Source organism: Pipistrellus hanaki (assembly GCF_964339955.1).
Source record: "Pipistrellus hanaki genome assembly, chromosome: 18".
NCBI classification, from domain to species: Eukaryota; Metazoa; Chordata; class Mammalia; order Chiroptera; family Vespertilionidae; genus Pipistrellus; species Pipistrellus hanaki.
In genome coordinates this window covers 11,436,534-11,658,080 of record NC_140520.1, presented here as the reverse complement: position 1 = coordinate 11,658,080, position 221,547 = coordinate 11,436,534, and the positions used below count along the sequence as shown (strand labels likewise).

At 44.7% G+C, this 221,547-nt stretch overlaps 13 protein-coding genes, 1 long non-coding RNA gene and 1 pseudogene across 47 annotated transcripts; 8 read left to right on the top strand and 7 right to left on the bottom strand.

Annotated features, from left to right (window-relative positions):
- Positions 1-3,707: 3,707 nt before the first annotated feature.
- On the bottom strand, positions 3,708-13,937 carry CTSK (cathepsin K). Its single transcript, XM_084865688.1, has 8 exons — positions 13,801-13,937; positions 12,147-12,270; positions 11,551-11,673; positions 11,311-11,466; positions 9,714-9,932; positions 5,554-5,719; positions 5,184-5,289; positions 3,708-4,468 (listed from the first exon to the last, which is right to left on the bottom strand). The coding sequence occupies exons 2-8, from the start codon at positions 12,267-12,269 to the stop codon at positions 4,369-4,371; spliced, it is 993 nt and encodes a 330-aa protein (XP_084721814.1). The 5' UTR covers position 12,270; positions 13,801-13,937; the 3' UTR covers positions 3,708-4,368.
- A 1,461-nt stretch (positions 13,938-15,398) lies between these two features.
- Positions 15,399-65,082, bottom strand: ARNT (aryl hydrocarbon receptor nuclear translocator). 4 transcript variants are annotated; one of them, XM_084865673.1, is made up of 22 exons: positions 64,888-65,081; positions 56,728-56,839; positions 53,630-53,674; positions 48,842-48,886; positions 44,645-44,689; positions 42,521-42,734; positions 40,172-40,385; positions 38,703-38,805; positions 36,435-36,500; positions 35,972-36,057; positions 32,635-32,711; positions 31,545-31,679; positions 28,980-29,054; positions 26,291-26,442; positions 23,424-23,534; positions 23,200-23,272; positions 22,921-23,044; positions 22,631-22,730; positions 22,102-22,249; positions 19,409-19,571; positions 18,327-18,493; positions 15,399-17,373 (listed from the first exon to the last, which is right to left on the bottom strand). In XM_084865673.1, exons 1-22 carry the CDS (start codon positions 64,910-64,912, stop codon positions 17,284-17,286), a joined length of 2,370 nt encoding a protein of 789 aa, XP_084721799.1. In that variant the 5' UTR covers positions 64,913-65,081; the 3' UTR covers positions 15,399-17,283. The 4 variants fall into 4 exon arrangements, with proteins under 4 accessions (XP_084721799.1, XP_084721800.1, XP_084721801.1 ...); XM_084865674.1 differs by having other exon boundaries at positions 19,409-19,568; XM_084865675.1 differs by lacking the exon at positions 44,645-44,689 and having other exon boundaries at positions 64,888-65,082.
- Positions 65,083-68,372: 3,290 nt separating this feature from the next.
- On the top strand, positions 68,373-78,676 carry CTXND2 (cortexin domain containing 2; the record flags this gene model as incomplete). Its single annotated transcript, XM_084865237.1, has 2 exons — positions 68,373-68,473; positions 78,454-78,676. The coding sequence occupies exon 2, from the start codon at positions 78,515-78,517 to the stop codon at positions 78,674-78,676; it is 162 nt and encodes a 53-aa protein (XP_084721363.1). The 5' UTR covers positions 68,373-68,473; positions 78,454-78,514.
- LOC311612359 lies at positions 71,920-86,213 on the bottom strand. Its single transcript, XR_014793281.1, has 3 exons — positions 86,054-86,213; positions 74,820-74,958; positions 71,920-72,056 (listed from the first exon to the last, which is right to left on the bottom strand). It is a non-coding gene; the product is annotated as an uncharacterized lncRNA (long non-coding RNA).
- On the bottom strand, positions 75,737-77,035 carry LOC311613003 (large ribosomal subunit protein uL4-like; annotated as a pseudogene). The gene is made up of 2 exons: positions 76,367-77,035; positions 75,737-76,118 (listed from the first exon to the last, which is right to left on the bottom strand). The product of its transcript is annotated as a large ribosomal subunit protein uL4-like (transcript).
- Positions 86,214-86,368: 155 nt separating the features above from the next.
- Positions 86,369-108,598, top strand: SETDB1 (SET domain bifurcated histone lysine methyltransferase 1). 9 transcript variants are annotated; one of them, XR_014793317.1, is made up of 23 exons: positions 86,444-86,593; positions 87,610-87,880; positions 88,524-88,675; positions 90,610-90,644; positions 91,348-91,447; positions 92,070-92,195; positions 92,362-92,563; positions 93,037-93,110; positions 93,984-94,174; positions 94,958-95,087; positions 95,990-96,221; positions 96,312-96,470; positions 97,053-97,847; positions 98,884-99,000; positions 102,413-102,582; positions 103,164-103,789; positions 104,386-104,414; positions 104,537-104,669; positions 104,948-105,113; positions 106,474-106,685; positions 106,924-107,012; positions 107,194-107,519; positions 107,574-108,598. XR_014793317.1 is itself a non-coding variant. In XM_084865671.1 (22 exons), the coding sequence occupies exons 2-22, from the start codon at positions 87,850-87,852 to the stop codon at positions 107,309-107,311; spliced, it is 3,861 nt and encodes a 1,286-aa protein (XP_084721797.1). In that variant the 5' UTR covers positions 86,369-86,482; positions 87,610-87,849; the 3' UTR covers positions 107,312-108,598. The 9 variants fall into 9 exon arrangements, 7 of the variants coding, with proteins under 7 accessions (XP_084721797.1, XP_084721793.1, XP_084721798.1 ...); XR_014793318.1 differs by having other exon boundaries at positions 107,194-107,790; positions 107,902-108,598; XM_084865671.1 differs by having other exon boundaries at positions 86,369-86,482; positions 88,550-88,675; positions 107,194-108,598.
- CERS2 (ceramide synthase 2) lies at positions 108,407-119,100 on the bottom strand. Of its 6 annotated transcripts, none has more exons than XM_084865684.1 (11): positions 119,052-119,100; positions 112,030-112,203; positions 111,511-111,628; positions 111,202-111,320; positions 110,949-111,006; positions 110,792-110,842; positions 110,477-110,569; positions 110,160-110,288; positions 109,853-109,959; positions 109,575-109,728; positions 108,407-109,379 (listed from the first exon to the last, which is right to left on the bottom strand). In XM_084865684.1, exons 2-11 carry the CDS (start codon positions 112,200-112,202, stop codon positions 109,242-109,244), a joined length of 1,140 nt encoding a protein of 379 aa, XP_084721810.1. In that variant the 5' UTR covers position 112,203; positions 119,052-119,100; the 3' UTR covers positions 108,407-109,241. The 6 variants fall into 6 exon arrangements, with proteins under 6 accessions (XP_084721810.1, XP_084721809.1, XP_084721807.1 ...); XM_084865683.1 differs by having other exon boundaries at positions 108,407-109,382; positions 119,052-119,079; XM_084865681.1 differs by lacking the exon at positions 119,052-119,100 and adding an exon at positions 116,955-117,094 and having other exon boundaries at positions 108,407-109,382.
- An 8,390-nt stretch (positions 119,101-127,490) lies between these two features.
- Positions 127,491-138,029, top strand: ANXA9 (annexin A9). 5 transcript variants are annotated; one of them, XM_084866434.1, is made up of 15 exons: positions 127,495-127,783; positions 128,106-128,185; positions 128,307-128,409; positions 128,840-128,916; positions 129,076-129,172; positions 130,203-130,297; positions 130,510-130,623; positions 130,841-130,931; positions 132,394-132,473; positions 132,924-132,983; positions 133,631-133,715; positions 133,843-133,938; positions 134,023-134,081; positions 136,562-136,684; positions 136,864-138,029. In XM_084866434.1, exons 4-15 carry the CDS (start codon positions 128,842-128,844, stop codon positions 136,924-136,926), a joined length of 1,038 nt encoding a protein of 345 aa, XP_084722560.1. In that variant the 5' UTR covers positions 127,495-127,783; positions 128,106-128,185; positions 128,307-128,409; positions 128,840-128,841; the 3' UTR covers positions 136,927-138,029. The 5 variants fall into 5 exon arrangements, with proteins under 5 accessions (XP_084722556.1, XP_084722560.1, XP_084722559.1 ...); XM_084866433.1 differs by lacking the exon at positions 128,307-128,409; XM_084866430.1 differs by lacking the exon at positions 128,307-128,409 and having other exon boundaries at positions 127,491-127,783; positions 136,562-138,029.
- MINDY1 (MINDY lysine 48 deubiquitinase 1) lies at positions 136,070-149,353 on the bottom strand. 8 transcript variants are annotated; one of them, XR_014793391.1, is made up of 12 exons: positions 148,398-149,329; positions 144,969-145,465; positions 144,423-144,883; positions 143,960-144,017; positions 143,562-143,626; positions 142,336-142,494; positions 141,905-142,007; positions 140,719-140,861; positions 139,367-139,561; positions 138,907-139,059; positions 138,249-138,422; positions 136,070-136,148 (listed from the first exon to the last, which is right to left on the bottom strand). XR_014793391.1 is itself a non-coding variant. In XM_084866415.1 (11 exons), the coding sequence occupies exons 3-11, from the start codon at positions 144,447-144,449 to the stop codon at positions 138,342-138,344; spliced, it is 984 nt and encodes a 327-aa protein (XP_084722541.1). In that variant the 5' UTR covers positions 144,450-144,883; positions 144,969-145,465; positions 148,398-149,329; the 3' UTR covers positions 137,850-138,341. The 8 variants fall into 8 exon arrangements, 4 of the variants coding, with proteins under 4 accessions (XP_084722541.1, XP_084722539.1, XP_084722540.1 ...); XR_014793392.1 differs by having other exon boundaries at positions 138,271-138,422; XR_014793389.1 differs by having other exon boundaries at positions 144,423-145,465; positions 148,398-149,344.
- Positions 149,354-150,034: 681 nt separating this feature from the next.
- PRUNE1 (prune exopolyphosphatase 1) lies at positions 150,035-169,792 on the top strand. 2 transcript variants are annotated; one of them, XM_084866424.1, is made up of 8 exons: positions 150,035-150,434; positions 158,015-158,192; positions 158,940-159,142; positions 161,035-161,219; positions 162,376-162,534; positions 163,981-164,075; positions 166,013-166,171; positions 167,953-169,792. In XM_084866424.1, the coding sequence occupies exons 5-8, from the start codon at positions 162,402-162,404 to the stop codon at positions 168,370-168,372; spliced, it is 807 nt and encodes a 268-aa protein (XP_084722550.1). In that variant the 5' UTR covers positions 150,035-150,434; positions 158,015-158,192; positions 158,940-159,142; positions 161,035-161,219; positions 162,376-162,401; the 3' UTR covers positions 168,373-169,792. The 2 variants fall into 2 exon arrangements, with proteins under 2 accessions (XP_084722550.1, XP_084722549.1); XM_084866423.1 differs by having other exon boundaries at positions 150,037-150,434; positions 158,015-158,107.
- Positions 169,793-170,588: 796 nt separating this feature from the next.
- Positions 170,589-180,394, top strand: BNIPL (BCL2 interacting protein like). 2 transcript variants are annotated; one of them, XM_084866437.1, is made up of 10 exons: positions 170,589-170,895; positions 171,921-172,016; positions 172,217-172,281; positions 172,490-172,714; positions 176,109-176,291; positions 176,424-176,526; positions 176,686-176,817; positions 178,099-178,185; positions 178,454-178,552; positions 179,609-180,394. In XM_084866437.1, the coding sequence occupies exons 1-10, from the start codon at positions 170,852-170,854 to the stop codon at positions 179,643-179,645; spliced, it is 1,071 nt and encodes a 356-aa protein (XP_084722563.1). In that variant the 5' UTR covers positions 170,589-170,851; the 3' UTR covers positions 179,646-180,394. The 2 variants fall into 2 exon arrangements, with proteins under 2 accessions (XP_084722563.1, XP_084722564.1); XM_084866438.1 differs by having other exon boundaries at positions 170,589-172,024; positions 179,609-180,385.
- Positions 180,395-180,562: 168 nt separating this feature from the next.
- LOC311612981 (protein MENT) lies at positions 180,563-183,280 on the top strand. Its single transcript, XM_084866435.1, has 2 exons — positions 180,563-181,616; positions 183,125-183,280. Exons 1-2 carry the CDS (start codon positions 180,570-180,572, stop codon positions 183,155-183,157), a joined length of 1,080 nt encoding a protein of 359 aa, XP_084722561.1. The 5' UTR covers positions 180,563-180,569; the 3' UTR covers positions 183,158-183,280.
- A 366-nt stretch (positions 183,281-183,646) lies between these two features.
- Positions 183,647-191,421, bottom strand: CDC42SE1 (CDC42 small effector 1). The gene is made up of 5 exons (XM_084866452.1): positions 191,263-191,421; positions 187,795-188,095; positions 187,136-187,246; positions 186,104-186,192; positions 183,647-185,829 (listed from the first exon to the last, which is right to left on the bottom strand). The coding sequence occupies exons 2-4, from the start codon at positions 187,846-187,848 to the stop codon at positions 186,118-186,120; spliced, it is 240 nt and encodes a 79-aa protein (XP_084722578.1). The 5' UTR covers positions 187,849-188,095; positions 191,263-191,421; the 3' UTR covers positions 183,647-185,829; positions 186,104-186,117.
- Positions 191,422-192,603: 1,182 nt separating this feature from the next.
- MLLT11 (MLLT11 transcription factor 7 cofactor) lies at positions 192,604-198,691 on the top strand. Its single transcript, XM_084866320.1, has 2 exons — positions 192,604-192,730; positions 197,426-198,691. Exon 2 carries the CDS (start codon positions 197,432-197,434, stop codon positions 197,702-197,704), a length of 273 nt encoding a protein of 90 aa, XP_084722446.1. The 5' UTR covers positions 192,604-192,730; positions 197,426-197,431; the 3' UTR covers positions 197,705-198,691.
- Positions 198,692-199,211: 520 nt separating this feature from the next.
- GABPB2 (GA binding protein transcription factor subunit beta 2) lies at positions 199,212-219,520 on the top strand. 4 transcript variants are annotated; one of them, XM_084866425.1, is made up of 9 exons: positions 199,212-200,461; positions 203,482-203,621; positions 207,132-207,299; positions 207,853-208,047; positions 209,527-209,665; positions 215,639-215,755; positions 218,037-218,222; positions 218,864-219,003; positions 219,152-219,520. In XM_084866425.1, the coding sequence occupies exons 2-9, from the start codon at positions 203,514-203,516 to the stop codon at positions 219,449-219,451; spliced, it is 1,353 nt and encodes a 450-aa protein (XP_084722551.1). In that variant the 5' UTR covers positions 199,212-200,461; positions 203,482-203,513; the 3' UTR covers positions 219,452-219,520. The 4 variants fall into 4 exon arrangements, with proteins under 4 accessions (XP_084722551.1, XP_084722553.1, XP_084722552.1 ...); XM_084866427.1 differs by lacking the exon at positions 207,132-207,299; XM_084866426.1 differs by lacking the exon at positions 215,639-215,755.
- The last annotated feature ends 2,027 nt before the right edge of the window (positions 219,521-221,547 follow it).

The following is a 221,547-nucleotide window of genomic DNA, read 5'->3' as shown; positions in this document are numbered from 1 at the left end:
GGTACAATTCTTATCTTTATTTTATATAAGGAAATTAAAGTTCTGAGAGATTATATAACTTGTTCAAGAGACAGAACTGGTTGCTGACCTGGGATGGAACCATTTTAAAAGTAGTGTTTTCCCACTGTCTGGAACTTCCTTCCCTCATCTCTGCCTCTTGAAATACTGTTCAAACTTCATAGCCCATCTCAGAAGATACTTTTTTCAAAAAACCTTTTTTAAATTTCCAACCAGATGTCTTTTTTTTTTTTTTTTTTTTTTTTTTTTTTTTTCCAGCTTCTGCATTGCTTTCAGGCACTCTTGTAGCAGACTCAGAGATTCTGGCGAGAGAGAAATCATACCTTAATTTTCTACCTTATATTACAATTATTTATTCTTTGCCATATTAAGTCTACCTGTTAGCCCCCTGAGTACTAGAGTTATATGTATTTCTTACCATCCTTGTATCCTCCACAGTATATAGTGCAATGATACAATAGACAATAAATACTTGCTGACATGGTTTAAATGATTTCAACAGCCTTCATTCCAGTCTATCTTGAAATCTCATCCTGTATATTACTGTCAAATTGTGCACCTAAGGCGTATTACTATTATGCCATTTCCTACAAATGCTTTGTTGCATTCCCCATCATCTGACTCATCCTTGCTCACTGTACTCAATTTAGAACAAATTTTTAACTTTCAACCTCTACTATAGTCACGCTGGTTTTATGGGGCCCCGGCATTGCACTAACTCCCTTCCATCACAGATTAGGAAATATTAGAATAATGTGGGGAAGGGAAATGAAAGCAGAATAAGGAAACCTAGTGCCTTCCTCGGGTTTTGAAATCATCAACTATTAGCTTCATACACCCCAAAAGTTAGCTGCTTCTAGTCTCTCCAAGGAGCTATCTTATTTAAAGAAAAGGAACTCTGAATTTTAGGATAATACTGATGATAGTTTAACTCTCTGTTAATTTACCCAAGTGATTAACTTTGTACTGGGAATTTAATACAATTTAATTTTAATTGTGATGTATCACAGTGAGGGCCTCTTTGGGTTCATCTTGTTTTGGAATCTCTGCACTTCCTGGACTTGTATGTCAATTTCCTCTACTAAGTTAGGGAAGTTTTCTGACATTTTTTTCAAATAGGTTTCAATTTCTTGATTTTTCTCTTCTCCTTCCAGCATCCCCATAATGCAAATATTGGTACATTTAAAGTTGCGCCAGAAGCTTTTTTAAAATTTTTGCTCTTCTGACTAGGTGTTTTTTACTTCCTTATATTCCAAATTGCTGATTTGATTCTCAGTTTCATCTACTCTACTGTGGATTTATTTTTAGTGATATGCTAGGGGAGGAATGGTTACCCTGAGGGCAAAGTCCTACTCTACAATTGTTACTAGGCACCCAAGGCTTTTCACCCACATAGAGGGCACACATTCTCAGTTTCATCTACTCTACTGTGGATTCCCTATAAATTATTCTTCATTTCTGACTGGTTCTTTTTTATAACTTTCATGTTCATTTTTATGCTGAAGTTCTCATTAAAACCAGTATTTTGAATTCTGCATCTAGTAGATTGCTTCTCCTCATTTTTATTTTTTAATCTTCACCTGAGGATATTTTTTCCATTTTTAAAAATATATAAATAATGGGAAAGAGGGAGAGGGAGAGAAACATTGACATGAAAGAGACACATCAATTGGTTGCCTCTTGCACGCACCATACTGGGGCCAGAGACCGAACTTGCAAACAAGGTACATGCCCTCAATCAGGAATCAAACCCATGACCCTTTGGTCTATAGGTTGACACTAACCACTGAGCAAAACTGGCCAGGGTAACTAGTGTCCATTTTGTTTAATTATTTTTTCTGGAGTTTTTTCTGTTCTTTCATTTGGGGCCTCTTTGTCTCCTTGTTTTGGCAGTTTCCCTATACTTGTTTCTATGTATTAGGTAGAGCTACCATATCTCCCAGGCTTGATAGAGTAGGCTAATGTAGTAGTGTCCTATAGGGTCCAGAGGCACAGCCTGCCCATTCACCCAAGCTGGATACTCGAGGTGTGCCCTCTGTGTGGGTGAAAAGCCTTGGGTGCCTAGTAATAACAATTGTAGAGTAGGACTTTGCCTTCAGGGTGACCATTCCTCCCCTAGCATATCACTAAAAATAAACCCAACTATATATAGGAATAGAATCTATTTGTTGCCCACATGTCCATACAAAAGGAAATTCTAAAAAAAATGTTCTTTAGGCAGAAGGGATAAAGTTCCAAATCAAAATAATAAAACTATATAGATTTGCATGGCGAGGAGTCTGATATTTCTCAAGTTTGTCTTTGGTCCTTTCAAAGCTCAGAAAAAATACATGCTAATTGCTCACCATGTTCTCTCCTGCCTACACATTTGAATATGCTATTCTTTAGGTCTGGAATGCCTTTTCCTAACACCCCATCTGCAAGCACATACTCAAGCTTCAGAAAAGTTCAGAAGTCATTTTTCTGTGAAGGACCCTTCTTTGAAAAGAACCAGAGTATGTGCCGTATTCATCATGTCGACTTTCCTCTACTTTCTTGCATCTTCATTTTGTTTATCTGTTATTTGTTGTTTACACCACTGCCAGAGGAATATTGCTAAAATACAGATCTGATCATGTCTCTCTCCTGCTCAAAAATACCTGATGCCTTCTAAATGCCTGCGCATCTATAAAATAAAGTATGTACTTCCTGGGACATGGGAGGCATTCAAGGCCTCCCATGATTCTTTTCCAGCCTACTTTTCTCACCTCAGCTCTATCATGTATGTCTTTGCATCCTATACTGGAGCCACCCCAGCCCTCACCATTCACACACACAATTCTCGCAGTGCCTTTGTTCACCGAGAACCTTTGGCCTGATATGCCTTCTCTCCTCTCACTCCACTCCCCATCGGTCTTCTCTGCCCATTCAGATCTTCCAAAGCTCTTTCTCAATGAAACCTCATCTAAAGTCCCATTAAGAATGAATGACTCATTTCCAAACTTGCATAATTAGTATTTATTTCATTATGGTTGGTATTATCGATTGTTTGTATGTCCATCACTAGTCTATAATATTCTTGAAGTTCAGACTGTGTCTTACTAATATATTTCATTATCATGTCTTTAAAAAAACTGCATACCACATGGTAATAAATATTTACATATAAAATTAAATGATTTTGCATAGAATAAAATTAGCATTTTCTAAATGTGAATTCTTTCTAGTGGTAAGAATGAGGATTTTGTGAAAAATGGAAAAATCAGTTATGCAGATTTATTACTAGCCTGCTAAATTCTTTTAGAATTAATACTGTTTGGAAATGATTATAAAGAGTTTCAATAAAAAAAATAGTTTCCAATATGCTTGAGAGGGGCAGATGGAGAGTGGAGGACAACTGTAATACTTTCAACAATAAAGAAAAAAAAATAAATAAATGTATTTTTTTAAAAAGTTTCAGTTTCCTCTCCTAGTGACAGCATAAGCTTAGGTTCTAGAACTTCAGAGGCCCTAAGATATTTTTCAAGGCCCAAGTATTATGTGCCACTTAATCTGGTCCAGCTAAAATGGAATTAAATATTGAAATCTCATTATATCCATTTAATTCCTGAAATTTAGTACAGTTCTTAATACACAGCACTTAATAGAAGTTGGTTGAAGGAATGAACAATTATTTATGTTACGATCTCTTCAAACAAACTAACAGCATATCAAGTATAAGAATATGTTTTATTCATCTTTTTGTCTCTAGCACCTAGGACAGTATCCAACACAAAATGAGTTGTTACCAAATAGCTATTTATTAAGTTATAGACAAGATAAATACTAGGTTTACTTAAAAAATGCAAAGAAGGAAAAAGAAAACACATTTCTTGTATCATGTTAACTTGTACCAAAAATTGATAAATAATTTATGAACTGGGGTGCATAGATATTTCTACCTTGGGATATAAAAGATGTGAACATGGTGATCGAAAAGTCAGATCACCTTATTCCCCTAGAGTGGTCAAAGCTAACTAGGCCCTGTGAATGAGAATCTGGCCTATCTAAGATGTCTAGCTTCTAACTGCACAGCATTAGCCTCAGGACAACACAGCAGGGCAGGCTATGGGTCACATCTCTTAGCCTAAGAATGCACACCTGTTAGTGAAATTCCTATTGTGGTCACAGTGAAAAATAAAGGTCTTGGTGGAGAGAAGGAAAGTAGTAGGAGTGTCGCCTGAAGCACAAACAAATGAGGAGACTGAATGGACAATCTCTGTATTACTACATCTGCTTCCAGAAAGGCATACCACTCCCTTCCAAAGTACATCACTTCATTGCACCATCATGGAAGGAATGGACGAGCAGGATAGGGTTGGCTGGCTGAAGTCACATCTTGGGGAAGCTGGCCAGATTGGCAATGCCACAAGCGTTGTTCTTATTCCGAGCCATGAGGATATAGCCTTTGTTTCCCCAGTTTTCTCCCCAGCTGTAGGACCAATGGAGAAAAATACTTAGTACCCTCATTTATACATTAAAACACTAGGTATTATAATGGCATACAAAATAAATAAGTTTAAAAAGTTTAAAGTCAAGAAATGGAAGGCCTAATACTATAGGTCTTAAAGGTAGGAGAGATTGCTTCTGATCAAGAGGAACAAAAAGACGACGTAAGAGGTAGCATTTGAGCTGAGCCCAAAGGCTGGATAGAGTTGGGGCCTGTGGAAATGGGATGCTAGTGGAGGAGTGTGAAATGAGTAACAGGCAGGAGAGCATGAGCCATGTGTTACATACAGTCTTATGACAGAAAAAATAGGGTGCCTGACAGGGTGTGATGAGAAGTATGTCTGGTAAGGTAGCCCGAGATTGAGTTGAGCTATTTTTACTACCAGGCTAAATCAAGACTTGGACTCTGATCCATCATAGTGGAGGAGACACTGAAGGTTTCTGACTGGGAGAGTGATGTAATCTGATTTGTGCTTTAGGAAGAGTAATCTTGAAAACATGAGTCTAGAGCATAAGAAAGAAGGAAGAGAGGCTGAATTAGTGATTTTAGTGTGGGAATTAAAAACCATAGGGAAAATAAATGAAGCTATGAGAATGGATGAGGTTGCTAAGGAAATAAGTGGAGAGAATGGAAGACTGGAGGGCGGGAGGGGGAAAGGAGAGTGGTTGACTGACAAGAGTAGTGTTCCCCTCATTACCTGTTTTTGATTATCCAGTGCTTTTTCCCCTTCTGGACTCCATATCCCACTGCCAAAACTGCATGGTTCAGATTATCGCTGTTGCAGTTTTCATCGTAATACACACCTAGGAAACAGTCAGTTAAGGTAAAGCTTCCTGTAATCCCAGGGGCGCCCTGTGGGGTCTCCCACTCTCGGTGACCCTTTGTAGCATCCATCCCAGTCAGAAGGGATTACATCAGAGATGCTCTGTGCCATGGCAGCTGTTAGTTTCTCTCTGGCAGACTCAGTCTGAATAGGGAAACGAAGTACTGAGAACGCTCAGTGCCCGCTGAGAAGCTGCCAAGCCCACATCATACGCTGACTGTGCTCCACTGGAGCAGCTCCTTACCTTTGCTATAAAACTGAAAGGAGCTCAGGCTTGCATCAATGGCCACTGAGATGGGTCCCACTCGGGCCAATGCCCTCTTCAGGGCTTTCTCGTTCCCCTCCGGGATCTCTTTGTACCCTCTGCACTTAGCTGCCTTGCCTGTTGGATTGTACATACAACTTTCATCCTGCAGGGGAATAAAATAAAATAAAAATAAAAAATAGAAAAAATAGTAGGACAAAGCAACAGGCAATGAATTGGTGAGTGAGAAACTCTATCAATGTTTTTCTTTATTATTTATTTCATTGATTTTTTCACAGAAAGAAAGAAAGTGGGATAGAGAGTTAGAAACATCAATGAGAGAGAAATGTTGATCAGCTGCCTCCTGCACACCCCCTACTGGGGAAGTGCCTGCAGCCAAGGTACATGCCCTTGACCGGAATGGAACCTGGGACCCTTCAGTCCGCAGGCTGACGCTCTATCCACTGAGCCAATCCAGTCAGGGCTCTATCAACGTTTTAATGAACTAACAGGGTCAGTGACCAGTCTCTAGAGAAGTCTGTTCTCTCTCTGCTATTTTAGAGCACTGTGAAAAAGTGACTACCTTGCACCATACACAAAAATCATTTTCAAGTGGTTTTAAAATATAAATATAGAAGGAAACACTGTAAAACCTAAAAAAACAGGTAAAGAAAGAATTTTTTATTACCTCAGTGTAAAGATTTCTGAAATAAGATTTTTTTAAAAGCACATTTCGCCTTCTGGTTTTATAGTATGTGTGAGCTTGGGAGGGCTACCATTATTGTTTATATTTAGATAATGGATTTTTTTTAGCATTTTATTGCAGCAGACATCATTTCAGATGGTTAGACATAAATGAATAAACTCATTGTTATTGAATTTTTAAAGGAACAAACTACAAAAAAATTTTAATAATTTTAATACACTAAAATTAAGAGTGAAAAGACAAACATCAACCACAATATACGGAATATAAGTATCCAAATATCTTTTTTAAATCCCTAAAAATTAGTAAGAAAGAAAAATAACCAAATTTAAATGGGCAAAAGATATAAACATTCAGTGCACTGAAGAAATGCAGATGCCACATAAACACACTGATGAACATGTGGGACTTTCCATCAAGATGACGGAGTTAGTAGAACTGTGCTCACCTCTTCCCATGACCACTTCAAAATTCCAACTAAGTCATAGAACCACCACCCATGAGAATCACCTGAAGACTAGATAAACAGAACTCCTGCAACTAAGATATAAAAAAGCCACATCAAGACTGAATGTTGGATCCAAGATGGCTGCGCCCAGGTGACCACCTAACCGCAGCAGCACACAACAATTTCAATAAAATACAACTAAAATATAAAACGGACATTGCCCAGAACTACAGGAAGGTTGACTGACTGGAAGTTCTACAGCGAGAAGTAAGGAGAAAACCAGAAGGAGGCGCGGAGGAGCTGGAAAAGCCTAAGGTACGGAGACTCGGCTCGCGGAGAGGACGGAGCCGGAGAGGAGGGAGGCCGAGTGCCTGGCTGGCGTTCCCTAGCGGAAAGGAGATAAAACTCCGACTGTGCTGGGCCCCCGACTGCTCTGAACCCCAGTTCTGGGCCAGACCCCGGGGACTCAGGCTCAGCCATAGGGAGCTGGGCTGTAAGTCGGAACCCCGGGGCAGCGGAGAAAGGAGGTCCCGGAGGCGCGCACACTGCCCCCAGAGAAGGGACGGTCGGCTGTGCCGCGGGATTGCCCTGACGGGAAGGAGACTGGGGCTCCAGACTGCTGTGAACGCCACCTCCAACTCCACTTCCAACTGAACTGAACCCCAATACCGGGCTCATTGGGGGAGAGCCTAGACTGTTTGGCAGCAGGCGAAAATCGAGGGCACCTTTCTCTCAGAGGCGCCGGCAGCGAGCACTGAGGGACCCGCATAGGGCGGGGCTGATGGAAGCCAAAGCTGCAGGCTCCACCCTGAAACCCCGTCCCATCTGTAACTGCGAAATGCGACAACAAAATAGATCACAAACGAAAGAAATGGAGGACAAAAAGCGTCTGGATATAGAGTTCAAATCTACGCTTATAAGGTTTTTCAAGAATTTCCTAGAAAAGATGGATAAGGCCTATGAGGATATGAAAAGAGATCAACTAGAATTAATAAGGAGTCAACAAGAAATGATAAGGGATCAACAAGAAATAAAGAATACATTGTCTGAAATAAAAAATATTTTACAGAGTCCTAAAAACAGAAGGGAAGATCGCAAGAATCAAGTCAAAGATTTGGAACATAAAGAGCCAGAAGACACTCCTCCACAGAAGCTAGAAGGCAAGAGAATCCAGAAAATTGAAGATAATGTAAGAAACCTCTGGGACAACTTCAAGCGAACCAACATCAGAATTATGGGGGTCCCAGAAGATGAGAGAGAGCAAGATATCGAAAACATACTGAAAGAAATAGTGACAGAAAACTTCCCCCACCTGGTGAAAGAATTAGACTTACAAGTTCAGGAAGCGCACAGAACTCCAAACAAAAGGAATCCAAAGAGGACCACACCGAGACACATCATTATTAAAATTCCAAGAGCAAAAGATAAAGAGAGAATATTAAAAGAAGCAAGAGCAAAGAAGGTAGTAACTTATAAAGGAGCACCTATACGATTGTCAGCTGATTTCTCAACAGAAACCATGCAGGCCAGAAGGGAATGGCAAGAAATATTCAAGGTGATGAATAGCAAGAACCTACAGCCAAAAATAATCTATCCAGCAAAGCTATCACTCAGAATCGAAGGCCAGATAAAGAGATTCACTAATAAAAAAAAGCTAAAGGAGTTCATCACCACCAAACCAGAATTATATGAATTGCTGAAGGGGGTTCTTTCAGAAGAGAAAGTAAACAAAGATAAAAATTATGAACAACAAATACGTAATTATCAACAAGTGAATCTAAAAACCAAGGAAATTAAAAAAATCTGATGAACAATATTAACTGTTGAATATAATAGAATCAGAGGTATGGAAGGGGAGTGAACTGACGATTCTTGGGGAAAAGGAGAGAGGGGGGCGTGGGAAGAGACTGAACATAAACTGTGCACCTATGGATGAGGACAATGGGGAGAGGGGAAAGGGCAGAGGGTGGGGTGGGAACCTGGTGGAGGAGAGCAATGGTGGGGGGGGGGGGGAAGGAACATTTGTAATAATATGAAAAATAAAAACTTATTAAAAAAAAAAAAAAGCCAAAAAAATAAAATAAAATAAAATAAAATAAAAAGGAAAAAAAAAAAAAAAAAAAAAAAAAAAAAAAAAAAAAAAAGACTGAATGTTGCCGAAACCGGTTTGGCTCAGTGGATAGAGCGTCGGCCTGCGGACTGAAAGGTCCCAGGTTCGATTCTGGTCAAGGGCTTGTACCTTGGTTGCGGGCACATCCCCGGTACGGGGTGTGCAAGAGGCAGCTGGTCAATGTTTCTCTCTCATCGACGTTTCTAGCTCTCTATCTCTCTCCCTTTCTCTCTGTTAAAAAAAAAAAAAATCAATAAAATATATTAAAAATAAATAAATAAATAAATAAATAAATAAATAAATAAATGAAACTGGTTATCCCTTCTTCCAAGGCTCCTGTTGCAAAGGCCCCATATTATATTATCAACCCCATGTCTATAAACAGCCCTCAGAATTTCTTATTTTAGATAAGATCTGCTTTCTATTGCTAAAGAGGCTTGTTGGAGGAAGTGAGTTGATCTTTAAAATTACAACAAATATGAAGCAACTTGTTTTTTCTCTCATTTTATATATGTAAACTTACATAATTTGCTTAAATGTTCCCAGAACCCAAAATGAGATTATTCAAAATAAAGCCACATGATTCACGAAATGAGATTTGTGATGGGAGTGGGCTTTGAACAGAGGGTTATAGAGACCTTCTCCAGGATCTATGGAATAGCCTACCCCCTATTTCTCCCCACTCCCCCGGGGCACAGAGGCAGATGGGATCTATGGTAGCCTAAGCTCCCCAAATTCTGCCAGAGTGTTGGAATCTTCTTGGCCTCAGTGGACTGTTTTCCCAGTAAGAAAGCAGAATAAGGTAACAGAAAACAAGATTTCTGGAATTGTTTCCAGTACAAAATGTCATGCCGGGGCAGGAGGATGCATTCCAGAGCTATGCGGGATGGTCTCACCTGTCCCACATACGGGTATGCGTCTTCGGAGTCAATGCCCCGGTTCTTCTGCACATACTGGAAGGCATTGGTCATGTAGCCCCCTCCGCAGCCATCGTTCTCAGACACGCAGTCCACCAGGTTTTGGGGACTCAGATTTAAGAGTTTACCCGTTTTCTTCATGAGTTGACCCTCCAGGGCACCCACAGAGCTAAAAGCCCAACAGGAACCACACTGACCCTGAGAGGCATAACAGAGAAACCATCAGTCATTGTTATTCACGCTTTTTGTTTTTTCACCTCTACCTGCCTGATGAAGTTCCAGAGATTTTATAAATTCCAGTATACATGTCCCCCCCTTTGCTATTTCCCTTCATTTAATATTTGTTGCACTGTTCTATTGCTGTTATTGCTATTGATATCTTTTGTTACTATTGTTCCATTAGCTGTAGTATAGCAGAGTACTGACTTTGTAACCACTTAGATAGGTGACCTTGAGTTAAGTTACTAAACCTCTTTTTGCCTCAGTTTCCCTCTCTGTAAAATGTGGATGATAAACGTGCTAGCTATCATTAGTGTTTCTTAAGATAGGTGGTAGATTTTCCTTTCTTATATTTTTATTATTATTTTTTGGTCCTTACCTAAGGATATGTTTTTTATTGATTCGAGAGAGAGGAGGGAGAGGAAGAGGGAGAGGGAGAGGGAGGAAAACATCGATGTGAGAAACATCCATTGGCTGCCTCCCATATGCCCCAACAGAGGATCAAGCTTGCACGCAACCTGGGAGTGTGCCCTGACTGATAATCAAACCTGTGAGCTTTCAGTACATGGGACAACACTCCAACCAACTGGGCCACACTGGCCAGGGCTTTTTTTCTATTTTTTAAGATTGAGGATTTCTTGAGGTCACAGGTGTGTCTTAGTCATCTTGAATCTCTACTCCCTAGCACATATCTGGTTAAGTCCTGGGGGGAAAAATGTATTCGTTGAATGAATGTTAAATCAGTTGTTCATCTGTTGACACATACAATCAATGTTGTTAAGGTTGTGGGAAAACTGGCATTCTCATGCTGATAAGAATGTAAGATAGTAAAACCTTTTTGGAAAGGATCTATTCATTTTAATTTGAGGATTTACTTTGCATGAATATTTGTATATGGATACAAAAATATATGCACGTGGTGCTTACAATATTTGTAAAAAGGAAAACGCAGAAACAACCTAAAGCCCGGCCAGTGTTGCTCAATGGTTAAAGTTGGCCTGCACACCAAAAGGTTGAGGATTTGATTCCTGGTCAAGGGCATGTATCTGGGTTGCAGGTTTGATCCCTGCCTGGGGGTTGGGGCATTGTAAGGGAGGTAACCAATTGATGTCTCTTCCACATTGTCTTCTTTCTTTCCTCCTCTCTTCTCCCCTTCTACTCTCTCTAAAAATCATGGAAAAAATATCCTCAGGTGAGGATTAACAAAAAAAACTGAAAAGTTCAAAAATAGATGAGTTAAATGATAGAATAATTCCTCACCCCTTTACTAATGCCCTTGTATCTTAAGAACAAAGAAACAGCAAAGGGAAGAGGTCATGCCAGCTTACATACCCATTCCCAGGAGACAGAAGGGTACCTGATTTTTGACAGGAGTAACATATCCCTTCTTTCGATAATCAATGGAGTCTGGGGCTTTGCCTTCCCAATCTGGGATATAGAGGGTATCATTACTGCGAGAATGGGATGGAGGTACTCTGAGTCCAGTCATCTTCTGAACCACCTCTTCACTGGTCTGGGACAAAGAAAAGAGAGGCCAGGCATAATCAGGAAACTAAGGCAAACAGGACAGGCAGGACAAGAGCTGAGGTTCACTCACCATGTCCCCCAAGTGGTTCATTGCCAGTTCATATGTATGGACACCAAGAGAGGCCTCAAGATTATGGATGGAAATATGCTTCAGGTTTTTTTCCCAAATTAAACGCCGAGAGATTTCATCCACCTAAATAGAGCATCGTCAGTACTGGCATAGACTGGGTTTTGTGTGCAAAGTTACATATGTAATATTATGGAGGTATGTAGGAGAAAAGATAAAAATTTACAATAATAGAGTATACAATCTAGTTTGGGAAATGATCATGGAATTATTAAGAACATGCAAGAAGAAGTATATAAGCATAGTCAAATAATAGAATGCAAAGATCTGGAGATGTACAGAAAAGTTGCTTATGGATTAACAGCATTAATCTGAGAAGTCTTCCCAAAAGAAAAATATAAAGAAGAGTAAGGATAGGACTTGATGGTTCTACTTGTTGGTGACTTGATGAGTAGGAATAAAAACTCTATGTTAACAGCTGGGGAACAAGGGCAGGTTTGCTTGGTTGGAGTGGTTCAAATATTGGATAGGAATTTGGAACCTGGGACTGGAAGTCCCACTTAGCCCTCCCACCAAGCTTCCCCCAGGTCCCTGGGCACCTTGCTGTTATACTGCTTCTTGTAGGTCGTCTTCCATAGCTCCCATTGGGTGTCCAGTATCTCCTCAGGGTATAGAGCAAAGCTCACCATGGGCAGCAGCAGTAGAACCTTGAGCTCCCACATCCTGAGGAACGGGATAATTAGGGACAACTCTTGTATTTGCCAAGGAAGACTAGGCTGGCTTAGGAGGAAATACCTGGAGCCATCTTCCCAAACAGGTGGTTCTCAACCTTTGGCAGTCACAGACTCCTTTGAGAAGCCAGTAAAAATTTGCAAGCCACTATATAATCCCTCGCACCAGAAAAAATGCATGCACACACAATAATTCTGGGGTGTTGACGAGCCTGAAGTTGAGAACGTCTTCCTATTGACTATGAGGCAAAGGAAAATTGGGCTTCATGAAGACAGAAAAACAACTGAAGGTGATGTCCATGTGATAAACCTGATAGTCAGGAGGAGTCTGGGTTTGGATGGGGTGCAGATACTTCTGGTGCTAAGTATTTTGACCTAGGGAAATTCCTTACACACACACACACACACACACACACACACACACACAACTTGCACTGACAACCTAAACAAGGTAGAAAATGGACTATCAGCATGGGCTCAGCACCTGTCTCCCATATCCCCAGCAGACTTGGAAAAGACGGACAAGGTTACATATAAACGCAGGGCGGATGATGGTGGTTGAATAATACAAAAAAGGGAAGACTGCCCGTTTCATTTTGCTTCCTGGTCATTTCTTTAAGGCATTCTTCCTTTCTGTGCCTAAGTTCTGATATTTTTCCAGACCTTGCTAGGAGAGGACAAGGGAAAAGTTGACAGTATTTCCTATTCGCTAACTATGAGAGAATATTTTATTGTCTCCTTAGTCTTAAGCATTTCTTCTTTCTCTTCCTGCTCCCTCCTCCGGCAGGAAACTGTTCTAATTTCAACCAGCTGCTCTGGGCAGGAAGGTTTGTTGTTTTTCTTTTTTTTTTCTGACAACGAAAACCTGTGACCGCCTCATAGGACAAATAGCCTCAGAACCAAAGTCTGTTAAAAGAATGTAAGACAGTAAAGCAATGTTCTATGACCAAATATACAGCTTTCCCTAGTTTTTGCTCTAGCTTTACTCCTTGCAGTGGCTTAATTACATGTCCTCCATTTTAAGAACAATTTACAGTCTGTAGCAAGTCGCACAGCTTGCATTAAGTTTTGAATTTATAGTCCATTTTTATGTAATCTCTGCAAACTGGCTGCTTTGGGATGTCTCAGGGTAGCAAGTACTGAGCTGCCACTCCCTGCACCACTCCACTCCCGCTATGTTAACCCTTTTGGTACCACTCCCCTCCCGCTATGTTAACCCTTTTGGTCCCTTTGGCCAAAACAGAAAATCCCAGAGGCTACTCCAAGTGAAGCATGGGTAAAGGATTCCTGTATTTTTGCTTTTACTAACAACCATGTATACACACAAGTCACAGAAGTAATCCTAAAGATTTCCAGGCAGATTTTATTTGGCCAGGAAATGACCTAAGAAGGCTATCATTGTTTTCTTGCACAGAGCCTACAAAATTCATTTTGATCCCCAAGTCACTAACATCCCTAACACTCCTAAAATGTAGAACTGGCAGGAATGAAAAACCAAGAGCTAGGAAGTTGAAAATATTACCTGCTGATGGGAATCTGTTCTCTGGGCTCGTTACAGCAGGGAAGTGTCGATACTGTGGGCGGATGCCTAGGATTGCTGGATTTATTCCATCAGAATTGCGGAAGTCAGCTCCAGCTGTTGGCTGGAAAATTTGGACAGGGGAGGGAGGCGGAGATAGAAATGCTGAGAAGGGGAATTAGGGAGGAGAGAAGCAGGCATCGAATTTGCAGTGTTTCTGTATGCCTGTGGAATGAGCCAGGGTGGAGAGCTGCTTTTACATCAAGGGCAGACAACAACAGACCCAATACACAGTACTCAAGTCAGGGCTTATTTTCTCTCAGTAGAGGGATCTATTCCTGATCTCTCCCACTTTTTAAAAGTTTCTTTTCCATTTTCCCCCCCTTTTTTATTATATTGGAGGATTATCTTTTCCTGTTACCCATCTCTCCAACTTTAAACTTTGTTTTTAAATTTGTGTCTGAGGTGAAGGAATAAAAACAAAAGGTTTAAAGCAGGGGTCTTCAAACTACGGCCCGCGGGCCACATGTGGCCCGCAGAGGAGTCTGATCCGGCCCGCCAGGTGTTTTGGGCAGTGAGCGCAGCCGAGGTGTTACAGTAGGAATTAGTAGTTCATATAGTCGGGCCCTCCAGCTCTCTGAGGGACCGTGATCTGGCCCCCACTTTAAAAAGTTTGAGGACCCCTGGTTTAAAGAGTATATGAGAAGCCATAGGCTTCAAAATCATTTATATTTTATAAGCTTGTTGGTAACTGTTGTCACCGCTTCTATGCACAGGAATAGCTCTCCTAGCCTGATACAGTTGTGCTGAGGAAGGATATGCCCAAAGTCCAGATGAAACCAGTTCTAAAAGTAGCAAAAATCAGAATTCTTAGAAATTTATGACAGCACATGAATCAATGCCATGGCACTGACAAACTCACATGTGACTTATTCGTTGCTAAACTCTGATGGTGGGATGGCTGGTGAACATTATCTGTCTCAATTACTAACATCCCCAACTGAGGTCCAGTCATATGAGCTTCTCCACATACTTCCCCCAATATCCAGGCATGTGACAGGTCATGAGCCACACTCCCAAACTCCATATCCTTCCATAAATGGATGTGGGGGAACAGAAAGGATAATACATGGAATCTGGATCTAGTGTCTGGTGGATTACACAGACTCTCAGGCACACAGGCATATGCCTATGCGTTTTAAGATTTGCTCATGAACTTAGAGGAAAACCAGGTCCAGATCTGAAATGTTTAAACTTCCCTGCCCTTAATTCCTTTTCTTCCAGAAGAGGGGGAGATGCTGAGAGAAGAAATCCAAATGTGCCCAACTCGTCTCCAGTCCCAATTCTCCCCTCTCACAGGACTTTGGCATTCCCCAACCCTACCCCCTACTGCACTCAGAATGAGTCAGGATCAGGAGGACAACCAAGGAATACTGAGTGATCAGAGCGCTATGATTTCCCATTTCTGAAACTACAGACACACTGTGCTTTATGTGTGTATGTTTGGAACTAAAGCTATGGATTCAACTATTCATGGTAGTCTGTTGTTTATGAGCTGCAAAGGAATAATAAAGCCGCAATCAAGATGACACCACACAAAGTTTACAAAAGGAAAAATATTTTGTTTTAAAATACTTGCTACATGTCATTATTTTTGCCACTGTAAGGCTCAGCACAGATGCCAGCAGTACAGAAATGGCCAACAAAAGAAAAACAACCAAAAATAAAACCCTGAAGGAAAAGCAGAAACAAAACCCCCAGAGCATCTTCTCCCTCCCTTTCCCAACCCTCCCACAACGCCCTATAATAATTATACAATATTATAGTCTTGATCACATTTAAAAACAGGCGATTATTAAAAAACAAGGACTTTATTGGAAACTCAACATTTTGGTTTCTTAAATTGTGATATAAATATATATGTATACTGTATGTGTGCACATAGAATAAAAAAATAAACTGTTTCCTTTTCCACTCCAATACCTGGCACCAGACTGGAGGCAAAAGGAAGGGAAACTCCATAATGACATTCTCTGAGCCTCTCCAAGGCCATCCATGCTCCTCAGTCCCCTATGGCTACATTTAAAATGTCTTCTTATTCAGTCTTTCACTTACAATACTGGCCTGAGCCAATTAAAAAAAAAAAAAAAAAAGGCTGATATATATGACTGTTACCTGAGGAAGGTAAAGTGATAGTAGTAACCTGTATCCACATTTATATGGCTGTAGTTAATTAATTACTAAGTGACCCTGTTGGGATGGGAGTCCAGGCCCCATCTATCACATGGATTTATTTTGTACTACAAAGCAAAATCCAGTCTCAAGACTGAGATGGAGCAAAGAGTCACAGGTCAGAAAAGACCTAAATCTCAGTTTCCTGCCAGACTGGGTACTCTGAGAACGGGGTGAGAGGCTACTTTGCAAGAAGGCTGGTATTTGGTTCAAACTGCACCAGTGAGGGTTTGCACTGGGACTACTAATCCAAGAAGTTGAGTTTCCATGCAGAAATAACTTCCATGGAACACATATATGTCATTCTGACAAAAATGCAGCATTATCCTTATGGCCAAATATGGGGTTTCTGTAAGTTTTATCCTGCCAGCCTATTTCTGTAATCTTTGCACATATTCCATATAAGGTGAGAGCACCAGTTTTATTACTAAATATGTCTGATGACAGACCAATCCTATCAGCAGAAAATGTTATATATCTGCTTAGAGTTGCATACTGGCTGGGCACAGATGTAAGTACAGCAAAGACATTTATTTAAATACTCTTTGGCTGCAATACTAAGTAGAAAATACCTGGAAGATTTAACTCCTTAGGACTCTTTGAAAAACACAGAGAAAGACAAAGATAAAATCTGGGACAAATTTTGCATAACTCCCTAATAGGGAGAAAGAAATACACACACACAGACACACACACACACACACACACACTCTCTCTCTCTCTCTCTCTCTCTCTCATTTCTTCACTCACATTTCTTTCCAGAGAAACTGCTCACAGGCAGCAGAAAGAACATATTCTCACTTTCTAAAGCCCCATATATACCTACCATGTTTCATGGTCCTCAAATATGAGGACATTTCTCCTCTCCCCACCTTATTCAGAATTTCTTTCCAAAATCAGGCCACAGTACAAGGCAAATAGTGGACATCAAGTTCTCTAATATGTCCCTTGACCCTAGCAGAAATCACCTCTGTACAAATTGCTGGTCAGGAGACATAGGGCAAAGCATTTTTAACTTCACCCAGCCTCAATTTTCAAACGGTCCACAAAACCTTGAGTGTTTACTCCATCTCATCTATAAATTATGTCAGAGAGGCAGGAGGGCAAGGGAAAGGCCAGAAGTGAAAGGGGGTACACAATAGGGGTGAGGGAAGGGAGGGGAGAGGAATTTTTATTCCGTTTACAGAAAGATTTGTTTTTTAAAAACAAATGGTAATTTTTCTTCCCCACCCCTTTATCCTCACCCCAATAGTTCTATTCTGAAAAGGAGGGAAACATAGTTAGATCAGGAAATTCTTCATTGTTGTAGCTGTTGCCCTGGTCTCCCAACATGGACAGCATATCCTAGTAAGAGAAAAGTAAGTTTGGTCACACACCTTGATCCCTTACATTTATTAAGCTCCCTTCTAACATTCCCCTGAACCACCATTCCTGTCCCCAAAGAGTTTCTGCTGTGCTGAGTTCTCTCAGCTTTCCTCAATCTCAGCAACTCTGACTCCTTTAGATGATGAACTTTTGTCCTAGTCCCTTCTCTATCTTCCCCCTATAGTTCCACACATATTTCCCACTTTTCCAGTACTCAGTGTTTTCAAAAGTGAAAAAATCTGCTTGTCACATTTCATATACCGCCTCCTTCCCCATAGATTAATTATTTACCCTTTGCACTCCGCTATCCCCTCTCAGGGGACATCGGAATTCTAGCATATCACTCGGATGTCCCCTCTCAGGGGGGACATTGCAGTTTATTAGTGATTATGGGGAATTGAGTTAATTCAACGCACGTTTCCGCCGCAAAGTAGCGTCGAGTAGCTGGTAGCCAATGTCCAGAATGGTTCGGAGTGCAAAGGGTTATTATTCTTATCCTCTTTGTTTTCTACCAAAACCTGTTTTGCCTTCTTTCAACTTATGTTTTAAACTAGCTCTTCCTTTGCATTGCCTAAGATTACTCCATTCAGCCTTGCAGTCCCCTCAGGATTAGGTAAACAGACCTTTATAACTATAATCAGTATGTTTATACTCAAGCTTTTGTGAAGTGGGGATGTGTGTCTCCTTGAATGGGCTGTGATTACTTTCTTTGACATCTTTGCATGGTGCTGCACATCACTAACTATGGTCTGGTTAAAGGCTGTACATCAAACTAAATTCATAATCTTTCCTATTAATGACAATTATCCCTACATGTCCCCACTGTCTTCTCCCACTCATAACCTAATACATGCATATTTCCTTTTCTGTCTCTCCTCTATTACCCTTTCTCTCCAAATTTCTGATTTTCTAAAGCCTTTTCATCCTCTCACCTGGAAGACTTCAGGCTGGCCAGGTTGCGGTGCTGATGGCTGTTGAACATGTTGCTCATTAGAACTTGAACGATGATGAGGCTGCTGGCCCTGCCACTGTGGCCAGACTCCCACACCCTCTGCTGTCCGTGTCTGGAATTGTCCTGCAGTCTGTCCAGTCTCAGGAACTAGCGAGGAAGAATAAACTTCAATCTACTAATTTCATTGGAGAGGAAAATCTAACACATAACTACATGCAAGTCATTAATTTTACCTAGAAACCTCTTGCCTTTCTTTCTGTCAATCAATGCCTCTTCTATTTCAAAACCCAAACCAATTTATTTTTCTTCTTTAAGAAGCTATTCCAAAGAATCCTTTGCTCATTTTAGAATAAATTTGCATATTAAATTAATAATATTTTACACGTTTTTTGTTGTAGATCTTTTTCATGTGGGTAGATTTTATTTACTAGAGGCCTGATGCACAAAATTCATGCACAGGGAGTGGTGGTGGTGGTGTGGTGGTATGTGTGTGTGTGCTCGCGCACGTGCATGTGTGGTGTGCATGTCCCCTCAGCCCAGCCTGCACCCTCTCATAGTTCTGGGAGTTCTTAGGGGATGTCCGACTGACGGTAGCTGTGAACCAGCTTCACTGACTGCCAGGGGACAGCTCCTTCATTGAGCGTCTGCCCCCTGGTGGTCAGTGGGCATCATCACCGTTCTATGGTTTGGGCAATTTGCATATTAGCCTTTTATTACGTAGGGTTTATTTTTATTGATTTCAGAGAGGAAGCAACAGGGAGAGAAACATCAATAATAAGACAGAATCACTGATAGGCTGCCTCCTGCATGCCCCTCTGGGTAATGAGCCAACAACACAGGTATGTGTCCTTGACAAGAATCAAACCTGGGACCCTTCAGTCTGCAGGCCAACACTCAATCTACTGAGCCAAACTGGCCAGGGCCATCTGGCTAGGTTTTAAATAGCAAATACCTTAAATTTACTCATAATTAGCTCAGTGCACAGCAAACCATCTTAACCTCCAAATCCTTTCTCTTTAGTGCTGTGATTTTCCTTTTATCCATCTTCTGGACTGAACTCACCAAAGTTGGATCCACGACTGGTGAGAGTAGGGTAAGGAGCAGCACCAGGTGATGCAGTGGAAGCACCAGGGACGGACATGGGAGTAAAGGAAGATGGAGTCTGAAAGTTGCCCACACCAAATTGGGAAGAACGAGTCTTGCCTGTAGCCTGGGTGGCCACCTGCTAAGAGAGAAAAAGGAACACAGAACAATAAGTAGAACATTAAGATTATTGCACATACCATTCCTATGAGAGTCAATGCTCTGTCAATCATTGGGTTCTTTTGATTGAAACTCAGCAATTTCCTAATGCATACTTCTTCCAACTAATCCCCAATCTCTCTTGACACTATCTTTAGGCAACTGTGAAAAGTGCAAAAAGAAATGAACTACAAAATTAATAAAAGTATACATTTAAAGTTGTGAAAACTAAATAAAAATGATTTATATAAAATCATTTTATAAATTGTAAAGTTATATAAAAATGGAGGCATTAATAACACTATGGTGTGTGTGTATATATATATAAACACTTCTCATCATTTTTCAGTCTGTATCACATTCATTTGTTCCTAATGATGTCCTTTTTTTTAGTAACTCCCATTTTTCTCACCATAATAGTAATGTATTCAATATATGCACTATGGAATATTTGCAAAGTGAAGAAAATACTTTTAAAACATTAATCACAATTCTACCACCAAAGACATATGGTGGATAATTTCTTCCAGTTTTTATTTTCCTATGCAATTTTTTATACAATTGAGATAACATTGTATAATAATAATTCTGGAGCCTACTTTTGGTTTTTGCTTTTTAAATTTAAAGTGTTACCATTTATATTTATATTACATATCATATAAAGAATGTTATATATTATATATGTTATATATTACTAATATAAGTATATATGAACTTATGAATGGATATTAGCTTTACTTTTTTTTTTTATTGTCCAAATCTTAGCTATTGTAAATTGTGCTGCTATGAACATAGGATATTAGCTTTAGCTTAACATATTATACTAGAGGCCCAATGCATGGATTCGGGGTCCCTCGACCTGGCCTACGGGGATCGGGCCAAAACAGGCTCTCCGACATCCCCCAAGGGGTCTGGATTGCGAGAGAGTCCAGGCCAGACTGAGAGACCCCACCATTCACGATCAGGGTGGGGAGGGACGGCAGGAGGGCCCCAGTGTTTCACTGCCGAGTCCCAATTAGGGCTGATAGGGACCATCTCGCCCTGTCCCGATTGGGGCTGATAAGGGCCAACTGGCCGGGAGGGCCCACGGGAGGTCTCCAGGGCATGTCTGGCCCATCTTGCCCAATCCCAATTGGGGCCAATAAGGGCCAGCCTGGCAGGGAGGGATTGCAGGAGGCTGGCCTGCCAGGGTGTGTCCAGCCCGTCTCACCCAGTCCTGATCTGCCGGACCCCAGCAGCAAGCTAACCTACCAGTCAGAGCATCTGCCCCTGGTGGTTAGTGCACATTATAACGACTGGTCGAACAGTTGAACAGTCAGAAACTTAGCATATTAGGCTCTTATTATATAGGATATACATATAGAGTATATAGGAACTTTTCAACACTTTTTTAAATTTTTATTTATTTATTTATTTTAAATATATTTTATTGATTTTGTTCAGAGAGGAAGGGAGAGAGATAGAGAGTTAGAAACATCGATGAGAGAGAGTCATCGATTAGCTGCCTCTTGCACACCCCCTACTGGGGATATGCCCGCAACCAAGGTACATGCCCTTGACCGGAATCGAACCCGGGACCTTTCAGTCCCCAAGCTGACGCTCTATCCATTGAGCCAAACTGGTTTTGGCTCAACACTTTTTTTTAAATAGACACCCTTGTGTCTAAATTTATAATTAATGTTCTCCTTTGTTCCTGTATTTTTTAGACCTAAATGAAGCGGAAGCCTCTTAGAATTTACTTCAGCCCTAGTAGGTTTGGCTTATTGGATAGAGCGTCAGCCTGACTGAAGGGTCACAGGTTCAATTCCGATCAAGAGTATATGCCGGGGTTGTGGGCTCAATCCCCAGTAGGGGTGTATACAGGAGGCAGCTGATCAATGATTCTCTCATTATTGATGTTTCTATTTTTCTCTCCCTCTTATTTCCTCTCTAAAATCAATTAAAAAGTATGTATGTTTTTAAAATCTTAGGGGGGAAAAAGAATTTACTCCAAAACACATTTGAAAATCTGTTCAAGATGTTTTATGTGAGCAATTCTGATTTATTTATTTATTCATTTATTTATTTATTTAAATATATTTTATTGATTTTTTTTTACAGAGAGGAAGGGAGAGGAATAAAGAGTTAGAAACATTGATGAGAGAGAAACATCAATCAGCTACCCCCTGCACACCTCCTACTGGGGATGTGCCCACCACCAAGGTACATGCTCTTGACCGGAATCAAACCTGGGACCCTTCAGTCCACAAGCCAACGCTCTATTCACTGAGCCAAACCAGTTAGGGCAGCAATTTTGACTTAAAGTGGGTATGTAAACACCACAGACTCTGAGTTTTATATTATCCATGGTTTTTAATTATCTAATTGATCCCAATAAAGATAAAAATTGGAAGGTAGGTGGTGGGGATTGAGGAAAAGGAGCCTAAGATAAACAACAATAATTTTACATATGGAAAAACAGCCCAAACAAACAAACAAAAAACAATATCCAGGGGGCAGGTGAGAAACTTTACCTGGGCAGAGAAGCCTGGGCGGGTACTAGGGGTCCACGTGGGGGCTGCTCCCTGGGTGGGGTTGGAGTGGCGGGAAATCTGGGCCAACATTTGTCCTGCAGAAGCTGATGGCTGAACGATGGTTACAGGAGGTGCCAGACCACTATTTCTAGGCATGAACAAATAGTTAAGGTAAAGGATTAAAAGGATGTGTTTATCACAGAATCTAGGAATCACAGGACAATCTAGTGCTATTCTCAGATTCCCTTGACTTCCTTGAGGTTAAAGAAAACTTGATAAAAAATGTGGAAAAGATCAGAAAGACTGACAGCCACACACTGATCAGGACACACAGAGATGGAACCTAGAACATGGCAACAGGCAAAGTGCAAAGACGCAGGAGGAAGAAAAGCATCTTGCCTCATCCTAGGCCCTAGAAGTTCCCTGCCTTGTCTGAAATAACCAGAGAAAGCTAGGGAAGAATAAAACTTGGACTCAGCAAATGAATCCATCAGTTGCCCTTAAAGCAATACACACATATGGGGCTCACCTGAAATTTTCTGCCGGCCGGGGGGGAGGAGGGAATGTGTTGCCCTGGGAGAAGAGCTGGGTGGCAGGGCCAGTGCTGGAAGAGATGCCTTTACTCTGATCTGCGGACCAAAAGGAGTGGGGGAGGGCCAGTCAAGGGGCTGCACTCTAACAGTTCAGCAAGTTCCTATTTACCCATGAGGTATTGTGACTAAGAGAGGATATGTTGGAAGACTACTGATTGGGCAGCAACAGGCCCATCAGTAAGTGATCAAAATGAGAATTTAAAAGGAGAATGAGTAAGAAACATACCTGCATTGATGTTGGAATAGATTTCTGAAAATCTTGGATCTCTATCCTGGGCAAACAGACCATCTGACTTCTCAAGGGGCTTGCTGTGTTCTGGCCCTGTGGCTGTCACAGGCTGAACAGAAACCTGTGGAATATAATGATAAAAATAACCACGAAAGGTTTAACATGACAATTCAATAACCCTAAAATTCACATAGATACATTCACACTCTAACTGGCACTGAGAGACATTTCTTTTAAAAAATGCTCACGGGCCTTCCTCAAAGACGACACACTAACCTGGGAATGATTGTAGCTGGCCAGTCCATCTCTTCCTGGTACCACGTCCAGTTCTGTTTGTTGTTGCTGCTGCCTATATGGTAAAGCCAGTGAGGAGAGAAATAGGGGGGAAATTTTTTTTAAAGAATCTGGGAAAAAGGCTTAACAAAATAAAAAAATAATGGGATTGCAGATGGCCCTGGACTAGTCACTGCTCAATAAATGATCCTCCCACCATTTCTCACCTGGGTGCCAGCTGCACGGAGCCCATCTCCAGGGATAAATTAACTGTGGGACCTAGCTGTGGCCTCTGAATTGTGTTGGACAGTGTAGGCCGTGGTTCCTGGCTGGAATTCCTGGGGAAATGGAGAGAAGGTAAAACTGAGAAAAAATATATCTAACACTGCTTGTGCATAAAGCTCTATATATTCACTTGTAGGTGGGGTGATCCTAATAAATTCTCTTTCAAGTCCAATCCTAAAGGCAACCTATGACCTCAGATTCAACAAATAATTCACAACTATGGACAACATGACACAAAGAGAAACTATGTCCTATGGCACATGGGTTCTTCTTGTTTGGGTTCTAACTCTTCCTAAGTATTTAGTACCTAGTTGTGTGGATATGTGCGTATATACATACAGTGTTTTTAAAAAGCCTAAGTGAAAAACTGAAAGTATATATATATTGAAACATAGAAAGGATTATTTCTGACCCGGCCGATGTTGCTCAGTGGTTGAGCGTCAGCCTATAAACCAGTAGATCACAGTTCAATTCCTGGTCAGGGCAAATATCAAATAAAAATACATCTTTTTTTTTTTAAAAAAAAGGACTATTTCTGGATAGGGAAATTTTTTTACTTTCACATAGTTTTCAATACTTTCCAATTTTCTACAAAGAGTATTTCTTTTAAAACATTAATAATTCATTAAAATTAATTGTGGTGGGGAAAACTCTATGTAAAAATGGGGGAAGCCATTATTTCCAGAAAAAAGTTCCTAAAAAGATTTCAAATTTTAAACAAAATGAGAACACAAAACAATAGTTATTCTGTTATATAAAGATGTGAAAACAAAGTAAACAAAAATCTACAATGACCGTGACCATATGTACCCGAGTTCTAAGTTAATAAAAATTTCTAACTCAATCCATTATACTAAGTTAATTTAACAGAGAATTAAACTTTACAAGCCCTAACAATTGAATTGGAGAATACAGACTCAATGTCTCACCAGATGCTAGTCATACTGCTAATCCTATCTAATAATCTAATAAAGAGGAAGTATGCTAATTGATCACGTCCCACCGACCCAGCACCGGGCCAAGGGACCTGAGGCTGGGCCCCCCTGCCTGGCTGGGCTTGACAGGGGACCTCAGGCCATGCCCCCACCCAGCAGGGCTTGACAGGGGACCTCAGGCCATGTCCCCCACCTGGGGGCTTGACAGAGGACCTCAAGGCAAAACCCCCACCCCGGTCTGGGCTGGGGGACCTCAGGCTATGCCCCTTGCCCGGCAGGGCTTAACAAGGGTGGGACTGGCCGGGTCTGGATCTAGCCCAATTGGGGGGGGAGGGTCCCCAAGGCCGGATCTGAGTCTCATGCGATTTTGAGGTGCACGTGGGTGGGCAAAGGACTTGACTCTTGGTCTGACAGGAGGAAGGTTTTCATATAAATTTTACTAATTTTCTTCCATCTCTGACACTCCAATTATAGAGAAAGGGCAAATAGCAATATTAAATTATTTCCTCTAATTAATCATTTTTTAATGTGCATGAATTTCTTGCATCGGGGCACTAGTTATTTATAAAATCAGATCTTCAGGAGGTGGATTCAAAGCCAATTTTACACAGAGAGATTAAATGAAAAAGAAGTAACTTTACACCTGCTAGGTATAATAATAAAATAAAATAAAAGAACAGCAAGAATGTGGAGAAACTGCAATCCTCATACATTGCTGACAAGAGCATAAAATGGAAGAGCAGTTCTCAAAAACAGCTGGGCAGTTTCTCCAAAGATTTAACACAGTTACCATATGACCCAGCCATTCCACTCCTAGGTATATGTCAATGAGAATAAAAACATACCCACACAAAAACTAGTACACAAATGTTCATAGCAGTATTCTTAATAGCCAAAAAGTGGAAATAACTCAATGTCCATCAACCAATGAATGAATAAACAAAATTGGGATATCCATACAAAAGACTATTTGGCAATAAAAAGAAATGAAGTACTGATATATGCTATAACATGGATGACTTTAAAACATTATAGTAAGTGAAAGAGGCTAGTCACAAAGGAGCTATATATTGTATGATTCCATTTATATGAACTGTCTTGCTAGAATAGGTAAATTTATTTGCATAGGACTTGGAGGATTTCTTTTAGAATAGATGACATTAGACTGTGGTAACAGTTGAACAATCCTGTGACATACTTTAAAAATATGTACACTTTAAGTAGGTAAACTGTATAGTATCTGAAATCCATCTCAATAAAAAATTTTTGTGTGTATATTTAATAAAAAGGAAGGCTCAAACAGAAAGAAATCAAGGAATAAAGGAGAACAAAGGCTAACAAAAGAGTGGATGAAGCCATGTTCTAAAGCAAACTACAGACCCTGGGGCAAATGCAGTCCATTGCATTTTTTAAAATAAAAGTTTGGTTGAAGATAGGTATCTTTGCTCATTTTATTCGTCTAGAACTATTTTTTGCTATAACAACAGAGTTCAGTAGTTGCAATAGCAAGTGTATGCCCCACAAAGCCTTTGAAATATTTACTATCTGGCGTTTTATAGAAAGTCCTCAGATATCTGCTGTAGAGAAAAATTCTGCCAGACAAGAGCAATAAAATGGGTATACAACAAAATCCTTTCTAGAGAGGACTTAAATGAAATTGAAATACAAATCTTTCACATCTTACAACCTCATCTCTAATCTATAGCTTATTAAAACCTTATTCTACCTGGATGAACTACCCAAACTGTGAGAAGTTGGAAGATGAGGAATTTCAAACTAATGCTATTGATTACTAGAAAAGTAGAAGAGAAGGAGATAAGCAGATTTGGCCCAGGAGAAATCGCAACATTCGAAAAGGCCTTTATGGTACATACTTCACATTGGTGTTGGTACAGATGATGTACTCAATTTCATCTGAGTAAGGGTTCTGGAAAGTAAAGGAGCTGGTTCTCATCCAGAGCCACTCTCGGTTCTTAGACCGGAACCGGAACATGACAGACAGCACCTGGCCTTTTAATTTCACCACCTGAAAAAGTTTTCATGCTATCAGTGAAACCCACAAAAATTATCCTTAGAAAATTAAAAAATAAAATTCCCACTCTATAACCCTAAGATTCCTGTGTCACTGTCCCTTTCAATGCTACTGAAAAAACAGTATGAGTAAAAACTAAGTGACTAAATAATTAGGAGATATATTTATCATATTTCTTCCCAGAATCCCAGAACTACCTGACCTCTCTAGTCAAAGTAAAAAAGGAGTAACAATTCTTTCCAGGAAAAACAGACTAGATTTCCATACTTCCCTTGGAAAGTCCCTTAAAGATAATGCTAATCTAGCTTTACAAGCATAAACCAGAAATCTAGTAACACTGAATACAGCTTATACATTGCTCCTGAAGCCTCGCTTTCCCCCCAAACCTGAGCATTTCTGTTCTCACAGCACCTATGAAGGTTTCTATAAATTAAACAAAATTGGCTCTAGTTCTTATTTTGCTTTAGTTTTGCAAAAGAAACTAATTTTAGATTATTTTAGCTTCTAATCTAAAAGGAAATAATCTTTTGATTCTCATTCTCTAACAATAAAAAAGTAATATTAGCAGTAATATTTATCTTATAGTTTCTATAATGTCAACCATTAGGTTTTGTGCTTTTTCTTTTAAAAATATCATCATTCACTTAACATGATAAAAAAAAAATGTAATGTAAATATTTGCATTTAAATAATAGTAAGTAGCTTTTAAAACTTAAATGTATTCACTGTCTAATACAGGGGTCTTCAAACTACGGCCCGCGGGCCACATGCGGCCCGCAGAGGAGTCTGATCCAGCCCGCCAGGTTTTTTGGGCAGTGAGCGCAGCCGAGGTGTTACAGTAGGAATTAGCAGTTCATATAGTCTGGCCCTCCAGCTCTCTGAGGGACCGTGATCTGGCCCCCACTTTAAAAAGTTTGAGGACCCCTGGTCTAATACATATAAAATGAACATAATTATGTTTGTACACAAACTAAGTACTGGTTTTGCAAACCTGCTTATTGCGGTACATATCTATTCCAATGACGTATAAGCCCAGCACTTCAAAATATCTACACTTAACATTTATGTTTTGGCTGATGAATGCGACAGTTTCTGCTGTTCTTACAAACTGACTGAAAAATAAGTATAGCAGAAAATGGGACATACTTAACTTAGCAATAATAAAATAGCTCATTTTAAATATATGTCTAAAACGTTTACAAATCAACTGTGAAACAAAGCACTGAAATAATCAAAATGAGGAAAATAAAGAAAAGTAAGCTTCATTGGAAATAATAACTAAATTAATGCACTGGGAAAAAAATACATCCATCTAGATTTAAGAAACATCAAAATCTGGAAAGCAGTAACTAAGTAAGCAGCTGTTGAGTGCCCATTAAAAAGCACCTTTACTTACATACTCTAAAACCATAGCAACAACTGATGTCAGAATAATAACCTAGAGATTATGTAGTGTCTATCTGGGCCATTAAAGCTATTTTGAAATAAACATTTTCCAAAAGTGATAAAATGATACTTTGTGGCCAAAAACATCAGAATGATAAATTTCATGCATTTAAAATATACTGTACAATATGTTCTCAAACTACTGAAGGTTCGTATCTTTAGCTATGAATAATTTCCACACAAGTCAGACTAGGTTTTGAGACTAGACATAAAAGGAATGTGATCCTTCTGTGAGCTGCAGCCGAGTGGATAGAACTGGTAATGCTGAATACTCGGGAGACACTTTTTACTGCCAATGTCTGATTTCCTCCAGAAGTTGGGTTATGTGCTTTACTGCATTATCTTATTTAATCTTCCCAGCAATCCTCTGAATTTAAGTACTATTATTATACTTATTGTGCCAATGAGGACACTACTGAAGCATAACGAGAAAAATTAACTAGCCTGGTATAAATTAAGAACTACTACCTAATTCACCAGATATTTTCAGGATATAGGGCCTGAAAATTACAATTAAAGAGTCCACTTACAATTAAGAGTTAACTATTTAAGAACTATAATATATAAAATGCATTTTTCTAATACTATCCACAGTGCAGTAAGGCACAGAATATTTTACATACTTTGAAAAAGATTTTATTGATTTTTTTACAGAGAGGAAAGGAGAGGGATAGAGAGTTAGAAACATCAATCAGCTGCCTCCTGCACACCCTCTACTGGGGATGTACCTGCAACCAAGGTAAATGCCCTTGACCAGAATTGAACCTGGGACCTCTCAGTCTGCAGGCCAACGCTCTATCCGCTGAGCCAAACCGGTTAGGGCCATTTTACATACTTTAAAGAGTCCCTTGGATGCAGCTAGTTAAATTTAAGATAGTCAGTAGCCAAAGCCAAACTAAAATATTTTGGACATTTATTCACAGTTTCAAAGATTGGTCTTTTTCTGTTCCTTAAAAATACAGGTTAAGTTCTATAGAATGTAAAACTGTAGTGCCTATCGCAATACTCAATCAGTAGTCAATAAATATTTGTGGAATGAATGTGATAAAACTTTTACTCAGACCCAAACCAGGAAAAAAAGTTACCTGTTGGAAGCTGTCTCTTAGAAGCTGCTGATCTTCAGGATGACAGAATTCTACAATATTCTTTCCTAAAAGTTCCTAAAAGGAAAAAAGAAGAGTAAGATCAACACTTTTATGCGCATCTAACATTCCTGGCCCATTATCGGGGGGTTGGATTTTATTTCTCCTGTCTTTATCCTAGGATGATTGGTAAGTGTGGAAGGGGGAAAAGAAAAAATAACAGATGGAATCTGCTAAACTGGCTTCTGGAGCATTTTCCTTTCAGAGCATTGTATGTTTATTATTACTACATTTTTTATAGATTTGAAGTTATAATTTATATATATAATTCACTCATTCTTAGTATACAATTTCCTAGCCAACCATTAATCTGCTTTCTGCTTTTTTAGTTTTGCCTTTTCTAGAAATTTCATATAAATGAAATCATACAATATAGGTAATCTTTTGTCTGGCTTCTTTCATTGAACATAGTTTTGAAGTTCATCTATGTTACTGTAATAATATATTCCTTCTTATTCCTCAGCAGCATTCTAACATGGATATACCACAGTTTGAGAATCCATTCAGTAGTTAATGGATATTTAAATTGTTTCACTTTTTGGCTATTATGAATAATAGAGCTATGAATAGCTGTGTATAAATATGTGTGAAACAACATTTTCATTTCACTTGGGTAAATTCTAGAAGTGGAATTGCTGGGTTATGAGATAAGCATATGTTTAACTTTTTAAGAAATTGCCAAATGTTTTTCCAAAGTGGCTATCCCATTTTATATGTCTGCAAACATGTATGATGGTTCCAGTTTCTCCACATTCTTGCCAATACTTTAAAAAATATATTTTTAATTAAATTTCTTAAATGATATTACACGGAGAACACTTCCTAATTATAGTTATTCTAGTGGGCATGCAGTGGTATCACTGTGATTTTATTTCATTCTTATTTTTTAATATATTTTTTAAAATATATTTTATTGATTTTTTACAGAGAGGAAAGGAGAGGGATAGAGAGCTAGAAACATCGATGAGAGAGAAACATCAACCAGCTGCCTCCTGCACATCGGGGATGTGCCTGCAACCAATGTACATGCCCTTGACCGGAATCGAACCTGGGACCTTTCAGTCCGCAGACTGATGCTCTACCACTGAGCCAAACCAGTTTTGGCAATCACTGTGATTTTAATTTGCACTTAACTAAAGACTAATGATGATGAATATCATTTTATGTGGCATTTATATTTCTTCTTTAATGAAATGTCCATTCAAATTAATGGCTGTCTTAATGAATTATAAGATTTCTTTATCTAGTCTGGATATAAATCCTTTTTCAGACATATAATTTGCAAATTTTCTCCCAGTTTTTGGTTAGTCTTTTTGTTTTCTTTTTTTATTGGTTTTAGAGGAAGAGAGGAGGGGTGGGAGAGAGAGGAAGACAGAGACAGAGAGAAACAGAGAGAGAGACAGAGATAAACAGACAGACAAACACTGATTTGTTGTTCCATTTATTTATGCATTCGTTGGTTGATTCCTATATGTGCCCTGACCGGGGATCAAACCTGCAACCTTGGCATATCAGGACAAAGCTACAACCAACTGAGCTACCCAGCCAGGGCCTTCAATTTCTTAATGATGTCCTTTTAAGAGGGCAAATTTTAAATTTGATGAGGGAAAATTTATAAATCTATTTTGTAAATCATGCTTTTAGTGTTATATAAGAATCATGTTTAACTCAAGATCCAAAGATTTTCTACTTTCTTCTAAAAATTTTATAATAGTTTGTTTTGTGTGTGCTTTTTTTTTTCTTCTTTTTTTTTTTCTTTGTTGTTCTATTGTGTGTGTCCTTTTTGCATATGGATATACCAATTGATCCATCACCATTTGTTTAAAAATTTCTTTTCCCCATTGAATTCTCTCAGCATTTTTGTTGAAAATTAGTTGACCATGTGAGAATAGATTCTATTTTGGTCTACTGATTTATGTACCTATCCTTATACTAATATTATACACACTGTCTTGATAACAATGGCTTTATAGTAGTTGTTAAATCAGGTAGTGTAAATCCTTTGACTTTGTTCTTTTTTAAGACCACTTTTTCACCAACCTCTTCACACAGCCATAGCCAGAACTGCTTCCTAGCCACTATAGTTTTGAATGTTTGTATTATGACTTATTTCTCAACTGAGATATAGTTACCTGGTATTCTGAATAAGTCTAAATAATAAATAAAATCATAATAACTTGTGGGTTACTATTCATCTAGGCGATTAGATGAATTACCAAAAGGTGGCCATAGCATAACCAATTAAAATTAGTACTTTTGCACCAATATCTGCATTAACATCATTAACAAAAATGTATATATCGGGACCTGCTGCTCCCACCTGGCTTCAGAAGCCGTATTTCTCTAGACCGAATGATAGCTTTTATAAGAAGCTGAGAATAAATTTAGCTCTGAGCTAGGGGCTGATATGTTTGGCTGTCTCTGGAATTACATCACTGAATAATCTCAACAAAGCCAAGGGAAAACAAGAGGCTAACGTATCAGTGTGCAATAGCTCCCGCTCCTCACCTGTGGCTGGTAGCCCACAGTAGCCACACAGCGGTGATCCACAAAAGTGAAGATTCCCTCAATGTTGTGTCGAGAGATAAACTCTGTTGGCTGACAAACATTACTCATGTCTGTACAGTTGGGAGAACTAGTTACCTGAAAGTAAAGAGACAAAATGAGATAAAATAGCACTATTTCTCTGCAGATGTATTTCCTACTACCTCATAGTCATTTACATAGACATGAGGCACCCAGTTTTAGGAATTCAAACTTTCACACATCATCAAGGAAGAAAAAAATGATAATCACAATCAAAGAGCACATTAACCCAATTCCCAAATATATATACTCTTTAACAACTTTGTAAAAAAAGAAAAATTCACTCAACCTGCCGAAACCAGTTTGGCTCAGTGGATAGAGCGTCGCCCTGCAGACTGAAAGGTCCCAGGTTCGATTCCGGTCAAGGGCATGTACCTTGGTTGCGGGCACAGCCCCAGTAGGGGGTGTGCAAGAGGCAGCTGATCAATGTTTCTCTTGCATCGATGTTTCTAACTCTCTATCCCTCTCTCTTCCTCTCTGTAAAAAATCAATAAAAATAAAAAAAAAATTTTTTAAAAGTGACTCTGAGCAAAAAATAAAATAAAAAATTCACTCAACCCCAAATCCTCCTACCTTCATTAAGCTAGCCTGTGTTCATTATTCAGATTGGAAAATTATAGTCCCAAGTAACCAAGAAACTTATCTATTTTTATGAGGAGTCAAAATAATTTCACTTCTCTCGTTAGACACGTAATAATAAAAAAATTAAATCTCCCTCTTTTTTGTATACAGGCAAAAAAACTCATTTGAAAATAGAAAATTCAACATTGTAAAGCTGAATATATGAAAAATAAAGGGAAAAACCCTCCCTCCTTCTCTCATCCTCTTCAGTTTCTGTTAAATCCAAGAGGAGCAATGTTAACTATGAATGCCATATTCCTTCAAATATGTGGGTTTTTATAGAACTGTTCATTTGTATCAGAGAGTAAGAGAAAAATAACACGAACAAGTCCTGAAGGAGATTTCTTCTCATTGAAAAGGGATGATATAGATATGGAAAATTCATACTTGCCTGCAGTCTGCCAATGGCCACTAGGCAAAACTTGCTTCCCTGGCCAGCCTCTGGGTCATCATCTGGGAGGGAGACACCTTTAGGAAGGTGAAGTTAAAAGATTTAATAGGAATCTAAACTCAACTGCCTTCAAAGTGAAATAAGTAAAGATTTAAAATACATGTAGGTCTGAAGAAGCTAGGTGTAAAACAAGAGAGTGTCAAAAGATAAGATAAAGGTACTCATAAATACAGAAAAGAAACTGATGGCTGGGAGGCAGGGATAAGCAGAAAAGGTGAAGGAGACTAAGAGGTACAAATTCCACCCAGCTGGTGTGGCTCAGTGGTTGAGTGTCAACCGATTATCCAAGAAGATACCAGATGATTCCCAGTCAGGACACATGCCTGGGTTTCTGGCTTGATCCCCAGTAGGGAGCATGGAGGAGGCAGTCAATTCATTTTCCTCTCTCATAAATGCTTCTATCTATTTATCTAGCCCTCTCTCTATATAAAATAATTAATAAAAACATTTTAAAAATAATAATTTTTTAAAAAGAGATACAAATTCCAAGTTATAAAGTAAATGTCACAGAGATATACAGCACAGGGAATATAGTCAATAATATCATAATAACTTTGTACAGTGACAAATGGTTACTAGACCTATCACAGTGATCACTTCATAAGGTATATAAAACATCACATCTTTGGGTTGTACAACTGAAACTAACATAATATTTTATGTCAACTATAATTTTTTAAAAATTTAAAAACTGCAAAGGAAAAATGTGCTTAATTTAAAAATATATTTTTTAAAAGGTGCTTGGTATAAAAAATAAAAAAATAAAAAAACAATAAAGGACTCTCTGGCCAGGTGGCTCAGTTGGTTGGAGCATCGTCTCATACACCAAAAGGTTTCTCTCCCTCCCTCCCTCCTTTCCTTTTGCTCTGAAAATCAACTTTAAAAAATAACATATCCTCACATGAGGATTTAAAAAAAAAGAATAAAGGTAAATAATTATGTAGAATTTACCATATATGCCAGGTACTGTTTTAAATATATATATACATATATGTGTGTGTGTGTGTACGTGTATATGTGTGTATATATATATCTATATCTATATATATGTATATGTGTATGTGTATCTATATATATAAAAGGCTAAGTGACCGACTGTACGCACATCCGACCATCCAACTGATTGGCTGGTACATATGACACACACTGGTAATTTAAAAATAAATGTTGACTCGTGTATGCGCAATACATACAAAGCTCTCACTGGTGCCAATCACACACGTGTTTTAATTTTATAGTACTATATTATACTATTTTGACATGTAAATTCTGCAGTAACGTAATTACTGCACAAATCTTTCTTCTAATTAATTTCCTTTCAATGTGCATGAGTCTGTTCACTGAGCCACTAGTATGTATATATATGTATGTATATAGGTATAAATTCATATATTTTACCCATATTAATTGTAATAAACTGCAGAATACAGGTCCAACCAAAATATTCTAAAAAATTATGCTGGCCAAATCAAACACATATAAAGATAGCCATTCATTTGTGACCATATCATAGACAGAAAACAGATGTCTTGCCCAACCTGTAAACTTTAAAGTAAGCTAACATCCAAAAATGAAATTAAACCAAACATCAATAGTTATTTATGTCCTTTGGAGAAGAGAGAAGCCAATGCTTTTTTTTTTTTAATTGAGGTTACTGGAGTGGCATAGGTTTCAAGTGTACAACTCAATCATCTGCACAGTGCATCATCAGTCACTGCCCTTGCAGTATTTTTCTGCCCTCATTTTCCCACCTCCATCTAGCCCCAACCCTCCTTACCCTCTGGCTACCACCACTGTTACCTATGTCTGTGTGTTATATGTGTCTATGTTTTTTGGCTAATCACTTCACCTTCTTTCATCCAGTCCCCCCTACCCTCTGACAGCAGTCAATCTGTTCCATATCCATGCCTATGTTTCTGTTTCTATACTTTGTTAGTCAGTTTATTTTGTTCATTAGATTCCATATCTAAGTGAGATCATGTGGCATTTTGTCTTTCTATGACCAGAGAAGCCATTGTTTCCTTATTTTATGTGGAAAGAAAAGAGGCTGCATTTTCTCTTTACTCTTTGCATAGTTATCTTCTTTTTACCAAGAAAAATAGAATTGCTCTGAGAGCTATACAGAAGTACAAAATACCATATATTTAGCTCAAAAGTTCAAATGTCATTACTATTTAAAATTAACTAATTACATTTAAATACCATTTATTGGGTGCCCAGGCACTGGTCTGGGTACTATTCTTACATTAAATCTAACTGGCACAATGACTCTATATTAGATATATTATCTCTGAAATACAGATGAAAAATCTGAGGGTTTATTTTTTACATACAAAGGTCAAACAATTTATACTGCTAGTAAATGCCAGAGTCAAACCCAGGTTTTTCCACATCTAAAGTTTGATCCCTTATCAAAATATACCATCTTGCTTCTTTCCTCTTAGTTTCTGTCTTCCTACAACACCCACTTCCAAATTATACTCATCCAGTATGAAGTACAATAATAAAGTTGCTAAGATTTGGAAATTCTGAAAAGCTAGTTTAAAAGACTGGATAGTCCCTATATCCCAACCACCTTTCTCACATTCCCTGTTTGACATCAAGTTAAGCTAATCTGCTCACATCCTGATTTAAAGCCTTAACAAATAATACTCCTTTTATAAGTCAATACAATCAAGCCATTTCCCTTCTCCCTTAAAATCTTGCTCCTACTTCATTCATTACCTGACCCAAAGATATGTTTTTATTGACTTTAGAGAGAGAGAGAGAAAGAGAGAGAAACACCAATCAGCTGCCTCCCATATATGCCCTGACTGGGGATCAAATCTGCAACCCAGTTATGTGCCCTCTCAAGAAATCAAATTTTTTTCATTTATGAAATGATGTTCCAACTAACTGAGCCACCAAGCCAGGGAAAATACTTGCTCCTAATTTAGGAAATTTTCCCAAATTAACTGTATTCAAGGCCAACTTATTTTTAAACACAAATACTTATAACTTAGGTATTCAGTATACATTATTATGAATTTGCATATTTAAAAACTACAATCTGTGAGACAGCCAACACTGAGTCATTTTCAAGTCTGTGTAATCATCTCATTTGAATATAAATTCTTAATGGGGGAAGGAAAAGAGTCTACCTTCCCCACCCCCCCATTTCCTTAATTTATACCAAAGTACATTTCATACACGAGGGATATGGTAAATATTAGCTAACTTTCTTGGACTCTGAGGAACCTGCTGCATGAAGAGAGAAGCCACTATCCAACTTTCCTACCTGCTGGGGGCCAGGCCTTGATGTAGCCTGTGCAGTGGACCACCACGAAGTGAGGTTCCCCATCCTTTACAGAGCCAAGTCCATTCCTGGAAGAATTACAGATGTGAGGAGAAAACTCTACCCAGTAACGCTGAAAAGATAACACTGATTTAGAACCTTTAAATTTAGACACTTAATGTTTAGAAAACAGGATAACTGTATTTGGATCTTTCCCTCCCAAAAGTGACCATCCTATTGCTGATGACCCCTGCCAAAGTCAAGCAACTTAAAGGTACTATAGCAGAAAAAAGTAGATAAAGTGGCAGAGCAACTTCCTTAAACACAATAATCAAAAGCTTTAAAATTTTAGGAAAACACTGCCAGAAAGTGAGGGGTCAGGATGAGGGCTGCTGAAGATAGTTGAAGAAGTGATGACTCTACAGGTACCTGGCCATCCTTTGGTTTTAACTGCTTAGAATCTCACCTGCATCTGTTCCTCATAAAGCTCAGTCTATTCATGGAAACTGGGTCCACAGAGCTACTGCCACACCTATTTCAAAGAACAGATAAATTAAAAGCAATTAGCTGCACTATCAAAGACCTTTTTATCCATTAACAGCCAGATTATAGGTTCTGGATACAACCAGACACAGGAAACTGAACAATGCTCCTAACAAGAAAGCGTAAAGAAGTCAAGTATGGTTTTTCCAAAACTTGTAACAGTCCTTGAACTTGAAGTCAAAATTTTCTGCATGTAATTCAAATACAGAAATTCTCTACATCAGGGATCAGTATACTATCTCAGTAAAGGACCATATAGTAGATACTTTCAGCTTTGTGGGCCTTACAATCTGTTGCAAGTCAACTCTGCCATTATAGCATGAAAGCAACCACAGATATATAAACAAGTGGGCATGGCGCTGTTCCAATAAAGGCTTATTTACAAATAAAGAGTTGTGGAGCCTGGTCAGTATGTCTTAGTGTTTGAGCGTCAATCTGTGAACCAGGAGGTCACGGTTCAATTCTTGATCAGGGCACATGCCCAAGCTACAGGCTTGATCCTCAGCAGGGGGCGTGCAGGAGGCGGTTGATCAATGACTTTCATCATTGATGTTTCTCTCTCTCTTCCTCTCCCTTCCTCTCTGAAATAAAAAAAAAATTAATTAAAAATAAATTTTTTAAAAAGTTGTGGGCCCTAGCCAGTTTGGCTCAGTGGATAGAGCATTGATTGGCCTGTGGACCAACGGGCCCTGGGTTCAATTCCAGTCAAGGGCATGTGCAGGAGGCAACCTATAGACGTGCTTCTCTCACACTGATGTTTCTGTCTTTCCCCTCTCTTCCACTCTCTAAAAACAAATCAATGGAAAAATACCCTTGGGTGAAAATTAAAACAAAACAAAAAAAAAGAGCTGTGGTTTGCTGACTCTATACCACAACCTATTCTTTTGCTGCATTTCATTATTTATCTTGCTCCTGCCTTCGTATTTCCATTAGCCATGTCCACATATTGGGACACTCTCTGCCATCCTCTCTAATTTCCTTATTTCAAATAATATATAAAACTTACATAGAATATGTGCCAAGTACTATTCTAAGCATCTTTATGTATATTTATTCATCTAATACTCATAACAACTTTATGAAGTTGATATTAATATAACTCCCAATATTAGGTGATAAAATCAAAACACAAAGTAGTAATTTAATCTGCTCAGGATCTCAAAAGATAGTGAGTGGCAAATCTAGTAGTCTGGATCTGAAGCTACTTTAAACCAGAGCCACAATTCCATTTTGCAACTTTCCTAGGAAACCTTTCTTAACATTCTACTCATCCCTTCTAATAAGCATATTCTCAGAACAAAGTAGTCAATTTCTATTATAAAACCTGGAATTATTTTGTGACTTTAAGGGATCTTTTCTACCTATGTAGAAAGTACCACCATCCTTTTCTTCAGAATCCTAAAATGTACAGTATAAAATTTATAAATACTAAATATTAACTAAAGGTCATAAAAAAGTCTCAAATTTCTAAAAAACAAAAACAAAAACCATACACAAAAACAAACAAACAGCAGAAATTATCTGAATGGTCTGAATATATGGATGTTGTCTCATGATGTACTGAGAAAAAAAACCAGGAGTTTAAAATAAAATCCTGCATCAGACATTATGCAATCCTGGGAAGTTAATTTCTTTGAATCTCTTTTTTTTATTCTCAGCAAAACAGTAACCATAAATCTACCCTAAAGGATAATTGGGGGAAATGAGATGACAAACATAATGCACCCAACATAATGTCTGGCATAGGAGGATTTAGTAAAAATTACTTCCCTTATCTGATGCTTTATTGTATGTTACAACCCATTGGGTCTTGAGAATTAAATTTAATCCAACCGAAGCTTGGATTTAAGAGTTTAACTCCTGCCGGGACCGGTTTGGCTCAGTGGATAGAGCGTCGGCCTGTGGACTGAAAGGTCCCGGGTTCGATTCCAGTCAAGGGCATGTACCTTGGTTGCAGGCACATCCCCAGTTGGGGGTGTGCAAGAGGCAGCTGGTCGATGTTTCTCTCTCATCGATGTTTCTCTCTGTCCCTCTCAATTCCTCTCTGTGTAAAATCAATAAAATATATTAAAAAAAAAAAAAAAAAAAAAAGTTTAACTCCTCTGACCAGAAATCAAACCCTCAGCTCTTAATTTTCTCTATGCTTGACACTCACCTCATACCTTAATTTTCTCTTCAGCTTCACACTCACCTCATACGGCAAATAAATGATCTCCTTGAGCCCATGCACATCCTCATAGAAGACTGTTGACCTTCCTTTTTCACTGTTCCAGTCTTCAGGTCAAGGATACGCCCTGAAAAAGAGTCCGAAGAGTAGCCTGGAGTGCATTCTTGTATATGAGGAAGATCGGGAGAGACTCTGAAGGCAATGATAGTAAGTAACCTACTCATGACCTCCAATCTTCCTGCTTATAACAGACTGGGCCATGGAGGGGATGATTTTTTTCAAGCCTAAAATACCTCAAGATTCACATCAATAAAGCTTGCTCTTAAGTTCAAAGGTAGCACTGGAAGATAGGAGTGGCAAGCAACAGACAAAGTTGTATTCTTGGATCTAACTATTTTTATATCTATGCATGCACACTCAGATGCACACAAACAGTAAATATCACTGGTTTAAAAACAATTTTATAAACGATAGAAGCATGTATCTTTGTCAAGCCAAAATTGTTCCTCCTTTTATCATATAGAAAGCAATGGCAACTTTGGGGGAACGCGGGGAGAATAGCAAAATGAAATCCATGAAAAACATAAAAGAGGGTGAAACTACTGACATTAATATAATCAAAATGGTCTTATTTTAATTACTAGCTTTGATCTGCTTCCACTTTAAAATTTTTTCCAGAGTTGTTTAGAAACAAATGTGACTTATTTCCTTTAGTAAAACTCTGGCAAAAAGACTGAAGAGCATTAAAATGGGGGTGGGGAGAAACCAAACAAAAAGAGACAGAAAAATATTATAGTACAAATACAAAACAAACCTTACACACTGGCTGATAACTCCCCTCTAAAAAAAAAAAATCTAGCCGAATCCGGTTTGGCTCAGTGGATAAAGCATCGGCCTGCGGACTCAAGGGTCCCAGGTTCGATTCCGGTCAGGTGCATGTACCTTAGTTGGGGGCACAAGCCCAGTAGAGGGTGTGCAGGAGGCGGCTGATAGATGTTTCTCTCTCATCAATATTTCTAGCTTTCTGTCCCTCTCTCTTCCTCTCTGTAAAAAAATCAATAAAATATATATTTTTTAAAAACAAAATAAAATAAAAATCTATTATCCTAGAATCTAGTACAAAGCCAAGCACAACGAAGTAGGAAAAATACCAGGTAATTACCCATACAAATGAGACAGAAATATGGATCATTTAATTCTTTCAGAATGTAAAATAGTTTATTGGAGTTTTTACTTTTACTGTTTTATTTACACTAATATTAAAATTAAAGTAGACTTTTAAAAGCATTGCCACTCATGAAAGTTTCTAAGGATGAGCTAGCTACAAAGTGTATTTTCTGCATGTGAATAAAAAGAACTGATTATACTCATTAAAGGAGAAAATTCTAGAAGCCCTGCTAAATTCAATGAACCAACGTAAGAGCTAAAACTCTTCTTCTGTCTGAGAAAGAAAAGAAAGGACTTTTATTCATTTCCATCTACCTATCTCATACCTGTCAGGGCATTTTCTGAAGTGGAAAGCTGCTCACGAAGTTTATCCACATCATCTGGGTGCACCTGGTCATAGAGTGTGCTACCAAACCACTCAGACTGTGGCTGGTTCAAAACAGGAGTCACTGAGTCAGACACATATACCACCCGGCCTGTCTCACATGACACAATAAACAGAAAGCCATCTGCTGCCTCCAAGATCAAATGTTTCAGTTCCTGTCCAAGGAAGAGAAATAAAAATTAATACTGAACTCTGAGAAAATAATTATTATTCATGGAAAGAAGACACTTACAGCCATAAAGTATCTCTCCAGAAGCAATTGTTGGCTCCTGCCTCATCCACACCCACAGCTTTGCACCCTAAATGTAATTACCTTCATTGACATGATGTTTTTTATCCCAATAGGTTATTTCCTCAATGTGTCTGTCACTATCCACTCTTACCCTTTTTACCTCAGGACTAAAGATGGGAAATAAAAAGATTACCACAAACAGTTCTTTATCTCACCCTCTCTGGTCTCTTTTTAAGATCTATCTCTATAAATGTTCCCATTTTTTTCTCTTTTGCCCCTCAGATCTATAAATATAATAAACTACTCTGTTTACACAAATCTTCTGTCAACTTTGCCTGACTCATCTCTTTTTCAGTGCCAAGATTATATACCAAGAATAATGTTACATTCACTAGCTCAAATCTCTTATCTTTCATTCCACAATTCCACTGCAATCTTCACTCTAAACCATAGCATTTTTTTTTTCCAGGAGGTTACTAATTGTCAAGTCAAATCCTCTTAATTGCTAATGCAAGTCCCCTTTCCTGGCTCTTTATCATTTTACTCAATCTCTCTTCAGAATCTGACAAGTTGTCCATTCTATCCTTCAAATTTTATTTTCCCCTGGTTTCTATGACATCATACTCCAACCTTTGTTTCCTTTCTAAATATACTTTCTCTTCTTCAAGTCTTAAGTAATGGCTCCCCACTGCCTAAAAATTAAAATCTAAATTCTTTAACATAACTCCTAAAGATTCCATCACCAGTTCCCAGCCTACCTTCCTATTATCATCTCCCTCGGCATGCTAAACTACTTGACTTTTTTTGATAACCCAGCATTCTCACTAGGCTTTGTTCTCACATTGCTCAAGTTACAGTATTCCCAAAATTTACTCTGTTCCCCTATTCTATTTTCCATAATTGCACTTCTACAGAACTTAATGCACCTTTATTATAAAGCTGATCCTGTATTTATATTATGATTTTCTTATTTATATGTTATTTCCATCAGTGACAATCTGCTCTCATTCTTTATATTTTTCACAGCACAAAACACCTGGTTAGCCCACAAAAGTTACATACCTGAAGTTCACTGAATCAATATCTGTATGAGTACTATTAGAACAAACTGATTAACTATTTTGATGTGCTATATGTACTTTCATATAGATCATCTTTTTGAAAAATTCTTATTGCTTTCTTCCAAATCACATTCTTTCCTTTTTTTTTAATCCTTTGAATAAGAGTGGCATTATAGGTCAATTTCTTCCTTATACTTGGATTTTTCAAAATTTTCTACAGTAACCTTGTGTTATCTTTAATAATCAAAATAGAGCATGGCTTTCTTACTTTTACAAGTCTTTGCTGACCATCCTCACTCAGGCCTGGCTATTCTATTCACTTCAGCAATCCCACCAGTATATATCTACTGTATCTGGAACCATATTATTTTTTTAAAGGTATTTCTTCTCTGTATGCATATCCCTATCTTTTTTCACTTATGTATGAATTCTGCCACTCACATATTCATATTCAGACTGAGTTCATGAAAGGCTGAAAATGTTTCTGCTTCTCAATTCTTTTCATAATGCATCAAATGGAACAGCAAATCACTAAGCAATGACAACTGCCTGTTAAGACTCCTTTAATCACTAAAACAGAAGCTGCTTCAGGAATAAAAAATAAATTTCTTCCATCTTCTATAACTCTAAAGCCAAGGCAGATGACTGGCTATAGAGACATAGTCATCACTTCTCCTGGTGATTCCGCTGTTCTTCTACTTTATAAGCTGTATTTATGAATGAAGTTTTATTATAAAATACTTTTAAGCTTGCTAAATAGTTTTCACAAGTCATCTCTACTTCTCTCTGTTCCAATGCTAATATGTTATAGCCAGGAATCAAAACTCAATTTTCCCATGGTCCAAATTTTTCCTTAAGAGCTGAATTTTTGTCCTTTAAAAAATCTACAGATTCAGCTTTACTATGACACCCTCTATTCAGGATTATGGTCTTCTACCCCAAAGATAAAAACTTTCAAGAGTTTCTAGATTCTCTCAGAGTTATACATCCCAGAGACCTGATCAGTGAGGAAAGACGGCTTGTAGGTGCCATCAGTGGATGTGTTGCCAGTTCCTCGTAAGGACTTCATGTGAGAAACCGCCATGCGTAAGATGGTTAGCTTGTCTGGTTTTCGAGCCAGGGCACTACAGGTGGGTACCATGTCTGACAGTTCTGTGATGTAGGCTGTCATCTTGTTCCGTCGCCGTCGTTCAATTTCACTATGATTTTCCCTGCACAGAAAGAGAGGAGAAGTCCCATCCAGGTGGTCAATTCTGAACATTTGGGAGCAGGGAGAATGATATGAACACCAAGTGTGCTGCTGGAGAAATGTGGTATTTAGATTCAGGGATGCTTAAGTCTCAGAAGTTAGAGTAAGGTCTGCCAACCTTCTCATGCAGAGCAAGCATGGAATAGAAACTAACAAGGGGAACAGAGAATAAGCAGATACCAGCAATTCTATTTCCTGGAAATGTCGTCATCTATGTAAATTACCACTCCCTCAGAACAAAACAAAAAAATATGTTTTAAGATAAGAGAGTCTTAGATACTTAAAAGCTGAAAACATAAAATTACTACTTTTTCCCAACACAAGTATATTGCTCAACAACTGATACAAGAATTGATAGTATAGATACTGTTGGTCTATAAAATATTGTTTATTCTAAGCTTCCCTCTCATTCTCAACTCTAGAAGACAATTAAAATTTTTGAAATTCTATTTGTACAAAGTCCTCCCTTCTCTATCTTGGTGTGGTGCCAGTGCCTGAGTTCAAGAGACTGTAAGATACCATCTACTAATGATTCCTTATGGGGTCCCCAGATTGGGACAAAGTGAATCGGAGAGTAGGAGTGGAGTAGGGAGGAGGGTGAAAAGGCCTTTATAAATAGACATTTTGTATTTCATCAGTGTAAGGAGATTACATCTCTAATACTGACATCCTCAAAATTAAGACGGAATATTATCATTAAAAGAAATAATCCAGTACTCTCAAATTGGATTTTTGCAAAGCCCAATAGTCCTCAGTGTTTTCATGGGGATGCCTCAAAGAGAGAACCAAAGAACATGCTGCATTTTTGCTACCCGGGAAGCTTTATTTACTTCTATTTTATTTACTTCTATTACCACATAAGGATTCTATTTGAGCAAAAGTTCTCTGTCAAAACAAAAAGAAAAAATATAGAACTAATCTAACATAAATCTCTTTTTTTATGGGAAGAGCAAACTAAGGTCAAGCAGTTTAATTAGATGACTGTTCCAAGGACTGCCTTCATACCAATGAATGCAAAGCTCTTCCCACCATACCATGCAAATCAGTTTTCAGAAGGGTGAGTTAGTAGGAGGCATGAGTTGAAATGGCAGTAAAATAAGCTTGTGACACAGCTGAAAGAGGTAATAACATATAAAAGGAGAGGAAAGTAGTAGATTAGGTGTTTGGATCAACAAGCTATCTCCTACTGAGTGTCCCAAATCGGGGACCAGAAACAGGAAAAAAGAGAAAAGGTCTCACCATAGAGGTCCAGAAATAGGGAAATTCTGCTCTCAAACTTAAAGCACCTATCTCCCTATAATCTGATAGTTTCCTGACAATGAAGTCCAGAAGGTTGATCTTTTAAAGAGTCACAACAAGGCTGCTGAGAATTTTCTGGGAAACCACAAAAGATTCAACCACTGGAGCAACACCAGAACTGCTGTGACATGGTAATCTAGGTGTGAGACTACACGGAAAAATAAGAGAGGTGTGAAGTAAAAGATGAGGCCTAAAGGCCATGAACTAATTGCAAACACAGGTATGTTTATTAACTTTCTGATAAAAGAGTCCCTTCAGGAGCACCAACTGGCACAGCTGCAATGTTCCTAAAAGCTTTTTGTTCTGAAATTTAGTGCTGAGATGAAGAGGAAAAGAGAAAACCATAAACTAATAGCAGTTTTTTAAATTCCTAAGTCCCTCAACTCACCACTCAATTTCTGATGGAGGAAGCCAAAGTTCCTATTACTCACAAACTTCTAAAAGATATTGTCTCCTCTTGCCACAGATAAGGAAAAACACAAAGAGAAAGGGGAAGAAAAGAGCAGAGTAAGAAAAAGGAGAAAAAAAGCAGCATTATCTGCTTTATCATGCTAAAAGATACTGTTCTCCTACCTGGCGAGTCTCTCTTTATCCGCAGAGCTCTGCTCATCATCCGACCTAAAAACAGAATTAATGAACTAAGCTAAAATGTAAATAAAAAGAAAAATGGTAGGAAGGAAGGAAGGAAAAGAAAGGAAAGAGAGGGAAAAGGAAATAGAATAAAATATATTCAGAGAGCAGAGGAAAAATGGAAATATGGATAGGAACCCTGCCTGTAAATCTACAAAGCCATCTGTTAGAATAAAGAAAAAGTAACTTACAGTACAAAGGTCAAGGCAAATATTTATTATAAATTAACATAATGTGAACACAGAAAGCATTTTGCCAATTAATCTCTATGGAAACCAAGTATATACAGCTTGAAAAAGAACCAAACCAGGGCATAGCATTCTCACACGGTGTCCCAATCTGTAAAGAAAATTGTGTCTAAACTAGAAGCCCAAGGCACGAAGATTCCTTTCCCTGGCTGCCACACCGCCTTCGCTCTGGTCCGATCTGCCTTTTCCCCTCCCCACGCTGCCCAGAGGCCCAGAGCGGCTGGGGGTGGTGCAGGACGCCTGCGTCATCACCATCCTGATGATACAAGCGTCCCGCCCTGCCCGCTCAGTGTCTTTGTATGCAAATTAACCCGCCATTTTGTTGGGTTAAGTTACATACTCACTCCTGATTGCTGGTGTTACTCTTATTAGGTAGATAATCAAGGAGGAAATCATTATAACTGTCAAATAAGTGATCCCAGATAAAATCTCTCTATAACACATAGGCACATATACATGTATTCAGACAGAATATTGAACCAGGTTTTACTGGAAAAGTATGTAAGTTAAACTAAGAGCTAGGTTTCTGGCATTTCCCATATCACTGATTTGATCCTGAGGTAGTAAATTTACAATGGAGGAAGCCAAAGTTCTCTTATTAGGTAGATAATCAAGGAGGAAATCATTATAACTGTCAAATAAGTGATCCCAGATAAAATCTCTCTATAACACATAGGCACATATACATGTATTCAGACAGAATATTGAACCAGGTTTTACTGGAAAAGTATGTAAGTTAAACTAAGAGCTAGGTTTCTGGCATTTCCCATATCACTGATTTGATCCTGAGGTAGTAAATTTCTCTTCAGCCACTCTCCTGCTTCTCTGAATGAGGCCTGGTGGATCCCCAGTACCAACTCTCCCTCCCTAGGAAGGGACTACAAAAGATTACTGCTAAATCTGTGGGAAAACTGAAGTACTATAAGGATTGGTGGCAACTGAAAAAACACCAAGTTGTGCTCAGTGGTAGAGCATCAGTCTGCGGACTGAAGGGTCCCAGGTTCGATTCCGGTCAAGGGCATGTACATTGGTTGCGGGCACATCCCCGGTAGGGGGTGTGCAGGAGGCGGCTGGTCGGTATTTCTCTCTCATCGACGTTTTTAGCTATCTCTCTCCCTTCCTCTCTGTAAAAAAATCAATAAAATATATTTTTTTAAAAAAACAAAAAAAAACAGCCAAAACCGGTTTGGCTCAGTGGTGGAGCGTCGGTCTGGGGACTGAAAGGTTCCAGGTTCAATTCCGGTCAAGGGCATGTACATTGGTTGCGGGCACATACCCAGTAGGGGGTGTGCAAGAGGCAGCTGGTTGATGTTTCTCTCTCGTCGACGTTTCTAGCTCTCTATCTCTCTCCCTTCCTCTCTGTAAAAAATCAATAAAAAAAAAAAAAAAAAACCAAACATCAAGTTGTTGTTTTTTTTTATCAGTAATCAATTCTAATACACAAACACATATACACAAACATGTGTAAATAAATTAAGAAGCCCCAAATAAAATGTCTAAGTTTGACATGTTAACAGATTATTTAAAATGACAAGCACAGCCCTGACTAGTTTGGCTCAGTGGATAGAGCATCGGCCTTCGGACTAAAGGGTCCCCAGATTCTGGTCAAAAGCACATGCCTGGGTTTCGGGCTTGATCCCCAGTGGGGGGCATGTAGGAAGCAGCCAATTAATTATTCTCTCTCATCACTGATGTTTCTGTCTCTCCCTCTCCTTTCTCTCTGAAATCAATTTAAAAAAAAAAATTAAAAATGACAAGCACACGTTATCAATGTATGATTTTACCAATATATGACAAAGTTTCTATAAAACAGCCAGTAGGAAAATAGAAACTCCAAATAACAAAATAACTATGAGAAATTTTGCGTATGTGAAAATTTATACTAATGAGCAGAGAAAGAGAACTGAGTTATGTTACATAGCTTAAAGTTTCCAGTTATTATAGTTCCTTAAACTACAAATCATTTATTTAAAGTTGAGAAAAGTCATACATTTTCAGATTTTGAAGAACCTCTACTAAATTCCTAAGGAGGATATGAGGTGAATTAACTTAATAAATTATATCTTAGAAGAATAATCTGTGTTGTTTGAAAGAAAATTAAAATATCTAAAATTCCTATTATTACTGCTCCCTACTACTATAGACCCATAACCCCTTGTCCAGTTTAATATTGCTGAATGAAATATATAAATATATAAATATTTCCCTTATACAGGGTAAATAAGATTAAAATAGTTAAAGTCATGTTGTTGTTGTTTTAAATATATTTTATTGATTTTTTTTACAGAGAGGAAGGGAGATAAGAGTTAGAAACATCAATGAGAGAGAAACATCAATCAGCCATTTTCTGCACACCCCCTACTGGGGATGTGCCTGCAACCAAGGTACATGCCCTTGACCAGAATTGAACCTGGGACCCTTGAGTCTACAGGCAGAAGCTTTATCCAATGAGCCAAACCGGTTTTGGCGATCAAGTCAGGTTTTCATTATCTTTTTGGAATTTCAGTCAAGAGACTGTGAACCTATATCACTACTCGTTGATGGCTTAACTTTCTAATGTAGCTTGAAAAACTATTACCTAAATATCTATGATTAACTTTTCATTTTAGAGATGGTTTACATCCAAAAGCATTTACAAGTGTCTATTTTGATAAATTCTTCAAAAACCTCTTAAATTTACTCTTCTATTGCCTTTGCTACCACCTGGCCCTCATGATTTTATAGCTACCTTCTTATATCAATAGCCTCCTAGCTATCTCCCTGACTTTAGTGCTTCTTCTATCAAACTACAAATATAGAAAAATCACATATGTATTTTATATAGCATCCTCTCATTCAAAGCCTATGATAGCATCTTACTGCTTCAGAGAAGTTTTAATCTACTCTGATATTTCTTAGCCCTTTACATCAGTGATTCTGAAAGTATGGTCCCCAGACCAGCAGCATCAGCAAAAAATTAAGTACTAAGTGTGCAGTTAAGCACTGGATTTTGAATTACTCATTTTCCTGAGGTTGCTATAACTCTATTTTTAAAAAATAATTCACTACTTAATAATATACAGATAAACTTTCTAAATATAAAACCAATAAGTTGAAAAGGATTTATTATTTAATAAAAAACAAAGTGTTTTTCATCTCAATGAGTAATTTAAACAAATTTATTTCAATCAAAACTCATCACTACAAAAACTGTTTATCTGCTCTCATTTATAAAAGATAAAACTGCCGCCCTGGCCAGTTCTCCCAGTGGTTAGAACGTTGGCCTGTGGACCCTGTCCCTCCCACCTTCCACTCTGTCTAAAAATCAATAGAGAAAATATTCTCAGGTGAGCATTAAAAAAAAAAAAAAAAAAGATCTGCTCTAGCCAGTGGCTCAGTTGACTGGAGCACTGTCTGGTACACCACAAAGTTGTGGGTTCAATTTCTGGTCAGGGCACATACCAAAGTTGAGGGTTTGATCCTGTCAGACGTGTGGGAGGCAACCAATTAATATTTCTTTCTCATGTTGATGTTTCTCTCTCTCTCTTCCTTTCCATCTCTAAAAATCAATAAAAACATCATCACATGAAGATTTTTTTTTAATATATATATATTTTAATTGATTTCAGAGGGGAAGGGAGAGAGAGATAGAAACATCAATGATGAGAGAGAATCACTGATCGGCTACCTCCTGCACGTCCCCTACTGGGGGAGATGGAGCTTTCAATCCAGGCATGTGCCCTTGGCCGGAATCGAACCTGGGACCCTTTAGTCCACAGGCCAATGTTCTATCCACTGAGCCAAACTGGCTGGGGCCACATGAAGATTTTCTTTAAAAAATACAGTGTAAAATATATACCATTAGTTTAAAGTCATAGTGAGAAGACATGTTACCCATGTTCTACTGTATTACCTGGCAAATCGTTCCTTATCGTTAGACATCTGATCGTCATCACACCTGAAGGAGAAAAAAAATAATTTGTTCAAAGAATTACACTTATGTTCATTTCACTCTGAAATGAAAACTAGAAAAGAGTAAAAATATTCAATGGGGAAAAAGCCAATGGAAAAGCACCATAAACCCAGAGATAATAACAATATTCCATAGAACTTTGTAAATCCCATACTTATCAGGCACTCAAAGAAGAAAAAAGATAGGTACAAAGATAATATCTTTTTTTTTTTTTTTTTTTGATTTTGTACAGAGAGGAAGAGAGAGAGATAGAGTTAGAAACATCGATGAGAGAGAGGCATCGATCAGCTGCCTCTTGCACACCCCCCACTGGGGATATGCCCGAAACCAAGGTACATGCCCTTGACAGGAATCGAACCCGGGACCCTTCAGTCTCCAAGCCGACGCTCTATCCACTGAGCCAAACCGGTTTTGGCAAAGAAAATATCTTAAGAGAAGGGCTGAATTCCCTGTCAGCATCCCTCTAAAGTTAGGGATAGTTGTTTTCATGTGTGTGTTTTTAATTATGGCAAAAAGACCCACATAATATACAACTACCATCTTAACTATTTTTTTAAGTGTACAGTTCAGTAATGTTAACTATATTCACAATGTTGTGCAAAAGATCTCTGGAATTTTTTCATCTTTCAAATCTGAAATCATATCCACTGAACACCATCTTTCCATTTCAACCCCCCACACCACCACCAGTTCCTGGTGACCATAATTTTACTTTGTTTTTCTATTTTGACTACTTTAGATACCTCATATAAGTAGAATCATAGAGTACAGCTATCCCTTGAACAATGCAAATTTGAACTGGTGGGCCCACGTATACGCAGTTAAGTGAATCCATTCAGTTTGCACCTGCATTGTTCAAGAGTCAACTGTCATTTTCAATCCACATATACAGAGGGTGAATTTGAACTACAATTTTTTATTGTGCCAACAGTTGGCGCTCCAACCTCTGAGCTGTTCAAGGGTCAAATGTATTTGTCTTATTTTGCTTATTTCACTTAGTAGAATGTCCTCAATGTTCACCCATGTAGTAGTAAGTGACAGGACTCTCTTCTTTTTATAAGGCTGATAACCATTTTTCTTTATCACATTTTCTTTATCAAGTAATCTATCAATGGTTATATGGGTCACTTCCACTTCTTGGCTACTATGAATAATAGGGCAATGAACATGAATGTGCAAATGTGTCTCCAATATCCTGCTTTCAATTTTTTTTGGATATATAATCAGAAGTGGGACTGCTGAATCATGTGGTAATTCTGTTTTTAATTTTTTGAGGAATCTCCATACTATTTTCCATAGTGGTTGCATCATTTTATATTCCTAGAAAACATCTATAAGATAGTTTTTAAGAGCCCTGGCCTGTTTGGCTCAGTGGATAGAGCATGGGCCTGTGGACTAAAAATAAGGTCCTGGATTCAATTGAGGTAAAGGGCATGTACCTTAATTGTGGGCACATCCCCAGTAGGAGGTGTGCCAGGAGGCAGCTGATCGATGTTTCTGGCTTTCTATCCCTCTCCCTCTCTGTAAAAAATCAATAAAATACATATATATATTTTTTTAAAAAAAGTTTTTAAGAATGACAAGATTTTGTACAGCCAGTGTTGCTTAATGGTTGAGCATCGACCTATGAATCAGGAAATCCCAGTTCAATTTCCAGTCAGGGTACATACTCATATTACGGGGCTCAATCCCTGGTGGGGGGCTTAGAGAAGGCAGCCGATCAATGATTCTCTGATGTTTCTCTCTCTCCTTCTTTCCTCTCTCTAAAACCAATAAAAAATATTTTTAAAAAAGAATGTCAAGGCTTTGAAACTCTAGGACAATGTCAGTTACTAGTATTAACTAGAATAGTGCTTCTCAAACTTGAATGCATGTACATACAGAGATGGGCAAAAGCAGGTTTACAGATGTGAGTTGTGTGCAACACAGAAGTTATTCTTGCATTATTATTAACCTACTTTTCTCCAGACCAGTATTTTCAATTTTGGAAAGAAAAAGGCAGGCTGCTTTGGCTGGTGTGGTTCAGTTGGTTGGGCATCGTCCCACATGCCCTGAAAGGTTGCCAGTTCCATTCCCAGTCAACACACATGCCCAGGTTGCCAGCTTAATCCCCAGGGGAAGAGGGAGATGTAGGAGGCAGCTGATCAGTGATTCTTTCTCTCTTCCTCTCTAAAAATCAATTAAAAATCTTTTTTTTTAAGAAAAGAGGGTAGAATATGGATGACGAGGGCTAAGAATGTCCTCTTGAGAAGCGAACAGTATGTGAAAGCCTGGATTGTCTAAATCACGGTAAGAGGTAGGTACTGTGAGTGTAGAAGTTTAGCAATAAGGAAAGACACTGTTCTGTGAAGACATGATGTAAACCACTAAATCTGATATAATGAAAATAGCAAAGAGGCTAGATTTCATGCCAAGTCAAGCCATGCCTCAGTGATTATGTGGCATACGTTTATTTTATCTCAGCTCCTCAGATGCACAGGATCACTGATGACTCAAAAACTTGTACACAGAGAAATATCTTGATACTGATTTTATAGATTACTGATAAAAGGTAAAGTCATTTTCTAAAGGATATTCAGCAAATATGATGTCCTCATCTGGCAATAAGTGCTTAAGGCCACAGGCCCTGTTCATCTTTAGGAAGATCAAAAAGCTGCTGAGAGTAAAACAAAATGTGGAGTTACCTTTAACAAGTTAACATTAGGACATCAGTGTGTGGGGATTTGGTTACTTATCATCTCCACCAGAGGGTGTGTGGGCCCTGGGAAAGAATGTACGTCATTAGCTTTCCCTTAGAGGTTTAATAAAATGAAGGGAGAAGATAAAACTTACTTGTTCAAATAAGAGCAAGGAATTGCCTAGACATCAATAACATTTAACACTACTTTTTCTGACTTCCTGCAGTGTAGACAAGGAATACCTGGCTAAATATAATTAGCATTTTTTTATTGAGAACAGATTGATAGCTGTCAGAGAGGAAAGCAGTTGGAGGCTGGATGAAAAAGGAGAAGGGATTAAGCAAAGGAAAAAAAATACTCATAGATTCAGACAACAATATGGTGCTTACCAGAGGGGAAGGCGGTTGGGGAGTAGAAGAGGGTAAAAGGGGATAGATAAATGGTGATGGAAAGAGACTTCACTTGAGGTAGTGAAAACACAATATAATATACAGATGATGTATTATAGAATTGTATACCTGAAACCTATATAATTTTGTTAATGTCACCCTAATAAATTAAATTAAAAATAAATAAAATTAGCATTTTCAGAAATGTAATAATGTTTAATTGTAAAAATATTGATAGTGCCAATGTACACTAGGCCTTAGAGATGTTTACCAAATAATAAAAAAATTAAAAAAAGAAAAAGAAAAAAGGCAGGTTGTAGTTAAAGTTATCCTTCTTTCTTTGACTCTTACTGCTTTCCTTACAAAGCCAAGTAATTGATCTCTATAAGAATATTTCCCATTTCTGAAAGAACTCCATCAATATACTGAAAAGTCCATTTTCAGTGCTTCAACAGAGTCAACAATCAAAAATACAAATTCCAATTCCTGTTCTACAGGAGAAGTGAATGGGTTTCAGAGAATGACCCACCAACAAATCACACCCCTTACTATCTACTCCCTTGTGTGGGCCCCTCCACATTGACTCACATGTAGACATCTGACTTGCCTTGTCCAATGAAATGTTAAATATGTCAAAACAGAGCAGAGGCTTGATAAGCATTTAGTTATCATAAGGTATGATAAATCCTACAATGCAAAGGATAAGGACTTACCTTCTGGATTATAGTCATCACCATGTATAGAAACTCAGCCTGACCTACCAGCCTTCTTAAGAATAAAAGCTAAATTTTTTTGTTAATTTATTTTCAAATGTCACTACTGCTAGTACTCCTAACCTGCCCCTTATCCTTTTTTTAAGAGAAAAATAAAAATTTGTAAAGCTTGTGATCCTTTTGGGCAAATTTTGAAGATCTCAAATAACTTTATATCAAACCATTGATCAATAAACAGCTACTAATGGGGGGGGGGGGAATAAAAGACCACAAAGAGATATCTACCATGTCAGTTGAGTCAAGTTCCCAGCTGACCAGCCAACTGAACACAGTATTGTGAGTCTAAGAAAGATTAGCATAATAACTATCCACCTACCCCAGTGGTCGGCAAACTCATTAGTCAACAGAGCCAAATATCAACAGTACAACGATTAAAATTTCTTTTGAGAGCCAAATTTTTAAAACTTAAACTTCTTCTAATGCCACTTCTTTAAAATAGACTCACCCAGGCCGTGGTGTTTTGTGGAAGAGCCACACTCAAGGGGCCAAAGAGCCCCATGTAGCTTGAGAGCCACAGTTTACCGACCACGGACCTAACCAATCTACAGAATTCTGAGAAATAAGAGATCATTGTTTTTAAGCCAAACACACAGCAATAGATAACACTGATGATCTTGTAAATTCTCTGCCCTCCCCTCAAAGAGCTCCTTCCTTTGCAGCTATTAAAAGCTTGAAAATTTCATGGAATACAATATAAAAAACAAACTTAGTTCTAGGATGAAGCATTCTCCTTAGGTCTAAAGATAAAAAAAAAGAAAGAAAGAAAGAAAGAAAGAAAGAAAGAAAGAAAGAAAGAAAGAAAGAAAGAAAGAAAGAAAGAAAGAAAGATAAAGATCATGAACTAATTTTTAATATCAGAAATCTAGAGAAAGTTTTTCAAAATCTTACCTCAAAAATTTACTGTTGCCTTCTCCATCATCATCAAAATCCAACCTAGGAAAAGCCAACAATAAATAGTATAAGCCTACTGACAATATAGAACATTAAGAAATTAAGAATTCTCAACCTACAAGCTTCTTGAACACCCACCCAAATGAAAGAAGGAAAGAAGTAGACAGAAGTAAAATAAAGCTATGTTACCTCTTCTTAGCTATACCAAACTGGACAAAGAAACTGGACAATCAAAAAAGAGTACCGCCCTCACTGGTTTGGCTGAGTGGATAGAGCATCAGCCGCAGAATGAAGGGTCAGATGTCCCTGTCAGGGCATATGCCAGGGTGTGGACTCGATCTCCGGTGTGGGGTGTGCTGGAGACAGCTAATACAATGACTCTCTCATCACTGCTGTTTCTCTCTCCCTCTCTCCCTTTTAAAAGAGTACCTACTGCTACCTTACATTCTCCCAGGGTAGCAGTCAACCTTTGCCAAGTTTTACATCTGAGTAATACAATCTCTACAAAAGGAGTAGAAACACACTAAAAAAAAAAATTATATGAATAATTCAAGTCCATTTCTCATTTTTATGGACTACTCTCAGCTGTGTTACCAGATTTCTGAAACATCTTTCAGAACAGTAATATTACATAAGACAGTGATTTAATACCTCAAAAGGTTAAATACTGCTTTTTCTAATAAACTTATAATTTATGCTACAGTCAAGACACTGACTGTACTAGATGAGGTGAAAACAAGAGACTGGACTTCAAGGGACTATTTGTATACACAAATACAAATATAAAGCAAATACAAGTAAGGAGCATAATCAATATGCTACTGTTGTTCAATGAAAGTACCAAAAGCAGAGGTGACTTTTATTTCAGGAAATTAGGAAAGATTACAGGTAACAAGGTAAAACCAATCTCCTATTAATCTCTGTATTCCATTAAACTTAAACATTATATTAGCACCTTAACCCAGTGATCTCTTGTATCTACACTAGTGTGACAAATTGGTATTATGGTCCTCTAGGTGGGTATATAAGTATGCAGCATCAATCCTGAAAGTGTTTGTCCCTCTTTGTCCCTACAGTCCCTAAATATCTGTCTACCAGGTGTACTGGTTAAAATGTGGATTTTGTGATCAAAGAAAACACGATAATTTCAAGAGAAACATCAAAAGTGCTTGGAGCCTGAAACCAAGGTATGTGCCCTTGACCAAAATCAAACCAGGGACCCTTTGGTCCCCAGGCCAATGCTCTATCCACTGGGCCAAACTGGCTAGGGCCAGTACTCCATTTTTATTTTATTTATTTATTTATTTTATATATTTTATTGATATTTTACAGAGAGGAGGAAGGGAGAGAGATAGAGAGCTAGAAACGTCGATGAGAGAGAAACATCAACCAGCTGCCTCCTGCACACCCCCTACCAGGGATGTGTCCGCAAGCAATGTACATGCCCTTGACCAGAATCGAACCTGGGACCTTTCAGTCCGCAGACCGATGCTCTACCACTGAGCCAAACCGGGTTCGGCGAGTACTCCATTTTTAAATATAATATACTGTAACTTAACTAAGCCCTTAATTTTGATATTCATATTGATTCTAAATTTTTGTGATTTTTTTTTTTTTATAGCCATAACACTGTATTTAAGAGGTGGACTCTAAAGCTAACCTCCCAAGTTTCACATCACAGATCTTCCCCTTACTTTAGAACCTTGGGTAGGTTACTTATCCACCCTATGCCTCGGTAAGTGAGTTAAAATGTGTAAAGCCCTTAGAGACATAACAAGTCTTAATATGTTACTCATGTTACCACCTTAGTCCAGGAATCACTCCTGCATTACTATTGATGAGCTAAAACTTAAAGACTAGCTATAATATTAACTACATAATTTTTAAAAAGGAAAAAGGAAATTTTAATGCCAAAAAATGGATAAAAATACTACCCATGCTTCTAGGCCTTTCTAAAGCAACCTCCTTTCTGAAGTCTTTCCCAATCTTTACCAACCAATGATGGCATTCCCATACTGTGAGACACAGCAGTCTACTTGTTTCTTTCTTAGCAAACTTGGCATATTTTACCTTGTGTTATATTTATGTATGTAATGATGATCCCTCTCAGTTGATTATGTACATAAGCATCTTAAAGGACTGTGTCTTATTTACCTCCATATCATACTAGCAATCAGTCTTATGCTAATCAGGTATTTCATAAATACTTTTGGAACTGAGTAGACTCTGCATTCAAAATCAAGAAACATATCAATCAGCCCTAGCTGGTTTGGCTCAGTGGATAGAGCGTTGGCCTGCACAATGAAGAGTCTGGGTTCCATCCCAGTCAAGGGCACATGCCCAGATAGCAGGCTCGATAACCCAGTAAGGAGTGTGAAGAATGCAGCCAATCGATGTTTCTATCTCTCTCCCTCTCTCTTTCTCTCTGAAATCAATAAAAAAAATTTTTTTTAAATAAACATGCCAATAACTTAGAGAAGAACTATTCTAGGGTTCAGAATTCTCTAAATTCATAAACGTAGACACCCTATCAAAAACATTTTGAAAATGCAAACACAAAGTTTAATGAAAGCAGTAAAAGTTTTCTCAGTAACATTCATAGTCCTTTACATTGCAGAAATTTTTGCTTTTAAAAAGACTTATAGGAATCTTAGACAAGCCCTGAATGGTTTTCTCAATGGTTAGCGTGTCATCTCAGAAACCAAAGGGTCGTGGAAAGGTTCCTGCCACCCTCTCTGAAAAGTAATGGAAAAAATATCCTCAGGTGAGGATTAAAAAATAATAGACACAACATCAATCTATATTTTTAAAATTCAGCCATGGGCCACATAGCTAAATGGTTAGAGTGTCAGCCCACAGACCTACGGGTGGCATGTACCTTGGTTGAGGGCACATCCCCAGTAGGAAGTGTGCAGGGGGCAGCTGATCGATGTTTCTAACTCTTTATCCCTCTCCCTTCCTCTCTGTAAAAGAATCAATAATATATATATATATTTTAATTATAAAATATTGAAGAAGAAAAAGTGTTCAGCTACTAAGTAAGTCAGGCTGGTTATTAGGAGAGACAGTCATGACACAATTTATCCCAAACGTACCCTGGTCGCCGCTTAATAGGCCTCTGTACAATGGCTCCTCCACCTTGAATCCCAGGCCCAGGGTTTCCAGTGGTCATGGCTGGACCCAGTGATGATACATCTGACGTCATTTCTATCAGTGAAAAGCAGAATACGCATTTTAAAAAGATGGTCCTTGCTCATAATCACTATCACCATCATGATCAAGTTGTCCAGAAGAAAGGCTCAAGTTATAGATAAAAATCACAGTAGTTTGCTAGGAAACACAAATATTCATGTCCAGATCTCTCTTCTTGAATTCTTATACTGGTAAAAGATTTCCCAGGTTGGAAGAGAAAGTACTATATATATTCTGCAGACTTCACTTTTAGAAACTTCTAATAGTTACATAATATTAATCTAAAATGTATACAAAAGCCAAAACCGGTGTGGCTCAATGGATAGAGCGTCAGCTTGGGGACTGAAGGGTCCCGGGTTCGATTCCGGTCAAGGGCATGTACCTTGGTTGCGGGCATATCCCCAGTAGGGGGTGTGCAAGAGGCAGCTGATCGATGACTCTCTCTCATTGATGTTTCTAACTATCTCTCTCCCTTCCTCTCTGTACAAAATCAATAAAATATTTTTTTTTAAAAAGAAAAGAAAAAAAGAGGAAGATCTTTAAAATAAATAAATAAATAAAATAAAATGTATACACAAATTAGATTATACGTTGTATTCATGCAAGAAATATATATAACTTAGCTCCTGATGGTGAATGGGGGAACTGAGGATGGGGGTTGGGGGGGGGGGGGGCTAGCTGCGGCAGCTGGGAATGAAGGCCCTGATCGCAGGACAGGCCTAGGGACTGTACAGTGCACAAATTTCATGCACCAAGCCTCTAGTTATATAATAAAAGATTCAATCCACCAAGAAGACACCTGGTGTATACACACCAAATAAAAGAGCTGAAAAATATGTTATATAAAAACTGACAGAACAGAAAGGATAAAATAATTATAGTTGGAGACTTCAACATGCCTCTCAGTAGTTGAGCATCGATCCATGGATCAAGAGGTCACTGGTTCAATTCCCAGTCAGGGCACATGCCTGGGTTTTGGGCTCTATTCCCAAGAGGGGGCATGCAGGAGGCAACAATCAGTGTTTCTCATTGATGTTTCTACCTCTTTCTCCTCTCTTCCTCTCCTTTCCTTTCTCACTAAAAATCAATAAAAACATATTTTTAAAAAACTGATGGAACAATTAGAGAGACAAATCAGCAAAGATATAGATCTCAACAACATTATGAAATTAATGTTTATAGAAACACTCCACTCAACAACACATACATGTTCTTTTCAAGTGTCCCCAGAACATATACCAGATAGACCACATTTTAAGCCATTAAATAAACATCAACGAATTTAAAAGATCTGAAGTCATAGATTATAGTTCTCCAACTCCAATGGAATCACACTAGACATCAGTATCAACAATTAAAAGGAAAGTCTCCATGCACACGGACACTACACACTTCTAAACAATAAATGAATCAAAGAGGAAGTCTCAAAGGAAATAAAAATACACTGAACTAAAATGCAAATGAAAATACAAGTTGGCAAAATCTGTGGCATACAGCAAAAGGTATACTCAGAGAAAATTTATAGCACTAAAATGCTTATGTCAGAAAAGAGGAAAAGTCAAATCAATCATCTAAGTTTCTAAAGAAGACATCAGACCTTCTTTAGACAAGTTATTCCTACAGATTTGTAAGCTAATAGCTCCTGACACTATCATAAATGTTTTGATGAATATCCTCGTGTATGCACTGATGTAACTGACAAATTTCTGAATGACTGGCTGGATCTAAAGGAGCCCATTCCCCTCCAAGAAGGTTATACCAATTAAGAGCCTAAGCAGTAACAAATTATCCATACCTCTACTAGCACTGGATTTTGGCAATTCTTCAAATTTTTACTAATTTATAGGTCTACTTTTCTATTTCATCCTGTAAATTTTAAATAGCTAATATAAATAACATTCCTAAGAAAAAGCAAAATATTCCCATTAAAAAAATAAAGTTCATACTTTTAGTAATAAGTTTACATAGATTCTAATAGTTAGGAGAATTTAGAGAAAGAAAAAATGACTCTGGCATGGTTTAAATTAAGGTCTGGCAGTCCCTACAGCAGAGAAGGTCCTCAATAGGAAGGAAAACCCAAAGGAAACAAGGCCGGCGGGCAGCCAGTCAGGAAGTTCCAAGAGAGGGAGGTCAAGCAGGGCCTCAAAAAAAGTAAAGGAGACAGTCCACATGGACAAAAAGGCATGAAGAACAAATAGCTGTGAAGAGCTGTAGGGAAACAGTCCTACAAAGAACCTAGAGAAAAAAATAAGATGTCAAGTGCTACCCAACTGTGAGAAGGCTTTGAATGCTTGATAAAATCTTAGATCTGATTTAACAACTGAAAGATATGCCATTAAGTCAGTGATAAGAAAAATTTAAAAGATTAATCTGATAGATTTAAAGTTTGAAGTAATAGAAGTAGGAAGATAAATTAGACTAATAAAAAATGAGGTGATAGCCCTAGCTGGTTTGGTTCAGTGGATAGAGCATCGTCCTGCAAACTGAAAAGTCCCAGGTTTGATTCCGGTCAAGGGCACATGCCCAGGTTGTAGGGTCGATCCTCAGTGGGGACTTGCAGGAGGCAGCCGATCCATGATTCTCTCTCATCATGGATGTTTCTCTCTCTCCCTCTTCCTTCCTCTCTGAGATCAATAAAAATTTAAAAATTAAAAAATGAGGTGATAAAAGCCTAAATTAGTATGATAGTGGGATGAAAAGGTAAAGGAACCTCTAAAATTATAAAACTATGCAACTTAATAAGGATAGTAGATTAAATGTATACATCTACTTTCTCTCTCCCACCCCCCAAATATATGCATAGATACATGAGAAAAACAGTTTTTTACAATATAAAACCACATGGATAGAAAAATGGGAGGAAGAAAGGAACAATAAATTTTTGGAAAATGGGGACAACTTCCTTGGTAGACCCACAAGAACTCACTCCTAAGCCAGTAAGGAAAAAAGCAGAAAACAAAATGCAATTTACATGGTAAAATCTCCCACAGTCTAGGAACTGGTGACTAAAGGGAGGGAGGGGGGGAAGGAGTGTGAGGGGTGCCAGAGGAATAAAAGCCAAAATTAAAAGGATTGGTTCAACATCTGTTTAAGCAGCAGGTAGATTCCCAGATCCTCTCCCTCCCTGGTTCCTTCTAGAAAAACTGTCCCTCCTTCACCCTGTCAAAAGAGTGACTGATTCTCTGGAGAATGTAAACCAGAGGTCCTCCAGTCTGGAGAACACTGAGCACAGAGGAAAGTGAGGGTCCAAACTGAAAACCAGGAAACTAACTGCAGTTATGTAAAATGATTGCTTCTCTTCTCCTAAGCTCCTGCCTCTTTCCTGTCCTCAGTTTCTTCTTTCTTGGTACTCTCTCCCACTGCTGAAGCACATCCTCTAGTTCCTGAAAAAGGGTGTAAGGGAGACCTTGGATGGATGGATGAAAATACCTTTCTTCTATTTCACTAATTGACAGTTTGCCTAGATAGGGAATTCTAAGTTGGAAAATAGTTTGCCTCAGAATTTTGAAGGCATTGCTTCATTGTCTTCTACTTTCCTGTGTGACCACTGAGAAGCAAGACCAAGATGATTCCTGAATCTTTTGAAATGACCCACTTTCTTTTTTTCTCTCTGGAGCTTGTAGGATGCTCTTTGCATATGATGCTGCAGTTTCATAATAATATGCCTTGATGTGGTTTGTTTTCATTCTATAGTCTGGCCCCTTCAGTTTGAAAACTGGAGTCACTTCAGGGACATTTAATTAAAACAAAAGTTTGGTTAAAAGATATAAAAATGGTTGTCACTGGGAAGGAACTGAGAGAAGGGAGTAGAAGACTGCTGTTTTTGCAACAAATCATGTAGAACAGTTAATATACACATGGATAATTATGATTAAAATAATTTTAGCCTAGCTGGTGTGGCTCAGTGGATAGAGCGTCAGCCTACGGACTCAAGGGTTCCAGGTTCGATTCCAGTCAAGGGCATACCTTGGTTGCGGGCACATCCCCAGTGGGAGCATGTAGGAGGCAGCTGATTGATATGTCTCTCTCATCAATGTTTCTAACTCTCCCTCTCCTTTCCTCTCTGTAAAAAATCAATAAAAATATTTTTAAGTACATAAATAAAATAATATAATTTTAGTCCTAGCTGCTGTGGCACAGTGAATAGAATGTTGACCTGTGGACTGAAGGGTCCTGGGTTTGATTCCCAATCAAGGCACATGACCGGGTTGTAGGCTCAATCGCCAGTAGGGATCATGCAGGAGGCAGCTGGGTGATTCTCTCTCATCATTGGTATTTCTATCTTTTTCTCCCTCTCCCTTCCTCTCTGAAGTCAATAAAAAATAATAATAATAATTTTAAACATTTAGATGTTTAAACATTTAAATATGGCTATTTTAAATATTATATGCAAAATATTTTATGCAAAAAAGATATGACAACTGAATACATAAAATACAAAACTGTGATCATCATAAAAGGTAAAGTTAAAAAGGGAAATATATATGAGGAAATATTGGTGAGAAGAAAAAAAAAAAGAGTATGTTAAAGATTATTCAACTAAAGATGTCTTTTAAATAAGAAAGCTTAGTTCAAATTTTACTAGTTTTTAAATTAACCCCAACATGTCATGGACTAAGTAAAATAACTTTTAAAAGGGTTTTGTTTCTTGAGTGTTGCAATTCAGTTTTTGAAGACAACTACAGTGGAAATTCCTATCGTTATTGCATTAAAAGATAGTGATCCACAGCAGAAAACCACAAAAAAACTTTCACAAAACAACATATTAGTTTCATCTGATGGGCTGATAGAAGGGTAGGATTGGAATTTGAAAAACCAAGCTGAGAGTCCACTATTTCAAAACAACAACAAAACTAGAGTTGAAAGAAAGCAGAAGTATTTACTTCTTAATTTCTAAGAAAATGGAGAAGATTCAGGTTGATGCCACAAATCTAATAGTATAAAAAGTATGCAGATTAAGGTTCTTTTTTCAAAAATGTTAATTATATTTCAATTAGTAAATTAGTAATTTTTCAAAAGTGTTTGTAATAGAATATAATACAAAGTATCTTGGCATCTTAATTTTACACTGTATAAATTGTTAATTGATGCTTTTAAAACTGTCATTTATGTAGGCAAAAATTATGTGAAAAGGAAATTTTTCCCTAAATGTCAGCCTTACAAACCCTAAAGTAATCTTTGATTTGCCTTCTACCACATTTTCCATCCACAATAAATGGTACTTAATGATAGCACACACAAAAAAAGAACTCTACTAAAGAGAATACCAGAATTAAGGGAGGAAAAACCTATATTCCTACAAACTCATTCATATCTTTGGTTTGTATTTGTAAATCAAATACCTACTCTCTTCCCTACCAGCACCTTAGTCAATCACACATGCAATTTTAAAAGTGTTCCTCAAAATTGTTAGTATTCTATGGACAAGAAAAATATAGCGTAAGACTTCATGGGCCATATCCACCCACTCCTATTTGCCAATGGAAATAGAATTAGTAAAAAAAAAATAATAGAATATAAAGAATTATCAATTCATGCAGAAAAAAAGCCATCATCATATTAGAACTATCGCTTCAGCATAACTTTTTTAAAATATATATTTTTATTGATTTCAGAGAAGAGATAGAAACATCAATGAGAGAATAATTGATTGGCTGCTTCCTGCACACCCCCTACTGGGGGATCGAGCCCACAACCCAGGCATCCAACTTTGACTGGAATCAAACCCGGGACCCTTCAGTCCACAGGCCGATGCTCTGTCCACTGAGCCAAACCAGCTAGGACCAGCATAATTCTTATTAGAGAGTGGAGTATAAACCATTTCTTACTATTTCTCTTGATCCAGCATCATGTTAAGACAGTGAAGATGCAAAGAAACAGGTCCCCTGCAAGATACTAAAGGGCCACCAAGAGTCCCTAAATCACACTCTAAGCACAATTAAAATGATCAAGCATTGTTATAAATGCTAAGGATTAACTTAAATGAAGCTTAGAGAGAACAGTTAATTAGTACAAAAGCCCTTTGCAGACATAAGTAAAGATAAGATAGAACATGAAGTGAAATAACCACCAACCAAAAAAAGTAGAAAAAACTCAAAGAAAAAGTATGATGTCGCTATTCCCTAAAATGGCTCTAAGAAAAGGTTTGACCATGTGACAAAGAATTCTGACCTGAAAACTATTTACTTTTTTTTCACTGAGCACAGTACATTTCCTCCCTGTGTCCCTCCATTCATGATCCTGATTTCCAAAAAAGCAACAGGTTATTAAAAGTCCACACTGCATCTATGATCTTTCTTTTGATATAAAGTAGCAAAAGAAATGAAGAAAAAAATACATTTTCTGATTTCATTATAATGTGCTGAACATGAGATCAATAACTTGGAAGAGTTCGAAGAATTTTTCAACATCAAAAAATAAATCTAAAAATTGCAGAAGTGGACTGTAAATGGGCAATCAACAAAATCAACTGTTTCATTAGCAAGGATTCGACACACATACAATATTTTTTGCTTACAGATTTAAGTTGATATTAATCAGCTAATAAAAATGTGGGTCAAGTGATTGTCATTCTGATTACTGTTAAAAAAAAATACACACACACACACCAAAATAAAGCAACCCCACCTACACTATGGGGGAGAGGGGGAATCCGGACATATGCACTGAACTTGTTTACCCAGGCAACGACTTAGTAACAGAAATGCTTTGCAACTTGACTAGGATTATATAAATATTTTGCAATGTGTTATCAATTTAAAATCTTGTTTCTTTACTCCCGAGTTAGGAATTAGGTTATTTTACGATAAGGCTATAATAATAGCATCTTTCCGATTTGATTCCATCACTAAGCACTTCCTACAATAGGATTTTATCTCCTTTTCCTCTAAAAAAAAAAAAAAAAAACCTTAAAAGATACTGACATGTGACAAAATAACTTAAGTAATCCTATTCCCAGAAACGTGGTAGGAAAGAGAAAATTTCAGTGATTCAACTATTAAAGCAAAACCTGGGTATTGCAAAATAATACTGACTTTACAGACACGAAAGAAACCCAATTTACACTGCAACGTGGGAACAGCACTGAATCCCTTCCACTTGTATTTTCAAGAAATCCATCCCCACCTGTTAAGTCTATTAGAGGCAGGGATTTCTAAGAAGGGATTTCATTTTGCAAGAAAATGGCCACGGTAAACTGGGGTCCCTAAAATGAAATACTTCCTATGGGCAAATAACTGTAATTCAGTGGAAAGAGGACCGGGACTAGGAATTTGATTTGTCTGAACCTGATGCACTACATACACCTCACTCCATCTCTTAGGACATGAATGGCTTCATTTGTGTGTGTGTGTGTGTGTCCAAGCTCCCTCTTTTGAAGAGATGTTTGAAAGATGATGGAACTTAACTTTCAAAAGGGGGAATGCTTCGACCCCTCACCTATCAGTATGTAAACGGGGGTTTCTGAATGCTTGCTGTTAAGATCTGCCCTGAACTCAAACCATTTCTCAAACCTCCGCAGCTGAAGAGGCGCCTCTCATACAGAAGCGCAGGTTTCAGAGCCCGTGGCGCAGCGGGGTGCGGTGGGGGGTAGGGGACAGCCCAGAGAAGCTGTGCGAACACATTCAGATAATTCCTAAATTTACATTAAATTAAACCTAAACGTCTGAAAGTACCCCTTCGGATAAACAGCAACGTGGTCCGGTGTTCAGGAGTCTAAACTACTTTTTAAAGTGAACTGAACCACTCTCCCCAGTTACTTGGCATCAAGCGGCGCCCGTGGGCACAGGGTGGGAAGGGGACACCAGCGCCAACAGAACTCGGGGTGCGGAGCCCCCCAACTCCCCGCCGGCCGCCTCCCTCCCCAACTCCGGTCTCCCCAAGTGAAGTCCTCAGGGTCAGGCCCCTCCCGCAGGTCAGTCCCATCCCCCACGGCCCCCTCCCGGCCCCCACGCGCCCCCGTGCCCTCAGCCCCCACCGCGGCCCCTCAGGCCAGGGTCCACCTTAGTTGCCAACCCCGTCAGCCCCTCCTCCCCCGGAGGAGCCCCGGTCCCCCGTCTCCTCACCGGGATTAGCAGTTGTAGCCGCCATGGCCGTAGGTGCCACCGCCGTCCCGCCACCCCCCTCCGGTGGGAGGAGCCACTGACACCGAGCGGGGCGGGAGGGGGGAGCAGGAGGGAAGAGCCACTCCCCGACGCGCACCCGACGGCCGCCACCGCTACCGCGGAACCCAAGATGGCGGCCACAACAACCCCCACCGTCCCCAGACCCGACGGCGGGGAGGCCCCGCCCACCTGGGGGCGGAGTCACCGCCAGGGCCCGCCTCCTCGGGGAAACTGGCCAATGGGAACGTCAAGTCGGCCACAGGCAGGGCTGGCCGCGGAACCAGCCGGTCCAGTGGAGGGAGGGAGGGCGAGGAAGGAGTCAGCTGTCTTCCTAATCCCACCTCTTGGGCGTCAGAGGTCAGCGATGAGAAACGTCAGTGAAAAACAATTTTACTAACATGCTTCGCTCGGTGGTGGATTCGCCCAGCTGGCCACTCTGCAGACGATTGGTTTTTGTGAAGTCCGCGCTAGACGCTCTAAATGCCTACATTTCATGTGGTGATCTGTAATAGTTTCTATAGTTTTTCCCCTTTTAAAGACATTTGTCCCTGGTGAAAAAAATCAGTAACTAATTTTCAAATGTCTGCTAGAGTACTGGTCAGTGCAGGAGGATCTGGGCACTCACGGTGTAATAAGGGAGATGCCGAAAGTCAAAAAACAGAAGGAAAGAAGGTGTTTTGACTGAGGGGGGAGAACTTTCTTTGGTCAAAGATAGGGATACAGTGACGGGATTTTAGTAGGGAAGTGATAAAATGAGGACTGCACAGATTTATTTTCTAACAGGAAACGTGGAGTACTTTGGGCCAGACACTGACTAAAACTGCTTTATATGTATTTATTCACTTAACACTCCCAACAAAACTGTGAGGTCTATTCTATTACTGTATTATTTCCATTTTGGAGATAATGAAACAGCAGCAAAGCAGGTTGCAGGCAAGATCCCCAGTGTGGGGCGTGCAGGAGGTAGTTGATCAATATTTTCTCATCCTTGATGCTTCTCTCTCTCTCCCCCTCTCCCTTCCTCTCTGAAATTAATAAAAATATGTATTTTTTAAAATTACTTCAAACAACTTGAACTTTAAACAACAAATAACTTTTTGTAAAAGTATGTTCTAAATATTGCACAAAACATATTTATACTAAAAAAAAAAAGTATCTTTTATCTGGAAACCCTACTCCTGGCAGCTAAAATTATAAAGAACACTGATCCAGGTTATTTTGGGAAGATGAGAGACTAGAAGCAGGAAATCCACTTGGGTAAATAGCTACTGCAAAAATTCAGGGGAGGAATTTCAAGGACTAGACACAAGTCAACGATACTGAAAAGGAAATGATTGCCATAAATGCTATTGTGACAATACCAACAAGGCCTTCTATGTAATTGTATATGGAATAAAAGAAAGCTGTGATATCCAAGAAAGCTTTTGGATGATATCAATAACAAGATGCTAACTAGAAGTTCAGATTTGTTCAGTTGGTGGGACAGCCAAGCAAAAATGCTTATTCATCATATAAAATTGTAGGGCATCTGCCCAAGAGAGGGACCTAGTCTAAACAGTGCATCATTTGCAAGAGACTAGTAGTTGCAGAGAATGAAATCACCAAAGTTAAAGGAAATAAGAAAAAGGACACAAAGGATGCCTCAAAAATACTTGTTTCAGGTTAAGGAAGAAGGGAGAGGCAACCTGGAAAGAGCAGGGCAGGAGAAGCCAAAGGAGTTTCAAGATAAAAGAGTTTAAGCAATAGCACCATATGTTCAGAGAAGAGAACAGCAAATCAAAGGAGAGTAAGGGAGGAGAAACCATAGTTCCAGTGAGTGATAAGTGAATAGCTAGTGAGTAAATAGAGGCAGGTAGATAGCATACACCACTCTTTCAAGAAATACGGCAATGAAGAGAAAGTGATCAAATGGTAGCAGGGGTGGAGAATAGGGAAGGGGTGGGAATAGAAAAAATATGTCTATAGACTGAGGAGCAAATAAGAAATGCAAGAAAATATATGTGCACAAGAAAAGAAGTGAGCATGGCCCTAGGGAAGACAAGGAGACAGGTTAGGGCTGTGAAAGTATTTCTCGCTCTCTCTCCAATCAATCAATAAAAATAAAAGAATTTTAAAAATTAAAGCTGGAGAAAGCCACCAGACTGTTAACAGTGTATCTCTGGAGAGTGTGATTAATAGAAAATCTAAATGTTGGTATGTATTTCTGTAATGTTTGGATGTGATATGATTTTATATTACATTTATAATTATAAAAAAAGATGTAATTTTGTTTTAAGGTCCATCACTAAATAAATGATAACTATTATAATAAGCCCAAGTCTGATTTTGTTTCAGGCTTTAGCTTTTTTCTATCCTGGAAAGAAAGAGGTATGACCCTTAACCTTCCCTCTGCTTTTCCACACAATTTCATATGGTCAAGATCAAGAGAGATTTGGAAACTGAAAATATTTTTAAATTATTATATTTAGTGTTATTTCAAAAAATAAGAGTTTGTGGGCTGGAACCATACTTTATTCTCCATTCTGTCCCCAGCATCTAGCACAGTGATTGACACATGGTGGACAATCAGTAAATATTTATTAAATATAACACATCTTTCAGGAGTGTTATTTTTTAAGGTGTGATATTTTGAAAATTTATCTACTTGAAAAAAGAAATTCTGAGTAGACAATATACACATGGTAGTATATAAGCCACTCAATTTCTCATCTTGAAGCCCTGGAGTATGTCCCTCCATAAGTATTCTGTATATTTATGAGAGTGTGTACACACTCACACACACACACACACACACACACACACCCTATAGAAGTTTTTATAATGAACCAAATAAAACCTTAAAGGAAACAATAGTAAATTTTGCCTTCAAGGTATATATGAACATGTATACCTTGAAGGCAAAATTTACTAAAGCTCAATGAAATCATTTTGACTTTTCTGATCCAGATGTCCTAAGTAAATTCTTTTTTGAGGAAAAGGAGACATTTTGGAGCGTCACTGACCTTGCTGACAAGTAGTTCTCAAACTTGAGCGTACATCACCATCACCTGGACGAATTGGCGAAAACACTGATGCCAACCTGTCCAGAGTTTCTGATTCACTGAGGTTGGGATGAGGGCCCAAGCGTGTGCATTTCTAACAATTTTCCAGGGATGCTGCCAATCCAGAGAGTGATTGAATAGACCAAATAGCTGGCATCTTCTTCCACTCATGTGATCCTGCTTAGAAGGTATCATTGGAGCCATTAACCTTGGCTGCCCCCGCCCTGGCAGAGATGTGGAAATATTCTTCTACTGATCTAGGCTCCAATTTAATCTGGTGGGATCATTTTCTCACTCGCTGTGGGAGTGTCTGAAACTTGATCCTGTTTGAGCTGAACTATTAATGAAGCCTCGGAGTGTGGGAGCGGGGAAGGGAGAGCGCTACCAAACACTCTCCTTCTATAAGTGGGGGTGGACAAGAAGAGGAGAGGCTGCCAAGAGATGGACTTGAGTAGGAGAAGACTGCGCTAAGCGACAGACAGCCTTGAATGTCATTCTCTCTGAAGGTAAATAGCTACCTGTAGCACCTTCCTGGTGATGTTTTTACCGGAACCATTCCAACAATTCTTCTAGATTTAATAGTACATTTAAGCTTGGGAAATACCTAACAGAAATAAAGAACTTTTTTTTTCTTTGAGTTTGTTTTTTTTTGTTTGTTTGTTTGTTTTTTGGATTTTTTTGGGGGGTGGTGAGAGGAAAAGTGAAACTTTCATTTGAGAGGAGATATCTTAAGCATAGTCTTGTTTTTGAGGCAAGTGAGGGGGATGGGAGGGCTATTAGCCAGAGGATGTCTTTGATTTGGAGATTATAATAAGAAAGTGTCATTGTTGTACTTCTTGATCACCATCTCTCCCTTCAAACTAAAGTTATGGCCAGGAGAGAAAAGCTGGGTCTTTTTTTTTTTTTTTTTTTTTAAGTTTTTTGTTTTAAGAAACAATATATAGCACAGATGGAGAAAAAATTATTTGGAACGAGAACACAAGGAAGTGATCAATCTTTCTGGGAAGTGTTAGGTGATAGAAGAGCTGACTTTGCTGGCTCTCAAGGCTCATTATGCTTTTACCTCAAGCAATAAAAGTATATCTAGATGAATAACCTTGAGTTTGCATGGGTCTTATATTCTGTATTGGGAACTACATATAATTAAGCAGGAATCTCTCTCTTTTGAAAGTATGTCTTTAAATTGGTTTTAGAGAGAGGAAAGGAGAGGGAGAGAGAGATAGAAACATTGATTGCTGCCTCCTGCATGCTCCTACTGGGGATCGAGCCTGCAGCCCTGGCATGTGCCCTGACCTGGAATCAAACCAGCGACCTTTTGGTGCGTGGGACGATATTGAACCAACTGAGCCACATTGGCTGGGCAAGGAGTAACTCTTGATGTCCCCTACCTTAGAACTCAGGGGAGTGGATCAAAGAACACATTGTCTCACAGGCTATATATTGCCTGAACCTCATATCTCCTCGGACTGAAGGCAGACCCAGGAATCCAGACTGTCTCCTGTGAGGTGAATTTTTCACCAGGAAAGCCTCTGCTTGGAGATAAGACAGATGGCTGGAAGGCTGATTCCTAATCATCTTAAAAACTGGCTTTGACAGGGAAATTCTAAGGGACACAGAGCCTAAGCTCAAATTGGAATCTTTCTTCAAGTCATATCATACACTGGATGTCTATTACATTCTTGGACTCAGTGAACTGAAACCCAGGAGCTCCAGACCATCTTAGCTTTTCTTTGCTGTTAATGTTAGATACTTTCAATACTGCACAACTGTGACATATAAAGAGTGTGCTCCACTGAATAAAAAACTCAAATGGCATTAACTTACAGACACTCCATAGCAAGAGAAAAGGTGAAAAAAAATGAGGAACATAGTAAACCTAAGAGGATAATAATAGCAAACACTTGCATAGCAGATGGTACCGTGTTTCTCCGAAAATAAGACCTAGTGCATGGAAAGATAAGACATCCCCTGAAAATAAGATCTAGCGCAACTTTGGGAGAAAAAATTAATATAAGACACTGTCTTATTTTTGGGGAAACAGGGTTTATGCCAGGCACTGTTCTGTGTGTTCTACATACATTTATTTATTTAATATCAACATCTACCTCATAGGATTATTATATATTACTAGAGGCCCGGTGCACAAAATTTGTGCACTGATAGGGTCCCATCTTCCCCTGCTGCCAGCATCTGGTCCTACCCCCTACTGCTGCTGCCAGTTGCCCTCTGTGTGTGGGGCAACCAGCAGGACAATTGGGGCCCCTGTGGCACCCAAGTTGGCCTGGCGCTGTCGAATCTGTCACCATCCACCCCCAGTTCCCCATTCCTCATCTGGCAATCAAAGCCTGCCAGCGGGTGGGGGGGAAGGGAGAGGGGAAGGGAATGAGAGTTTGGGCAGCAGACCCTGATCAGGCGATCAGGGCCTGGGGCCTGGGACAGCTCCTGCGTTGAGGGTCTTTCCCCTAGTGGTCAGATCATATCATAGCAATGCTCATTCCTCTATCTGGTTGATTTGCATATTATACTTTAATATACAGGATCCTCATTTTACAGATGAAGAAACCAAGACTCAGAAAGGTTAAGTAACTTGCTTAGGATTACCAAGCTTTATTAGAGCTAGGATCCAAATCCAGAGGAACTGCCTCCAGAATCTATGTTATTACCACCATGTTACATTTCATGATTGTCATGAAATTGTTTTTATTGAGGGTTGACTTATCTGGAAAGAATGCCCTTTACCCTTCCAAAATCAAGAATCATATGGATACCCTGGTGGTTTGGCTCAATGGATAGAGGATCAGCCATCAGACTGAAGTGTCCCAGGTTCAATTCCAGTCAGGGGCACATGCCCAGGTTGTGGGCTCAGTCCCCAGTAGGGGGTGTGCAGGAGGCAGCCAATCAATGATTCTCTTTCATCGTTGATGTTACTACCCCTGTCTCCCTCTCCTTGCCTCTCTGGAATAAATAAAAACATATATATATATTCACACGGATAAGCAGGAGTTTCTAATTTGCTCTCTCTTTGACAGAGACACCCCTCACCCCCACATACACACAAACTGATTTCTGGAGCCAATGAGTACTATTGTAGTATTCCAAAGAACTTTTTTGTGTGTATGGCAATGTTGATATCAATTTCTGATTATGCAATAATGAAAAGTTTAATTTGATATATTTAATTTTTCTAGTTTCTCACAGGATTTATTTTCCTCACAAAGATTTTTAGCAATCAAAAACATTTTTTCATCCTGGAAATTAAAGGACTTCTCTTATCTCAGGACAACTGATAGCTATCAGTATTGGTTTGATTTCCAAATACCTCTGTTTTAAAACAACCTAAATTCTGTTTACATAGAGAAGCCCTGCCTATCTCCCTACCTTCATGAGGCAGGATATCCTGGAAGTCTGACATTAGTCTAATGGGAAAAGCTGCAGGGAGCTTAGCAGGGATCTGCACTGGGGAAGATGAATTAGACACACACATATGGGAAAAAATAAATGCAGCTTAAGCAGAGTTGGAAAGCCTAGAATCCAACTCACTGAAATAATTGTGTATTTTGCTGTTATTGTTGTTTAAAAATTTTTTCTATAAGTACTCTCCCAGAATTTCTCAGTTCATTCCACAGAAGTGATATATCACCTATTCCTCATGTGTGTAGGGTTTGCATAGCCCTGAAAATTCATTTGGGGGAAGATGAGTATAAACCAGTGATTCCCAAAGTGGTCTATATCGACCCCCAGGGGTCTATGACAACCTGCAAGGGGTCTACGTCAGCGAAAAAAAAATTGGGGGGTCCATGAAATGAAAATGGGGGTCCACGATAGTGGATCTCAACATACACTGATAGTACCTATTTACTTACATCATATTGTCTTATAATATAAAAACATATAAATTATTTATAAAAGTACCTATGAAGTAAAAAATTTATTATATATGTTTATAAAATTGTGTAAGTTGTAGGATAAAAACCTGCACATAATGATATACCAGTATCATCTTGTTACAAGCATACGCGCAGTAAACATTCTTGCCAATTTTTGTCTCAAAGCTTCGCGAACTTGCACCGACTTGTTCAATTCGTCACTCTATAAATATGAATGTGAGAAAAATACGTTCATTCGTTTCCTGAATCTTGAATAGGAAAGTGCTGAGAAAATATTTAAAAAAATATAAACTGGTAGTTTATCATACAAATTATAGTGAATCAGTGTTATTTTGTTTGAGAATGCCGGAGAAAAGTAGGTACATTATTTTTTATTAAATTTTAACACTAAACTTCACTACAGTTAGAAATTTACAAAAAAATCAATATCAGGTAAGTAGGGGGTCTACCCAAAACCGAAAAACATGGCAAGGGGTCTACGGCACAAACAAGTTTGGGAACCTCTGGTATAAACTAATGAATTAGGAAAACTAGGTATTGTAATGCAAATTATAATTATAGGATAATAAGCTCCATTACATCAGGTTTCAGTGAGTTAGAGTGGACCATTTTAATGAAGACTTTGGATAACAGACTGCTGTGGCTAAAAGCCCATAAAATACATCAAAAAGGATTTTGGTGGCAAAGATGAAAATATGTCCAAATTTTTGTATATGATCTAGGATACCATATGCATTTTTTAATTTTTAAAAATATAATTATGTGCCATACTGTGTGTGTGTGTGTTTTTTTAATCCCCAATCTCCCACCTCCTCCCCTTTGGCAACCATTGGTCTATTTCTGTTTTATTATTTTGTTTTTTAGATTCCACATATAAGTGAGACCATATGGTATTTATCTTTCTCTGTCTGATATTTCACTTAGCATAACACCCTGTAGGTCCATCCATGTTGTCACAAATGGCAAGATTTCATTCTTTTTTATTGCTGAATAATATATATCTGTCACATCCTCCTTAACTATAGATCTAGGCTGCTTCCATCTCTTGGCTTGGTTGCTAGGAAGGGTGCAATGAACATCGGGGTGCACATATCTTTTTCAGTTAGCGTTTTGAATTTATTCAGATGAATACCCAGAAGTGGAATTGCTGGATTGTATGGCAGCTCTGTTTTTAATTTTTTGAGGAATCTCCATACTGTTTCCCGTAGTAGCTGCACCAATTTATAATCCCACCAACAGCATATGAGGGTTCCCTTTTCTCCACATCTTCACCAACACTTGTTATTTATGGACTTATTGATGTTAACCATTCTGACAGCTGTGAGATGGTATCTCAGTGTGGTTTTGATTTGCATGTCCCTGATAATGACATTGATAATTTTTTCATATGTCTGTTGGCCGTCTGTATGTCCTCTTAGAAGAAATGTCTATTCAGGTCTTCCGCCCATTTTTTAAATTGTATTGTTTGTTTTTTTAATGTTAAGTTGTATGAGTTATTTATATATTTTAGATATTAACCCTTTGTAGGCTGTATCATTTGCAAATATCTTCTGCCATTCAGTAGGTTTTCCTTTTGCTTTGTTGATGGTTTCCTTATCTGTGCAAAAGCTTTTAGTTTGATGCAGTCCCATTTGTTTATTTTATTCTTTTGTTTCCTTTGTTCGAGGAGCTATATCCAAAATCATATTGTTAAGAGAAATGTCCATGTTTTCTTAGGAGTGTTGTGGTTTCAGATCTAACATTTAAGTGTTTATCCAATTTTAGTGTATGGTATTTAAAAAAGTGGTTCAATTCATTTTTTGCATATATCGAGAAGCAAAATAATAAGTAACTCCCACATCCAGTTTTGTCAACATCACTTATTGAAGAGGTTGTTTTTACCTTGTTATCTATCCTTGCCTCCTTTGTCATAGATTAATTAGCTGTGTAAGCGAACATTTGTTTTTGGGCTTGTATTCTACTTGAGGCCCGGTGCACAAAATTTGTGCACTCAGAGAGGGCCCCTCAGCCCAGCCTGCACCCTCTCACAGTCTGGGAGCCCTGAGGGGATGCCTGACTGATGATTTGCAGTCAGACATCCTTAGCGCTGCTGCTGCTGTGGAGGCAGCAGAGGTTCCCGTCACTGCCACTGCACTTGCCAGCTGTGAGCCTGGCTTCTGCCTGAGCAGCGCTCCCCTGTGGGAGCACACTGACCACCAGGGGGCAGCTCCTGCATTAAGCGTCTTCCCCCTGGTGTCAGTGCTCATCATAGCAACCTGTGGTTCTGCCATTCGGTCGATTTGCATATTGGCCTTTTATTTTATAGGATTGCATGGGCAGGCAGGAGTTTCCAATGAGCTCTCCCTAAGCTTGTTCTCGCTTCAGCTCTTCAGAGGACATACCCCTCCACAAACTGATCTCTAGAGTCAATGAGAACCAAATATTCCCTCTTTTATCCAATGGTGGCTAAGGTGCTGATGCGTAACTCAGCCTTGAAGAGTTGGATGCTCCAGCCAGGAACTGGAATACTGAGTGACACAGAGATGACACAATTTATAATTCGGGCATGACAGAGGCAGCAGTATCCAGTGACAGTAGAGCAGTGTTCAGCAATAGCAGTGTCGATGGTGGTGTATCCGTGCCAGCAGTGCCCTAACCAGACTTTTCCTGTGCTGCCCTTGGCTATGGTTCCCAATGCCTGGCCTCTCTTGGGTTCTGCCACTTTTATAAGACCAGTACTCCTTCTACTTGATTGTGAAAGCTACCTGATCTCTTTATAGTAAATTAGAGGCCCAGCATGTGATTAAAATCATGAAAGGAGGTGCCCCACCTCCCAATGTGCGGGGAGGCACCCCATGGGGGACCGGGACCTACACCTGACTCATGCAGCGCCAGCCCCCCTGCCTGTGTCCGCTCCAGGCCACCCGAGCACTGGCTCGGGCAGGTTCCCCGCTGCCTCTATCTCCGTCTCCGCTCCAGGCCTCACCTGTGCGAGCAACCTCCTCCTGTCTGGTCGTGGCCCTAGTGTTCTTTCTCCGTCTGGAATTAGGGAGGAGGAGATAATATGAAGAGCGACTATGTGAGGTCTGGATTTGCTGGAGCCATTCTTGCTACTGCTAGGAAGCCTGTGTATGCAATGAACAAAGAAAGGAGGGGTTGAGAAAAATCATAAACTTATAAAGGCAGACCTCTCATAACACCTTGAATCTGCAGATGCAACCACACCTAAAGTTAGCCTTACTCTGAATTTCACCCTCATAAGTCAACAGATTATTTAATGTATTATTTGGTCTCGCTTAAGTGGATTTTTCTGTCACTTGCACCCGAACACATCCTCCCCGATACATTTCTATTCTGCCTTTGGAAAGGAATCTCTCACTTGATTCTGTATTAAACATTCAGCTGCTAGTCTACTTTATCTCTTTCCTAGTTGAACTCGTAAATGATTTTTTCAATTTCTTTATTGATTAAGGTATCGCTCATAAATGATTTAAAATCATAGTGTCTTCATTTTCTCACTGCCCTTTCCTGTTTAATCCACTAACTTTGGATTTTCTTTTCTTTTTTAAATGTATTTTATTGATTTTTTACAGAGAGGAAAGGAGAGGGATAGAAAGTTAGAAACATCAATGTGAGAGAAACATCAATCAGCTGCCTCCTGCACAGTCCCTACTGGGGATGTGCCCGCAACACATGTACATGCCCTTGTCCGGAATCGAACCTGGGACCTTTCAGTCTGCAGGTCAACACTCTATCCACTGAGCCAAACCAGTCCTGGCACTCTGGAGTTTCTTTACCAATCTGCTGACGCTCTTTTCTTTCTCTTCACTACCTTTGATCATGTTTTTATTCAAAATTAGCTGTCCCAAGTGAGTTGACCTTTATGGAATAAACACATTCAGTTTATGCCTCAATCTTCTTTTCTTCTGTGGTGGGTTTCTTTTCTGTGGGCCTCTTCTCAGCTGCCCGTTTCTTGGAAGCTGCAGCCCTTTCTCCCACCACAGGCTTCTTCTGCTTCCTAACACCGATGGCCTTCTTTTCTTCCTTCCCTACTATATGGAACCCCCTCTCATCTGATTTGGCTTCTAGCACTGCTGCTGCTTTATCTACCCAGAGCTTGTGGTTCTTGATCTGTTCCAGGGCAGGGTCTTTGCATACGTGTTCAGCTTCAACCTGAATCTCAGGTTTTTCAGTGGATTCTTCCTCAGGACTCTGCGGTGAATCTTCTTGCACAGTGCCTGGAGGGCTCTTTGGATGTCTGGGCTTTTCAAGATTCTGGCCAGGACTGGTTTGGCTCAGTGGATAGAGCGTCGGCCTGTGGACTGAAAGGTCCCGAATTCGATTCCGGTCAAGGGCATGTACCTTGGTTGCGGGCACATCCCCAGTTGGGGGTGTGTAAGAGGCAGCTGGTCGATGTTTCTCTCTCATCGATGTTTCTAACTCTCTGTCCCTCTCAATTCCTCTCTGTGTAAAATCAATAAAATATATTTTAAAAAATAAAAAAATAAAAAAAGATTCTGCTAAGGTCTGTACTGAGCATCTCTCATGCATGGGAAGGTTGTTACTTTTGAGGAGGCAGCTTTACGCCAGGTGCCATACAGATCATCTAACTTGCAGAAAGCATTTTTCAGTCCAAATGCAGGACAGCCCACATCCGCACCAGGAGCAAGTTTCAAAATGTTCAGTTTGCTTACATTAAGCAGAGTAATTCCAGGAATGTTTCTGGAGGTTTTGATGATGCCGTTACCTGATTACAGATGATGCAAGTGCCCCTGAGCTGGATACAATGACTTTTCTCATTTTGTCCCTGCCAGTTCTCATTCGCTGAGAGGCATAGACTTTTTTAAATATATCATTCTAGGTCTTAAGTTTCTTAAGAAGCAAAACAGCCTCCTTGGTTTTCTCATAAACGTCAACTTTATCTTCAACCACCAAAGGAAGTTCAGGAACCTCCTCAATATGATGACCTTTAGATATGACCAGTGGTGGGATGGCCGAGGCAGCCAGGGCAGAGCAGATGGCATATCGCTGCCGTGTTGCGTTCACTCTTTGGTGCCAATGGCGCCAGGTTTTGGTGGGTGCAAACATGTGGCCTCCAAAACACTTGTTTCCAAAAGCACCCTGGCCAGAACGATGAGTCCCACCACCTCAAACTCTGGAAATTCAAGCCACAGCTCTGCCAGTACCCCAAGACTCAGCCATCTCTCTCCCTTCTCTTTCTCTCTCCTCCTTCTCCCTCCCTTCTACTCTCTCTAAAATTCAATGGGAAAAAAAAATATCCTCACTCCTTGGGTGAGGATTAGAAATAATAATAATAAGTAAAGATTGCTTTGTGGTTTGGAGGGATTAAAAGTGTTTTCAGGAAATCAGAGCGTGTTTGCAGAAGTCTAGCATTCGATGGCCTATAGTACATGCTGACCAAAGGTATAAAGAAAAGGCAGTTGGCCCAGCCAGTGGTTGAGTGTAGACCTATGAACCAGGAGGTCAGGGTTCAGTTCCTGATCAGGGCACAAGTAAAAAAAAAAAAAAAAAATCCTCTGTGATCAATTCAATCTCAATTCTGTCCTTTTCTCTGTTGCCATAGGCTGCTTTGGCCAACCTCTTTCTTCCTTTCTTTTTTATAAATTGCATTTTATTATGGTAAGGACATTTAACATGGGATCTACTCTATTGAATTTCCAAGTGTACAATATATCAATATTATCATGGACTATAGATACAATGTCATACAGCCAATATCTAGATTCCATAACAAATCAGTTACAATAAGTACTCTTAGAATTTGAAGGAGAAAAAAAGTCTTAGAGAAAAATTTGGAGTTAACACAGAATTGGGATGTTTAAGACAGTGTTTCCTGGATCTTGCAGGGCAAGGGAGCCCCAGCTGGTTTCTGAGCTATACATATTTGCTCATGTTTTGTTTTTGAGAAATTCTGAAGATATTTTATGCTTTTACATGTGTGCATAAACATGCACATATGTCATTTATACTAACTTTATCCATTTCATAAGCACTTCTTCAATAAACCTTGCTGACTTTTTTTTTCCTATTTCTCTTTTTAAAAAAAACATATTTTTATTGATTTCAGAGAGAAGGGAAGAGGGGAGAGAGAAATAGAAACATCAATGATGAGAGAGAATCATTGATTGGCTGTCTCCTGCATGCCCCCTACTGGGGATCAAACCCACAATCCAGGTATGTGCCCTTGACTAGAATGAAAACCAGAATCCTGCAGTCTGCAGGCTGATGCTCTATCCTCTGAGCCAAACCAGCTAGGACCTGACCTTTTTTTTTTTTTTTTCAAATCTGCTTTGATTTCCTCATAGTGCTGTTAAAAAAATACATATAGCCAAAACCGGTTTGGCTCAGTGGATAGAGCGTCTGCCTGCGGACTGAAAGGTCCCAGGTTCGATTCCCGTCAGAGGCATGTACCTTGGTTGCAGGCACGTCCCCAATAGGGAGTGTGTAGGAGGCAGCTGATCGATGTTTCTCTCTCATCCATGTTTCTAATTCTCTATCCCTCTCTTCCTCTCTGTAAAAAATCAATAAAATATATTTTTTTAAAGAAAATACATACATACACATACACCAATAAACTTGCTTTATCCTCTCTTGTTTAGGAATATGACAAGTCTGAAGATACACCTGAGAAGGTAGCTACAGCGGGACAGGTGTGTTCCCATGGATGATTCAAGCCTGTCCAGCACTATTGATGTAGACAAAGGCTTTGCCATTGCCTTTGTTGTTCTTCTGCTTATTTTCCTAACAGTGATGATTTTTCGATGTGCCAAGTTGGTGAAGAATCCCTATGAGGCCACTTCACAACCACAGGACCATCTCTGAGCTGAATTATGAAAAAGCCTGGTAGACTCCCCCTCACAGGAGAGTCGAAATCTTTTATACAGACTATTGTGATCCAGATTTTATATTGTTTTACCTCCCTGTTCCTCCGTCCTCTCACTCCTGCATTCCACAATAGGCACATGAGTGTGAATTGGGAATACTAAAAAGGATGAAACACAAGCCAGTTTGCATTGTTCCTGTTCAGGGAAATGGTTATAAAAGTGGGACAGAGCCGAAACCGGTTTGGCTCAGTGGATAGAGCGTCTGCTTGCAGACTGAAAGATCCCAGGTTTGATTCCGGTCAAGGGCATGTACATTGGTTGTGGGCACATTCCCAGTAGGGGGTGTGCAGGAGGCAGCTGAACGATGTTTCTCTCTCATCGATGTTTCTAGCTCTCTATCCCTCTTCCTTCCTTTCTGTAATGAATCAATAAAATATATTTTTTTAAAATAAAATAAAATAAAAATAAAAGTGGGACAGAGACAGATTGAACTCATTCATTAAACTAAGGCAATGGGTGGCAATGATAAATCAATAAGGAATTATTATCCAAAATTTACAAAGAAATCAACATTCAAAAAATATCCAGTTAAAAATGGGCAAAGGACCTGAATATTACACCTCTCTGAAGAGGACATACAGATGGCCAATAGACATATGAAAAGATGCTCAAGGTCATTGACCAACAGGGAAATGCAAATTAAAACCATAAGATATCGCCCAGCAAGTGTGGTTCAGTGGTTGAGCTTTGACCTATGAACCAGGTCACGGTTCGATTCCAGTCAGGGCACATACCCAGGTTGTGGGCTTCATCCCCAGTGTGGGGCATGCAGGAGGCAGCCAATCAATGATTCTCTCTCATCATTGATATTTCTATCTCTCTCTCCCTCTCCCTTCCTCTCTGAATTCAATAAAAATTATATTTTAAAAGATAAAACCATGAGCTATCACCTCACACCTGTCAGAACAGATATCACCAATAAATCAACCAACAAGTATTGGTGAAGATGTGCATTGTTTGTGGGATTGCAAATTAGTGCAGCCACTATGGATAACAGTAAGGAGGTCCACAAAATATAAAAATAGAACTATCTTATAACTCAGCAACTCCAATTCTAGGAATTTATCTGAAGAAACCCCACAACACTAATTTAAAAAGAGATATGCACCCCTATGTTCATTGCAGCAGTATTTATAATAGACAAGATATGGAAGCAACCCTAGTTACCCATAATAGGCGAGTGGGTAAAAAGTGGTGGTACTTATATACAATGGAATATTAGTAACCTATAAAAAAAAATTATCATTTGTGGCATCATGATGGACCTAGAGGGCATTAGGCTAAGTGAAATAAAAGACAAATACCCTCCGATTTCACTTACATGTGGAATCTAAAGAACAAAATAAATAAAAAAAAACAAACAGATTTATAGATGCAGAAAACAAAATGACAGTTATCAGAGGTGAGGAGGGATTGGGGGCCTGGGTAAAAAAGTAAAAAGCTTAGCCCTGACCATTTTGGCTCAGTGGACTCAAGAATCTCAAGTTCAATTCTGGTCAAGGGCATGTACCTTGGTTGCGGGCTCATTCCCAGTAGGGGGTGCGCAAGAGGCAGCTGATTGATGTTTCTCTCTCATCGATATTTCTAATTCTCTCTCCCTCTCCCTTCCTTTCTGTAAAAAATCAAATACACACACACACACACACACACACACATATATATTTAAATCTGCTTTAAAAAAAAGTAAAGGGCTTAACAAGTATCAATTTGTAGTTAGAAAACAGTCATAGGATATAAAATACAGCATAGGGAATATAGTAAAAATAAATAAATAATAAGGTCATGGGTTTCAATTCTCCAGTATCTAATGTCTTTATGATAAGACAGTTGGCCATAATTTTATGATGTAATATAATATCATGATATTTTGTAAGGTGCACCTAAAACTAGAAGCCCTCCTAGAGGCGGTCCTAGGAAGTCCCTTTATTATACAAACGTAAGGCCAGCAGGAACCTGCTGTACTATGATAAGAATCTAACAGGACCTTTTTAGTGACTGAGGTTTTATAAAATCTGTGGCCCTTATCAACTGGACAAAGCTCTATGGTAGAAGTGAATTAATTTGCCCTGGTTGAATTTCTTAGTCTCTCTCAGCTCAAATTTCCTCATCTATAAAACATTTGGTGGGTTGAAAAGAGACCCTCAAAAAGATGTCCATGTCCTCACCCAAAACGTATCAATGTGACCTTATTTGGAAAAAGGGTCTTTGCAGATATAATTAAGGATATCTAGATAAACTCATCCTGGATTATCCAGGTGAGCCCTAAATCCAATGACTAATGTCTTTATAAAAGACAGAAGAGAAGAAGGCACAGGAAGACAGAGGAAAAGACCACGTGGAGATGGAGACAGAGATGAAGTCATTCAGCCACAGCTAAAAAACCCAGGCCTGGAACCACCAAAATTGGAAGAGGCAAGGAAGGATTCTCTCCAGAGCCTTTGGAAGGAATTCGGCCCTGCCAACACCTTGATTTTTAACTTCTAGCCTCCAGTACTGAGAAAATAAATGTCTGTTTGGTATAGCTACCTACCGAGTTTCCCCGAAAATAAGACATCCTCCGAAAATAAGACCTAGCGCAACTTTGGGAGAAAAAATTAATATAACACACTGTCTTATTTTCGGGGAAACAGGGTAGTTTATAGTAATATGTTATGATGATCACAGGAAGCTAATATACAACACATGATGCTGATGATGACAAATATGCAAAAAATCCCTATACACTGCCTTGTTTCCCAATCCTTCTTTCCAGAGATAATTGCTGTTAATTTGTTTTTTCATATATGTGTGTCTTTACATTTTCTTTTTCTTTTTAATGTAATATGTGTGAACAAGTTACATGTTTTCATGTTTCAGAATTCAAAAAGTATAAAATAGTATGCAGTGAAAACCCTCCCTCCAGTTCTTGCCTCCACCCTCCATTTGCCCTCTTCAATGACAGCCAGTGTTAATTTCTTGTCTCCTTCCAGTGATATTTTATGTAATGTAAGAAAAAATATGTATTTTTTCCATAATTTACCCAAACAATAGGGTGTTATATAAATGTTCTGCACCTACTTTTCTCTTTTAATGTCTTGAATATCACGCCATATCGATGCACGAAGAGCTTCCTTAGCTTTTTTTTTTTTTTAATCCTTACCTGAGGATATGTTTATTGATTTTTAGAGAGAGAGGAAGTGAGCGAGAGACAAACATGGATCAGTTGGTTGCCTCCTGAATGCGCCATGATGGAGGCTCAAACCCACAACCTTTTGGTGTACGACGCTCCAACTAACTGAGCCACCTTGCCAGGGCAAGCTTCCTTACGCTTTAAATAAAAAACACAGCTAAAAAGTCCTAGCCAGCCGAAACCGGTTTGGCTCAGAGGATAGAGCGTCGGTCTGCGGACTGAAAGGTCCCAGGTTCGATTCCAGTCAAGGGCATGTATCTTGGTTGCGGGCACATCCCCAGTGGGGGGTGTGAAGGGGGCAGCTGGTCAATGTATCTCTCTCATTGATGTTGCTAGCTCTCTATTCCTCTCCTTTCTATGAAAAATCAATAAAATACATTAAAAAAATAAAATTAAAATAAATAAATAAAAATACACATTTTTATGTTTACTTGTAAGTTGTAGATCTGACAACATTGTAACTATCACACAGGACAAAAATTAGCTAGCTAATAACTGGCAACTGCTTCCTGTAGGTGAGATATATATTTCCCAGGTAGCCACAGTTCTCACTCAAACCATTTTGCTCCTTTACGTTATTTTCCTAATGCCTGAAACCTCTTGAGGTTTTTAATCCCGCTCTTCTTTTGTTTTGATTCTGAGATCACTCAGCAACCTTTAGTTTATTATCTAATTTCCCTTAAGTCTGTCTTCAGGGAAAGAGTCATTTGGCATTCCAAGGGTTTGGCCCTGTGCTATAACATCTCATGTTCTAGTATTAAGTAGCATGTGGTTGTGATTTTTCAATGTATCCCAGTGTGTTATAGAAATGAATGTGCTGAGCACACCCAACATGAGTATTCCAAATGGTGAATCAGTTATTTATTATATGATATGATATTATTAAACTGGCAATGAAGTGTCTACCTTCATAATTTTTCAATTTTAATAATGTGAGCCATTTATAATAGGGCCTGAATCTCTGGCCCTAGGATAAGAGTGCCTGGCATATAGTCTTCAGAACCTAACAAAAACAAAGCCAGAGCTTGATTCCCTAACTATCGAGGCTCTGTCCTAGACAGGATTACACAGCTCAAACCTGCCTTTCCTACAGTGAGCCAGAGGTCTTATTAAAAATCAGATTCTTGCTAAAACCGGTATGGCTCAGTGGATAGAGCTTCGGTCTGCAAACTGAAAGGTACCAGGTTTGATTCTGGTCAAGGGCATGTACTTTGGTTGTGGACACATCCCCAGTAGGAGGTGTGCAAGAGGCAGCTGATCAATGATTCTCTCTCATCGATGTTTCTAACTCTCTATCCCTCTCTTCCTCTCTGTAAAAAAAAATATATATTTTTAAATCAGATTCTTATTCAGTACACATTTAGTAGCCCAGAGAGAGATTTAGAATCTTTAACAAGTTCTCTGATTGTACTTGAGTTCCACTGCTGATTTCTGCCAATCTGATCACTTCAGCCCTCTCAGGACAATGAAGAAATCAGACTGTAGTATGATACTCCAAAGAGCTCCTGTTTCTCTTCAACATTCCCCATTTCCACCCCCAAACAACCCCCACACACACATCAGGGAGCTGAAAGTAACTAATCTAACCTAATAATAGAGTAATATGCAAATTAACCACCACTCCGTTACACAAGCCACGCTCAACAGCCAATTAGAGCGAGCATACAAATTAACCCAACAAATACGGCGGTTAATTTGCATACTCAGAGGGAGGGAGGAGTGAAGATTGAAGACAGCATAGAAGGAAAAGGGAAGGAAAGTGGAAAGCAAGGCAGCGGCAGCTGCTGGAGGGAAAGCACTGGCAGCGCATGTGGGGTGGGGAGAGGTGCCCAGCAGTGGTGCACATGGTCGAGGAGGAGGCAGCAGCGGGAGGCTGTGGGGGCAGCAGGCGAGGCGGACACAGTGGGTCGGTGTGCTTGTGGACTCAGAGAGGTGGCAGCAGGAAAGGTGGAGGTGGTGGGAGGGAAGCCTGCCGGAAGTCTTGCAGGAATAATCCTGCAACAGGTGCCTAGTAGAAACATAATCAAGGCAGAGCAAAAATTTCCCTTTATCATCACATTACAGAACACCACATGTACAGAGCAATATGTCAGATGCCAGGAGGAAAAAGATGGTTAAGACAGGACCTCAGCCTTGGTTAATCACAACCCAACAGAGGAGACAGGAATATACACAGATAACTTACAAGTAGAAAGGCACATAACTCGGTCACAGGTTTGTCCCTGGCCCCTGTCTGGGCACGTGTAGGAGGCAATTAATCAATGTATCTCGCTCACATAGATGTTTCTCTCTCTCCTACCCTCACCCTTCCACTATATTAATGGAAAAAATATTCTCACCTGAGGATTTCAAAACAAAACAAAAAAGCTGTAGGACCAAACTGTGCCTCAGTTTTCCCATCCAGGAAGAGATGATAATAGTTCCTACCTCATAGGATTATTGTGAGAACTAAATAATAACTGTGAAGTGCTTAGAACAGTACCTGGTATATAGCAAATACTCAAATATTTTGTGGTAAATTTGTGTTTTGTAGGCAGTTTATGTCCAAAAAATTAAGCTCAGATTAGAAGATAATACCATGATGAAATGCATATTGAAGATGCTGAATTTCAAATACCTAGAGGAGCCCTTTGCTTCTCAGTACTTCAATTCCAGATGTCATAACAATAAGAAATAGGCACTTAGAATGGCCCCAGGAAAACTGGTGGATAAGTGGAGTGAACGGAGATCCAAGTGTGGTCAGCGGGATAAAATTTCAAGGGCTGATAATCCTGGCTGCTTGGTCCCTGTTTCCAGTCTTACATAGCTGGTGGTGGTTTATATTTTTTAATGCAGTCAGGTGCATTTAGTGTAAAGGCTGCTGAACAAATTAAAGCAATAATGAAATACTATGATAGTCAACAGTGCTGACTCATTAAATACACCTGGTTCTCCCTCCTTGACTTCCTGGCCACTTGTGGCTGGGCAGGGCCTTATGACTCATTCAGGCCAATGAGTTCTAACTGAAAGTGTCCTGAGTCACTTTCATTGCCATTGTGAGACCCTAGTCCTTCCGGCACGATCACTCATTAGCCTGGGTTCCTGAGTAGCTATCATGAGATCCACTGCCAACTCTTTAAATATATATTTTTAATTGAGTTTTTACAGAGAGGAAGAGAGAGGGATAGAGAGTTAGAAGATGAGGGAGAATCATTGATCAGCTGCCTCTTGCACACCCCCTAGTGGGGATGTGCCCGCAACCAAGGTACATGCCCTTGACCAGAATTGAACCTGGGACCTTTCAGTCCACAGGCTGACGCTCTATCCACTGAGCCAAACCGGTTTCCGCCACTGCCAACTCTTTAGAGATGATTATGCAGTATGAGCAAGAATTATACATTTTATTTTGTTTTGTTTTGTTTTGGAGTTGTTGCTGCAATATAACCTAGTCCAGTGCTTGGCAAACTATGGCTTGTGAGCCACATGCGGCTCTTTGGTCCCTTGACTGTGGCTCTTCCACAAAATACCACGTGTCGGCGCGTAAGTACAGTGCGATTGAAACTTCGTGGCCCATGCACAGTAGTCGGTTTTCGGCCTAAACGAGTCTATTTTAAAGAAGTGGCCTTAGAACACTCAAGGGGCCAAAGAGCCGCATGTGGCTCGTGAGCCGAGGTTTGCTGACCACTGACCTAGTCTATCCTTATACAGGCACTATCTTAACACATATTAAATTCTTTCAAGTTAAATAGGCAGTTAACATCCAATCCTAATAAAGGTGTGGGAAAATAAACACTTCCAGAGATTTTTTAGTGGGAGTAAAAATTGTTTCAACTTTTTTGAAAAATAAATTGACAGTAGATTCTATTAAAAGGAAAGAAAAAAATACTCCACCCCCATTCCACCAGATTCCACTTTGAGAAATTTCTTCCACAGAAATAACAAAGTACTACTTCAAAAGGATGTTAATGTCTATTGTAGGGGCTAAACACTGAAACTAAATTTCTAAACAAGGTTTGGCCAAACTATGGAGTATTATGCACCTGTCAAAAAGACAAATTTTATCCTTTTCATTGACTTCAAGGGATGTCCAAACCTACCCTCCCCGCAAAAAAAATACCCATATGCATGACCTTGTATGGACACGCCTAGAAAACGAAATGGTTTTACCTTAAAGAAGGAGCAGGGGTGGTGATGGGGGAGCGAAGAATATTATCGTGTTTTTCTTCTTACATCTTGTTACTCCTCGGCTTCTTACAATTTGTAAGGCTTATATGAACTTAAATGAACTCAAGTAAAAGTGAGGGGGAAAAAAACACAAAACACTAAACCTAAGTGTCTGCCAACTGAGTTAGCATTGCTGCCCCTAGCTGAGAGTGGAGGAAGAGGCGGGGCTTCTGTAACATTTCGAGGCCACGCCCACTGTCCCCAGCCAATGGCTTCTCGCCAGGGCCCTGGAAGGCTTGCTGTGGCGCATGCGTACTTGCCTGAGTGTGTTTCCTAGCCTCTGAGGAGCACCCTGCCGGGTTTTTTTTGTTGTTGTTGTTTTGGGGTTTGACCCTGTCAAGCTACCGTCCGGGAACCGGAACAGCACCTGAGGTTTGCTTCCGGGCGTCTCTTAGACTTCCCCCCTCCCTCCGTCACGCTTCTTCCCCTCCCCCTATTCCCTTTCCCTTCTCATTCTCTCCCAAAGAGGCCGACCCCCGAGTGGTGAGTCTGGGGGTGAACAGAAAGCTGTAGTAGCTGAAAGGAGGGAGGTATGGGGAATTAACCGAGGTATTTGGAGACCTTGATCGAAATGCTTTGTTTGTGGGAGGAGGTCGAGCGGGGGTGGGGTTTTGCAGGGTTTGCTTGGTGGGGGTCCGCAGGGGTAGAGGGGGCGGGAGAAGATGCACCTCCAAAATGGGTAAGTCAGAGGGTGGGCCGGTAAAACGGGCAAACGGAAAATGGAGGTGGTGAGAGCTGGCGTTGGGGTTCTACGGCGCTCTGGCTTCTGTTTTACTGGAACCGTTTGATGAAAAGAGCAGCTACAGTTAGACCGTAGATTTTAGGTAGCCATGTTTTATCCCCATTTTATTTCCTTTTACTTTGGAGAAACCTCTTTGCCGCACGCTTGCGTGCTTAAGTATTATAGATCTTTAAAAAAATAAATTACCACATGGAAGCAAGGTAATGTCAGGGGAACAAATAATTAAAAAGAAATCAATTACAGACCAACTCCTTCCCTCTGGGTGGAGACATTTGTTCAAACTAGGCAATATCATGCAAATATCTATCTAGTTAGTTAATTTTTAGGAACACGGGTCTCAGAAATACAAGCATGCCTCCTTTTATTGCGCTTTGCTTTATTGCACACAGGTATTAGGTTTTCTACAAACTGAAGGCAAGGACCCTCTACCAGCAAAAACATCATCATTCATTTTATTGCAACACTCGCTTTATTAAGGTGTTCTGGAAGCCCAACCCGCGGACCTGTATCTTCCCTGTTGCATAATATATGCTCCCTCAAACCTTTAAATCTTATTCAGGCCTGTAGTCTATATAGCATAAGATGAGAACTACAAAATCTCAGTATCATATACTGGAGAATGGAGAGAGGGAACTTAGAATCAAATTTAACTATATTTGAATAATAAGGAGTAGGAATGAGTTTTATGTGGGGCCTGGAATTCTCTGTTGTGATTATAATGGCTTCAAAGATAATTTTAGTTTTTTGTTCCATGTAGAGGACAACAGCATGTCCTCCCTCCCTGGTTGCCTTGGTTTGGATGAAGAACCAACTGCAATGGAGTCTGAGGAGATCGCAGAGCTGCAGCAAGCAGTGGTTGAAGAGCTGGGAATCTCCATGGACGAACTTCGGGAGTTCATCGATAAAGAACTAGAAAAGATGGACTGTATTCAGCAGCGTAGGAAGCAGCTAGCAGAGTTGGAGACGTGGGTAATACAGAAGGAGTCTGAGGTGGCCCATGTTGACCAGCTCTTTGATGATGCATCCAGGTAAGGACTGTATGGGAAAAGGGAATTAAGTCAACATGACAGACATCATGTCAACCGCTTTGTAGTTTTTACAGATATATAGAACCGTACTCTTCCTCAAAATTTAGAAGCCCATATCCTCATAATGATCCATATGTAGAATATTCATCTAGTAGAGCTTGATATATGATCAATAATAGGAGATTGCAGGTCTTGGGTCCCTTCCGCTTTGTCACTCCAGAGCAATTGCTTTGTTCCCTTAGTAGGATTGTCTAGGGAGTAAGGATTGTATAAAGTTACTGTCTTATGTAATTGCGAAGCATTAAGAAGTTCCTCGAGCCCTGAATATATTTCTAAACGCCCAGAATATTTGTTTCTGATACCCTAGTTGTCACTTAGAAAGCATTTTCGAATAACAAGGTAAATATTGAGGTCTGGTTGAAAGAACCAAACTTTGAGCTTATTTTGGATTTTTGAGAAACTAGTCTGGAAACCAGTATTTAAATATTTTTCTATGGGAAAAGCATTCTAAGTTCTGAACAGAGAGACTTGGAATATAGCTATTTATAAATTTAAGGCAGTTTATATTTAAATATATGTAAATTCTAGTGGCTCCTATACCTCCAGCTGGCTTTGACCTTTTCTACATGTGTTCCAATATTAGGGCAGTGACTAATTGTGAGTCTTTAGTGAAGGACTTTTACGCCAAACTGGGACTTCAATACCGGGACAGTAGCTCTGATGATGAAGACTCCCAGCCTACAGAAATAATTGAGATTCCTGATGAAGATGACGATGTTCTCAGTATAGATTCGGGTAAGAGATGAAACCATGGAGAGGAAAGTCTCAGGATCAAAATTGAAACACTAGAAGATAAAGAGTAGAGGAGAAACCATTGTTACTAATTCCATATTTTAAACTGTTAGACTTGTCTGTTACAGGAAAACGTAGAGCATTGTTAGTATCATAAATGTTCCTTTCGTGCTACTTCCTGATTGAATTAACCTCTTTTCCCCATTCTGTATAACCTCTATTCTGAATTTCCTTGCTTTTCTTTGTAGATGGCATTAGCATCTATGTATATATCTCAGAGTGTGTTTTTTTTTAATTGACTTAGAATGTACTTTAGGTATAATTCACTTATCAGATACCTTTTATAAACATTTTCTCCTAAATATGTTATTTTTTTAATATATTTTATTTTTTAATATATATTTTATTGATTTCAGAGAGGAAGGGAGAAGGAGAGACAGAAACATCAATGATGAGAGAAAATCATTGATCAGTTGCCTCCTGCATGCCCCACCAGGGGGATTGAACCTGCAACCCGGGCATGTGCCTTTGACTGGAATCAAACCCGGGACCCTTCAGTCCGTAGGCCGATGCGCTATCCACTGAGCCAAACTGGTTAAGGCTCTTTATTTTCTTAATGGTGTAAGAATTCTTTTAAAAGAGTAACAGTTCTTAAGTAGGGTTGAGAGTGATTTGTTTATTTTGCTTATGGCTATCCAGTTGTTCCAGTAGTCTTTTGTTAAAAAGACTACTCTCTTGGTACCCTTGTCAAAAATCAACTGGCCTTATATGTTAGCACTCATTTTGTCACATTGATCTAAATGACTATCTTTATACCAGTACCACATTGTCTTAATTTCTATGGCTTTATGGTTAGTAGGATTGTTTGTTGCTAGGATATAAAAATATAGTTGGTATTTTCATCACCCCAAAAAGGAAACTTCTTACTCGTTAGTGGGTTTTCTTTTGGGGGTGATGAAATATTTTGGAATTAGTGAAGTGGGTTGTACAAACTTGAGAATATATTAAAATCTACTGAATTAAACACTTTTTTTGGTGATATCAGAAAGAGAAACATTAACTTTTTTCCCTACTTATTTATGCACTCGTTAGTTGCTTCTTGTATGTGCCCTGACAAGCCTGCAACCTTGCCTGATCAGGCCAGGGCTGAATTAAATTTTTTTTTTTTTTTATCCTCATCCCAGGGTACTTTCCCATTGATTTTTAGAGAGAGAGGAAGGGAGGGGGAGAGACAGACAGAAACATTGATGTAAGAGAGGCACATCAGTTGATTGCATCCCATATGCTTGGGGTGCTGGGGATCAGGGATCGAGCCTAAAACCAGGGCACATGCCCTTGACTGGAATTGAACCCACGATCCTTCAGTTCGTAGGCCAAATGTTCTATGCACTGAGCCAAACCGGCTAGGAGTGAATTAAACATTTTTAAAAATTGTATAGTATGTGGATTTTACCTAAATTTATAAAAATTAATTTAAAAAATATTTTCTCAGATGCACTAGCTGCAAATATAGAATAGTTCTATCATAGGAGAAAGTTCGGTTGTACAAGACTATTCAAAAATAAATACTTTTGCTTAATGTTTTTATCGCATCTCATTTTTCAGTCAAATAATCCATAAGTAAATTACTATTATAAAAACTCTAAAACATAAATATATTTAATAAATAAATAAAAATTCTAAAATACAATGAAAACCCAAATTAACATAGACTACCACTTGTCACAGTACTTTACCCCAGGTAAGCACTATCATCTATTACTCTGTATTTCTCTGGACCCTTTTGAAACTTTTACATATCTGTAGCTCTATATCTACTTTGCAGTTGTTATCGATAATACTTCTATGATAATACTTTTAAATAGCTTAGTTCTTGGTTTCTTGAAAATTCTTGTGTGTAAGTATCCTACACTCATTAGAGTTTTTCTCATCCATAGGTGATGCTGGAAGCAGAACTCCAAAAGACCAGAAGGTAAGTTAGAAGGGGTAGGGGGAGGGTAAAAGATAAGAACATGAAAATGGAAGAAACTTTTGGCCTGAATATTCTGTTCAGCCATCAACAGAATCATTTATGCTGTAATTAGTCCCAGTTGTTGCAGTGGTGGCTGAATATAGACATTATAAGAAAGCAGAAGAGATTACTCAGAGAGTGTGCACTGATTACTATATGAATGTAGAATTTAGCAGTGCTCAGCTAGGTGAGATTAATCAAGGAAAGTTTCCTAAAGCTGATTTCTGAACCAGATTTGTAAGAAAACAGTTTTGCCTGATAAAGTAACCATAAGCTTCCAAATGCAACTAATTCTATTTTTGTTTTTTGAAAGACAAGTTACTTCTTCCGTTAAAATTACTTCTGCCGAAACCGGTTTGGCTCAGTGGATAGAGCGTCAGCCTGTGAACTGAAAGGTCCCAGGTTTGATTCCGGTCAAGGGCACGTACCTTGGTTGCAGGCACATCCCCAGTAGGGGCTGTGCAAGAGGCAGCTGATTAATGATTCTCTCTCCTCGATGTTTCTGACTTTCTATCCCTCTTCCTCTCTGTAAAAAAAAAAAAAAAAAAAAAAATATATATATATATATATATATATATATATATATATTTTTTTTTTTTTTTTTTTTAATTCTAACTGATGCTGCTGTTTCAAAACTTTATTTCCCTCATCCCCTTCCTTACAGCTTCGTGAAGCTATGGCTGCCTTAAGAAAGTCAGCTCAGGATGTCCAGAAGTTCATGGATGCTGTCAACAAGAAGAGCAGTTCCCAGGATCCACATAAAGGTTAGAGTCGGGGTACCACGATATCAGTGGGGGTGAATTCCAGAGAGATTTCATGGATAACTGGCTTTTGTTTTAGCTTCTCAGAATCCTTCTCTGTTGGGTTCTTTTAACACCTCAGCCTATCAAGTCAATATAAGATTATTTGTGATTTTGTTTTTCTTTGTTGTTTGCCTAAGTTTTTTGCCTGCTGTTCCAGTGTGTGATGGCTTTATCTGAATAATTTTTTAGCTCATCCTCATGGCGACTTCTTCCAGACGGAGATCAGAAAGAAGCAGTCTGAGAGAAGCTTTGCTTGTAGAATGGGTTTGTTACAGGAAAATGCTTCTTCTCATTTAATGAGTGGCGTTAATGTTGTTATTAATAAGGAGTTGTAAACAGTTGGTTAAAGTGACTTGTTCTTGAATTACATGTGAATTTCACAGTTATTTGAGTTTTTCCTATTAGCATTACAGTTGAGTCAGCTATGTTTTATGTTTCCACGTTTGACCAAGAGAGCAGCAAAAATGGCTAAGGATCAAAGATTATCCTATTTTCTCTGATTATCCTACTACCCCCTTTACTTTTTCATTCTCTGCCCAGTCTATGCTATATTTCTTTTGAAGAACTTTGTTTTCCTTCATAGGAGCATTGAGTCAAATGCCTGGAGAACTGAGCAAAGATGGTGACCTGGTAGTCAGCATGCGTATTCTGGGCAAGAAGAGAACTAAGACATGGCACAAAGGCACCCTTATTGCCATCCAAACAGTTGGTATGTTCAAGCTAGAGGAAGAACTTTGAACAACCTGCAGGTGTCCATTACTGATTTTCTTTTCCCCACAGCTTTGCCTTTTGTCTCGCACAGCAGTCAGGATTTATTGGAACCCAGAAGCTGGTGGGCTTTTATAAATTTTGTTTTATCTTTCCCTTTTACTCAGGGCCAGGAAAGAAATACAAGGTGAAATTTGACAACAAAGGAAAGAGTCTACTGTCCGGAAACCATATTGCCTATGATTACCACCCTCCTGCTGACAAATTGTATGTGGGCAGTCGAGTGGTGGCCAAATACAAAGATGGGAATCAGGTCTGGCTCTATGCTGGCATTGTAGCCGAGACACCAAACGTCAAAAACAAGCTCAGGTACGTAAACAGAGGATTGTAAACAGAGCAGAGGCAGGAACACAGCACTTGTCCTGTTCAAGTCATAATCCAGATCTCACAATTAGCCTTTGTGCTCTTAGTCCCCAGTGGCCAAAACTCATTTTTCTTTGCCATGGGAGTCATATGGGTGATTCTCCTCCCCCGCCCCTTTTCATTTTTTTCCCCTTGAGAAAACTTGGAAGAGAGTAATCAGAATTAACTAATGGTTAATAGGGGAATAGGGAATCATGTAGGAAGAAGAAATAACAGGAATCTGATAGTAGAACTATTGAAAAGGGGGATATATTGGTTAGATGAAGAAAATCTTTAACTCTTGGGGTGGTAAGAAAGAATAACAGGAAACAAATAGTAACCTGGAACATCTTCCCTGAGGTGGAAGCTAGGATCAGATAATGCCTGTATGTCATGTTAAATATAATTCCCTAATCTTTCCAATATCACTTTCCTTACAGATTCCTTATTTTCTTTGATGATGGCTACGCTTCCTATGTCACACAATCTGAATTGTACCCCATTTGTCGGCCACGTGAGTGTTCCTCCTTTCTTCCTTAGTTCTATTCACCTTCCTCTACTTTGTATTTCTTCTAAAGACAACCAGTTGAGAAGTCCTAGTGTTTTTGTTGCTTCTGTCTCAAAGAACGTAAGTTTGATTAAAGTCCTTTGGGAGATAAAGTCTTATTTGTTCATCTCCAATGATGGGTCTTTGTAACCAAAGAAGGAGACTGGAAGATCATGACTGACTTGGATGGACAATCATATTGTAGATGTGTTTTTATTTCATTTCTAGGTAATTTAGGTTTGAGAAGATATTAGTCTCATACTTCTTCCCTAGTCTCATACTTCAGATAATGTGTGTAAATCTGTAGGCGGCACAGTGTTTTCTACAGAAGCTGTGTTAGATGGGGGCTTCATGGTGTCCTCTATACTTGTGACTCCGTTTAGGTACAAACTCGCACAGAAGAGTCAATAACACTGCTGTGTTTCCACATAACCTGGAAGTAAATACATTCAGGACCCCTTAAAAGCCTGATAGAGAATAAGAGGGAAGGATAATTTTTTCAATCAATTTTCATAATGCCATCTGATCATTTTTTGTTTACCTCTAGACATACCAAGTTAGCAAGAATTTTCACTTGAATTTTTGTAAGAGGAAACATCCTCTTCATAAAATGAATGACTCACCTGTATTTATATATTGCTTATTTAGTATTCACTTGATTTATATGAGTATTTGCCCCTTAGGTTCAATACTTTTAAGTGGTCTTAGCTTTGCTTCCCTTGAGGTTGTGATTTCACTTATTTTTCTGCCCTCCCAACTTAAAAAATATCAAACATCTCCTTGCCATATTAAGACATGCCCTGCATGCCCTCTCTCAGTCTCACTTCTTCCTTGGGACAGTGAAAAAGACTTGGGAGGACATAGAAGACATCTCTTGCCGAGACTTCATTGAGGAGTACATCACTGCTTACCCCAACCGGCCCATGGTGCTACTCAAGAGCGGCCAGCTTATCAAGACTGAGTGGGAAGGCACATGGTGGAAGTCCCGAGTCGAAGAGGTGGATGGCAGTCTAGTCCGAATCCTCTTCCTGGTACTGTTCTTCCCTAGTTTTTGGGGTGGGTTAGAGAGTAGGAGAGGCAATAATGAAGATGATTTTGTAAAACTTCATGATTTTCCTTTTTTATCCTCTTATCCATTCTCACTATTTTGATCAAAATTTACTTTGTCCTTTTTTTTTGTTTGTTTGTCTGTGAGTGGTTGAAAATAAATTCCCTGAATTTAATTATGACACTAATCTGTATGGCTGGCTTTTGTTTTTGTTTTTGTTTTGTTTTTTTGTGTTTATTCCTTTTTCTCTAGGAATAGTCACATTGCATTATAGGTACAGAGAAAGCAGCCAGTTTCATTTGTCCATGGTTAGGGTTTTGGTAGCATGATGGGACAGAGAAGGAAGGATGAAGGAATTGGAATTGGAAGTCTTTTTGACCTTTTAAGTTCTATGATCTTTCAACGCCCAACTTAACTCTTCTAAACCCATCCTTTCTCCCCTCATCCCTTCCTTAAAATTATATTTCTCCTCTACTATCCAGCATTTTGTTCCTAAGGCCTAATGATCCTGACGATAGTGATTCTCATACTTAGTAAAAATATCTGTTGCTCCTGAAATTTCTTATAAACAAGGAACATGTTTTTCTTCCTTATCTTCCTGATGCGTTATCATGTAGCCCAGCACATAAGTTTATTGAATAGATAAGGAATTTGGGGCTCATCAGGGAGATTTCCCCAAGGAATCCCATGATATATGTTCTCTACAAATGACAAGATAGATTCTAGCCTTAACTCGCTCTTTCCCTCCCTGCCTCCGATTCCTCAGGATGACAAAAGAACTGAATGGATCTATCGAGGCTCCACACGGCTGGAGCCCATGTTCAGCATGAAGACATCCTCAGCCTCTACGTTGGAAAAGAAGCAAGGGGGACAGTTCCGGACACGTCCAAATATGGGTATATCCAGAAAGGTGCCCTGGGTGGGGTGGAATGGGACAAACCAGCAAAGGTGATTATAGGCAGTGGCCGTCCTTTGTTTATCAGGATGACACTACTGACTCTTTGGGAACAGGAGGTGTGCCCTGAGTTGTGTGCAGTAGCGGTGGTGGATTTGTGGTGTCGCCTCCACATGCTGTGGCTCTGATTTGTTCTAAACGACCACATAAAAATCTGAAACAACTGGCTTAGGTTAGGGGTATTGGTGGTGGTAGTGACCTTACTCACATGAGGATAACTGCTTTTTGTTTTCTAGGGTCAACTTTCTTTCTTTTTTTTTTTTCTTTTTTTCTTTTTTTTAATATATTTTATTGATTTTTCACAGAGAGTAAGAGAGAGGGATAGAGAGTTAGAAACATCGATGAGAGAGAATCATCGATCAGCTGCCTCTTGCACACCCCCTAGGGATGTGCCCGCAACCAAGGTACATGCCCTTGACCGGAATCGAACCCGGGACCTTTCAATCCGCAGGCCGACGCTCTATCCATTGAGCCAAACCGGTCCCCGGCAAGGGTCAACTTTCTTAAAGCCTAAACTGTTTTTGTTTTTATATGTTCCTAGCATGCTTTGAATTGATTCTTCCTGACTACATTATTTGACCAGTGAATTAATTTTTGAAAGTTTTCATCAAAATATAACAGTTACTAACATAAATGGTCTGAGGCAGGTTATTAAGTCAAAGCCAGCTTATGCCAGTACTTCTTCACTCATTGGTATCAATATTGGAAACTGACAGTCTTAGCACTTATCAAAATGTTTCCTTTTATGCTTTTTTATATTAATATAAATTGAGGGTCAGGTGTGTGCATAAGTACAAGTGCCAGCTGTCATCTTCCCAATGGTAAATTTCATTTTTCCTGTAGGTGCTGTGAGGAGCAAAGGTCCTGTGGTCCAGTATACCCAGGATCTAACCAGCACTGGAACCCAGTTTAAGCCAATGGAGCTGCCACAGCCCACAGCCCCACCTGCTCCACCTGCTGCTACACCTGTCCCACCTGCTACCCCCATCCCACCTGCTGCACCCGTCCCACCTGTTACACCCACTCCGCCTGCCCCACCTGCTCCACCTCTGTCCCCCCAGGCAGGTGACACTGAGTGAGTGCTATTTTTTTTTTTTTTCTAGTTTCTTTCATATTTCATGTTTTCTGTATCTTTTATCATATCATCTCTTCTCTAATCTCCTAGAAGCTTGGAAAGCCAGCTTGCCCAGTCACGGAAGCAGGTAGCCAAAAAGAGCACCTCTTTGCGTCTAGGATCTGTGGGCTCTGGTCATTCCTCCCCAACGTCTCCTTCACTCAGTGAAAATGCCCCTGGTGGGAAACCCGGACTCAACCAGACATACAGGTGAGGAAATCTCAGGCTCTTGATGGGGGCAAGGAGGTGCAGTGAGGACTGAGTAGTTACAGGGAGGTTCCTTGGCTCCAAGGGGTTATGATGGTGAGGAGTTTGGACTTGAAAAGAAAGTTTTTAACCTTGGAAATTTCCAGGAAACAAAATATATATATATATAACTGAATTAGAAACTGGGTGCCTAGAAATACAGAATTACCAGAAAGTCATTTGTTAAAGCTTCTCATTAAATATGGTAGCATCTTTGGTTCAATAAAAAAGGCACATTACAGCCACTTTCCTTGAATTGTGAGAGTTAGTAAGGACATTTATAGGACACATAGCAGGAAAGAAAGCATTGGTAGAAGACTGGACTCTGCTTCCGTAATTCACAGGCAAAAAAACTTTTAAGAAAGGTTATATACCCTGTTGGAATAGAGATATTCTCAGTCAGTTAAGAGAAACTAGGATGTTTTCATTACCCAGGTTTTTTGGGAAGGCAAGGGAAAAATCTGACTTTCTTGTGCCATGTTTAGCCTCAGAGATAATAACAGTTCCTGGTGCATTCTTACCTGATGTGTTGCATCTCATTTGCAGGTCACCTTTAGGCTCAACAGCTTCTGCGCCAGCACCACCAGCACCCACAGTCCTTCCAGCCCTCCCAGCAACCACAGTCCTTCCAGCTCTCCCAGCAACCACAGTCCTGCCAGTCCTCCCAGCATCAACAGTGCTCCCAGCATCCACAGTCCTGCCAGTCATTCCAGTCCTCCCAGTATCCACAGTCCTCCCAGCCGCCCCAGCCCTCCCAGCCGCCCCAGCCCTCCCAGCTTTCCACGGCATGTTGGAACGTGCCCCGGCGGAGCCCTCCTACCGCGCCCCCATGGAGAAGCTTTTCTATTTACCTCACGTCTGCAGCTTTAATTGTCTGTCTCGAGTCAGACCTATGAGAAGTGAGCAGTACCGAGGCAAGAACCCTCTGCTGGTCCCACTGCTCTATGACTTCCGGAGGATGACAGCCCGGCGCCGAGTTAACCGCAAGATGGGCTTTCACGTGATCTATAAGACACCCTGTGGCCTCTGCCTTCGGACAATGCAGGAGATCGAACGCTACCTTTTTGAGACTGCCTGCGACTTCCTCTTCCTGGAGATGTTCTGTTTGGACCCCTACGTTCTTGTGGACCGGAAGTTTCAGCCCTATAAGCCTTTTTACTATATTTTGGACATCACCTACGGGAAAGAAGATGTTCCCCTCTCCTGTGTCAATGAGATTGACACCACTCCCCCACCGCAGGTGGCCTACAGCAAGGAAAGAATCCCGGGCAAGGGCGTTTTCATTAACACAGGCCCCGAGTTTCTGGTTGGCTGCGACTGCACGGATGGGTGCCGGGACAAGTGAGTTGTGGGGTATTGCTGGCCCTGCTACGGTTGCCTTTCCTTCCACTTCTTTCTCTGCCTTACACCTGCACTCCTTTCCCCATCCCCCTTTACCTTCTCCCTCAGCTGGAGCTCCTGCCCTAAGGTCTCCATGAAGCTATGTAATAGAAATGCTGGGGTTGACTTGGCCCCACTGCATAACCCTGGGTTCATGTGTCTTCTTTCTCTGATTCTCCTTTTCCTTCATTTTTCTCCAGTTGACACTTTGTTTCATTCTCTTTTTATCTTATTCTCACAGTCATCTTCTTACTCTGTCTTTTCCTTTCTCTTCCTGTCTAACAAAAGAGTTATATGTGAATTGACCATCACTCCAACACACAAGGTAGCTGCCCCCATGTAGTCAAAGATGGCTGCCCCTATATGGACACAAGATGGCCGCCACAAGATGGCCAGCAGGGGAGAGCAATTGGGGGCAATTAAGCCTGCAGGGGAGGGCAGTTAGGGGTGACCAGGCTGGCAGAGGAGGGAAGTTGGGGGCAACTGGGCCTGTAGGGAAGGGCAAGTGGGGGGCACCCAGGCCTGCAAGGGAGAGCAGTTGGAGGGGACCAAGCCTGCAGGGGAGGGCAGTTTTCAGTTTGGGGCGACCAGGCTGGCAGGGGAACAGTTAGGCATCAGTCAAGCTGACAGGGGAATGGTTAGGGGATGATCAGGCTGGCAGGCAGAAGCGGTTAGTGGCAATCAGGAAAGCAGGCAGGCGAGCAGTTAGGCGTCAGCAATCTTGGATTGTGAGAGGGATGTCCGACTGCCCATTTAGGCCGATCCTACTAGGGCAGTCGGACATCCCTTGAGGGGTCCCAGATTGGAGAGGGTGCAGGCTGGACTGAGACACACACACACACACGTACACCTTGCCTCCTGTGCATGAATTTTTAGTTTATATATATGAATGAAGAAAAAGAAATTTCTTTATCCTATCACCCGCCATTTGTTATTACTTCTTGGTTTTAAAGAAAGTCTCACAGCTCTACCTATCTTATCCTTCTATCTTATGTAGGTCCAAGTGTTCCTGTCATCAGCTAACTATCCAGGCTACAGCCTGCACCCCAGGCGGCCAAGTCAACCCTAACTCCGGCTACCAGTACAAGAGGCTAGAGGAGTGTCTGCCCACAGGGTAAGTAACGGGAAAGGAAGGAGCATACCCTGGTTTTCTATTCTTGTAGAAACCACCAGAATTCTAAAAATTGAAACAAAAAATGGAATAATTGAAACAGGCGTTCATTTTATCAATTGAATCTTATTTATTGAAAAACCAGCACATATTACTGAAAACACAGAATGATTGAACAGTGTCTAGGAATTTTCTGTTGTGATCAAAAGTGATGTTAATTTTATAGCTGTATGAATATCCTAGAAGATTATGGCTTGCTCTGGCAAATGAAATATATTCAAAGAGGAAAAGAAGGCAGAGACTTGATTACTTAGGACTTTGTAAATCAGAATAAAAATTATGGTCAAATTCATGGTGCAATAGGTAGCTATTGGAGATTTTTAAGGAATCAAATTGACCTGCCTTTCAAAGATTACTCTGGCTTCTGTCTGGAAAATAAGTCTTAGGGCAGCAAAATAAAAATTTGCAAGGCCAGTTAGAAAATATAAGAGAAAGGTGGTGATTGCTGGTATTAACATGGAAGTATAGTAAAGGGGAAAGAGGTTAGGTTTGGGGTACATCTGGAGGTAGAGCTACAGAACTTGGTAGATTGACTATTTGGGGTAGAGAAGGGGCAGAATCAAGGACAGTTCCTAAATTTTCTACTTTAGCAACTAAATTGGGGCTTTTTTACTGAGATGGAAGACCAGAGGAGTTACAGATCTGAGTGAAATTCAGCTTCTTTTCCAGTTGATTGAAGTTTGGGATGCCTGTTAGACAGTCCAAGTGGAAATGTTGGAGAGGCAGCGCGATTTCTGAGAGAAGTGTAAGGGCTGCGCAGGAGTGGTGTTTAAAGCCTGGAGGAGTTCCCTGAGAGAGAACAATAATAGAGAAGAGAAAGGGGCCCAGGAGCCAGCCCTGGGCCCTCTAAATAAAAACTGAACAGAGGAGGTAGAGCCAGGTCAGGGAAAGAAAAGATGAATGAAAGAGTGAGATATAATATGGTAAACTGCTTACTTATGAACATGTGAACTAATAAACTTCGTGCTCAAGATGCATAATTAGGAGAGAGAATAGAAGAAAGAAGAACATTTAATAGAAAACCTGCTGTGTCAGCTTAGCCTCAGAGGAGATTGAGACTACTGAGGAGGTCAGGAGATGAATTTGTGCTGAGTGCATATTGAAAATTAAGCAAACACAGTTACTAGCTTTACCTGCATTACTATATCATGTTTTCATTTTAAATAAAAAATATGAATCTTGTAACGATATTTATATTTGCTAATGCTGGGTGATAGGTGAGTGTTCGTTGTATCTTTTACATGTTTGAAATGTTACATTGAAATGTTTTCAAATAACCACAAATAATATATGACGCCTGCTTAAACCTCTCTAATAGCTTCCAACTCTACTTGGGATTTTATTCTAATTCTTAATCTTGGGTCACCAGACACTGTACTTACTATCTTGCTCCTTCCTATCTCGCTCCCCCCAAAATTGTTCCAACTACACTAATATTTCTCAGTGCCTGGATCTAGTTCTCCCAGTGTTTGCCAGCCTACCCTGAGGGCCTTTGTACACACTGTGCCCTCTCCGCATTTTCCCAGTTCTTTGCGTAGTTATCTCCTTTAACCTGGAGTGCTCTCAGCTTTATTCTGACCTCAGGGAAACTTTTCCTGGTCACTCTAAAACTAGGTCATTTTTTTTTTTTTTTTTTTTGCTAATTTTGTCATTGAGCACCTGTTTGTGTCCTTTACAGCATCTGTGACAGCTTTATCATATTTGTTCATTTGTTTTTGTTCTGAGTTTATTTTCCCCCCATTAGAATGTAAGCGCCATGAGGGCATTTCTTTCTTGCTCCCCGTTTTATCGCCAGCAGCTGAACCTATCCAGTATCTGGCACATAGTAACAACAAATAAATTTTGTTGAATAAGTGATGCTCAGTATAGCTTACTCCAAAACTTTCATCTGGTGGTGATTAAATCTGAGATCAAATTCTGGCCCTATCCCTCCTAATTTTATTAACTACTAGAGGCCTGATGCGTGAAATTTGTGCAAGAGGCTCGGCCCGCAAAGCCCCTTGCAGCCCCGTGCGGTTTTTCTGCTGTTCGATCTAATTAGCATATTAGCTCTATTATGTAGGATAAACACAGTCTAAGAATATTAACATTCTCCCCCCCCCAAAAAAAAAATTTTTTTTTTTTTAAAGAATATTGACATTCCCAAAGGGATTTTAAAGGACTAAAAGTTGTTTCTTGATACAGTGCTGGTTCTGTGTTTTGTGAAAATTCATTGAACTATAGACTTATTGTGTACTTCTCTCTGTATATTACGTTTTAATAAGTTGTTTTTTTTTATCATTTAAAAACACCTTTATGGCTACTTTGAAGATAGACTAAGAGAATGTATGTAAAGCATTGACTTAATGGCAAACACAAAATATATCTTCAATAAGTAGAAGCTGCTCCTACCATCTTTTTCAGGGGGTAATGTCATCAACCAACTCTCTGTACTATTATCTTTTCAAAAGTAAACATTTTTCTTTTTTTTAATATATTTTATTGATTTTTTACAGAGAGGAAGAGACAGGGATAGAGAGTTAGAAACATCGATGAGAGAAACGTCGATCAGCTGCCTCTTGCACACCCCCCACTGGGGATGTGCCCACAACCAAGGTACATGCCCCTGACCGGAATCGAACCTGGGACCCTTCAGTCCGTAGGCCGACGCTCTACCACTGAGCCAAACCGGGTTCGGCCAAAAGTAAACATTTTTCTTTTCTTTTTTTTTTTTCTCAAAAGTAAACATTTTTCAATTTATATACCAGGAAAAGTAAAATAAAATCTAAAACCCTGAGCAAAGCATATAGAGCAGAAACACTGAAAAGCTAATTGACATAGCTTATCTACTTATTTTAATAGCTCTTAATCTGTGTTCACATCAAAATTTCTTAACTTTTCTCCAGATTAGGCATTCTGGTATTCACTGTTATTATCTGTATAATACAATATGACAACTATTTATATAAAATCACTTTTCCCCCTTAGGAATTATTTCCTTGTGCTATATTCCCACATGAAACAAAAAGCATATAGTTCAATAAATCTGCTCACTTAGTCATTACCTCATTAATGATGATACCTTAAGAATTATAACAGTTTGCCGAAGCCGGTTTGGCTCAGTGGATAGAGCGTCGGCCTAAGGACTGAAGGGTCCCAGGTTCGATTCCGGTCAAGGGCATGTACCTTGGCTGCGGGCACGTCCCCAGTAGGGTGTGCAAGAGGCAGCTGATCCATGTTTCTAGCTTCCTATCCCTTTCTCTTCCTCTCTGTAAAAACTCAATAACATATTTTTTTTTTTTTTAAAGAATCATAACAGTTCAGTGGGTGCTGTAGTGATTATGTCATGACTGATTTTATTGTATCCTCCTCCCAGAGTTTATGAGTGTAACAAACGCTGTAAATGTGACCCAAACATGTGCACAAACCGGTTGGTGCAGCATGGACTCCAGGTTCGGCTACAGCTGTTCAAGACGCAGAACAAGGGCTGGGGTATCCGCTGCTTGGATGACATTGCCAAAGGCTCCTTTGTCTGCATTTATGCAGGTTGGTAGTGAACCGTTTGCTTTCTGGAGTTAGGACACGGTGGGGAAATGAATCAGAGACAGGTTTGAACATAAGAATAAAATGCTTGACACGTGGATTGTGAGTAAAAAGAGGCCAACGTTTTCTTCTGTAAACATGATGAGTGATGTGCCTGTCTGGGTGGATGCGGGAGGGACAAAAATGCTTCATAAGGATAAAGAGTGAAAAGGGATGAAATTGTGAGTGTGATGATGTTCCAGAGAAGGGGCATGGTAGTAGAATCAAGTGTATCATTTTCTCCTACATCACACTACCCTATCATCCATCCAGAGATCTTTTAGCATAGCTGAGAACTCTCTTGGTAAACAAAGTAAAGAAGAACACTAGGAAGGCAGAAGGGGCAGGATTGAAAACTACAGTTAGCTTCTCATACTCTCTTAGTGAAGACACAAGGGAGGAGGTATCATCAAAGACAGACAAGACACCCTAGTGGAGGCATTTTCACTTTATGTGCTGATGCGTTAGGTATGGCTGGAATGACCCTTATTCTTTCAAAAGCATCTGCATAACCCTGGAAGGCCTTTAATTCTCTTCATTCCCAGGCAAAATTCTTACAGATGACTTTGCAGACAAGGAGGGCCTAGAAATGGGGGATGAGTACTTTGCCAACCTGGACCATATCGAGAGCGTGGAGAACTTCAAGGAAGGGTACGAGAGCGATGCCCCCTGTTCCTCTGACAGCAGTGGTGTAGACTTGAAGGACCAGGAAGATGGCAATAGCGGTACAGAGGACCCCGAAGAGTCCAATGACGATAGCTCAGACGATAACTTCTGTAAAGACGAGGACTTCAGCACCAGTTCAGTGTGGCGCAGCTATGCTACCCGGCGGCAGACCCGGGGCCAGAAAGAGAACGGGCTGTCTGAGACAGCTTCCAAGGACTCCCGTCCCCCAGACCCCGGGCCCCCACATCTTCCCGGCCCTCTGTCAATGTCTATGGGTGGCTGCAATCCACCTTCTTCTGAAGAGATTTCTAAGAATAAGGTGGCCTCGTGGTTGAGCTCCAATAGTGTCAGTGGAGGTGGCTTTGCTGACTCTGATAGCCGTTCATCCTTCAAGACCGAAGGTGGGGAAGGCAAGGCCGGGGGAGTGAAAGGGGAAGCTGAGAAGGCCACCACCTCAGGGCTGAGCTTCAAAGACGAGGGAGACGGCAAGCAGGCCAAGAAAGAGGTAAACTGCCAGCAGTGGTCTTGTGTAACTTTGGTACAGTAAAAAACTTAATGCAGTCTTCACACGTAGATTATTTACTTGATGGTTATCTCTGTGGCAAATCTGATTATCTACCCTCTCCACCCGGCGCAGTCCTGGTGTTCATTTAAAAAAAAATTATTTTAAAATCAACCTACTGGGTTGATTCATTCCAAAGTAAAGGATTTATAAATAATGTTTAAAAATTAAGTGCTACTCTAAGTATGTGTCATTGCTTGCTTCTCTTAGAGAAATAAGAATCTAAAATATATTTTTCACGATGCTTCATTTTACCACATTACAGATAGTGAACGTGTCCCTTGTCCTAAGGACTGCCTTATTAAGGCGTACCTAGACATAGTATTTTCTATGAACATTTTATGCCTTATCATGAGAAAGCATTGAATATGAGAATATGGTTTCTCCTGTCAAGTTGCAGTCATTTCTCCACACCTTATTTTAAAGAGTGTACTTCTCACTGGCTAATGTCTCAGGTCATTTGAGATGAATTCTAAATGTTGGACTTATTACCTAGGGCCATAAAAAACATTTAACCCTTCACTGGCTATCTTTTCCAGGAACCTGATGACCGAAACAAGGGATCAATGTAAGTGCCTCTTTTAGACCTGTTTCCAAATCTGCCTTCTCTCAAGCCTTCAAAAGAAAAGCCATGAACTTGACTTCTCCAATCTCTTCCCTTCCCCTCCTCCCCCCCCCCCCTCTCGTCAGAGTTACTGAGAGCTCTCGGAATTACGGTTACAATCCTTCTCCCGTGAAGACTGAAGGACTTCGCCGCCCACCTAGTAAGACTACTATGCATCAGAGCCGACGCCTCTTGGCTTCCACTCAGTCCCACCCTGATGTAAGTGACCTTTCTCAAACTGTACCTTACCCTGCCCTCCGTTTTATTCAGAGTCTGAGTGAAGGAACATCCTTCTCCCCTGATCAAGTCCTTCACCATAATTAACTGTTAGATCTTTCTCGCTGCTTTGGCCTTGACTTCCTGCCTTATTTTCCTTCATCCAACATGTAACCTTCCTCTGTCGTCTCAGCTCCTTTCTGCCTAACCTTAGGTAAGAGGCAGAACTTGAAGGGTCCCTCCCCATTTACCCTCTTCCCTTTCACTCTCTGCCTCCCCAGGATGTCTTGACACTGTCCAGCAGCACAGAAAGTGAGGGGGAAAGTGGGACGAGCCGAAAGCCCACTGTTGGTCACACTTCAGCCACAGCAGTGGACAGTGATGATGTCCAGACCATCTCCTCTGGCTCTGAAGGCGATGACTTTGAGGACAAGAAGAACATGTCTGGTAGTCTGAAGCATTTGGGGGGTAGTTGGAAGGAACCATAGGAAAGTTGAGATAGAGGCATTTTTGCTGGTTTGTTTATTTAGATTCCACATAAGTGAAATCGTATGGTACTTGTCTTTGTCTGACTTGTTCCATTTAGCGTAATACCCTTTAGGACCATCCGTGTTGTTGAAGTGGTAAGATTTAATTCTTTTAATGACCTAGTAATAATATTCCATTGTATATATGTATCACATCTCTATCCAGTCGTCTGTTGATGGGCACTTAGGTTCCTTTCATATCTGGACTATAAATTATGCTTCATTGAACATAGGGAGCATATATATATTTTTTAAATATATATTTTTATCGATTTTGGAGAGGAAGGAAGAGGGAGTAAGGGATAGAATCATCTGCCTCCTGCACACACCCTACTGGGGACTGAGCCCTCAACCCAGGCACGTGCCCCTGACTGGATTTGAATCCCGGACCCTTCAATCCACAGGCCAACACTCTATTCACTAAGCCAAACCAGCTAGGGCGGGAGCATATATCTTTTTAAAGTAGTGTTTTGGGTTTCTTCGGATAAATCTCCAAAAGTAGAATTGCTGGGTCATAAAATAGTTCTAGTTTTAAATCTTTGAAGAACCTCCATACTGTTTTCCATAGTCACTGCATCAATTTGCACTCCCACTAACAATGCACAAGAGTTCCTATTTCTCCACATCCTCACCAACATTGGTTGATTTATTGATGATAGCCATTCTGAAAAGTGAGGTGATATCTCATTGTGGTTTTTTTGCATCTCGCTGATGATTAGTGACCTTAAGCCAGGGGTCCTCAAACTTTTTAAAGTGGGGGCCAGATCACGGTCCCTCAGAGAGCTGGAGGGCTGGACTATATGAACTACTAATTCCTACTGTAACACCTCGGCTGCGCTCACTGCCCAAAAAACCTGGCGGGCCGGATCAGACTCCTCTGCGGGCCGCATGTGGCCCGCAGGCCGTAGTTTGAAGACCCCTGATTAAGCATTTCATATATCTATTGGCCATCTGGGGTAGAGGATTTTTTTTTTTTTTAAAGAAACTATAGAAAAAAATTCAGATCTTAAAAGTTAAATGTCTTTAGGAGGGCTTCCTGGCTCCCAGCTAAACTGTTAATACCGCTTCACATGTCTTACTGTCTTCTCTCCATTCCCCTACTCTTCCCTCGGCTCCTTTAGCTAGCAGATCTAATCCTGCTTGAAAAACTGCAGTTTAGAATCTTTTCCTCAGTCTCAGCTTATTGTTATTCCTGAGCTGTAGTGCGTGGGATGAAATGGGGGTAGACTATCCATCTTGGGTTGGGATGGGAATATGAACCCGTTCTCTTTCCTGTCTAGGCCCAATGAAGCGCCAAGTGGCAGTAAAATCAACCCGAGGCTTTGCTCTTAAATCAACCCATGGGATTGCCATTAAGTCAACCAACATGGCGTCTGCGGAAAAGGGGGACAGCGCACCTGTTCGTAAGAACACACGCCAGTTCTATGATGGTGAGGAGTCTTGCTACATCATCGACGCCAAGCTCGAAGGCAACCTGGGCCGCTACCTTAACGTAAGACCCTTTCCCACACTCGTAGATGCTGGATTATCCCATAGTCTGCAAATTTCTACTGCTCTTAACACAACTATATAAATCTACCTTTTCTTGCTATAAATTCTTGGTCTCAAAGGATCTTCAAGAGAGAGTTTTTGAAACTTCTGCTCTGCTGGGGAGGTTTTCTCTCAACTCTCACTCCGCAACGCCAGATTCTGTGTCTTTGTTCTTATTGATCCTGTCATTAAACCTACAGCACAGTTGCAGCCCCAACCTGTTTGTCCAGAATGTCTTCGTGGATACTCATGATCTTCGCTTCCCTTGGGTGGCCTTCTTTGCCAGCAAGTAAGAGGGAGTCAGAAAAGAGGGTGGTTGGAGGAAAAGAAGCCCAAGATTCGGAAGGGGCAAGGACCGTTGAAATTCTAAGGGCCCCTCCTCCACGTGTGATCCACCTTCACCTGCACACGCTGTAACCCCAGGCACCGGGGTGATCTCCGGTCTTCTCACCCCATCCTTTTCTTTGCAGGAGAATCCGGGCCGGGACCGAACTTACTTGGGACTACAACTACGAGGTGGGCAGTGTGGAAGGCAAGGAGCTGCTTTGCTGCTGTGGGGCCATCGAGTGCAGAGGGCGTCTTCTTTAGAGGGTAGCCTTCTTCCTAAGCTTCTGAACCCTTCCTGGACTGACCTTTCCTCAGGAACTGGGTCTCCCTCCCTGTTAAACTCTGACTCTCCCCCAACCCCCCCCCCCCCCCCCCCAAGTCTCCATCCAGTCCAGTTACTCCCTCCATCTCCTAGTTATTCTGGGTCAGGACATCCCTTCCATTGTGGTGTTACTCCCTCCAGTTCCTAGTTATTCTGGGTCAGGACATCCCTTCCATTGGTGTTACTCCCTCCAGCTCCTAGTTATTCTGGATCAGGACATCCCTTCCATTGTGGTGTTACTCCCTCCATCTCCTAGTTATTCTGGGTCAGGACATCCCTTCCATTGTGGTGTTACTCCCTCCAGCTCCTAGTTATTCTGGGTCAGGACATCCCTTCCATTGGTGTTACTCCCTCCAGCTCCTAGTTATTCTGGATCAGGACATCCCTTCCATTGTGGTGTTACTCCCTCCATCTCCTAGTTATTCTGGGTCAGGACATCCCTTCCATTGTGGTGTTACTCCCTCCAGCTCCTAGTTATTCTGGGTCAGGACATCCCTTCCATTGTGGTGTTACTCCCTCCAGCTCCTAGTTATTCTGGATCAGGACATCCCTTCCATTGTGGTGCTAGCAGGCTGGGTCCTTCCTCCACCCCCCGAGGCCCTGGGGGCTAGGAGAGGTTACCACTCTTACCCTGGGCCTGACCTCCCTCCCGTCCTGCATTAGTTCAAGTGTTCGTGCTTGTGACACTTTATCCCTGTATGAGGCTGCGTACTTGATGTCCAAGGTTCGCATCATTTCCTGAGCCTTTTAATAAGATGTTAAAACTAAGGTTGTGATTGGATTTTCTCTCCGCCTCCGTACTCCCAATTCTGGGTCTCTCAATGAGGGTGTCTGTGTTCCCCCATCCTTCCCTACCCTCCTCTACTGTTGCTTTTTCTTATTTGCCATGTGAAATTTTAAAAAGAAATTATGTAACTGTGAGGAAAGCATGAGAAAGACTACCTTAGTTTATTTCGTTGATCCCCTTCTCAGTTCCTAATATCTCAGACACTTGTTGCCATGTTTTATTTAATCTTCAATATATTTTATTTAAAAAAAAAAAAAAATAACAGTACATTTTGGTCTGAAGTGGTCCCACTGCTAAAAATGCCAGGTGCTAGTTGTAATTCTGGCTTTAAAACCGAAACCCCAAATGTTTAATAAATTAAAAAACAAAACAAAAAAAAAAACTAGTTGCCATTCTACTCCAAACCAACTAGCCTAGGGGAAGAGGCCAGAGAAAGGAGGCAGTAAGACCTTGGACCTGTGGCTACAGGGACAGCTGGCAGAGAGAAGTAACACAAAGACTGTCTGAGCAGTCCCCGGTATGGCCCCCACTTTTTGGCAGAGGTAGGGTAAGGGTCATGTGTACCCTCCTACACTTAGTTCATTTGCATCTTCGGAAAGAAAAAGTTAAAGTCAGCTCAGCTTTGGTTTCTGGTCCAAGTTAGGGAGCTTAGACAGGTGAGCCTTGGTCCAGCTTTGGCAGAATGAGGCCCACAGATGGGACAGTAAGGCACGACCCTGGCTCTGGAGGTCAGGGAGTCAAAGGCAAACAGCTAGTGCCAAATTCTGAAGGATAAGGAATGTGAGTTTGTAATCCCCACCCCCGGGGCTGAGGAAGGGTCTCGAAAGCAATAGGAAGGATAACCTGGAAGTAGACCGCCCCCTCTAACGAAGTCTGTAACCAGTCTCCCCAGGTGGAGACGTGGGGATAGGTTGGTTAGGATTTGGTTTAAAGGCAACTGGGTGACAAGCAGAGGGAGGGGGGCACAGAGAACTCTCTTCTGGCTTTCTCCTTTCTCTCCAGAGCTTACAGTGACCCCACGGGGAGGTGGGGAGAGTTCCTTGGCTTTACACATTAATCTGCGGGGCAGCAGGGACAATGGTTCAGTCATTTTTACGATGGTTGTTGTTGAGGATGGGGTGGCCATTGGCGAGGGCCCGGCTCTTTGCTCCTCCCCCGCCGGTAGCCTCCTCTCCCTCTGAGCTCTCCGTTTCTTCCCGGTCACTGCGTTCATCTTCTACCTGCTGTGGAAAGGGGTAGGAAGGGTTATTTGGTGTCCTCGAACCCCTAAACACCGCCTCTCTGTGTGGGCTTGTTCCAGCTGTTCCCAGGGCCCCACAGTAGTTTTTTTAGACGGTTACTGGGACGGGAGGGAGTTGGGGCAGTTTTTAGAGTTGAGGGTAGTAGGGCCTACAAAATGGGGATAGGGCTTTCACCTTTCCAGTTATGAACTTGTGGGCCATGCGCAAAATGAGGTAGGCCCAGAAGATATGCAGCATCTGTAACACTCCCATCATGGAATTGAAGAAGTAATAGCCAAAGAAGGCAGGATAGAGCTCCAGCGGGTACACCACTGTGCAATGCAGGATCCTGGCAACGGGAAGCGAGAGAATTGTCAACACAGAAAGGAAGAGTCTGCGATGGAGGTAAGTGGGAGGGCGGGGCAACACTCCTGATTTCATAAGAACAGGAGTATAGTCTGGCCTCTGCTCACCAGAACGGTAGGATGACCAGTCGGGTGATGATGAAGACGATGGCGAAGACGATGAAGATGTTGTTGCAGGTGTTTTTCCATCCGGCATAGTTAAACATCTTGGCTGACTGCACAGACAGCCCCCCATCCGTCACCATAGGCTCCTGACTCTCCCGTACACATTCACACATGCACCCGTTACCACGCATGCTCCGTGCCCCCACCTCCTTGGTCCCAGGAATGTCGCACCAACCCCAGAAGGAGATAGAGGGACAAGGGAACCTGCACCAGGGTCTCTGGGTTTGAAGAGATGTCCAGAAAGCCTGACCTCTAGCAGGTAGTCGGAGGAGTCGTGCAGAGCCATGATGAGAGTGCCCGCTCGGATATAGTTGGCGAACCAGGAGAAGCTGATGAGGATGATGGTGGCAACGTGGTGGATGATCTGCTCCTTGAAGTCCTGCAGGAAAGACGTAGGCTGCAGGGGACCTTTTCCTGTTCCCCGGTCCCCACTGTTCCTCCTCCTCCCCCTCACTTTAGTTCCCCACGTCCCACAGCTCCATCCAGGGTACCCAGAAACCCAAGGTGAGGCTATTCATTACAGCTTCACGTTGGCTTCTAGACTTAACGGCACAGCCCTTCACCCACCTTCCGCTTGACGTCAGAGGCGATGCTGAAGAGCAGGGACCAGTAGAAAGAAAGCTCAATCATATAGTACCAGTACTGGGAAGGGATGGTGCTCTGGGATATGGGAGAGAAGGAGAGATTAGATAAGGGCCCTGGAGTGACTGACCCAGGTCTTGCCCTCTCAACACCAGCCCTGCTAGCAGCCAAGATTGAGTTTAGCACCATAACTCCAGTGCCTTCTGGCACGTGTTCTAGAGACCATCTCTAAGCATCCTAGTCCTATGCCACACTGTTTCTCATCACCTGACGTAAGGAAGTCAGAACCCCATCTCATACCTGTATGGGATATCCCTCCCAAACTTTCTTCATGTCATAGAACCAGGGTTTCTGCAGAGAGATGATGACGAGTTAGAAGAGGAGGGACCCAAGTTCCGTGTCCCACACCCCCCCGCCTTGCCAAAGACCCTGCTCCCACCTAGCAATCCCCACTCACATCCACAATGACAGCCATGCCGGCAATGAAGGCAATCAGGTAAAACGTGAACCTCCAGCTGGAAGAGGAAGCGGAAACAGCTAGCACAGTGGGGTGGGAGAAGGTCACTACCCTCCGAGGACCCCAGAGATCCTCGGGAATATCCTGAAGAGCCACAACGACCTCACCTGAGGGAGATCTTGCCCTGCACACAGCCACCGCCCACCCCTCCCAGCAAGATCATCAGACTCCGCTCTTCTCCAACCTCCCCCACCTGGCTTCTCGGAACTTCTTGAGGAGACTGGGCCGGTCCTGGTTGCGACGGCGGCGGAACCAGCGCTCTACCTGGCGGCCAGAGAGCCCACTCTGCCGGGACAGCAGCTCTACCTCTGCCTGGGTGTAGGGAAGAAGCCCGTCCATCACGTTCCACTTCAGAACTCGGCAGTGCCCTCACCCACCCACCTTGCATTGAGTCTGTACCACTGCTTCCCCGTCTCCTCACCCACCAGAAATGCTACTCCTGTCCGCTCCCTTCCCCTCCCCGCTGGAGCTCAGTAGCTCCTGAAGCAGGTCAGCAGCTCACCTGTTTGGGGTGCTTGCCGCCGGTCAGGTAGAAATGCTCCAGGGTGGGGTTGGGAGGGGCCCGCAGCCGCGTTTTCTCCTTCACATTCAGGAGGGCGGCCAGCGGTGTGGCCACGTAACTGGGGAAGGGAAACGAGTGAGAAGCACCTCCCTGCCTGGGAAGCCCCTACGCCGGGAGGGGAAAGGACTGCACGCTCAGACAACTGGATGCTGGGCCTCAGTTTCCTGGCAATCCCCTCCCTGGCCTCCGAGGGCTGCCCAGAGCTGACAAAGCTGCCTGTGTTCGCAAGTGACCAGGCCGGGCGGAGGGTGAGAACAAACAGCCATTGACAGAAAGGGCCCGGGTGCTGAGCCCTCGGGAAGACAATGCTGCCTTCAGTGGGGGCCACACGGTAGGCAGGGACCTGGGTGGCCAGAACACCAGGGTCTGGGACCAACGAAACAGCGAGAGACAAACTTGAAGTGCAAGCAACAGTGTGGCCGGCAGCCGGGGGAGGCCGGGGTGGGCTGGTGTGCTCACAGCTCAAAGAAGTATCGCACGATGAGGAAGAGCAGAGCCAGGGGCAGTGTGACGTAGAGGTCTGAGGCTTTGGCGTAGACGCGTCCATCGCGGTCTTCTAGATCGGCCCAGGTCAAGTTCACGGGCAGCCACAGCCGTTCCCACCAGAAGTAGTCATACAAGGTCTGGAGCATCCTGAGTGAGGAGGAGGGGAACGGAGAGGGCGTTAAAGGGGACAGCCACGGGGGAGAAAGGTGACAGTTTTCATGGTTTAACCAAAGGAGCAGGGGCAGAGACTCAAGCCCTGGGCTCAGGTCCCGGTCATGTGGCCTTGGACAGATCAGTTTCCTCATCTGTGATAACTTTCCAACTCTGACATTTACCATTTACAGCAACAGAAGGTACCCCTCGCCCAAGAAGTCCCGATTCCCTGGCATTAAGAATGTCAGATTTCCTATCCCAGCATGGAGGGCGGGCAGGATCTGGTCCTAGAAGTTACAGCCAACCAGCTGGGTCAAGTCAGGGCCCTCCCTTCCCTGACTCTCCAGCCACCACGTCCAGTCCCACCCGTCCCCCACCCCCCACCCAGTCCCCCCAAACAACTGCATGCTTCCTTGCCGGGTAACTTCAAAACCAGATTTGAAGGCTGGAGCAAACCTCCTCTTCCCTTTCCCTACAGCCCAGTCCCCGGGGGGATTAAGAGGCCAGAATAAAGCAAAGTTATGTCCCCAAACGGGCCGAGCATGAAGACCATCAGTGGGCTGTTGCACACAGAGGAACACCGTGCCAAGCCCCCCAATGCCTACACGTGAAGCACAACAATCCCATCAAAAGGGTCTTTTCAGAAACCAAGTGAGGGCAAAGCTGCAGAGGCCAGAGGATCGAGAGACCTGGTGGAAGCGCAGCTATTGCTTATTAAGGCTTATTAAGGCGTACCCAGGAGATAAAACACTGGCCTGCAGGGAACGACCCGGCACCGCGCCCTCAGCCCAGGAGAGAGCGGCTGCTTCCCGGCTCCCCCTTCCCGCCGCTGAGAGAGGCCGGGCCCCCTGGACACTGGATGAGGAAGGGAACGGTCTGTGGCCCGGGAGGGGCCAGCGGCTGCTTGGCGGTGAGAGAAGCAGCAAGATGGCCCTGAAGAGCCAGTGATGCTGGAACCAGTACACCTGGCGGTCCTGGGCCTGAGCAGGGAACGCAGGCAGGATGGCAAGGGCGGTACTTTCCAGACTCCCTGCCCCAGTCCCCCAGGAGCGGGGAGAGGTGGTGCCATTCAGGCTGGCCGAGGCACTACAAGCGGACGCAGAAGGAAGGGGGTCCCGTGTCCCCGCCACCCACACGCGCCCCAGGAGGAAGAGAGGGAGTGGATTGTTCTCCCCGGTGAGCTGGAGACCAGCGGAGCCCGGGCAGGAGGCTGATCAGACAGGTCACAGCGGAGCAGAGGGAGCGGGCTGGTCCTCCTGCCGCTCCTCGGCCTGTTCCACCCCCGCCCACCACAGAGGCCCTTGCGAAATCCCTCGCGGCCTGTCACGGGTCGGTATTCCAGCTCAAGGACTTTACCCTCTTGTCCCCACTCCAGCTCACTCCTCTCAGATGAAATCAGAGGTCAGCACTGACAAAGGAGCTTCAGCTCCTCCTTCCCCAGTAGCACCCATGGGTGCCTACGTCCGTCCGTGCTCACATGTATGTATACACACACACACACACACACACACACACACATTCCAGGCCTCCGCTCACGAGGGCACAGCCCCTTCCTTCTCTACCTTCGTCAGAATAAATATTGAATTAGAGATGGAAGCCCTCAAGTGAACAAAATTAAAGTTATCCACAATGGAACGTTTCCCACACAACCACGCACCCACTCACACTTTTTCTTCCAAGGAAAAGTGGTAGAAAATCTAGTAGAGAAGGGTTAAGACAATGCCAAGATGTGGTAGCACCCCTGGCTCCGCCTCCCCTCGCCCCCCTTTGCTTAGCCTGACGGGAGGTGAGGAAGTTGACTGACCCAGTCCCTTGACTGATGTGTCTCTTGAGATCCAACCTGCCCTCCAGTGAGATCGACAGCCACGGGGAGAAACAGGCCCCATCCCCACCCTGGTCCGTGGAAGCCGGCAGGGAAGTGTCTCTTGGCAGGCACCTTTTGAGCAGGGGTCCTCAAACTTTTTAAAGTGTGGCCCCCAGAGAGCTGGAGGGCTGGACTATATGAACTACTAATTCCTACTGTAACACCTCGGCTGCGCTCACTGCCCAAAACACCTGGCGGGCCGGATCAGACTCCTCTGCGGGCCGCATGTGGCCCTCGGGCCGTAGTTTGAAGACCCCTGCTTTTGAGGATTCAAGATTCAGAGGGGTCCTGCAGGGCAGGGAGGCCTCTCCGGTTCCTGGGCCCCAGGAACACCTGCTGCCAGTCATCCCTACAAAGCACATGGGGCGCTGGGGAGGTGGGCAGGCAAGGACTGTGCCAGACAGCGGTCAAGGACAAGTGCTCGGGCAATGCCCCCCCCTCAGCCCAGGACCCAACACACCGCTCCCCCTCCAGCTCCGGCAGGAAGGCGGGTGAGCGGCGAGGAGGCGCGCAGGAAGCATCAGGCCGTCGGAGACGCGGGTTAATGGGGGCTCTCCCACACCTGGGTGCCAGGCTTTCTGTGGCCACAGCCTTCCCTGCTGCCAGTCCTTCCATTAGCCGAGGAGCACTATCCCATCCCTCCTCCCCCAGCACACACACACACCTTGCCCAGCGGAGAGAGGCAGCAGACTCTGCAGGCAGGGTCTGGACTTCTAGCTCCACACGGGGATTGGGGGAGGGGGGGCAGACAGCAGGGGCACCCAGCCGGCCTCGCTCACACATCCCACAGAACCACCAGGTCTGCTCCTGACCCGTTGGCAGCCCTGCAGGCTTCTTGGCACCAGCACACCACACCAGGCAAGGGATCCCATAAACAAAGGGCGAGAAAGGGGTGTGCGCGGAGGACAGGGAGCCGACCTGCTTTTCCAGGCCCTCTTGGCCCTCAGGGCAGCTCCTTGTCTGGTGGAGAAAAATCACACCTACTGATACTTTTCCACTCACAGAGCTCACTCACCCCAAAGCAGGAAGAGACAATAGGGGGTGTGTGTTGGGGGGGGGGGGGGTGTCTGTCACACACAAACACACACACACACACACACACATACACACACACACACACACACCTGCCTCAGAGACACAGATGCCACTTTCTGAGGCACAGGCTGGCGAGGAGCCAGCAAAGCAGGGATTTCATGGGCATTGGGTTACCAGGAACTTGAGCTCGGCTCAGCCCAGTCCCCACCCTTCGCCCCAACTCTGCCTGCCTCCGCCCAGGCCTGCACCGATGGACGGAAGGGGCAGAGGGTCCCCATGGGGGCAGGTACCCCCGGAGTGCGGGGAGGGCGGACAAGGAAGTCAGCTCACAGACCCGAAGTGAACGCAGCCCCACCGGCTCTCGGGGCTTGGAGGAAACACAGAGGAAAACATAACCGACGCGGCAGGGGAGAAGAGTGACAAGAGAAGATGCCCCGGCTTCTGCTTCCACAGAAGCGTGAGGAACAGCCAACAAGAAGTGGAAGAGGGCCCGGTAGTCTTCCTGGTTGGAAACCTCTCCGGCGGTGAACCAGGAGGCTGCGAGCAATGGGGGAAGAGGTGCCACCATCCAGGCTGCAGGACAGACCCCAAATCTGGCTTCTCTGACCCTCCCACCAGAAGCCCCAACACCCCCATCCCCCGCTGCCTGAGGCTGCAGCCCCGAGGGGCAGGGAGAGGCAGATAAGCGGCAGGCAGTGCTGAAGGGCACAGTAAAGGAGCCGGCCTGACCGGAGACAGGCAGGCCGGTCCTCCCTCCCAGGGGGAAGGCTGGCCAGAGGCCCCAGGGCCGGGAGCGGGTTGTGGGGTACCCAGGGAGACAGGAGTCTTTGGAACGGGGGCACTGGATGATGGGGACTAGGCGCTGAAGGATGTCTCTGTAGACAAGTCCTCAGTCCCAGGCGCCCCATCCCAAGGGCAGTCAGCCCCCCAAATCCAGGCCGGATCCCTGGACGATGGTGTGGGATGGCAACCCCTCCAACACAGAGGTGGGAGGACGGCCTGCTGGAGGCCGCCCCTGGTTTGATTCTCTGGGGGGAGGGGCTCCCTCCACTGCCCAGGGCTCTCAGGACCCCCAGCCTGGGGCCTGGCGACGCCGGGGGCTGAGACCAGGTGTGGATGCCAGGAGCAGGCTTGGGGAAGAAAGAAACACTCACCCCCAAAAAAATAAAAATAAAAACTCAGGCCAAAAGTTCGTGCCACACACCTGTAATTAACCTACTTGCCAGAGCACCTCCGGGCCAGTCATTAGCAAGACGTGGTCCAGAAAACCAGTTTCCCCGGCGGCTCCCCCTCCACCCCCGCCACACACACCCCATAACGGTCTGGGAGCCTTGCCCTTGGGGGGCCGGGCGGGCTCCCGGAGCCACTCCTTCCTGCTTCCCGTTAAGCACATGGGCGCTCCGACCGCCCTCCCTCCCGAGCGGCCCGGGCGCCGGGAAGAAGGCGAGGCGGTGGGACCCTGCCCGCCCTCCGGCCGCCGCGGGGCCCTCGGGGCTCCCCGCACCGAGCACCCGGCCGCTCACCCCGCCAAGGGCGCCGCGCCCGGGCCCCACCTCCCGCCCTACCTGTTGCCCGGAGGCCTCTCCGCGCTCGGGCGGCGCGTCCCGGGGACGCGGAGGCGCCCGGCCGCCTGCCCTCCGGCCGCCCCGGTCCCCGCCCCGCGCGCGCCCCGCGGAGGCCCCGGCCCGCGCCCCGCCCGGCGGAGGCCCCTCTCTCCGCGGCCCGCTCCGCCCGCCCGGCCTCCCCGCCAGCGGCGCCGGGGCGGCCCCGGGTCCAACAACTTCCCCCCGGGCCGCGGCCCCCACCCGCGCGCGGCGCCCGGAGCCCGGCCCGGGTCCCCACTCACTCGGCGGCGGCGTGGGGCGCGGGGCTGGGGGCCGGGAGCCGCTGCTCCGTCTCTGCTCTCCGCGCTCCGGGCCCCTCCGGACTGGCTCGGCCCGTCCTCTCCTCCCCCTTCCGCCCGCCGCCAGCCCGCTCCCTCCCTCCCTCCTTCCTCCTCCTCCCGCCGCGGGCCGAGCCCAGCTGAGCAGAGGCCGAGCCCAACCCGGGAAGCAAGGCCGCGAGCCGCCGCGGGGCCGGGGCTGGGCGTGGGCCTGCGGCCCCGGGAGAGCAGAGGGGCCCGGCGGGGGGCCGCGCCCTGCCCCGCTCCGCCGCGCCCCGGCCCCGGGACCCCCGCCCCGGCCGCGCCCGCGGGGAGCGCCGCGCCGGAGGCGGTGCGGGCTCCTCCAGCCTCTGTCTCTCCGTTGGGGTGCGATGCAGCCCCTGGGGGACCCCGGATCGGACCCACGAGGTCCCCAGGGACCCGGGGGGCGCGGAGGGGCGATACCTCTGCCCCACCCAACGCGCCTACACTGCGTCCCGTGACCTCAGCCTGGCGCACCCCCTTTCCCCGCACCCCTCCTCTGCCCGCGGATTGCCACACTCCCCACCCCAGCCCCATGGGCAGCGGGGGGAGGACGGCGTCCGGGCTCCGGCGGCCGCAGTCCCGGGCCGTCCGGCCGCCGTGCAGGGCGCCCAGGCCGAGCGCCCCGCCAGGCATGGGGGGGGCCCCCCGGGGACCCCACAGCCGAGTTCGCCACCCTAGGGCGTCCCCGCCGGCCCCGCCGCCATGAAACCCACGGCGTTTCCACCAGCCTGCCCCCGGTGGCACACGTACCCTGCCGGCCGACTCTGGAAGAGCCAACCCCCAACTTTTGTTTTGTAAAATGGACTCGAGTTTCCAGTCTGCACCACACTCACCACCCAAGGTCACATTAAAAAGTGTTTTTTCACTCGGTCCGATAAAATCAGTATTTCAGGAAGATGCAACCCGTTCATCCTAGAAAACTGTCCTTGCCTCCGTCCTGGTGTGGGCAGAGGGTGTCTCAGAGGTGTGTGAGGGTTTGTTTAGAAAGAGAGCTACAACTTACTGCTTGGAGAGGTAACAGTTTTTTGTTTTGTTTTTTTGCCTTGATGAATTGTAGCCGGTTTTATATTGCCACAGTTAGAAGCTCGGGGAACTGGTTGCACGGTTTTATCTAGTCACGTTCAGGTGCTCCGGCGGTTCTTTCAGGAAGGAGCGTGACACCCCTTCTCCCCTCCTCCCTTCACCCCACCCCCCACATACACACACACACACTAATCCAGTTTGGGGGCTTGGCCCTCCCCAAAGTCCCCTTCCGCAGAGGTACAGAGGCAGAAGCTGTATGATTTCCATCCTGTTCGTTCATCTGCTCTTTGCAGTGGGGCCCCGGGCCCAGGCCCACCTCCCCCAGTTCCAGCCCAGAGGATTCTTCTACCTTTTTTAGCCCCAGACCAGCCAATTCCCAGCAACTCCTCCAGCCCCGGCCTCCTTTGCCCCGGGGCTGAACAACTCCCTTACTAGCAAATCCTGTCTTTGGACCCTTTGGTGACTGCCCCTCCCTTCACCTGCCAAATCCTCCCTCCACCAACCTTTCTCCAGCTCCTCCTCTCCTACACAACCACACGCTTCCACAAGCTCCTGGCAAAGGGTTAAGAACCCCCAAAACACCGAACTACGTGGTCTGTGTTAAAGAACAGAATTCGACAGAGTAAATGTGGCTGTTAGTTGCTTTGTAGTGAGGTTCCAGGGCCGCCTCTTTGGGCCACAGCTAACCTTGGGTTCCTCCCAGCTCCTCCCCACACCTCTGTCCTACTTGGCTCTCCTCCTTCAGCTCCTGAGCCCTCTCGGGCAGCTTTCCTAGGTGCCAGGCTTTCCCAAGCTCCTCACCAGCTCTTCAAAGATCCCTCACCCCACCCCAACCCAGGACTGAAGACCAGTTAACCTTTTTGTTTTGTTTTGTTTTGTTTTAAGATCCCAGTGGGGAGGGGAGGTTTGGGGACAGGAGTTAGATTGCCCAGGCCTGACACATAAAGATAAGAGGGTGTGCTCCCCTCCCCCAGGACACGAGGGAGAAAGTGGATGGAGAAGAGAAAACCTCACCTCAGTCAGCATGAGAATGGTGCCACCAGTTCTGTCAGCATAATTGGGTCACTCCCTACCACACACACACACACACACACACAGGCCGTGGCTGGACCAGGAGACTTTGACCACCTCCCTTCGGACCCACCCGCACTGTCCCCAGCGGCCATAGCCACACCCACAATGCCCCAAGCTGCCTGCCTGCCTGCCGTGACTCACTTCCTCTATAAAGGCTGCTGAGGTGTCCGGAGGCAGAGGACACTGCCAGGCACGCGGCCAGGCCTGCAGGCTGGGATTTAGGTATCTGGGCAGGCTTCTAGTCTGGGCAAACACATGGACCCCCATTGTGGGAAGTGGGTCTTCCCAGGTAAGGCAGGCTGGTGCAACACAGAAACCTGTTTGAGCAAAAAGAAGTTGAGCCGAAACCGGTTTGGCTCAGTGGATAGAGTGTCGTTCTGCGGACTGAAAGGTCCCGGGTTCGATTCCGGTCAAGGGCATGTACCTTGGTTGCCAGCACATCCCCACTAGGGGGTGTGCAAGAGGCAGCTGATCAATGTCTCTCTCTCATCATGTCTCTCTCTCATCGATGTTTCTAACTCTATCTCTCTCTTCCTCTCTGTAAAAAAATCAATAAAATATATTTAAAAGAAGAAGAAGAAGAAGTCGTCAAGCTTGGCTAACACCTGAGCAGAGGGATTCAGGTGCCAGGAGTCCCAGAGAGAAACATTTTCTTACAAGAAGAAAAAATTGCCAGGAGGAATCTCTGGGTTTTCTGAAGTTATTCAATGCAAAGTGTAGTCATGTGCCGCATAATCACAGCTCGGTCCATGAGGGACCACATACACAGAGTTGTCCTGTGGCACTATAACGGAGCTGAAGAACTCCTGTCCCTGAGTGACTTCATAGCAGTCTGAGCATCCTCCTAGGGAAAATGTTGCAAAAATTGCCACGCCTGCGATGGAGGCGGCAAACGGCGTTAGCCTGGGTGTGAATGAGGAAGACCCTGGCGAGCTGCTATGGCGGTTTCGGAGGAACCGATTAATGAGAAGTTGGTGCTAGAGCAGGAACACATAGCTGAAGAAGTGAAAGAAAAGGAAACTGCAGAAAAAGAAAAAGAACTCCCAAAATATTCAATCAAGGGTTTGGCAGAAGCTTTTGAAGACTTCAACAAGCTCCTGGCAAAATTTTGAAAACGCCAACACCGAAATACATTACCAGGTGTGCCGGTTCATAATGCGGATTTTAGAATCCAAGAAAACACGATAATTTCAAGAGAAACATCAAAGGTGCTTTATTCAAAGTAATGTCCATCGCTAGCTACACATTCTCCCCATCTTTCAGGTAATTTGTGGATACTGTCCCAATGGAACTTTCCTTGTTTTGAGGCAGACCATTCAGAGACCCAATTTTCCACTCTACATTTTAAAGTGCTGAAGTGCTGCTCAGAAAGTGTGTGTGCCATCGATCGCAAGGTCTGGTGAATACAGCAGGTGGATTAAAACTTCCCAGGCAAGATCTTTTAACGTGTCTTTAACTGATTTTGAAGTGTGTGATGGTGCGTCATCATGAAACAAAATTACTTTGCTGTGTCTTCTGGCCCATTCTGCTGGTTTTATTATCAAAACATGGTTCAAATTGATTATTTGTTGTCAGTAGCAATCAGTATTAATGGTTTCACCTGGTTTTAGAAGCTCATAATACACTACACCTTCCTGATCCCACTAAACGCAGAGTATTGTCTTCTTTCTGAAGCAATTTGGCCTTGCAGTTGATGTTGATGGTTGTCCTGGATCAACCCATGATTTTGTGCATTTGGGATTCTCAAAATAAAACCACTTTTCATCGCCAGTCACAATTCAATGCAAAAAATAAATAAACAAAGGCTTTCTTTTGTGCCACGGAAGCAACGTTTTATTGGTGACTTTTTGGTTTTCCACTTGTCTTTCGTTCAGTTAATGTGGCACCCATTTTCCTTCCTTTAAAATCTTTCCCATTGCTTGTAAACGATCAGAAATTGGTTGCTGAGCAACATTTAATCTTTCTGCAAGTTGTTTTTGAGTTTGACACACATCTTTATCCAATGATGCTTGTAATTGTTGGTCTTCAAACTTTTTCAGTTGACCTGGATGTTCTTTGTCTTTCATATTGAAATCTTCACTTTTAAAGCGTTTAAATCAGCATCCATAAGGATGTTCACTATAAGCTTCCCGAAGTATACGATAACTTTCAGCAGCACTTTTCTTCAAAATAAAGTAATGAATTAAAACATGCTCTTTTTATTTGGCATGAAATTTGACATTTTTAAGCATAAAAATATCTATGATGTTAAGACCTTCAGAAAATTTGACATATGAAGTTGTTTTTTTTAAAAATATTTTTATTGATTTCAGAGAGGGATGGAGAGGGAGAGATAGATAGAAACATCAATGATGAGAGAGAATCACTGATCGGCTGCCTCCTGCACGCCCCCAACTGGGGATCGAGCCCACAACCCGGGCATGTGCCCTTGACTGGAATTGAACCTGGAATCCTTCAGTCCGCAGGCTGAGCCAAACCAGTTAGAGCTGACATATGAAGTTTTGTTTTGTTTTGTTTTGTTTTTTTTTTTTTTTTTTTTTAATAAATTTTTATTGTTCATATTATTACAAGTGTTCCTTTCCCCCCCCTTCCCACCCCACCCTCTGCCCTTTCCCCACTCCCCATTGTCCTCATCCATAGGTGCACAGTTTATGTTCAGTCTCTTCCCACATTCCCCTCTCCCCTTTTCCCCAAGAATCATCAGTTCACTCCCCTTCCATACCTCTGATTCTATTATATTCAACAGTTAATATTGTTCATCAGATTTTTTTTTTAATTTCCTTGGTTTTTAGATTCACTTGTTGATAGTTACGTATTTGTTGTTCATAATTTTTATCTTTATTTACTTTCTCTTCTGAAAGAACCCCCTTCAGCAATTCATATAATTCTGGTTTGGTGGTGATGAACTCCTTTAGCTTTTTTTTATTAGTGAAGCTCTTTATCTGACCTTCGATTCTGAGTGATAGCTTTGCTGGGTAGAGTATTTTTGGCTGTAGGTTCTTGCTATTCATCACCTTGAATATTTCTTGCCATTCCCGTCTGGCCTGCATGGTTTCTGTTGAGAAATCAGCTGACAATCGTATAGGTGCTCCTTTATAGGTAACCACCTGCTTAGCTCTTGCTGCTTTTAATATTCTCTCTTTGTCCTTTGCTCTTGGAATCTTAATTATGATTTGTCTTGGTGTGGTCCTCTTTGGCTTCCTCTTATTTGGAGTTCTGTGTGCTTCCTGGACTTGTAAGTCTAATTCTTTCCCCAGGTGGGGGAAGTTTTCTGTCACTATTTCTTTCAGTATGTTTTCGATATCTTGCTCTCTCTCATCTTCTGGGACCCCCATGATTCTGATGTTGGATCGTTTGAAGTTGTCCCAGAGGTTTCTTACATTATCTTCAATTTTCTGGATTCTCTTGCCTTCTAGCTTCTGCAGAGGAGTGTCTTCTGGCTCTTTATGTTCCAAATCTTTGACTTGATTCTTGCGATCTTCTATTCTGTTTTTAGGACTCTGTAGAATATTTTTTATTTCAGACAATGTATTCTTTATTTCTTGTTGATCCCTTAGCATTTCTTGTTGATCCCTTTTCATATCCTCATAGGTCTCATTTATTTTATCGGCCTTTTCTAGGAGTCTCTTGAAAAACCCCATAAGTGTGGTTTTGAACTCTATATCCAGTCGCTTTTTGTCCTCCATTTCTTTCGTTTGTGATCTATTTGGTTTAGGCATTTTCGCAGGCAGCTTTTCTGATGGGGCGGAGTTTCAGGGTGGAGCCTACAGCCTTGGCTTCCGTCAGCCCCGCCCTATGCGACTCCTGAGACTCAGGGTCTTTCAGTACTTGTTGCAAGCGCCTCTGAGAGAAAGGTGCCCTCGATTTTCGCCTGCTACCAAACAGTGTAAGCTCTCCCGCAATGGGCCCGAAACTGGGGTTCAGTTCAGTTGGAAGTGGAGTTGGAGGTGGCGTTCAGAGCAGTCTGGAGCCTGTCTCCTTCCCGCCAGGGCAGTCCTACGGCACAGCCGGCCGGCCCTTCTCTGCGCGCTGTGTGCGCGCCTCTGGGACCTCCTTATGCCGCTTCCCCGAGTACCGCCTTACAGCCCAGCTCCCTCTGGATGAGCCTGAGTCCCCGGGGTCTGGCCCAGAACTGGGGTTCAGAGCAGTCAGGGGCCCAGCACAGTCGGAGTTTTATCTCCTTTCCGCTAGGGAACGCCAGCCAGGCACTCGGCCTCCCTCCTCTCCGGCTCCGTCCTCTCCGCGCGCGCCGCGTGTCTCCGTACCTTGGGCTTTTACAGCTCCTCCGCGCTTCCTTCTGGTTTTCTCCTTGCTTCTCGTTGTAGAATTTCCAGTCAGTTGACTTTCCTGTAGTTCTGGGTAATGTCCATTTTATATTTTAGTTGTATTTTATTGAAATTGTTGCGTGCGGCTGCGGCTAGGTGCCTACCCGAGCAGCCATCTTGGATTCTCTGAAGTTTTGAATCATGTTGTCAATACAACAAAAGAGCATACCTATCAAATCGCATGTATATATCAACATATGTGTAACTCCATCTATTGAAAAAAATCTGCATTATTAATCAGTACTGGTTAGTAATGCAGAACTCTATGTACTGGTTAGTAATGTGGAATTTTTTTATACCGGTTAATAATAAGGAATTTATCTGTGTTAAAGAACAAAATCCAGCCAAAACCGGTTTGGCTCAGTGGATAGAGCGTCGGCCTGCAGACTGAAGGGTCCTGGGTTCAATTCTGGTCAGGGGCACATACCTGAGTTGCAGGTTCAATCCCCAATGAGGGGCATGCAGGAGGCAGCCCATCAATGATCATCTCTCATCATTGATGTTTCTATCTTTCTCTCCCTCTCCTTTTCTCTCTAAAATCAATAAAAACATAATAATAATAATAATAATAAGAAGAAGAAGAAGAAGAAGAAGAAGAAGAAGAATATCTATTCCTCCTGAAGAGTCTCAAGCAGGTGTTCATAGTTATCAAAGGAGATGACAGGTCTGGGCCTCGAAGCAAGAGGCTATACCTTATAGTCTAGATGTGAATGGGCTATCTCACCGAGGTTTGTGCAAGTCCACTCTGTGATATTAATATTCCCACCAGGACAAAATCGCCTAACCATGCATTTCTCAGAACCTATCCCCTTGGTTACGTTAAGCGACACGTGACTGTATTTGTAGAAAAGCAAGGTGGAGTTAACGGTTGAAGAGGTATTTATGAGTCAACAGCCGAGGGTGTATATATTACTGCTTGTCCTCCTGTGTTCCCCTAAGAGGGACTCCAAATCCGCCATACCTTGCTCTGAGTGATGAAGAAATGAGGAGACTCAGATGCTGATTCCAACGCCATGGCCTTGGGAAGTCCCTCGGCCCCCGTCTCTAGGATCGCCAGCTCTGAAATTCTAAACATTAGAGCATGGGGTTGGAAGGTGATTAGTAAACCTGAAAACAACCTCTATCCGCCCTGGAATTGAACAAAACAAAACCAAGGGACAGAAGCAGTGCGAGTCCACCAAGTTCCAGTGGAGCAACTATAAATGCATCCCCCATGCTCCTCACTCCTGGGCAACCGGGACGATGCTTCTTCGACATGACTGCATCCTGCCTGCCTTCTTCCGATGCGGAGTTCGGCTTGTGGGTCAGCCTGAAGTGCAGAGGTTTGGACTGGGCAACAAGAGCTCTCTCCCTTCATTGCCCCCTAAGCCTGTTTGGCATGTATTCCCAGAAGAGACTCTGAAAGGCACAGAAAGCAGGAGGCTGTGTAGTCACAGTATTATGGTAAGCCGGCCTAGAACGCCCCCTGCCTATGTCCTGGGGCCGGTCTCAGTGGGGTCCCTTGAGCGGATGTCCACCTGAGGCTCTTTCCCTGATCTGGCCTTCCCACCAAGCCCGCTGAGGAACCTGAGGTCTTGGGGAGGCTGCATTCCCCAATAAGGGCACGATGAGGTTCTGAGAGCTAGTGGAACCAGAGCCTCTGAGACTTCATGTGACCGCTAGGGGGCTCTCTGTCCTCGGTGGCTGCTGCTGCCCTCTTGTGACCAGATAAGAGACTGGCAGGAAAGAAGTTGCAAAAGAGAGCTAGGGAGACATGTTAATAACAGTTATCATTTTAAAATAACATTATAGCAATATTTATGGTTACATGTTAGTTAACATTTTGACTTGTGTACTTACCAGCCTGTGCCCAGCACTCTTCTAAAGTGCTTGACATGTATTGCTTTATTTAATTCACACACTCGCCTATAATATAAGCACTGTTATTATCTCCATTTTGATGATGAGAAAACTAAGCACAAGAAAGTTTAAGAAAGTTGCCATGGTCACACTGCAGATCAGAATTCTCAGTCTGAAGAATCTGGCTTCAGAAATGTTAGGGGCAGAAATAAAATATTGGGGAGTAGCTATTAATTATAAGAATAATAAATCTGTTAACCATGATTGTTTCACTCTGATTGAAGAAACATGATCTGGATGCAGCACATCCTCTCCATTTGAGAACTACCTATTATCATCTACCTAATAAAAGAGTAATAAGCTAATTGACCATACCTTCGTGATGGCCACCAGCCAATCAGGAGTGAGTATGCAAATTAACCCAACAAAGGTGGCGGGTTGGGGGGGCTGGATGCTCTGGGCCTCTGGGCATCGTAGGAAGGCCAGGGAAAGGAAGGCCCATTCTGGCACCAATCTTCGGGCTTCTAGTAGAAAGATTAATAACCTCGCTTCTGAAACTGGAGCGCCAGCTCTTTGCAAGCCTCCAGACTTCATTGCCAGTAATAAGTAACCATTATACCCATTTTTATTCCTTTTGCCTACTTCCAATGTAATCTTTGTCCTTGAACCCCCTATAAGCAGCTGGCTTATGGGGGAGTTTGCCGAGCAGATTTTTGTGGATGACCTGCTGCTCTCCCATGCTGCCAGCATTATTGGAGTAGACGTTCAGATATGATTTAACCCTGTCCCTGCTTAATGGAGCAAGTAGTGACAGGCAGCCTGGACCCATTGGTTGTCCGGTTTCAGAACCTCTTTGTAAACAATTCTGAGACTAAGTCCCATTTTTTAGATTGCCAGGTAACTGCCAGGCTGCTCAGTTACATTACAATTTCAGATAAACAACAAATAATTTGTTAGCATAAGTATATTCCATGAAATATTTGGGTCATACTTAATACCAACAAATCATGTGTTGTTTGTCTGGAATTATAATTTAACTGGGCGTCTTGCATTTTTATTTACTAAATCGGGCACTTTTTCTCTGTCAGAGGCCATCTCCTATATCAGTGTTTTTCAACCTTTTTTGGGCAAAGGCACACTTGTTTCATGAAAAAAATCACGAGGCACACCACCATTAGAAAATGTTAAAAAATTTAACTCTGTGCCTATATTGACTATATATAAAGTAATTCTCGAATAGGAATCAAATAAACACAAAGAAAGTATTTTATAATTACTTTATTATGAAATATTAAGTAAACAAAATAGTGAAAAATTATAAAATTCTTGTCTTGTCTGCACCTACGGCACACCAGGCAACATCTCGCGGCACACTAGTGTGCCGAGGAACAGCGGTTGAAAAATGCTGTGACCTATATAACCTCATTTAATCCTCCCAGAAAGCTTCTCAGGTGCCCCAGTGCAGAGCTGGGGCCTGAACCCATGTTCTCCAGTAAGAACCGGTGCATGTGCCGAAACCGGTTTGGCTCAGTGGATGGAGCGTCGGCCTGCGGACTGAAGGGTCCCAGTTTGATTCTGGTCAAGAGTCAAGGGCATGTACCTTGGTTGTGGGCACAGCCCCAGAAGGGGATGTGCAGGAGGCAGCTGATCAATGTTTCTCTCTCATCGATGTTTCTAACTCTCTCCCTTCCTCTCTATAAAAAAAAATCAATAAAATATATATATTTTAAAAAACAGTGCATGTTTTCCACATTAACAGGAGAGAAAAGTAAGGAGCAAGGATTGCCCCTAGGAAACCTCCCTTCCTGGCGCGTCCTCAGCCCTGCTCTGATCTGGGGAAGAGCTGCAGGCACCTCCTTATGTAGGAAAAACAGGGAGGTGCTCCCAGGGCTGGAGCAGTGGCGGAGGAACGGAGCCGGCGCTCCAGCCCCGGTGCCCAGCCCCCACTTGACCCCTCCCGGGAGGCAGGAGGGAGACCGCTCCCGGGCCCTGGGGAGCTGGCTGAGGTTCGAGTAGCCGCCTGCTCTGGGGCCCCTGACGCTCCTCCCCACGGCTGTTCACCTGCTGCTCCGGGCTCAGCCCGCGGCTGAGTCGGGCCTGGCAGCCGAAAGGCGGCCGCGGAAGGAATCTAGGAAACAGGGACCGGGGAGCGAGCCTCCCTTATCGCCCGCTGCCCGCCGGGAGCGCGGCACTTCTGTCCAGAGGGAACACCCTCTGCATTTTTCTCTCTTGACTCTGCCCATCTGCTCCCACCCCGCATACCTGTGCCCTTCCTTCCCCGCAGACAGACACAGCCCGCTGGCTGGCCCTGCCCGTCCCGGCTGGCTGACCCGAACAAGGCAGCAGTCAAGGCAGTTTCTGGGCTGGGACCCCCTCTGGGGTGAAGGCTGGGGTGCCCTGCTGGTATGTGCCCCGACAGGTTTTTCTCTATCGGCCTGAAATCAGCCTGGAGCCTGTCTGACCTGCCCCCCCAGGGAGCCGGAGCCAGAGGCAGAGGCAGAGAGCCAGGTCAGAAGCCGGCCTGGGAGCCTGGGCTGCGATGGGCGCACCGGCCCCGCTGGGGGAGCTGGGCACAAAGCCGCCTGTGTCAGGCTGAGCGGCGAGGCCGGCGGAGTTCTCCCGCGTGGCCGGCCGGCCGGGGGGTCCGGTTCCCGAAGGAGAGATGCTCCGTCGGGAGGGAGGAGGCGTTGGCTTGTGGGACCCAGTACAGCCTGGTCCTCTCCCACGTTTGGGAGGGGCCGGAGCCCGGCAGCAGCTGGGCTGGGCTGCTGGGGAGGTCATCTGACTGGCTGCTCCACCTGACGGTACCCGCCCCCCTCTCCTCTACCAGGCCGCACAGGAGCCGGTGCCCACACGGGCGCACACACCACCAGGCTGTGACGACACCCACCTCCCCCCCAGCTCCTCTGGGTAAGCGCCGGGCCTGGGCCCCCAGGAGGAGGGTGGGGTGGGGCGGGGTGGAGAAGGGGCCTGGGGATCTCTCGGGGGTGGGAGAGGTGAGTTTTCCTTTCCCACCTGCTCCCCTGTCCAGGCACCCAGGTCCCCACAGGAACACAAACACCCATCAGTTCAGACAGTGCACCTGCTGATCTAGAGGCCCCGCCGGAGGTCCGAGGGGGACAGGCAGACAGCAGGTGGGCAGCTCGGTGGGCTGGGGCCGGAGCAGGGGTGTTGCTGTCAGAAGTTAGCTCCCACCCTACCTACGCGCTCACTGCCCCGGGGACGCCCGCCCAGCAGGCCACGGAGGCCAGGGGACTGGGGCCTCCGAAGGGGGTCATCCACCTCAGGCCAACGCCTTGGAGCCAGTCCTGGAATCAGGGAAGGTTCATCCCTGATCAACACTTGTTTCCTGGAGGAGGGCAAGAGGTGAGGAAGGTGGGGGCGCCCTCTCACCCCTCCACTTGGGCTCCCAAACCTGCCAAGCAGGTCCAGATTCTCTTTTTCTGCAACAAGGAACATGGGTAGGCAAGGGGAGCCCAGGGCTCGGGGCCGAGGGGTCACAGAGAGGCCGGGGGCGGAGGCCGGCTGGCCGGAAGGTCCCCTCAGGCGGGCGCTGTTTTCCAGGCATGTCGGTGAGCAGCGAGAAGATGGGGTTCTCCCTGACCCAGGAGATCCTCAGCCACCTGGGCCTTGCCAACAAGGTAGGGGCTGCCGGGACTGTAGGCACCATTTGACTTGATCAACTCTAGGTGTGCGGGGCCTGGGACCAGGGGAACAGGCCAGGCCCCAAGGCCAGGCCAAGGGTCAGGTGGGGCACAGGGAGGCCACGGGCACCCCTGTGATGCCTCCTTGCTCTTCAGACCGCAGCGTGGGGGACCCTGGGTACCCTCAGGACCTTCCTGAGCTTCAGCGTGGACAAGGACGTGCAGAGGCTGCTGAGGGCCATCGCAGGCCAAGGTGAGCCCCCTCGCTCTGCGCCTGGGGCGTTAGGGGTTGGAAGCCGGTCTGTATGCCGGGGAAGGGCGAGCAGGGAGGAACTGACGAGCTCCATAGACGTCTGTGGAATGCCTTAATGCCTTAATTCCTGAATGCCAAGTGCATGGCAGGTGTGTCATCGCCATCCTCACACCCTGTGAGCTGTCTCATTATCTCCCCTGTGCGGATGAGGAAACCGGGCTCAGGGAGGTGAGGACACCTCCCCCAGGTCTCCCAGCTCAGAATGGCAGAGCTTAAATCCTAATCCAACTCTGCTGATCCCCGAAAGCCTTTTATTTCCCCACCACCCAGGCCACCTTTGCCTAAATCTGGGTAGGATTTGCATGCCATTTGGCATCTCATTTGCATTTTCTTTTTTAAATGTTTTTATTGATTTTTTTTTTTTTTAAGAGAGGAAGGGAGAGGGAGAGAGAAATAGAAACATCAATGTGAAAGAAACATCGATTGGCTGCCTCCTGCACAACCTCCCCCTCCAACCCACTCCCCACAGAGGATCCAGGCCCGACCAGGAATTGAACTGGCAGCCTCTTGGTTCCTGGGTCGATGCTCAGCCATTGAGCCACACTGGCCGGGCTGCTGCTGCTGCTTCTTCTTCTTCTTCTTCTTCTTCTCCTTCTTTAATATATTTATTGATTTTTCACAGAGAGGAAGGGAGAGGGATAGTCAGAAACATTGATGAGAGAGAAACATCGATCAGCTGCCTCTTGCACACCCCCCACTGGAGATGTGCCCGCAACCAAGACACATGCCCCCAACCAGAATCAAACCTGGGACCTTCCAGTCCGCAGGCTGATGCTCTATCCACTGAGCCAAACCGATTTCAGCATGGATCTTCTTTTGAAACCAGATGAAAGTGGGGGTGATAGGACCCCTGCCCCTGTCCTTCCAGCCCTTTCCGGGACCTTGTTCTGTGTCCTCCTCGGGAGGCGTGAGGGACTCCCAACCCTGTAAGGACCCTGATGGGGTCTTCCCAGCCCTTCTCTCCGTTCAGGGGTGGACCGCACCGCCATTGTGGACGTGCTGACCAACCGGAGCCGAGAGCAAAGGCAGCTCATCGCTCAGGCCTTCCAGGAGCGCACCCAGCAGGTGAGACCCCTGGGGCTTCCCGGGAGGGAGCCGGGCACGGGGGTGAGGAGTCCCTGGGAGACTTGGGGTACACCATAGCAGGCCGGCCCCTGCCCCCTGGGTAAATGGGGTGGTGCTTCAGGCCTGAGATAAAAACCAGCCAAACACCCCCAAACCCCCCCCACACACATCTGGGGGCCCCCTCACACCGCTCCTCTGCCACTCCCGGGTAGGACCTGCTGAAGTCCCTGCAGGCGGCGCTCTCGGGCCACCTCGAGAGGATCGTGGTGGCTCTGCTGCAGCCGGCAGCCCGCGTGGACGCTCAGGACCTGAGGACGGCCCTGAAGGTACCGGGACGGGGGCTGGACGGGGGCTGGGAAGGGAGGTCACCCCGGAGGGAGGAGAAGGTGCATGGCCTGCCAGCTGCCCACTCGGGAGGAGCAGGCCTGGCAGAGGCCTGTGTGAATGTCCCCGCCTGACCCTCAGGAGGAAGGTGCTCGGCACCTGCTCGCTGCGCCCTAAGGACACGGCCCCGTCTCAGAGCGGCCTCCCCATCTCTCGTAGGACTCGGGTTCCGCTGAGGACGTGGCGGTGGAGATCCTGGCCACGCGCACCCCTCCCCAGCTGCAGGAGTGCCTGGCCGTCTACAAACACGGTGAGAGCGGTGAGAGCGTGAGGGAGGGGGTGCCAGGAGCTGAGGTCCGCCCTCCCCTTCCTGCACTCAGTGCGGGCGGGAGCCTTCCTGGAGTCTGTCTGCCCCGGTTCTGTTACCTGGGGATCTCGCCTCCCTCCTGCCCCCACCCCGGGCTCCGTCTCCCCAGGAGACAGCCCGATGGGATCAGGAGAGAAAGGAGCAGTGATGAGCCACCTTAGTCTGGAGCTCCAGGGCAGATGCCGGGGTAATGGCCACGTCGGGCAGTAGGACAGTCTCAAGGGGAGCTGTGTCATCTCCGCAGCCCCGAGCTCATTCCGCCGCCATGCAGCCAGGGGAAAGGTGGGGCGCTCTCTGAATGATGGGTGTCACCTCTCGGGCTCCTGGCTGCTGGCCTCACCCACTAATTGGGAACTAGCTTCTTCTCATCCTCATCTTAGCCGCAACCCCCTTCTTTTCTTTCCCCGATTTTCCTTGGATGTCCAGTCTTGGCCTATCTCTCTCTTTAAAATTTTTTTTAAAAATATATATATATATATGTGTGTGTGTGTGTGTGTACATATATATACATACACACACATATATAAAATATGTATATGTAGCCATAACCAGTTTGGCTTGGTTGGATAGAGCGTCGGCCTGCAGACTGAAGGGTCTTGGGTTCGATTCTGGTCAAGGGCATGTACCTTGGTTGCGGGCACATCCCCAGTGGGAGGTGTGCAAGAAGCAGCTGATTAATGTTTCTCTCTCGCTGATGTTTCTGACTCTCTATCCCTCTCTCTCTCTGTAAAAACTCAATAAAATATTTATATATATTTATCAATATATATATATTGATTTCAGAGAAGAAGGGAAAAGGAGAAAGAGACAGAAACACCCATGATGAGAGAGAACCATCCATCAGCTGCCTCTTGTACACCCTCTACTGGGGGGCCGAGCACGCAACCCAGGCGTGTGCCCTGACCAGGAACCAAACTGTGAACTCCTGGTTCATAGGTCGATGCTCAACCACTGAGCCACATCAGCTGAGCTTGGCCTATCTCTTAATCCTTCTCCGACCTCTCTCCCTAATGGCTTCTGTTTTTCTCTACCCTCACTTTCCTGATCTTTTCCTTTTGTAATGTCCTACCTCTCACATCACTCTCCTCACCTCCAGTGAGGGGCCGGCCCTCCCCATCTTGCCTCATCCTATGCGTTTCCTTATCTCCTCTTCCTTGGCACCTGCAGCTGAGACCAGCCTCAGAGCGTGATTCCACAGCACCTGGGCGCTCACAGCTCAGGGGTGTCTTCAGGGTGGCCAGGCTGGTGCGTCTGCCTCCCATCCTGGGGACTGGCAGCCACTGAGCTGCGGGTAGCAGGGCCAGCAGGGCTGGCAGGGCACAGGGGCCAGGCATGCGACAGGTCCTAGAGGCATCCCCCTTGGGGAAGATCAGGAGGACTCAGAGGGCTCCTGACCCCACCCCAGATTTCCACGTGGAGGCAGAGGAGGACATCCAGTCCGAGACCAGCGGCACCTTGCGGGACCTGCTCCTGGCCCTGGCCAAGGTGAGGGGGGCTGACTGGGCTGACTGGCATGGAAAGAGAGCTACACCATCATCTGGGGTGGAATGAGGGGAGTGGGGAGCGGGGGGACGGACAGAGTGTAGAGCATGTTTGTTTTTTTAATATATTTTATTGATTTTTCACAGAGAGGAGGAGAGAGGGATAGAGAGCTAGAAACGTCAATGAGAGAGAAACATCTACCAGCTGCCTCTTGCACACCCCCTACCGTGGATGTGCCCCCAACCAACATACATGCCCTTGACCGGAATCGAACCTGGGACCTTTCAGTCCGCAGACCGACGCTCTACCACTGAGCCAAACCGGTTTCGGCTGGAGCATGTTTTGATGTAATGGACAAGAGAGGACTTTGTGGGGGGACTAGGGCTGGATTGTCGACCTGGAGGTAAGAAGCTGTCCCTTGAAGAGTCCTCCTGAGAGCGTTTCTCCTCCTAGGGGGGCCGCGAGAGCTACTCGGAAATCATTGACTATAACCTGGCAGAGCAGGACGTCCAGGTGAGCAGGGGCTGAGGAGTTGGCACAATCCCGCACCTGAGACACCTCCTCTGTCATATCTTAGTGCCAGCAGCAGCCTGTGTACTCACGTGTCCTACAGACCTGTCCTTGCCTGGGGAAGGAGCCCTCGGTGGCGTGATGGGGGCGTGGGGTGTCAGGTGGTGTCGCATCTGAAACCTTCCCTCCTCTAACCTCTGGTTCCTGACCTCACTGGCCTTTGGGCTGGGGGACCCTCCCCAGACTCTCCCTCGGGGATTATTCATTCCTTCCGAGCCAGAATTCCCCCAAACGGGGGATGGAGCCGTGAGGCAGAACCCCTCTTATAGTCTTGGCCTCGCCCCCTTTTTTAATATGTTTTTATTGATTTTAGAGAGGAAGAGAGAGGGAGAGGGAGAAATATCAGTGATGAGAGAATCATTGATCGGCTGCTTCCTGCACACACCACACTGAGGATGGAGCCTGCAACCTGGGCATGTGCCCTGACTGGGAATCAAGCTGTGACCTCCTGGTTCATAGGTCAACGCTCAACCACTGAGCCACCCTGGCCCCTTATCCCATTTCCACCATCATTGTGATGGATTCTGGGGACATTGTAACCGTGGCTCTGCAGCCCCAACCAATGATCCTGATTTACTCCCCACCCCCAGGCCCTGAAGCAGGCGGAAGGACCCAGCACAGACGGAACATGGGTCCTTCTCCTCACCCAGAGAAATCCCGAGCACCTCGTCCGAGGTACACGAGCCCTCTGTCTCCCCCGCCTGCTCTAAGGATGAGTCTTGCCTGAGGAGGGTGAGGGAGCTCATCCTTCCCTGTGATCACCAGCGTTTATCTTTCTAACCACCTCCTCCTCACCCACAAGTGTTCGATCAGTACCAGCGGCGCACCGGGCATGAGTTGGAGCACACCGTCCGGAACCGTTTCCATGGAGATGCCCAGATGGCTCTGCTCAGCCTAGGTAGGGGCCAGCCGGGCCGTGTGGGTAGAGGGAGCTCCGTGGAACTGGAGCTTCCTCCCTCCATCTCTCCCCTCTTGCTTCCAGCCTCGGTGATCAGGAACACGGCGCTGTACTTTGCCGATAAACTTCACCAGGCCCTTCAGGTAAGGGGACCCTCCTTTCCTCGTCTGCCTTGGGGACAAAAACCGGGGGAGACACCTCCCGGGCAGAGAGAGGACGTTGCACGTTGCTGCCAATGCAACAATTTCACATTTACTTTATTTCCTTCACAAACTTACAGCCGCTCTCGGGTTTGCAAGCCGTCTTGTCAAGAGTGCAGGCGTGAGCTGTGGTTAGAGCTAAGTTAGTTGACCCTCACGGGCACTCAAGCTAACGGTCTGGCCTGACTAATGTCCAGGTGGCCACATAGCGATATGACTTTGTTCTGGAAGACAGTGCCGCGTCCAGTTTCAGTCCTTGCCAGAACGGCGATGGATGTAACACCAGCAAGAATAACGACAAGAGCCCACATTTCGTAGGCGTTCACTGGGCACCAGGGCTTCTGCAGAGCACACTGCACTCATGTCAGTTCATCCCGTTTTATAGATGATAGACTGAAACAGAGAGGTTCAGTGCCTGGTCCAAGGTCACACAGCCGTGAAGTTATCGATTCTCCTTACAAAAGACAAAACGGTCCTGTAGGACATTGAACTGTCACATGCCAACTCCTTGTCTGTACCCTATACCAGAGGTGTTGGTCTATACAGTCCCACCCGGGTTACTGAGCTTGTAGAAATTGAGGTTTTTTTTTTTTTACAAATTGATGATAAGACCCTCCCTCCACCACCAAAAAGATGACAACTCACTAAAGACCTAGATGATGGTTAGCATTTTTAAGTAATAAAGTATATTAAAATTAAGGCATTTACATTGCTTTATTAGACATACTGCTAGTGCACACTAAATAGGCTACCACACAGTGTAAACATATTTTTACTATGAACTGGGAAACCAAACAGGTTGTGTGACTGGCTTTATTCTGACACTCGCTTTATGATGGTAGTGTGGGACCAAACCCTCAGTCCCTCCAAAGTGAGCCTGTGCTGTAAGCCACACCGTAAGGGCACTAGGACCACCTTTGTCCACGCCGCCAGACTTTGTTCTATATTACTCATCATTAAGCTAGTGACTTTGGTTTGAGTCATTTCATGAGCAGAATCTAGTCATCTAGTCATTTTGCTCATTGAGCCAGGTCCCCCAAAGCTATAAATAAATAAAAATCCTCTAAAAGGTGAAGAATATAAAAATAGTTACTATTTTGGCAAATGGAATAGCCTTCTGTATGCTGGTTGAGAAACGATCATGCCTTGTTGACAGCTACTCCAAAGACAGTACCAACAACAAACAAAGCCAGCACATACAAGCTCTTGTTTGATCGTCTAGAGATTTCCATTTTGACAGTAGGTTATTATTCTGACCCAATAAAGCTTGTATTATTATAGTGAGTCAGCACTGAGATTCATCTGAAGAGTTGTGGTTATCTCATTTGCGTCATAAAAACAAATTGTATCCCAGCAGTGAATAATTGTAATGTATGCATTTGGATTACAGGACACACACTCTTGAATATAAATGCTAGGTTTATCTTAGAAGTAAGAGTCAAAAAATAATATAGGCCCATTTTTCTGGGGGAAAAAAATTTTTTTTTCAGAAAACTAAAAAGTTTGCCAATTGGATGCCAAGTACTTTCTCAAGTATCAAGACTAGGTTTATGCCCTGGCCGGTTTGGCTCGGTGGATAGAGTGTCGGCCTGTGGGCTGAGGGGTCCCGGGTTCGATTGTGGTCAGGGGCATGTGCCTTGGTTGCGGGCGCATCCCCAGTGGGGGGTGTGCAGGAGGCGGCTGATCAATGATTCTCTCTCATCGATGTTTCTGGCTCTCTGTCCCTCTCTCTTCCTCTCTGTGAAAAATCAATAAAATATATATTTAAAAAAAAAAAGACTAGGTTTATGTGTGGAAGGTACTTGTATACCAGTGGGAATATTCAGTTAATGAGTGACTCTTGCCCAAATTCTACAACTTTGGAGTAAACAAGAGTTGGAAGAACAGATACTGGGAAGCAATTACAATCTTTTTTTTTTTTTTTTTAAGAAATTTTATTGCTCAGAACCTTCCTTCCTTGGGCAAAGGCAGGTGCTTTGGAAACCAATCCTTGGGGCAGAGCCAGAGGCACTAGGTGAAGAAAAGAGTTTGGCAGCAATTACAATCTTGATCATGATACAAAACTGATGACAAATGATATTTAAAATAAAGTAGCCATCAGGCCCCATGCGGGACGTCTTCATAGGCAGCGAGTCTTTCCTGTCTTTTGAGTGCCTGCCTTTGGAGCTGCCCACGAAGGACCGACCGAGCTCCGGGGGAGCGAGGCTCTAAGCTGGGGGCCTGGCCAGGGAAGACGGGGAAGGAAAAAACGGTACCCCAGCCTCTGCCGGAGCCCCATCTTTCCTGCTGGGCCATCTCCCATGAGGATGGGCAAAGATAACCTCACCTCCACTTTCGAGGATAATATTCCAAGACATCTAATCCTTCTTCTTTGAGAGTCTCACTGCCATCCCTTCCCCCTCCCATTCTGCTTCTCCTCTTAGGAAACTGAGCCCAATTACCAAGTCCTGACGCGCATCCTCATCTCTAGAAGTGAGACTGACCTCCTGAGCATCCGAGCTGAGTTCAGAAAGAAGTTTGGGAGGTCCCTCTACTCCTCCCTGCAGGTGCGAGCTCCGCCCCTCCCTTCCCCCGGGGCATCCACTGCCCGCTCGCCCCGAGCATGTTCCCCGGAGAAGTGTAAGACTCTGGGCACCAGACCCGTTCTGGATCGGCGAGGGAGGGGGCAGGGTCCTGGGCCGCAGTAGTGGTATGTCTTCCTAATGTGTAATTCTCTCGTCTGCAGGACACCGTGAAAGGGGACTGCCGACCCGCACTACTGGCCCTGTGCAGGGCCGAAGACCTTTGAGCCCCCCTTCCCCCTTCCACCCCCACATGGCATTCAAGGATCTGAGTCCCGTGTTTGGCGGAGCCTGCAGGAGACTCCAATAGGATAACCCCTCTCTGAGCATTCCGTGTCCCAGCTTCTTGTGGAGGCTGGGACTCGGAGTTTCCTTTTAAATCCCTCCGTTTTCCTCATCTCAGAGTGGTCGCTGCACCTGGACCGCCTGGCTCTGTCTCAGGTGTGGGTTAACGGGACCTCCCTGCCCTGCTCCTTCTCCCCATGGCCTGGGCAGAACGTCGCATCCACACTGGGAGTTTTTTGTTTTTAACTAATTTCATTCTTGTTTGTGTTCCCTGATTGAAGTTTGGGTGGAGCAGGACATGGGGCTGGGAGGAGGCCTTGACGTTGAAGTGCATTTGGTTATTCAACAGGAATCCTGTTTTTGGACTTGAGAGCTTTAGTTATCAACAACCCGCCTCCCTTAGGGTTTCTCTCCCCTCCACACACACCCTCCCCCCATTATTCTCTCTTCCCCAGGAAATTTTAGGCAAAATAATTGAGAAACAGGAACCTGAGCAAGGTCAGAAATGGTCAGAGGTGGCAAAGGACCATCTGTGTAAAACTGGGAGGCAAGCCGAGGATCAAGCTGCCTCTCGCCTGCCTGGGAAGTCTCTCGGGTTAGCAGGGGACACAGTCCCCAAATTCATCGGTCCGAAGGGGGACTTGGAAACCCACCTCCAAATTAGAGGTCTATTCCCTTAAGAAAGCCTATCAAAAACAAGAGAAACACACACCACAGAGGGAAACGCAGGCTCTGGTGCCCCCTGCTGGCTCATTTAGATATGACAGGCAACCCCCTCACACCTCTACCCACTTTGCATTCCTCAATTGGGTCAAATACTCAACCACTTGACCCCTTTGCTACGGGGTGAGGCAAACAACAGATCTCAGGAGACCATTTTTATTTCCAAACCCTTAGGAGGGCGTTACAAATAATGGAGATAGAAACCCAAACCAAATCCTGAAACAGAGGCGGACGGACCTGCGGGATGGCCCGAAGGACCCCACCCCGTCACGGGGGAGGTAGGGGAGGTGCAGTCTAGGCAGGGACACACACACACCCCCCACCCCCCACCCACCCCCGCCCCGAGCCTGAGTCTGTGTATTAGTGTGATATCCGGGGAAAGGGGAGCTGGGGATCGGAAAGCCTCACCCCAGCGGCCCCCCTGTTGCCCTGGGTGACTGGGAGGAAGAGAAGGCCGCGGTGAGCGAGCAAGGACGTCACTGAGTCTGACCTTGACCTTTCCTTCCTGCTCGGACCCCCCAGCAGTCCATAAATAAGTTACCCTGCACGTCTCAGGGGTTGACCTGGGGGAGCCAGCAAACTGGTCACGGCCTCGGAGAGAGGAGGCAGGGCGGCCGGGCCCGGGCACCGAGCGCTACAGGAGGACACAGTCGGACTCCGGCTTGGGCCTCCGCCGCCGCTCCCCCGCCGGGCGTCCGGAGGGCGCTCCTCTGCCCTGTGCGGGATTAACAAGGGGTCACCCCTCAGCCTGGGAAGAGCCCACGGACAGAGGTTCTAGATTAGGGGTGTCGAACTCAATCAGAGAAGGGGCCAAAATCTAAAATCCAGCCTAAATCGCGGGCCGAATGGTTTACTGAACAGTCATAAACTGACAATGTCATAAACTGACAGCGGAGTGCAGTGATGACAGCGCGGTGCGGGCCACATTGCAAGGCCTGGCGGGCTGGATTTGGCCCGCGGGCCTTGTGTTTGACACATGTGTTCTAGATGGAAGGAGGCCACCCTGGGGAGCGGGGAGGGAGAGGAAGGGACCCAGGGGAGAGGGCCAGCCAGGAGAAGGCCCCCCCAGGCACACCTTGAAGAGGCAATCGCAGGAATAGCAATAGCCGATCTCTGGGCGGGAGAAGCAGGGGTGGGACCCTGGGGAGGTGGGAGCTTGGAGGAGCAGCAAGCGCCAAGGACGGGGGCCGGCGACTCACCTGTGGTGACGGGGCCCGCGCCGGCACCGGCTGGACCGCCTGCTGCTGCTGGTACTCCTCCTGCTGCAGCTGCTGGGCCAGCTCCAGGTCGCTGAGGCCCAGCGCGCCCTGTGGCTGCTGCTGCTGCTGCAGGGACAAGGCGATCAGGTAGTCCTGGCAGAGGGGAGAGGACAAGGCTGTGAGGTGGGCTGGGGGCTAGTGTTGGGTTCCCAAACCAGTTTTCCCTCCTCTTCCCACTTCTCCTGGTTCCTCCTCCTCCGGCGCAAACCACACAGCCAAGGACAGTCTGTGGGGCCAGAGAACAGCCACCCGGGCGGCGATGGCCCCCACATGGGGAACAGGAAGGGGACAGAGGTGTCATGTTTTCCTCATAGAGGAGGCCAGGCGGGCAGCTCAGGGGCCGGCAGAGGGGTCCCCGAGGCGGACGTGCTCTGGGCGCCCCGCCCCGAAGCGCCCTCACCTGGTCCACCTGCCGCTGCTTCTCCGGGGAGCCGCCGCCGCCCCCTTCGGCGCCCGGGCCCTTGCCCAGCGAGTGGCTCAGGTGGAAGTCGGCGTCGCAGAAGCAGCTGTCTCCGTCCACGTTGTGCAGGCTCTCCCACACCACCTGCTCCTCCTGGAGGAAGCCCTGGTCGGTGACCAGCAGGTACAAGTGGCTCTGCGGGGAGAGGACAGAGCTCGTTAGCGGGACGGGGGATCCAGGGGCAGCGGACGGCCCCACGTCACCGGAGACGCCCGGGGACCATTTGAACCGATGGGGGTGCCAGCTGGAACCTGTCGGTGTGAGCTGCGGGTCTCTCATCCGTCTGAGTGGCTGGGGGGAGAGGGACGGTCAGCTGGGTGAGAGCCTGGCCGTCCCTGTGGTCAAGCAGGGAGTCCTCAGAGCTGGGATCCTGCTTCCCATCCAGTGGTCGGAAAACTCATTAGTCAGCAAAGCCAAATAGCAACAGGACAACGATTGAAATTTCTTTGGAGAGCCACATTTTTTAAACTTAAACTTCTTCTAACGCCACTTCTTCAAAATAGACTCGCCCAGGCCGTGGTGTTTTGTGGAAGAGCCACACCCAAGGGGCCAAAGAGCCACATGTGGCTCGTGAGCCGCAGTTTGCCGACCACGGCCCCCAGGCTCACCTGATGGCTGTGCGGGGAAACCCTTTGAGAACCAAGGACCGCTCCCTCTTCTACTCAGTTCCTAGAGAGCCAAAACAATTCCTGACGTGGGAAGACTTTGGTACTGTTGAAAAATTCCCTTCCTGTCTCTTTGCCATTGATGGCAGGCTCACTCCTATGGCTTGCTCTGGCCGGTGAGATGTTAGCATAGATGACACATGTCACTCCCAGGCGGAAGCACTACCAGCCAGTGTGTGGGGTCCCTCCTGCATTCCAGGTGAAGACTGTTTTGTCAGCCCGAGACCCAGAGTGAAGATGAGCCCTGACCGGTGTGGCTCAGTGGGTAGAGCGTCGGCCTGCGGATTGAGGGGTCCCAGGTTCGATTCCGGTCAAGGGCACATCCCCAATAAGGGGTGTGCAAGAGGCAGCTGATGGATGTTTTTCTCTCATCGATGTTTCTAACTATCCCTCTCCCTTCCGCTCTGTAAAAAAAAATCAATAAAATATATTAAAAAAAAAAAAAAAAACAGAGTGAAGATGAGGCGAGCAGTCTGCAGCGATAAACCTGGGTTGTAGGAGACCACGGGACTTCGGGGGTCATTTGTTATCAGAGCTTAACCCGCCCCGTGAAGAGAAACACACCCGGGAGAAACAGGCATGAGGAAACCAACAGCACGCCAGCCCTCCCCCACCGAGGCCTCGCACCTTGTGCTTCGTCATGGTGCTGAAGTGGTTGTTCCGGAAAAAGACGCTGAGTTCGCCCTCCTTGGCGGCCGCGGTCAGCTCGCACAGTCCGTGGTAGGTCAGCTGGGCCGCGGTGGTCTCCAGGAACTGCTCTGCGATCAGGCCTGCCGGAGGGCACAAGCGGGGGTGGGGCCTTGGCTTAAATCCCAAGCCCAGAGAAGGAGGACCAGCCAGAGAGTCCCTGTCCAAAGGCCTGGGGATGGTCCCTCTTTCCAAAATCTCTTCCCTGAAGCCTGGCTGCAGTCATTCACTCATTCATTCAATACACAGTTGCTGAGCAGCTACCTCCCTCCTGCCAGGCACTGCACTAGGGCAGTGGTCAGCAAACTCACTAGTCAACAAAGCCAAATATCAACAGTACAACAATGGAAATTTCTTTTGAGCCCTGACGGGTTTGGCTCAGCGGATAGAGCGTCGGCCACGGACTCAAGGGTCCCAGGTTCAATTTCAGCCAAGGGCATGTACTTTGGTTGTGAACACATCCCCAGTAGGGGGTGTGCAGGAGGCAGCTGATTGATAATTCTCTCTCATCGATGTTTCTAACTCTGTATCCCTCTCCCTTCCTCTCTGTAAAAATCAATAAAATATTTTTTTAAAGTATCAATAAATAAAAATTTTAAAAATTATTTAAAAAAATATATTTTATTGATTTTTTACAGAGAGGAAGGGAGAGGGATAGAGAGCTATAAACATCGATGGGAGAGAAACATCGACCAGCTGCCTCCTGCACACCCCCTACTGGGGATGTGCTGGCAACCAACGTACATGCCCTTGACCAGAATCGAACCTGGGACCTATCAGTCCGCAGACCGACGCTCTATCCACTGAGCCAAACCAGTTTCGGCAAAAAAATTTCCTTTGAGAGCCGAGAACCAACTTCCGTACATGGGCCACGAAGTTTCAATAACCTGGGCAATTGCCCGCACATGGTATTTTGTGGAAGAGCCACACTCAAGTGGCCAAACAGCCGCATGTGGCTGGAGAGCCGCAGTTTGCCGACCACAGCACTAGGGGGACTAATGTGTTCCCCGAACTGGCTTTCTAGTGGGATTGGGGGAGGGGGGCAGGGGGAGATAGACAACGAACAATAAATCCAAGTAGCCATCGCACCTCCACGTCGGGCCCACAGGAGAGAAGGGGGGCTCACCTTCTGTCACCAGGTTGGTGTCGCTGGAGTGCTTGCAGGTGATGATCTTCTCTACCAGCTGATTGTAGCTCAGTTTCCCAACCGCACGCACAGCCTCGGGGCTCTGCACGGGCCGTGGGGTGGGGTAATGACAGAAAAAAAAATGGAGATCTTTTTAGGAAGGAAATGAACTGCAACCCTAGGACCAAAGGTTCCTGAAACCTTTGCTGTCTCAATAACTGCCTACGATTTGCTTGTATTTGAATGTTACAAAGAGCTTTTTAAAGTTCAAGGAACTCTCCAGTGGGTCCTGCCTCTAAACCGGATTCCCTCCAAAGCCAATCTAATCCCTACACCCCTAGCCCCTACCTCGCTAACCCCCAGCCCACACAACGATGCTTCTCTGTGGCTCGAGCTGGATAAGAGACTAAGTTGGACCCTCTCAGCCTCACCTGAGGATCGACGAGCCAGCCGTGGTACAGAGGGATGCCCAGGAGGTCGAAGATACTGCACTCCGGTGTGTACTCGAAGTCTGAGACCCCTGTGAACCGCACATTGACATCCAGGCCAGTGGCCAGTTTAGGCAGCACGGTCATTGCATCGTCCACATTCTGGGGGTAGAAAAAAAATCGGTGGATATATTAAATAATGAACACATTGCATATCTTTATTGATTTTTTAAAATATACTTTATTGATTTTTTTTTTACAGAGAGGAAAGGAGAGGGATAGAAAGTTAGAAACATCGATGAGAGAGAAACATTGATCAGCTGCCTCCTGCACACCCCCCACTGGGGATGTGCCCGCAATCAAGGTACATGCCCTTGACGGGAATTGAACCTGGGACCTTTCAGTCTGCAGGCCAACGCTCTATCCACTGAGCCAAACCGGTTTCGGCTCTTTATTGATTTTTAAAAATATTTTTTAATTGACTTCAGAGAGGAAGGGGAGAGAGAGAGAGAGAGAGAGAGAGAGAGAGAGAGAGAGAGAGAGAGAGAGAAACATCAATGATGAGAGAGAATCATTGATAGGCTGCCTCCTGCATGCCCCCCACTGCAGGGATCAAGCCTGCAACCTGGGCTTGATCAGGAATTGAACTGTGACCTCCTGGTTCATAAGTCAATGCTCAATCAATGAGCCACACTGGTTGGGCGATTTTTATTTTTAGCGAGAGAAGAAGGAAGAGGGAGAGAGAGAAGCATAAATGTAAGAGCAAAACATGGATTGGCTACCTACTGCATCTCTCTGCCCCCCCCACCCCCGAGAAAACCCAGCCACATGCCACAACCTGGAATTGAACCTGCAACCCTTCAGTGCCCAACCCACTGAGCCACACCAGCCGGGGCAGCACACTATGAAACTTACGTATCTCAATGAAGCTGGAGGGGGAGGGAGAGAACATGACTGTCCAGCCCCTCCTCTCCTCCCCTCCATTTCAGTCCCACCCCCAGAAGTAAAATATTTAATCTTGTGGCTTTTCTCCCCAGGTTCTCTCCCAAGCCATTCCGTCCCTCCCTCGCCTCAACCCCTCTTTATCTTAGGCAGATAAACTTGTTTTCTAGGACAGAGATTAACCTCCTCTTCCTCCTGCAGAAAAAAGTCATAGTTCAAGGAAGGAACCCTCTTGAGAAGCAGCAGGACGGCTGCACACCGCTTTGTCCACAGACCTTTGCGCTCACCTGCTGAAAATTAAGCTGAAGTCCCTCCGACTTCTCCTGGGGCTTGATGGACAGGAGGCAGTCTCCTGCAAGACAGGATTCCTGGTCAGTCATTCCCACCCACTGCCCTCAGAGCAGCTTCCTCTTCTCCTGAGAAAGGGTGCAGGTAAGGTCACCGAACCACTAGTTTCCAGAGCTGGAAAGGGCCTTGGATTCGAATCCTGGCCTTTCATGCCCCAGAGGAGGACATCAGCTCACAAAGATTAAGGGTCTGCCCGAAGTCACACGGGAAAGCTAGGGTTCGACTCCTGACACCCTGATACCCAGACTCCTTCACCCTCCCTGACCCGTCAGAGCCCCGAATGAGTGGACGGTGCTTGTACTTCTGTGTGATTCCTCTTCGAGGCCCGGTCACTCACCGAGGTGGGCCATGAGCTCATCTGACGTGATCACTTCCTTCTGAGGGGGCAGCTTCACCTGGAGGCAGAGAGCGATCAGAGGGTCAGCATCGCTGCTTCCCCCCACAGGGCACCTCGGGAGAGCCCACGGGAGGGAGGGGGGAGGGCAGGGGCTGTCGGGCGGTAAGGGTGTGGCGGAAAGAAAGAAGCTTACAATGCAAGCAAGGGAGTGCATGTGCAACACTGCAAGGCATGCCCATTTGCTAGAGAGCAGAAGATACAGGAGGACAGAGAACTGCCTTTTTTGTTTGTTTTTATGAACATCTTCTTTTATTTGTTCAAGCTGGAGAAATAGGAAGAGTAATTTGAAAAGTTTTGACTGACTTGTGGAAATCAGGATGATCAAGGAAGTGGTTCAGGGAAGAGACCTCCCCCCCTCAGCATTTTCTGAGCCCCTCCCCACCCCAACCCCGAACCCCCTTACCTTCCACTGAAGGAAGAGGATGTTCATGATGGCGAGGAGCGGGCAGGGGCCGTTCGTGCTCTGGGTGATGATGGGCGTCCGCTCTCCCTTCCAGGGGATCCACTTCACACAGTAGAAATCCAGCTCCAGCTGCTGGGCCCTGGGGGACTGGGGGAGCTCCAGGGGCCCCGAGCTCGCACCCGCTGTCTCTGCCTCAGGCTGTGTCCTGGGGGCTGGCCCTGGCCGGTCTGAGCTAGTGTCAGGTGGAGGGGACTCAAGATTATCCTGGCCCTGGACTGGCAGTGACCCGTGATCTACTGGCTCCTGTCCTCCAGCTGCCCCATCAGCATCCCTGGCGGATCCGGTAGCATCTCCGGCTGCCCCATCAGCATCCCTGGCTGTTCCAGAAGCATCTCCGGCTGCCCCATCAGCATCCCTGGCTGTTCCAGAAGCATCTCCGGCTGCCCCATCAGCATCCCTGGCTGTTCCAGAAGCATCTCCGGCTGCCCCATCAGCATCCCTGGCTGTTCCAGAAGCATCTCCGGCTGCCCCATCAGCATCCCTGGCTGCTCCAGAAGCATCTCCGGCCGCCCCATTAGCATTTCCAGCATCCTGGTCCCGGGGGTGCTCATCTGGTCCCGCTAGGACCTCGTGGTTTTCAGGACTGACTGCTTCTGCAGCCTTGGCCTTGCCAGAGACTGGACGCTCAGGGGGTTGATGGTGCTCCATGGTCAGAAGAGGGGCACCAAAGGACTCTGCAGTCCGCAGGAAGTTGCCTAATCTAGTCTTGATGTGCAAAAGAGAGACCGATCCAGTGAGAAGGAAATCATTGGGCCGGAAAGCAAATAGGCCCAGGAAGGTCTCGGAAGAGGAGTGTGGCGTGGAAGGCGGGACAGTGTCTGCGGCCACTCCTGGCTACGGAGCAGCGTCTGGGTCAGTCCGCGGGGTAAACAGGCTGCACTCCTCCACCTCTAACTGGCTGGGACCAGAGTGCGCAGGGCTTTCTGGTCGGGGAGGGACGATTCCAGTGAGATGACTGAAGACTTTGGGTGGAAGCAGCTTCCCTGGGACAGATGAGGACAGGAATGCAGAAAAGACAGAGGAAAGGAGAAAGACCGAAGGGAAAGAGATGGAGAAGGAAATGTTAAAACTGCACCAATGGTGCCTGGCCAGTGTGATCAACGGTTAGGGCGAGTCAGCCTTCGCACCAAAGGGTTGCAAGTTCGAACCCCAGCCCCAGTCCGGTTGGTTGTGTGAGGAAGACAACCAATAGATCTGTTGCTCTCATGTAGTTTCTCTCTCTCTCTCTCTCTCTCTCTCTCTCTCTCTCTCTCTCTCTTTCCTCCACCCCTCCACCCCTCCATCCCTCTCCCTGCCTTCCTTTCTCCCTTTTCTTCCCTTCCTCCCTTCCTCCCTCTCTAAAAATCAATGGAAAAATATCCTTGGGTGAGGATTGACAACAAAACTACATTAATGGTTATTAACACAGTGATCTTTAGTGATCTCACCCTGTAGCAAGCATCACCTTGCTAGCTCCCAGCCTAGCCAGGACCAAGGCAATTCCCCTGCCCTACACCAAACCCCACCCTTGGCTGTTCTTGGATCGATTATCCTGAGCACACACAGTTAAATGTGTCCGAAGGTGCCCTTAGGACTGCCTTCTCTGCCTCATCCCAGGGGTGGCCAGGTGAACAGCCACATGGCGCTTGGGATGAGTAGAGAGAGACTCCGAGCCAGGATCGTGCCCCTAAAGGCGAAACGCGGCTGAGAAAGGAGTCCTTCGCCTCCAAGGGCTCCGCTGAACTTTACACAATCTCACACCAGAACGAAAAGGTCCTGGGAGTGGCTTCCTGTGGCCAGAGGGGGAAGTGGAGGCCGTAGGGACGTGAACAGAGACTGTGCCGATAAATAACTTCAGGTTAGGAGTACAGCCCTCACCCCCACCCCCCACTCCCCACCCCCAGCCCCGCCAGTGCCCCCCATTTCTCCAGTAAGCTTCTCTGGAGGTGAGACGCCCACCTCTCACCAGCTCCTCTTTGCTTCCCAACCTGTCTTAACCCAGAGATGCTCTCTCGCCACTGTTTGTACGGAAAATAAAAATGGTTATCGATTTACATACAAAGTACTCCCTCTACATTCATTCATGTGTGCGTGTGCCCTGTCTGTTCCCATCTAGGTCATTTTAGATGTGAGCGCTGGACCTGTTTTACCTGCTCTCTATCAGCACGAAGCATCAAGTTCGGCAGGAACAGACCTTTAATTAATGCTGTGGACCATAAACAACAAAAAGCCACAAACGGTGCCTTCTGGGAAACATGCTGGCCCTCACCCCTGACTCAGGGTAAAAAAAGGCGAGAAATGAAGCTCGTCCTGCCCGGTTAGAGCATGTTCCCAATAAGTTACAGGGTTCCAGCCTCAGTCAGGGCACATACAAGAATCAACCAATGAATGCAAAATTAAGGGGAACAACAAAGTGATGTTTAATCTATCTATCTCCCCATCTCTTGCTCTCCCTCCTCCCTTCCTCTTGCTCCCTGAACTCAATTTAAAAATATATATATATATTTTATTGATTTTTTACAGAGAGGAAGAGAGAGGGATAGAGAGTTAGAAACATCGATGAGAGAGAATCCATAGATCAGCTGCCTCTTGCACACTTCCTACTGGGGATGTGCCCGCAACCATGTTACATGCCCTTGACCGGAATCGAACCCTGGACCCTTCAGTCCACAGGCTGACTCTCTATCCATTGAGCCAAACCGGTCTCAGCTCAATTTTTTTTTTTTTTTAAAGCAAGAAATTAAACTTGTCAGAAATCTTCTCTTTGGCTTCTTCCTAATTTGAGACTATGCTTCCTTCGTGCAATCCTGCAGGAATTTAGGGTAAGGGTCAGTAAGGCCTGGGAGAGGAAGATGAGGAGCATAGAAGTTAAGGAAATAAGCCTCGTCACCCAAATGGATCATCCTCCTGACTCAAACATAATTTATGCGAGCTGTCTCTCATCTGCATGTTGTTCATTTAGAATCAGAGCAAAAAAAAAAAAAAATGCCTACAGGCCTGACACGTTGTTTCTCTCTCTCTCCTTCTTTCCTCCCTCCCTTCCCAGATGACACTTGGCAGGAGCCTGGGAAGCAGGAACCAGAGCCTGGGGAAGTTAAAACAGCTTGTAGGAAAGCTGTCCAGTGCCAGATCAATAATGACGTGGGGGTTGGGGCAGCTGGCTGGCGAAGGGGATGAGCCCAAACAAACAGGAGCCGGACACCGGGGCCAGCGGGGCCACAGACAAACTGGGCGAAGCAAAGTGGGCTCAGCCTCACGGGCGGGGCAGGAAGTGGAGTGGAGCAGTTCCACGCGGTGCGGTGGGTGCACACCTGCTGGGGTGGGCATGGAGGGTTCCAGAGCAGGGAAGGATGGGGGCACGGGGGAGGGGAGTGTACCCGAACAAATCAGGATTCCGTTCTTTCCCTCTTTTCTCCATTCAAGCCCTCTCCCCAGCAGGAAATCTCTTCTGGCTGTGGGTGAGGGAGTTAAAATAGCCCTGGCCCCTCCCTAGCAGTGGCAGTCAGTAGCCAAAAGTTGGAAGAAGCCTTTATAACATGGGTAGAGGGAGCTTCGGTAAGACACGCACCCTCCTACCCCATCCCAGGAACGTCCCCCTCTCCCTGCGTGTCCCTTACTGTCCCACTCCGGTATCCTTCTCAGCCTGACCCAAATCTTCAAGCCACGAAGGGTTTAAAATTTCCCCTCTGAGTAAGTCAGCCACCACCACGGTGCGTGCTCGCAATGGAGCGGGGGAAGGTCTCCTTAAAAGAAAAATATAAGGAACCAAGCAGCATCCCTTTGACATGTTCTCCCTGCCTTCCTCCTCTCCCAATCCAGACCTGTAGAGACCAGGGGTGGAGGGACAGTCAGTGTCCCCTCCCCGGAGCCGGAGAGGGAGAAGAGCACTGGGAGTAGAAGAGGAGGTGAAGGACGGGGACAAAACAAAGTTTTTACCTTCAAGAAGGCTGTTCCCGGACGGAGAAGGAGGGCTCAGCTCCGACAATTCGATGAGGCGCCACCACCGTCCCAGCTGCCTTCCCAGCTGTCAACGCCACAGCTTATCCAGGTTTACGAGCAGCGGCCGTCCTGCTGGGTCCTGGCCACTTCCGGACCCACGCCCAGGACCCACGGGAGGAGGGTGCAAGCAGGTAGGGGTGCAGCCCAGGTGCTCCCCCGTGGCTCCAAGCGTGTCTTCAGGATTCCCGAGTTGCCGAATCCCCCGATGAGCGATTCGGGCCCTGACTCCAAGCCGGTTTTCAAAGGGAAGTTTGAGGTTTTTCTTTTTTCGTCCTTCTCTCTTTTCTTCCCATCGGGACAAAGAAAAATTAGTCAAGGGCAGGCTCCTTGGAGGAGGAGGGGCCTGCCCAGCACCGGAGGGTTTCCATCAGGGCTTTCCGACCCGGTCAGCAGCTTGGCGATCAGCAGCGAGGGAGAGAGAAACAAGGAGAGAAAAACAACAGACCCTTTCTCTTCCCTCCGCCTGCCTCTGGAAGGACGGAGCGCTTGTGCCTCTCTGGTGAGAAGAGGGAAGAGCAGTGCCCTCGCTGAGCGGGGAGGAGCAGAGCTGGACAGCAGCAGCGTGCTGGGTGTGGGCTTTCTCCCCCGGTGAAGCAGTCCTTTGCTCTGGATCCACAGAAGCAGTGCCAAAGAGCAAGCTATTTGCATGTTCTGTCATTTAAATGTTTAAAAACGCTGCTCCTTTCCAAGTCCTCCCTCTGTCGCCTTTGCAGTCTGGAAATGAAACTGGCTGGGCTGTGCCCCCGGTGGTGCCGGAGACAAGCCGGTGTGGAAGAACGCCCAGGCCCCGGGGAGAAGAGTGCAGCAGGGAGAGAACCTGCTGAGCGAGCAGGCGATCCAGTGTCCCTGGGCTCTGTTCCTGGTTCCCACCACAGGCCTCCCTCCACTCACCCCAGGCACCTCCTCTCCCTTCCTCGCTTGGGGAGCAGGAGAAGCCGGTGTCAGTCTGGAGGCAGGAGATAAAGGGATGGATTAAGAAAGGAGGGAACATCCGATGATGAGAACACATTTATGTGCAGCGCTCTGCACTGCTGTGGGGCTGGAAGGTGGCAGTTAAAGGAGGTTGGGGACCGAACTCTACATTCTGAAGGGTCCTCCAAACTCTACCTATAGGGTTGCCATATAGGTTATAGGATGAAATGTCAAGCAACTCTGAAGGCTGAAAGGGCAGTTGACACAATTAGGGAGGCAGGGAGCAAATAACACAGGTTACAACGGTTCAGGAAAAAGAATGAGGAGACATTTCAGAGACGATTAAAAATAGGCCCCAGTGTTGTAAAGAGAGAAGCAGCAGGAGATGGCAAGAAATTATAGGTATTAAGAAGAGGGTCCAACGATTATTCTAATGCTTTTGTAAAATGGACCATCACAAAGTTGGTGACAATGGGTCCGTTTGTTAAAGGGAGAGAATTCGAGAAAGGAAGACGAAGAAGAGCTGTTTTGCCACGTGTAATTTAAGATGTCAACCGGAGGCTCGGTGTAATAGATGGAAAGATATACTATTCTTAGTTTGACTCGAAAGGGGAAGTTCAGATGTCACAAAGATAGGTTACCGTGGCACATGTACGTTGTGTGCCAAATGAGTGATCTCAGAAAAATTCTCTTTCCCTCAATTCTTGGGGCCATTTCGGAGCTTCTGGACTACATTTCCCAAGACGCCCCGCGCCAGGCCCCGCTGGGCGCCGCCGGAAAGGTGTCCTGTGAGACTCCGAGCGTAGAACTCCGCCTCTGCCGCTTGGGGGGCGGGGCGACGTCGGACTCTCGGAGCGTCCGATGACGCACTTCCTCCCGGCGCTGGGGGCCGAATCGCCGTATGGCGAGTTCGAGTCCCGCCTCCTGACTCTCGCCACTTAGTCCCCGAGTCCGGGGCGGGGCGCATTCGCCGAGTAACCTCTCCACGGCAAGGGGCGGTGGCACACGTTGTTGGGCTTCACCATGGAGGACTACCTGCAGGGTTGTCGAGCTGCTCTGCAGGTAACGGACCCCTGGCTGTGATCGTAGGGAACGGAACATGAGGTCTAGGAGGGAGGACGGAGATGTGGGGTCTGAGGAGGGTCTCTGTGGAAGGAACGGGGAATGGTGGGGTGGGGACTGCTTGGGGCCTGAGCAGTGGTCAGTGAGAATCTAGTCTTGGGTGTGGAAATGGTGCCCAGGCTCCCGGTTTTTGACCCCCTGCTTCTAGGGTCCACCCGAGAGCGGGAAGGGGGAATCATGAGTCTGGTCCTGTGTCTGAGCTACTGAACGCGGCCGCCTGGGTCAGTGCCGGCAAAGGGTCCAGGGCTGTGCCGCCGCCAGGGGTGCCCCCGAGATGCTCCTTGTCCCCGTTGAACCCTTCCGTTCTACGGTGACGAGGCCTCCTTGGCCCCCTGGCCTCCAGGTGAACCTGTGCTCATGGCTTTATTGCCTTGGAAGGGCGGGTTCTTGCTGGCACTCCTGACTCGTCCTAGAGGCGAGGTGGTCGTGGGGTTTTTCTGTTTTTAAGATAAACATACACAATATATCTCTGTGGACCAGCCACCTGCTTGCATCCTTTTGCCTCCAGTTTTCTTCTTCCTTGGCCTGAAGGCACACAGATTACATTAAAAAAAAAAAAAAAACAAAAAAACAAAAAAAACGCCTGGGAGATAAGCACCAAGTGTGTTTGGAATCAAAACTATAAGCATGACTTGAATGCTTTGTGCCTTATTTTGGGTACGCTCTGAGCCGGCTGGAATCTCCCAGCCCTGCAGCATTAGGCTGCTCTCCCCAGTTAGCAGCAAAAGCTGGCCAGAGAGAGGCTCCAGGAGGTCACTGGGCCCCCTTACTTGAAGCTATGCCCCCCCCCCCCCCCCCCCCCCCCGTAGAAACCTAGACAGAAGGTTGACTGTTGCTTCCCTTTCTTCAGTATCTTTAGATCTGAAAAGATCCCTGAGCGATAGATTCTGGTCTTTAACAGAACCTAAAAGTCACCTCATTCTGCCTGCAGACTCAGCTCCTGGTATAAATGAATGTCCTTACCTGAAGAACAGGAGTGAAGTTTAATTTGAACACCGATTAAACTTGTGAAATACAATTTTGGGGAAAGTTGTTCTAATGCAAATTTGAATCAATTCATTTTGGTTACTTCCAATTTCCGCCACTGACCTAGAGTCTTTGTGGTTCTGTTCTGAGTGCTGAGCGGTTGTATCCCCATCTCCCCACACTGCCGCCCCTGCAATAACCCATATCCTGTTGGTAAAGAGCCCTTGGAATTGAAACCTCACCAAGCAGCGTTTCATTGCGTGCTTCTATTACTACAGCATCTACTCTCCAGATCATCCCTTCCCCTTCCAGATTATCAGTATATCCTCTATAGCGGCATGAAGCTGGAAATAACTGAATTTTTCTAATGTTACTGGTATCCTGACCTCATCTGCCTGCAATCATCCCTCAAGGAGCAAGACCTAGATCTTAATTTTTTCCTTGAACTTGGGAAGGTGAGGGTTGTGTCTTAGTGCTCTCATCATCACACAGCCTTGCCTGGGCCAGGAGAAATGAGAAAATTAGACTAGAAAAATGAGAGGATGATGAACTAGGGTCGGATATATCAGGTGGACACCAGTAGCTTGGATTGCTTTTAATTACAGAATTTGTACATTGTGAATATTTTAAAATACAATATGGATACGAAATGAAAAAGATCTTTTTTCTTCTCCCCATGTAATTCCCCAGAGGCTGCCCTTGTTTCTTACGTAAAGAAAGTATGAGTTAACCCTGGCCCGTGTGGCTCAGTTGGTTGGAGGGTCGCCCGTACACCAAAAGGTGGCAGGTTCAATTCCTGGTCAGGGCACGAACCCAGGTTGCGGGATCGATCCCAGGTCAAGGAGCATGCAGGAGGCAACCCATCGATGTTTCTCTCTCTCCCTCCCTCTCTCAGAAATCCATAAAAATCTTTAAAAGTAAAAAGGAAGTATTGATTTAGAGACACTTAAACTATAGTTTAACTTTTAGGGAATTGTGAATGCTTACTTTTACGTAATATAGCAGTGGCTGATAACGCAGACGACTCTCTTGTTGATACCGATTTTTTTAGCATTCGATACCAGAGGGGTTTTCTACAGTCTCTGCCACCATGGCAGTCGTGTGCTCCCTTTAAAAGAAAGCCCCACTCCTGCCAAGTGGGGAAACATTTTTGCTTCAGGGTGGGGCTGCATTCGAGGTTAGGTGTTCAGCCAGCAGCCTGCGGGGAATCTGTCTGTGTTGTCGGTGCTTCTCCGGCCTGAGGCAGGAGCCAGGAGGGGCTGGCTCTCCTTAGGAATTTATTGTCCTGGCACCCGAACTAGTCCCGTCTTCTCTGCTGGGAGGGAGGGCTTCTCTATCTCTGCCCCCCCCCCCCCCAACGCCCCTGCTAACCTCACCCCCTCCCTCATTGACTATTTTGTGGAGTAGGCATCACACCATATTCAGCTTCAGAAGGGGAGTGTTTTGCTTTGCCAGCCCTGGAACCCATCTCTCTCCCCACTGAGGCCACAGCCGACGTCAGGATATAACATTTCAGTAGTGGGTTTTTTTTTGTGTTTTGTTTTTAAGAAGAAGAAAAAAAGTTTATATTTACTGTGGCTCTCAGATTGTGTTTCCTCCATTGGCAGCTTAGGTTTCCTCATGCTCTAAGTATAGCTGTTTGCTCTGAACGCTCCCCCCACTGCGGTCAGAAAACGGAGGCCGGCTGGCTGGTGCTGACAGCTGCTGAGCTGGGGGTGAGGATAAGAGTTGCACGTGTTGGTGGTTTTTTTTTTTTTCTAAATGAGGAGGAGAATGTTGCTTTATAAGTTGGGCTGCCATACACCTGCTCTGCCCAGGACAGTCTTAGTTTATTCTGACGTAATCATTCATTGCAACCCCCTGTCCTCTTAAAAAAAGTGTCCCGGTTTGAACGACAAAGTATACGGACACCTCGCTTGTAAGCTGTGTCGGGGGTTGGGGATGTATCCATGAAAAGGTGGTGAGTCCTAAACGCAGAAGAAGGTTCCACGTGAGAGCCTCCGGTTGGCAGGGCGGGTTAGAGGAAGAGGGGTGCTCCGGCCTGGGTGTCGGAAATGCCTCATGGAGAGAGGGGTGTGCAGAGGGCCTGACGGACAGGGTGGGGCAGAGGAGGAGATGGAGGAGAGCTCATCTTAACCGCCACAGACTGGGCACTTAATGTGTTGTCTCATTTAACGCTCATTTCCACTTCATGGAGCTGATCACAGGATTCTCTTAATTTTTATTTTATTTTTTAAAAATATATTTTATTGACTTTTTTTTTTTTTTTTTTCAGAGAGGAAGGGAGAGGCATAGAGAGTTAGAAACATCCATGATAGAGAATCATTGATCAGCTGCCTCCTGCACACCCCCCACTGGGGATGTGCCCACAACCAAGGTACATGCCCTTGACCGGAATCGAACCCGGGACCCTTCAGTCCAGACACCGATGCTCTATCCACTGAGCCAAACCAGTCAGGGCTATCATCTTAATTTTTAAAATGAAAACAGCGAGGCTTAGGGAGGCCAGGGTCCCACAGCAAGTAAGAAAAGCAGAGCTGAGATTCAACCCGTCTGTGGTCTTTTCAAATGGCAGCTTGCTATTCCAGGCGGAGCAGAGCAAGTGGTGCAAAGGGCAGAGCCGGGAATGTGCACAGTGGTTTTCGGAGGCTCACAGACCAGTCAGCTGGGGCGGGGGGTGTTGACAGGGGAAAGGAAGCCACCCCCTCCCTTGGCCACTCCTGCTCCGAGATTAGCTACAAGTTCCAAAATATTCCTTTTGTATCGGTTCCTTTGGGGTGCTGTCTGAACTTGGCTGCGTGCAAGGGGTTGGCTGTTCGTCTTCCTCTGGAAATTGTTTTTCCTCACCTCGGCCGTGACATTGTATGTAGTCCCTGCTTTCTGCTTTGCTGCTTCACCTTCTCTCCATCCTGAAGCTCTGACTGACCCTGTTTCCTCTGCCTTTTTTTTTTTTTTTAAAGCCAGAGTTATTATTATTTTTAAAAATATATATTTTATTGATTTTGTACAGAGAGGAAGGGAGAGAGATAGAGAGTTAGAAACATCGATGAGAGAGACTCATCGATCAGCTGCCTCTTGCATACCCCCTACTGGGGATATGCCCGCAACCAAGGTACATGCCCTTGACTGGAATCGAACCCGGGACCTTTCAGTCCCCAAGCCGATGCTCTATCCATTGAGCCAAACCGATTTTGGCGATTCCTCTGCCTTTGAAATGAAGCAGCAAAGGGCTTCTCTGTGCCCAGCAATGGGTATTCCCTATGCTCTGCCTTTTTTTTTTTAAGAGAGACATTGATGTGAGAGAGAAACATCTATCAGTTGCCTCCCATCATCCGTGCCCTGAAATGGGACTCGAACCCACAATCTTTTGGTGTCCCAACTCTCTGAGCCGCCCGGCCAGGGCCCCTTGCTCTGCCTTTTCTCTGCTCCTCTTACGTTCTGCTCCAGGGCCAGGGCCATATGGCCGCTGGTGTTTATGTGGTTCCCTCAGAGAACACTGTGCCCCCCTCAGCGGCCCAGTGAGCAGTTATCTGGGCAGCCACTTATCTCAAGTGCTTTGTTGTCACTCTGGGCCAGCGCCATCTGGGCAGTTCTTGGTGTCCAGGGAACACAGGGGCCCTCTCTGGTGTCAGGAGGAGGGATCACAAGTCAGAAAAGTTCCTCCAGCACTGGGCTAGGATTCTCATATCGTGTTGGGAAAGAGTGTGATATTGAAAAGACTCTGCCATGCTGTTCGGCATGAATGGGCCTTGGCTGCCACGCTGGTGAATTAGGCTTAAATAAATGGGCACAGGGGGGACTCTCAGGCAAACTTTCCCCAGACACCCTGTGCCCAAAAGCTTGACAGATGATCCCATGCCTTTTGTACTTCTCACTAGGGGTGGGAATAGGAGGTGGGAAAGAGGGTAGTTTAAAAACAAGAACTTGCCGAAACTGGCTTGGCTCAGTGGATAGAGCATTGGCCTGTAGACTGAAAGGTCCCAGGTTTGATTCCGGTCAAGGGCATGTACCTTGGTTGCAGGCACAGCCCCAGTGGCACATCTCCCTTCCTCTCTGTGAAAAAGCAATAAAATATATTTTTAAAAAATAAAAATAAGTAAAATAAAAACAGGAACTTAGTTACGAGATCAAGCAATTTATGCCACCAGAAGTCTTCTAAAATGGTCTCTTTCTGGGAGAATGGTGTGGAGGGGTGTGTGTGTGGGTGTGTGGGGGTGGTAGTGGTAATAGCCAATACAGGGAAGATGACTAGATTCTTTTTCCCCCCTAAAGTTAACTATTGATACTTGATAACTGCTCCTTGCTATGTTTCGCTTCTTTGAATTCCTGTCCCACTTTTATAAACTCTTCCATCTAGCAAATCTTCCTTGATAGAAGCCAGAATGTGTGGATTTTTACCTTTCTATAACCCAGTAGTTCTTATATAGGGAGTAATTTAAAAATATATATATATTTTTATTGACTAGAGAGAGGGAGAGAGAGAGACAGAAACATCAATGGTGAGAGATAATCACTGATTGGCTGCCTCCTGCACACCCCACACTGGGGATGGAGCCTGCAACCCCGGCATGTGCCTCGACCAGGAATTGAACCGTGATCTCCTGGTTCATAGGTTGATGTTCAACCACTGAGCCATGCCGGCCAGGTGCCCAGGAGTGATTTTGCTCCCAGGAAATATTTGGCAAGTCTGGAGACATTTTTGATTGTCATGACTGGGGGTGCTACAGGCATCTCTCTAATGGGTAGAATCCAGAGATGCTACCAGACATCCCACAAGGCACAGGACAGCCTCCACCACAAAGAATTACCAGTGCAAAATGCCAGCAGTGCTGAGATTAAGAAACTCTGCTGTAATTAGTGCTTCTCATTTGTTCTTATCCCTTCGTCCCTCAGAAGCAGGTTGAGAGAGAAGTTCAAAAGCAAATTAGTAAGACAGAATCCTTGTGCCCTAAGCTGACTCATAGACTTTATGGTCTCATTCCATCTGGCTGAATGCTCACACCTATAATGAAATCATCACTCTTAAAATACCTACCTCTTCAGCTTGTTTTGAGGATTAAATGATTAGTTTGTGCACATAAGCTATAGAACGGTGCATGGCACACTCTAAATGTCTCAGAACTAAACCAAATCCTAGTCTCTGCTTTTGTGGGCAATGTAGATTTTAGTGTATTTTCTTTTCTTTCTTTTTTTAAAATTTATTTATTTATTTATTTATTTATTTATTTATTTATTTATTTATTTCAGAGAGAAAGGGAGAGAGAGAGAAACATCAATGATGAGAATCATTGATTGGCTGCCTCCAGCATGTCCTCTACTGGGGATCAAGCCCACAACACAGGCATGTGCCCTTGGCCAGAATCGAACCTGGGACCCTTCAGTCAGCAAGCCAACGCTCTATGGACTAAGCCATACCAGCTAGGGCTTAATGTATTTTCTTTAAAACTCTGATAGCTAGGGAAACAAGGTTAATAATAACCATCCCTACCCAGTTCTTACCAGCAGCTGGACTATTCAAAGTGTCAAGTAAAAGTTCTCCGGCAGCCACTGTGCATGCTTTAAGCTACACCTACTGGGACAGTGGCCTGTTTCTCTGGTTGAAGTGTTGGCTGTGTCTGGTTATCGTGGAGGTTCCTTGGGGAAGTTTTTATGGATAACTAGATAATGGACTAGATCTTATTTTTTGAAGTATTAAGGATTCTTTTCCCTCTTCTGAAAATGGGGGGTGGGAAATAATCCATGGCTTGGATACTCATACATCAGCTTACCTTTGACTTCTCAAGGGCCCAAAGCAGCAGCGGAAGTCAGAATTATTTGCTGCTGGCTTTTTGTAAATTAACAGTCAGGGACACAGTGTAGCGGAGAGAAAAGAGCACTTTCCCACTAACTGGGTCTGTGTGGAATGCTCAAAGCTTTGCCAAAACACACACGTCAGCCCTAACTGGTTTGGCTCAGTGGATAGAGCATCAGCCTGCAGACTCAAGGGTCCCAGGTTCGATTCCGGTCAATGGTACCTTGGTTGTGGGCACATCCCCAGTAGGGGTGTATAGGAGGCAGCTGATTAATGTTTCTCCCTAACTCTCCCTCTCCCTTCCTCTCTGTAAAAAAAATCAATAAAAATATATTTAAAAACAAACAAACAAACAAACAAACAAAAACCTCTCAGCCAATGTCCTCATCCGTGAAATGAGGACCCATAAGATCAATCTGCTCGCCAGGACCGGCTTGGCTCAGTGGATAGAGCGTCGGCCTGTGGGCTGAAAGGTCCCGGGTTCGATTCCGGGCAAGGGCATGTACCTTGGTTGTGGGCACATCCCCGGTGGGGGGTGTGCAAGAGGCAGCTGATCGATGATTCTCTCTCATTGATGTTTCTAACTCTCTATCCCTCTTTCTTTCTCTCTGTGAAAAATCAATAAAATATATTTTAAAAAAATATATATCAACCTGCTCACCTCCTCGGTGGGAATCAGAGAGAGGATGTGTGTAAGCCCTACATGCGTGTAAGGCAAATGGAGACGCGTAATGCTTCTGCTAGTTTCCCATTCTCCTTCCAGGAGTCCCAGCCGCTGCATGTCGTGCTGGGAAATGAAGCCTGTGACTTGGACTCCATGGTGTCCGCTCTCGCCTTGGCTTTTTACCTGGCAAAGGTGAGTACTTAGGAACAGAATCTCTTAGAATGAAAAGATTTGGATTCAAGATTCAGCTCTGCTGCTTAACACCATCTAGTCTTGGGTAAGTTAAATCCCTTAACTTTTCCGAGTCTCGTGTCGCCATCTGTAAAGCCTGAAATAATGTCGGTGTTGGTGTGAGGATCCAATGAGTAAATGTATGTTGAAGAATGTGTACACAGGGAGCATTTGAGATCTTGCTTCCTGGCAGTTGTCATCCGTTTGGCTCAAACTCATAAAATTTCAAAAATAGAATGTGTAAACCATAAAATATTCCAACAGTTTATTATTGAGCAACGTGGGTATCCATGATCTAATGAGTATGCCTCAAGTCCACGTCAGCTCTTGAAGACTAATAATCCCTTCTCTGCAGCATCTAGAACTAGCTCTTTTTCATGAGTTTTCTTGTGTGTGTGTTTTTTTTTAAATACATTTTTATTGATTTCAGAGGGGAAGGAAGGAGAGATAGAAGCATCCATTATGAGAGAGAATCATGGATTGGCTGCCTCCCACAAGCCCCCCACTGGGAACCCATGACCGGAATCAAACCCGGGACCCCCCAGTTTGCAGGCTGATGCTCTATCCACTGAGCCAAACCAGCTAGGGCATGAGTTTTCTTGTTGACCTTCATGTTACTGCTAAATATGAGAAAGGGCAGGGATTGTCCTTTGATTTTTATTGACTTGGTGTTTTGGCTTTGAGAAGGGCAGTAACTCACCCAAAATCATGTCTTCCTTGGTCCCAGTTGTCTTGTTATTTTTCCTGTCTGTTCCTCAACATTGCCATACCTTCTTTTCACTCTCTTCTCCAGACGACTGAGACCGAGGATGTCTTTGTTCCAGTTTTAAATATAAAACGTTCTGAGCTACCTCTACGAGGTGACAGCGTCTTCCTCCTTCAGGAGGTTCACATTCCAGAGTCCCTCTTAATCTTCCGGGATGAGATCGACCTCCACGCGCTGCACCAGGCCGGCCAACTCACCCTGATCCTTGTAGACCACCACGTCTTTCCCAGGTATGTGGAGGACGTTAAGCTGATACTTAATCACGTGCCACGTTGAGCTCTGATGAGTCAGATATAAAGAGAGGAAGAATTTTTGCTCTTGGGAACATCACACGCTAATGGTAATTGATGGGTCCTAGTTGATATAGAAAATATTATCGCTTCTCCAGTTTTGCAAGTAGAAACTTGGAGAGTTCAAACTAAAAGATAACTAGAAATTATTTAAATATGCCTTTGGTATTACTATATTTTAAGATTTCATGGCAGATTTATTATAATAGAAGCTTTTGAATAATGATTCCAACTCTTTTTAATTTTTAAAACGTTAGCAAAATTATTTCCTACATAAGACAGTATCTTGCCGAGGCCAGTTTGGCTCAATGGATAGAGCGTCTGCTTGGGGACTGAAAGGTCCCGGGTTTGATTCTGGTCAAGGGCATGTACCTTGGTTGTGGGCATATTCCCATTGGGGTATGTGCAAGAGGCAGCTGAATAGATGACTCTCCCTCATTGATGTTTCTGATTCTCTATCTCTCTCCCTTCCTCTCTGTACAAAATCAATAAAATATATTAAATAAAAAAAAAAAAAAAGACAGTATCTTTTTAATGTCTTTAATAAAGGTACACACTTATAATAATTTCATCCCTAACTTAAGACTGGAAAAAACTGCCAACAAAGCCACATAAGGAAGTCTGTCTGGCTCCTGCTAGTATTAAAATGTGTGTTATTTCCTTGAGCACACTGGTTATAGCAGGACATTGACAGAGGGCAGCCTCAGGGCATCGATCCAGCTGTCCATTCACTCGTTAATAAACTTCTGTTTAGAGGATGTGGGTGAGACAGAGTCCCTGTTTCAAGAAGCTTTCAGTCAGGAAGCGGGAACTGGGCAAACTGGTCATTGTAATGGGCTTGGCGGTAGGGGATAACCATTAGGAGTCAGTAGGTGCAGGAAGGATGGAGGGGTTAAATGTACTAGAGAGGAGTAGAGGGTGTCAGGAAAGGTTTCCTAACAGAGGTAACCCTGTATCTCAGTCTTGAAAGAGAACTAGCTGTTTACTTGGGAAATGGGGAGGTAAGGTCGTGAGGAAAAGCATCCAGGCAGAGAGAGTGATTAATGTAAGCAAAGGCAGGCAGGCATGAACTAGCATGGTGAGTCGGGGGAAATGGAATGTGTTTTGCATGGCTGGAGCATAAAATACGAGTGAGAAATAAGACATGGAAAAAAGGTAAGACTAGAGAGGTAGACAGGCCAGATCATGGAAACCCTGCGAAAGAGATTAGACTTTATTTTAGGGCTGTAAGGAACTCTTGTTAATTATATTTATTCCGAGTCCTAACAGAATCAGATTTGCACATTCAGGCAGCATTGTGGAAGACAGCTTAGGAAGGCCTAAGATTGGAAGCAGGTATTTGGTTAGGAAACTACTGGAATCATCCAGATGAGAGATATTGAGGGTCTAGAATAAGGCAGTAGCAGAGGGGTGGAAAGGAAGGAATAAATAGAAATTGAGATAGAAGCCACAGAATCTGGTGACAGGCATGGAATTTGGGTATTAAGGGAATTGAGGGGACAGGAGCGATTTAGATGTTGGGTATCAAGGGTGTCAACTGGAAAGGCAACCTCAGAGGACATCAAATATGTGGATAAGGTATTCGTAGCAGACACTTTGCCAAAATCACGTATACACTATTTAAAGATGACTTCCGTTATCTTTACATTATCTAACATTAAAGGAAAGAATTGGAAGGAGTGAGGCAGAGGTCTAAGCGACCAGAGGTCTAAGTGTTTACCTATGGCGTCTGCATTTTCCTTCATGAGTTAGGTGGAGATCGGTTCGAAGCAGCTGGAGTACTCCTGCCTACCTTTGTTTCTCTTTTTCCCACCCCGCCTTTCCCCACACAGAAGTGACGCAGCCCTAGAGGAGGCAGTGGCAGAGGTGCTAGACCATCGGCCCATCGACCAGAAGCACTGCCCTCCCTGCCATGTTTCTGTTGAGCTGGTGGGGTCCTGCACTACCTTGGTGACCGAGAGGATCCTGCAGGGGGCACCAGAGATCTTGGACAGGCAAACTGCAGCCCTTCTGCATGGTGAGGGCGGCTTGGTTGGGGCCTGACTCCGTAGTTCCTCCATTCCTACCCCAGAGAAGGAACAGTTGAAAAGTCTAGATTCTTCCAGCTTGACCATACCCTCTCAGAGCCATTCAGCCCACACTGAAGGCTGAGATTCTTTCAGGGGGGCAATTAGGTATTGAAAGGCTGTGGGATACTTTGTTGGGGAATGCAGAAGGGAAGCAGGGGACAGTAGACCTAGAAGCTGCCTCAGCAGCACCATAAAATGAAAAGAGGTGCCACAGAAACAGGAAACGATTCCAGTATTGTTTCTGCCCATTTGTGACCTTGAGCAAATCTCTTAACCTTCCTCGTTCTCTTTTTCTCTATTTGGAAAAAAGAGAAAGAGAAAAAAAGAGAGAGAGAGAATTGGATTAGACTGTCTTTACTGGTCCCTGGCTGGTGTGACTCAGTGGTAGAGCATCGGCCCATGGACCAGAGTCTCGGGTTTGATTCCCAGTCAAGGCATGTACCCGGATTGCAGGCTCATTCCCTAGCCTTCTTAGGGTATGTGCTGGAGCAGGGGTCTTCAAACTACGGCCCGCGGGCCACATGCGGCCGGCAGAGGAGTCTGATCCGGCCCGCCAGGTTTTTTGGGCAGTGAGCGCAGCCGAGGTGTTACAGTAGGAATTAGTAGTTCATATAGTCCGGCCCTCCAGCTCTCTGAGGGACCGTGATCTGGCCCCCACTTTAAAAAGTTTGAGGACCCCTGTGCTGGAGCAACCAATCAATGTGTCTCTCTCATGTCAATCCTTTGCTCTCGATCTCTTTTCTGCCTCCATCTCTTCCACTCTCTCTCTCTCTGAAAATCAATGGAGAAAATATTCTCAGGTGAGGATTAACAACAACAAAAAAGATTCTTTACTAGAATTGGGCCTACAGAGGAGAGGTCATCTTTCTCTTACTAGGTCTCACAATCTCCAAGAATTGAGACGCTCGGTCTTTCCTTCTACTGTTTCCCCATTTCCCTGCCTGCATTTTAGTTTGGATTTGAGAGGTCTTGCTCGGGCATAACCCCGAGTTTGCATACAGTCCCCTCTGTATTGCGACCATTTGGTTGGAGGGCTAGGTGTGTTTCCATGGTCATACATGGAGGGCCACAAGATTTGAGTTCTGTCATCTTCCTTTTCCACAGCAACAATCATCCTGGACTGTGTCAACATGGACCCTAAAATTGGAAGAGCAACCCCAAAGGACCACAAATACGTGGAGAAGCTGGAGGCCCTCTTCACAGATCTGCCCAAGAGAAACGACATCTTCGATTCTCTGCAGAAGGCGAAGTTCGATGTGTCGGGTATGAGTGTTAAACTGACTTCTCTCCCTCCCGTGTGAGAAAACACCATCACAACAGTGTCAGAGCATGGGTTATGGTTTGAGCTTTGGAGATAAATGAGGTAGCGTGTGAGTCTGATCGGGAACTAATTAGTCATTTACTGGATTGTTCTGACTGGGCTATCGGGGAAGATAAGAAGAATATACTAAAGTCTCAGAGGTTTTCGTTCTAATCAGAGAATATAGACTTATAAATAAAATATACTAAGTTGTCAGTGTGAGATCTAGATAATGGGTTAGGGAAGCAGAAGAAACAGGGTGAATATACCAAGGACAAAGGAAGAGAACAAAAATCTTACATAATTTTCCAGCCAGCTACCTCCCGATAAAAAAGTAAATAAATAGCCCTGGCCAGTTTGGCTCAGTGGACAGAGTGTCAACCTGTGGAAGGTTCCCGGGTTCAATTCCGGTCAAGGGCACATGCCCAGGTTGTGGGCTTGGTCCCCAGTAGGGGGCGTGCAGGAGCCAGCCAATCAGTGGTTCTCTCTCATCATCCTATACAATAAAAGCCTAATATGCAGCCAAAACCGGTTCGGCTCAAAGGATAGAGTGTCGGCTTGGGGACTGAAGGGTCCCAGGTTCAATTCCAGTCAAGGGCATGTACCTTGGTTGCGGGCATATCCCCAGTAGGGGGTGTGCAAGAGGCAGCTGATCGATGACTTTCTCATCGATGTTTCTAACTATCTCTCTCCCTACCTCTGTACAAAATCAATAAAATATATTTTTTTAAAAAAGCCTAATATGCAAATCAGCAGAATAACCAGTCACTATAATGGGCACTGACCACCAGGGGGCAGATGCTCAATGCAGAAGCTGCCTGCAGGTCCCAAAGGAGGGTGCCAGTGGGGGCCCTCGATCGCCCTGCCAGTCGCCAGCAGGCCTAAGGACCCTCCCTGTTCACAAACTTCATGCTCCAGGCCTCTAGTTGAAAATAAAGTACTACATGTACCTTTCTCTCCATGTCCTTTGCTCTAAAGGTAACTTGTGACGCAGTAATTGAAGCTAATTTTTTTCATATAATTACATTTTCAGTTAGCCCTTTTAATTGCCCAAAAGAAAGGCTGTGTTTTTCCTCTCCCATGACCCACCTCGGTGTCTTCCTCTTTCTAGTCTTGGGACCCTGGGCTCCCGTTTGTTTAATTTTTTTTTTTTTAAGAGAAATGGAAGCTTTTTATTTTATTTTTGATTTTTTAAAATAATATATTTTATTGATTTTTTACAGAGAGGAAGGGAGATAGCGAGTTAGAAACATTGATGAGAGAGAGTTATCGATCCCAGTAGTGGGTGTACTGGGGATATGCCCAAACCCGGGACCCTTCAGTCCGCAGGCTGACGTTCTATCCACTGAGCCAAACTGTTTTCGGCTGGGCTCTCATTTTTGACTCCTATTCTCACACCTACTTTCTAGGCCTGACCACTGAGCAGATGCTGAGAAAGGACCAGAAGACCATTTTCAGACAAGGCATCAAGGTGGCCATTAGTGCAATATATATGGATCTGGAGGTAAGAACAAGATGTAGGAGTAGGTGGGAAAAGAAAACCTTCAGTTATGTGGATAACCTCACCCCTCACTTCTGACTCTCCTCCACTTACCTTGTATCTATCCATGTTTCTCCAGCTCTGGTAACTCCCACAGTTCATTGTCTCTCACTGTTCTACTGTACTCGCCCCCACAGTTTACCAGCCTCCATGTATGTCCCCCTGCAAACCATTCTCTCCACAGTGGCCGGAGAGACGCCCCTAATAGGTAACTTAGATCCTATCACCCCCTTCCTTTACTGGCTTTTCATTGCCCTGCTAATAAAATGCAGAGACCTCACGATGGTGTATAGGGCCCACCTTGGTTTGGCCCCGACTTTCTCTCTGATCTCACGCCAGCCGTGCTTCCCGCTCCCACCCCCCTCGCCTCCCCGCCACAGTACGGCAGCCATACTGGTTTTCTTTCTGTTCCTTGGAATCATTAAGTTCATTCCCAACTCAGAGCCTTTGTACTTGCTTTTCCCTTTGTATAGCTGGCTCCTTCATGTCCTTCAGGTCTTAACTCAGGAATCTCTTTTAAGAGGTTTTTCCAGACTGGCCGGCATGGCTCAGTGGTTGAGCATCAACCTCTGAACCAGAAAGTCACAGTTTGATTCCTTATCAGGACACATGCCCAGGTTGCAGGCTGAATCCCCAGTAGGGGGTATGCAGGAGGCAGCTGATAAATAATTCTCTCTCATTGACGTTTCTCTCTCTCTCCCCCCTCTTCCTTTCTCAAATCAATAAAAAATACTTCTTTTTTAAGTGTTTTCCTGACCATTCTAACTGAAATAATATCTTTCCTGTTCAAAAATCTCTAACCGTTATCTTCTTCTGTTTTCTTCCCAGCACTCAACACACTGAAATAATCATAGTTCATGGTTTCCTCGTTTTATCGTCTATATTCCTCTGTTCTTTATCAGCCCAGCCAGAGCAAGGGCCCTATTTCTTTTTTTCTTTTTCTTTTTTTTAAATATATTTTATTGATTTTTTACAGAGAGGAAGAGAGAGGAATAGAGAGTTAGAAACATCAATGAGAGAGAATCATAGATCAGCTGCCTCTTGCACACCCCCTACTGGGGATGTGAAGGGCCCTATTTCTTTGGTTTCTGCTATACCTGCAGCAGCTTTGACAGGGTCTGGGTTCTGGCGTTCACACCCAGGTCCCCTGACCTGCTTCCAGAATCTCCCCTCCCACTTTTCCCATTCTGTGTCTAAGTGAATACCCTTAATCATATTGTTGTTTCTGCTATACCTGCAGCAGCTTTGACAAAGTGGGTGCTCAGTAAATTTTGTTGAATGGGTAAATGAATGTAACTATGATAATGGTATTTTAATTCCTGGTTCCATATTATATTGGTTTAAGTCACTCGACAGCCTGATCTGAACCCATACTCACATAGTCTGCACAGCTTTCTACCAAATGCTATATAAAAATACTAAATAATCAAAACAAAACAGCATGACCTCTTCCCTTATGACTCATCATCTAGTTTGGGAAACAAACAAAAGAATGCAAAAGGCTTCCCAAGGACCGTAATCACAGTACGAATAGACACGTTAGAAATGCCAAGGATCGGAAACACCGTCATTTTTCAATCCGTAAAACAGTCATGCCTGATAGATATTTTATCCTCATTTTATAGATGAGGAAACTTAAGTCCTGGGAGGTTAATATAATTCCTTGATCATTAGCTAATAAGTAATAGAGCTGATTTTCAGATCAGTTCTGTCTGGGCCCAAAACCTGTATTCTCCCCACTGTACACACTGCCTCCGAGCACATAGACAGCAGAGTACACACCAGGTACCTTACGGAGTACAAGCCCCAGGTTCACACGGGAAGAAACTCTTGGTAAGCATTTTTGTTGGTGGCGACAAGGGAGTTCCAGCCCTCCCCCCTGCCCATCTCTTCTCTTCCAGGCCTTCCTGCAGAGGCCCAGCCTCGCGGCAGACCTCCATGCTTTCTGCCAGGCTCACGGCTATGACGCCTTGGTCGCCATGGCCATCTTGTTCAACGCGCACAACGAGCCCGTGCGGCAGCTGGCCGTCTTCTGTCCCCATGCAGCGCTCCGGATGACAGTGAGTCCACCTCCTCCCCGCCTGAGGCTCTGCGGGGCTCTGCCCCACACGCCTGCGCTGTGAAGGCCACTCCTGGGTTCTGGCGTTCACACGCAGGTCCCCTAACCTGCTTCCAGAATCTCCCCTCCCACTTTTCCCATTCTGTGTCTAAGTGAATACCCTTAATCCTATTGTTGTTGAGAAAGAGAGATTCCAAAAACAGAGATGGAGTTCCTCCTTAGAAGAGATCTGAAAACCGGGTTAAAAGTAAATGTAATGAGCCTGGAGTTCAACTCGATTCTTTGTTTAATTACGAACTCCTCACCCCTGAACATCAGTTCCTTTCTGCTGACCCGATTGCCCTGAAAGGGGGAAACACAGAGGAACTTTCTCTGCCACTTACCCTGCAGGGAGTGGTCACTGTGGCGCTGACTGTGGAGAAGGGACCGGGAGCAGGTTTGCTTTCTTGCCTGGTCTTCCATGTGGCCCCCTTTCCCAGCTCCTCTCCTTCCCTTTCCTCTTCTGGTTACTCATTAGCCCAGGGAAGGATTTGAAAGGACCTCAGGCAGACCAGGGCCTCTTTGGGTTGTGACGACTGCTGAAGACCGGTCTGAGTGCAGCCGGATGATCCTTTGAGCCTGTCAGAGGCTGGTCCGCCCTTTCCCACCCCTCTCTCTGCCTTTGTCTTCTCGAGGAAGCAAGTGTGACTTCACTCAGTGGAGGGAGTTTGCGGAAAGACTACAGTGTTTAAAGGCAGATAGATGAGCTTTTCAGCCCCAGATTTGCCACTTACTTTCTCTTTGAGCCAAAGCAAGTCAGTTGACTTCTGAGCCTCCTAATTAGTCTGATGTGATAATTAAACATAACATATGAACAGTACATTGCTGGGCACAAAGTAACACTCGGTGAAAGGTGGCTCCTACTAATGTCACAAAGGGAAAGGCACTTCGGCCTCTCCCCACCTTCCTATATCTCCCCTTCTCCCAGCCACAGCCCCTGGTGCTGCTCCCTGGAGCTGTGCTGGCACTGCCATGGCCAGGCTGCCTGGTGCGGGGAACGGGGCCTCTTCTCCCCGTCAGCCCCGCCGTTTCCTCTCTCCCTCCTGTTTTAGGAACACGGTGATTCCAAACACCAGTTTTGGTGGCAGACCTAGGTTTTAGTGTCAGCTTTGCTTCATTCAAACTATGATGTTAGGAAGTCACTGAATCTGTCTACGCCTCGGTTTCCTTACCTGTGAATGAGGATAACAGTAATACCAATCTTATAAAGCAATTGTGAGGATTAAATGAGGTTGTACAGTATTGACAAATGGCCAGATTTGGCACCATGCCTGGCATACCTCCCACCCTCACTTTGATCTACTCATTTTTTCTGCCTCTGTCCTTCCCTTGACCTCAGTATAGATACGTGTCCCATACCTCAGTTGCAGTGCAGGCTCAATCCCCGACTCCATCAGGGCATGTGCAGGAGGCAGCCAATCAATGTGTCTCTCTCACATCAATGTTTCTCTCTCTCCCCCCACTCCCTTGCACTCTCTAAAAATTAACGGGGTGGGGGGGGGGAATCCTTGGGTGAGGATTAACTAAAAAATAAATAAAATACTATGTATATTAGCTGATATGCCTTTTGTTGCAAGCAATACAGCTTAACTCTGAGTGATTTAAAAAAACAAAAAAACAAAAAAACCCCCCACAAACTTCTCCTCTCTAAGAGAAGCTCCCAACTTAGAAGCCTCAGCAATCTGCCTCCACAGTTTGCTTCACCACCTGAAATACCATTTCCCCATCTTGTCGCCTCTTTAGATCTGTGGAGTCCTGGAACGGTCCCACTCTCCGGCCCTGAAGCTGACCCCTGCCCCAAGCCCTCACCCTAACCTCCAAGCCTATCTTCAAGGCAACGCCCAGGTCTCTCGAAAGAAACTCCTGCCTCTGCTCCAGGAAGCCCTGTCAGCATATTTTGACTCCATGACAATCCCTTCAGGGCGCCCTGAGACTGCCAGGGAGCAGGTGGACAAGGAGTCGGACAGGGCAGGCACCTCGCTGATCCCTGGACTGAGTCAAGACGAGGAGGAGCCTCCCCTGCCCCCCACACCCATGAACAGCTTGGTGGACGAGTGCCCCCTGGATCAGGGGCTGCCTAAACTCTCGGCCGAGGCCATCTTTGAGAAGTGCAGTCAGATCTCGCTGTCACAATCCACCGCGGCCTTCCTGTCCAAGAAGTGACTGTTGGGAGGGGAGGGGGCAGAGGGAGGGGTTGCCTGAACCACCTCGAATGCATGTTTTGAGAGGCTTCAGCAATTCTGTCTTCATTGCTCCAGGGTCAGGTGCACTTGTCCTGTTCTCGTAACTCTGGGAGGAGAAAGAAGAAAGCAGCTGCTTTAGGAATGGCTTTCTACCTTTCCCCCCAATCTCTCCCAATCAGATTCTGTTATTTAATTTAATTCTTTAGATCTGTACTGACTCCCCAGGGGTACAACGTAACTCCTATGCTGTTCCAGCTGAGGGGCACAGAAAGAATGTGCGCCCAACAGTGCCCTCGGCGAGGCTCCTTAACAGAACCAGTATCTCTCATGGAACCAAACATTCATTGTCTCCATGTTTGCATTTGTTCTCTCATTGATTCAAGTATTGATGGATGCCTCCTCTAAGCTAGGCAGAAGATGGAGTGCTTCAGAGACTCTTATTCCAGTTTTCAGCCGTTAGATCTCCAGCTTCATGACTCATGTCTGCCCCCAGTTAGGCAATGGTGTTTGATTCCGAGGCGGCTAAATTTTCTTCCTGAACTTATTGTGACTCCTTTAGGGTTGTTTGGGAGCAGGGTAGAGGCCATTCTGTTCTGCCCTGATCATGTGGCCTGGCTCTCAGTTTCTTTGGATCCCTTGTCCCAAAGCCACAGGGGGCCTGAAGGAACTCAGAAGACCCCTGAGCGTTCAGGCGACTCTCAGAAAGGCCTCTTGGGCACTCCTCCCAAAGGACGGCAGAATGGCCATGACATCTCAGCTCTGTCCCCAGCCTTATCGGGTCTGTCAATCTCTTGTCCACGTCATTCTCTTGCTCTTATGACAAGAAAACAGGGAGTCCTGACATGGACCGCCACCAACTGTGTGTCTTTTGGCAAGACACTTCATCTCCAGGTCTCATGTTCCCCATCTATAAAACGAAGGATCTAAGACTAGAGGTTCTGTTTTCCCTGGGAGTGCTCAGGGTCACTGGGTTGTCTGTATTTATATGTGATTGTACCAAGGGACTCAGCCTTGTGTAGCATGTGCAGGGGTCTGATTCATGCCATAGTGATCCAACAGAGAGTTTCCCCCCCCCCCCCCCCCCGCCCTCTAACTGACTTGTTCTGCATGTGTAATCCCCTTTTCTCTTCACACCGACCTGTTCGCCCTTGTCCTACCCCAAAGCTCTGTTCCATGTAAGTTGCCAACAGTGTCACTGAGTAGTGAGGTATGTGATGGTTTTGGCATGACGTCTTCCGTGTGAAGGGGACAACAGTGTGACTTCCCTTTGAGGGACGATGTGTGTAGCTGTTGGAAGATAAAAATAGTGGTGTGATTTCTGAACCAAAGGAATTTATGTTTTGTAACTTGGGTACTTTATTTTGCATTTTGTTAAAGTATTAAATAATTTTTTTTCCTGGTTGGGGTCTTAGTGTCTCTTTTTTTTTTTTTTTTTTTAATATATTTTATTGATTTTGTACAGAGAGGAAGGGAGAGAGATAGAGAGCTAGAAACATCGATGAGAGAGAGTCATCAATCAGCTTCCTCTTGCACACACCCCCTACTGGGGATGTGCCCGCAACCAAGGTACATGCCCTTGACCGGAATCGAACCCGGGACCCTTCAGTCCCCAAGCCGACACTCTATCCACTGAGCCAAACCGGTCTCGGCTTAGTGTCTCTTTTTACAACTACAGTCAGGCTTTTCCATCAGGTAATTGTTTTAGCCTCCTCTCTTTTCTCCTTTCTTCCTGTTGTACTTCATACCTTCCTTCAGCTGACTCTGTGGGGAATGAGGAGCAACAGTCTCTCAGCGCTCCTCATCCTCAGCCTTTCATTTGTTTCTTCTTCTAGAACCATCCTTATAATTCTGTGTCGCTAATTTTGCTTATGCTGTAAAAGGTGTAGGACCAAGATAGTCCTAAAACCAAAATGGTTTTTACCATTGCCTTGAAAAAAAAAAAAAAAAAAGAGCAGCTACCAGATTATAAGGAGCCTGGAAAGAACAAATTGCCTTCCTAGAGCCCTTCATGACTGGCCATTTTAAAAAATGGACTCTCCACCCTGGCTGGTGTGCTCAGTTGGTTGGAGCGTTCTATACACCAAAAGGTGGTGGGTTCGATTCCCAGTCAGGGCACTTACCTAGTTACAGGTTCAGTCTACAGTTGGGGCGCATACTGGAGGCAACCAATTGATACCTCTCTCTCCCTCTAAAAACATCAATTAAAAAAAGAAAAGAAAATGTACTCTCCTCCCCAAAGCCCGCCCCCACATAGGCATGGTTGTTCTTTTGGGCAAACCTGCTCATTGAGAAGGGAGGTGGCAAAACCTGTTTGAGAGTGAGGTTCCTCCCTTCCACACCTTCCTCCTCAGAGGCAAGACAACAAGAGCTGAGGCAGAGAAAGGGTAGAGAATTGGAGAGCTGGAACAACCAATTCCCTGAAGACCCAGGTGTTTACAGAAGGGGTCAGATTGGTGAAGATGGGAACTATCCAAGAGGCAGGAGAAAAGACATTGGCTCTTGGGTAAGTAAACCTTCGCTAACTTGGTTGGAAATAAAAAGTGAATACTCTTGGGACTTTCCCCACCATCCAGCTGTAGGGATTAATCTATAGAGAATTGGCTTTGGGTGGGAAATGTTGGTATGGTATGGGAACTGGTGAACAAGGAGGAGTCCAGGATAATTCCCTATTGTGTGTTTTTGTAAAGGAAGTGTATATTTTGTGTCTGATAAATATGCCCCTATTCTCTGTTGTTGTTTTTTAAGAAGAGAAAGTTTATTTTTTTAATATATTTTATTGATTTTTTACAGAGAGGAAGGGAGAGGGAGAGAGAGCTAGAAACATCGATGAGAGAGAAACATCAACCAGCTGCCTCCTGCACACCCCCCACCGGGGATGTACCCACAACCAAGGCACATGACCTTGACCAGAATTAAACCTAGGACCCTTCAGTCCACAGGCCGACGCTCTATCCACTGAGCCAAACTGGTGTCAGCTATTCTCTGTTTTCTAACCCCTATATTCCAGAATGGCTATCAGGAAAGCTGACCCAGAACTAAGTTTGGGTCCAGGTTCTCCCCAGCAGATCTCTTCCTCCTTACCTTCTTCCCCACCCCTCCACCTAGACCATGGTTTCCCCTGACCACTCCCCAGCATGGTGGAGGGAAGGCAGGCCTGCCTAGGTACCATCTTCCTGGACTTTGCCAAGTGATAGCTGGGCAGGTCTGTCGGCTTCCAGCCAGTTGTCACGTGGAATACCTCTCACCCCTACTGTGTAGGTGGAGCAGCTGCCACAGAGGTAAACACAATTAGCTTGACATCTACCCTTCCTCTGCGCCACCCCCAGCAGTAGGGGTGATCTGTTTCCAGCAAGTGGTGAAGATGGTAGAAACACCTACGAAACAAGTTCTTTTCAAGGCCTGTTCTCTGCACCTTAATTACTATGCTTAATTCCAGTGTCTCCTACCTATAATCCATCTCCCTCAGGACATTACCTAGTTTGTCTCATGATAATCTTTTTCTTCCGGGGGATGGGGGGACTATCTTAGGGTCAGGGAGAATGCAGAAGCAGCAGGACTAGGAGCATCTGTGAGACTTGGAGAATTGGAGCTGAAGGAGGAATGGCAGGATGAAGAATTCCCTAGGTGAGGAGGTGAGAGGGAGGTTGGGAGACGGAAGTGATGGTCACAAATGGAGGGCAAGAATGGAAAACTAGATCTGGAAGGGAGGGCGGGGGGAGAAGGAAAGCAGAGATGTAAAATCATGGCAGGAAGAGAGAACTGATACCTGGCTTGGTGCCTTTAGCCTATGTTTCTTCCCCCTTTTAATCTTTATTTCCCTCCAGATTGCTTTCTGAAGAGTCTGATTCTTTTGAAGATCTTGATGATCCTAAAAGAGACTCACAGGCAGGTAGGTAAATGAGAACCTAGGCCTCACGTTCTTGATTCTAATCCAGTGGAGGGTTATGCCGCCCTCATCCCTTTTCCGTTCTATTTCCCTTTTCCAAAATGCCCCGTGTTAGTCCTTCAGAATTCACCCCATATTTTCACTTCCACGTGCAAGGAATCCTAACCAGCACACACGCATCTTTATTTTTTGCCCCCCTCCCCCTACCCAGGTACCCCCAGCACTTTAGCCCTGTGTGGCCAGCGCCCCATGCGTAAACGTCTTTCTGCCCCGGAGTTACGACTGAATTTGACGAAGGGGCCTGGAGATAACGGTGCTTCTCCCATCCACTCTGTACCCACCTCTCCTGACGACAGTACTGACCTGGAAATAGATGAATTGGAGACACCTTCAGACTCCGAGAAGCTGGACAGCGGACATGAATTTGAATGGGAAGGTGAGAAAGAAACCTGAGGAACTAGCAGGTAGAAGTAGAGGCCGGTGTTAAAGCTCAGGATGGATTTAATGGGACTGGAGGTAGAACTAAGGAGGTGGGGACTGAGAGGTAAGGTCAGAAACTTAGGATGGAAAGGCAGAACCTAGAAATCCAGTGGGAGAGGAGTCCAATGAGGAGAGGTGGGGTCCTTTGTGTATCATGAAAAACTATTGGATGACTGTCAAAGGCCATCACTGAGTTAAAATTGTAGTGATCAAGATGAATAAGATCCCTACCCTCAGAGAATTACCTGTTTGGTAAGAAATAAGCATACTGTATGCACAAATAGGTGCAGTTAAAGGTTACGATCTGCATGTATTCAGGGTACAGTGTACGCAGAGAGAAAGAAAAGGTCACTTTTGCCCAAGACCTCACGGAGGAGGTGATTCTGAGCAGTTGTTTAGCATGTAATTGGAGAAGCTACTAGGACTATAGCATGACATGTTGGGAACTCAAAGGATTAAGCGTGACTGTTTAGATATTAAGGAAAACTGTTTCTTTACTCATAACACTTCTGACACGACGTGAGAGTTTTCCCCACATCGACCAATTCTCCAACTCTCCACACACGAACAGGTGTCCAGGATTCAGTTATGACACTAACTTCCCGGAGTTAGCACAGACCCCAGAGGTTAAGCCTTAAGGGCTCAGTCCCACAAGACTGTCGCCCCGCCCCCCACTTCAGACACCAGTGGCGTGTCCAGGTTGTCCCCTGTGCTCCCGACCAACTGGCTACACAAGGCCCCCTTCTCGGGTTCGATAGTTTGCCGGAATGGCTCCCTAGAACTCAGGAACACAATTTACTTGCTAGATTACAGATTTGTTATCAGAGGAACCGCCAGGAGGAAGAGATGCGTAGGACGAGGAGTGGGCAGGGGTGTGGAGCTTCCATGCCCTCTCCAGGCACACCACCCTCCTAGCACCTCCAGGTGTTAACTAACCCAGAAGCTCTTCATGCCCCTTCTTCTTCTTCTTCTTCTTTTTTTTTTTTTTGGCATTTAAAAAAATATATTTTATTGATTTTTTTTACAAAGAGGAAGGGAGAGGGATAGAGTCAGAAACATCTATCAGCTGCCTCCTGCACACCTCCTACTGGGGATGTGCCCCCAACCAAGGTACATCCCCTTGACCGGAATCGAACCCGGGACCACTCAGTCCACAGGCCAACACTCTATCCACTGAGCCCTTCATGCCCCTTCTGAGAGGCTTCCTATGGAGGCTTCGTTATGTGGACATGATTGATTAATTCACTGACCATTTGTGATTAACAACCTCTCGCTCCTCTCTCCCCTCCCCAGAGTTCCAACCCTCTAATCACATGGATGGTTCCCCTGGCAACCAGCTACTGATCCTTAGGGGCTTTCCAAAGTCACCTCATTAATATAATTCAAGCCCGTGTGTTTGAAAGGGGCTTGTTATGAATATCAAAACACCTTTTCACTTTTTTCATCAGGAGCTGTCCCAGAGTCAGGAACAAAATAACAACAACAAAATATAATATCACTCAGATATGAGTGGCTGAGAGGTGAGAGAATGACAAAAGATAGTGCTATGTGAAATAAGCAAGGTCAACTCATAGAGATCCTTGCTACCATGCTAAGGAGTTTAGATTTTTATCTGATAGGCAATGGAGGGTCATTGAATGCTTTTTAAAAAAAATATTTTTATTGATTTCAGAGAGGAAGGGAGAGAGATTGAGACAGAAACATCAATGAGAGAGAATCATTGGTTGGCTGCCTCCTGCATGCACCCTACTGGGGGACCTAGTCTGCAACTTAGGCACATGCCCTTGACCAGAATTGAACCTGGGTCCCTTCAGTCCACAGGCTGATGCTCTCTATCCACTGAGCCAAAGCGGTCAGGGCCAATGAATACTTTTCTTTTCTTTTCTTTTTTTTAATATATTTTATTCATTTTTTACACAGAGAGGAAGGGAGAGGGATAGAGAGTTAGAAACATCGATCAGGCGGCTCCTGCACACCTCCCACCGGGGATGTGCCCGCAACCAAGGTACATGCCCTTGACCGGAATCGAACCCGGGACCCTTCAGTCCGCAGGCTGATGCTCTATCCACTGAGCCAAACCGGTTTCGGCTCAATGAATACTTTTAATCAAGGGAATGACATGATCAGATTTAATTGCTCTGAAAAGATTGGAAATAACCTAAGGGCTGCCCCAGTGGGATATTAATGCTATTATGGTGCATCTATACAATGGAATACTAAGTACTAGGCAATTATTTTTTAAGATGAGGCAGCTCTTTCTATTGTCATGGAAAGATTTTGCAGAATTAGTGGGTATAGTATATTGCCGTTTCAGTAAAGAAGGTAGGGGAGAACAAAGCTTGCTTTAGTGGTGGTATAGAAGGTGGAATGGAGGAAAATAGACTAACGGCAGGGAGGCTTGTACTACAGCCAGCTAAGAAATGTTAAGAACCTGAACCAGAACAGCAGCAGAGGAAAGAATGTAATGGAGGTAGAGGAAAGAGGATCTGGAGTCCAGTTGGCTTGAGGGCTGATAGAGAAGAGTGAGTCGTGGATGATGTACATTTCCTCTCTCAGGAAGCTAGAGAGATGGGGTCATTCGCCAAGAAAGGAAATATGGGAGAGAAGGAAGAGCATGCCATTGAGTTACACTTTGTGTCTGGTGATAGGAGATGACAGAGACAGACAAAGTGGAGACATCCGGTCTAGGCATGTAGGGACATAGGTATGGAGTGAAGAGAGAAGCCTGGGTTAAAGAGGCAAATTTGGAAATCATGACCTTATTGGTAGTAACTGAAGACATGGGACTAGGTGAGCTCATCTAAGGAGAAGTGTGGAAAGAAAGAAAGAAAAAAATCTAGAAAGAAACATACTGTCAAGGGCCATTGACCTACCAGAGTGCAGGGCTGCCTCAAGACCACTGTGAGGAGAATGAGTCGCAGGAAATTGAAACCAGCAAGGGTCTGGGTGTATTGAACAAATGAGGTCTAGAGTCACGGGGGAAATTGAAGGAATGAGAAATCGGAGTAATAAACTCTAGGAATCGCCGAGACCGGTTTGGCTCAGTGGATAGAGCGTCGGCCTGCGGACTGAAAGGTTCCAGGTTCGATTCCGATCAGGGGCATGTACCTTGGTTGCGGGCACATCCCCAGCGGGGTGTGTGCAGGAAGCAGCTGATCGATCGATGATTCTCTCTCATCGATGTTTCTAACTCTCTATCCCTCTCTCTTCCTCTCTGTTAAAAATATTAAAAATAAAATAAAAATAAAAAAAAATAAAAATAAACTCTAGGAATCTGGGGAAGGTACAAGATACTGAAGGTGAAGGTGTGTATTCTGCCCTGTTGATCCTTCCCCATCCCTCTCTTGTAGATGAGCTACCCAAGACAGAGGGCCTGGGCGCCAGCGAGGCAGCTGAAAGGCTGGGCCAGGGTTGTATGTGGGATGTGGCTGGAGACGACGGCCATCGCTGGAGGGTTTTCCGGACAGGGCAGAGGGAGCAGCGAGTGGACATGACTGTCATTGAGCCCTATAAGAAAGTCCTGTCTCATGGAGGTAATGGCTAGCGTTAAGTGGAGGGGTGAGAATGGTGTCTCCTGGAATAAAATGCCTAAACTGGACTCAGTCCTCAGAGTCCCTCAACCTAACCATGTCTGTCAATTTTCAATTTTCCCATATCCTCCCCAGGTTACCATGGCGAGGGCCTCAATGCTGTCATCCTCTTTGCTTCCTGTTACCTACCCAGAAGCAGCATTCCCAACTATACTTATGTCATGGAACACTTATTCAGGTGAGATGGAAGGCCTGAAGGGCTCCAGGGTGGAGGATAGGGAGGGAAAAGAAAGAAAGAAACCCCTTCTTGATCAGGAGCTGATTGTAGAGTCTACAGTAACGTCCCTCTCATTTCCCACAACCCAAAACATACCTTCCTGTCACTGTGTCCCTCCAGGTATATGGTGGGAACTCTGGAGCTGCTGGTCGCTGACAATTACCTGCTGGTTCATCTGAATGGAGGCACTAGCAGGGCTCAGGTCCCACCTCTGAGCTGGATACGCCAGTGCTACCGGACTCTGGATCGGCGGTGAGCCTTGGACAGGGGCTCTGAGCCTATCTTACCTTCTTTCATTTTATTTTTGTTTTGTTAATCCTCACCCTTCCCCGTCTTTCCATTCTTTCTACTTCCATTTAGTTCTCCCACTTTTTTGTCCCTCTACACCCTTTCCCAAGCCTGTCTGTCTGCTGTTCTCTCTTGGGATTAGAAATGAAGTTTTATTTTATTTTATTTATTTATTTATTTATTTATTTATTTCTAATATATTTTATTAATTTTTTTACAGAGAAGAAGAGAGAGGGATAGAGAGTTAGAAACATCAATGAGAGAGAATCATCGATCAGCTGCCTCTTGCACCCCCCCTACTGGGGATGTGCCCGCAACCAAGGTACATGCCCTTGACCGAAATCAAACCTGGGACCTTTCAGTCTGCAAGTCGACGCTCTATCCACTGAGCCAATCTGGTTTCCGCAGAAATTAACTTTTAAATTTTGCCTTTGCCAATCAGCTATGTGACTTTGGATTTGTGTGTGCTGGGGTGGTGGTGCAGGGGGATTATTTGTTTGTTTTTATCAGCTCTATGGCTTTGAACAAGTCACTTAACCTTTCTGGGACTCAGTTTCTTTATTTGCAACGTGACAAAATACCTTTGCTGCTGGGTATTTGTGAAAATCAAGTAAATCAGAGTGGCATATTGCCTGGCATTTAGGCACCCTTCCATTTATTTCACTTTCCAATTCATTATCTTCTTCTGCCATCCTCCCTGTCAGATCTTTTTCCCTCCTTTGTTTCTCTCTTTTCCCCCATCTTCCATTGGCTCATCTGTCTCTTTCTTCTTCCCTCTTCTTTATTTTCTCCACACTGGCCTCTTCCACCGGGAGTTTCATAAATAGGCCTGGTCATGGAGGGATGGGGAAGGGTACCACAGTGACTTAGATGAGGGTAGGACACGGGAAGGAAATGGGGTATCAAAGATCAAGCTGAGGGATTCTGAGAGGAGAATTTCCTAAGAATGAGGAGCATGGAGGATTGAATGAGATGGCTGGCGCTGAGATTGTAATGAAAAGAATGGGGGTTAGACCCAGTTGCCAGAAAAATCTAGAAATTAGAGAAGGGAAGGAAGTTAAAGAATATAGCTTCAGCCGAAACCAGTTTGGCTCAGTGACTAGAACGTCAGTCTGTGGACTGAAAGGTCCCAGGTTCGATTCCGGTCAAGGCATGTACATATATATTTATAAAGAATATAGCTCCACCTGACCTTCAGGTATAAAGACGGAAGAAGAATTAGGGTGATCTCCTATTCTTCTTCAGGCTAAGGAAAAACCTGCGTGCCCTGGTGGTTGTCCACGCTACGTGGTATATGAAGGCATTCCTGGCACTGCTCCGGCCCTTCATCAGGTATGAGCTCTGGAGACAAGGGCCCCCTACCTTCCCCTTCTTCCTATTATTTTAAATGAGTTTATTTGAGCCAAATTGATAACATAAGCCCTAGAACAAGATCTCAGATGCTCCCCACTTCTTCCCATTTTCAAAATCAAGAACTTGCCCCATCCTGACTCTTTCTAGTCTTTTAACCACTCTCTACCTGTTCCATTTCCCATTTGTAAGCGTCTCCAGGAGCCCTCTTCCCAGTGTACAACACAAATGGTTTATTCCCTCTTTTCAGTTCCAAGTTCACAAGAAAAATTCGTTTTCTGAACAGCCTGGGAGAACTGGGCCAGCTCATCTCCTTGGATCAGGTCCACATCCCGGAAGCTGTCAGACGGTGAGTTCTGAGCTTAAGGATAGTGGTTTGGGGTGAGATGTGTAAAGCCAGTATCCATTTTCTTTTTCTTTTTTTCCTTCTTTTTAAAAAATACATATTTTTATTGATTTCAGAGAGGAAGGGAGAGAGAGATAGAAACATCAATGATGAGAGAGAATCATTGTTCTGCTGCCTCCTGCCCGCCCCCTTCTGGGGATCGAGCTCACAACCCAGGCATGTGCCCTTGACCGGAATGGAACCTGGGACCCTTCAATCCGCAGTCTGATGTTCTATCCACTGAGCCAAAACAGCTAGGGCCAGTATCCATTTTCTTAATGCCTTGGGAGAAACACAAAGGAACTAAAAACCCGAGACCGTTTTCAGATGTTTCGAAGTATCTGGGAAAGTGTGCGCATATGCAGAGAAAAAATTAAGGACACTACTGTACCCAACAAAAACAAATAAAAAGCCGTACATATAAGTGCCGAGGCAACAAGGAATAAAGGAGTAATCACAGCACAGAATTTAGAGGAGATTCAGAAATCAGAAAGGGATGTTTGTTGGCAGTACATTGGAGAGACTGTCCAGTTGGGGAGGGGTGTTAGGGAGCAAAGGAATCCTAACTAATGACCAACTCAAGCATCACCAGTCTTCACCTGGCTTTTCTCCCCAAACCAGTGAGTAAAACCCAGGTCCTGCCCTGGCCTGGTGACTTAGTTGTTTGGAGCATCATTCTGTACACCAAAAGGTTGTGGATTTGTTCCTGGTCAGGGTGTATGCAGTAGGCAGTTGATCGATGTTTCTCTCTCTCTCTCCCTCCCCCCTTCTCTCCCTCCCACTCTCTCTAAAAAATCAATTATCCTATATAATAAAGAGCTAATATGATAATTAGACCAGATGGTGGAATGACCTTCTAGAACGACCAATTGGGGGGTTAGGGGGGGGCTGCAAGGCCACTGAGGCAGCCGGTTGCCACGAGGGTTAAGCCCCTTGCACGAATTTTGTGCATCGAGCCTCTAGTGTGTGTGTGTCACACCCAGGTCCTGTTCCTGTACTACTTATTCTTCTCTCTCCTAGGCTGGACCAGGATCTCCATGACTCTGGAAGGACCTAGCGTGGACTGGACTAAAGGGCCTTAGAACCACACAAAGATAACCGTCTGCCTACACCTTTACCCCTGAACTATCTAAGCTGTTTTGTAAATCATCTCCTCGTCAACCCCAGGACCACTGCATCTTGACACCCAGCGCGCCCTTCCTCCCCAGACCTTGCCTTCGAAGCTGAGCTATGAGGTCTGGAACCTCATCTTGCTGGTGGCTTGCGCTTCAGCCAGCAGTCGGTATTTTGTATGGGCGAGTGCAAAGCTGCGGGTCCTTGTCCTGCTTTAGCCATAGAACCTGGGGCAGTCACTTCCTCTCCGTGAGTCATTTGCATCCTCTTCAAGGAAGGGGCTGAGATCTCTCTCTCCGCCTGGGGCATTCCCGCAGGCCCCCTGCCGATGGGGGGCCATGGGAAGAGCAGGGCTTCCCTGAGCACAGCCAGCCTGCCTATGGGAGCCAGGAGGGAGTCCACGGCTCCCCTTCCCCCCCGCCCACCCCCAAAAGCTTGGAGAACCGCTGTCTGCCCCTCATTCCTTCTTAGCCATGTCTGCTGCCTGGGAGCCTGGGGAGGAGTGCTTTCCAAACCTTTCTTGAGTCAGTTCCGATGTGTAGTGGTTAATAAATTGCGAGAGATTGGAGGTGTGTGCCAACCAAGTGACCTGCTCTTTCCCCGGCCCCTGACATCACAATCCATCAGTCCCCAGAGTTCTTGCTGCGGGGTTCCCTAGGATTTCCAGCTCGGCCCCTTGGGGGGAGGGACCCCGGGGAGGGGCGTGGCTTGCGCATCGGAGCCCCCTCCTCGGGCCTCGATTCTAGATTCTAACGACCTGGCGGGTGGTGAGAGCAGAAGGGAAGGGAAGGGAGGGAGCGAGAGTAGGAGCCCGGCCCGGCCTCGGTCCCTGGCCTCCCTCCCAGCCCCACACCCACCGTCCAGCCCCATGGTCCCCGCGCTGCTCTGGGCCCTGCTGCTGCTGAGCCTGGGGACCGAGGCGGTGGTGGCGGGGGCCCAAGGCCCGACTGCAGCCGGGAGGCAGCCGGCCCGGCTCCGCTCCCGGGGCCCGCCGACCCGCAACTACCGGCCCACGCCCCGCGCCGGCGGCCCCCCGAAGCGAAGGGTGATAATGGAGGATGAGGACGACGAATCGGCCACCGCCGACCGCCTGGCAGGCCCCGCCGTGGACGAGCTCTTGGCCTCCACGGTGTCCACGGACATGAACAGGTTGCGGTCCTGGGAGCAAGATCAGGACGGGTCCCTGGAGGAGGGGGTCGTGATCAACGCCCAGAAGAACAACAGCCAGGCGGGGCTTGAGGGCAGGCCTTCCACGACCACGAGGAGGTTCAGCTCGAGGTTTGCAGCGAACATCCAGGAGCCGGAGTACAGGCTGGCCACCAGCCTGCCGCCCGAAGACTGGAACACGGAGCACCGGGCGCTGTACGACACCAGCCTGGCCGGCTGGTCCACCGCGGGGTCCACCCCCAGGCGCTGGTCCCGCGTCCCACTCACCTCCGCGCCGCCTCCCGAGGAGCTGCGGCTGGTGCTGATGCCCTGGGGCCCGTGGCACTGCCACTGCCAGTCGGGCACCATGAGCAGGACCCGGGCCGGGAGGCTGCAGGGCCTTTCGGGGCGCCTTCGAGTCGGGGCCCTGAGCCAGCTCCGCACAGAGCACCGGCCTTGCACCTACCGTCAATGCCGCTGCGATCGGCGCCTGGAGGAGTGCCCCCTGGACTCGGCCCTCTGGCCTGAGACTCAGACCACCACCACCACTACCCCCACCACCACCACCACCACCCCCGCCCCCGCCCCCATCCTCACCGCCACCACCACCACCACCACCTCCTCTAGGCCCATGTTCAGCCATAGCACCAGATACAACTTCAGCCCCGGCCCCAGCCCCAGCCCAGCGCTTCTGTTTTGGAGGCATGTCAGGGCGGGGCTGGAGGACATTTGGAACAGCCTCTCTTCAGTGTTCATACGGATGCAACCAGTAAGTGTCTGGTGATGAGCCAGGATCTTGGTGGATAGCTCTGCAAAGTCCTGAACCAGCCCGTGTGCTTGCATGAACTGTTCCTTACTGTACTTGTCTGCTTACTGGTTCTTAATATGCATTGGTTTATTCACGTTATTGTTGGCCATGAATTCCACCTGCTACATCTTTTTTCTTTTTAAAAAATATTTTTATTGATTTCTTACGGAGTGGAAGAGAGAGAGAGAGAGAGTTAGAAACATTGATGAGAGAGAATCATCAGCTGCCTCTTGCACACCCCCCTGCAACCAAGGTACACGCCCTTGACCAGCATGGAACCTGGCACCTTTCAGTCCGCAGGCTGATGCTCTATCCACTGAGCCAAACTGGTTTCGGCTCACCTGTTGCCTAACTGGTTGGTCATTAGGCAACATGTATTATTGGCCACTAGATGATAATTGACCAAATTGTTAAGATTGTAGATTATAAAGAATTTTTGATGCAGATAATTAATGGATAGGTGAGATAATTAAGTTTTCAGCTTATTTATGCAACTTTAACAGTAACAACAAGCCAACATTTGAGGTCTTGCTAGATGCACTTTACCTGGGTCAATCCTATGAGGTATTGTTATCCCCACTTTACAACGGAAGAAATGAAGGTTTATTAAGCTAGTAAGTGGCAGATACAGAATTTTTAAAAAATATATATATTTTATTGATTTTTTACAAAGAGGAAAGGAGGATAGAGAGAAACATTGATGAGAGAGAGACATTGATTCAGCTGCTTCTTGCACACTTCTTGATGGGGATGTGCCCACAACCAAGGCATATGCCCTGACCTGAATCGAACCCTTCAGTCCACAGGCTGATGCTCTATCCCCTGAGCCAAAAATTAGGGCCATGGTCATCAAACTGCGGCTCACGAGCCACATGCAGCTCTTTGGCCTCTTGAGTATGACTCTTCCACAAAATACCACGGCCTGGGCGAGTCTATTTTGAAGTGGCGTTAGAAGATTCATTTTTAAAAATTTGGCTCTCAAAAGAAATTTCTATCGTTGTACTGTTGATATTTGGCTTTGTTGACTACTGAGTTTGCTGACCACTGGGTTAGGGCAAGAGTAGAATTTAAACCAGGTTTGATACTAGTGTCGATGCACTTAACCATCACTATCCCCAAGAATTGTTCTGGTATTATTCTCAGCAACTTAAGAATTTTCAAGGAAGGACAGTCCTCTGCTTTACCAAAAGAACTACCAAGAGCTCTAATTGACCTGCTAAAATATTTTCAATGGATAGAATGACAGGCCCTTTGGGGAAAGAGGAAGGAAAATAAAATGTATGCATGGTCATTTTAATGGTTTTTGTGTTTCTCCTGTGTCCAAAGCCATCATTCATTATAAAAAGGCATCAATAGGGGGCAGTAGTGTCGAGGGAATGAGGGTTTGTGGGCAGTGGGAGAAGCAAGAAAAAACGAAATAGGTGTCATTATAATATTCCCCCTTTTCTCTATTTTGTTTCCTTACCCAGATAGACAGAAACCGGAGGTTAATGGCCACTTGATCTGCAAGAAGAGGTGTCAGCATCTCAACCTCTCCTCCCCTTCCAATCCCAGCACCCACTGGGTATTTTTAGTACAAAAAAACAAAACTAGAAGAAAAAAAAAACAACCATTGTTTGATCTTGTGTCTTTTTAGAGGTATGAGGGAGGAGAGACCAAAAATTTTGTGAAACTGAACTGGGTAGCTACCAGCATCTGGCTTGGGCATCTCCTGTCCCCAGGATAAAATGTTTGTTGTTCATCTTCCTTATTTCCAATGTTGTTGTTTTTTTAAACAAGTACTTCTTTTTAAAAAAGATCTCAGATGAATGTCAAGCAGGAGTTGAGCCCTTAGATCATGGTCGTCTTGCCTTCATAATACTTAGCTTTCTTTTTCCCTCAAAAAGGACAAATGGTACAAAATCCCACATTAGCCCCTTTCTAGGAGTTACCCTTCATCAGCCATGCCTATTGTTTAATCCAATATACACCTGGAGTGATTACTCTGTGACTATTTTGCTTAAACTTTTTATTTGAAAAGTATATTTAGAGTCCAACACACTCTCAATATAAATTATGACTCTCAAACCCATTCCCATCACTCAAATTTCGTTAAAGTGATGGTAGCACACACATAAGAGAAGGTAGCTGAGAGAGAGAGAACCAAAGAAAAGACTGTGTCCAAAGAACTGGCATAAGAATAAGGCTAAAGATCAGGGAGACCAGATCCCAGGAGCCCCCCTCTTTCTACCCTCTCCTGTCAACCCTTTCGATCTAGTAAAACCCTCATGCTACGCTGAGCAACAAGATGAACTACTTTCAGAGCGACTCGCTTGACTGGAACAGAGTACATTTGGAATGTTTTCTCTACGAGCAATCTTTGACCTTGAAAAACTTTAAGAAATACACTGAAACTTGAAAAAATTAGAGCCTCGGTCACTGTAGGTGGGGGCAAACTTCAAGATGGTGAAATCGGCAGAGTGGATCCCCACTCCCATATTCCTGATCCCCAACTACCACTGCCACCATGCTTCCTGTTACTGAGAGACCCCTGCGTTCTGGACACAGAGCAGGCAGGAGCTGCTCTGTCCTGTTCTGCCTTCCTAGTCTCCCTGCAAAAAAGGGGGCAGAACAAAGCACACCTGAGAACACGGAAAGTGCCTGAAGACCCTGCTCCTCCATTCCTTTCCCACCGAACGCAGACAACTGGGCCAGGTGGAGAGTTCTTCAGACAAAGCTCCCTGAGTCTTATTTGTGCCTGGTTCCAGGACTAGGGCACAGAAATAGAGCTTCAAGTTCGGGGAGAACAGTGCTGGGGTGTCTGGCTCTACTGCTTTTCTCTCCCTCCCCCCATCCCACCACTGCAGGAGCCCCTCCTCCACTGAGCAAGGAGGGAGAAACACGCCCATCACAATGAATAAAAAATTGTTTGGAGATTACTAAGCCTACTTTATAGGGGGTCTAGCTCATCAAGGCTCAGGCTTAGGATGAATGATGGGATGGGGGAGTGGCAGGGATAAAAATCACGAGAATAAATATGTGGATTCTAGACCACTGGCTCTCAGTTGGGGTGCTTTTGGCCCCTGGGAGGCACTTGGCAATGTCAGGAGACAGTTCTGGTTGTGATAACTAGGGTGGGCCAGGGACACTGCTATACATCCTATAATGCACAGGACAGTCCCTCAGGACTAAGAATTTTCCAGCCCAAAATGTGAGGATTGCAAGATTCCTAAACTCCCAGATGATCGTTTTCAATCAATTTAACTCCCCACCTCCCCTCCTCCATGGTCAGGAAGGAAGTCCACCTGAGACAGAACTCCTAGTTTCCTGCAATCCGGATTTCTCTCCAGCTCCCCCTTCCGCCTCTTCCTGGGCCAGCAGGGAGGTGGGCAGAGGGCAGGCCAGGTCCCCAAGACCTAACTGGAATGTCACCAGGTTGAGACCCATCTCTGAAGTCTTATTCAGTGGGGAACAATCAGGTTCCTAACAGGAATGAGGGTAAGGACAGAGGTAGTAGCAGGGTGGGGGTAATTAAGAGAATGCATCTTAAATTTACTTTTTAATTAATTTTTAAAAAGGAAAGATACTGGGGGGCTAGCAATGCTACAGAAACAGGGTTAGAGGCCTACCTAGAGAAAGACGCTGGTGTTGGCAGAGAGACACTGAAGAGCTGTGAGCTTAAGGTCTGAGATTTAAAGAGAGTAGACTAGGCAGTGGTCACCCTCCCAGGCCCTGCTTGAGGTCTGCTTCAGTTCATTCCAGAAGGAAGGAGAAGGGCAGAGAGGTAGGGAGCTTCTCAGCAAAGCCAGCTTCAGCTTGGTAACCTCACCCACCTGCCATTTAAGGGCAACAAGGTTAATAGTTTAAAAACAGGTGGCACCCAGACTGTCATTCAGGAGGAGGGAACTCATTCCTGGTTTCCAGAAACTCCTATTTCAGATCTGAGAGTGTCCGGGGCTTCAGCTGAGCTCCTCTGGCCAACCAGTAGTTACTTGGTCAGTCCTGCTGCCTTGACCCCGTCTCCAGGAGGGGCTACAGCCAGAGGAAGCAGAGGGAGTCCAGCCCCCAAGCCTTTTGAGGCACTATCAGGCAGATAAGGAAGAAGGGACCTTGAGGACTCTGGTTCTCGGAGGATCTGGTGGAGGCAGCATCTCTTCTGGGCTGGGCACAGAGTGGAGACTTCAGACAGCAAAAACTGATTTGAAAAAAAAAAGAAAAAGAAAAAAATTAGTCTCAAAGGAAACCCAGGTCTCAGGGAGAAAGGCAACACCTGGTGCAGACCATTTCCATCGGGCGCTCTTTCCTCTATTCCTGTCCGCACATCCCTTTCTCTCAGCTTTTCTGGATCCCACATTACTACGGTAACTCTCCCGGCCTAATTCTTCCTCCCCTTGCTTCCCTTTCTTGCAGAAGATCGGGGTTCAAGGCAGAGCCTCAGCAGGTGTTGGAGGTGTTCTCTAGTGACTCACCATTCCTGTGGGGGCTACAAGCCCCTAGAATTGCTCCATGGCCTGTCTCGGTTTCCCTTGGACCTCATCTGCTCCTGAACAGCACCTGTCTGTGGAAAAGCACATGTGACACCTCCTGAGTCTTTGCGTCGACATCACAGGAAGAATCTCCCCTGTGCCCTCCATGGACAAGGGTGACCCCAGCTTCCTGAAGATAAAATCATCTGGAAAGGTGAAAATTAATCTCCATTCTTCCAAGGGAGGTTCCCATGCCTCCCTTCACACTGGCCTTTGTGAGGATGAGATATAAATTAGTCTTTTACACCCTGGTTGGTGTGGCTCAGTTGGTTAGAGCATGGTTCCATACACTGAAAGGTCACGGGTTCGATTCCCAGTCAGAGCACATACCCACATTGTGGGTTGATTCCCCCATCGGGGCATGTGCAGGACGCAACCACTTGATGTTTCACTCTCACATCAAAGTTCCTCTCCCTTCCTCTCTCTCTAAAATTAAAGCATGTCCTTGGGTGAAGACTAAAAAAAAAAAAAAAAAATTATTCTTTTACTAAAAAGATCCTCCCACAAAGCACCCTATCATAGTTATCTAAGCTTTGCAATTGGTGAAAAGACTCCTCCACTATCTCCATCCCCATTTCTCTTATTTTGAGAGCAAAATACATATTAGATGTTATTTAGGACAGAGGTGCTTGGCCTTTTTCCTGCCCCACCACTCCCACCCACAATGTGACTTACTATAAGCGCTGAGACAACAGATCTCAATGAACAGAAGGAAGGGATACAGTTTTTGGAAAAAGCCATCCAAGTAACTCTTAAAGACATACATATACATCTCCCACCCCAATTAACAACCATCTGTCAACGATAAAGGCCAGAGACCTGAAATGCCAAGGCCCCAGGCTTAGGCAACTGGTGGCCAGATCTGGAACCCTCGCTTCTTACTTCCCCATCAAGGATTCGGTTATGACCCCTGCTCGAACTTTCAAAGAGGAACGGTCCCAGGCCACAACCCCATCGCAAACATCCCCTGATTACCATGGCGAGGCCATCTCCGGCCCCCATCTCCCCGGAGCCGATGTGCGTCAGGTGGACAAAATTCATCGGCTCCCCAATCATGGTCCGGTCGATCCGTCTCCTCTTCTTCTTCTGCTTGGAGAAAAGAGGGGAGTTATGTCTGGAAGGCCCTCCTGCAGGCACAGCGGAGGAAGGGAAAAAAAAAAAAAGAGGCTTGAAAACCACAGGGAAGAGCGAAGGCCCGGTAGGAAAGGGAATGTGGTGCTGTGATAGGGAAATAAATCACTAGGGAATGAAAGGCAAGGCTGGAACAACACAGAGAGGACACAGGCGGGGGGGAGGGCAGTGGCCTGCAGAGTGAGTGTGGACCAAGAAGGACACGCCAAAGTCACCCCTGGCTGATGAGGAAACAATGGGGAAAGCTGACAGGTAGTAAGCTCCACCTACACCCCCCACCCGCCTCACAAGGGACAGGAACAGGAAGTGGTAGCTAGGCCTCTTCGCTTCTCCCATCACCCAGCCAGTCCCCTTCATTTGGGCGGATTCCTGCCTCGCCACGGAACCGATCCTGACGGAGAGGGAGGCCAGAGGGTGCTTTGTAGACAGCCAGCGGGTCCTACATGGTGTGCCTGCGCCTCAGGACACGGTAACGGATTTCTGTACGGGGTGGGGAGACTCACCGGCTGGGGTTTCTCTACCACACAGCAGCCCAGTTTGTGCCAGAATTCACTCATGTTCCCCGCTGGTTCCAGTTTCCCTCCGCTGCCCGAGGCCCCACAGGGCTCTTGCTCTGGAGCCTGGACCGCCCACTCCTCACTCCCTGCAACCGGGGTTCACTCAGCACCACGGGGCTGGAGGGAGGAGAGTCCTCGGACCCTCAGCTGGGCAGTAAGGCCGGCGTCTCAGACCCTGAGAAAGCAGCAGGGCCAGGGGGTGAGCTGGGCGGGCAGGCACACAGTTCTCTTCCTCGGGCTTGGAATCCTGGAGGAGCAGGAAGGGGAGAGAGAAGAAGGTTAATGAGGAACCCCTCCCGCCTTGAGAAGCCCCCAGATCCGTATTCTCCCTTAAAAGCCCTAGTCCCGTACCCAACACTAACCCCCTCGCAGAGACTCTCAAAGACAGAAGAACCAAAGGACCCCTAGGGGTTAAGGAGTAGCAGCAGCTGATCCAAGGGAGAGAGGAAGGGGCTGGAAGCACCTGGGCGGAGAGGGTGGGCGGGGACCAAAGCATCCTGGCACAAATGAGCACTTGGGGGGAGGGGGTACCACAAGCTCTACCTCCTGTCTCCCTGGGCACAGGCAGAAGGGGAGGGGCGTAAAGTGCCTTTGAAGAGGAAATGGTGGTTTTTTGTTCTCACAAACAAGGCCTCCACCCCGTCCCTCCCTTTTTCCTTACCTTACCCCAACACCTCAATTTCCCCTAAGACCGTGCCCACCTCAGTCCTAGGTAACTAAGCACAGCAGGCTGGTCCTCAAGGAAGACCTTCCCCAGGCAGAGATGTCTCCCCTCCTTCTAGTCCCGCCCTGGTTCCTCCTCATTTCCCTCCACTGAGATCCACCCCTCCCCCCAAAGACACTGAACGGTTCCTTTGTGACTTGACCTTGAGATCTCTCCTCAAGGCTGCACTCTCTCTCTCTCTCTCTCTTTTCCTGTGATACAGGGCACTCCTGTATGTTCACCGCTGTTTGCACATATGTGACATGGCCGTATCTCCATGCGTGTCTTGTGCACAGGTTGCAGGCCAGGAGAAATCTCTTTCCAGCCTCCCCTCCCTCTTCACACGTCCGATCCTGTCTCTCTCGCTCCCTGTCTCCTCCCCTCATGCTGTGACCTGTTCTCTCCTCCCTCCTCACCACTTCCATTCCCATCGTCATCAGCCAACCAGATCCAGGGTACTTTCCAAAGCATTAGTGCCCATGGAAGAACTTTCGGTTCTGCCAGCCAGCGTAGGGCACACCGAGTGTCTCTGTCCTCACTGCCTTTTCCCAGGCCTGTGACGCAGGCAAGCTCCATCTCCAAACAGGCAGCTTTAGAGTATTTACAGACACTATAGATGCAGGAATATGCATCTCCTGTCCCTCCAGTCCCAGGCCCTGAACCCTGAAGCTCTGGCATCCTAGACTGATGTAAGAACTGAGCTGTTTTAAAAAGCCCCGGGATGAGATCACACACACACTGGAGACGGAGCTTCTGAGGAAGCGAAGGACCCAGGAGCTGGGCTTTCTGAACTTCCCTTCCCACCAGCGGAGGGAGGAGCTAGGAGGCCGGTGGAAGCCAGAACACAGCTGTCCAGAGAGGGGAGCTGTGGTCAATGGGGAAGTCGGTGGGTCGGTCACAGGGTTTGTAGTGGTGGTGGTGGCAGCCTGCCGTGAGGGCTGGAGGCAGGCGGGGAGGGGGGGGGGGGGGATGATGGAGAAAACAATGGAGAATCAGAGGAAACCCCCAACACCACCCGACAGGCTGTGCTGAGCCTGGACTCTCCCCAACACACACACACACACACACACCCCCGGGGCTCAAAGCTGAGTGGACAGAAGTGCATGGTGGGAGGAGAGAGAAGGAAAGAGGGGGAGAGGAGGGAGAGGAAGGAGAGGAGGAGAGGGAGAGGGAGAGGGGCAATGCAGGGAACAAGGACGGTTCTGTTCCTTTTGCAGGGACCTGGCCAGAGCTGGGTGGAGGGAAAGTGTGTGTGTGGGACTTGGCATGAAATGGCCAACGATGATGAGAAGTGACCAGGAAATTCCATTCCCCAGGACCGTGGTCTGCAAACTGCGGCTCCCGAGCCACACACTGCTCTTTGGCCCCTAGAGTGTGGCTCTCCCACAAAATACCGCGGCCTGGGCGAGTCTATTTTGAAGAAGTGGCGTTAGAAGAAGTTGAAGTTTTAAAAATTTGGCTCTGAAAAGAAATTTCAATGGTTGTACTGTGGATATTTGGCTCTGCTGACTACTGAGTTTGCTGACCACGGGTCTAGGACACAGGACATAAGGGAGGGGTGATGTCAGAGTGTGGAGAAGACGGGGCAGGGTGAAACTGGGGCTGGGAGGGTGGGGAGAACAGAAAAGTAAGAGTGATTGGCGGCCACTCTCATTCTTTAATTTTAAAAATGTCTAAAGATGAGTTGAGAAAAAATCTAGTCCTGAGCTGGCAAGCCCAGGAGAAGGTACCAAGCCCACTGTGCACCGTTTCAGTCCCGCACTGCAGGGGAAACAGGGGGAGGGATCAGGGTGGATCACACAAGCCCATATCCTGAGGAGTTCTGAGAACCGGGCCTCAGTCCCAAATAGGAAGGGTGGCCTGCAGCCGGGAAGACGCCAAGGTCACCCCGGGGCTGAGGGGCTCGGCAGCTGCGGAACTGTTGGGGGGCGGGATGGGAGGAAGGCTCAGGGAGGAAGGATGTTCAGAGGTAGCTCCCCGGTCCTGTTCCAGCCCCAAACCGGTTCTCCCGGTCCCGCTGCCTGCAGCCCCAAGGCCTCCAGCCCGCTGCCTGACAAGCCTTCACAGGCAGCAGCTGGAGAGAGAGCGGGGAGAACGGAGGGCACCGAACCCGGGCTGCCGCTGGTCCCCCGCGGGCCTCCAGACACGGGGAGCCCCTGGGGGCTCTCGGGACGAAGGGGGTACACCCCGCTTTCCAGGCATCCGCCCCAGGGGAGGCCTGGCGGGGCTCAGGATGACACCGAAGCAGGCCCTAACGCCCCCTCCCCCCAGGACGCTGTCATTTGTCTCCACGGCCGCCGACCGCCCCGCCAGACCCCGACCTCTCCGCTGCCCCTCCCCACGCTGATCCAGGCCGGGGACCCCCCCGCCCGGCGCACCTTCCGGGCATTGTCCCAGCCTCCCGGGGCCCCCGGTCTCGGATCAGACCTCCCCGGGCCCAGCCCGGCTCCGCTCGGTCCGCCCGAGGCCAGTGCGCCCCGGAGACCTCCCCTCCCGTCTCCCTAACGCCCCGGCCCCCGGCCCTTCTCCCCCTCCGGGGCCGCACCGGGGCGGGTACTCAGGGGACGCACCCCTTTTCCCACCGACCCAGCCGGCCCGCGGCCCGTACCCCCACCCCCACCCCCACCCCCACCCCAGCCCAGCCCAGCCCAGCCCAGCATCCGGCCGGCCGGGCGGGCGGGGCGCCGCCGGGACCGGCCCCGCGGCCTCACCTGCTCGGCTCCGGCATCGGGGCGCCCGGCGGGAGCTGGTGGGGGGCTCCGGTCGGCGCCCGGCGGTGCGGGGTCCCGGGCTCGCTGCCGGCGCGGTGGGAGCCGAGGGCGGGCGGGCAGGGGTGGGGCCGGCCCAGGGCGGAAGCGGCGGCGGCGACGCGATTACGAAACCCGCCCGGCTGGGGGCGGGCGCAGGCTCCCTCCCCGGGCGGGGGCGGCGGGGAGGGCCTGGAGGAGGCGGGGGGGGGGGGGAAAGAGGGGGCCTGGGGGGGGCCCTGCAGGAGGCCTGGGGGGGCCTGGAGGAGGTCTGGGGGGGGCCCTGCAGGAGGCCTGGGGGGGCCCTGGAGGAGGTCTGGGGGTGGCCCTGCAGGAGGCCTGGGGGGGCCCTGGAGGAGGTCTGGGGGGGGCCCTGCAGGAGGTCTGGGGGGGGGGCCTGGAGGAGGCCTGGGGGGGGCCCTGCAGGAGGCCTGGGGGGGCCCTGGAGGAGGCCTGGGGGGGGCCCTGCAGGAGGCCTGGGGAGGCCCTGGAGGAGGTCTGGGGGGGGCCCTGCAGGAGGTCTGGGGGGGGGCCTGGAGGAGGTCTGGGGGTGGCCCTGCAGGAGGCCTGGGGGGGCCTGCAGGAGGTCTGGGGGGGCCTGGAGGAGGTCTGGGGGGGCCTGCAGGAGGTCTGGGGGGGCCTGGAGGAGGCCTGGGGGGGCCCCCGGCGCACTGTGGAGTGGGGGGGACCTGCCAGTGGGGACCGGGCACCCGAGCAGGGCCCCCCGGAATCGCACGTTGTCTCTGCGCGCCAGGCATGGCGAGGCAAAAGGAAACGGAGCCCTAACCCCCCGTGTCCCCCATACCCAACCAAGCGCCGGGTTTCCCAGGCGCAGCGCCTCCCCAGCCCCCATCTTCTGTGTTCCACCCCCGATGAGCGGGGCGCGGTTTAGGGGGGGGGGGGGGGCGAGCCGGAAGGGATGGATGAAGGATTTTACTGATTTTCGAAAATACTTGGGAGCCTGCAACCCTTGAGTTGGGGGATAAAGGGGCGCTTCTCCATGGTTGTCGAGTTGAGATGTTTAAGCCATAACCCTAGAAGCAGAACCTCGCATTTCCTTTAAAATAATCAGAGGGCAGTGACTGCTGATTCCGTGCACCCCGGTGGGCAGGGGGCGCCGGGAGGGCCGGGCGGTACCGCGGACCCACAAACCCCAGCTGCCTCCCGCCCGCCTGCCCCCGAAGGCGCTCGGAGCCTGTCGTCGGGATGAGCCGAGTCGGGCGGGAGGGGCGGGAGGCCCTCCGCCTCCTTGGGGGGGGGGGGGGGAGGCCTGCATTGCAGGGGGAGCGGCCGCCAGACAGTCCCTGAAGCGGGAGCGGGAAGACAAAGCCGGCTGAGCCCCCGCCGCCGCCTTCCTCTGCAGCCAGAGCAGGGACCGAGCCTGGGGTCCTCCCTCCATCTTTGGAACACACTGGTCACCCCCTGATCACAGGTAAACGGACCGGGGGAGGGGGACAGGAGACAGGGGGGCTGCAGAGAGGGAAGAGCAGCTGCTGCTGGTTAGGTGGAGGGATGAGGCTGGGGGGACAGTGCGGCCGGAGAGAAGGCGCCGCCGGGAACAACGGTAACCGGTTCACTTGTACCCGGTTTTACATCTCTCGCTCACATCTCCATCCATATATGCCTTATAATCCTGGACACAGGCATTAATTTTTAACAATTTACCTGTAGTTAGTTCTTGGCATTTATCTCATTTCAAGTACCTATTTGCCTATAATGTATTGTCCTGTGTGTTTTATCTTCAGCCTAGTTATCTCTATCTTCCTTTCAAGCTATAATTTATGTGGTTTTTGCGTGTGTGTGTGTTTTATGAATCTCTAGTCCTACTGTATTGCTCTAGCCTCTATTTCCCTGTTTCCTTTTTCTTTCTTTTTTTCTGTAGTGTTTTATTTATTTTTTTGTAGTGTTTTATTGATGTGTGTCTCCATAGGAGGCAGTTTGGGGGAAGGGATATGAGATAATATTGAGATGAATCCTTTCATTTCCTTTAATAATCTCCTCCCCATCTCAAACCCTTGCTCCCAAAAAGCAGCAGCTTGAGGGGGACGGTGGGGAAGGGGGGAGGGTCTCTGTGTTGGAGAACTACCTGATCCCCCATATTGAATTCGTACAGCACGCAAAAGCTAGTAGGCATGGGGACAGATGCTGGGACAGGAATGCTTATCTGCAGCCCAGTGGGATAAGTAGGGGAGGACATGGCTCTGAGGAAAAGCCAAGCCCAGAACGAGGCACAGATAGTGAGATGCCGGGGCGCTTCTGTTCCCCACCATCCCTGGTCCTTCCAGCCCGTGGTGGCAGCATGACACAGCAAAGCCTGGTTGGTAGACCTTGGATTCCCACGGCGGGGCTGGACAAAGGGTATTTGGGCGGGTCTGTGTGGTTCAGTGAGAGTGTGTCTTTTTATATATCTTTGCTAATCAAGCAAATGGGGAGGGGAAGAGCAAGCCAGCCGAAAAGAGACCTCTCGCAAAATTTAGGGTACTTAGGAATTAAATTCACATTGTATGACACTTTAAAATTTCATTATCAACGTAAAGGATATTTTAGCTTCCATTATCTGTGTAGTTAATGCTCTTGACTTGATTTTAAATGCTGTTAATACTTGTAGGAGCATCTTTCTCGAAAGTATTTGGTACTCTCTCTCTCTGTAGATGTCTCTGAGTCATAGCTAGAGATTTTAGGCCTGGTAAGTCGATATTTCCCTTAGCTTTTTTTAATTGTCAAGAGTAGCCCTGCCAGATACCCAGGGATTAGACAGCTTTGCGGCATATGCCGGCTGTAAGAAAGGGAGCGTTTGTCAGAGCCTTCCCCCTGTCTCGGCTTCTAGCTGGCTCTCCACTGCCTCTTGCATGTTCACCGTTCAGATCGGAACCACAGGAACAATCACTATAGCTGCTGAATATCTGCTCTTCAGGAACTAAGGATTCTTGCAAGTTTTGAGAATATTGGTATAGGATTACATAAAGCTAAAGGCAACTGTCTATGTACAACCCATCAAAAGAGTCCAGACTGGGAATTATGAGCCCTGGGTTCTATCCAAACTGACGGGGAGGCTTCACAAGTCACTGGATCATTTCTAAGGTGTTTGTAAAAATCTGTTAATCCCGCCCCCTCTGATGATTCGTTTTTTTTTTAATTTTATTTTTTTTAATTAAATTATTATCTGTGTACATATTTTACCATTGCCTCCCCCTCCCATACATACCCACCCTCCCAGAGTTTTGTGTCCATTGGTTGTACTTATATGCTTTTTTTTTTTTTTTTAAGAGCCTACTATGTTTGCCCAGCATTATACTAGGCTCTCACTGGAGAAGACCGGTAAGGGAGGGGATATAAAAGAAGCCAGCTATGTAGGCAAATAACTAGTAATATTAGTAAAATATCCCTGTCGGCAGAAGTAACATGTTGCCCCCTAAGGTTTCCTTCCTAGGATCTCTATAACCTGGTTGATTGGTTAATAGGTACAACCGTTTTTGTAACTCTCTGTGCACATGTCTCTGCAAATGGTTGTGGAGATGATCAGAGCTGACTATCTATCATAGGATGGTGACCTCACCTTTCTAGCATGTTCCTGCCCTGGCCCAGTCCCTGCATCGCATTCCTAAGCAGCCTCTCTGCTGGGGGTTTATTTTGGAGCTTGAACCTAAGATGACAAAGAGCAACTCAGCATTTGCTTTTAACTTTGAAAACATCTAAGTCTTGCCGAAACCGGTTTGGCTCAGTGGATAGAGAGTCAGCCTGCAGACTGAAAGGTCCCGGGTTCGATTCTGGTCAAGGGCATGTCCCTTGGTTGCGGGCACATCCCCAGTATGGGGTGTGCAGGAGGCAGCTGATTGATGATTCTCTCTCATCAATGTTTCTAACTGTCTATCCCTCTCTCTTCCTCTCTGTAAAAAATCAATAAAATATATTTTAAAAATAAAATAAGATTCTAAAAAAATAAAAATTAAAAATAAATAAAAATAAAAACATCTGAGTCTACCTACTTAAAACTCCCACGCTCACACGTAAACGTATTCTAGATTAATGCATTCTTTTTTTTTGTTTTTGTCTTTTTTAGAGACATTTCACTTTATATGGGTTGATATGGGGTTCTGTAGGGTACTGGTTATCATGTTTATCATGTTTTTGTTGTTTAGAATATATACATATACAATATATATAATATATATATTATATATATATATATATATATATCCTCACCCAATTATATTTTATTTTTTAAGGGGATGGGGACAGACACACACATTGATTTGAGACAGACACATAAATTGGTTGCCTCCCACTCACCCTGACCAGGTTCAGGGATTGAACCTGCAACTCAGACATGTGCCCGGGGATCGAACCCATGACCCTTTGGTGCCAGGGCCAATGCTCTAACCACTGAACATACCAGCCAGGGCTAGTTATGTCTGCCGAACACATTTTGGGACCTACTTTGGGCCACTATTTAGGCATCTCGAGGCCTGATGGGAGCCAGTGGAGCGTATTGGAGGAAGTCCTTTTGAAACAGGGTTCTATTTTTGGAGGCAGTGGAATGTGCTTTCTGCTCCTTTGGGAATGTTTCAACTAATGCTTCTTGCCCCTTCTCTTGGCTAGCAAGCAGCAGAGTGGAGGCTGCAGGGGGGTCTAACAGTCATAGAACATCGGGGGTATGGGAGGGATGAGCAGGAAGGGTGATAGAAATATTCATTACAGCATGGACAAGTATCTAATGCTGTTAAAGCCCTTTCTCCTCCCAATCTAACCTTTGCCTTACCTACCTGGGGTTTCTAACCCATTTGCTCTCACCATCATCAGATATATTCTAGCATTGTGACCAGAGAAGAGAGACCTGTTACAGCTAGGAAGACTCTTTTAGCTCCTGGGTTTTGTTTGGAAGCAGAGGTAGGTTAGAGAGAAATGGATAGGCTGTTAAAGCTTATCTGAGGACTAATAGATGGGAGTGGCCAGGTATTCATTGTATTAAATAAAGAGCAGGAGAAAATTAATCAGCAGCCTTGAATGTCTTTTGTGTGCAAAGCCCAGGCGCTTGGGAAGAAAGTGTAAAGTAGATTGGGTTTTCCCCTTGGGGATACTCTCAGTCTCCCGAAGGAGATAAGACTCTCCCTATACTTGTAACAGTGATCTGTAACCCCAAACTGAGAGAGGCAGGTCAAACTACAGCGGTAAGGCAGATGCTGGAAGAAATGGGTGGCTGGAGCTGAGTAAGTTTAAGGAAGTCCTCCTGAAAGAGGTGAGTTTATAATGGGATTTTATTTTAAGTTTTTAGACTTTTTTTTTAAAGAGAGAAACCCATACCAGTCAGGGCCATTGGGTTTATTCTTGTATGTGGGATTTACTGCAACCTTTGTGTATTAGGACAATACTTTAACCAACTGAGCCCTGGCCAGGGCTGTACGAGGGCATAGGAGAGAGGGAGGAAAACAGAAAGCCGAACTGTTCATGAAAGCCCTTTTTAGAGGTGCCATGACCTATTAAACCGAAGGCAGGCTGAACCGGTTTGGCTCAGTGGTAGAGTGTCGGCCTGCCGACTGAAAGGTCCCAGGTTCGATTCCGGTCAAGGGCATGTACATTGGTTTCGGACACATCCCGGTAGGGGTTGTGCAAGAGGCAGCTGACTGATGATTCTCTCTCATCGATGTTTCTAACTCTATTCTTCTCTCCTCCTCTCTGTAAAAAATCAATTTAAAAAATCAATCAATAAATAAATAAACCGAAGGCAGGAAGACGTTCTGTATTTGCAAACATATTAGGAATTCAGGGGGGAAATTCCTCTAGGGACTTGAGGGAGTCTTGAAACTTGGGTATTATTTTAAGATGGAAAGCGGAGTGAGTGATGAGAATAACGGTAGCAGAGATGTATTACTACTACTAGGCAGGATAGGGGCCAGATTCTGAAAGGCCTTGGAAACCAGCCTCAAGATTAACTTGAAACAGTAAATCAAGTCATTCCAAGTTGGGAAGAAGTGAGGAAATAGCAGGACATGGTAATAGAAGGTTCCCGAAACTTATCCCAGGGAACTTGGGGCCATTGGGGATGGAAAGATCCTAAGCAGGGAAAGGCCACGAAGGGACCACAAAGGGTTGGTTGCACCCAGAAGACTGACAAGTGGTTTCTTTTCAGGAAGGTATGAGGGACCCCGTGAGCAGCCAGTACAGCTCCTTTCTTTTCTGGAGGATGCCCATTCCCGAACTGGATCTGTCGGAGCTGGAAAGCCTGGGTCTATCAGATACATCCATCTACAAGGTCAAGGACAGCAGCGTTGGCAAAATGACCGGGCAAGCGGCCGGAACAGAGCCGGAGAAACACCCTGAAGGCGATGCCCTCCTTCAGTACAGCACCTTCAACTTCTGGAGGGCCCCCATCGCCAGCATCCACTCCTTCGAACTGGACTCGCTCTGAGCCCAAGCCTTCTCTCCCACCATGCCTGCATGGTCTCCCCCTTCCAGCCCTTTCCTCCCCATCCTTTCCCCTAGCAATCTTGCTTTCTTCCCTCTATTGTGTTGAGGTGGTGCTGATGAATTTGCCAGAGTTGTGTCTTATTTATTTATTTATTTATTTATTTATTTATTTATTGTGTCAGTTTCTCTCAAAAGCCCTCAAGTCACAAAGTAAAGGGTTCAAGCAATGGAGTAGTTATGTCCTACCTCCCCCTCTTCCATATTAATTCCAGAAAACAGGCCTGGTGGGGGCACCAGAGAGGAGTAGTATAAAGTGGAAGGGTTGATTTTCTTACGCTTGAGATTGTTCAGATTTTCCTAATTCCTTGCTCCAGGCCAGCAAACACAAATATTTCTTCAAGGGCGGAAGAGTACCTTGTCCATTTTGACATTATCTACTACAAGACAGTAGGATTTCTAAAAGGCTAAGGTGATAAGACGCTTGCTATTTGGCTTCTGCTCCTTTTTGTAATAAGTTCTTCTCAGAGAAATTGGGGATAAAGGTGTAAGAGGAATACTATATCTTGGAAAATGAAAATAGGGGGAAGCCCTGAATCGTTTCAGAAATAGCTACAAACTCTCTCGAAAGGGAGTTTCTTTTTTCAAGCCCACTCCCTTTACTATTTTGTTCCTAACCGCAGGTTGAAAACTTGAGGAAAGTCACTCAACTTCAAATCTTAAAATGCCATCTTGCTGACCCTTAAGATAACTGGTAAGGTTTTGATTCTGTTTCTAAAAGGCATTGGGTCGGTCCTTAATGTAGACTTGCCCTCTGCACTGGCCATGTACACTGATCCATGGGCCTCAGGCACAGTCCCTCAGCTGCCTTAAGGCCACGAAATGAGCAACCCCATGCTGACCCCACAGCCTGTTCCCACTCCCGTCCAAAGTGTTTGCTGCTGGTTTGTGCTGCATTGACTCATTTCTTTAATAAAGACATTCAACCCCAGGATTTGCCTTCTAGTTTTCTCTCTCCACAGGAAAAAAGGATTCCAAGGATTCCAAAAGTTAGCCTTGCTTTCACATTCAGCTGGTATATTTTTTTTTCTTTCAACTTTTAAGGAAGAATGATGTTTGAGTAGCCTTTGTACATTAAAACGATTGACTTGTGGTTGAAAAGGTAGGGAACAAGGGTGAAATCAGAATTATTTAGGGAGGAAGCTGTGACCCATCCCTCTGCTTGCCCACAGACGACGCCCGCTTTGGAGGTAGTAATTCTAGGGGGCCCGGGAGGCACCTGGGGCACTAAGTCTGCTCTTCATCTCAGCCCACGTGCCTGAGACAACAAACAAGTTCGCCCAAATGTTACCCGCTTGCTTAAAAACGCTCGTTAAAAAAACAACCACCACTTGTACTAATTTACAAGTCGTGTTTGGGTGCCTACTCCAGAAAAGGCGCTGAGCCAGACAATATGATGTCAATGGGAATGAAACAAGATTTTGACTCTCGAACTTTTTAAAATATATATATATATTTTATTGATTTTTTACAGAGAGGAAGGGAGAAGAATAGAGAGCTAGAAACATTAATGAGAGAGAAACATACGATCAGCTGCCTCCTGCACACCCCCTACTGGGGATGTGCCCTCAACCAAGGTCCATGCCCTGGACCAGAATCGTACCTGGGACCTTTCAGTCCGCAGGCCAACGCTCTATCTCCACTGAGCCAAACCGGTTTCGGCTTGACTCTCAAACTTAAGGAGAGCCGTACCTACGGATATGGACCAGCACCTGGGTAACAGGCTGCAAATACTCCCAAAGATGACGTGAACAAGATCTAGGCAAGCGCAGGAAAGGGCGAGTCACGCAGATCGTCCTCGGAGGCTCGGAAAGGCCAACTCCCCGTGCAAAGCCACAATCTAATGAGGAATGGGCCAGTGATGTGTCCTTTCCTCGTGGCGCTTTAGGGAGAGGCAGACAGGACACAAGTGTTTGGTACATGAAACGCCCGGATGGATTTGCAAACTCATGCTCCATCGTTTCCCAGCTCCCCTCTTCCTCCCCCCAAAGAAACGCCTCCGTCATTGGTTTCGCTGTTCGCGTTGACAGCTGGGCTCCAGGGTCCTTCCGTTCCGGTGGCTGGACGTGGAACTGTGTCCGCCAGGCACAAGAGTTCATTTCTCGCGCAAAGCCAGGCACGTCCCCTTCAGCTGGACCCTGGGCTGGGCCGCGGAAGCGAGGCTTCCCCACCCTTGGAGCTGGCTTCCCGAGAAGCAACCAAAGAGTAGCAGCACCGGCACAGAGACGCTTTCTCTAGCGGTTCGCCGGGTTCTTGGCGCCAAAACAAGCCCTGGGCCCGCCCCCTGCCGGGTCTAGACGGCACGTAAGGCACGTAATCGACAACCCTCCGCGTCGTTAAGTAGTCCCCCCAGGATTTCCCGGAATCACGCTTTTTTCAGCGCCGAGAGCCTTCCGTGGGGAGCAAAGGAGCCTCAGAGGTGCATCCTCCTTCTGTCCGGATGGAAACGCGGGTTCCATAATCGTTTTTCCCCCACAGATCCCTCCGCCAAAAATTGTTTTCCGCCGCCTCCACTTCCGGGTCCGCCATTTTGTCGCCTCCATTTCTCCACGAGGGGGGTAAAGGCCCCCCCCAAATATGCATACATGAAAAGGCCGAAAAGTTGCCGTCACTGACAGGGAGTCCACACTAGAGAAGGAGACGGCACCAAACTGGCGGGTTCGGCGGAAGCGCAGTCGGCGGCGGCGTCCCGGACGAGGAGGTGAGGGGGGAGGAGAAGATGCGAGGACTGGGGGGCCGCGGGAGGGCTGACGGGCGAGTGGCGTGAGAAGTTGCACCGCTTCCCGGCACAGCCCCGAACCTGTGGGTGCAGACGGAGCAGCGCCCCTTCGTGGGAGCGGGGGAGCCTGGGGCCGGGGGCCGGAGAGGAAGGGGATGCTGCCGGGAGGAAGGGGAGGGGACTGGCAGGAGGTGAGGGAGGGGGTGGGTGTAGGACCTGGGGCTGGGGAGCTGGACCAAGGGAAGCCAGGGCCGTGGAGGTGGCCACTAGGGGGCAGCGCGGAGCCCGGGCCGGGCTGCTCTGCCTGAGCTGAGACTTCGGCTTCCTGGCTCTTCCCGAAAAGACTGAGCATTGCTGCTGGAAAACTGGAGGATGTGGGGTGGAGGAGAAAACGGGGACTCTGCACTCCCGGCCCCAGCAATAGCCTAAAGATTGTTAGGGAGCGCGCTAATCTGAACACGAGTCTAAGGGCCCCGCCTCCAGTTCTTTTTTTTTAAGAGAGAGAGAGGAAGGAAGGGAGAGGAACATCAGTTTGTTGTTCCACTTATTGATGCATTCACCGCTTGCTGCTTGCATGTGCCCTGGGGACCAATCTGCAGCCTCGGTGTACGGGGAGGAGCCTCCAGCTCTTGCACAGTCGTTTGTACAGCTGGCGGCTCAGTGGGGACATGGGTGATAGAAAAAGGGGAAAGAGAGAGAGAGAGAGAAAAAAAAGGTCAGATCATGGTCTCTTCAATTCCTGTTCTCCTTACAGTTAGCTTTCTCTCTGCTCATAGCTTTCCTTAAGCCAACAAAGATCATCCCCACCCGATTTCTTATATCAACCAACGTAATTGCTCTCTAATTACCGTCTAATGATAGAGTACTTCGTTGTCAAGCGCTCGGGCACTTCACCCATTGTTAAAACACGGATTGTGGAAAGCTCTCCTGTGTTGCTTGGAAGGGGATGTGGGTGTTTTATTCATCTTCAAAGCCCTAAGAGTCGGGTTAGATCAAATTCTGTTTCTTCACTTTATATGTAGGGAAAGTGGAGATGACATACAGAAAAGGGAGAATGTTTTCCATTACATTTTTTTTTTTTTTTAAACAGTGATTTTTAGAGAAAGGAGGGGAGAGGGAGAGGGAAACATCGATGAACATTGATGTGAGAGCGAAACGTCAATCAGCTGCCTCCTGCACAACCCCCACAGGGATGGAGCCCACAATCCAGACATGTGCCCTTGACCGGAATGAACTGGCAACCTCCCAGTACACTGGATGACACCCAGACAACTGAACCACACAGGCCAGGGCTCTTAGAATAAACCTTTTATCTGGTGGGTACTGCCTGCATTGACATAGACTGGCACTTAGTCCCCCCAAAATACTGTTATTTTAAAAATACATTAAGCCCTAGCTGGTTTGTCTCAGTGGATAGAACGCTGGCTTGCAGACTGAAGGGTCCCAGTTAGATTCTGGTCCAGGGCACATGCCCAGGTTTCGGGCTCGATCCCCAGTAGGGGGCATGCAGGAGGCAGCTGATCGGTGATTCTTCTCATCATTGATGTTTCTGTCTCTCTCTCCCTCTCCCTTCCTCTCTGAAATCAATAAAAATATATTTGTGGGGGAGGGTAAGAAAAAAATTTAATTCTCATCAGAGCAGTGAGGATTTTTTTTTTTTTCTTTTTTAGCGAGAGTGGAAAGGATGGGGTAGGAAGGGAGAGAGAGAGGAGAAAGAAATGTCACATGAATTGATTGCCCCACACGCGCCCCAACCAGGTGAGGGGATCAGACCTGCAACCCGGGTACATGCCTGTGACTGGAATCCAGTGTTCAGGTGGCTGCTCAAACCGTTTTACAACACCAGCCAGGGCAAGGTTTATATTTAATCGTGCAAAGTCCAGTGTAGGTGCCACACTTCTGAGTAGCTCTCAGCTCAGGGAACTGGGGGCTTCTCTCATCCTGTGGCCCTTCTGTCTTATAGTCCAGTCTTTATTTTTTTATTTATATTTTATCGATTTTTTGCAGAGAGGAAGAGAAAGGGATAGAGAGTTAGAAACATCGATGAGAGAGAATCATCAATCAGCTGCCTCTTGTGCACCCCCTACTGGGGATGTGCCCACAACCAAGGTACATGCCCTTGACTGGAATCGAACCCGGGACCTTTCAGTCCGCAAACCGATGCTCTATCCACTGAGCCAAACTAGTCCCGGCTCATAATCCAGTCTTGATGTGGCTTCTATAAATCCTTGGTTATAAAACTTCCGTTCAGCTAGTCTTCAGTTGGTTATTCAGGTTGTTGGTTCTATAATTTTGTTGTAATTACAATTTGGGCCTGGGAGGAAGTGAATGTAATTTCCACCTTCTCCTCAGCCATCTTTTCCCCTCTCTTCCTACCTCTGTATGATTTTATAACATGCATTGGACATTGAAAAATATTGGTTCACCAAATTTTGCAGATTATCCAAGTGTTGATGCATTTTATTACACAGTATTGAAAAGTTCACATTTATTAGTATCACCATGAATTTCATCAAAAAGTTTGTAGTAAACTTCTATTTATGGTGGAGGTATGTTTCCCCAAATTCTAATTTTTGCTTGAAAGCTGACATTATAATTGATAATTGGCAATAGATACTGTCGTTTGTTTGCTTTGAAGTGGGCGGTTCACTCTGTTCAGTTTTGAAAAAATATCTGCCATATACCCTGCTTTGTCTATTTGTCATTCTTTCCTGTGACATATTTCTACCCGTGGTCATTTCGGAAGGATGAAATGCTGTTTTATTGATCCCTTCAGCTAGAAAGGTGGTAATGTGGTGTGTTGCACTTATTATTATTATCATTATTATTCTGGAGATTGAAAGTGAGGGAAATGTTGTTTGGGGCCTGACATTTTCCCAAATAACTGATTGTGTGAGATGATGAGGAAATGCCCTACCAGAGAGTCACCTTGAAATCTGTATTATTTAGAAGAAGTCTTCTAAAAACAGTTACAGACAGCTCTCCTTGTGTTTGAGTTACAGCTTCCTGAGAACTTCCGTTCCTATGCATAAAGATGTCTTTGGTGGACTTGGGGAAGAGATTGCTAGAAGCGGCAAGAAAAGGCCAAGATGATGAAGTGAGGACGTTGATGGCAAACGGTGCCCCATTCACCACAGACTGGGTGAGTTCTCTGATTGTTTCCAAAGTGTGCTTTACCAATCTTTTCCCTTTTCTTTCTTTTTTTAATTTTTTATTTGTTGATTTGATAGAGGGTTGGGGAAACATCTATTTGTTGTTCCACTTATTTACACATTCATTGGTTGATTCTTGTATGTGCGCTGACAGGGGATAGAACCAGAAACCTTGGCATATCAGAACCATGCTGTAATCAACTGAGCTACCGGGCCAGGGCATCAATCTTTTTCTTTTAAAATATATTTTATTGGTTTTTTACAGAAAAGAAGGGAGAGGGATAGAGTTAGAAACATCGATGAGAGAGAAACATTGATCAGCTGCCTCCTGCACACCCCCTACTGGGGATGTGCCCGCAACCAAGGTACATGCCCTTGACCAGAATTGAACCTGGGACCCTTCAGTCCACAGGCCAGCGTTCCATCCACTGAGCCAAACCAGTCAGGGCACTGATCTTTTTCTTTTTTAAAAAATATATTTTATTGATTTTTTACAGAAAGGAAGGGAGTGGGATACAAAGTCAGAAACATCGATGAGAGAGATACATTGATCAGCCGCCTCCTGCACACCTCCTACTGGAGATGGTGCCCGCAACCAAGGTACATGCCCTTGACTGGAATTGAACCCAGGACCCTTCAGTCCGCAGGTCGACGTTCTATCCACTGATCCAAACCGGCCTCGGCTGATCTTTTTCTTTTTCTTTTCTTTTTCTTTTTTTTTTTTATATATATATTTTATTGATTTTGTACAGAGAGGAAGGGAGAGAGATAGAGAGCTAGAAACATCGATGAGAGAGAGTCATCGATCAGCTGCCTCTTGCACACCGCCTACTGGGGATATGCCCGCAACCAAGGTACATGCCCTTGACCAGAATCGAACCCGGGACCGTTCAGTCCCCAAGCCGACACTCTACCCATTGAGCCAAACTGGTTTTGGCTGATCTTTTTCTTAAAGGCTAAAAAGACTTTAATGATTTTTCTTTAGTTACTTTCTGCCTCATTCTCCTCACATAGTTTTATTTTCTTTCTCTCACCTAAATATGTGGTTTTCATTTTCTTTTAGTTTTCCAAATTGAAAGTGTCTCTTATGGATATATAGATGGTAATTATAAATGTATATACTTACGGTTTTCTATAATGCTTTTCAGAGTATTAATTCTGTTTACTAGAAATTAGCAATTAGCTAGAAATTAAACAAAATCAGTATAAGAAAAGTACACTTCTAAGCTAATAAACTATTTATTTCCTTTTCTCTACAATATCCTGATTAATAAGAAATAGTTAAGCTCAATTGGTGTGGCTCAGTGGTTGAGCGCTAACCTATGAACCAGGAGGTCACAGTTTGATTCCTTTTCAGGGCACATGCCTTGGTTGCAGGCTCCATCCTCAGCGGGGAGGTATGCAAGAGACTGCTGGCCAATGATTCTCTCTCATCATTGATGTTTTCATATCTCTCTCGCTCTCCCTTTCTCTCTGAAATCAATTTTTTTTTTTTAAAAAAAGAGGAAGATGTAATTTTATGATCCTAGATAGCCAGCTTGGAGAGCAGAATTTTATTTATTTATTTTTTATTTTAAAATATATTTTATTGATTTTTTACAGAGAGGAAGGGAGAGGGATAGAAAGTTAGAAGTATCGATGTGAGAGGAACATCGACCAGCTGCCTCCTGCACACCCCCTACTGGGGATGTGCCCGCAACCAATGTACATGCCCTTGACCAGAATCGAACCCAGGACTTTCAGTCCTCAGGCCGATGCTCTATCCACTGAGCCAAACCGGTTTCGGCTGGAGAGCAGAATTTTAGAAGATCCAGGTCTAGATTATAATATGGGCTTCCTTATCATCCATAGGTTTTTCTTTTTTTAAATATATTTTGTTGATTTTTATAGAGAGAAAGGGAGATGGCTAGAGAGTTAGAAACATCAATCAGCTGCCTCCTGCATAACCTCTGCTAGGGATGTGCCTGCAACCAAGGTACATGCCCTTGACCGGAATCAAACCTGGTACTCCTCAGTCCGTAGGCCGACACTATCCACTGAGCCAAACCAGTCAGGGCAGCATCCGTAGATTTTGTAAACATTGCCTAATTTTAACAGTTCACTCTTTTCTGGAGTGGTTAATTTATAACTTCAGAGGCCAGCAGGTTCTTTTTTTCCTTAATCTTCACCCTAATATCTGTTCCTTTATTGATGAGAGAGAGAAACATTGATTGGTTGCCTTCCCCAGGTGCCCTGTGCCCACGACCCTGCAGTACACAGGAAGATGCTCTAACCAACTGAGCCACACTGTCCAGGACTGAGGACAGCAGGTTCTTAGTACATCACTGGAAGAAAGAAAGGAAACACATGAGATTAGCATTTTTATAAATAGGCCTGAAAAGAAAAGAGTAGTGTGAATTAAATCCAGTCAGATAGAGAGGCTGAATATATGAAAAGCAAAGTTTCAATGAAGTAGGCTTAAAAATAAACCAGCATAAAGCAAAGACAAGAATAGGTTTCTGACCAAAGTGGATGCTGATAACTTATAAGATTTACTTTGAGATGATATAGACTTCCTTATTGCTAAACATTTTTAAAATATATTTTTATTGACTTCAGAGAGGTAGGGAGAGAGAAACATCAGTGGTGAGTCCTAGCTGGTTTGGCACAATGGATAGAGAATAGGCCTTCGGCTGAAGGGTCCTGAGTTTGATTCCAGTCAAAGGCACATGCCCAGGTTTTGGGCTCGATCCCCAGTAGAGGGTGTGTAAGTCGCAGCCAGTAAGTGATTCCGTCTCATCATTGATGTTTCGAGCTCTTACTTCCTTTCCCTCCCTCTCTGAAATCAATACAAAAATAAAATGTTTAAAAAAAAAACAACTCATCAGTGATGAGTGAGAATTATCAATTTGCTGCCTTTTGCATGCCCAACACTGGGAATTGAGCTCAAAACCCAGGAATGTGCCCTAACCAGGAATCAAACCGTGACCACCTAGTTATTAGATCGACGCTCAACTGCTGAGCCACGCTGGCTGGGCTTAGTTGCTAAATTTTTATTTCCTTTTAATCTCATCAGTCTTTTTGCCTTGCTTTACTGGGGTAACAAACTTCTGTTACAAGCAATTAAGTTAGCACCCCAAGATCTACATGCAACTTTCTAGTCTCTGCCCTTTGCCTAGAAATTATCCTGAAACTTTACCCCCACTCAGAATCCTCTTGTCTGTCCATTTATTTTATCTTCCAAGCCCTGTATAAAATCATGCCCTTTAGGGAATCTTACATGATAAATCCATCTGACTTAAGTCCATTCTATTTAGCACTTATTTAATTGATGGTATATTTATTCCTCTATTAGTATATTAATTTTTTTAATTCATTTCTTCAGTCCTGCCTGCCCAACCAGATACTCTCTATCCATGGGCAGGAACCAAAAAACTCATCTCTTGTTCATTTGTGTCTCTCCAGTGATGGTTTAGGAGTCTGCACGTGGTTGGTACTCAATGAGTATTATTTCCCCACAGCTTGGGACATCACCCCTCCACCTTGCAGCCCAGCATGGCCATTATTCCACAGCGGAAGTGCTCCTTCGAGCAGGCGTTAGCAGGGATGCCCGAACCAAAGTGGACAGGACCCCCTTGCACATGGCTGCAGCCGATGGACACGCACACATCGTGGAACTGCTTGTTAGGGTAAAGCAAGAATAGTGGCGGGTCCGTGTGGTAATAAGGAAACCCACCTTCCTTTCCTAACGTAGCGGCAGGAAACTAGGTTAGGAAAGATCAAGCTGAGGACAGTTTATGGCAATGAATTGTCTCTTTCAAGAGTAATCGTGACTATGAGAATTTTGTATTCTAATCTTTTGAAAGCTAAACAGACTTCCTTGGTGTTTTCTTCATTCCCTTTCTGCAGGTGTTCTCTGCACTTATGCCTGTTGTTTTTTTTGTGTGTGTGTTTTTTCAGACACTCGGCTCTGTTAATAAATGCAACAAAAATCTGTTCTTTTCCTCTTCCTTTCCTTTCTACTATAATTTCTCAATGATGTCCTTAGAAGACCCACTCATGGAAAGCATTATGTCTGTCAGCATCAGGATAATTTGAGAAATGTTTTTCCCTTTGATATTTCTTAAAGGTGACCTAAATTTGAATGTGTTAAACTATGGAAGTCTCTGTATTGTTGATGAGATCTTGCACCTGTGCTGTTGTAACCAGTGTCCATATGAAAACATTCCTTTTCTGTGGCAGAATGGTGCAGATGTGAATGCCAAGGATATGCTGAAGATGACAGCTTTGCATTGGGCCACAGAATACCACCATCGTGATGTTGTCGAGCTACTTATCAAATATGGAGCTGATGTCCATGCTTTCAGCAAGTTTGATAAATCTGCCTTTGACATAGCCCTGGAGAAGAACAATGCTGAGATTCTGGTCATTCTTCAGGTCTGTATTTTTATTTATTTATTTATTTATATTTTATTGATTTTTTACAGAGAGGAAGAGAGAGGGACAGAGAGCCAGAAACATCGATAAGAGAGAAACATTGACCAGCCGCCTCCTGCACACCTCCCACCAGGGATGTGCCCGCAACCAACGTACATGCCCTTGACGGGAATTGAACCCTGGACCTTTCAGTCTGCAGACCTATGCTCTACCACTGAGCCAAATCGGTTTCGGTGATATCAGACTTTTTTTTAAGGGAGGGAAAGATAGAGAAACATCGATCAGTTGCCTCCCATATGCACTCTGACCGGGAACCAAATCGCAACCTATATATGTGCCCTGACCAGGAATTGAACTCACTACCTTCTGGTGCACAAGATCATGCTCCAACCAACTGTGCTACACCACCATCTTAAAAAATAAAAAAATAAAATAAAATTATCTGGAGTATGGTGAGATTGGCGAGAGAAAGTTTAATGCTAAAGAACCATATAGTGACTTTCATTTGGCCAGGCAAGAGCCAAGAGGGCTTGAGTTAAGGAATAATAGTGGAGGATGGAAGGAGAGGCATATTCAAGAAGGGATTTAACAGTGACCAGAGAATTACACTTGATCTTAGCCAAAAGGCCAAGAAGCGATGTGACCAGAGAATTGATCATCTGTTTTAAGCTGAAGCTCTTAGTCAAGGGGATAATTATATATGAAAAAATAGATAAATATTTCTGCTGTGTTTTCAATGGCTTGTTTATTTGTTGTTTCTTACAAATGGTTCCCTGTAGACTGGTTATCCTCTTCAACTTTCAATTCCTTGTTTAGAGACCTTTCATAATTGGGACTTTTTAAGTAGTGCACATGTTTGTTTGTAAGCAAACAAACAGAAAACTACTTCTGAAAGTAAAAAAAAAGAATAAAATCAAGTTAAGTTTCTTTTTACTGAAATTGTGCTGACATTCCTGGAAACAAAAGTGCAGCATATGAAACTAGACTCTAAAATCTGGCACTCATTTATTTGCTTGTTACATATTCTCTGAGGAATTCTCCAGGGCAGAACGGAACAAGTTGTTGGACAAAACTCTGGAGAATATTCTTCTCCATAGATTCTCTGTGGGGATCTCCTGCTAGCACATTGGCTTGTAGATAACTGATCATAGAATATTAGTGCTGGAAATTACTTTTTAGGCCACACCCCTTATTTTTCAAATAAAAATGTGAGATCCAGAGAGGTTAAGTGAATTGTGTAGAATACACCTTGTTTTCTAAAGGAGATATAAGCTTGAGAAAGCAACCTAGCATTTCCGTTTTCCTTGTCAGAAAACAAGAAATAAACAGTGGTCTTAATGAGAACTCTGAGCTCCCTGGGACATTGTGTGCTAGAACTAGTTCTGCTTGATAGAGCACTGGGGGTGAGAATTGGTCTTCAGTGACTGTATAACTAAGGTTAATCAGTGTTCTGACTTTAAAATACCCCTTGTTTTGTAGGAAGCCATGCAGAATCAGGTGAATGCTAATCCCGAAAGAGCCAATCCTGTGACTGTGGCCACCCCATTTATCTTCACGTCAGGAGAAGTTGTCAACCTCGCTAGCCTTGTTTCTTCAACCAACACCAAAACAACCTCAGGTAATACTCTGATAACATGGAGTTTATTTTAGACTTAAAATGAACATAACCCCAGGTTTTCCTGTGAGATGAATAGAAACCCTCTCTGATACCCACACCTTTATTAAAATCTTCCCAAAATAAAGGATTTATAATCGATTTTAAAGCTAATGTATTTATTCTTTCTGGAGAAAGGGAAGGTCATACATAGGGGTTGTATCTGAGTGCTTATTGTGTTAAAAGTAAAATATTCTACACATTAATCTGTTGAAGGGTTATACCCAAACCCAAAAAATGAAAATATAGGGGTGCTTCAATATAGCACTACTAAGGAAGATAGTTAAATATTCATAATCCAAAACATGAACAAATAAAGCAGAAGAAACAGAAGTGGTTTTTGGAATGCTGATATAAAATAGGTACATGTGATTATTTAAATAAAATATAAGAGTCTTGATTTGTTCTTGAGAACATATATAACAACAAAATAACAAAACATTTGGTGTTGATCTTTTGAAACCTGTATATTTTTAACAAAAACATCTATATAAATCGCAAGAAAACTGGCCTTGTTTTCAATATCTCTTCACAAATATTTGACAACAGAGGCACTTGTGTCCTCATTTAAATAAGTTTTCTAGCTGACTCTTGTCTTTTTTTGGTTTCTGACTTTCATTTAAAAATAAGCAACTATACAAATGTATTCCTACTTAAGTTTAATATCAAAGGAAGATGTTGAAGTGTTATTACTGAGAGGCAGTGATGGTAAAGTAGAGCATAGATACAATAAATATAGAATTGTGCATTCAGATCTGCATTCAGATATTGAATTATTAACTAGAGGCTTCAATGTAGGAAAACTACTTCTCTAAGCCTTCTTTACATATAAAATTGAGATATAATAATATCCACTTTATGAGATTGCGAGACTTTGATATTTTGTATTTCAGGATCCATTTTAACTTTTTTTTAGTTTTATTTTTTAAAATATATTTTTATTAATTTCAGAGAGGAAGAAAGAGGGAATGAGAGGAGCATCAATGATGAGAGAGAATTATTGATTGGCTGCCTCCTGCACGCTCCCCACTGGGGATCGAGCCCGCAACCTGGGTGGGCATGTGCCCTTGACTGGAATCGAACCTGGGACCCTTCAGTCCACAGGTCGATACTCTATCCACTGACCCAAACCAGCTAAGGCTATTATATATATGTAATTAATTTATTAATTTAAGAGAGGAAGGGAGAGGGAGAGAGAAATATCAATGATGAGAGAGAATCATTGATTGGCTGCCTTCTTTGCGCCCTACACTGGGAATGGAGTCCAAAACCAGGGCACATGGCTTGGCGGAGAATTGAACCATGATCTCCTAGTTCATAGGTCAGCTGGCCGGCCAGGATCCCTTTTATAGCAGGGCCTCAGTAATGCTAGTGGTCAGTGAAAATAACTTCTCAGTAAAGATGGACTCCATCCTGCCCACAAGGGGGCAGTGGTGACCTTCATTTTATAGCTCATCGACTTATTTAATACCCCTTGCTTTCAGCTAAATGATTAAAAATATTTAGCTTAAATATACATATACATGTAATCAGCCAAAACCAGTTTGGCTCAGCGGTAGAGCGTCGGTCTGCGGACTGAAAAGTCCCGGGTTCGATTCCAGTCAAGGGCATGTACATTGGTTGCGGGCACATCCCCGGTAGGGGGTGTGCAAGAGGCAGCTGGTCGATGTTTCTCTCTCATCGACATTTCTAGCTCTCTATCTCTCTCCCTTCCTCTCTGTAAAAAATCAATAAAATATATTAAAAAATATATATCTATATATACATATACATGTAATCAGAACATTCACAGCCTTTTGAATTTGTAGTGGTTAAGGTCACACTGATTAGGACAAGAGCTTTTATAATTCAAAAGTCTTTAGAAGCCAATAATGTTGTATATTCACAAACACGTGAAAAGAGCTAGAGTTGATCTTTAGTCTAACTACTGAACTTCTCCAGACCCTGATTTGAAATGATAAGCAAATCAGGATAGAGAGTCTTAGACTTGACTCCTATAGGCTTATATCAGGTTTAACATTGACAAACAAAAGAGTTGCTTTTGACAAACTACTCTTCTTTCTCTCTTCCATATGTTGATAACTGCAAATCAAAATCGTTAAACTATCGCCTAATAAAGCTGATCTCTCTGATGTCATCTTAACCATGAAGCAGTTCTACCTAGTTCTCCCCTTTAGGGGACTGGCCTACTTGATGCTTAATCAGTACAGATAAAAGAAATTATTAGACATGTTCAGGTTGTGTTATTCAACTGGGTTAAAGGATTTTCTTTACCTGAATGGTGGGTGGACTTCTTATTACCCATCAACAAGTAACATGTTCATCCAATAGTATTTTTAAGAATTAACTGGCAGTATCCTAGGAATATCATATTGATACATGTTTTTTATACCAAAATCCAGATGACAGCCAAACTGGAGACTACTGTTTGATTCCCAGTTAGGGCACAATGCCGGGGTTGGGGGGGTGCAGGAGGCAGCCAATCAATGATTCTCTCTCATCATTGATGTTTCTATCGCTCTCTCCCTCTTTCTTCCTCTCTGAACTCCATAAAAATATATTTTTTAAAAATCCAGATTACCAAATTTGCTTTAATTTTTCATTTGTGACTAAAGTTATGAGTCATCATGAGTGCTACCAACAAACTGCAGTGATTTAGGAGGGCAGACTAATTTAAACATTAATCAAGACAAAACAGAGTTATGAAGATAAATTTCCTATTTCTGTAAAATCATAAGATGTACTCCAAAGCCAAATATAAATAGCTTTAAATTGGTTCATAAAAAGTACAGGCTCGGAATCTAATGAATTAGATTTTAATCAGGGCTCTGATATTCACTAGCTGCATGACCTTGGGCAAATTACTTAGTTTTTCTGGATTTAGTTTTCATTAGCTTACTGAGATTGGGCAACCATACCATGGCTCACTCTCCTAAATCCTGGTCTGAAGAGTTTATTTATATGGCACATTTTGAATAGGTAACAAGCATTGGCACTGATAATACCATTTCTCTTCCAAAAACAATAGTATCTGCACGTTTTACTTTATTTGATGTTGTGTCTTATATTGAGGAAAAGGAAACAATTAACATTATTAAGCAGTAAACTATTTTCCTAGAACTCCCTGAGATAAGTCTAAAGAAGTCATTTGCATTATTTTTTTTTTCAGTTTCAACTGTGTATGTCAGAACATTAAACCTAATTTTTTACAAATATTCATTTTTATTGGATTAAAGGTAGACTACCACCCTGATCTGGTGGCTCAGTTAGTTGCAGCGTCGTCCCATACACCAAAAGGTTATAGGTTTGATTCCCATCAGGGTACATACCGAGGTTGTGGTTCTATCACCAGTACAAGAGGCAATTTATTGATGTTTCTCACATCCATGTTTCTCTCTTTCTCTAAAGATCAATAAAAAACATATCCTTGGGTGAGGATTTTTTTCTTAAGGAGAGAGTACCCTTAGGTTGGAATAATCGTATATAACACTTTTCTCATTAAACAGTTCTATATAGCTATTATGTAGTTGGGTGGCGTGTGTGTGTGTGTGTGTGTGTGTGTGTGTGTGTGTACATCTACACGTGTGTGTGTTTTAATTGTGGCCTTGTTTTTTTTTTTGTTTTTTTTTTCTTTTAACTTTTTTTTTCTTTTTTTTCTTTTTCTTTTAAATCAATCTTTATTGTTCACATTATTACAAAGGTTCCTCATTTATTCCCCCCTCCACCAGGTTCCCACCCCACCCTCCGCCCCCTCCCCATCCCCCATTGTCCTCATCCATAGGTGCACAGTTTATGTTCAGTCTCTTCCTCCCTCCCTTTCCCCGATAGTAAATCCCTTTTCAGATAGTAAATCTGTTACTTAGCATTTTCTCATATCAATAATACCTCCACATGCCCAATGATACACTTCACACAAAAGACATTTCCAAATAGGTCAACCAGCCTCATCCAGGCCCCACCCAAGGCACTCACAGATCAACACCCCAGCGCTATACTAACTCAACACATCCAGATCTAAGCCTTCATCACTTGATTCAGCAGACCCTCAAGTTCCCGCAAAAGTTTCCAGCCATGTCTGAGAGGCAGCCGTGGGCAGGGACAGGCGAGGAGCGAGCTGTTTCGGGCCTGGCTGCTCCGGGCCTTGTGGCCTTGTTTTTTGATTGCTAGTGACTTACTATCACATATAATCAAACTTCCATGAATGTATATATATTTAAAAATCACTTATACCTTATTTTTTTTCATTTTATATATATGAAATTTATATTTTTCATTTTAAATATATTTACACATATGTATTTTTTAATTGCTTTCAGAGAAGGGGGAGGGAGAGAGAGTAAGAGAAATATCAACGGTGAGAGAGAACCACCGATTGGCTGCCTCCTGCACACCCCCTACTGGGGTTCGAGTGCAATCTGGGCATGCGCCCTTGACCAGAATCAAACCCTGGACCCTTCAGTCCGCAGGCCGACACTCTATTCACTGATCCAAATTGGCTAAGGCTCATTTGATAGTTTTTTGTTTTGATCATTTGTGTACATGTATCAGAGAGGGAGGGAGAGAGAGAAACATTAATGATGAGATAGAATCATCATCGGCTGTCTCCTGCACACCCCCCTCTGGGTTCATCGGTTGACGTTCAATCACCAAGCCAGACCATTTGTTCTTATGCCAGCATTTGTTATGATAGGCTGAGTGATGAGAAAAGCATGAACTAAGCAGAAAAAATAGAGAAAAGGCTGGATCTTGCTCTGCAAGAAATAATTAAATAGACATAAGCCCCTTTTTGGAGGTCAAGCACTGTGTTTTGCCCAGGCCATTTGGTTCCGAGTATTTTAGAGATATCATCCCTGTCTCTACCTTTAGCTCCCCTCCCACAGTCATCGTCCAAAAGCTTTCCGACAGTTTGAAGCTATGAGGAGTATTATATAAGTAATCTACCTTTTAAAGGAAATTCTTCTAAAATTTATAAGTAAGTTAGGTTACCTATAGTAATCATATCAGAAGAAGATTCTTTACTCTATAGGAGGATTTATTATAAAGAGTGTTATATAAGAGTTTCAAGTATTTTTTTTTAATATATTTTATTGATATTTTACAGAGAGGAGGAAGGGAGAGAGAGAGAGAGCTAGAAACGTCGATGAGAGAGAAACATTGACCAGCTGCCTCTTGCACACCCCCTATTGGGGTTGTGCCCACCACCAATGTACATGTCCTGACTGGAATTGAACCTGGGACTTTTCAGTCCGCAGACCGACGCTCTATCCACTGAGCCAAACCAGTTTCGGCGCAGTTTCAAGTATTTTTAAATATTTTACAAATAGCTGTTTATTTGTTTTTAATGCTTCTTTTTTGTTTGTTTTTGTTAATCCTTACCCAAGGATATTTTCCAGTGATTTTTAGAGAGAGTGGAAGGGAGGGGGAGAGGCATAGAGAAATATCCATGTGAGAGACACATTGATTAGTTGCCTCCCACACAAGTCCCGACCAGGGCGGGGGATTCAGCCTGCAACTGAGGTAGGTGCCTTTGACTGGAATGGAACCTGGAGCCCTTCTGTCTCTAGGACAATGCTCTATCCACTGAGCCAAACCGGATAGGGCTTCAATGCTTTTTTTTTTTTAAATATGTTTTTGTTTATTTTTAGAAAGAGAGGAAGGGAGAAGGATAGAGAGGTAGAAACATCAGTGAGAGAAAAACATCATCAATTGGCTGCCTCCTGCACAACCTCTACTGGGGATGAAGCCCGCAACCCGGGCATGAGCCCTGACCTGGAATCAAACTGTGATCTCCTGGTTCATGGGTCAGCGCTGAACCACTGAGTTACCCAAACCAAGCGAAAAGCTGAGGTTTTGATTAATAAGGCATCTCAATTCATCTTAGTTCATCTCAGTTTTATTCTCTTTGCTGGACCTCATTTGCCTTTTTTACTGAAATAGGTGACCCCCATGCCTCCTCAACAGTACACTTCTCACATTCCACCACCTCAGTGTTGGCCACCCTCGCAGCTCTTGCTGAGGCCTCAGCTCCCCTCTCCAACTCCCACAGAGCCGCAGGTAGGTAAGGGACAGCTGCTGGTTGAATCACCATTTTTCCTTTTGTTTTGAACTCTCCAGCAAATTTATTTTGCATGAAATAATAAAGAATCATGATTAGAGACAACTAAGAAAAAGGATGTAGAGTCACGGAGCATCAGAAAGAAAAATCACTAAGTGCTATAATCAGACAGCTGGATATTATCAGAGAATGACTAAGTTATTCCTTTGATGATTTTTTTTTTCTTTTGCAGTTTGAAGTTTGTTTTCTCTGACTCCAGTTGCTTCAGATTGAACTATTTAGTTTTATATTAGCAGATTTTCTGGAAATATTCTATCATAGTATTTCCTGTGCTATCATAGAATGATTCAAAATAGCAGCAGCCTAGTACCTTGTATTATATTAAAGCATCAATATGCATGGGACAGCCTCTCTCACTGTCATCTCCTCTGCATTTCAGATTGGCTTGGGTTTTCTTCCCCCGGAGATGTTATTTTGGTATTGGCAATGGAATTGGGCAAATACATGCTGTATAGTGCCTTTCTGCTATTTACTACAACAAAAGGATTTCAAGTCAGTCAGTTAGAGATAGTGGTCTATTGGGAAAAGGCTGAGGACTTCATGGAGGTAGATGCAGATAGTTGTAGGTACGGCGAAATAGTTATTTGGGAATCTTTCTGGAACCCTCTACAGAGCGCTCCATCCAGAATGAAAGCAGTTCTGATTTCTTCCTGCCGTTGACATTTGGGTAGTGAGAATATTCTTCCAATCCTGTTTTTCCAAGTGGCAGCAATCAAAAGATCTCTACTGAGATGTGTATGGGTGAGCACCATAGCAGAAGGAGACCAATACATTAAATTTGTGCTTGTTTTCTTTGATCTTGAATAAATCCCCTTTTCAAGTCTCAGTTTCCTTGTTTCTAGCATGACGGTTAAATTAGATTATCCATCAAGTCCTTTCATCTATTAACATTTAACTTGTTCTTGTTTCTAAGGGGTATGAATGTTTTATTTCCATTGAATTATATGAATATGCTCCTGTGGATAGTCCATACCCCATTTATTGCAAAGTTCTACTTGTGATTCTTTAGATTAGGGGTGTCGAACTCAATCAGAGAAGGGGCCAAAATCTAAAATCCAGCCTAAATCGCGGGCCGAATGGTTTACTGAACAGTCATAAACTGACAATGTCATAAACTGACAGCGGAGTGCAGTGATGACAGCGCGGTGCGGGCCACATTGCAAGGCCTGGCGGGCTGGATTTGGCCCGCGGGCCTTGTGTTTGACACATGTGCTTTAGATAGAGGAATTCCATTGTGGCAGAAACTGTTTCCCCTAATAATTATTGAGGACATTGACTAAGCAACTGAAAATCTTTTTTTTTTTTTAAATATGTTTTATTGATTTTGTACAGAGAGGAAGGGAGAGAGATAGAGAGTTAGAAACATCGATGAGAGAGAGTCATCAATCAGCTGCCTCTTGCACACCCCCTACTGGGGATATGCCCGCAACCAAGGTACATGCCCTTGACCGGAATCGAACCCGGGACCTTTCAGTCCCCAAGCCGATGCTCTATCCATTGAGCCAAACCGGTTTCGGCTGAAAATCTTGACTCAATGTAATACATGTAAACTTAATAGGAAGGTTCTGGTACATAGTAAGAAGTCAGTGTTAGTTGCTATCAATATTATTGATCTGTCAGATAGAAGAAGCCACCTCTCATTTTTGTGAGACTTCTTAAATGCTCTGACTACTTAACATATTGTTAATTCACTATTAAATATCTCTTTCCTTCTAGAAATAGATTTACTCTAATTTATAGTTATTTTTTTAAGTTTCATATATTATAATTAGACTTTCAAGAAGCTTCCTGGGGGGGAAAAAAAAAAAAGAGTTTTAAGATTAAATATGTTGGGGAAACTTAGCATATCTTATCCCATATTGGAGAATCCCAGTGCTCATTAGCTTGTTGGGATTTCTGATACTTCCCATAAAACAAACAAAAAAGTCTAAACATATTTAAACCAGAATTTTGAGAATATATTAATACATAAAACCTATCTTTAGTGAATGCTGTTAACATCTCAATGAAGACATTTTAGAGAATATATTTAATGCATTCTGTATTTCTTTTCTCCTCTGAGCATTGTCAGAGCTTGCTTTTGTATACTGCTAAGTCTAATGTTTTTTTTTCTATCGATAGTTTTCCTATACTTAATATTATCAATTTCAGGAGGCAGAAATTGCTATACATAGATTTTTTAAAGAGCTAAAATTTTAAATTTATTTTTGTCATCTTTAGCTAATTCAGAGGAAATCATAGAAGGAAATTCTGTTGACTCATCAATCCAGCAAGTGGTGGGGAGTGGAGGCCAGAGGGTGATCACCATAGTGACCGACGGAGTGCCTCTGGGTAACATCCAAACTGCAATCCCTACGGGAGGCATTGGCCAGCCGTTTATTGTAACTGTACAAGATGGACAGCAAGGTGAGTTATCCCACTAGACAGTTGCTTATGAAAAGATATTTTATCCCCTGTCAGATTGGCTCAGTGGATAGAGTGTTGGCCTGTGGTTTGATTCCAATGAAGGGCACATACCTTGGTTGCAGGCTTCTCTTTGGCCTGGACCCTGGTCAGAACTCATGCAGGAAGCAACCAATTGATGTATTTTTCTTACATAGATATTTCTCTCTGTCTTTCCCTCTCTCTTCCACTCTCTAAAAATCAATGGAAAAAAATATCCGCAGGTGAGGATTAACAACAACATCAACAAATTCTGTAAAGACATTAGGCCTTCTTTAGCCAAGTTATTCCTACAGAATTACAAGCTAATTGGTCATAGTTCCTGACATCTTTGTATAAGGGTCTCAGACCTGGGTCTTAACTGCATGGCTTCCACACCTGTCCATCTCTGCCTTTCCTTTCAGAGACCTTCTTAGTGCTTCTCTAATCCTCTCTGTTTCTCTCTGCAGGGCCATGATTTACCTGCTGATTCTAAAAGCCAAAGGCATATCAGAAAATCAGATATCAGAGAATATATTTCAGTTTATTTTCTAATTTGAAACAAGCAAAACAGCTTTGTTTTACAATGTATTCATCACCTTCACTCGGTGTCCTTTGGCTTGTAGTTCTAACTGTGCCTGCTGGTCAGGTTGCAGAGGAGACTATCATTGAAGAAGAAGAGGAGGAGGAGGAAGAAGTAGAGAAGCTGCCATTGACTAAGAAGCCAAGGGTAGAAGAGATGACCAACAGTGTGGAGGAAAACAAGGTAATGTTTTCAGCAGAGTGGGGAGAAGAGAAGGGAAAGAATCAAAAGCCAAAACTTGTAAGGCCTGAACCCTTTTATTTTTGTGTGCTCTCTGGACACTCTGTGATCAGGAATTCTGAGCTGGTGGTGATGTGGTTTACTTTCACAGGAAGGCACTGAAAGAGAGCTACTGCAGCAGCAGCTCCAGGAGGCCAACCGAAGAGCCCAGGAATACCGACACCAGCTCCTCCAGAAAGAGCAGGAGGCAGAACAGTACCGCCTCAAGCTGGAGGCCATGGCCCGACAGCAGCCCAATGGCGTTGATTTCACCGTGGTTGAAGAGGTGGCTGAGGTAGATGCTGTAGTAGTCACAGAGGGCGAGATGGAAGAGAGAGAGATGGAAGTGACTGGGGCAGGAGGGACCACAGAGCCTCATCGTGGAGTTTCCATAGAAACTGTTTCATCTTAACATACAAGGGCCACAATTTGTACTATGTCCGTTTTTTTCCCTCTTTTTTTTTTTTTTTTTTTTTTTTTTTTTTTTTTTAAAGAAAACACAGAGGACAAACCTTGTTTAAAAATTAAGAATTTTCTTCAGAAGAAAACTATAGCAGGGTATAATGCTTGGGCTCAGGAAGGCCCTCTATGCAACTGGAAAAATCAAAGCCAAATTTAGGGAACACTTCTTTTGAGAGGCCAAAAAAGTAAGGACCAAATTTCCCATCTTACATCATTGCTTTAAGCATAGAGGTAAAAGAATGCTGCATGTTGTAAGTTGGTTGGTTGTTGAAATAACTGACTTTTTATCAAAAGATTTTACTAGTACTTTCTATCAAAAGATTTTTCTAAGATAACATTCCTAATAGGAACCCACCCAGATCCTTTAATACTTGCACCATGAAGTGACCTGAAAATTTGCCTTAGATTTATGTCGTCTGAATGTTACAGAAGAAAATTAATTTGGAGGGAGGTTAGAAGCAAGCTTTGGGGAAGAGAAAGGAATATATTCCACTTCCAAAGAAGCAAGCGATCCCACTATTCAGTTACTCTCACTGAAAAGAATTTGTGATTGCCTGACTAAATTCATTGTGTGTCCATAGCTCAGCTGCCAGTTTAAGAAACTGAAATATAATTTTTTAAAACTGGAAGGAAAAGTCGTTCGTGTGAAGAAGTGTATATAAATCCAAAATCCTCCAGGCTGTGCTCCACAATGCTGGAAAGTGGCCAGAAAGAGGCTCGTTGGGGTTGTGAGGCAATCTGGTGTTGAGATACAAACTTTGCTCCGGCTGGATTTTACAAAATTGCAATCAGGATAATAGTCCGTTGTTAGAACAACTTGCTTCCAAACGTTTATTTATGTCATATCAAGCTTTAATAGCAATCCTTTAGTTTTATAAAGTTTTGTTGAGTTTTCTAAATGTGCCTTTCTGTAGCGCTTACATGGTATCCTCTCACATGCAATAAAAGAAGGGGGGGGAGAGACGAGTGTGGAGGATATCGTGTTGTGTTGTTGCCATTTGATTTGGGATGAGTAGATGGCCCTGCTTCCTTAAGGTCGGGCCTTCAGGAGAGCTTCTGTGCCTTGTAGATGCTCGGTGTGGGCTGGCAAAGGGAGTAAGGACCATCGGTGCCTGGAGTCCGGAACCAGAGATGCTGGCTAGATACCTCATCTGCCTTCCTCCCTTCTCCCCCGCTGTGCCTGTCCCTTCGCCTAGACACTTTTGAAAAGTGTTTCATTGCTTGGATTCTTTGTGTGCCAGCTTGGAGAGTTTTCAAAAGAAAGCTAAATGGAGAGAAAAAGGGGGTGGAGAGGTTACAGTACAGAGGAACTGGGCCCCCATCGTTCTTGACTTGCTTGCTTGCTTTGTTGTAAATGACAAGAAGAAACCAGAGGGAGATGTGCCAAGTAAACATTTGAATGACTGTTCAGAAAATGGTTTTCTCAATTAGTGATCATACGGAAAACATACATTTTTAATTTGGAATAAAACTTGACAGTTAATAGGGTTCTCTTTACCTTGATTAGTGAAGCAATTTGCCACAGTTTTCCAGAGGTGAAAAATCATTTTGGGCTCAAAATAAACTGAAAACGTAACTCCCCAAACCAGATTTCACAAACAGAATTGGCTATTAGAGGCTTCTAGGCAAAAATGTCAGTTTTGAAATTAATCTTGATGACTCGCCACCTTCACTTGGTTTTCCCAATGGACTCGAGTCCCAAGCCTTTCCCAGGTGGCCAGAGGCTCCTCTGGGCGGTTGGGGATGATGGAGAAATGAGCGGAGGAGGCTAGGTAAGGGTAAGGGTGAAATTATGGTATCTGCTGTCAAAATGTCCCATCTCTATTTCTGATGTGTGTGTTTTTCTGTCCTTTTGTGAACCAGGTGCTAACGATAAGCTGCTATTGTGTGCCATTTCAGAGCCTTAACTGTAGATGCATCAGATGTCATGTTAGATGTGTTTTGTTTATGTTCTTAGTGTATATGTTGACTTTAATTTCTTTCTTTTTTTTCCTGCCCTGTTATGGGGTGGAGGTGAACACTGCAGAAGATATCCAGGTCCAGCCA

What these genes read in the sequence shown, in the direction of transcription:
- SETDB1 (XM_084865667.1), top strand. Translation starts at nt 87,621, where the DNA reads ATGTCCTCCCTCCCTGGTTGCCTTGGTTTGGATGAAGAACCAACTGCA. An exon ending in GGACAAGAAGAACATGTCTG is followed by an intron (nt 105,114 to 106,473) that starts GTAGTCTGAAGC and finishes TTTCCTGTCTAG; the next exon opens with GCCCAATGAAGCGCCAAGTG. An exon ending in GTGGCCTTCTTTGCCAGCAA is followed by an intron (nt 107,013 to 107,193) that starts GTAAGAGGGAGT and finishes TTTTCTTTGCAG; the next exon opens with GAGAATCCGGGCCGGGACCG.
- LOC311612981 (XM_084866435.1), top strand. Translation starts at nt 180,570, where the DNA reads ATGGTCCCCGCGCTGCTCTGGGCCCTGCTGCTGCTGAGCCTGGGGACC. An exon ending in TGTTCATACGGATGCAACCA is followed by an intron (nt 181,617 to 183,124) that starts GTAAGTGTCTGG and finishes TTCCTTACCCAG; the next exon opens with ATAGACAGAAACCGGAGGTT.
- MINDY1 (XM_084866412.1), bottom strand. Translation starts at nt 145,130, where the DNA reads ATGGAGCACCATCAACCCCCTGAGCGTCCAGTCTCTGGCAAGGCCAAG. An exon ending in TCCTCTTCCTTCAGTGGAAG is followed by an intron (nt 144,018 to 144,422) that starts GTAAGGGGGTTC and finishes CTCTGCCTCCAG; the next exon opens with GTGAAGCTGCCCCCTCAGAA. An exon ending in GCACCATGACGAAGCACAAG is followed by an intron (nt 139,562 to 140,718) that starts GTGCGAGGCCTC and finishes CTCTCCCCGCAG; the next exon opens with AGCCACTTGTACCTGCTGGT.
- PRUNE1 (XM_084866423.1), top strand. Translation starts at nt 150,396, where the DNA reads ATGGAGGACTACCTGCAGGGTTGTCGAGCTGCTCTGCAG. An exon ending in TGGCTTTTTACCTGGCAAAG is followed by an intron (nt 158,108 to 158,939) that starts GTGAGTACTTAG and finishes TCTCTTCTCCAG; the next exon opens with ACGACTGAGACCGAGGATGT. An exon ending in AACTGCAGCCCTTCTGCATG is followed by an intron (nt 161,220 to 162,375) that starts GTGAGGGCGGCT and finishes CCTTTTCCACAG; the next exon opens with CAACAATCATCCTGGACTGT.
- BNIPL (XM_084866437.1), top strand. Translation starts at nt 170,852, where the DNA reads ATGGGAACTATCCAAGAGGCAGGAGAAAAGACATTGGCTCTTGG. An exon ending in CAGGATGAAGAATTCCCTAG is followed by an intron (nt 172,017 to 172,216) that starts GTGAGGAGGTGA and finishes ATTTCCCTCCAG; the next exon opens with ATTGCTTTCTGAAGAGTCTG. An exon ending in TAAAAGAGACTCACAGGCAG is followed by an intron (nt 172,282 to 172,489) that starts GTAGGTAAATGA and finishes CCCCCTACCCAG; the next exon opens with GTACCCCCAGCACTTTAGCC.
- CTSK (XM_084865688.1), bottom strand. Translation starts at nt 12,269, where the DNA reads ATGTGGGAGCTCAAGGTTCTACTGCTGCTGCCCATGGTGAGCTTTGCT. An exon ending in TGAACCACTTGGGGGACATG is followed by an intron (nt 11,467 to 11,550) that starts GTGAGTGAACCT and finishes TCTTTGTCCCAG; the next exon opens with ACCAGTGAAGAGGTGGTTCA. An exon ending in CATACCCGTATGTGGGACAG is followed by an intron (nt 5,720 to 9,713) that starts GTGAGACCATCC and finishes ATTCCCCTGCAG; the next exon opens with GATGAAAGTTGTATGTACAA.
- GABPB2 (XM_084866425.1), top strand. Translation starts at nt 203,514, where the DNA reads ATGTCTTTGGTGGACTTGGGGAAGAGATTGCTAGAAGCGGCAAGAAAA. An exon ending in CCCCATTCACCACAGACTGG is followed by an intron (nt 203,622 to 207,131) that starts GTGAGTTCTCTG and finishes ATTTCCCCACAG; the next exon opens with CTTGGGACATCACCCCTCCA. An exon ending in TCGTGGAACTGCTTGTTAGG is followed by an intron (nt 207,300 to 207,852) that starts GTAAAGCAAGAA and finishes TTTCTGTGGCAG; the next exon opens with AATGGTGCAGATGTGAATGC.
- CDC42SE1 (XM_084866452.1), bottom strand. Translation starts at nt 187,848, where the DNA reads ATGAGTGAATTCTGGCACAAACTGGGCTGCTGTGTGGTAGAGAAACCC. An exon ending in TGGTAGAGAAACCCCAGCCG is followed by an intron (nt 187,247 to 187,794) that starts GTGAGTCTCCCC and finishes TTCTCCAAGCAG; the next exon opens with AAGAAGAAGAGGAGACGGAT. An exon ending in CCGGAGATGGCCTCGCCATG is followed by an intron (nt 186,193 to 187,135) that starts GTAATCAGGGGA and finishes GCTTTTCCACAG; the next exon opens with ACAGGTGCTGTTCAGGAGCA.
- ANXA9 (XM_084866430.1), top strand. Translation starts at nt 128,842, where the DNA reads ATGTCGGTGAGCAGCGAGAAGATGGGGTTCTCCCTGACCCAGGAGATC. An exon ending in TGCTCCTGGCCCTGGCCAAG is followed by an intron (nt 132,474 to 132,923) that starts GTGAGGGGGGCT and finishes TTCTCCTCCTAG; the next exon opens with GGGGGCCGCGAGAGCTACTC. An exon ending in TCCCGAGCACCTCGTCCGAG is followed by an intron (nt 133,716 to 133,842) that starts GTACACGAGCCC and finishes CTCACCCACAAG; the next exon opens with TGTTCGATCAGTACCAGCGG.
- ARNT (XM_084865673.1), bottom strand. Translation starts at nt 64,912, where the DNA reads ATGGCGGCTACAACTGCTAATCCCG. An exon ending in CGTCTTTCCTCACTGATCAG is followed by an intron (nt 40,386 to 42,520) that starts GTCTCTGGGATG and finishes TTCCTTGGACAG; the next exon opens with GAACTGAAACATTTGATCTT. An exon ending in CTATTCCAACATCAATGCAG is followed by an intron (nt 22,731 to 22,920) that starts GTATGTTTCTTA and finishes TTTGGTCCGCAG; the next exon opens with ATCAGAGTAAAGGCATCTCT.
- MLLT11 (XM_084866320.1), top strand. Translation starts at nt 197,432, where the DNA reads ATGAGGGACCCCGTGAGCAGCCAGTACAGCTCCTTTCTTTTCTGGAGG.
- CERS2 (XM_084865683.1), bottom strand. Translation starts at nt 112,202, where the DNA reads ATGCTCCAGACCTTGTATGACTACTTCTGGTGGGAACGGCTGTGGCTG. An exon ending in AAGAAGTTCCGAGAAGCCAG is followed by an intron (nt 111,007 to 111,201) that starts GTGGGGGAGGTT and finishes TTCCTCTTCCAG; the next exon opens with CTGGAGGTTCACGTTTTACC. An exon ending in CCTCCGACTACCTGCTAGAG is followed by an intron (nt 109,960 to 110,159) that starts GTCAGGCTTTCT and finishes CTGTCTGTGCAG; the next exon opens with TCAGCCAAGATGTTTAACTA.